Below are 217904 nucleotides of genomic sequence, written 5' to 3' on the forward strand. Positions count from 1 at the left end.
CAAATAGACCTTTCATAATGCACAGTATCCATCAGTTTGTCAAAATAATCGTCTCAAAACGATGTTGCATTCATAGTAGCTGGGAATTCTGACGATTTCAAATCAACGTTGTAAGTATTAACAAAATCCGATTAAAGTCAAAAGTGATATAACTAGACCTTTAAAGTTACCAAAGGAAAATTTATCTATTTGCTATAACTACAGTTAAAACTCGTTTGATTCAAATATTCTATCCAAGCTATGCTGATATGGCTCGATAAAAGGAAATGGTCATCTTCTAGGTGTTCCTGAACGCCTCAAGTCTCTCGGTGCCTACGTCACCGTGCAGTGCCCAATGAGAACACGCAACGAAGTCTTGACGGTGACGTAACAGGAAATGTAAACATATTCCAAAAGCAGACAGATTTTTTAGCTTTATTTCTCCTCTTTAAGCTAATTTTACCGGTCGAAGTCATGCAAACGTGGAGTCTCGTATCAATGTGTGTGTTGCTAGGTATTGTTGTGAGATGGGGCGTTTCGTTAAATTCATATTCAGGTAGGAAGAGTGTGGAGTTCAACGTTAACATGCTACAGTCTTCTTTGCTACATTGCTGCTTGTTTCAGTTTAACGTTAGTTCATTTGATTTTCTCTAAAACTATTAACAGAAAGTTGTTTTACACATATTAGAGTGTTGCTGTTAGCGGCTAGCATCCAGTCACTGGCTCATTATGTCTGTTGTATGTGTGTGTGTATGTGGTTAAATGCAGTCATTCATTGATATAGTTTCCCATTCATTAGACTAACAGCTGAATGATTTTCCTCCAGGGGCGGGGAAACCTCCAATGTTTGGCGATTATGAAGCTCAAAGGCACTGGCAAGAAGTAACCTACAACCTCCCTCTCCAGGAATGGTCAGTCTGAAGTTTGTTTACTCAGTGGAGCAAGCCAAGCTCAATCAGGCACCTGAAAAGAGTATGATGAGCTCTTCTGGGCTTTAACAGTGACGGGAAATATTGTAATGATCGACTCAAAACACACTAATGTATATCTTATTGTGAGAGCAGATTATTTGAGTCACATACCCCACAATACCACATGTATGGGATAAAAAGAGGTCCAGAAGATCACCAAAGTTAAAGCTAAAACTGCATGTTTTTGAACAAGTGTGCTTTATGCACCATAAAGCATTAAAGGGATCAATCCAGATTGTCTACTTAACACCAATGGCTGCACCCCACTTTAATGATTATTTGTCTGACACTTTCACAGTTTCCGAATAAATATACCTGTATCTACATTTGCACTCATCTAGGTACTTTAACACCACTGAGAATGACTTGAACTACTGGGGTCTTGACTACCCTCCTCTCACTGCTTATCACAGCCTGGTCTGTGCTTACGTGTAAGTATTTTTTATTATTTAGAGAGAGTATATTTTACAGGAAATTTCTGCTTTAGTGTATAAATGTTGTGAGTTGGAGTTTCCATGTTATGCCAGTTTTATTATGGCACACATTTCTATTCTAGTTACGTTTGTATTCTATTCTATACACCATTGTGCATAGGTATTTCAAAAGCAGGTCCCCTTGCCTGTTTTAAGGATTATAAATACTATAATTTCTATACTATAACTATTTATATTCCTGCAGAGCCAAAACGATAAACCCTGAATGGGTGGATCTCCACAAATCCAGAGGTTATGAAAGTCCAGCGCACAAGTTATTCATGAGAGTTACAGGTGCAGTAAGCTTCCTTGATCCATATATCTAACTCAACCTCAAAATAACAATCATTTACTTACTTACACATTAGATATGATATAATATGGTTCTTTGTTCTGTTTCAGTCCTGGTGGCAGATTTGTTGATATACATCCCTGCTGTGGTTTTATACTGTTTATACCTGACTGATGGATCCACTAAAAAAAAGGTAAGACACTTGCCCAATATGTCATGATATCTAATAGTTTTTGTCAACTAAAGACCCCAACAAACCTACCCTTGTTAAATCTGATTACAGCACTGGTCATCCAAATTGGGGAATTATGAAGTCATTATTGCAAAAAAATATGATACCATTACAATTTCCAAGATGTTACTATTTCAGGGGGTATAAATACATATACAGTACAATCAATTAAGAGGGATCTTTTGTAATACTTTTTGACTGTGTGTTAAATGATCAGTTATTACAAGATCAGTAGCTACAACAGACACATACAGGCGTTGTCTGGCTATCCTATCATGCATTGCCTTTTGTTTAGTGCACGGGGGGACAGGCTCTTTGCACCTTATGACCCTAAGTATGATAATCAATTACTGGAAAGCAATGAATGAATAAATAAAACCGTTTACTTTGTTCTTTCTTTTACACAAAAGAATGTTTATCAGGTGTCCACATCTTTTCATACATGACATAGCCCATAACCTTTGATGCATCATTGTAAACTAATCAACAGTGGACTGTTGTTAGATTTGAGTTTTGTTTACCTTTTAAAAACTAATACATGTTTTTTTATTCTCCAGGTTTGCACTGTGTTCTGCTTCCTTCTATACCCAGGCCTAATTCTCATTGACTATGGTCATTTCCAGTATCCTTTATGAACAGGTGCGTTTCTACAATCTATTCACTGTGATAGCATTATTGTTATTTGCTTTGATGACTTCCTGTGAAATACTGACCTTTGCAGCCATTGACTTTAAAATCCCAATTCTTATAGTAGCAGAGTAGTATATTAAGTATTAAATTAAGTATATTTTCTCATAGCCTTTGTAGCTTTTTGAGTTGCGTTGATTAAAATACGGTTTTGTGAGGATTTAAAATATTTTTGAACAACTTCAAAACTGGAATTTCTAGATTTGCACAACTAAATTAGTGTCTTCTGAATGGCAATATAAAGCTAATATTTGGAGATTTTGCCCGATAGCAGCATTATATAAGATTGTTTACAACTTCCAGATATTACATGTGCCACTTTTGCACATCATGCACCTTTTGTGTGTAAAACTTAACGTAACGTAACCCAATTCCCCCCCCCCCCGGGGATCAATTAAGTATTTCTGATTTATTAGAGATTAAATGGAAGGAAACAGTAGCTGAAATGGGATGCAGTTATTTTATTTCATGTATGCAGTGTCCTTTCATATAATGATATAATGATAACACAATAAAAAAGAAATCGAGTGGTTGTTATTCAGACACTAACAATGAAAGCGTTGATGTGTAAACTGAACATTTGAACTGAACTGACCCCGGATCAGCTGCTGTTTTCTAAGGTACTTGTCCCATACAGGCACATTGAGCTGCTTCTCTCCATTTGTCTTGACCTTATACATGGAGAAACTTTCAGCACAATATTGACCTTAACCCGAATCAGGTACAATGGAGTGAGTCTGGGCTTTGCCCTGTGGGGGGTTCTGGCTCTGGGTCTGGGCTGGGATGCGTTGGGCTCACTGGCCTTTTGCCTGGCTCTCAACTACAAACAGATGGAGCTTTACCATGCTCTGCCCTTCTTCTGCTACCTGCTAGGGAAGAGTGTCAAACTGGGCCTGATGGGGCGAGGGTGAGTCTGATTGTTTGTGTCTTATGTTTTCTTTCTCTTTTTTATTTATTTTTTCATACATACCCACACAGCACAATCAGATGGGCTCAAGTACCCTTAAATCATACCCCTTTGATAGATGGGATGGCTTTATGTAGTTGTTGTAATAGTATTTCACCACAGACAAAACACAGTAGGCGGTGGTAGATCTGTGGCATATATGAATCCATACAAGACATAGTGATCCTGGAATGAAAGGAGACAGTCAAACATCCCAAGATACTTTCTTGCAATTAGACCACAACTTATGTCTCAGTAAAGCAACCACCGGTATAGGGGATTATTAAAAGGGATTCTTTTTGTGTATGTGTAGTCATAATTATTCAACTGTGTTTGTTTTGGTTATTGTTTTGCCACTCTGCATAGAAGTGTCAGCTGAGTGCTGAAAGCAGATACGTAATGTCAGTCTATAAGCGAGCAGTGTCCTCAGGAGAGCCACAGAATGACTGAGGTAATCCGATTGGATGCTGTTACTAGTGTGTCCAGTGTCTGTTTATCTAGTAACAATGTACCAAGGGCATTTAGTAGCAAATGGAGAGCTGGATTAGAAGGGCCGGGGGGGAGATATGTCCAGATGACACTCTCGCCATGCCCAAACTCCTCAGCTATGCTGTGTGTGCAACTTAACCAGCAGCTTCACAGTTACAGCTGACAAGATATGACCTACACTGAAGACTTTCAGCTGATGCATGGCTTTCACTGCATTCCTCAACACAAGGCATCACATGCCAAATTTAGGACTTGCAGACAGTATGTACTAATTGTTTGAGGAATGCCAGTAGACAAAGACAATTTTTTTTTTTTTTTTTTTTACGTTTACAAAAAATGTCCAAATTCTGTTAGGAAGTGCCTATTTTTTTCATTATTAATGATATATCTGTACCTCCTGCACTCAGACATGATGCCTGTCTCTCTTCATATAGGCTTTTCCTGTTGGTGAGAATTGCTTCAACAGTGTTGGTGACTTTTGCCCTCTGCTGGCTGCCCTTCCTGTCTGACCCCGGTGACGCCATGCAGGTGGTCAGGAGGATCTTTCCCGTGGCTCGCGGCCTGTTTGAGGTACAGTAGAGTTTTTCTTGAATGAAAAGTCAGCCTGAAAAAAACACATCTGAAAAGCTCAAACTTGCCTTTTGAGACTCATAGCCTTATATACAAACAAAAAAAACATTTGTACTCTTTTTATGCAGGGATCTAACAATAGCTGCTCACAATCCCAATTTGTCATTTAAAGAAACAAATCGAATAAGATAATATCTCCTGATAGATCAATACAGCTCAATATATAGGCAAATGATAGACCAGTATAGCCTGGAAATAAGATGATCATACAGGTCACATGCACATCTCCTGTGACAGTTCCCTTTGAAGTCTGACTTGACCCTGAGGTGGTGCAGATGTTTAACCTCCTCAAGATCCTGGTCTGGTGGTATTCATAAGAATGTGTATCCCAGGGAACTTTCAGAAATGTTATGAATAAATGTGAGTGTAATCATAGTAATTAAATGTCCTGAAATTCCAAATACCATCAATAGCATAAAATAATTTAATACGCTTAAGGGATTTTTGTATGGTTTCCGATATAGAATATATGTAATGCCATCTTTTGTTATGCTATGAGCCAACAGAGATGCTGTTACTGTATGTGTCTATTTACCCAAAAGCCTGGTGCTGTGTTGGGTATCAACTATATATGTGCTTGACATTGGTTTGTGGCTGCTCCTTCTGTTGATTTCGGGTCACATTGGCCCGTTTTTAAATTTTTGTTTGATATCAGAAAATATTGGACGTAGAAATGAGCGCTGAAAATATGTAGAAAATTTCTTTTTAAATTGTCACAAATGTCAGAAAAAAAGTGGTTTTTTTCAAGATTGAAGGGAAGACAACACAAGGGTTAAGGCATAGAAGACATGTGTAAATCTAATGCTCAGAAGTCATAATTTTTACTCATCCATCAAATGTAGGGTCAAAAAAAGGGGGCGGGTTATGTGTCTTCTTTTTGCTGACTTTTCCTGGACAGCAGATAAGGGTCTTATTTTTTCTCACCACCAGGTTCTTTTTTCACCATTTTGGTATATTTTCCATAAATATCATTTTGAGATATTGGATTTGGATCTTGCAATTTTGTAATCTTTATTTTTCTCAATTTGTTGTAATTTCTGTTGAAACAGGATGTTGTTTTGAGACAAAACACAGCGAGGGACCATTCTAAATTGTTATCCAGTTAAAGAGAGAAAGGCTGTTTGATATTACAGGATTTCATGGTGATGGCTGAGATGTTTTGTTTGTACTGTTTCCTAGGAAGAGACATTTCTCTCAGAAGTTAAAGCCCTTATTTCATTATAACAACTTTACAGCACAAGGCTGTGACCAGTGCTTTACAACTCAAATACAACCTGTGTGGCACTCCTCATGTCCTATACACTGTTCCATAGTCTCAGTATGGTGAACACCCCTCCACCCTGCACTGCTTAGCTGGTGGGAAATGGATACCCTGCAGGATCAAAGAAAACAGTGGAATAAAATGGTGAAAGGTCAGGAGATCAGTTTCACTCTATCTCTGGGAGGTGTTGGGGTTCAAGACGTACAGTTGGAGGATATAGATAAATCTAACTAATTTATGGCCTGGGTGTTTTCAGCACTTCATAGCAGAGCCATGTTCTAGCCATATGGACTGATGAGTGGAGCAAACGCTACATTGAAAGGCGTATCAGAGCACATACGACAACTGTTGCCTGCTACTGACTCTATCTTCGGAAAGCATACAAGTATGATAGACTGTTTTATAGCACTCACACACATTTGTAAGTTGTGGTCAGTCATTTGTTGCCTCTGAGAAAAGGAGGCACAGGAATATGATATTAATTAAAAAAGAAAGTGATAGCGAACAGTGAGAAGAAATCCAGTTGATAGTGTTGAGAGCTGTAATGGAAGGGGCAGAGGTAAAGTAACTGTGTGTGTCTGTGCTTGCATGTGTGAGTGACAGCTCAGAGGCCAGAGGCAGCTCTCATTTCTGAAACCCACGCATCCCTCTTGTCCCCGTCCCCGAGGTGGCACCCACCACAAGGTGTCACGGATGTGAGAAGTAATTAAAAATTCTACCAGGGGAGCAGATGGCAGCATTCGCTGTGGCAGTATTTGTTCAACAAAATGATGCAAACATAATACACAGGGTGTGAGAGACACTATACTCCCCTGTGACGACAGCATGAGAGGCTGCCCGGTCGAGTCGTCCTGAACTAATTGTGAAATTGTGCACGTAAGCAGAAGCTTTGGACAAGGGGACAGGGGTGAGAAAGGGTGCTGACTGGTGGTTGTGGCAGCTTCTGGGCGGGAGCAGTTGTAAGTTTACCCACTGAGCTGCATTCTGGCGTCTCACATTGCTGCCTGCTCACAAAAATGGCACCAAATGCTTATCCCTGTGAAATTCCATGCTAGCTCATAGGTGAAGGAGCGCACTGCTCTCGCCCCCCTTACATTTGCCGATGGGACCCCCCTCTTGTTCATGTGTTGCCTTCAGGAACATTCCCGTAGCGGTTATTTGGAGCGGGGAGGCAAAGAGGAAAGAGAGAGGGAAGGGGCCAAGACAACACAACACTGGACGGCCCAGTGCTGCTGACTAGGCTGCCATTAAGAGCCACACAGCTGTGCTGTGAGCAGCTGTAGCACAGAGCAGAGAGAGGAGGCCAGAAATAGTTTTTCTAGACAGGGCCATACACTGAAAGCACGTTGTCTCTGTGACGTCTGATATCATAGTGCACAGTCGGCTTTAATATTATCTGATCCCTGCACAACTGCTTAAGCACTTAAATCAACTGAATCTCACGGCAACGCCCCCCCCCCTCATCTCTTATCAACCACAAGTACTTTTAGGCTGGTATTAAGGCTGTACCATATCTTCCATATTATTCAGATCAGATTTTAAAGGTTATTTGCAAAAACAATATAAAAATGATACAGTCCAACATGAGGGGGATTACATGTACATACATACGACTTCATGTGGCAAATAAAAATGGATTGATTGATTGAGAGAAAAAGTTATAGTGTTTTCTTTAGAGCTGAAATGATTGATGAATGTTGAAAGACAGAAAATTATTCTGCAGCTATTTTGATAATTGATTAATGGTTTGAGTCACTTTAGTCAAAGCAACAATGGCAAATATTCTCTGTATTCAGCTTCATTTTCTGCTTTTCGTCGTTTTACATAGTTGTTTATGTAGGTTTTTGGACTGTTGGTCTGACAAAACAAGTCATTTAAAGACGTCACTGTGGGCTCTGGGAAATTGTGATTTTTCACTATTTTCTGACATTTTAAAAGAAAAGAAAATAATTAAGAAAACAACTGGCAGATTATTTGATTAAAACTATTATTTGATATTGCTTAAAACCTAATAAATGAAATTATACAGAGAAGTGTTAAACATATTGACATTACGTAATTTTCAGCAGCCCTCTGTGGTTGGTCTGGATCTGCTGATTATGCAGAAACTACTCTGGTTTGACACTTGACCTTGTGTCTCCAAGTTTACAAATACGTACAAATGTCTAGAATGCTCCAGGGAATTTTTATTGCACTTTCAGTGGGGAAATTATTACTTTCAGCAATGGCACCTATTTGCTTTCTCTTCAAAATTGAATTCTGAATGTATTCATTTTTGTACACAGGCATCAAGGCATGTGTTGAATTTAGAAATATTTTTGTGTGTGTGTGTGTGTGTGTGTGTGTGTGTGTGTGTGTAGGATAAGGTGGCCAACACATGGTGCAGCTTGAACATCCTGATTAAGATCAGATCCATTCTGTCCAGTGACTCCCAGATCTACATCAGGTAATCCCTCTATCCATCTAACAAGGTTTCACTTTTTTTTTTTTTTTTCTTTTTTTTTTAAACCTGATTTTCAGAAAATATATGGATTATGTGCTTTATTTCGATGATAAAGTGGATGAGAGACAAATTAATAGCACTATCAGGGGAGACAATATTGTAAACACTGAGCACTCAGGATATTTAACTTGAGTTTCTCTGTCCACTACCACACTGAGCATCCCGGGAAGTATTTGGATAAGTTATTTTGACTAAAAGCTGAGAACCTGTCCGATCACAATGAGAAAACAGTTGTGTCATGGTGGAGCCTGCTTAAATAACCCAGCACGCTAAATTTAGGAGTCGTATGTTCGCAGCATGGACACGTTTCTGCCAGACTGCTAAGTCCGGGGATCAAGTTGGACTTCTTTGACTGTAGTTGACTTTCAAACAAATGAAAAACAATCTTGTCTTTTTGGCACAGGGAGCGGATTGCTAAATGCTCTGGTGTGGGTATACTGTGTACATAGAATGAATCAGCTGTGAAAAGTGATACGTGTCCTTCCGCCCGCAAAACCCTGCCCTACACATAACACACACATAACACACTTGCGGTCATACACACTAAATACCCACTTACTGGTCATTTACTGCTATTCATCTACCACTGCCAGTATCTCTATCTATCTACTACTAAGATTATTTCTATCTACCATTATGATTATTTCTATATATCTATCTGTGTCATAGTACAAACACATTGTTGCCCTCATGCCTTGAACTAACTCGCTGCCCGACCTCTCAGCACATTCACACTGACACATAGTCACTCTCGTCCGGTGCCTCCACCCCCAGCAGGTGACAATTGAAGGGTTAAACTACTGCCTGCTAACCCGAAGAGGGGCCAGTATTTGGTAATTTACCACATAGCAGAGGTCTTAGTTAAAAACACAGCCAGATGAATCCACAGTTTGACGTAGTGATTGTTTGCCTTTGACATCAAAATCAGATTATCTTGTGCCGCGGACTGAAAACAAATCTTGTTTTTTCTTTTATTCTGGCACCAAAAATAGTGGACTGCTTTTCAGTTCTGTGGTCATTATCAGTTTTCACTTGAAGCCACATCAACACGACAGAAAGATGTACAGTATGTGTAAGTCTGGAATTATGTGCAAATGCAATTATTCATATTGACTCCAAATTGATTTTATACTCTACATCTCTCACTGAGGATTTGTGTGCAATTAAGTGTGCCGATGTGAGATAATCTGAAGGCTCATATGTATTGTTTTTCAGTTTTGCCTGCACTCTCCTGGCAGTCCTACCTTCCTGCGTCAGACTTCTGATGAAGCCCACCTTCTGGCAGTTTAAACTGGCCTTGGTGAGAGGCATCCAACTAATGTCAAAACAATAGCAAATCAAATTTACGGACCCTCCCCTTACAGAGAGACAAGGCCTGTTCTTTTAACCAATCACAGAGAGGCTCAAGTATCAGTGATGTAATCATTTTCATTTGTTTGAAAATATTCAGCATTTCACTGTCTCGTCTAAAAATTGCATACAAATAATTACAATGTGAACATTATTGATGCCTCCGTTCATACATTACTTTTTACCTTCACTGCCTTTACCAACAAGTATGCTATCCTGTATTATTGTTCAATAACAGTAGTTGTTTTACTAATAATCTCAATGTCAATTTTACTTTTAGGTCAATTCATCTCTGGCGTTTTTCCTCTTCTCCTATCAAGTCCACGAGAAGTCTATCCTCTTGGCTGCCTTGTAAGTACAGAGGTAATATTTCACTACACGTGACAGCAGCTGCGATGGTAACAAACATTAACAGTACTTTTTCTATCTTGTAGTGATACCTCAAATATTCATGAGTTTAGATTTAATTTCTGCTCACAAAGGAGCCATTCGTCCGCTCCCCCACTTCAGATCTCAGTTTATGTCCTGCAGATTGTTAATGACTTGAAGACGTGCACACTCTGTAAAAGTGACATCATCCTCCCGCTGTGCTTCTACAGTTGCAGAGGAAATATCTATGTAAGTGCAGACTTGCTAACTGAGGGCTTATTCACCTCTGTGCGACACAGACATAAAAGCAGCCATCCAGCTTCCATTGTCATGATATGAGAAAATGCAGTACTTGCACAAGTGAGCATAAAACGTGCATGTGTGCGATTCATTACCATTTACCTCCATATGTAAAGCTGTGCAGGTACAGAGTGAAGTCTGGCATAGATTTGACAAGAGCAAGGGATTTGGTTTCTGGATCTGGGCTCATCTATTAATTTAGATTAGGCTAGATTGTTGCTTTATTAACTATTGAGTTATATCTCCCACCTGTCCCCCTGAATCAATCAGTAATGCATGTCCAGGGATTAGGAAAGAATGGCAGGCGGCAGCTCGGGGCGTTGTTTGCGCAGGATCAATTATTGGGCTGTAACAGGATCGCCAAAGAGCACTTGCTGTAATTATGGTGTCAGGGACCGGTGGAAAGTGTCCCCCCTCGGAGCACAGTGTACAGCTAGCACTGGCTAGCAATGACGCAGGCAACCAGGCTCAACTAACAACAGGCCTACACTACACAGAAACGCACACATGTGCCATGAAGTCATACATTTTACTTCTTGGCAAAACATTTCCACGTCTTTAATGTTGTATTAAAGTAAAGTTCAAGTAAACGTTGGAGAGATATATATATATATATATATATATATATATGCCAGTAAAAGAGTTACAGTTACAGTAAAAGAGTATATATGGATGTAAAGTAAAGTGGTACAACAAACACTTGACTGCCTTGTGACGGACTGTCAATAATCGATTCATGTGGCTGTCCTGTAGTGTCGGTTGCTTTAATATTGTACACGCATGATATCAGTTCCCATCCAGCTGCGACCTAACATGGCCTCACTTCCTTCCCTTACTGTAAAATGATATTTAATGGTGCTTACTGTAGAGTATGTTCAACAATGAGTATGTCCAACTTTGATCTTTTCTAGGTCTGTCTGCCTCCTGCTGAATGATCTCCCCTTGATGGTTATCTGGTTCCTGCAGGCCTCTACTTTCAGGTGAGACTGTGTGAAAGAAAGTCCACTGTCACAGAACAACACACTGTCTACAACACAGGTAGTAGATGTAAGAGAGCTGGGGCTTGATTGTTTATGTCAGAGGTCTTTTAGTTTTTCAGTACACTACCTACATTTTATTTGTTTGGGATCCATGCTTATCAAAAGATGTTGTGCTGTTGCCATGTAGGGAAAAAATTGACATGTCATTCATTCTGTCTCTTTTTTTAAAGGTTATTTTTTGGGCTTTTTTATAAAGGTGCTCTAAGCGATGTGACGTGTTTTTTAGGCTACAAAATTTTTTGTCACATACAGCAAACATCTCCTCACTATCCACTAGCTGCCTGTCCACTGAACACACTGTAAAAAAACGCGGTCTCTGTAGACAGCCCAGGCTCCACAAACGGCAACAAAAACAAACTGCGCCAACCTGCACCACTAAACATAACAAAGTGTTCCAGCCAATAACCGACAAGAAGGATTTGGGGGTGGGGCTTGGGGGGGTTAGTGTGCGAAAGGGAGGGGGGGGGGACAGGATGAGGAGGAGGGAGGGGCGAGCTAGCCTCGTTTTGTTTGACAATACTTTGAACGTCAACAAGAAGTAACGTCACCCAACATCGCTTAGAGCACCTTTAAATAGATGAGATAGACAGGAAAGGGGGGGGGGGGGAAGAGAGCGAGGGGATGACACGCAGCAAAAGGCCGCAGGTCGGATTTGAACCCAAGCCGCTGAGAAGTACTCAGCCCACATGAGGCACACACTCCACCGGGTGAGCCAGAGGTCGCCCCCTCATTCTGAGTCTTAAGCCATTACTGGTGATGTTTTATATCATTTATATGTTTTTTATTAAGTAATAATCAGTCATGAAGCCACCTCTAGCAGCTGGTTAGCATAAATACTGGAAACGGGTAAACAGCAAATAAGCTTATTCCTTCAATAAACAGCAGGCTTCCATGCAACCATCTACAGCAACTCTGCCACCTTTGCTGCAGTCTGAACATTATTTCAGTTATCATTCGCTATTATTGAAGATGAAAAAGTGCAGAAAGATTAAAGCAAATCACACGTACTGTATTTTCATTCAGAAAAAATAAACCAAGGCTTTGTAAGTTGCAAATTTGTAGTTGAAGCGCAAGACTAATGTAACTGTGGAAAGAAGAAATTACACAATTTTCCTCGTAGAATCGAAAAGTTCAACAGTTCTCAGAGGTCTCACAGGTACTTTATAGTAGCTAATGTTAGCACAATTAAGCTACATATTGCTTTATAACTGACAATACTGAGTCACTTAACCAATTTGATTAATCTTTTCTACTTGTGACCAGTATGGAATGAGGGTGAATTATTAAATTTAATGTAACAGTAGCTCTTGTGGCCCCAGTGGTCAAAAGTTACACAGTCACACTTTATGAAAACAAATGGACATATGGGATGTCCTGGTAGCTAAGTTGGCACGTACCACAGAACTGCAATGTCCAGGGTTTGAATCTGTTTATTTCTCACCACTGTCAACCATCAAATGAAAAACGCCATAGAAATAATCCTAAGAAGTTAAATGGATCTATGATGTGGGTTGAGCTGAGGACCATGAATGGAAAAGACAAGTAGTGCTGCATATGCTCTGTCTAACTTTCGCCAGCTGTTGTTAAATTCTTCCGGCAGCACTAATTGTCGTGCGTGTGGTTTAGTATAAGGATATCTGGGGATTACACAGCATAGTCTGCATGCCTGCTGTCTAAGTGTGCGTTGTGTGGGGACAGGAGGTCATTCTGTAGCTGCCTCTCAGTACAGTCTGACTTGGACTTTCACATTATCTTCATCCACTACAGCCTCCATTTAAAGAAATACATCTTTTGTTAGCATAATTGGCTGAATGGATGCTTAACCATAGCAATTTTAAGGAGGACATAATGCAGCCAGTCTGCTTAAATTGACAAAGTATGTATTTCTAAATTGTTAAACGTTTATCTGCTGAATGGAGTTTTTTTGTCAGAGTAAAAATCAGAATGAGTGGTTTGTTGAGTGGATGGGTTTTTACAAGCTGGGGTGATATGCGATTTACTATGAGTCAACTGTTGTTCTTGTCCATGCCCCTCTGCTAAACTAAGATAAGCTTGGCATAAATGTCAGAGCCATCTCTCCCCAGGGGACAGACTGTTTGTGCAGGCCTGCTGAATAAAAGCTATGTGGTTTACTGTTGCTTTTTTTCTCAGCAACCATGATACTGAACTTAATGATGTACTGCTTGACGTATATAAAAATTCATAAAGTAAACCATCATGCTATGTATATTTACATATTTCCATATATAAGTGTGTATCAAAGTAGGGCTGGGCAATATATCGATATTATATCAATAAATGTGATATGATAATATGGCTTAAGTGTTGTCTTTTCCTGGTGTTAAAGGCTGCATTACAGTAAAGTGATGTCATTTTCTGAACTTACCAGACTGTTCTAGCTGTTCTATTATTTGCCTTTACCCACTTAGTCATTATATCCACATTACTGACGATTATTTATCAAAAATATCATTGTGTAAATATTTTGTGAAAGCACCAATAGTCAACCCTACAATATCGTTGCGGTATCGATATCGAGGTATTTGGTCAAAAATATCGGGATATTTGATTTTCTCCATATCGCCCAGCCCTATATCAAAGCTCCAGCTGCACATAGCCTGCTTACTCTGTTTATACATTGCTCTGTTTGGGGTTATTGTACATTACTCCAAACATTGACATCAGCGAAAATGGCTAATTTCTAAACCGTAAATGCACTATTGTTCTTGTCCCTCTGTGCAGCATGCTGCCTCTGTTTCTGAAGGACGGTCTGCTGGTGCCCTATGCTGTGACCTCACTGGCCTTCCTCTTCTTCAGCATCTATCTCCTGTCTGCACTGGAGCACTGTTCAGAGGAGGAGCTGAGGCTGGGAGCCTTTCACAAGCTGTTGTTCTGCCTACCCAAACTGGACCTGGCCAGGATTGTAAGATGGAAGGTTGGTGTGGTCCAAGCCCTGAATGAGTAACACTGCATGAGCACTGATTTTGTGATTTGCTGGTCCAAAGACGTCTATGCGTCCATGTTACAACCAGGCTAAATTTGGCTGTTGGGTATATCAAGATGTTAGGTTACATTTAACCATTTCAGTAGCATTCTAATTGTTTCATTTAAACGTGTAGTTAGGATTTGCTATTTATAGCCCTAGAAATATAGTAATTATAATGGTATTGAAGCAATGTAACCTACATATCTACAAAACGTTCACTATCATATTTTTCCAATTGACCCTGGTTTTGATCTATAGGCACCTTTTGACCTGCAAACATGTGTAGCGAAAATAAAGTTATTCCGCATAAAGAGACATACAGTATGTTGCACAACTGGTACCTGTGACTGACTGATTGAGAAGAAACACAATTTTCACAAAAGACTTGTGTGTCCCCAGTCATGCTGAAGTCAAAACAATTATTGTTCTTTTGGGGGGGCAAAGAATACGGTAACTAAGTGCAAATGTGATTCCATGGTTTATGGTAAATGTTGTAGGTCAAGCTGCAGAGGTTGTGGTCTGCAATCCCAGAGATCTGAACAGGAGGCGTAACCTCTATCATCGTCGTCGTGGCTCTAATTGGCTGCCAGTAAAATAAAGGTCATGTAGATTGCTTAATACCTATTAACACACGTAGCGAAGGCAGTATTGTATGTCTTCATCTTTTGCAGGTTTTGCACATAGGACTAATTTAAATCCACAATGTGTAGAATATCTATTTTATTATAACAACATCTTTAACATTATTCTAATGCCATGAGTTACGTTTGTAGAGAAATTAGACAATCCCAGTATAAATTAGTGTTATCTATGTGTTGGGCTTAGGCCATTTATCTCATTGTTAGCAGTATAGTTGGCAGGAGTTTCTCTCTATACCACAGTGTCTTTTTGGCACTACCACTAGGAGTCGCCAAAATCAAAAATGTTCTAATCCTACGCACAGGGGCGTTAAGCTTAACGCATGATTTCTTTTAGCTTCTGACAAGGCTCATGGTGCAAAGTAGAGATATTGCTGCTTGATTAAGTTAATAGTTCATGTCTGCTCTTGTATATGGGTGGAAGAGGATGCACAGCTGATGCATTTGTAATAGCATCGGGTGCTGATTTCAGAATCTCAGGTGGCCTTTACTTTGAAAGAGGCACTAGACCTAAATTGCACCCGTGTGAGAAGATATACCAACTGTATAAATAAAGATCATGTCCCGCTGTAAGTTGTGTAAGCTGTCCGGGGATGAAAGCCGCTGCCAGCCAAAGAATTATTTATCACTTATTTAAGTTTCCACAGCGTCTGAAGTGGCTGCACCGCCTGCCCCTTAGCGACACGGGCTCCGGTAGGGTGTCAGAGATTACGAGAAGGTGTCTTTTTATAGCGTGTGTCATTAACACAGGTTTGCCTAGATATATTTATTTACACAAGCAGCATAAATAGCGATCCCCGATGATGGCGATAAGGTTTCATAGGTTTGGGATGGCGGGGCGGGTGTGGGCATGAGGTGTTTCCTCCATCGTACTCCCTGACCTATCTCTGGCTCATAAAGCCCAAATAGACACGCGAATGATCTCACTGTGTTCTGTTTGCAACTCTGTAACCAGGCCAAAAGTAGTTTTTTGTAGGCCTTAATTCAAATCAGCTATTCTGCAGCGTGATACTGCAAGCCTCCATCTTTTCTTTATAGGCCCTCTCAAATTACCAATTTGATGTAAGACATCCAGTGATAAATATGCAGTGTGATTTGAGTGTCAGTGTGATTTCAAATTAAATCATTCATTGGTTTGATATTATAGTTACACTTAAAATTAAGAGAAAACCTAACCGTTTGTTCTTGGCCCGAGGTGCCCGGTCTTTTCATTGTTTTTATGAGGAACAGTTTCTGGTTTGGAATATCAATTCAGTCATCACGAAAAAAGCAGTTTGGCAAAGAGTTGTCTACATTTAAGGGGTGTTTCATGGAGTTTGCTCAGTTGTCACGGGGATGGCATGCTTAAGAGATGGGGGTTTCGATATATAGGTCACATAATGACAACCGAACCATCTCCACGACAACCAAGCTAACTCCATCTCCGATGAAGAAAGTGAGATGCGGTTGAAAGCTTAAAAGCTAGTCAGTTGACCTTAAGTTCTTTTTGTCAAGCTAATGTGTATTTTAGCATTTCATTATGAACTCATAATACTATCTGATACATGTCCCTTTTCTCATTGAGAACCACTCTGTCCGTCTGTGTTACAGTTCTACATCAGCGTCTCAGCCATGGCTGGTCTGAGTGTTGTGACTGTAGCTCTGGTTCCTCCAACACATCTACCCGACTTGTTTCCTGTGTTGGTGTCTTCTACTGCGTTCCTACACTTCTTAGGAACATTTATATACTTCAACATTGTCCAGTTCAGCGAGCCACCCAGCAGAAAGAGCCAGAAGAAGAACGACTGAATGGTGCCAAAGACTGTGATATGCACAGTACTTTTTTTTTCTTTTCTTAAAGATTATTCTTTGGGCATTTTCAGCCTTTATTTTGATAGGACAGCAGAAGACATGAAAGGGGAGAGAGAGGGGGAATGACATGCAGCAAAGGGCCGCAGGTTGGGGCCGCAGGTCGGAGCCGAACCCGGGCCCGCTGCGTTGAGGAGTAAACCTCTATATATGGGCGTCCGCTCTACCAACTGAGCCATCCAGGCGCCCAGCACTTTTTTTTTTAACCTAATTTGCTTTAGGGAAGCCAGTGTCACACCATGGGGCATGTTAATGTGCATAAAGGCTTTCACTCGTGCCATCATGTCCCCAGTGCAAATAGCACAAATGTAGAACTGCAACGACAAGTCGATCGAAAGAGAATGAATTGGGAACTATTTTGATAATCAATCATTTAAGTAAATTTTCAAGCAAAAAGGCCAAACATTTGATGGTTCCAGCTTCTCAAATATGATAATTTTCTGTTTCCTCTTCCTGCATTATAGTAAATTAAGACATTTGATGACATCACCTTGGGCTTTTGGAAATTGTGACAGGCATTTTCAGTTTTCTGAACTTTTATAGACCAAAATGATTAATCGAGAGAATCTGCAGATTAATCGTTAAGGCAAATCATTGTTAGTTGCAGCCCAACATATGCTTATTAAAGAGATATTGTGGGCTGAAAAATCATTATACTACAAAATTGCAACTCAGAAGATGTGACATCAAAGGAAAGAAGAGGAAAATGATATTTATCCAGTTTGGACCAAATAAATTTCAGAAATCAGTCCTCTCTGTTACTAAAACGGAATGTGAGTTACCAAACCTCTTTTCTTTAATTATTTTCATTGGCCACTCTTCAAACTACACCATTGCTGGCTAATCTCACAAGTGCATATAGACAAGCAGGGTGCAGCCTACACATTTGACCTTATATAACTTTGTGCCTGTATGCTCAAGCTATAGACGGTGGCCACAATAACAGGAACACCTGTTGTAAAGTTTAGTTATTGTTAAGACCACGGGGAGAGGTGTTGATTTAGTTTTGTGGTCACTTTTAAAGCCATAGCTGTTGGTGTTGCTACACTTATTGATATTGTAAGGCATTCCTGTTATTTTGTCCACCCTCAGTACCTCCTCTGGGAAATGTGATGAGAACACATACGTAACTGTTAGTCATTATTCATGTGTACTTTTTTTTTTTACGGTTTTCTACTGTATATTTTTATCCATCATTCAAGTTCTTTTGTACAAACTTAGTTTTTGTGAAAATAAATAAAATGTCTCAATGACCTAAAGTGAACATCAGTTTTGTTGCCACATTGTTAAAATGATTTAATTTTGAGCAGCTTCATATAAACTGTCTACATTTACCAAGTAGTCCGCTAAATCACCCCTAACAGTCTGGCAGAGACAGAGCCAATAATTGGACAGAAATTATATCTTTCAAAGCTTTTACTCAACATCATTAAATATTCATTACAAGTCCTAGATACTACAAGGGTCCTGCATGAAAGAACTGTTCATTTAAAACAAAACCAGTGACAGGGCAGGCCTTAAAAAGAGATGATGGAAGGTGACATATCTGAACATAATGCTATAAAGTTGAAATACCACAGAAAAAAGGTACAAGCAATTTCTTTCTCCAATCTCTGAGCGAGTTAATGACAGGCATAAAAAAATCCATTACAACTATAAATGTTATCAGGTCAGTGAGGGTGGCCTGTGCATCTGAGGCTCCAGGCCGGTAGCCAGTAATGAGCCACAGGAACAAATAGGAGCCCAAGATCTGAGTTAACTGTTACTACAATGGGACATGAACACAAGGGGCCAATTAGAGGTGGAGTGAAAGGCAGTGGTTTGCCCTTTTATTACACATGTTTATATAAAGTCATGCCAATACATTTAGAAAAGATGAGATCTTTTTTTTTTAACTCCCACTTCTGAAATGGGAAATTAAATAAAGAATATCCATTTCCAACTGGCAACTTGATTTGCTGAGGAGGATCATAGCATACGATCAAAAGGTGCAGAAATCAACCATTTTGATAATCGTTTAGGTAAATTATTGAGCAAAAGTCATTTGGTTCATTCTCAAATCTGAGGATTTTCTGCTTCTTTGAGATTTTCTATCATTGTAATGGGAATATCGTAGGGTGGACACATGGCAATTTGAAGACATCATTTTGGAATTTGTACTGGACATTTTTCACTATGATATTTTATAGACTCAAATTAAAAGAATCAAAAGATTAATTGCTAATTGAAATACGCATTAGTTTTATTAGTATTCAAATATACATCAATTTATATATATATGGTATTTGACAACACACTCCCACTCACAGCAGTAATAATTAAGCTACAACATATAACACTTATTGAAGCAAGCTGCCTTGCCTGGCTTCGTTTGCACTGCTCTCTGTAACCGTTTTGAAACAGATATAGGTTTGCAATTGGAAACTCATAAATACATCTCACAATCAACAAATTCAACCTGATAAAGTATCCAGTTCATGTGCTTCGGCTGTTTAAATAAAGTTAACTGGTTGCACGCCAGAGAGCGAGCCTTTTTCATTTTTAAGCCACAGTGAAAATAAGGCTCCTGTCACCACCTATTATGTGTATTACCTGTTATCCCCAGTTTCTGTGGCTCTAACCCTTAGAGACAGGCACAGGAAGTACATATTGTACCCTCATAGATCAAACTTTGTGCTAAGGGTCCCTTAGATTAATAATACACATTATTACTATAAGTAAGAAGAAGAGCTAACAGTTATAGATCCCAACCTCTTGTGAAAACTGTTAGTATCGGTTAACATTCTTTGTAATGTATCAGTGGTGGCAAGGGGGCCATTAAAAGCAGCACCGATCCTTCTATCAATGTCCAAAGGGGCCAGTATCAAAACATTAGTTTTGTTTATGAGCGTGCTGGCTTTGTCCTTCACGTGGCCTCTAAGGGTGATAAAGTGAGAGTTACACGATCCACCTTAGGCAGAAATAGGAAATGTTGCTGTGAACACCAGCTGTTGCATAGGTCGACTCGGGCAGTGAGAGGCCTCGGCCTTCCCAGGCACTGCCAAATAAAGAGACTACTGTGTTGTGCAAGACAGTTCCCTCCCACCTACCTTTACTTTTCAAAAGGTGTTAAACTACACAGGTGGGGAGGATTGCATAGTTTTAGCCATAAAGGGGATGAGGGTTGCCATCTGAAAGAACATTATTTGCACAGCGTTGCAGCATTGTGGTTAATGTAGAATCAACATTTGTCAGCTGCCAGGCAGAGGCTCTGGCGGGTAGACAGAGTCTAACATGTCAGTGGATTCGCTCGTACCGTTTCAGACACTTCTCCCGCAAATGAATGACGGCTTCCAAGACATCTCAGCCTCACAACTGACAGCGGGGATTCCACATTCATTTCCTGCCTTATCTCCGCTGGATCATAAGCACAAGAAGTGAAGAGCAATTCCATTAGCTGTCAACAGCCAAGAAGTCTTGCTAACAAAAACCTGGGGAATATGGGAGAGGAAACATGATTGTAACCCCATTGGCACCCAGTGATATTACACACACCACAGTCAAGACTGAATGTTCTTAAAGAAGGGAGTTAACAGGAGGCACGTTTTCCATATCCCAAGACATATGGAAATGTCTTTAAACTAAAATGTGTTATTCATTTCAAAAATTTGAGTTGAAGGGGGTTATTGTACCTCAGCCCATAATGGACTTCAGAAACTCATAGGAGCTACCCATCTTCGCAATTCCTAAAAAAAGAGAAATGAAGTAAAGGTGTTCATTTAAAAAAGGAAAATCCCTATTTTATAATTTGGGCGATGCTCAAGGCAACAGAAGTGGTAGGAACATGCAGAAAAGCAAATGCAGAGACAGATCATCTTAATATGGACAAGAAGTAACTAAATGTAAAGTCAACTACATTATTAAAATCGTATCTTTTAATAATGCTAATTAGTGTTTTCATTCAACCCTCAACTATATTTGGTTATGAAAAAATACTTATTTGCTCGCTGTGTTAATATTTCAAAGAAACATGGAAGTATATTTTTTGCACCCTAAGATTAAATGCAATGACGTTCACCAAGTCAGAAATCACGCCTGGAAAGATTGCATACTCTGCAAGCCACAGTGTCGATCGAAGGCCACCGGCTTCACTTGGACCAATACTAATATACAACTCCCCCCTTTAATTGCAACCATATGTTCAATCAGAAAGCATAAAACTCCCGGTGGGTAGGTGGCATCTGTCCGTGAGGCCTGCTAGGATTGATGTGCCAGAGTCTGGGAGCCGCCTGGGCCGGCGGCCCACGACCTGCGACACAGCCCCATCACTTTTATGACATCTTAAGGAATCTTCTTTTTAATACAGCCTATTACTGCTGACATACAAATCTTCCCCAACGTGGCCCCATCTATGGCCTGATCAATTTTTACACTGCTGAGCCGTCCCCTTTCTCCTCATTTTGTCATCTCAAAATTCATATTATATAGGATTTTCTTACGGGAAAACTGCAATAAAAATATGTTACCACCCCAAAGATGTGCACAAGTCAGTACTTGGCTGTTACTAAAAAGCTTCGGAGAAAATAAAATTTGTTTCTGCAGTAAGCAGAACTGTTTAAATGTTATTTATTTTTATGTTCCTAAGAAAATATATTGTGAAGTGCAGCATTGATTTAGAACATAACCATGTCTCGATACGGGTTGGTGGGGCTGAATTTATGAATCCTTTGCACAACTTCTTTAATTGAATTTTCCAAATCTCTCACCACACACAAATAATCAATACCTACTGCTGAGGGAAACTTGCCTCAGAATTATTAGGGCCTTTCTTTTTCAATTTTGTAGTCATCAGCACATACAGGCGCTGCGGGTATTTGTAATGCCGCGACTATACCCAGAGGATTTATGCTCGCCCCAAGCCTGATTGCTCACAAAGAGCGACTTCTTTAGAATGCTTACTGAAACTTTTGTTAACCTTAAAGGACGGCTGTAAGCGCTTCTTAACACTGCACTCTCACTCTGAGGGAAGAAGTAGTTTTAACTATCACAGCGTAAGGCGGAAAAGGGGATGACAAGGCAAGAAAAACGGGGAGAGGGAGAAGAAGACATAGGAGGAGAAGCGGCTTGACCTTCAAGGTTTAAATGTCCTCAAGGATTTACTCAGCTGCCTCGGCAGGGTGGAGGTGCTGGGGGGCCAGGCTTGGCACCTAAGAGAAGGGAGAGTCTGGGGTACTGAGTCTGAACATGCAGAAATGTCTGTTCCTGGTGTGTAATGGCTGCCATGGAAGATTTGTTTTCACCATAATAAGTACAGACGATACACAAGGCTCCAAAATTTGATGTGTTTAAAGCAAGACTATGTAATAACAGATTTTTCCCATATCCCATATATTCCCGTATAAGCATTAAAACACAACCTCATTACCTTTAATACACACAGGGGTTTTACTGCGACAGCCTCCCGAGGTCTGGTATGACCATTAGCCTATGTTAGCAAACTTTAGACAAATATTGTAATGTATTATTGAGTCAGTTTGCTGACTTTATGACTCTTATGTACTTTTTACTGTTGTGCTACTGTTACACTGTGTTTTACCATTATACTACTATGAATAGTCTGTATATTTGTCATGTGCTACTATTGTCTGCACCGTTGCCTCCTCAATCTAGATGTCCCAGAGGAAAGGGGACAAATAGCAACATATTTTTAACAACAAAGAGGTGCTTCCAACCAGTGCAGTCTCTACACCTTTTTAAATACTGTGGCCTAAAACCAATGCCATGGCTCAGGTGATGGGTCACTTGAAATCGTGTTGCAGCCCCTTAAACATCCTAAAATGCCTCATTGTAGCTCTGCAAAGACTTCAAGGATGATAGATAGAATTACGTTCACAAACAAAATGCTGCTCCACCAAGATGGACGTCCTTCATCACAGATTTTTTTCTGTAAAGTGAAGAAAGGGAGAGACAACCCAATTAAAAACTTTGACTATATGGATCTATTAAATATTGAGTATATGAGTGGAAAACAGTTCATTACAATGCTCTATAAATCAATCCCTACTTAGCACCTCAAGAAAACCTCTAATGTGGCATAGCCAAATCCATATTCAGTATGTATATACTACTGCTTCAATGTGTTATATCAATATGCACATAAAAAAGACAATTATACCTTAATAAGTAATACACATACTGGAGATATTTTCATTCCACTTGTGTTCCTATAACTTCCATACACAATAATGTATGTAAGTGTATGATTCCCATAGATGTCAAGAGAAGAGAACAACCAGCACACAATGTCTATTCCTACGTCCTCATAAGGCACTTAGCCTTTTTCCAAAGAGCTTCTTACACTCTCCTCTCTTGTATTGGACCCAAAGCCTAAAGGCCATAGCAGTGAATCTAAACAAACATTTTGCACTAGAGCAGGATCATGCTTCAAGATACCATCAACATCATCTGTCTGGATTTCATGCTCCCAGCAGATATAGGCCAGAACCCTTCAGCAGTTTTGAAAAACAGTTTACTTAAAATGTGTGTCTCAATGCACATAGAGGGCCAATTCTCTCCCACATCTATCTGCCCTGACATGAAGTCTGTTGTTGTAAGGGGGCTTATTCAAAACTGATAAATTTCACGGATCCACCATGTGACAAAAATGTGACTTTCCTGGGGTGTGGATCCACAATGCATCACGTATGTCCAGTTCCCTTACTGGAACTAATTAAAATAATTTCTAACAACCATATCGGAAAACAAGCTTGCCTCCTGACAATACCCTCTATTCATTTTCCACAAGTCGCTATTGTATGATTGGATCACAAGAATTGCTCCGCTGCAGGCATAATATGTGCCTAAAATAATCAAATTAATTCTATCCCTAGGAAATCTACTCATTGACTTGTTTGTGTAACCATGACAAAGTGTTGTTTTTCTGCAAAGGTCGCAGAGCACACAATTGTCTCAACAACTGAAACAAGCATCCATTGATGCTGTTAATGTTAAATTGCAAAGAAGATGCAGGGGGGGGGGAAGCAAATCAAATGGTGAAATAGTAGCAGATGGGTATGTCCTTGGGAATGAAACAGACTTGTGACTACATTTGTTTCCCTGATCATCTTGAAATCAACCAAACAACTGGCACTAAAATGTTTTCTTACAGCCCTTTAAAGACCTAGAGATAAGGTCTCAAACGCAACTGTCTACATGGAGCCATTTTAAGAATGTCATTGAGAATTTACAGTATGTGAACAAAAACAGTCTTCATATAAGCCAAAAGTAGCCGTATGTTCTGCACATAACTTCGGGTGGATAGCCACTGTAAAATTCTTAAACTTTTAGAACATTCAAGTTGTCCAACAGACCAAAATGAATGTGGCCTTTGATAAAATAGGGGGTGAATTTCTACACAAATCTTTAAACGCGTGATTCTCTTCTTAAGATATTGATCAAACCTCCACTCTACTTGCCATTAAGCCTCTCAGTGATCAATGTGATAAAATTCCAGTAATGTAAAGTAGGTGTGTTTATCTTGATGACGTAAAAGCATAACAGCAAATGAATGTTAAACAATAAAAAATTGGTTACTCTATCAGTGTGGTAGGTTTATTACCAGATAGATTACCTCGACTGTGGTGCTTGGGGTCTTTATATTCTTTCAAAGATGACTCGACTGTGGATGCTGAAAAGACACAAATGCCATGACAACTATTTTAAAAGCGGGAACAAATAGAGAGCTTAACCCAACATGTGTGCTTTCTATTTGATGATTTAAATAACTGCATACATAAACATAACATAAATCATTACTTGTTTCATGTATTTTACATCCAGTAGGGTCACTCAGCTCTCTGTGTCTCTATAGCTCAGTCTTCAGGTCAGTAATAGATCCGGTGAAGACATGTCATTGTTCACTGCTGCCCTCTGCTGACTAATTAAAAATACAGGATCAATGGCATAAAAGAGAAACCACATAAGCATTTAGCAATACACAGGAAATGGTGGAAAAAAAGTTAAAAAGATAGCTGGAAATGAATGAACAAAGTAAAAAAAAAATCAAAAAACAGCTGTATTCTGAAAGGAAAAGCCATGTCAGAGAGAATATTCAGTATGTAATAAAACCCATCATCTCTCAATCTCTAGATATGATGGAGTCAGAGACATTTCCGCCTATTGTTAAGATTTAAGACCAAAGAAAAAGTCTTTCTCACGAGTATTTCCTCTAGCTCTTTTCTGGCCTTGATGAATGCATCCACTGATTGTTCCAGTTTAGATCCCAAGGAGTCAAAGCAAAAGAGAGTGGGGTGACACATTCAGAAGTCTTCGTATTATAATTCTGTGATCTATCGAATAACTGATTGGCTGTAGCATTAAAACATTAAAACCTAAAATATGTCTCTTAAAGGACTACACATGGCTACAACTATTGACTAATTTAATATCTTGGATGTTATGTATTACTCAGTAGCTAGTGGCTTAAAACTGGTGAATGAGCCTCAAGAAGAGATTACAAACCACATGGAGTATCTATAAGGTACAATCCAAGACGTACATACAATTATAAAAGTAATTCATGTCCAACCTGAATTTGTGCTACTTTTATTTCAAAATGGTCTATGATCTGAACAATTGTCCATAACTAAAGCATTGGTTATCTAAAATACCCTATTGTAAACCAATTGTTTTTTTAATCTCTTATTAATTCATTTAATTATTATTATAATATTTCACTGGTTTGGAGGTGTATTGGTTTTTAATTCTGGCTGTTTGGGGTTCCACCTTCCCTTCCAAATACAATTAAACGTATTACAAAATGTACAATAAATTAAAACACGACTGTGTCCCAAATTACCCTAATATGACATAACCAAGTGAGTGTTATGAATGTACTGTAAATCGAGCTCATGTAACGTATTAGTGACAGCACTATAACATTAAAAACTAATGCTTGTCTTGATGGATGGGCCAGACACCAAATGTCTGCCTTGACTAAGGAAATGGTTCTTGTGTTAAGTGACTCTTATACAACTATTTTTAGTGCTATGTAAATCACTGATAATTTGGCCAGTGATGGATCTCCGTCATTCCGTGTCTCCTGTCATTAAATTCTGATACGTCACTATGACCATCAGGAAAGTGTAGCATTTAAAATATAGCAACTCGTAAAAGGGAGTTCTCTGTAACCCTTTAACTATGTGCTCTACTTTGGCTCTCTGTGTATTGATAGTTAGCAGTGAAGAATTGTCTAAAGTATGGGAAATGTAACAGCTGTAACTTACAGCAAGTACTCACCTTTCCAACTCTGTCTCTGGGATCTCTTCTTCGTGTGTTGTGACTTTGGTCTTGCCTGTTGATGAAGCACCACGTCCTTAATAACACAATCTAGAGTACACTGGCATATAGCAAGTTACTGTTGCATTGTGGACTGAGAAGGGGACAGTATTATCTACCATTACAATACACATAGTAATACGTAAATTAAAAGTCATAGTCCAAATAGTCATAAAGAATGTCCTTTTCAGGAAGGACAACATCCCCAGCACTATGATCTAAAATGAGGTGGCAGAATATTCACAGACATGTGTCATTTCCAAGGGTGGACAGAGGATGGAGCTTTTGGATTGAGCTAATTTGTCTGGCAGCTAACAGTACAGTCATTGTAATAGTGGAGGTTCATGAGAGGAAAACTATAGGATGATCGAATCTTATTTATTAATGTGAAGTCAGTAGTTTTTTTTCATTCATTTATGCAGAAAAAGGTCACAACAAACACTTTTTCAGTAACTCCCTGCCTCACAGTCACATTCGTTTTCTAGTTGTGGGTCTGCAAGAGTTCATTCATTCAATCATTCACCACCAAGATTACAGCTACAAATATTAATCGATTAGTTGTCAACTATTAAATTAATCGTCAACTATTTTGATAATCGATTAATCGGTTTGAGTCGTTTTTTATGAAGTAAAAATTCTGATTCCAGCTTCTTAAATGTGAATATTTTCTTGTTTCTTCACTCCTCAGTGACAGCAAACTGAATGTCTATTGTGGACAAGACAAGACATCTTGGCCTTTGGAAAACACTGATTGACTTTCACCACTTTTCACTATTATATACAGACAGTGCTGTAAGTCTTTGATAGGGAAGCCGGTGCCATGCAGAAAGTCATATTTAGTTTATGCCAATACAACAGACAAAAGAACAACACTTAGCTACGGCATTTTAGAGTTGTCATAGTAGAAGATTGTTTGTCACAAATGTAAGAATCCGGCGCCATTGCTACACTCAAACAGTTCGTGTAAAACATCACCTGCCTATATATAGTTCCGGATGTCGCCTTATTGTAAAAACATCTAGAACAACGCAACAAACTGTCTGAATAAAAACAAAAAAATCCTTATTTGTCTTCCAAACCCTGCGATTATTTCCGTATCACCTCATAGGGTCGAATACGGTATTAAATTAGTTTTAGCTGAAACGGGAAAGTTAACGTTTGTTTCTTCCGTGTCGATTTTGGTGAACCCCGATTAGTTTTTTTTGCAGATACGGTTACCTAGCAACTGCCAACGAGATAGCAACGGTGTTTGGCAAATGTCACTGCTAACGCGGATTTGATTCAACAAAATGCATCTCGCATGCTTTCAGATGAATTTTACGGTATGATGAAAATGTAAAAAAAAAAAATAGCATTTAGCCCAAATTGCCATATGTGGCTGTCGTCTGGATTCTAAGCTGGAGAGCGAGAGTGCTAAATTAGCTTTGCTAACAGTAACGTTGACGTTACCCACCGGTCCATCTGTTTATTCAAAGATGTCTTTTCAAGAGTTACTTCGTCCTGCTGATGAAGAGGAGGCTTTCTACGTGCAGTGCAGAGCCGCATACCTTGCTGTGTTCAGATCTAGTTTGACATGTATCACTTCGAAACAGCAGCTATGTCGTGGTAAGATAACGTTAACTTAGCTAGCTAGCTCGGTAGTCAACTGTTTGCATGCCACGTTTACTTGCTATACGTTTACGTTACGTTTTCCAATTTAATAGAGGTTTCATAGTCGTATTATATCTATATAGCATATGACAGGGCTATTCAATTAATTTGGAATTGGAGTCAGTTCATGAAACTGAGGCAAAATAAGGGGCCGGAGAATATGAGTAAGTATAGTAACAAATAAAGAAATTACAACAACACACTGAAGGAGTCAATATATTATATTTTGTAAATGCAGAACAACATATGCACATTGTGATGCACTAAGACACATAGGCCCAAGGCATTGTTACATTCAAATGGCAATACAGTGTTGAAAAATCACAGACACGCTTTCCCATTTATCTCATTCAGCTCTCCAGCAGGCTGGTAGAAATCCAACCAATGCAACTCTCAATAAATACTGGACCCAGAGAACATCCAAACTGAACTTTGATGACTTCTGTGAGATTCTTAAAAATGAGAAGAGAACTGAGGAAACAGAGCTGATGAGAGCCTTCAAAAAGATGGATGTGAACAGTGATGGCTACATTTCACACAGTGAACTGGAGAAGGCCCTCACCACTGTGAGTAGCCCTTTTGGTTCAATTGTTAATTTTGAGTGAATTAAGCGATGCTGCACAATTAATTAGCCAACTGCTTCCTCAGCAACAGGAGACCCATTACAGTTGTATTACAGATGTAGACTGCCTAAACAAACAGATTAAAATCACTGATCGGCTAATGCTAAAACATAGATGAAATATGTTTTGTTCTAAAGAAAATGTGTTTGATCTTCCAGAAAGGAGAGAAAATGACCACTGAAGAGGTGAATGCTATTTTCTCATTGGCTGACATCAACAAAGATGGAAAACTGGACTATGCAGAAGTAAGTTTAGATAAGTGACTTCTGCTGTATATACCACAATTGTCAGGTTACCTTTTCTTTCCGAGCCTGTTAAAAAAAGTGTATTTTAAATACATTTGTCCCATCTTTGTGTGTCAGGTTTTTAAACATTTCATCTGATTGATCAGCTTGAGATAATCAATACACCAGTGTAGCCTTAGAACAAAGGCTGCAACATGCTGTTGAGTCACTGTCTATCGCTGAACCATGTAACACAATGGTTATGGAGTCCATGGCCCACTAATGAAAGCCCTTGCATTTACAGTGTTATAAACTGGGTTCCCGGGAAAAATTCCATCACCCAGCAGTGATTGGTCTGCAAGAAAGGATAGGCGGAGCTAACACTGTATGTGAAGCGGTGTATGTTTTTTCGTTGTGAGTAAACGGTTACTATGGCCAAACAAACAAAAAAAAGAGCGATGACTTCAGATGATGAGACTTCAAAAAACAAGTGAAAGTGAGATCCAAAAACACACCTGCGATTATCGCTTATAGCCATAGGTGACGCCAAAGAGAATGAAATGGAGATGTTTGAGATAGAAACGTATTTGTTCAAAACAGTTTTCTTTAAAGTTGAATTGAATTCACATAAAATATAGAAGAATAAGTGATGCAAAGTGGCACAGCAAATTTAATAGCGCAAAAGAAAACACCAGTTTAGCCCTCCTATGATTTGCTCCAATGTTATCTTTATTTGTTGTCAGGTTTACCTCCATCCAAGATAAAAGTGTCTCTGACCTTCTCCCTTGCCTCAAAACATCCTCATGTAACATGCTCTCACTGCTGGTTTCCTCTTGCTTTCAGTTCTGCAGATTGCTTGTGTCTACAGCAGAGCAGTGTCAGATGGCTGCTTTGGAGAGGCTCGAGGCTAATGCCAAGCTGAAGAGACAGAACTTTGGCAGTCAGTCATACAGCCCTCCGAAGAGCTCAGTGTCATCGGCATCATCAGCAGCAGCACAAGCGGCAGCGACTCTCTCTCAGCCTCCAGAAACACCTCAGGCAGAATCAGACACCACACTCAAGAAAGGTACAACATGTGACTTCCCAGAATAATCTAACATTCAAGTGACTGCCACTGAATTTTAGCAGTCAAGTAAGAAATGTATGTTTTTGTTTGCAATTTTTATTGAAAGTTCTATACATGAAGAGCAATTTCACAAGAATTTTTTTTTGTTATCCTTTACTCTCTCAGTTTGCCTTTCACTGCTATAGTCAGTGTCTCTATGTACTGTGTATTGAGAAAATATATGGAGCAGACCTTATTTTTGCACGGAATAGCTTATTGGTGTATGACTGCAGAACATAATGGCAATGTGTACGGCACAATCTACAGGTCCAAAGTGGCAGCCAATGGCGACTGCACATCATGGATACTTCAGATTCCAATTTATAGTTGCACAACCCAAACACACTGCTTGCCCCAATACGCCTCACCGATTAGTTTTGATGAATAAATAATAGCTCTGTTATTGATCAATTTTTCACTCCCCCTGTGACAAATCACCTCATTAAGACAGTCCATACATCATAATAGCCACACAATTAGGGCAGCTTGTTTGGAGGGAGAGGACTCTAAAGCGTTGTGATTTGGATAATCACTTCTGCCATTAAGAGATTGATACAAGCTCCATCTACGCTGATGAAAAATGCTGCCTTTCAACAATGGCTTTGGAGTTGGTGCTCTTGCCAAAAATATGTTTTCATAGCTTAAACAAACAAGGATCGCAAGTGGCATCAAGTCCAGCTTCACCCTTCTGCAACCACAGATAATGAACAGACAGATTGTTTTCTTCTGTAAAAGACTGCACCTTCAGCCAGTTGAAAGTGCATGTAAAAAAAATCTACTTTTTGCACTTTAAAACCAGCATTTTGAGGTAAGAGAAGAACAGAGCTTCTGGATGAGCGAGCCAAGGAGAGGCCCACGGTGGGAAGACAGATGGGGTTGATTTAAGTGGTCAGTCCATGTTCATGTTATTGATTCGGAGGATTCTACCACTTCTCACTGGGGAGATGATGAGGGATTAGACGGTGGACGAGGGGAGGGCCCAGTCGACCACCACTGCAAAAACAAATGAGCTCCCACATAGTTGTCAGGATTATCACATTATTGTGCCTCTCCCACGTATCGATTTATACCCACTACATTTTAACAAGGCTCTTACACGTGATGCGACGTGATCGCACATGTTGAATGGGTTATTCTTGGAGCTCAAGCCCGCGGAGCGTAAGCCCACCCACGACCTTTTCCCAAACCCAACCGTCCCGTTCTTCCCACAAGTCACGGAAATGTAAGCCCACCAACGACCTTTTCCTTAACCTAACTGCGTCAAAAGGGACGCCAATAGTCCCGACCAAGCATGTTTAGTTAAAGCGCGTTATATGACGCTAAAGGAGACTTTTAGCGTAAATAACAACGACAAAGGCACCTGACCAAGCGTCCATAATTTCGCATCTCGATTTCCCAGGCTTGGAAGCTATCAGACCCCTCATTAGTGAATGTATATCTTCTGGCTTCAATTAGAGTTCAAGGGAAAGAGTTGTGCAAGATAATGGATTTGAGAGGGTGCTGTTATGCCATGTGTGATTTAAAAGCCCTCCATAATTAATTAAAAGGGAGTTGATCTTGAGATCACACAGAACCCAAAGGCAAAGTAGCCATCGTCACTTGAATTTAGGAACGGGCGTCTGAGAAGACAGATTACAGTGTCAATTATGTTATGCATCTCATCTCTCTTTTAAAAGTGTGTTTACTGTTTGGCGACAGGAGGGCTGTACTTAATCAATTGAACGTTCTGTTCTGTTGCGGCAACTTGATTTATTTCTAATAACTTTGGATGTATTTTTAGCAAAAAGGTTGTTGTGTTTATCCATCTGAGTTTTAATGTCTGATGTGTGTTTCTCAGAGAGCCGATCATCCTCCCGTCCTTCTTCCGCTCGCAGTAGACGGTCGTCCCTGTCCAACTCGATCACAATGACATCCAGCAGCACTAAGGGCAGCAAAATACCAGAGCCTTCAGGCTTACAGGTAACCCCCTCTAGAATCATAATGACTTTAGAGCTGCAACTAATGAATATCTTCATTATCGATTAATCCGTCAATTATTTTTCCCATTAATCGATTAATCATTTAGTCTATGAAATGTCAAAAATATAGCAAAAAATGTTCTGAGAGCCCAAGTTTTTCAATCAGCACTCCACCCTATGTTTTTTTTTATATCTGAGCTCACGTTTTTTCACTCACCCATGAAAGACCAAGTTTGAGAACAACTTTTTCATACTAAACAAAGTAATAACATAAACAGAGTTCTAAAATCATAACTCACTTTTTTAGTCCCAGTTTAGTTCCTGTTTACTAATGTAAATACACATGCTTGATGACAGTAAATTGAATTGAATACAGTAATTTATAGTAAAAACACATCCATTAAATAATTCCTAGTATACGCTTATTAACTTCTAAGCAACATGCTATGTTTTGAATCTGAAAAATGAACTGTTTGAACTGACAAAACCTGGAAATCTTCGTATGTGGGCTTCAGTAAGAGACTGCATGATAGCAAGGACCTTGGAGCCCCACTCTTCTCCCAGTGTCACTGTTACCCAGTGTTTTTGATAGGCGAATTTAGCCCAGGGTGGATAGATATACACTGTATTGATCTCACACTCTTTGTTTTCACTCTTTTTGGTTTAACCTCGGCTGGTTTGCTTTACAGCAAGAAAAATAAATAAATAAATAGAAATAACAGCTCCCTGCTTCATCTCTAAGGCCCAAGCACTAGGTTGAGATTGGAAAGGGCCAGACATCATCGAAGTAAAAGAATGTGTGTCCAGAGACTACCTCCGAGGGAAGTCCTGCTTGCTATATTGGCTGTTATATTGCCACAGGCTGATAATTGGGTGGGTGGAAGGCAGGCTGTGTTTTTGTAGCGGTGTGTGTGTGTGTGTGTGTGTGTGTGTGTGTGTGTGTGTGTGTGTGTGTGTGTGTGTGTGTGTGTGTGTGTGTTTGTGGATGCCTTGTGTGATGCAAGTGTGTCGTCATGATTACAAACATAAAGGATATTACTAATAAAGGATATTATTTATTCTCAGGATTTGTTTTTATGTATGGGTTACAATTCTAAGATAAGGTAAAGGTCATGGTTTAAATGCGTGTGTTTGTGTGTGTGTGATTGTGTTTGTGGCTGGTTTGGTGTCCTGCGACCCTCTGTGTCGCAGTAAATCAAACCCATGGCCGGAGCTGGCGACAGCGCCTGTATTAGTCTGCAGGCTGACCCTCTCTCCATGGGGGCATTAATTCTGATGTCTTTAAGCAGTTGATGGGTGCCTATGGCAATTTCCCTCATTTAATATTGTCTGGACAAACCACTGAAGTGTTATGGTTTGATCTTTTATGCCTCTCACCGCCCAAGATAAATGCTTTGAGAAAATGGCTTTTCTCTAAAAGAGTGACATGCTCCGTCTTTATGGTACGTTCTTTGTTTAACTTGGTGATTTATTTATCCACTAAAAGGATATATAGCCTATTCCAGTGTCGCTCGGCCCTCCGTGTCCTCTTACTGTGTGTCCACACCAACTGTGTTTTCATTTAATGTGTCTCCAATGAGTGGAAGGAAAACTTCTTGATGTTCCTGTTCAATTTCAAATTATTACCTCATTTCAGTTGTGCTGCCAGACGAAAGAACAAAAGGATTTCAAAATGAGAGAAATATTAGGATTCATAAATATTGCCAAAGTAGCCTCTTGGTAGCTTTGAATGACTGCTGGCCCAAGATTGAAAAGGCTGTATTTATCAAAGTTAAATGGACTCCAATTTGCCATATCAGGTCCTAGAGGGAGATTTACCTCAGCCTTAGGCAGAAACACAGTGTGACACTTCTGCCCTCCTCTGGATCAGCAGGTGTATAACCCATGTTTACATGCTGCTGAGCTGACATCAACTGGGTAATAATGAACATGCCCTCTGAAGGTTGGAGTGGTAATTATCACAACGGCAGTTTGTGTTAATCAAGTGAGCAACCTCACTGTTGTGATTGACTGTTTAATTCACTTTTTCTTATGCCAAAATGTACTTGCTGTTACAAGATCAATCCCCCTTTTAATAGAAACTGCAAATTAGTTTTGGTTTCTGTTGAATGAATAAATGCATTTTGTTGTCAAGCAGCAAAACAGTTTGTTGGGATTGTGTCAGGATCTAATCAAAGACCACACATAACAAATTATATTAGGCTACACACGCTAACATGATATACTGTACAGTATGTACAATACTTCAAAGGGCTTAAAATAGCAAACAGCTGGGTCTTGGTCTGATAAAGATTAGAAAGCATTCTTTTCCTTCTTTAGTTGCCCCACTATATCAGTTTGTATGATTGTGGTGGGACTGTCGTTAAGCAAAAATGTTATCCATTTTCCTCTAGGAGTGGCATCACAGTTATATGAAGGGCTGTTTCTTCTTGGAGGATGATGGGAGTATCGGCTCTCTACAGTACCAGCTCCACGTCCCCCAGACAACTAACGTCTACCTAACCATTCAACCACTCAGCTTCAGCCATGGACCCGGTACTGGCACTGTTTTATATTACACATAAACAAGAACCATAAAAATGGTTAAAAGGTGATTACCCCGTTGGCCGTTGGGTTATATTTTTGCTTGTTCCCCTGATAAGGGAGGTCCGAAATTAGTGTCAGGAACCGGACAGCACCTCAGGAGCTGGTAGGAATTCTGGATTTGGTCCCTCAGGGTTCATTACTTGGAAGTCCCATTTTTCCCATATTTTAATTTTTCCTGGACTGCTTCCTGCACAATTGCTTCACCGCTGTTTTTTTGGTCGCATGCAGGGTGGTTGCACAGTTTTAATGATGCTTTTTGTGACATTGTAACATGAATAAAGTATCGCCTCAGTAATTTTCAGATTATGAATTATAAACAAAATGACCACATTTTGAAAACACCATTTTTTTACATTTTGTGGCAGCAGGTCAGATTTTGTAGGAAATGTGCTCGATAGTGTGCCAGCTCAGTGCGCTATAATTGGGGACAAACAACCAGAAGAGGGTGCTATTCAGTTCATAGAATTAGAGCATGCAATAGCAGATAGTGGATAGACATAGGTGGTGGAGATGTGTACAGCCAATCCGAAGCCTGTATATGTTAAACTTATTTTCTAGGTTTGTATATGGTAATTTTGCATTGAATATGTGTTTTTTTTTTGTTTTGTTATATTGTATTCTATACAAAAGCCTGGCATCTTGTGTTATCGTGTTATTTTTCAGACAAGCCTTCTTCATGGATGACAGTGGACACAGCTCTTTTTGTCATGTCAGCTGGTGAAATCGGAGAGGAATCAACTTTAGTGTGTTTCACTGAGTCGAAAGACAAAGAAGTATGTTTGTGTGTGTTGAGAGATGTACATGTACTAGAACATTTGCTCATATTCACATTTCAATTTGAATCATTCTCATATATGCTTAATTTATCAGTTTGTGTGTTGATATAAAACAATTTTACATCAAATATTACCCCTGAATGAAATATTTGTAGGTCTACTGGCATTCTGCCAGGCCAAAGGTAGAAGCCATTTCTGATACTATGGAGCTGAAACTTGATTGTGCTACATTCCAGGATACACTCAGTGTTTTTAACTTAACTTTGCTACTCGTTTGTTCCCACAGAAGTATGTTTGGAAAGGAGAATTGCATGCTGGGACTTACTACCTGCTTCCCTTTACCAGTGGCTGCAAACTAAAGAAAAGGAGCAAAAAGAGCCTTTCTAATAAACCGTTAGAGCTCATCTACAGGACTGACACTGGAGAACTAGACCTCACCAGGGAGCTCAGGTGTGTGTGAGTGAGTGTGTGCTAATGCGTGTTTGTGTGCTATAGATAGAAAAGAAACCGCATAGCGAAGTTTTATCAAATGTCACCAGCTTTGGCTAATGTCCAACAATTGAGATTGTTTATTCATGTATAAAGTAGTTATGTCATCAGGTTTTCAGTATGGTAAAAGACAGTTTAGTCTGTGATTTAAAGCACCCCAAGTCTGGACTGGTTTGCTAGCTCCGTTGCCACCACAGCAGTTGAATGGATGGATACATGAGTGGAAAGATGGGCCGGTGAATGAATATAGGCAGTCTGGGTTTAAGTCCTTTATGACATGTCTCTGTGTGGCTTCTTTTGCGCCACAGGGAGGTGCTGTCTGACATCTTTGAGGTGATAGACCTGGATGGGAATGGTTTGCTCAGTCTAGAGGAGTACAATTTATTTGAGCTAAGGACCAGTGGAGAGAAATGTGACAAGGATGCCTGGGCTGTCTGCAAAGGTAATCATTTTCATTATTGCACTGATACACAGGATGTCCAGTAAAAAAATATTGTAAGGGGGAGGGGTCCATTATGGCTCTCATTATTGTTGTTGGGCTTGCAGAGAACTTTGATATGAGAAAGAACCAGCTGACACAGCAGGGTTTCATGGAGCTGAACTTGATGGAGGCCACAGAGAAAGATGGAGACCCTGCAGACCTGTGGGTCACCCTGGAAGCCATGGGCTACAACCGAATGCTGGAGCTGGTAGAGGCAAGTTTACACATCTGCTCTCGCTTAAAACAATCACATCAATCAACAATCAAGTTTTGATACAGCATGTCGTAGTCCTAACATGCCGTAATTTAGGGCTTAGATTTGACACTTCTATAAGAAAATACATTTCAGCCTTCAATAAGCCGGTAACATAACACTACATAACATAACATAACTACCTACTGAATTGACTCTGAATTCCTGTTTCTCTCTCTGTTTGATTTCCATGATCAAAGCCAGTACAAATGCTTAAAATCCAGAAAAAAAACACTGCTTCTAATGCACACACACATACAGAGAAAAACACTCCCAGGCTTTCAAAAATCTCACTAGAATCATACCAACTAAATGAATTCCCTCCTCTACCTCCCACTCTGTCAGGCTTGTCCATTCCAGATAGATGTGCACTGTGAAGGCACTCAGCCATCCATCCAGCCACTCAGTATGGACTCAGGGCCCAAGCTTCTGATCCAGGCCCTCCAGAAGTCCATCACAGCCAGGACGGGGGCCAAAGCACTGAGGGGACAAGACAACGTCTTCATCTACACCTACCGAGGAGAACACAGGATCTCCTCCCTCATAGCCAACAAGGTAGACAACAAACTTTGTGTGTATCTGATTGTGCAGGTAGAGTTTACTTCTGAAGTTTAGATGTGACACAAGGACATTCAGTGTCATATATGTGAAGTTGCCTACACAGTTTTAGCAGAATTGCAAAGAGGCAAGTGAATGTTCCTGTTTCAGTGTGATTGTCTAATTGCCATACATTGTAATGGCCACCAGGGGGATTATAGTCCAACTATGAATGAGTGTGAATAAGTTATTTTATAAATTCATGAGGTGCTATTCATCAAAAAAGTGGAAAAAAGGCGTTTGTCACTCTGTCCAGTGTATAGTTGCAGAGACCATTCACCCTGTTTGTAATTGATATGCAGCCTTCGTATTGATTCTCATAGCAACAGGAGCTACTCAGAAAGAATGACCTGGTGATACAGCGGAACTACTGAACAGGGGGAATGGTTACATTTGTATGCAGTTTACCTAGTCTTCATGAGAGTGTCGATTTGTCATTTGTTTTGTTTTATATTTACTCATTGCCTTACACTTCAACTACATTGTTGCTAGCAACTTTGAGGGTACATGAGTCAAACTGTCTTGTGAACACATTCAGTACCCTCATAATCTACAGTTGTGTCCAGACCATAGACTGTATATAACCAGGTCCAGACATAGCAACAGTACATGGTACATGGAGATGTATTTTTTCTTAGATAAGCATAAGGTTACCTGTTCATTTTTAGTTTTATATTGATAAAGCACATACAGTACACTACTTTTTTTTATCAGTAAAAATAAAAATATGGTGTTCTTTAAGATTATTTAGTCGTGATTATGTAGTTTTGTTTAGCTGCCAACATCTGCAAATTCTGTGATTTTAAGTGAAGAAAGCTGATCAGGGGAGTGACCAATGCCCTTTGTGTTGCAGGCCAACCAGAAAGTGACTGTCCATGTAAACAATGAGCAGAGCAGGAACTGCTGCAGCAGCAGAGGCATGAGTGTGTTTGCTGTTGAGGTGCCAGCCAGGACTAAGATGGTACAAAGTCTTAATTATTATAACAAGAAAAAAAAGCATGACTTTGAAAATGTTCCATTATACGACATACAAATGTGCAATTCAATTGTTCATTCTGAATAAGAAAACACTTTTATTATAATTGATATGATGGGACAATGTAAAGAAATAACTATATGATGTACTGGAAACTTATACAAAGATCCTGTCTTCTAGGTGTGCCAACACATCCTGCCCATCAATGAGAGACAAGATTGGACCTACAACTCTGTGGAGACCATACTACCCTGCTAGTAAAGCTGTACTCCCATCACTCACCTATGCTAATGATACAGATAAGCCATGGTCAGAAATAATTCATAAACCAGTGGTTTTAAATAGGATACAAAACAAATAGAAGCTGTTCTATATCCACTGGCAATGTGAAAACTGTGTGACTGGTCAGACCAAATGTGTTATTTTACTGTAACTAAGAAGGTCCAAAAGGAACACTGCATAATCATTTGAACTTTTAGAAGCCCCATGTTCAAGGCTTACCTGTGAGTTTTATAAAGCCTCATATGTCAGACATCAGGAGCTGAGACCTCCTGCCTGCTTGTGCAAGAACTTTGTTTCAGAAGCTCTGTGACTTGATGCATCAGAGGTGTTAACTATTCATGGCAGCGAGAGACGGTCACTGTAGTGACAAAGTACAGCTGATAATGGTTGTTACTGTTTTGTATGTGTGACATGTTTCCAAAAATTTCAAAATTCGTTTTACAATAATTAACGTTTTAAATGTATAAAGTGCATAGATCAAGGATTATATTGCCAACATGTCACTTTTATTTTTAATTCATCCTTTAAATGATGGCTAGTGTCATGGAGAATTGACAGTAGATTTAATAATTTACAAAAAAAGAATCTCGAAAGAAGTCTACCCGTGTGCCTGTTACTTTATGTAATGTCAATATATATTTTGTCGTAGCAATTTAATTTATATACCATATTCATATTCATTAAATACAACTTTGGTTCTCCAACAACATACAATCAAAAATAAATCAGATTTATTTATTTTTTTGCTGCTTTTCATGTCATGGTATACAGTCATGTAATTGTAGAGGCCAAAACAAACTTTTTCATTTTCTTGTGTTTTTATATATTTTACTCTGAAAAACATTGAATCACTTTCCTCGTGTAGATGTAAATATTATTATTATTATTATTATTATTATTATAAATACATAAATATTCCTATTACAGATTTTCCTTAACCGATATCTCTTTGGTTTACACTTATTATTATTATGCCCCACATCAACATCTTGTTTCAACAGGAAATGCATAAAAATAAAGGCAGATGCTCTACAAATGCTGTTTCACTGTGACTTTAAAGGTCCCATATTGTAATGTGTGAGATTTTCTATTCAGAATTGCCTCCCTCCCTCCCCGTCACCACAGTAGATTTGTATCAATTAGATCAAGGGAAACCTGGATTTCTTTCAGCTCTCCTCAAAACACAGCAACATCGTATCTAGTTGGTATAATTTTCTACAATGATGGCTGAGAATAAATGTTTCCTCAGACATTTATGTGACCTATAACAGTTGTTTCAATAGTATTTTATGCAGGTGATTTGAGGAAGAGCCAATAGCTGGATCTAACATGTAGTTACTGCACATTGAAATATGTAAATGCTGTAAAAAAAAAAAAAATAATGGTTATGTAACCTGGATGTCTTAATCACCAAATCAATGCTTACTGAATATTCTTTCAGTCTATTTCAGCCTGAATGTTACCATGCAGCTATTGGTCACCACTCTCCATACTCTTAATACAGTATGGGGCTCTGGGGATTTTAGTTTGGCAATGAAATGCATTCCTTTGCATTGCGCTCAGGTCTAAACTTTATTTGCCCTTGGCCTTTCCAATTGAGAGCAGTCCTGACCTCCTATTTATATCTCCCAAGCCATTATTTGCCCTTTGACTTTCTCTGCTGAAACAGTAGAGCCAGCTAACTAAATGTCACATGGCATGTGAGATGTATTTAATCTTAAACCCGTCTGCTCTTCCTTTCCCAACACAGAGGTTTAGTAACACTTGACTGCTCAGGGCAGTCATGGTTCAGGGGTTGTGAGCCAATTTGTCATTCTGTATTAAAAATCATTAAGTAGTGGGTTTTAAGAAAATAAAACTTTCTTTTCCGTGCTATAATTTTGTTTTAGAACTTTTAAGTCACTATAATTTCAGTAACATGATTTCTTCAAAGATTAAAATAATTGTGTAATAAAACAGATTTGCTAACAAATCAACAATGGCCAAAAAATGGCAACAGGTATAGATATTGATAGAATTGAGCTTGCGTTTACTCTGCTTCTGGTATGTGCTTTGCATGTGTTCTGCTCTTAAGGCTATTGAGAGATACAAATACATGCATATACATACTACAGCTACATCCTAGTTGAAGAGCAACCACCACACACACATACACACACCCCACTGTCGTGATGGCAGGTCTGACGTTTAACTTTGTCCTGCTTATGATCATCAAACACACTCTGATGCAATTGGCAAACAACAGTGGCCTAAAGTGCACTACAGTATTTCACAATATTCTCCCTGTGAAATTCAGTCTTTCACTCAAATAGAGCGTGGTATTGCAATATCTTTCTCTCTCTGGGAATTTGCAAGGGTAGCTTTGTGATATTTAAAGAAATGTATATGTACTTATTAGAGAATTAATTATTGTATTTACTTTCCATTCAGATTTTCTAGCTGGAGTAAAGTTTTAGACAACAAGCCATGCAGCCATTGAACATTCTGTGCATTGGCCTTTACCTTAAGGGTCCACAAGTCTGCTCAAGCATGAATAAATGTGAAGCCTCATGTATCCTTCATTAGGAAACTGACACTTTTCGATTTGGAAGTAAAGACTGCAATGTCAGGTACCACAGGGGATTGTAAAGATTACTGGATGCTTATGGATCATGGATGGATAGCTTGAAGTTGGGTGGTCAATTTAAAGTAAGTTATTTTGCACCATCAGGGTCAGAGCTACCATTAAGAACATGTTCATGTCTTCTGTATTTTTGTTTTTTTGTTTGTTTTTTGTGAATGAAGAGTTTTGAAACTTGGGAGGACTCTCCATTTGCATCTGCAGTTTAAAACATACACTTCATGGTGGGCATTTTACAATCTGATTCGAGTTTGAATTTTAGCCCTTTTGACCTTAGTATTTCGAAAATCCTTGCTACAGGCCTGTGCACCATTGGTTACCATACTGCATTAAAATAAATGATTTATTTTAAATACATAAATAACTACCGGAAACTACAATTATCTTCTGTCACACATTCATCAGAATCAGAATCATTTTTAATGGCCAAGTAAGTGTGAACACAATGAAGTGGACTCGGCTTAGTTGCTCTTAAAGTATATATACACAGAAATAGACATTCGGCTTCAAACAAGGACAACAAAGCTGGTAACAAGGTAAACATAAACATTTGGCTACTATGTACAGATATAATTTTGTGTATACAAAGTGTGTCTAAAAATGATATAGGATATACTACACATATCCATACAGATATACACAAACGGCTCTATGAGGGTTGTAAACAGTAAATAGGGCAATGCAAAAGTGCAAACGGTGCTGGAATGAATACAGAATTAATTATATAACATGTTGCTTATGTCTCAGGTATATACAGTATGACAGTATACAGTAGAGACTACGCTGTTGAGTGTGAGGAAAACCTCCATGGTCTCTACTTGCCCTTTAAACCGAGAAGGCGGGTCTATGAGGGGGGAGTTGTCCGCTGTGTACGTGTGGCTGCTCTGCCAGACTGCCACTGCAGTCGCCTCCTCATTGGGACAGATTGCGGATCACACGGGGCGACCTTAGGTGCTTACTGGGGGTTAAAAAATGGTGAAAGTAACGACAGTGAAGACCAAGCCGTACACGGACCAGAAGCCCGGGACGAGCGGCCTGAGGAAGAGGGTGACGGTGTTTCAACAGAACCAGCACTATGCGGAAAACTTCATTCAGAGCATCATCTCTGTCATCGAGCCTGCCGAGCGCCAGGCTGCCACTGTGGTGGTGGGAGGAGATGGGAGGTTTTTCATGAAAGACGCGATTCAGTTGATCGTTCAGATTGCTGCTGGCAACGGGGTCAGTAGGAGAAGAAAATATTGTTCACCTTTGCTTTGCTAACCCATGTCCCATAACCCAGAGAACACCAAGTGCCATACAGACTGAATAAGTTAGCTAGCATTTCAGCTAGCACGTTAACGTCAAGCTAACAGACAGATTTGTCATCAGTTGTCTGCATTACAGCTTTTAACGTTACTTTCCTTAACTACACTGTATTTAGTGGGCTAGTGTAACGTTAGCTACTTAGTAAGCTACCAGGAGAGGCCGATTGATTCATGCTAACGGTAACGATAGCTATGTTATTTGTAACGAAAGTAACGTAACGCAAATAAGTCACTAATAATAACATGTCATGTAGCTAAGTTATTGCCAGCTTAAAATAATGTTATCCGTTCACAGGTGTGGTTAAAGTTAGCCTAATTCAAGACCTTGCTAAGGGTTCAAACCATTGACTGTAAATAATTTCTAGATCTCTAATAGTCTATGGTTCAAACGTATGCAGTCAACTTTCAATAGCCTAATTTAAGTGGTACGTTAAACTGTAAATTAAACCTTGAGTTAGCTAACTAATGTTACATGCTCTTGTAAGCTTCAACCGCATGAGTTGGAGCAATGATGGCTCTACGTTACTTGCCATTCTTTTGATATTAACTAGCGATAACGTTATTCTCCAAAGGTCTATACGGTTCAGAGCAGGACCCTTCACGTTATGTTAGTGTGCCATGTTATGTAGGTGCTTTTCAACCCGTCTGGGTTCTACTGCACTGGCTGGCTCTGATGCCAGCTTGACCGCGGTGATCTTTTGGAGAAAGTACGATTTACCTTTGACATTTAACGCTACATGCAGACTCTAAACACCAACTTCTTTGCTGTAGCATAAGATATTAAACAATGCGATTAAAAATGACTTAGTTTTAGTCTTGCACAATTATACTAATGGGGGAAAAACAGGGTTGAGTGTTGTTAAAGGAAGCATTGTGGCCAAACGTGTTATTTCATAAGGAGCTGTGCAGAGATGGCTGCCTTCACTCTGATGTTACTGAAACGATTGGGGGGCGTGACATGCAACGTGCCAGCCAGTCACGTTGCCCTGCATAGGTCTGTAGCATAGATGGGAAAATAGTACATATGTACAGTGCGTTTTATTTGGCATTTTAAGCATTTTACCATCCTATCCCTTATCCCAAGTATAGTACATACAACTGCAAGCATAAGGGAGCCCCATTATATTTGTACAGGATATCATGTCTGCTGTCTAGACTGTATCTGTGACCTTCTCTCTCATGAGATGGCCACTCTGTGTCTTATCCAGCTACTGCAAAGTAAGGATTGGTAAATTCAGTTTTCGTCAGTGATGCCAGTAGGTTGAAGTTGCACAAAGATGTCTGATATTTTTCAGTTTCTACACAAGTGGTTGATGTTAGGAAATGAAGCAGTGGAGAAACTGTTATTGCCAAAGGTACACAAACAGGGGCCTTCTGTTCATATGTTTACACAAAGCAAACCATTGCATATTTAAATAGGAATTCCTGGAACGAGATAGTGACACGATTTTAAAAATAGTAATCTACAAGATACACTTTTTCTACTATTATGTTATCTATTTTGGCATTTCTACCTTAACCCTTAACTTTTATTTTATTTTTTCTGATTGTTAAGCAGTTTAACACTTCAGAAAACATTTTGTGCTGTCATCAATGTTAAAACCATAGCCAGTGATAAGGAATGGAACCCATGCATACCCAAAATGCTGAAATCAAGGAATGGGATAAGAAAAAGGCTCAGTTTACTAACGCTTAATCTTTTTATGCTGTTCCAGAACATTTAGCCGGCATTTTCCTGTAGTACACCTTGCTATTTTTGCCTGTGTGTGTGTGTGTATGCATGTGAGCATTAATCTGTGTCCCTGTGTATTTACATTCCCTTCTGCAGATTGGCCATCTGGTGATTGGTCAGAATGGCATCATGTCCACCCCAGCAGTCTCCTGTGTGATCCGCAAGATAAAGGCAGTGGGTGGCATTATCCTCACAGCCAGCCACAACCCCGGAGGCCCCACTGGAGACTTTGGCATTAAATACAACATCTCCAGTGGAGGTGAGTAGAGACTGCATTGTGCAGGGTAATAAACTTCAGTTTCAATGGATTTACAGACCCAAAGGACCTCTACCTACTATGTTGCATTGCAAGCAGTGAGGAGAAATGTGCATTGATTGACTCATTTTAGGAACGTTTTGGCCACATTATCATCTGTAAACCACCCTTTTATTTTTTCCCCAGGACCTGCTCCAGAGGGCATCACAAACAAAATATTTGAGATCAGCAAAACCCTGCAGGAGTATCACATCTGCCCAGAGCTGAAAGTGGATCTGTCCAAGATCGGCAAACAGACCTTTGAAGTGGACACTTTCAAACCTTTCACAGGTATAGTGTCATAGAGAGCAGAGTCCTGATCTCACCTGAAAGAGAATTAGTTCATTCAGTCATTCATTTCTTTGCTGTCAGGGTTAAAAATGAATGAAATGAAATGAAAAAGAACAACCTACAACGTAGTAGCAAATCTTGGTTTGTCTTGTTGACAGACAACTTCTCTGTTTTTTTTAAACATGATCTGGTCATCTGAAATTAGAATGAATGCAGTTGTTTACTTGTGTAATCCATCAAACACCCATAGGACTAGTGTGATCAGCTTGTGATGATAGTTAGCCTAAGTCTTTATCTTGTCATCTACTGCTGTCTTAATGGTGCTCTGTTTCCTCTTTATTTGTCTCAGTGGAGATTGTGGACTCTGTGGAGGCCTATGCTGAGATGCTGAGGGGCATCTTTGACTTTGCTGCACTGAAGGATCTTCTCTCTGGAGCCAGTCACATTAATGTCCGCCTGGATGCTATGCACGGAGGTAGGAAACACTACAGCACAACTTCTGACTTTTGTGACGGGCAAAAATAGATTGCAAAGAGTGGTTTAAGAACTAAAATTCAGACGGCGGACACTGGGTGCCTAAATTAAAATAAATTAGATAGTCGCAGGTGATACTTTTTTTTTTGGTCACAGATTAAGGAGTTGCATGGTTTATCCTTCAGCACTAAGATATTTTGTAGATGAGTGTGTACTCCCTGTACACTTTTAGCAAAGTGGATTGGTCTCTTTTTAAAGTCTCTCTGTCCTTCCAGTGGTTGGTCCTTATGTGAAGAAGATAGTCTGTGAAGAGCTGGGTTCTCCTGCCAACTCAGCAGTCAACTGTGTCCCCAAGGAGGACTTCGGGGGCCACCACCCTGACCCCAACTTGACCTATGCTGCCGACCTGGTCAACACCATGAAAGGAGGAGAATATGATTTGGGCGCAGCCTTTGATGGTGATGGTGTAAGTCAACTTTTTTTTTCTAGGATAATAGAATTATTAATTAATTATTTTGCAGACAATATTTTGGGGAGAGGAGAGAGCAGAGTTGTGCAGTTTTTTGGGTCTATGATGTCAGCTCACATAAAAAATAATAAGTTTAGCTTTGGCATAACTTTTCTTTTTAATAGACTAATAATAGGCCTGGGTCCTGGAGTGAGTGACTGACTGAATTAAACTTTTGACTTTTGACCCTGGCAGAGCATTTGATGAGGATGTTTTTGTTTAGCTGTTTTTCCTCTAGCTTTTCCCCCTTTATCATTTATCGTGAGAGGAACAGACTAACTTTTAATATATAACAGCATTGCTAATAATAGATTATTTGCTGAAATCATTAAACCATACTTCAATACGTCAATCTGTCAATTTGTTCTGCAACCTTTAAAACTCATAATGAGACGTAAGATACCATACCATTTTGAGGAAGGTTTCACATTTACCTCTACATGTCAGGTGTAAAACATCATCCGTAGGGATTCAATATCTTCCCTAAACTATCCTGTTGCCAACCATTTACTAGAACTTAGGAAACTACTTCATAAATGTCACAAATCATGTCTAATATGCTATTTGGGACCGTTGACCCCTGTTTGTGTCCCTATTTCAGGACCGTAACATGGTGCTGGGTAAAAATGGCTTTTTCGTGAACCCCTCAGACTCAGTGGCTGTCATTGCTGCCAACATTACCAGCATCCCTTACTTCCAGAAGACTGGTGTCAAAGGACTGGCCCGCAGTATGCCCACAAGTGGAGCCCTTGACAAGTAAAAACCACACAACATAACAGCTAACTCAAGTTTTCCTTCTTTGGTAAACTACAAAAGTGCTGTTCCAGATCAGTTACAGATCAACCTTTTCCTATGTGGTTTATTGTGTGCGCCAATCTGTTTCAGTGTGGCGAAAGCTCTGCAGATGCAGCTGTACGAGACTCCCACTGGCTGGAAGTTCTTTGGAAATCTGATGGATGCTGGAAAACTTTCACTGTGTGGAGAGGAGAGCTTCGGCACAGGTGATTGAATGTTGTCATATTTATGTAGCCAGAACTCCAGTTAATGAAAGCAGCGCCCCTCAATCACTCATCCCCTCTTTTCTCCCTCTGCTAACCGACCAGGCTCAGATCATATTCGTGAGAAGGACGGCTTGTGGGCGGTGCTTGCATGGTTGTCAATCTTAGCTACCAGGAAACAGAGCGTGGAAGAGATCATGAAGGATCACTGGCAGAAGTTTGGCAGGAACTTCTTCACCAGGTCAGGAATGCTCCCTGTAGATTTGTAGTTTATGAAATGTGAGCTTGAGTCCCAAAAGAGGAGTATTTCAGGTTGCCAGTGGTGTTTTTTTGTTGGTTCCAGGACTTTGTTTAGTCCAGTTTGAAACGTTGAAAGAACACCTACTGGAATGATGCAGGGATGTCGGTTGCTCAAATAATACTCTGGCACCCTTTAGTGGTCAATAAGAGAACTGTAGCACACAAAAGCCCACTCTCTTTTTAAAAGTTTCAGTGTTTTCTGATTATTGTGACTAACGGTGATACTTTTTTTTTAGGGCTGTCAAACGATTACATTTTCTTAATCGCAATTAATCGTTGAATTCTATAGTTAATCGCATGTTTTATCACATGATTAAAATTCAATTATTTTGCATTTCAGAACTGTTTTTAAGTACATATTAACAATGGAAAGCAATTCTTACCAGTGTATCTTGATTGGGAATCAAATGAATGCAAAGAAAATGACTTTATGAACTTGATTTTAAGATTTGTATTTGTTTATTATATATTTAATCTAGTCACACATTTGAATCTAGAGTCAATATTAGGGTTGGGTATTGTTTGGTTTGGATACCGGTGCTAACGCGGTACTTTTAAAACGGTACCGGTGCCTTAACGGTGCCTGAACCGATACTTTTTAAGAAAGTTAAAAAAAAAAGAAGGGTACTAAACAGTTGGCGACATTAAAGAACGGCTTGTTTATTGCTAAGGCCATATCGTCAAAATTAAATGTTTAATAATAATGTAATCACTATAACAATAACTTATTTCACTAGTAAATAGCTGTTGAATGACAAAAACAACCACCAGATGGGAAAAGTGCATTTAACAACAACTTTGAATGCACCACGATATTGTAAATTACCAGTTTCATTGACAACAGCAGCTGCAGACTGTTACATCCCGGTGTCGGAATCCTCTACAGTGAAATGCAGTCAAACTTTACACCGTTTAGCGTTAGCTGTCAGCATTTTAACCGTGTTTAATCCAGCTACTAGCTAGCGGTAGGCTAACGTTAGCTGCTGTTGAGTATAGTGTTAACTAGCGTCACATGCAGCGGGGTTTGTGTTTCCTGTAATGTCTGTTTCAGAGCATCAGGGAGACGTGCAGACATATCAGTGGCACCAGAATGAGGCACCGAAATCCGCGTTGCTATTCCTGCAGCAGCAGGATGTGTTACAGAGAAGTATGGCAAAATAGTAGGCTGTTAGGCACGACGCAAAGCCGAGTGAAGTGAAAATAAATTAATAAATGGCGGCGTGCGATTAATACGATTAAAAAAATAAATAAAAATAACGCATTATGCTCAACCCTTCATCGCATCGCGATTGACGCGTTCATGCTGACAGCCCTACTTTTTTTTTATTTTACAAATTGGGAAAATCTTAAAAAGTAATACTTTGCAGAGACTCACTCCAATCCTTTCAAAACAAAGTCAAAGTGATTATCTTTATAAAATCGCCAGTTGGACACCAGAGTATGTTTTTGGCATCAACATAGTCCAACTTTATATTATTATCATTAGATTTTTTTATTTGACGTGGACATTTCAATTACATTGGACGAATCAGATGCATATTGCTTGATTGTTTTTAGCATACGTGCTAATTTTCACATATCCACAGGTACGACTATGAGGAGGTCGACTCAGACGCGGCCAACAAGATGATCAAGGATCTGGAGACGGCAATGTTCGACCCATCCTTCGTAGGGAAGAAGTTCTCATCAGGTGATAAGACTTATGAGGTCGCTGTCTCTGACAACTTTTCCTACACAGACCCTGTGGACGGAAGTGTGTCCAAAAACCAGGTAAGAGGTTAAACATTAAAAATGTTTTCTGTGTTCTCTCAGTTTTCCATCTATCAGCCGATATAGTCTATAGTTACTTAGTCTGTAAGTGTTTTTTTTTTTTAACAATGTTGTGCTCAAGCACATATTTAAGGGATGTTTGTTCAGTCCACTTTCAGTTCAACTAATGGAGGACATCAAACTATGAATCTGCAAAGTTGAAAGAGCAAAACAGTTTTTCTAAAAACATGAATGTATCCACTACGTACAATGTGTAATCCAATCAATTAATGTTTACTAATTATATGTGTCAACCCTTAATATTTATATAAGTATATTTATTGTACCAATCTAATTCAAAATTGACTGAATACATAATGAAGTCATGTAGAAGGGGTTGTGGCCAATGAATAACTACCAGCATGCAGCAGTGTTACTGCACCTCATCTATTCTACCTCCACGTTTTCCCGTTACTGTGCGTTTTCATTTATCTTAATCTCTTCCCCATCTTTGTCTTTTTCTCTCTCACTCTCTCAGGGCCTCAGGGTCATCTTCTCTGATGGTTCGAGGATCATTTTCCGTCTCAGCGGTACAGGCAGCGCGGGAGCAACCATCAGGCTCTACATAGACAGCTATGAGAAGGACCCCCAGAAGATTTACCAGGACCCACAGGTCAGGACAATCATTGCAGCCAGCTAGATCCAGTGAGAGAAAGACTAGACAATGAAGTCATCAGATGGGGAAAATAAACCAGCACCAGATTTCTTCTCTCTTGAATATTTTTGGATATGGAAAATCACAGAAAAAGAATAGAGGTAATAACGATGTTAATATAGTTTGACACCCCACCCAGTTTAAAGCGGTCAGAGGTAAACTCACATGGGCCCCAGAACTTGTCAGGCCGGCTGTAATGACCTGTAACCTGCAGGACAGTCAGCTTGCATTGGGTGGCGCTTTACAAGATCCAGATCTTGTATTCAACATGGGAGATGTTTGGCCAAGTCTTGAGTTATGGCAGCTTATCAGGGCCAGAATGAAGAGAGAGAAACATAGCACGAGGGGAAAATAAAGTGTGTGAGTTCCATCTAGACACCTCATAAAGTCATTTTGACTGGTGAGGACAGGGAGGTGATGTAGAACAAGAAAGCAAGACAAGACCAAAAAAAGTGAATGAAAGTTCTACTCAAGCCCTTTATCCTCTTTAGTGCTTACACACCATGAACGGACAGATGAGCAGAAACATATCGCTTCAGAATCTTAACTTGACAGATAAATGGCTAGTGGGTTAATGGTTCAGTTGTCCGACTTTGGGTAGGTTTGATTTACAAACTAAGACCGTTAACTTAAGATATACAAGCAGGTATTGGACGAAAGACGAAGCAAACATTTCACATTTCTTGTGTGTATCCAGAATATTCTGCTCTTTCCTGGTTTGCTTTGTTGTGTGAGATATGGTCCTTATATTGTGTGAAGTCCTATACTGTAAACCTTCTTAATATGAGCCTACCAGCACCTCCCAAGCTCACTAATGAAGTTTTTGATCCTTCTAATTGTAATGTTTAACTGTAAAATAAGTCATGATGTTTTTTAATGGAGATTAATTTGCTGGACTATCTCTTGGCCCGAGTAACTTTGCAGTCTCTGCGCCCATTTTTTGAAATGACTATGCCCGGCCAAGAGTTTTACACTTTGGTTCTTGTACAGATGAAACAAACAAGATACGTGTTAATTACAGAGCATAAGATGTGTTGATAGATGGATTTTGTAATCTTAGACAGAGCTAGAATAGTTATTTCCCCAGGTTTCTATTCTAGTCTTTGTGCTAAGCTAAGCTAATTTGCCACTGGCTCTAGCATACTGTATTTAGTGTACTGACATGAGAGTGGTATCAATCCTCTCATCTAACTCTCAGCAAGAACATGAATAAGTACTACTACTACTAACAACTTATTTAAGTATAATATTGTAAGGGGCCACATTTTAACACTTGCAGGCAATACAAGGCTATAGGATAATGCATTTATTGGAGGATGTGTGAGAACAGCATGACCTGTACAGGAAGTAATATGTTGTGTGTGTTTGTGCAGGTGATGCTGGCTCCCCTGGTGGACATTGCCTTGAAAGTCTCTCAGCTCCAAGAGAAGACTGGACGCACTAGCCCCACTGTGATCACATGAGTCCTCTGCCACACTACCTCCACTCACCCTCAGCAACAGGATACCTCCGCTCTCTCGGGGGTGAAGCTGCCCTTGAATGCTGTCTTGGCTTCCTATCCTGGCCCTCTTAGAAAAACAGAGCTGGACAAAAAAGCGAAACTCAACATGCAGGTTGAATACAAGAAAATACATGAGGAGCTCTTAATTTATCTTACACTGAAAGTGATCCACTGCCATTGTCTACTGTTGGACTAAGATGAGTGTTAATATGCCGTTTTCTTAAAATAAGGGAGAAAATCTGCCTTAGGTGTCGGATCATTTATCTTGACACTTCTCAAGAGAAAAACTTAAACGGAGTGTGCCTCATGTACTTTCTGGAACCATGCTTAATCGTGTTATTGTCCGGATCTGTTCCTCAACCATATCATTAAGTTGAGAAACTGACCATAAATCAGCAATTTGGGGCAACCTCACCCCATGTTTCTCCGACTGAGCTGGTGCCTTCTCCTCCCTGTGTTCTCCAAAATCACCAAAATAGTCTCTTAACCATGACCCACAACTACAGCCTTGAGAACTAAACATATCCACCATAAATAAAATAACCTCACATAAAAGAAGCACTGTGGTCATGTTTTATATAATTTTTTTGTATTTTTTTTTAATTTCTGGTTGCTCAATATTTAATACATTTAATTAATATGTGAATGTCGTGTCTTATAGATACTGTACCTTACCTTCAAGAAACCAGCTGGTCCTTGACTAGTTGATCGGGCCAGCTGTAATTGCCTTAGCAGACCTGGGTTTAGAAAAGTGTGTGTGTGTGTGATACTTCTTTTCAGCAGGAAAATTATTTTAGATAAACGCAAAGATCCTGTCCTGCAGCAGGTGAGCCAAGTTGTAGGACAAGCCTTCAGGAGAATAAAGTGCTTCTAAAAAGGCAATGCCTTTGCAAAGACATTCCCGAGGCAAGCCGAGAAACATTAACTGATGAATTATTTCTCTCCCTCACAAGTATTCTTGTGTAATAAGAGTCACTGTAATACTGATAAACGATTAGTTATAAAGTGTCAGGAGTTTCGGGGGATCCCACGGGCTATATCTAAAGAAACCGTCAAGAGCTGAAACACATTTTTATTTTTAGAATTTTTTTAAATCTAGTTTTTCACAAGTAAAATGAGTGATTGATGTGTGGGACTCTACAGGTACTGGATCGGTGTCAACTTTTTTTCCTCGAACAACTGGACGTAAATTTGCTACAATTTAGTTAATAGTAGTGAGGGTGGAAAATCAGGTGCACCCACGCACAGCACAGGGTAAGCTTGGTGTTTCTCTCTGAACAAGAAAGGGAAAATTGGCCTCAATCACAGCTGACACATTTTTCTGCCAATTTCTGCCATGCATGTCAGCGTCATTCACACTGACCAACACAATCAACTCTGCCTGTTTGCACTAATCCACACAAAACACATGGTAAATAGTAGAAGTTCCTGAGCTGGAACTAATTGACCATTCAAGTTGTATTTTCAAAAAAGTAATTGATGTATGACGTTACTGCTATTTTACCTTTCCTGTAATTTCACTGACACAAGCTTTGAGACACATTTCAAGTAGTATTGTAGGCCATCAAGAGCTAAATCCTAATAAATGTTTCCAATCTTTTATCTGTGTTTACATTAAGATTGCAAATAGGACTTTTAAGGCCTATTGCCAGCCTTCAAAGTCACAGTCTGTGGCATTTGGGATGTATAACTGCTCTAAACAGTTCTCTCTAGTCCCTTAGGAGTCACATTAACAGGGTGGAAACTTTTTCATGCTGCATTGTTCAGACTCTTGTCGGGCTGACATAGTGCAATACATAATGTGGTCCTCTTGTTCGGCTCGTAATGGCTTACAGGCTGTATTTGGATTGGCTGTCATTACATCAGGTAATCACAATAAGGCTTACATTAAGTTGGCCTGGTCCACAGCTGTTAGATGTCCAAATGGCTTTCTCTGGAGCTGGCATGAAGCCTTGTGTTTTTAGAGTGGCCTGTTCATTGCTGTCCTGCAAGAAGAGGGCAACATGGCGGACAAAGACATCATTATCAAATAAGAACTCAGGAAAGCATAGGCTGTGGCTCTGCACTGTGCAATCAGGTTTTACTCCTGTGGTTCTTTCTGTAATCCCTTTCCTTTGCATAAGCACCATTTTCAGTGTCAAGTGATACAGTATTAGAGTTAGGAAAAGTAAAGCTTCCATAACACCTGACTACATTAAATAATTGTATCCCAGTCTGTCTCTTCCAAAACTAATAATTAAATTCCCATTTAATGTCATTACTGAAGAACTTTAATGGCCGTCAGGATGAGGCCAATGAGCAACGTACATTATTTAAGCAGGATTACAAAATTGCTCTCCAGGAAGTTATAATGGTCTTGGTCGAAAATAACCTCGTAGGCCCAGGGGCTAAAATGAGCTGCTGGGGCAACCGGTCCTCCCACTCTGCATTGTGTACAGTATTCCTGAGATCGATAGTTACGTTATTGTAACTCCAGATTCTATGAGTATAGGCATAGACCTCTAAGAGCTGTTGCTATTGGGTTTATCCCTCACGCATGCGCAGTCGTGAAGATGTCTTTCGCGCCCTTGTGCCCTGCACGGGCCTCTATTACGTCCTCAGTTACTGTATATTACAGTGACGAGACCATAGATCTGCTCCAAACATCAGCATTTTTCTTCAGCCAATGTTGGTGAACCAGGTGGCCTGAATCTTAGAGGGCTATGCCTGTACTCATAGAATCTGGAGTTACAATACGTAACTATCGTTCCATTTCGTATAGGCTTCGCCCTCTAAGAGCTGTTGCTATATGCTGCATATGCGTTGCGGATGATTTGCCTTCTGATTTGTTTACTACGTCCCCGCTGTCAGACATAGGCTAATTGTTATATTTCCCACATGCGCAGGGTTTTGATACAGAAATGCATTTTTCATTCGCAATGGCAAGATTAGCCTAATAGCCTATCACAAAACATGTTAAATTATTTCGATTTGGCATTAGAACTAATCAGACTTCATCTAATTTCCACCTCCCTCTCCTCTTCACCTCTCTGTTCCACATACTCTTCCACCTCATCTTCACCTCTTGTTTCCACATTCTCCTCCAATTCTTCCTCAGTGGTGAGTGGCTTTCCATCTCTGTCTGCACTATTTTCCCCCCAAAAAGGACACAGTGAATAGGTTGGTCAACAGTACTTCAAACCATACTGGACATTTAGTTTTGTGTGGTCTAACTAATAGAACTCCTACCTGATGTCATCACTGGTCTCATCTCTACTTGATGTCATCGCCGACCTCATGTCTGTCTCATTCACTCCTTGCCTGTGTTCTTCTCCACTAAGACAAATTGTCAAACAAACATTATGTAATAGATTTTCCATATTAGTTTTTCCATATTAATAATATTCAAAAATGAATCTGTTGATATCAAGTGGCTCCCCCTACACTTCCACCTAATGTTAGACCTACCTGTTGCCTTACCCTGTCTTTCCTGATCCACCATCCTCACACCTGAATGAAATCAGAATCAGAAAGGGTTTTATTGCCAAGTATGTCTTTTAACACATACAAGGAATCAGATAAGACAACTATTATGCAGTAAGGTCGTGCTGCTGTTGAAATTACATTCAAATTTTGGATTTCAAAAAGTACAAATATGGAGAGCCACTTAGCACACTTTAAAGAGCGAGAGATATGTGACCCTGTAATTACAGCTTCCATGTCACCCAACAGATGTAACTATAGCCTGTATGTCTGACAGCACAACACAAACAGCTAATGGTAAAACAAAATCTATTAATGATTCCATGGTAAACCAGAGTTATTGCATAAGTTATGTTTTCCAGCTTTTTGTCATTTATTGTGCACGCTACCTTATATTTACCAGTTATTTTACCTTAATAAAATTGAGATATGTCATGCATTGGATTGGTACCATAGGGTTTAACCTACTGTCTATGGATTTAACCAAAATCTAAATGTAGCTATCAGCAACATTGGTTTGCATAAAGCTAGCCGTAAACAAACCCCACTTTAGCTGCTAGTGTTAGAAAACACTAGCTAGTCTGAGAACAGTCTGTTAAAATGAATATTTGCAAGCCTCCAAGTTTGGTAGCAAATATATGCATGATTCCATGGTAAACCAGAGTTATTGCGTTATGTTTTCCAGATTCTTGTCATTTATTGTACATGCTACCTTAAATTTTCGAGTTTTCAGCCCAATAACCTCGGTTTTGCATATTCTATGCTAGCTATAAACCCCTATTTGGCTGCTACATTCCCACTGTTAGCAAACGCTAGCTAGTCTGCAAGCCTCCAAGCACAGACGTCACACTTTAAATCCTACCTGTTGCCTTTCACCATCCACTTATTTAACTGCTGTCGCTTTCCTTGACATGCCATCTCCTTTTCCCTCTTTTTCTATTTTTAGCCCCCTACAGCTTTTTTTGCTTTATCCATCTTTTTCCAGACAAGTCACTACTCTACTGCTCGCTCAGCGCTCACGGCGCCCCCGCTCCCTCTTCTGTCAAAATTCTATGATGGAATCTTATGAGATAGGGCGCCCATTGTAGCATGTTATTTAGTCCTCTAAAATGTTATACAACATTGAGGAAATGCAGAAATGATTTAGAAACGCACAACAGCAACAACATATAGAAAATACCATCGCTTTGGCGCCCCTATGGGCCACATATAACGCATACCCACTTTTTGCGCCACTGTGTGTGGGGAACGAGTGTCTCGGTGTCCGCGTGATGCTCAATGGGAGAAAAAGCGGTTTGGTTGAGAGGAAACTGCTTTTTAGATAAAGAAGAGTGGCCCTTAAAATGGCCGTTGTTTTTCAGACTCAACCGGGATGAGACATACGTTCCCCGCGTCCCGTCATTGCCAGGATTTGCGAGGCGGTTCAGGGGGTGGGTTGGACCAGGTGGGTGCCGCCCGCTCAGCCCCGTGGAGCCTGCCGGTTTGACGGCGCCGGGTGCCGCTGCGGGGGAGAGGGTGGCGGGACGGAGGAGTGAGGACCGTGGCTTACGGCGCAGAGGCTGCAGGGTGCTTTCTCCTAGAGCGGCCGTCGTGGTGCCAGTGTTGTGGTTGAGGCGCCGCTCTCCAGGAGGCGAGTTTCCGCTTCCTCAACCGCTTGGTGCATGTGGGTCGTGGCGGTCTTAAGGCGCGGCCCAAATAAGCTCACGCCTGACCTCAGCGGGTAGATGATACATGTGTGCAGCCAGATGTTCCACTGGGATATGGTCTGCTACGCCATGATCCTAGACAGCGCCACCGTTGAAGCCGTCAGAACGGCGTTCATGGCTTCGCCGATCTCAATCACCAACTCCGGGGTAAGAGTGCCCCAGGCCTAGTGGCCATGGCGGAGACGGCAGACGCTTAACAGAGCATCCCTTGGGCTGCACACTGATGCGACACAGACCTGGTCCCGGGCGGACGGCGGCGTGGGCATATAGTGGCCTTCGGGAGCAGGACGGAAGCAAAGCAGAAGAAAAACTAGGAGCAGATCTATGGGCTCACAGCTGTATTATACAGTAACTGTGGACGTAATAGAGGCCGGTGCAAGGGTGCGAAAGAAATCTTCGCGACTGCGCATGCGCGAGGGATAAACCCAATTCCATGCTTAGAGGGCGAAGCCTATACGAAATAGAATGAATATTAAATTGCTCTAAGTTTGTTGTGTGATCTGATTAAACACATTTATTTAGCATTGTGTACCATGTAAGCTGAACTAATGAAGGTCTTAAAACTAGTTTTTCACACAGGGCCCCTCTTCAAGCAGATATTATGCCTTAGTGCTGCATATTATCAAATAAAGTTTATTAAATTACTGTAAATCAATAGGAGGCAGCTGCCAGCTTTGCCCATGTTGGTAAACCAGCCTTGGACCACTTGTTATTTAATGAGATTTGATTCACCAAATCCTCCTAAGCACCTATTTGATCAGATTAGTCCCATTGTTGTTATCCAGCTGAGCAATATACGCCTTATTTTGATCATTGAAAAGTTCTCATTATTAATCAACACTGGAAGTAGTTATCGTTAGTTAGTAAGCTACATTGCCTTTAGTTTCTGTTGGCCAGACTAGCTGTTCTTCTGGTTGCCCTGGTAACTGCACTAGCCCGCCCAAATTTTTTAAATTTTTTTTTTTACCGGTGGCTAACTATGGATATATTAAGAGAACGTGGCTAACGTTACCTAGCCAACTAAGAAGACATGTAAATAATGTTCAGTTTACACGTGGCCGGCTATTTTCATAAACGGACATTTCAACCTCTCCGTTTTCAAAAATAACATCGTGCACAGCTGTCAGTTTTCAGAAGTGTTTGTTTACACATACCGTGTATATATGCCGTCAATGCCATCAAGAGCATGCCAAACCTATAGGTGGCAGTGTAACGAGAAGCTCAAGCCCACGTTAGCCAATCAGAATCCCGAAAATAGCAACAGCAACGAATCACTTCCTCTCTCGTCTCTTCCTCAGCTGCCTAAACTTCCGTTTGTCTCAGTTGCAGTTACATGCAAACGTGCAAACAAAGTTTTTCAAAATCTCCACTCTTTTAGAAAAGAGTTTTTAGAAAGAATGGTTTTCAGAGGCAAATTCTCCGTTTGCGTGTAAACGAAGGGCACAAACGAAGGGAAATATCTCCATTTTTCAAAATAACCATGTAGGTGTAAACGGAGTATTAGGCCCTGTTTACACGTATGGTTAGTTTGAAAAACGGAGACATTTCCCTTCATTTACACGCAATTTTCATTTGCACGTTTGCATGTAAACTGAGACAAACGGAGGTTTAGGCAGCCGAGAGAGAGAAAGAGGAAGTGATTCGTTACTGTTGTTGCTATTTTCAGGTTTACCGGAAGCAAATTCTTTTTTTTTTGCAGGATAGGGGAAGACTCATCCCTGATTGGCTCGCCCTGACGTTCTTACCCTAACCAATCCCACTCCTCTTGCCTAAACATAACCCTCCTCTTGCCTACACCTAACCAACCCAACCAGAGCAGGCAACGAGTATTAGCCATTCAGGGGTGAGGTCCCTAATGAATATTCATGAGTCTTCCCCTACCATACTGCAAACATTTTTTTCGCTTACCGGAAGGCATGTTCCTTCTCTTTTGGTGGTGGTTGTCACTACTCGATGTGAGTCGAGTGCAGATGTGAGTTGTGCATGCTCAGATTTAAACAGTTTACGGCATAATGCCAAGGGATCCGGATCCGGCTGCATTGTGAAATCCATAAAATAATAAACTTTTCTCATTACAAACAATAACAGAAGATGGAAATCATTTCAAAAAACTTTTTAGCTATCTATGATTGTTTGATTATTAACGTTTTAGCTATCTATGATTGTTTGATTGCTAACGTTAGCACAAAACGCCATACAAGTGACAGCCTTTGTTGTGTTTGATTGCTAACTTGTAGCCTGCAGTGAACGAACTTCGTAATGTAGGTCCATTTTTATTGTATTGACATTACAGAAGTCTCTCGTTATCAGGTTCTTGTAGGCTACTTCAGCCTCTAATCTAGAACTGACATCAGGGATCATGTCATGAAAATGTGATGCCTTAGCTAAATAATAAATTACTGTTATGCAATGTACCTATCTCATTATTCTGTGGCTAACAGCAAAACAGATCTGCGTCTGTCGCAAAGTGACGCATGCGCAACTCACATCTGCACTCGACTCACATCGGGTAGTGACAGTGGTTAGTCACTTTACCCCCACCTCCATCCAAGCTAATACGTTCCGGACTAAAGTTAGTTAGTGAGCCCTCCAAACCAACACCTGGTAAGACAACAAAAAAAGCTTATCACCCATACATTCAGCCATGAGGCTGTTAGTAACAGTAGCTAATGTAGCTAATGACTGAATTTGAAATAGCAAAATGCACTACTAACTTACTTTTTAATAAAAACTGATCTCAATATGTAGCTATACTTTACATTTAAATTGATGATCAACCCAAAACTGCAAGAATCATGCAAATATGCTGAACCTCTTCATTTAGAAATAACAAGAGAGAGAACGTTCTTTTATATATTTTTTATATAAACCACCTGATTAACACTGAGTAAGCACTTGAATAGTCCCAATTAAAAATGTGTGGGTTGAATGTGTCCAGTGTTCTGACAGTGGAACCTGTAACGGAAGCGATTCCACAGTGGAGGTCTGCAGCTAGACCCCTCTCGAATGTGTTAATACTGTATTGGCCTTACTACTTGCCTTTACGTAATCATCTCCACCTTGAAACTGCAGGTACACTTTACCATTGATTTTGTCCTTCAAAATGTCCATTCCTACTGGGCATGTAACTCAAAAATCCTGTTTACTAACACATTACTAGCAAAAGCCACTTAATTTTAAATTACACAAGCTGCTTGTCTTTTGGACTTTCCATGTGCTACTTGGAAACTCAAATTCTGTTAAGCCAAAGCTAGAAAATGGGGAGCTTAAACTAGTCTGTCTTGTTAAAACAAGATATCACCTCTAGCTCGTCCACTGGATGTAAACAAGCCTTGACAGGGTGTGTGTGACACACACACAAAAAAATACAACAACCCTGGCATTAATTAATGTAGAGGCTCCACATGAGTCATCATCATCTTAACACTCAATTTTCTGGGTATGGAGCCGAAGTGTACAGGATGATGTGTGAGGCCATAAAAAGAGTGTTCTGTGAAGTAGAGGCTGGCTTGTGTCCACAGGCCGCTCCATAGCCTCTCATTGATTCTTCTTCTGGCTTTCAGTCATGAAGAAGACAAATACGTCAGGAACACCACACTTCTATGGCCCATTGTCCTCTGTGTGTGTGATGGAGTGAACATTTGAATGTAGGATTTGAGATGAAAAATAAACTGGATATTGAGGCTTTATATTGTACCAGAAATACTCAACTTTTTATAATCTATTATACTGTAGACAGGCACGTGTTGTTGTCCTCTTTTAGCCTGATTTTATCTTAAACAACAAAAGAAATCTGTTCTTTTGTCGCCTTATTTATCCTCATCCCCTATGTGCTGCACACAAAAAAAAACAAGGGAAGGAAAATGTAGTACACAATCAAACCCAGTGATGTATTGTGTGTTACATGTGTTCAACTCAATTTTATACAGTCTACTGTATTGTTCAACTGCAAGCAATTATTGTTCTGCTGCCTGAAACGTTACATATTTGGAGGCCACTCTAGAGAAGAACGCAAGAATATAAAGTTGCCTTGGCATCAGTGTATATATTTACCTGGTTGCTTGAAAAGGTTTCTGAAAGGTTTTTGAAATAAATGTCAGGAAATTGGATGCTTTTGCAGTGTTCTAAGTTTGTTCTGTAAAACTGTAACACATGAGTGTTGCCTGCTCGCAGTGAACATTTCCATTTCTTTTAATGCAGGGAGACTACAGTATTGGCCTGGAAAAGTTCACTCCATCCTGCGTTTGTTGTATATTAGTACTGATTGTTGTTGTTGTTGATAGGTGTGGGGCAGAGGGATGCAAAGGATGGAGTGAGGCCAATATTGTCTGTCAGCCATTTAATAATGTCTAAACTGGGATGGAAACTGTCTTGAGTTATCCGCTGATTGAAGAATGTGCAAAATGCTAGCACATTTTCAGACGATGGCAAGGAAAATCTGATTGAAACCCAAATTATTAGCGTCATCTAAGGAGGTGAAAGTAAAAGAGATGGAAAGAAAGTTTTGGAGGAACATAAAAATATTGAGTATATGTGGCAGAAAGGTCATCATCACCCTCATCCTTTCATTTTATTTTATTGACTCAGACATCATTGCCAACTTTGTAACAAAGGGCCTCCCTGTCCATGTGCTGTGGCCGCTGGAGAAAGCCTCAGGGATCTGCTCTTCAAAGAGACCTTCAGAACCCTAATCCACTCCACCATGACATTTAGATGACTTTCACTATGCATGGTTGCAATTTTAATAATCATATCCTACTTTAGGCAAAATGAAGTCGATAGACATCAAGGAGGAAAAATAGACCAATGTCAGAAATAATCTTGCTACTTGATCGGCCCAGTGGTGAGGTCTTCCCCCATCCGAAACCCCCTTCCACTGCTCCGAGGGCCCTCATTACAGAGAGAACCACCTAAACACAGCTTTGGTTAAATTAATTTGGCTGCTTAAACAGCAGATTTTCAAAAGGCGCCTCAGTGAGAAACACAGCTGACATGTGATGTGCATCACCTCACGTGCTTCTTCAAACTGCAATCAGTCATGCCCAATTTCATTTGGTTTGACGGTTATTTAGAGTTACTTTGTTTGAATTTGCTCTCCGTGTGATATCACTGGAGCACAAAAGCCCTTTGTTGTGTCAATTCAAATATTATGTGAAATCACACACATGCCACGTCTGCACATGCAATCTCACACACTTTTGGTGTGCCTCTTTCTTTTCTTTCTGCGGTCCAAAAGAAGCATTAGATACACTAGCAATAGGCACTCAAACCACTTAAAGTCCTTGAAGTTGCAGACTGCAGTTTTAAGTAGTTAGTGCTAAGAGTGTACATATTTCAATGTTAGGTCCATTTCACTTACAATGAAATTAAACCAAGAATTATATTCTTTAAAATTCCACTTTTTAAAAATCACAACCTCTTGCATATCCAACCCATTAAGTGAGACTGAATCCTCAATCATCATTAGCAAATGAACTGCAGTCTCTATTTACATGTTGAATTGCTTGAATTGACCGCAGCCCTGGTTTTGATCAGAGCTTTGGCAGCTATCGCAAACTGCTGCTTTGTTTCCCTCAATTCTTATAATCACCATATTCTTAATTTCCTCAACCACTCAAGTAACGAGTAAGACACTGTTGACATACAGTATACAGTGATACAGGAGTTCTCGAACCAACACGGTAGCCCATTGAAAATGAATTAGAAAGTTTTGACTCACACTCGGACACACCCTTGTCCTATCTCATAGTGTGCAGGAAGCTTGTGCAGTGCTATCTCTAAGCTCTGGTTAGCAGCATCTCTCCAGGGATGACTCTGAGTATGCAGGGAGAGGAGGGAAAGGAAGGCTTTGATTAGGAGTCCTAAGGAGGCAGCCATAGACCATGTCCTGGACCCCTGGGTCTGACAAGGGATATCAGAGGTGAAGCCCTGACGCTTGTGAGCAGCCCACTACACCCTCTCTCAGATCTTCAATCGAAACTAATCCAGTCTAAAGCATTATTCATACATGCTATTCATGTTCTCTGTAACAGTTAAATCAAAACATACTTCAGAGAGGATGATATTTCCCTCTAATGAGCAGGGGTAAGTCATAATATGGGAGAACCAGAGATGCTAAATTGCTACCATTCTTTTCCTGCCCCGGTATTAGTCTGTCAAAGTCCTCTGTGTGTGCAGACACACATGCAGAGACAAAGTATGTGTCAAAATCCAGAAGTGAGTGAGTGGAGTAAAATGAAACAAGGTGTGGAGTTATAGAGGAGAAGGTGAGCTGGGTTGATAATACTGTAAGGCTCTGGAATTAATAATTGTACAAAGGTGTGTGTATGTAGTGTGTAGTTGTAGTTAACATGTCTGCAGACGTGATTGTTTACGGCACAAGAAACCTTTTCTCTTCACACTCCCTCTTTACTTTTCCTTTAGTCCTTTAGTCGTCTGTCTTTGTCTTTGTACATGAAATGCATGGATGGAAATTAAATGAAGTTCACTGAGTTCAACATTTGGATATGGTTTTAATATAGAGGGTAATTCATCTAGTTATTATTATTATTATTTTTTTTTTTTTTTAAAAGGTAGCTCTACTTGCTAAAATCACCACCACCACCACCACATCATCTAATCAGCTCCAGATGGATTATTATCAGATAATCCAGAGAGATAAATTCAACGCCATTAACAATTGTTTATTAATTCACATCACTTTGTATTTTAGTCAAATAAGAATGTGTGTAGTTGAAAACAGGCCTATTTTTACATACTTGGGTCAAGCTGTTCAACAAACTAGATACTACAAGTGGCAAAATGTACAGTGATTTTTTTCTGACAGTTCTTTGAAAGAAGTGGTTTTAGGACAATAAATGATGCAGTAGATGTCATACAAGTCTGCATAGCAATATTCTCAGAAATATGATGAGTGTAATAAAGTAAATATATAAGACCATGCTGAATTCACTATTCACATTCCCTAAATGCATTATTGGTAGATTGTAGTGTTTTCTTTTTAATTGGAGAACATTTCCCTCCTTGTAAATACTGGACCTCATAAATCATGTGTACCAGAAACAGCCTGAACAAAGTGGCTGCTTTAGTGCCCCCCAGCCTGCAGGGGACTGAGAAGCTTTCTTTGGGTTACTTAATTCATGCAGCCTTTTTGGGGCCACAATAAAAAAAAAAATGTTTTTCGAAAGCTCCAGTACAGCTAGCATGCATTATCCCTGTTTGTCTGTTATTTGTTGTCCGTTAAAAGTGTATCCTTTATGTGCTGCCTTCTTGGCCAGGGCTCACTTGTAAAAGAGACTGTAATCTCAATGTGATTCTTTTCCCTGAAATAAAGGTAAAATAAAAAATAAAAAAAATTATCGAAAGAATGAGATTTAAAGTTCATTCTTGACATTGGAAACAGTACAGTAGTTGAGTCATTCATTTAGTAGCTGTTCTGTTACTGTGCACTTTCATGTCCGCTAAATACATTTCATGAATTTAAATGTCTCTGCCTGCCCTCTGACAATCCCTGCAGTGAACACACGATGGCGACACATGGCTAATCGGAGCCATGTGGCTCCTGTGGTCTCTCCAGTGAAGTTTGTAGGAAGGATTGCACTCAGTTGAAGACAGAGATAGAGAGGGGGAAAGTGTGCTGGGCTCCAGCGAGGAGGAAAGAGACAGAAACCAGGAGAAACGGAGACAACTTTCTTCCAGACTCTCACATTATTTTATCGAGAGGGTTGTGGTGCGCTTTGGAAGATCAGCTGAAAACAGTGCACAAGTTATCAAGGCACCATATTTTGAGTCGCTCAATTTTTGTGGAGGGGCTCGAAATTAAATTTTGAGTGAAGTGGATGTGAAAAGCGGGCGAAGGTTTAACACAGAGCCGGAGGAATGTATCCAACTTGGGCAGCGGCGAGCCAGCGTCTCTGGAGATGTCCAGCCTGCGCTCTCTGGATCGCCCTGCTCCTCCAAAGTGTCCTGGACCTGAGCGCGTCTGGTGAGTCTCAATACTTTTTCCTTCGCTCGGTAATCATTCCCGTCTTTCCCCTGCGTCTCTGCTGGCTTTACTTAATCTGCGGTTCATCCCAACACGCGTAAATTCAACAATGTAATATGTCAACCTTGACGAAAACTCTTTGTAGGGACTGTTGGCGTGTGATTGTAGTGGCTTTATAGTGGCTTTATCGCACTTTAAAGGCAGTTTAAGTCATCCATAATTATGTTTAAATACAGGGTAGTATATTTTTAAGACCACTGTATTTGTATTTCGCTCCTGAAATCATCTCATGAATGTCAACAACTGTTGTATTAAGCAGAGCTGTTTGCCATCATTCAGCCTCCCCTATCATGTAAATGATCTTTGGTTTGTTAGATTATCGTCCTATTGTCATTCTGAAGCGTCTGCACGGGGAAAGACTTGACTCCATTGGCAGACAATAGGGGGGCTCTTAACTAGTCAGCTGGATAGCTATTGTGCCCCCAACCACCCCCCTTACGATTTAGGTTATTTTAAAGATAAGAGATGCACACCATTTTAATTAAAAGGCAAGCATTTAGGTTTGTCTGATGGTAAGAGAGTAGTGGCTGTTTTCAGGGAGTAGGAGGATGCATGGACAACTTTTGGAAACACAGTGTAGGCCAGCCTGTTGGAACAAAACTGCAAACTGTCTTAATTGCCTCTTACAGAACACTAAAATAAATAATCATTTATTTGTCTATGGTTTTAAGTAAAGAGCTCTAGTTTTTTTGCCCATTCGACAATCTTAAGAACTATATTTCCTCTGCCTTTTCTGCAGTACATGGCTGAGGGTGTGTATCTTGGAGAAAAGGATGGCCTGATGGTATATGTAACTAACTTTTGGTTGACTAATATAAGTATGATTGAATTCAGTTTGAATTAAATTTGAATTGTTTGAGAAGCCGCTATTCGAAAGCATTTTAATTTTTTCTGTCCTCTGACTTTTGAGTGTACAGTAAGTATAAAACAATCCTCCCCTGCATTAGGGGTAGTGATGAATTATCTCCGGATGGTTTTTTGGAGGGTTTGTTTGGATTATCTCTGTCCTCCTTAAATGCTTTTGGCTGTTATTTACAATGGAGGTGTACAGAATATGCTGCGTTGAGCGTAAAGCTTTCTGCTATGGCCCTTCTCTTGCCATCCCTTTTCCTCTATATCTTCCTGCTTCTCTTTTTTGCACTGAGGCAGGGAGGAATGTTAATCCACAATAGGCCTACTTAACTGGATGAGTTAGCTATAACTTCTTCAAATGGAGTTTCATGATTGAATATGGAGTGGGGGTCAGCAAAGTTGGAAATGACTCTCACAGTTTAGAGGCAAAATCTACTATGAAAATCACATTTCATATGCTAATACTGTTTGTCATGAAGCAAAACGGATTTGCTTTTGCACTCCATCCCACTACTGGAAACCAGAAAACTACTGAAAAGCTTCAACTGCTGTCTCTAAGAGAAGATCTACAGCTGCTCTGTATAATGATTTTAATACTGACTTTTTATGTACATCCAAATAATCATAGCTTCACTGTAGCCCTTATGGATATGGACAAGAAAATGAACACACATTAAGATGCTTTGTTCTTACACAGCATCCACAAACCTGACCTATTCATCGCCAATGAATCAGCTCCAGGATATGTTAGTAAATGATAACACTGGGAGTCTTGTCTACTCTGGCTTGTGATCGGAATGATCGGAGAGGAATAACAGTTTGGTTAAAGTACAACTGTACTAAATGTGGAGAGAAGAGTGCAGTACCATGTGATCATCAGTGGCCAGTGGATATAATGTGACTGTATTGTGGAAGCAACTGAGCAAACATGAGGAATAAACTGAAAGGTGTAGCTGTCTGTCTTTATTTGCTGCTGTCTGGTTTACTGGTCAGTCTGCGAGCGTCCAGTCAAGAGGTCAGAGGTCACTGGCCTGTCTGTGTGGTTCAAATTTCAGCATTTTCAGGTACAGGGCTTCGCCACAGCAAGGGCATTTGGCAGACTTGGCAAAAGATGTAAACCAACAATATGCATTTATGGTATGTATTTTGATGAACTGCATGTACACCTGAAATGTTGACCAATTGGCTTACAAAATGCAATCCAAATCAAACACGCTCCTTCCATTTTTTTTTTTTTTTTTAGTGTAACACTCTTTCTTCATTTACATGCTCACAAAAATCTGATGTAAGTCATCAGGTCAAGGCAGGTAATTGGATAATGTGTTTGTACTTTAATCAGCCCTCAGATACTTCCCTCTCCTTGCCAAAAACAGCTTAGGCATCACTATCAGCCTTCTAGGTGCTAATCTAAACAAGCAAGGAAACAGATCATAAGATTTTATTCTTATAGGCATATATAGGCAAATATAGTTTTTTTTTCCATGCCTTTGCGCACAATTGGAAAAACTGTAAAACCAAAGGTTGACATGGCCTCATATTTTTCTTTCAGCAGGAATCTATCTGTGCCAACTGGATTAATTCTTAATCAGTTAACCTGAAATTGAACCCAGGTTTTGCAGCATGGAAATCAGATTTCCGCTGAAAGCGGGGCACAATCAGATTACCACAGTGCAAGTAAATGCACACTTTATTTAAACATAAGAACAGCATCTTTTTAAAATCATCACTGTCATTCCATCTTTCAGCCCCTGCCCTTTTGCTCCAAAGTAATAATCTGTGACTTGTTCATAAAAATAAATTGACGGCAATATTTTCCAACTATATAAACTGTGTAAATGTTTCTGAACATGGGACATTCACCTCCAAACATAAAAGATGCTGTGCAGGGCAGCGCGTATGTGAAATCTGTTTAGAGTTGCCGTTAGCCTTTTAATAACACTCAGGGAGGCTATAAATCATGTTGGTGGAACTGCCTCAGTGCAGTTTTCAACAGGACACACTGTTGACACTAAAGGCACTTCACCCCTGGAAAAAATCCTTGTTCCTACAGGCGGAGTGTGTAAGAGCTTGTCCTGCTCTCCCTGCTACTGAGATGTCTATGTACTGTTATATTTCTTCTAGCATTTTGTTAGACTCATATTAAGGGAACAGTTTACAAGGAGGTAAAAAAGATGTCAAAGTACATGGTAGCACTTTCTCTATGCATCCTTGTAAAATGATTGCATATCATCCACTTCCTCTAGGGATTTTGAGTTTGCCTAGTGCTTTTCATCATTGCGATATTGCTCTAATTTCTCCTTTATACGTGACTATATTCACATTGTCAATATTTTATCCAGACGCTCTGGTAAGTATTTGGCTCCATGATGGTCTGAGTGGTACATCTCTTTAAGATAGATGACTCCGCTGTGTTTAAAACTCAACTCCCACTCTGCACAGTGCACACTACACTAACTCAGGCATCAAGCACTGTGCATCCCTAAAAGCTTTTGGCAGACACAGAAGAATGTGGCAGGACCTGTATGTGTGAAACAGATGTATGGCCTTTTTCTGGGAGGAGGGGGTAGATTTTATTTTAGACAGTTCGACTCCATTTTGAGCGTGTGAAATGGGAAGAAAGTGTCGGACATTAATTTAATCGGGACGTAGCCATAAATCATATGCTCAGACTCTGTTTTATGTAACTGATTTAAAACATCGGTGTAAACCACGCCGTGCACTGGCAATTACCTACTTCCCACTCGTTATTAAGCACATGTGTTTGCCAAGGCTCGGTGTGCCTCAGTGTTTGGACAATACTTTGTGCTAATTGTTTAACTGATGTATAGCCAGCGGGCGATTTGCTTTAAATGATATAAAAAGCATCAAGATATTAAATAACTATTTTTCTAACTTGTGTAGATGTTCTCATCACTTTCCTATTGTGGATGACGTTTCCAAAGCAGGACTACCTCATTGATTACTACAGAATTCACAAGACATGAAGTTTCCTTATGTGTGATGTCAGTGAATGGTACAGTTGTTTTCCACTGAGATGCTGGCTGGAATGTCCTGATAATACGTCGTCAAGGCTTGGTTGACAGAAGAATTTTAGAAGGGAGAGCCTGATTTAAGTTTGTCCTTTTTTGGAAACCTACTTTCTGCCAATATAGGCAGAAGCCTTTCTGTGAATGGTAAGAAGTGTATATTTCCTGCATTTGCATAATATTGGGAGACAGATGCTCTTATTTCCACAAATCAGACTCTGTGAACATGCTTGTTTTTTTAGCGGTCAGGGTTCCTCTGAGAGGCAGCGTTTAATCAAAGGCAAGCATCAAACACAGTTCACTCAGATCCTTGTTGGAGGCGTTTGATAAAGTTTCTGCCACTACAAACTGTAGCCAAGCGTGAAAACCCTTTTTCCTGCAATTTACTGTCTGCACAGGAGGTCAGTCTGTCATACAGAAAAAAAACCTCTGCAGGGTCAGGAAAATGCAGTGCCTGATTAACAAAAGGAACAGAAAATATTGGTTCAGGTTATAGTGCTGCAGTTGAGAAGCCAGTGCGGAGAGGACAGTGTGGCACTTCAACGATTTTAACAGAGGTATAGAGTCAAGATTGGTTGGGGAAATAAGCTGCAGGAAGGTAGCATTAAGTTCTGTCAAAAGGTATGGTACATTAGACAAAAATTATATTTGCCCCTTTCCTTCGATTGACCTGTATGTCCGACCACAAATGAAATAGCTTTCTATGTTGATGTCTTTCGAATGCTGTCTGGAAGACAAATTACGCCCGCCACATAAAAAATGTTCTCTGCTGTACTTTACACACACAATACAATGAGTCCTTTGCTGCAGTTGTAAGGCAAGCTGTAAGTGTGAGAGTGTGCTGATGACAAAGTGACACTTTAATGAGTCTAATGGAATAAGCCATACATACTGCATATCAATTTCCCGTATGGACTTGGCACAGTTTAATGTTAAGGACTTTGGGGAATAGCACTGGCTTAAAGAATTTCATTAAGACCACTCTTCATTGCAGTTTTAACAAATTACTACTTTGCTAGTGTCCTCCTAGCTAGCTTTGCCTGGGATTAATGTGTGGAGATCATGCTACATTTCATTTAATAGGTGGTAGGATGAAACATGGCTTTTTAAATTCCCCTACTGTATATGTGTCAGAGTGAATCGTTTTAAACCTTGTTTGCATTGCATTAAGGACTTCAGAAACCCCCAATGCAAGCAGACGGGCAGATCTCAGTCCACCCACAATTAGGTCTTTGTACAACACCACTCTCCTTCCAAGGTATTAAATACCCCAACTTTATAGGCTTCACTGCCAAAAATATTAGTTTTTATTCTCCCAAAAAAATGTAGCTTATCAGTCAATGGAGGAATTATTCATTTTATCAGCTTTATCCCCCCACAAATGTGGTGTGGCCACATTTCTGTCTATGTGGAAATAAGTTTTTTTGGCATGGTCATCTTTTTCACAACATTCCCTATGTAAGTACTTGGCCTAAGTTAAGTAGTCTGGTGACTTAAATTGTCATACACACTGAACAAAACCATTAAATGTGGCCTGCATCTAATTACTGTATGGACTTAAGTTAATTTGAAGTGAATGAAAAGAGGACACTTTCTAAATAACTTTAATGTCAATGAAAGGTCAGAAACACTAATCAAGTGCATGCTGTTTGTGGATATGGATGTGGAAATGATGATGATGATGATGATGATGATGAGTGTTCTTTAGGAACATTTAAAAAGTCGTTCCTCAAAGTAAATTTTCAGTAGTAGACACAGACCTACTTTCTGCCTGCTGGAGGATCAGAAAATACTCAACCCCTCCGTCACCCCACCACCATCAGCATGACATCAAAACTCTTTGGCAGTCCCCTTATCTGACTGGCATGAGACAAATGCTGGCACGCTCTTACTGTTTTTCTTCTTCTTTGCTTTGCCCTCTTTCTGACTTTTTTGGCTATATTCTGTCTTCACACACACACACACACACACACACACACACACACACACACACACACACACACTGTCCCTTTCCCTCTCTGTAGAGTTCACTTTGGCCGTGGAGTGGCTCCTCTACTTGGCCCTTCTTGCCTGGCTGACTGACATGCTGCTCTTGGCTACGCTGTGTGTGTTTACTCAACAATAACTGAGAGCGGGGTGGCTCCACACCAGCTCCTGCTCTCTTTAGAGACACAATCACAACGACTCATATAGGCCTTTGGTAATGGTTTGTCAGTAATTTGCATCTTTGACTTGAGCAAAACACGTCTTTTGTGATGTCAGCTGGTGCAGAAACACTTTAGTTCATTCATTGCAGTTACAGTATGTGCTGATTGTGCGATGGATGTTTAGTCATAATTTGGCTTTCTCAATATCAGTCTTGATATGTCTTTGTGGCTCCACGTCTGCTCTTTCGCCCACGTGGTGCTGTGGTTACGCTGTGAAACCATTGGACCATCAGCTCCACTGAGACATTTGTATAAACTTATCACTCTGCAGTTATTAATACAACATCATCGTGTGTATTCTTTCACAGTTGTGTGAATCCAAAATGATTTTTGGCAGCTCCACCATTCAAATCTTTCTTTTTCTTTCTTTCTGTCTTTCTTTCTTTTTTTCATGCCTCTAACATACATACAGATATAATGTAAATAGCACATTTCTCCTGTGTAATGTGGAAAATACATAGAATACAAACTTCTGTCTGCTTGTGAAATTATTAAACCACAGATGTTTGGACTGCAGGAAATTGAATTTTACAGGGCATCTTATGATTTGTGTTCAGTTTAAATTAACTGAACCCCTTTTGAACGTGTGAGTGTATATATAGTGTTGGATTTGCTTTTCAGACTGATTTGTGGTTCGCCATCTCATTTAGTCATTCAGGAAGTTTTTCTGTTTGTGTAAAATACAGAGAGAAAGTGTGTTTGGCTGTTTTTGGTCTTTTATTGCTTTGTAATTACAATCAGCAGCAATAGAAACTATAATCCTGTTGTAGCCTGAGGTTGAGGAATTTTGTCTTTTGAAGATTAGTTCCTGTAAATGGGTTTAAGTTCAAAGCTACCAGTTTAACAAGTCTACTTTGGCCACAATATAGATTTGGGGATCTGCTAAAGTAATAACAACAAGGTTGTGAATGTATAAGCTTTTTTCCATTTCATTGTTTTCAGCAGGGGATTCAAAGTCGAGATATTTCATGAGCACTTGTAGAACCTACTCACTGACCTATTTTAATTAAAGGCATTGGCTCTTGTAGATTATCACCTCATTGAAATATTTTCCAATGTACTGTATGTAGATGATGTCTAATCAAAAAAGGTGTTTGATTCCTCAGCTCTTGAATGTCTTTCTTCAGCCATCCATCTGTGTGCAGGGAAGTTGTCTCTCAGTGTTAGAACAGATCTTGAATTGCTAAAGCTCTCCCACTTTTCTCTTTTTTCCACAGCGGCCGGGGGTTCGATTCCAACCTGCGGCCCTTTGCTGCATGTCATTCCCCCTTTCTCTTCCCTTTCAATAAAGGCCTAAAATGCCCCCCAAAAAAATCAAAAAAATAAATATAAGTTATATGTACTTCAACTATGAGGTGTTGTTTTGCTATTATACAGGATTTATGGTAAGGAACAACCAATGGTCCCTCTGCCTTCGTCTTTCTCTTCTGTCTGCTCCTTTCTCCCGCTACATCACTTAGAAGTTTTTCTTCCAATTTCATTTCTCCACAAGTTTTGTGGAATAGCCTCTAAGAAAAAAAGCCCCAAAGTATCAATAAATTCAAATGAAATCTCTGCATGTTGTGGTTGTGTTAGGTGGTATTCTAAGGAAAAGAAATAACTATCATTTTATTAAATTAGGGTATGACTTCATCTACAATTAACTTGAAATTGAACAGTGTTTCCTGTGCTGCTACACTGCATCAATTGACTACATTATGTTTGCAAAGTCATCTAGGTAGTTACAACATAAACATAAATCTAGATCTACGACAACAACTATATTGTGTGATCTACGGCTATACAGGAATTCAAAGTAAACAAAAGTGGGGGAAAGTTGTCTTTTTAAAAAGCAACAATTTGGGGAGTGAAACCCTCGTGTGGACAGAAGGCCGAATATGGAAGAAAAATTATGCATTTCTGGATTTAGTTGGCTTAGTGTTGACTTGGTCTTGAACAGTGTTCTAAAATTGATCTGAATAAGTGTGGACACAGTCTTAGCATGTTTGTTTAACCAAAGGCTTTGGCACATTGTTCTCTAAGCAAGATCCCTATTAACCAGCAGCTAGTGTTTACCCAGCCACTTCATTCACACACACAAAAGACTCAAGAGGGGCTGCCTAGTGGCTCAGTCCTGTTGTCCAGGGGATCTTAAATGATCACATAAGGTAGACACGTACTGCCTTTAGTCCTGACAGAACTAGTCAGCATAGAAGCAATTTTGCTATAATTTGTCCGCATGATTGCGGTAAAAAATAATCTGTATTTGAATGTCCAGCATGGCTGTAAATCGTGACGATACTGTTCGGGAACCAGAAACCATGAATAAAACAGTGACTTAGCACAAATAGAATAAGCACAAAAGACTATAAGAAATTTGACTTCAATGGAAATTCCCTTTCTATCCATTCTAATCCTGTGCTGACCACACTGACCGAGGAATCTGGAGTTAAAGGTCTCACTGGCTGTAATTCTGAAGTACTGTGAGTTAAATACCTATCTAGCAAACCACTGCTGGCTAGCCATCTGCCTAATTCAGAACCAACTGAGAAATCCATGCCCCTGTGTGGCAATAAATGCATTTACGGATTGTCTCATTAATCACACTTTGTGATAGGCCACAAGGAAAAAGATTCAGTGATCAGGTCAGTCTCTTGATGAAAGTTGGTACTTGCTGCTTCCATCTGCAATTTCTTAAAAATCTAGTTTACGATGAAAAAAAAAAAATCAGCCCTTTTTTGATTTAAAAACTAAAGCTGCGAGTCTCGACACTCAATGTTTTGGCAAACCCTCAAAGCTTTCTTCACAGTCTTGGGGGAAATCTGTTACCATACCCACACAGTCACTGGTAGCCTCTTAAATCCATTTTGCTTTGATGGCCTCACCATACGGGAGCTTACTTTCAAGGCACAGTTATTGACTCCTGTGTGGTTTGTCTAACTATCCAGATTGTAGGTCTGTTTTAAACCGAAACAAGTGAAGGAAGAATCGCAGGATGGAAGGACGCAGTTGCGCTACTGACTGTCCAGATGCGTTGACCAGAGGCTCGTAGAATCACTGAGGGAGTCCTGTGTTTGATATCTGAGCTGCTGTGGGTTTTTGTGGTGAAATGTGCAGGAATGGTTTTTACTGTAGAAGGGTATGGAATAGTCATAGGGCAGGAATCTGTCTTTGTGTGAGTGTGACAGAATTTATCACCGGCTGCCTCTCATTCACTCAGAGACTTTAGCTCATGTAGGGGAACTCTGTACTTAACCCGGGACGGGCAGAAAGGAATCTTGTCAACTAGGACGCTCCCGCCCAGGAATTCATACATTTATCCTGTGGGATGCCGCTCTTGCCCTCCGCAGAATCTCTGCCTCTCTGAGGCAAAAAAAAAACAAACAAAAAAAAACGATGGGGAGTGTTGAAGGGAAAATTGAGTTTACCCATTAAAGCAGCTCCCCTGTTTTTCATATTTCCACTTTGAACAGTAATTTAATTTCCCCGGGTGGTGTTTATCAAAGCTGACACTGACTTGGATCCAAGTCAAGTTTAAGTTTACTTACTAGTGCGGTTGTGTCCTGCATGCCAACAGTTCTCTCACACCTCACTCTTGTTTTCCTGTCTCTCTATATATCTGTCTCTGTCTCTCCCCGGCTCTCTCCCCACTCCCCTCTTTCTCTCAAAAAGCATTGATTTCAGCAGGGCAGGAAATGAAACTGCATTGCCCTGCGACTCCCAGCAGGAGAGGAGGACCCGGGGAGGAAAAGAGGAAGAGGTTCAACGAGTAAAAGAAGTCCACTACCAGTGTTTTTAGAAAGGGATGAAAAGATTGATAGTCTGAGGATGTGAGTGAGGACTGGGATGGGCCCGGCTCAGCTAAGAGAAAGCTGAGAGGGCTAAGAACGATATTAGGATGGTAAAATATTTTCGTAGAGGCGTTTGACTGACAGCAGGCTTAAATGAACTCTCAGCAAGTCAGATCAATCAAAAAGCTGAAACATTTTACTTATAAAAAAAATTAAAAAAACACTTGATAGAAAACTAGACAGAAATAAACAGACACTGAGGGATGGTGAAGGAAAGGGGCTTTTACTGGTTGAGGATTGATGGCCCCTTTATCTTTGACAACCCCTGACCTTCATCCCCCTATCAGAAGTCAATGATCTTCTCTTCAGAGGGGCCTGTATAAGAGGCTTAGGCCCGCGTGATCCCACTGCCTGTTTGCTTAACCTCTGCGTGGCTGCCTCAGCCGTGCTAAGCTTTGCCCATAAGAGCTCATTACCTCTCAGCCCTCCGTCTACCTCACTATTTCATCCACCCGTTGTAGCAACTGGAACATGGGTTTAAATGCCTCTGATTTTGTACATTGTTAAACTCTTCATGCTAAAATATGATGTGAACTGTGAAAAATATGCGTACTCTTACAATATAAGTTAAACTCTTGTCATGTCAACACTTTCGCGCTTGCAAAATAGATACATTTCCATGATTAAATTTGGAAGTGTTAAGCAATGCATGCAGGCAGGCCATATTATTTTTTAAAAGAAGAAAACAGATTGCCAATATTTCACTGTCCCACAGAAATTTTTAATGGAACATAAAACCTGTCATGTCATTACAGCCATGATTGGAGTAAAGGAGAGATGGCACCGCTTTAACATCTTTCCAGACATTTAGCCACAGTTCCACTGCACTCAAATAGAACATTTATTGAGCTTTTCATGAAGATGAACAACTGTTTATACTGTTGCATGCATTGTGTAATGATGTTTTGCAACAAGTGAGGGGCCCGTTCCTGGAGATGTATGCAGCCTGAAGGGTCCTGCTGCAGTGAAACTGAAAAAAAGAAGAAAAGAAATCCCTGCTATGGGCATTGAGGCTTATTATTCCTGACATGCTCTGTTGAAGCGCTGATTCAAAATGGGCCGGTGCTGATAATTCGGAGCGAGACAGATTGCTGTAATTCATGACTGTTGGAGTGGGAATTCAAACAATAGTGGGGTTGGTCCGAAGTTTCCCCTGCTGGTACTGTTCAACAGTTTGGACTACTGTCAACTCAACGCATGGCCTGATTGACACCAGACCCTTCTCAGTTGTAACTGAGATTGGGTCTGGGCAAGGTTAATTCGCAGCTCATTTCCAAAGGGGCGTCACCAACGGACGCCGCTCAAATGCCTCTGGGCGCATTGGATAGTCCTTCAACCAATCAGACCAACGATCCGGTTGACGTAGCAGCGACAGCGGCATCAACGGGTTGCTGTGCTTCGGTAGCCGTCATGTTGAATGTAAACAAAAAGCTGCTCACCGTCGCTGTGCTATCGCCATTGTGTAAAGCCCGCCTAAACAGTTGTGATTGGTGCCTCGATTTGGAAAAATTGGAAATTGACTTGAATGGGCTCTTGGCCAGACTGACTTGCAGAGCAAATCTCAAATTTGCCGGAAGTTCTTCAGGGTTTTCCCAGGCTACTCAACACAGCGACTTGTGGTAGAGTTTGGCAGGGCGAGAGTATGTCTGAGCTTTCCTTCCTTTACACTTACTCCGGCTTTTTCTCCCACTCTTTATCTACTGTCCACCTCCTCCTCTTTCTTCTCATCCTCGGAAACTTTGTCCAAAGCAAAGGGTTTCTTATGAAAAGTGTTTGTACTCCAGTTATTGTAGTTATATGCTGGAGCATGTTCTGTTCTGGCTCTCTGTTATTGTTACTTCTTCAATTGTCTGTGTGTCCACGACCAGACGGCAGTGACCCATTGTCCCCCACTGCCCTCGCTTTGCACCCCAGGCTTTGGTTGTCCATTTACTCTTTAATTAAAAATGTATTTAACTCCAGCCAGCTGGCTAGCTTAACCTCTACTCATGATGGTCATGAGCAGGAGTGGACATTGCCCTTTGTCTTGATATTTGTTGGTTTGTTTGTACATGTAGACAAAGAAATGAACAAATTCCAAGCAAAGATGATCACTAAATAAAGCTACTACAAACAAATGACACTCTGCCAATCACTTGCTGTCATGCTAACAGTGTTCTGTTGAGGCTCAAGTGATTGCTCTGTGATCAGACAAGGTGACTGAAAGAGCAACAAAAAAACATCCCAGTGTGCATTTATTTATTTTTCTATGTCCTAGTCTAATGTTGTTTGTTGTGTTTAACATTTTTTAATAAGCAAAAAAAACTCTGCACAACTTGTTAGACAATTAGTTGATATCATGGAAATGGAAAATTAAACCAGGTTTGATTTGGGTGATATTGGTAGATTCTGTGGTTCATATTGTTTGCTTTAGCACTGTGGGGAAATAAAGCTCATTCGGTAGAAAAACATTAAACATACATCCTGTTCAGAACACAAAAACAGTCTCTTGTCACCTCTAAACATGGCCTCTTAATGATTTGATCATGTGTCTTTAGTTTCTATTTTTTGATTGACAGTTGTTCATTTTTAAAACCAGATTAGATGAAAAGGTTGTCTGTGCATCACTATAAGATAAGTAATGTGAACAAAATGCTACACTAGTATTACATCATATTTTTTAAAACTTGTTCCATGTTAGCCGTAGACCTGTGAGATAAAGGATAAGGAATGAGTGAGAGGAAAAATAAGGGAAGGACAATTTTCTTGCCAACTGCCCTCCATGTTTAATTGGCACAAATAACCCATTGCTAATGAGTGTACTGCATGCTTGTTAAATGTGTTTAGGAAGTCACACACTCTGCTGCTTGCTGAATGAGTTACATCACTCAGTGGTTAACACAAGGTGCCCCTAGAAGTGTGTAGTGAAGCCTCTTTACTTTTAATCTGAAAACCATGCTTTTTTTTAAACATAAATTACATGGGCTTCCCTGGCTCGAAAGTCATAAAACTTGGAAGAAAAACAGTAGTTAAGATGGTCCCAGACAATAACAGAGAAGTGTTTTACTACCGGTTATGTAGCAGATAGCAGCCTTCATGTTTGCAGCCTTCGGTCTGTGCTTACACAGTAATGCAGCCAGTGATTGGTGGTATGCATTTGCAAATGTGCACGCCCCATGTCCCAGTGTTGGTGGTCTTGGAAAGCCACCAAGATCACCCGGCTGCTCTGTAATGTGAAAGCAATTAGCAGCCAGCGGTTTTACACAGTGCCGATATGTGTGGAATAACAAAGGGGAATGTAGGTCAGCGGTGAGCCATAGGTACATGATATGGCCACCACATTTCTTTTTTTTGTGATTAACAATTACATTTTTTAAAACAACATACAAAACATACATCAGACAATGTGTAGTTACATGTTTGTAGGTACTTAAGATATATATTTGCTTTATCAGCAACATGACTTTGTGTGTTATTGGCCCATAACAATTGGCAATAAAGTCCTTAAAGAGATTAAATAGATCACATATTAAAATACTAAATAGGAATGTAACAAAAGGATCTTTTTTTTTTTTTTTTTACTTTCTCAACTTTGTAGGAAATTTATTTTCAGATTCTTGGTAGGGTTCATAGTCAAATTCCTGACGTAAATAGGTTTGTAGTTAGTTTAAACCCAGATTTTTTCAGCTCCCTGCAGACCTCTTTGATGTCTTCACCCTCCGTTTACTTCATCTGACATTCATTTTAATGAGACAGACATTCCCCCTGATAGAAATCTGCTCCTGACTTATGTTGGAATACAGTAAATCAGTGCCACACACATATTCACATTGGGTTAGATTAAGTTCCTTCTGTGTGTGTGTGTGTGTGTGTGTGTGTGTGTGTGTGTGTGTGTGTGTGTGTGTGTGTGTGTGTGTGTGTGTTTACAGTGTGAGCAGGGTGCGTGCCCTCTGTCACATCTGGCAGCTTGTGGTTTTTTTCATGAACTGCTAAATGAGGGGGAAAATACTCCCAGCTGCCATCAGGAAAACTCACCTGGTGTAGAACCGTCTAAGAGTCTTGTTTTCTCTCTCACACACTTTTTGTTGCCCCAAACTCGCCTAGTTTCACATTGTCCTCCACAAAACATGCAGATACACACGCACACACTCACAGAGACACACTTTTTAAGCAGTCTTCTGTGTTTGCATTTTTCTCCATCTCTCTTACAACCCTTATCAGAAAATGCATCCCTTTTTTTGCCTAGCTAGAGGTGCATAATAATGAAAACATGCATATGTGACCCGGCCTGAAACCATGCCCTTAAGTAAGATATTCTGTACTTGTGTCCTAGCATAACCTCAGAATTCAGATTAAGACAAGACATGAAGGACAGTTTGGCAGGTCTACATACATAGTGGGAGCAACCACAGCCTCTTCACATGGTAAAGTCATTTTCACCTCGGCCGCTGTGGGAAAAGGAGGCCAGGAGCAACATCCACCCCTCCCACTCCCTCACCTCAAACTCCCAGCCGGCATATTTCGGCTATCTGAAGGGAGCAGAGCTGGGAGGCATCATCCCTGAGAGCTGAAAAGCAGCTTTTGTCTCAGACGACCCTTCAAGACCTCTGTCTGGCTGCTCTATCAGCAAATCATGAACTACACGGCACAACTAGAAACACAGGAGAGTAAAAAAGGCGAGGGGAAGAAAAGGGAGGCAAAAATCATCAAGATGAAAGACTTGAAATGCAAAGTAAACAAAGCAGGATCATTGCCAGCTATAGATCAAACACTAACAGTCATATAAATCTGTGCACTTTTTACCTTGACCTTGACTAATAGGACAGGTTGTCTGGGGGTTGGACTGCATTTACAGTATATTGGGGAGGGCGAGGTGGAATAAGAGAGAAAGTTGTTTTAACTCCTATCTCATGTTGAATTTAACATTTCAAACTGTGCGTAAATCAAGCATGTCTGCACACTATATATAGTGAGGTAAGATGCACAAGTGCCTCTCTTCACAAAAAGAGCCATGATACGTTATCAGTTTTCTGTCTTCAGCCTGGACTGTACCATTTAGCACTGACATTTAGAAATGGGAGCCTCCATCAGCAGCTATCTGCACCCTTCAGTCTCTCTGCCTGCTTACTAAAAACAGCTCCCATTGGTAGCCACATGCTTCTCTCTCTTTTCCTCTGTTCCCTTTGTTCAATTCACACCTTTTCACCTGCTTTCCCTGCTGTCATATTATAGCATTCCTTCTCTATTTAACTGTTTTTTTTTGTCATTTGCTTTCTCATCGTCTTCCTCTTTCAATTCAATTAAATTTTATTGATAGTATCAAATCACAACAAGAGTTATCTCGAGACACTTTACAGATAGAGTAGGTCTATTCCACACTCTGTAATTTACAAAGCCCCAACTATTACAGTGATTGCCTCAAGAGCAAGCATTAGCAGTAGCTATTGCGACAGTGGCAAGGAAAAACTCCCTTTTAGGAAGAAACCTCGGACAGACCCAGACTCTTGGTAGGCGGTGTCTGACGGCACCGGTTGGGGGTGTGATGAACAGTGGCAATAATAGTCATAATAAAGATAGTGGAACAGTGACCACAATGGTAGTCGTAGTAGTTCATGTCATAGTAGGGCACAGCAGGGTGTTATGGGGTGTAGTGTGGCACAGCAGAGCATGGGTGGACGCGGCAGGACGCAGCAGGATGCAGCCGGACACTGCAGGAAATCGCAGAGCGTAGCTTGGTGTACTAGGTCCACAGCGACAGCTGCACCCAAGACCCAGGTCTTGGTGCCACCCTATTCCAAGGCGATATTCTGGGTGAAGAAGAAACATAAGGACTCCAGGGAGTAAACTCCCCAGAGCTAGGTTAGTAACAAGCATTTCTGGGACTATGATGGACACAAAAGGAAACAAGTTAAAGAGAGAAGAGAGAGCAGCTCATTGTGTCCTTGGAAGGAAGGAACTTCCCCAGCAGTCTAGAGTTATAATAGCATAACTAAGAGAGGCAGGCTAAAGAGAGGTGCCGGATCGGGCTTGAACTCTCCCCTGCCGGAACGGGCTGTACTCGCCTGCCTCCCTCTACTCTCACTATATTATTGTTTGTATGATAGATAAATCTGATGACAATGAAGAGCAGCAAGTGGGCCGGGTTAGGCGGACACTGCAACTCCTCATTCCCTAACGTGACGACTATGAAGAGAAGCAGGTGGGCCGGGTTAGGCGGATGCTGCAACTCCTCACTCCCTAACTATAAGCTTTATCAAAGAGGATGGTTTTCAGTTTATTCTTAAATGTGGTGATGGTGTCTGCACCCCGAACCCAAATTGGGAGCTGGTTCCACAGGAGAGGAGCCTGGTAGCTGAAGGCTTTTGCTCCCATTCTACTTTTAGAGACTCTAGGAACCACAAGTAGCTCTGAGATCTGGGAGCACAGTGCTCTAGTGGGACAATAAGGTACTAAGAGCTCCTCAAGATATGATGGTGCTTGACCATTTAGAGCTTTGTAGGTCAGGAGAAGGATTTTAAATTCAATCCTGAATTTTACAGGAAGCCAATGCAAAGAAGCTAATACAGGAGAAATATGATCTCTTTTCTTAGTTCTTGTCAGAACACGTGCTGCAGCATTCTGGATCAGCTGGAGAGTCTTAAGGGACTTATTTGAGCAACCTGATAGTAAAGAATTACAGTAGTCCAGCCTGGAAGTAATGAATGCATGGACTACTTTTTCAGCATCGTTTTGAGATAGGATGTTCCTGATTTTGGCAATGTTACGAAGACGGAAAAAGGCTGTTCTTGAGGTTTGTTTTAAGTGGGCGTTAAAGGATAAATCCTGATAAAAAATAACTCAGAGATTTCTGGCAGTAGTGCTGGAGGCCAGGGCAATACCATCTAGGGTAGCTATATCTTTAGATAACGAAGTTCGGCGGTGCTTGAGTCCCAGCACAATAACTTCAGTTTTGTTTGAGTTTAACATCAGAAAATTGTGGGTCATCCAGGATTTTATATCTTTAATGCACACTTGAAGTTTAGCTAACTGACCGCTTTCGTCTGGCTTAATTGACAAGTATAATTGGGTGTTGTCTGCGTAACAGTGAAAGTTAATTGAGTGTTTCCTAATAATATTGCCTAGAGGAAGCATATATAAGGAGAATAGAACTGGTCCAAGCACTGAGCCTTGAGGAACGCCATGGCTAACTTTGGCGTATTTGGAGGGTTTATCGTTAATGTTAACAAATTGGGATCGCTCAGAGAAGTAGGACTTAAACCAGCTTAGTGCGATTCCTTTAATACCAACTAAATGTTCCAGTCTCTGTAACAGGATGGTATGGTCAATAGTGTCGAATGCAGCACTAAGATCCAATAAGACAAGTATGGAAACTTGTCCTTTGTCAGCAGCAGTTAGAAGGTTGTTAATGCTAATTTTCACCAGTGTCGTCTCTGTGCTATGATGCATTCTAAATCCTGACTGAAAATCTTCAAATAGACTATTTCTATGTAGAAAGTCAAATAACTGATTAGCGACTACTTTCTCAAGGATCTTGGAGAGAAAGGGAAGGTTAGATATAGGTCTATAGTTGGCTAAGACCTCGGGATCGAGGGTGGGTTTTTTCAGAATAGGTTTTATCACAGCTACTTTAAATGACTGCGGTACATAACCTGTTAATATAGACATATTGATTGTGTATAATAATGTGGTGTTTACCACGGGTAGTACTTCTTTAAGTAGCCTCGTTGGAATGGGGTCTAGGAGACTGAAGAGACCTTTAACATTAATTGTTGAAGGTCTATAGGAAAAAAGCAGTCTAAGTATGTATCGGGTCCTGTCATTCTAGCCAGCCCCCCTGTGCCCAATAGTGAGCCGTTAGAAGCTGTGGGCAAAAGGTGATGAATTTTATCTCTAATTGTTATAATTTTATCATTAAAGAAGGTCATGAAGTCATCACTGCTCAGAGCTATAGGAATAGATGGCTCAATAGAGCTGTGACTGGCTGTGATCTGTCAGCCTGGCTACAGTGCTGAAAAGAAACCTTGGGTTGTTCTTATTGTCTTCTATTAATGTTGAGTAATAGTCTGATCTGGCATTTCTGAGGGCCCTCCTATAATTTTTCAGACTATCTTGCCAATCTACACGAGATTCTTCCAGTTTGGTGAAGCGCCATTTACTTTCAAGTTTTCGTGAGATTTGTTTTAATTTGCGAGTTTGGGAGTTATACCAAGGTGCTAGTTTCCTTTGCATCGCCATCTTCTTTTTGATAGGAGTAACCGAGTCTAAAGTAGTCCGTAGGCAGGCCGTAGCAGCGTCTAAAAAGTTATCAATTTGGGAGGGACTAAAGTTAACATAAGGGTCCTCTGTTATATTAAGGCATGACATTGAGTTAAGTGCTGTCAGAATGTCTTCCTTCCTTTCTTGCCCAGACAGGAAGAAAGCTACCTTAGCCGAGGAGTCATTTCAGGCACCACGTCTATCAAAGCATGGCTCACAACTGAGATTTAGTAGGCTTACCGCCTTACGCTCTTAACCCGTCATTTCAGGATTTCCAGGTTTCACACCAATTGGGCACTGGATTAACAAGGAAACAGTTGCAGCTGACACGCAGCTACTGTTACGAGGAGCGTTAGATAAGATTTAGACAACATGTAGACAATTAATTTACTTCCAGTATGCTTGTAAACCTCATGTATTCAAGTTTTTGACATTCAACACATACGTCAAACTGTAATCTCATAATCAGACCCAAATAATTTATTGCACATACTTTAACATTAGCAAAAAATGACATCTACATTTTCAAGTTTCCATCATTCTGGATCTGAAAATATGTGTTTCAACTGTTATATGGCATGATAAAGCTGTTCTTTTTAGGTTTTGGGCTCAGCAGGCGGTTACAAAATGAGGCTATTATAGGTTGTTTAGCTTTTTCCCATTTAAAAAAAACTAAACAAGAGGGCCAAAGTTTGACCCTCATCCCTGCTTTGTCCTGATGTCATTGTGCCTTTTACGCAAAGGCCACAAATCTGCTCTAGTTTTCTGCTTCAAATGATGTGTTTTGCCTTTGCATCACCTGTTAGAGATTTAAATTGAATCATCCACAAGTAACATAGATCGTAAATGATCAGGGTGGTTTACTGTAGTGTAGGGAAAGCCCCTGTTTAACCACAAGGCCTGAGTTCAAGTGCCTCTTTGTGATCACCCACGCCCTTTAAGTGTTCCTAAACAAGACAGTGAACGCCTACCAGCCCTTGGAGAGCTCTTCATTAACTGACCTGGCGCTCTGACATCCCAGTAGAGTGGGGAAAATGAAAAGAAAATGTCCCTACTGGGATCTATAAAGTAGCCCATGTAAATCGGTACACTTCCTCAAAATCTGACTTGGTCTGACTAAATGTCTCATCAGTACAACTGGACCACCAAGCTTTCAGTCAGACCCATCCCTTGACTAGCCTCCATAAATAAGAGCGGTTTAGAAACTGTGGCTTTGGAGTGCAAATCCTGAGACTAGTTCCTATTAATTCCTCAGTAAAGTGTTACATTTTTCTTGTTGTTCTATTGTTCTACATCTCCACAGGTCATAATTTATTTTTTGTACATTCTCTCAATGTATTCCCATTTAAACACAGCTTTGACCTAAGTGTCACCTGTTTTGGTCAATTGAATTTGGAATTCAATTAACTTGTTATCTCAGTTTGGCTTACAATAAGAACACTTCTGCAGTAAGGTTAACGGTGGCTATTTTAGGAGGCGTCAGGAGTCAAAAGGCCAAGAAACACAGGCTACAATTGTGTCATTTAAAAAAACTAAAACAATTACCTAACACCAATTGTTTTGAACATATGTCAGCATTCTCCTGTTTGACTGTTGGACTCAGTGATTCACTGCGTTTGCAACTAAAACCGGCTATGATTTAACTTGACTTGGCATCTATGTTTCAAGCTGTTATTTACAGGTCCCCAGATTGCACTACTTTTGCCTACATGGCTGCTATATTGTCTCTGTAAGTGTAAGTTTAAGTTAGAGATTTAAAGAACATTAGAAGCTGCTGGACTGCCAGTCAGGCAATGATGCCTTTGAAAAAGGGAAAGAGTGAGTCAAGAGACTGACTGCATCTTTGTGTCTCTCATTCGAATGCTGTGTTTAGTAAAAGACCTTTTGGGAGAGCTACTGTATAATACCTCGTTGGCCGTCAACTGTGTGTGTGTGTGTGTGTGTGTGTGTGTGTGTGTGTGTGTGTGTGTGTGTGTGTGTGTGTGTGTGTGTGTGTGTGTGTGTGTGTGTGTGTGTGTGTGTGTGTCTTGCAGAGGCTCATGCACAGCACATCCAGCTGAAATAGGAACAGAAACACTGGGATAAGACCCACAGGCCAGCTCTACAGATATAGGGCTAATGGTGGAGTTTCCAGCTCTACCTTTAGTTACCATCCATGAATGGAAAGAAAAGAGGAGAGGCCAGCAGTGGGTGAAAGGGGGGCAGCAGCCAGAACAGAAAGGGAATGAGGAGAAGGGGAAGAGATGGTTATTGATAATAATTTATATATTGTATTGTAACATCTGATCTGGTGACTGTCCCCACTGAACACCAGTAGATGAGGACTTAGTTGAAGAGGTGAAGAGAATGAGTAAGAGGAAAATAATGAGTGAGTGAAGGAGCAAACAAGAGAGTGAAAGAGAGAGGGGAGGGTAAGTGGGGAGGCGAGGGGCAAATCTTTTATGAGGCATGGAAAACGGGGTGAAAAGAAGGGAGAGGTGGAGTTTATGCCTGTGGTGGGTCTGAATAGGGGGCCCCATGTCCTCTTTAATGTCAAATGAATAACTCTTGACCTAACACAGCTCTTTAATTGGTATAACCACCAGTTGGATGGAGTGCTATGTTGGTTGTATTGTGTGAATGTGAGAAAATACTCACAATCTATCATCACTGTAAAATGTATAAGAAGTTTGAGATTCAGTGTTTGTGGATCATGTGTATAAATACAGGTGTACATTTGTGTTTATACAGTAGTGCACATTCTGAGTTTTGTATCCATATGGACTGAAATATCATTAATTAATAACATTTTTTACTGTAGAGATTTAAAAATGTTTTTTTTAAATTGCATAAGAATATGAGTTTAACAGTGGAAGTGACATGATGGTGTATATGTTGGCCATTTCATACCTCTAGCTAAACTAACAGCAACCAAGCACTAACAGTGTTGGCATATTGTTATACATAATGTGTAAGTAAATACCCACTCACATAGCCAGCAGGCAAAGAACGACATGAGCACCCAATTAAAATCTACTGTTTGCTTCGGTTTTAGCGACCCCCCCCACCAAACCAAAATCTGAGTCTCTTCGATTACTAGATGTCACACTTTCTTCAGTTCTTGGGCATTTTACATTGCACATGTTGAGTTCACTAACCTGTCTGAGCTTCTGCCCACTGTAAGGGAGATAAGCATGCTGACCTATGATCCAAAATGATGAGCTGAAAGTTTCTTAAAGCTGCAAAAAGCCTTAGAGTTGGATTTTCAAAGTAAGTAATAATAGCAATTATTTTAGACTTTTTCTTTAATATTACAAGAGGTCATTTGAATCAGTGTTGATATCAATAATAATGTTTACTGGAGCTTTAAGAACAGCTCTGCTTACTGACTGACTGGGTGGCTGGCTAGTGAGGCCCCAGCTCAGGCTTTGGGACCCTCCCATGTTTGGGAAAAGAAGAGGCCTTGGGCCTGTGAGCTTAGGATAGAGCGTAGGATACTCCGTGCATGAATGACGGCACGGGAGGGGTGGCAGGGTAGGAGGAGAGGCGATGGCTGAAAGAGGCAGATCAAGCAGAAAGAGAGGGAGAGGGGTTAAGTGGAGGCAGGTGTTCCATGACAAACCTTACAACCCCCCACCTCTCCTTCACTCTAGTTACCACCATCCACACTGGTCCGCTGAGAGTACAGCTAACCAGCCCAAGAACAGACACTTGTTCATTTTCCTCTTTCTCTGTTACCTTCTTTTGTTAGCCTTTATCCGACCACCTTATCCTTCTGATCTAATCTATCCCACCAAATTGCGCCCATCCCAGCTTTCTTTCCACCGTCTCCTCTGTGTGCTTTCCCCATTGCTGCAGGACCACCTGGCTTTGTGGTTTGAAATCGTATAAAACTCCTGTTGCTTTAAGCAGATGGACAGCTTTCCCACTGCTCCACTCTGCCTGACCCAGCTGGCAAATTAATTTAGATTGGATTGACGTAAAAAGTGTGTTCTCTCATCGTGTTCCAGAGGTTGTTAAACTCCAGCTCAGGACTTGAGCAGAATAGTACACAAATCCAGTTTTGATTGCTGGAAAAACTGGCAGCACCTGATTGATGTCATTTTGTAATTTTATAAAACGAAATTAAATCAGTCTGTGATTATATATTTTGCCCTTTTAAATGTAATGTAGTTAGCATCGTGACCAGTGGCTTTTATCTTTGGCTTGCCATGTCACTATTACATTTTCATGTTCATCCTGAGTCTTTGCAATGATTAAAATGCCCTTTTTGGGGGGGGTTTCTAAGGCACGCACACAACATCTCAGACTTATTGGATTTTTATGTAATTATGTAGAATGATGTGCGCCATTGCTGCTTTTCAGAAGTTAAACTGGTTGGCTTGGCTGAAATGGTTTAGCATATTCTCCTTATTTCAAGCACAATCAGTGAATCGCTAATTTATGTTGTTAAGTTTTTTGATTGTTCCATGAGAAAAATCTTTGAGTTTACAAATTTGTGACATTATTAATTAATGGCTTGATTACTGTAAGAACTGTAGAATTGTTATTGTAAAGTGTCAGATGAGTCAAAGGGATTCTTAATAGCAGACACTATAGCTTTCATTTGACCCTTCTCCTTTAAGTATGACTCACCAAGCCTTTATTGTGTGAATGATGTGTGTGCACATTTAGGATAACTGGAATGCTTGGAAGTTGGTGTGACTGACAAGTATCTTCTAGTCAGCCAAAACATAAAGTGTGTGTCTGTCTGCAGACAAAGAGGATGATGTTTTAGTCCTTGAAAAACTGTTGGTTTTAGTCCCACAGAGACTGGTTCTCGTTGTCGTGTCTTTGTGCAACTTCAGACAGCAGTCAGCTTCAATGAAACATCTGGAAGAAAGACGTGCAGCTGAATCACTAGTACTTACCAACACACACACACACACACACACACACACACACACACACACACACACACACACACACAAACACACACACACACACACACACACACACACACACAGAGTAAAGTCACTTGTCAAGTCAGTGAGCAGCCAGGGTTGTCAGAAGCTCCAGTCCCCTCCAGAAGAGAGCAGCACTGATATAGACACACATAGACATGGATAAGAGACTGACCCAGAATAGTAACAACCACAACAATTAACTACACTGGTCCTGATTAAAGACTTAACAAGAATGCAAAGTTTCCCTCTAGCCTGCAAGCATCATCTACTGCTGGCACATGCTGTTGTTGTTGTGGTGGTGTTTAAATCTTCTAATCTTTATCAGAAATAAATCTGTTATCTTTGCCTCTGTAATTAATCTAAATAGTGAATCTAGTGGTATAAGTGGTATAATATCTTATTGAGAGGTAAAGCTTCTGAGGTGCAGTGTGTTTTTAATGTTCTCTCTCTCTCTCTCTCTCTCTCTCTCTCTCTCTCTCTCTCTCTATCTCACACACACACACACACACACACACACACACACACACACACACACACACACACACACACGCACACATGGAGACAAGGCAAAAATGTCTACCTACTTAAACTCAAATCAGACAGTGATAGCAAAGGCTCCACTTCATGGCTGCCTCACTACCTTAACTGGTGTGCCTGTGTGATAAAGAATCAGACCTTATCGATATGTTATCACCCACAGGAAGAGAGGCAGCATGCCAGACAGCAGTCGTCCACAAAAGTGGGAGACTTTGTTAGTATGCATTATGAAATAGTCAACAAGAATTCGGTTATTGTCCTGCTCTGTTGTACTTTTGTAGGGCCTCTGGGGTCCTGAAAGTTATTGCAGCATTAATGTGAGAATGTTTTCCTCATACAACTTTCCTCACTTTAAAAACTATTAGTTTTTAAAGTTTTTAGTTGAGAAACTTGTTGTGTTCTTTTTTTCAGGTTGTTGTTTAGCTATTCATTAAATCTGTCTTACCTAATTAAGAGGTTGTCCACAAATGTCCAGGCCCAAGACAAAGTACTAAATCCACCCGAAATCCCTTAGGGTCAAGACCCCCATGTTTGGCCAGATGCCACAGTGTCTTGGACAGTTTAACCAAAGATGGGCAATATAAAAAAGTAGTATATATCATAGAGTTTCATAAAATGACTACATAGATTTCATCTAAAATTTGGTTTTTGCAATGTTATGATTTCACCCCTTATGGCGTTTTTCCATTACATGGTTCCTGCTCGACTTGCATCGAGTCTACTCGCCTTTTTTGGTTATCCATTATGAAAAAAATTCCCTTGTACCTGCTAACAGGTACTTTTTTTTAGTATCACCTCCGTCGAGGTTCCAAGCGAGCTGAGGCGATACCAAAAGGTGACGTGAAAACCTGCAGACTACCGATTGGTCAGAGAGAATCGTGACTAATCAATGCGTCATCATTGTTAGTGACAGACGGGGGTGTCATGAACAAACCCGCCATTTTTTAAATAGTTTAGCCAGCGGTGGTTTTTTTTGCTGCCTCCAGCTTCTTTTGAAACAAAGTTTGTCTTCTGGCTGTGGCAACAGCCACATGCCGAGAATCAAAAACAACACACCTTCGACGCTCTGTGTGTGTGTGTCGCGTTAGGTCACGGCAGTTTCCTGCAGCGTCGCTATGACGACCAGCCACGCTCGCCTCAGGCATGAGGCGGTACAAATCTGCAATGGAAAATGGAGGATGGGACACCGCGGTCGAGTCGAGTCGAGTAGAGTAGAGCTGGTACTAACAGTGGGTAAGTGCCATTAGTGTTTTCCTGCCCTTACATTGAAAGCAATCTGAGTAGAGTAAACACTAAACACCTCTGGGTTTCATATCCACACCATACTCATGTTTTACTAAATAAAAGAAGTAAAGAAATAAAATAAAATGACTATATTGTCAAGTTATATTGAGTTAACAAGTGACATTGAAGAATTGAGTAAAAATATTTTGATATGTAATTTTGCCAGTATCACTCAGCCCGAGTTTCCCATTCCTGCCAGTGACCCCTAACATGTATTAGGACGTTTGCTGTTTTGAACTTGATAAGAGGTTGTGATGAAAAATGAGGCAGTTTGTGGTCTGACATTCTCTCCAAAATGGAGACCCCTGACACAGAATGACTGAAAAAATCATAGAAGATGACTGTGTGTGTGTGTGTGTGTGTGTGTGTGTGTGTGTGTGATCATGCATGCAATTCATGCATAAGCAAAAGGCACAGATCGCAGACTTGCGTGTGTAAATACTTCTGTTTCTGTGCATTTGTGTAAATTTGACACAGTGTTCTTGTGGGTCATCCACTAAGCCATTATAATAATGTTTCATGAAGCAGGGGAGTAGGGAGAGTAAGACAGAAAGGGGAAAGCGGAGATGGAGTAAAAGAGAGGGCCAAGAGATAGAGCGCTTGCACCTGAGGTGATTGTGATACGGAGTTGGAGGGAGAGAAAGGGAGCAGGAGGGCAGGAGGTTATTGGATTGCTCCGGTCAGCTTCAGAAATGACTTTTCCATGACTCCAGGTATGTGATCCTGGCTGAGCCCGGGGATATCCTCTGTTTATGCTCAGGCAAAGACCCGCAGATTAGGAGGCCTGGTATTCACCTGATTAAAATGACCTTCTTGTGTAAACTAAGCTGGCGGGTTGAGAGCAGTGCGCACATACACAGAACCTTTTGGGACCTGGACGTTGTATGAACAATTCTGTCTGTGTAATTAACACACACACACACACACACACACACACACACACACACACACACACACACACACACACACACACACACACACACACACACCATACTGAGAGCAATATGTTCATACTACGGTAAGGCCAATCACCATGGATATTAAGAAGTTAAGCCCTATAGAAGAATCAGTGGTACTAATAAACTATTATCCACTCATGCATGCAATTCATGCATAAGCAAAAGGCACAGATCGCAGACTTGCGTGTGTAAATACTTCTGTTTCTGTGCATTTGTGTAAATTTGACACAGTGTTCTTGTGGGTCATCCACTAAGCCATTATAATAATGTTTCATGAAGCAGGGGAGTAGGGAGAGTAAGACAGAAAGGGGAAGCGGAGATGGAGTAAAAGAGGGTGCCAAGAGATAGAGCGCTTGCACCTGAGGTGATTGTGATACGGAGTTGGAGGGAGAGAAAGGGAGCAGGAGGGCAGGAGGTTATTGGATTGCTCCGGTCAGCTTCAGAAATGACTTTTCCATGACTCCAGGTATGTGATCCTGGCTGAGCCCGGGGATATCCTCTGTTTATGCTCAGGCAAAGACCCGCAGATTAGGAGGCCTGGTATTCACCTGATTAAAATGACCTTCTTGTGTAAACTAAGCTGGCGGGTTGAGAGCAGTGCGCACATACACAGAACCTTTTGGGACCTGGACGTTGTATGAACAATTCTGTCTGTGTAATTAACACACACACACACACACACACACACACACACACACACACACACACACACACACACACACACACACACACACACACACACCATACTGAGAGCAATATGTTCATACTACGGTAAGGCCAATCACCATGGATATTAAGAAGTTAAGCCCTATAGAAGAATCAGTGGTACTAATAAACTATTATCCACTGTTGTATTAAACACAAAGGGCTGGTGTGTGTGTGTGTGTGTGTGTGTGTGTGTGTGTGTGTGTGTATAAACAGTTGTTAAGGCCAGGTGAAAGGATTCAACAGTAATAGGTCAAGGCCCAAGGCCAGTACAATCATTTGTTTGGGATGCCCCATCAATCATCTGTCTCCTTGTCATCTCTGCTTGTTCTCATGTTGCCTTTTGTCTTTCTTCACCATTCTCTTAACATTCCCATTTTGCTACAGTATATCTGCCTCTTTAATCGTATCTCCCAGTCCCTGTCTTTTCTCTCTCTCTTTCCCTGTTGTCCTCCTTATGTCTGTTTTACGTGTGTGAGGTCAAATACTGTAAATACACAGTTTTCAGCCTTGATTAGAATATGAAACTAAAACACGCCATCTCCGCGCTTTTCAGCGCAACATGTGTCTTTCAGGTTTGTGTGTGAGTACGTATGTTTGCATGCAGAACCTAGCTGTATCCTATGGTTAGTATATCATTGCTGACAGCTGTCATATTGTCATAATGCAGCCTCTTCATTGAGAGCAGCTGGTTCTGCTGTAAACCTTTGCTTACCTCGTCAGCTGTAAGTATCTACTTGTAGCATGACACAATAATTGCTGTGTATAAATATATAGGCTATATTGTCTTTGATTTTCAGTAATCGGAAGAAGAAACCACTTTCAAAGACACTGGACTCATTAGGGGTTTTCAGCAATATTTGTTTGCAAGATTGGAACAGCGTACAGCAGTCTACAATGAGAGTGTAAGTCACGGAAGGGTAACGGCTACAGTAGCTTAATCATGCAAAAAAATCTTCTGGAAAATATCACGATATTATGCATGTTAAAAACCAGATGTCCCTGATAAACAGTTTTCTTGTCCACAAATCTGTCTCTGACTTACAAAGACCTTAAACATTACACAGTTTGGCTAAATCAGTCAAGCCTTTTTCCAGGGGAAAAAAGAACAACATTTGACAATTAAACTTGCAGCCAAAATGCAAAGAGGTCTAGATGTAGGATGGAAATGTGCAGCAATAAAATCTTTTATTTCACATTGATATCTTCAGTGGCGCTTATTGGAATGGATCTTTTTTAAAGGTAGGTCTGAGGTCAGTGGTTATTTCTGAGGTCAAAGAGGGAGAATACTTTGTGGATCATAAAACGTATTTAATTTGTTGAGTGCTAAAATACTGTAAGTGCCTTTGTATGAACATAACCATCAAATAAATTGTTAGATCTCTAAAAATATGTTCTACTTCCCCTGACCTGACGTAATTACAATCTCTTTGAGAGAAACACAACTTTTAGCTGATGGTTTTCAAATGCTGATAGTGAGTTGAAAACTTGCAAAAGAAGGAACACTTAGCCCAAACTTTGATTCCAAGTTCAACAAAAACACTAAAATTGGAGTAATTGGATTAGCACATGGCTGCAACAGTATGCGGGCCTTCTCTGGTGGGGTACACTAGTATAGAGCACATCTCCCCTCCATTTCTGACTGTGTATCAGTTATCTTACTCTCGTACAAAACCTCACAACAGGTAGTCGCCAGTACAAAATTGACTCCAGATCAAAGTCACTGCGAGGGCACCCCCGACCTCGAGTGTGAATTGAGCTGGGCTGCAGCTCTGTAGGCATGACCCTTTCTAACTGTTGTCGGTGGACATTTGGCAGTTTGGATCTACCAACCACTGTCACTAAAAACAAATCAGTTATTAAAACTTATTATAAAATCAATCAATCCTTTAATTCTTGTGTTTACAAAAATAAGGGGGGGGGGAAAACCTGTTGGCAGTTTATGGAACAGTTGGTATACTTGGTTGGATGCAGGGCTGCAGAGGACACTGGGAGGAGTGGGAATGTCAAAACAAAGACTACCAGTGGAGAAGGAATGCTGGTGTCCTGCTGAGCTAATCCTAGCTGGAAGAAAGGAGAAAATGTGGAAAGCGAGAGAGAGAGGGGGGAGACGATAAGATGGCAAAAGAAGGTCCCAGGGTTTGGGCAGAAATTGAAAGGGTTGCTTGAGAAAAAATCCTCTTCCCATTCACTAGTTTCTATCTAACTTTCACCTGCTTTCTCTCTATGGCTTTAGGGTTTTCTCTTTTTCGCTGGTGGTCCAACTGGTGTCTGTTCAGTTATCGAGGCATTTGGAGTTAATGAGACAGCTGTACTATTTCAGAGACAAAGTTCTTTTAGATCAGCTTTTCTCAGGCTGTATGGCCCAGCGCTCACTTGTCTTTTTAGTCCTGAGGGGAGTGAGTAATGCCATTTTCACCCTCAAGGGCCATTTATATTGAAACAAACGCCTACCTCAGACTATTTGGTTTATGACTGGATGAAGCATTTCAGTTTAGATCAGACCTCAGTAGATTAAATCAATAAGGATTCCTTGCACACATTTAGTAGATTGTGCTGGGAATCTTAAATGATGTTTATGTCTCAGAGGCATCTGTAACTTGAATATTCTTAGCATATGGGCACGTGAAGATTTTAAGAATTTGTGTAGACTGGTTTGCTGCTGTGTTTGTCAGCGTGCATGAGCAGTTGTGTTTCCAATGTGTCAATCCAAGCATGAGAAGAGACAGAGCGAGTCTGACCCTTTTGGATTTAAAACAGATCTTCAAAGCCTCTGTATGAATGTGGGAGAGGGCTGCGGCATCAGATTGACCCCCAGATAGGAACCAGACCACTTGGAGCTAAGGAAACATGGATTTACCCAGCCTTAAAATGACTTGAAAACACATTCTTAAGGAACTGACCATTTAGATCTATTGTCTGTTCATATTTTCACTACAATTACAATATTAATTGATTCACACCATCTTACAGATAACATAATACATTTATCCACCCACTTTTAGGAGAAGCCAGCATGTTGCCTCACTGGCTAAATCTGAACAATTTCCTGTCCAACTTCCTGCGCTAGGCCTCCTGCTTTCGTCCTGTCTGGTTCAAGCTTGAAGCAATTACAAGCGGCTCGGGGGAAATCACCTCCCTCCGCTATACGCTCTGGCTCATTTTTCACAACACCGGCAAGTCTTTTAAAGTGTTGACAGAGACATTAAACACGAAAGGCCTCTGTCACTGGCGAGAGATTTTGGGACGAAGGCGAGTTTGAAATTAGCTGAGAAGACAATTGTTTAAAGAGGAGAAGATGGAATAATTTAAATTTAGGGGGAAGTGACATGAACAGCAATGTACAATTTAGTGGTTTGTTATTAACAAGGATTAAAGGGATCTTTTAACCATCTTTTAAAGGTAAAAACAGTCAAATAAATCAAATAAGTCATTTTGGAACAGGACATTGTTGTTTTTGGACGTGTTGTCATCATTTAAACATAATCAATCAATAATAACATTACTATTACTACATAACTATTTGTTGGTATAAGCTGTCAGCATGCTTTTTGGCATAAGTTTTACTGTATGTTTTGAAATCCAGAGTGTATTCCTGTGGAAGAATAGTCTGGGGATAAAGACAGCAACCATCCGCTGATTTAATGCTCACTTTTGACTGCAAGTTCAAAAGTTTAAAAGGATAACTGAGAGGAGAAAGTAGAGAAATGTGATTCATGGACTGTCGAATGTTTGTTGTGGTGACTGTTCCAGACAAATTTCCACAGCGGATGGAAACTGAAAACAGGATTTATGTGATCCTGCCACTTTTCACTCCTCACAACCCATCTCACACAAAACAGAGGTCAGCATTTCCTTGTCTCTGCTTTCCTTCCTTCTCCTTGTGTGTCTGTCTCTTTACATTTCTGCCTTTGTTATGACTTCTTTCTCAGCTTTTTGGCTCATGAAATTTGTCTTACTCGAATCCAGAAGGCCAGATGATTTAAAGCCCTCTCCCCACTTTAGGCCAAAGGATTGTTTAATGTCTTCCTCTCGATTACCCATAGACAGGAAAATGAGATTAAATTTATCATTATTTCCATGATTTGAAAAGAGGCTGCAGTTAGTCCTTGGCAATATCAAGCTGGTTGGTTTATTCTTTGAGTGTGAAGCGCCCATAGGCTACAGCTATAGATATTATGTTTTCAGAAATGAAACTTGAATTCCTTGAAAAGGTATGGAGGAAATGTAATCTCAGGAGAGAAGATGAAGAAAAGAGGAGGAAACCGGGGGGTTGTTAGAGGCTGGGAAAGGCTGGTGAGACACGGATTTCATTAGAGGTCCCTGTGTGAACGGTTCTCCTCCAGGAGAGAGGGCATTGTTCTGTTCTCTTCCCCCAGCTCAGAGCTGCTGCCATGGGCAAGACTTGTCAGGGAGACAGCCTCCTGTAGAGGAGGCTGGACAAGGGTTATCAAAGGACAAAGGAACCTTTTGCTGTGCTGACAGGCGGACAGGTCAGACGCCTGGTGTGTGTGTGTGTGTCAGTGAGAGAGAGGGGGTTTCTGTAGTGTGGTGATGTGTGTGTTTGTGCTTGGGTACAGGAATCCTTCTCTCGTGTGTTTTTACGTGTTTGTTCACAGCAGTTGAGTCAGTGTGAATAGAAGACTATTGATGGATAGCAGGCTGATCAGCTCCTAGGAGACAGATATCCTGTGTGCGTGTGTGCGTGTGTGTGTTGTGTGTGTCAGGATGGAGCACAGATCCAAGCCGTGATGTGATAAGGGTGACAGCAGGAAATGTTAGGACAGACCTTTGATTATTCCACTCGCAGCCGGAATAAACCGACTGATCAACCAACCAGCTACAATAAATTCAATTCCCACATCTGCTGACATGTTTATTGTAAGATTTAGCTCTGTATACAGTTGCCTAACTTTTTTCCTTTTACAGAAGAGCAGCTGTAACCTTTCAATGTCAATTTTATTTTCATTTTCGCTGGACCAGCGCACACAATATAGGACTCCTTGGGGTGCCTGGCCCTTTTTAATTACCTTAGTAGTGGTGGCTTATTAACCGGGCCTGACACCCTTACTGGCAGAGTTTTCGTGGTAGGTCTTGATACTGCCAGAAAACTTTAAAGGCGGAAGATGTTAACTCATCAGATAGATGAATTTGGTGATAAGTGTACAGTAAATTCCAAAATAAACCTGGTCGTTTAATGATATTTGATTTTGTGAAAAATTCACAAATCTGTGCGTGTTTGTTACTGAAAGGTATGAAACCTCAGTCCTGTATAAGGTCCGACTAAAATATCCGACCAGGGTATTATATATATATTACAGTAATATTTTTACTATAATTATTTAACTATTTTATTTAGTTATTGTGCAACTGGCTGTGATTAGTCAAATGTTACACATTATCCAAAGGATTTTGTACGAAAAAACATAAAATGTTAACAATAATAACCATTACTTAAAGATCAGTGTTCTCACTTCAGATACTACTTGTTGAATACTTTTCCTTATCACTGTGTATTAGTAGAACAATTTCAGTTTGATTGTTTTTACGGGACAGTATAGCTGCCATGGATCATGCTATTAGTCTCATTATTTGGGCAAAGTGTACAGAAGACATTGGGTCACATTTTGTCAAATCTCAGGTGAAATGTAGGCCCATGACAACCTTATCAACTGAAGAACCATTGAGGTAGTGTGCGTTATCCTTATCATTGTCTCTCATCTCTCTGACATCCAGCGGGTGTTTCGAGGAGCCTGGCTTGTCATATAAAGGCTTCAGTCTTGTGAGGTTAGTTATTAAAACCAACAGAGAACATTCCTCGTTCACAGGCTTCTCTTTCTCTTTCTATCTCCTCCTCTGCCAACACACACATCCACATACCCCCTCATCTTTCACAGCATAACCTTTCCTGTATTGTATCTAAATTTTGTTTCTACTTCACATCTGCTCAGCCCTTCTTACTTTTTGCTTCTTAAATGCAACGACACATGTTGATATTTCCATCTGCCAGAAATGGGATTTACCAGGACATGAGTGCCATCATCCAAATACTTGCTCATATGTAAATCTGTCCTTCCGTTTTCCTCATCTTCCATGTCCTACTGCTGTTTGGATCCCACTGCTCTGTAGATCTAAACCCAGTGGCCTGACCCAGCCGAGCTCAGCCACATTCCAGGAAGTGAACTGACTTTTAGTAATCTTATTTGATTTTAATTATACAAGAGCCATATTCTTTTAATTGATTTTGAGGTTATGTACACTGAGTACATTATTTCCTGTCTGTGTGTAGCTCATTAAAGAGTGGACTCTTTGCCTACTGCTGTGTGGTGTGTGCTTCCAAATACAAAATGAAGTAAGTGTTTGTATGTGTTCTTGTATTTATATAAAGTTTATGGGTTTTTTGGGAAAGGATGTTACACAATAACAGTTGTAACAGTCTACACTTAAACAGTCAGTTTAAGTGTATTTTAAAAATTTATCACAATGACTAAAGCATGCCAGTGTCATTTTTGTGATTAATTCATGAACATAAAAGGTTTTTCCAACATAAGATAAGATCTCAACTCATAAAACATTCCTTGTTTTTCCCCTTGTAGATATACAGTGCTGTTTGTTATTAACCAGAAAGACTGGTATTTGTACTAAAGGTCAGCATTAAAGAGCATGTGACAGTAATGGGATTATATATGATAATCATGGGTCAAACAAACCTACGAATTGACTGGCACACTATATGTGTCTAAATCCACAAAGCCTTCATTTGCTCTGGTGCTGTTTTTTAGACCCTCTGTGCTTCCAGCAGTGGCAGCCTTTAGTAGTGGATGCCGGGGCACCTTGATGGATTTGGTATGTTATTGGGGGAGACACGGGGTGTTACACCCCTACCGCCTCTGTGTGTGTGTGTGTGTGTGTGTGTGTGTGTGTGTGTGTGTGTTTGCGCATGAGGATTGAAGGCCTCCATGCTATATGTCACGCTCAGTGCTGTGTAATGGAGCCTTTGGGTGTCTGTCTAGACAGATCCAGCAGCTTTGAGAAAGTTTGATGCATTTAAGCTCTTCATATTTTATTTGTATACATTTATTTACCTTTTTACAGTCACCAATAGCATTTTCTTGTCCCTCCAGTCTTTCCTTCATAAAAGTTTTTCCTCTATGTCTCACACATTGTTAATCATAGTTTATAAGTAATTCATTATGAATGCATTAGTAAATGAAAAACCATCAAGCAAATAACTGGAACTCGGTTGAGGTAGATAACACAGTGGCCTTTTAGGAACAGAAGTATCATAAAAATGATGGTCTTTAAAGCACGGAAGGACCTTATAACCTGCTGACATTTCTTAAGTTACCCAGCCTTCTGGTACTGGACTCACTGCTGTTCTGAGGGTCAGTTTAAAGTCTTATAAAGCTGATTGTAGTTTTTCAACCATTAGCTGCTGGATTTAACCTTTCTAAGATCACTTCTCTTAAAAGCAGCCTCAAAAGCATACTTGTTGCGAGCAAGTAGGTGACATGTATCTTTTTTTTTTTTTTAAATTCAAAGCACAGAATGCACATGAATTACCCTCTGGAGTACCCACAATGCAATATGCCTTGGTGCTAAATCCGATGCCCTATAGGTTGTATTGACAGTGATTCTGATTAATCATGGTGCTGAGATGTGGACATGGCCTATGTTTGTATCCTTAGACAGCTTTTTTTCAGTAGTGGAGTAAAACAAAATCAAAGCCAGCCATGAGTGTATTTGGAGGTTGCGGGTTTGGTTAAGAGTGCTGTATGTTTGCAGATGTTTAGTTCTAAGGGTGAACGCCTGTCATGATGTGTGCTCAACTCAAAAAAGAGGTTAAATCTTACCTGTTGTGCATTTACTGTATGTTGTTTTCCCAACCCTGAGGAAATAATGTCATGTGTGACAATGAAATACTGTCATTTATTCTAAAAATACAAATAACATGTACATCCTCAAAGAAAACATCAGTCTATTAAAGTTCTAATAAGCTCTTTTTTAACAGAAAAGATACATAAACCTCTGGTGACAGTGTGATGGCTGTAATATCATATGATTTTCTTCAAGGGACACGTGAGAAGCAGTTTCTCTGAGAGTGAATGACACAAAAAGGACCACCCGTAGTCTTTTAATAAACACACACTCCGTCTGCCTTAGCCACTCATATGGGACCATGCAATGGATTTTCTCTTTTGGCACGGATATACACACACACTTCCACTGTGGCATTGATTTAGACGAGCATACATGCTCTATAAGGGAGGCGGTATCCCATGTGTACACACAGACAAATGCATTATGTCTGTTCACAAATACACAAAATACAACATCCTATTTTCAAACATACAATCCCATAAACACAAAAACATTTGGTTCAATATACAGTATGTCAATCAGCTGACTGTGATTCATAGCGACTGCTTGGCTCACCCACTGTGTGCAGACTAAAGTGCCAAGTTCACACTGTTGCAGCATGACCCTACATGCAGACATGTGGTTTGCAGTGCTTTTTAGCTGCAAAGCGTTCAACCATCACTACATTTCAAAAACATCAAGCTGTTTTGTTTCAAGGTGGGCCATGATTGGCTAGTCGCATCTCTGCAACTAAACGCAGAAAAAAACAAGTTAAAGCAATCCTGCATGCCGTGTGTGTGTGCACGTGTGTGTGTGTGTGTGTGTGTGTGTGTGTGTGTGTGTGTGTGTGTGAGAGAGGGGGGTTTCTGTAGTGTGGTGATGTGTGTGTTTGTGCTTGGGTACAGGAATACTTCTCTCGTGTGTATTTATGTGTTTGTTCACAGCAGTTGGGTGTTATTGGGAATCAATAAGGGTTGACTTTTTGACTTGTGGTCTTGAATGGGGCCTCAACTAATGATTCATTTCATTATAGATTAATCTGCTGATTATTTTCTTGTTTCTTTTTCTGTAAAATAAAAAAAAAAGTCCTTTATTATTTATCAGAGCCTGAGGTGACATCTTAAAATTACTTGTTTTGTTCAGACAGTCTAAAATCCAAATATATTCAGTTTATCATATATGACTGAATTGAATGTGAAAGTTGTGCTTGCTAAATGACCAAAATGTATAACTAATTTAGCTAACGCATCATTTAATCGAATAATCATTTCAGCTCTAGGCTTAATTGTGTTTTAGCTGCAAATGCCCCAGCATAGTGGAAGATTGAGTGTATGGAATATATATATATATATATATATATATATATATATATATATATATATATATTTTTTTTTTAATCTTCCTTACACACAGAGATAAGAATGTACTTGCCCCCACAGTCAGTATTATGAAATGAAAAAAAGCACCAGTTAAAGAGTGAGAAGTATTGAAAGGCAATTACTTCTTCTGTCCATACAGTACCGAAATTGTAAACTGAAACTGTTTACTCCTATTCATCTGTCATTGATATCCCTCCTTGCTCCGTTTTTTTGTTCTGCTTTATTTTTTCTTTCTCCTCTTTTCCATGACAATAGCCATTAGAGATTTGTATTTTTAGCAGTTCAAGAGTCGCTGTCATCTCACGCTGAGGGGCAAACAAACACAATACAGCAACATGTGGACTGCACATGAATGTCAAGTCATAATACCTTATTATGTTTCTTCTTGCCTTCAAATCTCCCTCTTTCTGTGTCCCTCTCACCCATTTGCCCTCTTCTTCATCTCTGTTCCAAAGCCCTTTTGAGGGTGTTTTTCAAAACAGGCGTTATTGACATTGAAGCCCTAATCAAATGCAGGCATCTCTGGCTAACTGAAACCATGAAGGGAGGGGAGGAGAGAGAGAAAAAGACGAGGGGCTTGGCTTCAACATCAAAAAGGCATAAAACTATTTTCAATACAAGCGGGTCAAGTGTATTCCAAATCTGTCACTGTTTTCAATTGAAAAGGCGTCGTATTTGTGGAAGTTATTCTCTCCATTATGCTGAACATTTGTTGAGACCTGCAGGGAGAGAAATGATAAACTATCACTGTGAGAAAGGCTAGCAAAATATTTTTGTTAATATGCAGGTGTTTCACACATCGCTAAATGTTTCATATAATCAAAACAAAATCATCAACATTGACTGCATGTTGTGACTTCATCCCCTGGCCTACATTTTCCTCCTGTCTTTTCTAAATGCCTTTACCCTTTTGGGAACTTGTTCATAGCATTGGAATTAGTCAGTTTTAAGCAGCATTCAACATGTTGCACCGGTCTTATTCATCCTCATCTGAAGTGTAAAATGCATATTTTTCTATTCTAGTAAGTGGTGACTTCATTGCACAGTGTGTTGCAAGAACTCACCAGAACGCCCTGAGACTGAGCTTTGCATTTAGTGAACAAATATTCTAAAATGGCAATAAATGGCCAAAAATAATGATCCCAAATCTGAAACATTACTGTCAAAATGTTGTTGGGCCACTGGCTGAAAAGCGTATCTATCTGCAGTGAGTGTGTCTGAGGGTGGACGGCCATTTATAGATGGCTCAGGTCTGGAATACATTTGCTCACTCAATTTCAGCACAGACTTTTACTACACTTTTGTGTGAGTGTTGCTATTTTTTAATCTATATTTTTTAAATTTTGTTTGTAACCTTCTTTAAAGACCAAATAAAGTGTACTTTCACTTTCTGTCAGTTCAGCTGTCTCAGTAACGCCTAGTTTTAGCTTAGAAGCATAATTAATTTATAGGGTGAGAGAGAGAGAGACAAAACATACATGAAGTACTGTATGTGTTTTCATAAACAAGCCACATCATGTGTCCTATTCCACTGTTAGTCCTACTGTTCTGGCATTAAAGTGCAATTTATGTCACATTACAGCATTGCTTTAGACAAAAAAAGGAGTCTTGACACTGTGAAGAAGCTCAGTCCTGAGACATTTCTCGAAGGGTGGTAGACGCGCCGAACTGTAGATTCAATCTAAGCTCTCTCTGTTTGGTTTTGCATCGTCTAACAGTTTATTGACATTGCTGCGCATGTTTTACACGGCACAGTGTACTTCTACTGCTACACACACACACACACACACACACACACACTGCTGTTTTTGTTGGACTCTGGAGTATGAGACCTGCAGTGTGTCACTGTGACCGCGAGGAGAGAGAGAGAGACCAGGTGCATTGTGTCCCTGTATGTTTATGTGGGAGAGAGAGAGAGATGCCTGACCGTGTGTGTGTGTGTGTGTGTGTGTGTCATTTCCCATATTCCCAGCCCTGTCTCAGTCAGAGAGCATACTGAGGTCTCCCATACTGATCAATAGAACTCACCGGAGTTGTAGAAAATCAGAATAGCATTAATTTACCATCACACTATTGTTTTATGTCACTCTCAACTTAATCATAGAGGCACACACAGCATAGGCTCTCTAAAGGGGGAACCGCAAAAGATTCAGTGAAAATTGGTGTGTTTTTATTGTGTTTCATCAGATTGAGCACAATGGAGAATAACAGATGGGAGGAAGGAATGTGATACAGGTCATAAGATGGATTTGAAATCAGCATAGCATGAACACATGGGAGCACCTTACTCTGCTCAACCTAAACGAAGCCTCACCATTTTCAGGGGAAAGCAGCCTCACTCACATAAACCACACATGACCACATTTACAAGCCACTTCAAAATGGTTCACATTAGCCATGAATTTGACTTCGCTTTTTACTAGCAGTTGTTTTCAAATCATGTTTTTTTTTCTTCTTTTTTGGTTAAGACAGCATTGAGATTATCATTGCAAAGGTATGTAATGGAAGTGAAAGTATGCTTTAGAAACCGCACATACACAAATTCCACATGAATACATTCAGTTTTTAGGCATTTCAGGCTTTGGTAAAGGGAGTAATGAGTGTAAATCTGTTATAGATCTACTGTAAGCTAAATGACAGGGTGGCAGTGCAGGATGACAGCAGGCCGTTTGATAGATGGACTGTTAATGAGAGGAGAGCAGGACTATCGCTGGGGAATGAACCTCTAATACCATGCTCACATGAGACCAGAGCTTCAGGAGGCCACTCCTGCTTATGGGAACTCCAGAACAACACAATTTACACACCACAGCATAATCTATTTGTATAAATGTACTTTTAATATAGACTTACAAAATGTTGACGGCATTTTATTTTTCCTGAAGCATACTGATAGGCGGAATCCAATGATTTATTGTGTATTGTGATCCATTATTCAATATATACAGTAATAATCACAAATGAAGAGATTCACACGTATTTTAAAGCTGTAAGGCAGTTTATGCAAAAATGCCTGCAGTAATATATTGTCAACGTGTCCCTAATATTTCATATGCATTCAACTTGTATCCATTGACTACTAAACACAGTATGTAATATAACTATCTAACTAGGATTGTGTCAGAGCAGATACAGTATGTCCTGGGCTTTAAAAGTGTGACATGTCTCATTACTGTCAAATAATTTCATGATTCACACAAAACACAAAATTATTGTTTTACTGTGGCACACGGGACTGTGCCACAGCTACAAATACTTGGCTCATTTCAGCCACAGGAAGATTCTTGAGTTTCTTTTATCTTTGTTAGGTGATGTGGTTAAGTGTATGGCAATATCCTGAAGTTGTGTGTAGTTGCATGTTTTAATGAACAAAAGTGAACACTGAGGTGTGCTGGTGGACTAGGCATTTAAGACTGACCATGTATTTGCAAAATATCCAGTTTGAGTCAGTCCAGGGGCCTTTGTTGCATGTTATTCCCCCCTATCTCCTCGTTTAGGTCCTCGCCTTACTGTAAGCTATCCAATAAAGGCAAAAAACAGACCTGGAAAAAAGGAGTGAACACCGAGGTACATAACTTGCATCTACAGTATAAGAGATAGAACAGTTCTACCTGAAACATAGAGAAGCAGGAATATTGTAAAAGATTTGGCCACATTTGGTAATACTAAACAGTAAGTGCTTCAACAGACTTCCTCTATGTCTTTATAAGCTCTCTTTTTAAAAGTGTATATAGACAGGGGATTGTATTTAATGTTGTTTCTGAAACTATGGGTTAGAAAGCCACACTTGGCCACAGGCCTACCTGCTTTGTTTCCCTTTCCTCACATGACAAGTATAGAAATATGCTTTTATGGTTCTGGACTGAAGGCAAGAGACTAAGTGTCTCCTCTTGGTTTAAGACTGAAAAGAATTAACAGCTCTCATATTAAAGGATAAAAACTGTGTTCTTGCATGGTGAGAAGCTGGCTGGGACTCAACAGTATTAACCACATTTCAATAGAACTGCTTAGTATTTCTCTTATATACAGTACCAGTAAAAACTTTTGACTGGTACTGTATATAAGGACTAATTTTCCAATACTTTTATTAAAAGATAGGAAATGATAAACATTACCTCTAACTTTGGAATGAAAAGATTACCATTAATGTTTTTTTTAAGATGGAACCTAATAAGATTATGGTTGAGTTTAATTTTCTGAAGAATTGCGGTCTTATGATCTCACCACCACACCACTAAAGATCTGTTGTTTTTACAGAACTTGTCAGCACATATCTTAATCTTCAGCTCCAGTTCCAGGGAGCTTCTGCTCTACTACACAGGACACACTGATTAGCTCAGGTACCTGTACCATCTATCTCATCTTGTGTCTCTTACAGTATGTAAACACAGAGGCCCCTTGATTGCCCTCACAATCCACCAGTTCACCCTTTCTCTCACTTTTCCAGTTTCCCAATAAATAGCATAAAAACAAAATTTGGTCATCATTTGGAACCATTTTCTCTCGTTTTATATGAAATTGTAAAATGTAGAGCTGTGATCAATTCTGTGTTTTTCGTCTGTGCATTTGAAAATACAGTCCCAAAATACAGTCTCAAAGGTCCTAATAGGTTCCATATCTCTGCTTTTATTGGAGTTGCTCTGTGTGGCACAGAATAACACAGATGTTGAACGTAGAACAGGAGAAGCCTGTGGGAGTACGGGATGGTCGTCTGTGTGTTTTCATGGTGTTTGTGGTGGCAGCGCTGACAGGGGTGTCATCTGTCCTCCCGCCCCTCGGAGGCCTCCTGACTGTTGGTCACAACCGCTTTCGTTGTCCAACAGAAGCCCCATAAAGAGCACACAACTGCTATCTGTCAGCGAAAAGTCTATTAAAAGCCAATCCACATTGTTAGTGTGCCGCAGAAATCTTGCATGTTGGAAAATCTAAGATTAAACAGATTGCAGAAATAGTTGTGTGTTTGATCGATCATTACTGGAAAGATTCATGGAAAGTTAGAGTGGAGTAGTGCAAAAAGGGAAAGTTAAAACTTGAGTGTGCTGTGGTTTGTTTTTGAAAGAGATCATGATAAAGCTATATCAGTATTAGAGCTAGGGATGCACCGAACCCAGATTTTTGGGGTTTGGCCGAATACCGAACCCACTGGTTAAGATTCTGCCGAACCCCGAACCCAACTCTACTCCCATCCTCAGTCCGTTAACACAGTAAACACATTAATGAAGTAAACAACATCCACAGCCTCTAAAATAGTTAAATGTAACAACTTAGTGTTGAATTCACACGCTCGTTTCACATCGTAGGAAAGCACATCGCCAGCTGAGTGACAATTTTGTTTGGCAAATTTTCGCTAACCTGTGTATGATGAAGGCATGTTGGGTGGGTGAAATTAGAAAGCTAGCGTTAGCTAACGAGCAGCAGTTGCTCCGCTCCCACTGTAGGGAAACTCATTTGCTAAGAGAACAGCTGACAGCCCGGGAGAGGCACTGTCTGGTTAACAGAAGTTTTTAGCTGTGACTGTCCATCCTTCCCTGAAGTTGCTGCATTTTGGCTGCTGTCTGTAGATTCCTTCATGCACAACTCAACGATGTTTCATATGCAAATGTCTTAACAGCAGCAATGTTGTGTACTGTTTAAGGTCCTCGCCTTCTTTTGAAAGTACTGCCAAACAACACTTTTTCTGCTCACGAGCTCCATTTTAACTTTCTCACAGCCTACTGCATTGAACGCTCCACCTACGTAAACACCTTCCCGTAATCAACAGCGCCGTCATTACGTCGATCAGCATAGCGCGCATAGTGCAAGCGTAACTCTACAAAGAGTATAGAAGTAACAAGAGGCTAAACTCAATAGAACGTTGTGTTGCGTTCAGTCCAAGATGCGGAGCTGCAGCTCGGTCATGGGTGCATTTGTTGCAATGGAACGTTCTATTGAGTTTCGCCTCTTGTTACTTCTATACTCTTTGACAAGAGCAGAAACTTAACTCAACGTTCGCCTCTTTTTCCCGAGTTTCACCTCTTGTTACTTCTCTTTGGTAGAGTTGGATTCGGTGGAAAAAAAAGTTTTCGGCCGAACCCGTACTCTGGGTTCGGTGTGACCCTAATTAGAGCCCCTTGATGAAGCACAGGTCAAGATCCTAGACTTTTAAAATGTAAGACATCAACATTACATAGATGAAGAGTGGCGTTTTACCTGCCTGCTGACACGTCCTGTGATAGATTTAAGCAACAGGACAAACTTGACAGACAGCTAAAGTAGGGGCAAGGCAAATGGAGGATATTTGTCTTCTTATTTTGTGGCCTGAACCTTGTATTTGCATGTCATTACTGACCATACACTCCACAAAGCGTTCATTCATGCTTGCTGTCCCTCTCTGCGCTGCACTGTTACTTCCCTACACCGCTACCTTCTTTTGAGTCCTGACTCCTAAAACCGCCAGGCCCAAAGGAAATTAGCTGTTTAACATGTCTACTTGTTTTCCATGGAAAGAGATTATGACAATTTCCTGATTTAAATCACTAGAGACAAGTTATTAAATTGGATTTTCAGAAAATATAGAATATTTAAAATGGGTCAAGGGCAGGAGAAGCAGCCACTGGACAGGATTGATCGTATGGTGTTGCCAGATGACAGATGCAGTTGTTTGTGTCGTGGTTTTTTTAGTCTAACTGTTTTGCCAGCCCCCAGAGACAGTCAATCCCAAACAACCCAGAAGCCCCTCGAACCATGGCCCCATCCATGCATCCATTTCTTCATCCTCTTATCAACTCTCCCTTTCTTTCTTCCACTAAGTGTCCTTCGTCGACTCCCATCTTCCTCTTCCCTTGCCTCTATTGACAGTGTATGTGACAGCTGTCATTAATGAGTCTAAATCTGGCAGCGGGCTGGGCTTTATCAGCAACTGGCTGTTGGCGGGGAGAGTAAAAGTAAGGGTATCTAGTTAGCATGTCAAATTCAGAGTGTTGAAAACAGGATGGCTTAGAAATAGAGCCCTATATGAAACATAACCCACTTCTTACAAATACAAATAGGCATAACACACACAGACACTTGATGAATATCAAGTGCTCGTCAGCACTTGTGAGTTTGTTTCTGGGTTGGTTAGTTGGTGAAAGGGGTGTGTGTGTGTGTGTGTGTGTGTGTGTGTGTGTGTGTGTGTGTGTGTGTGTGTGTGTGTGTGTGCACTCAGGCTTGCGTGCTTACTTGCATCATGTGCGACCCACATTCCTCACCGGTTGGCTCATTCACACATTGCCATTAAGCAGAGTTAGCACACATGCATTGCGTCAGCACTTTATGATGCACACGGGTCAAACTAGCATCTGAAGAACTACATGAGTATATTAAGATACCAGTGTGTTAATGTATTTGGCATATGCTTCCATAGTTGCCTGGCATGTGCTGAGTACCCACCCATGGGACACCAAACACACTCAGGGATGTTAAATAGTCCATTACATTAACTATTTCTCTGCTTGAATGGTACAAGGAGAGGTATGTCTGCATTTTATCAGTGGTAATGAGGCAGGTGACCCCCGAGGAAAGAAATATGGGAATAAGTAGTCTGGTTGTTTAGCATGACGTCAGCAGGTTAGTGGGGCCCCTGGTTGCTGAATGATGAGAGGAGGAAGAAATAAAGTAGAAAAATGAGACTTGCATTTCATCATGTAAATTAGTTTTTTAAGTAAATAGTTCAATTTGTTTCCTGACAATTAAAGGTAGAATTAAAATCTAATATTTCTTATTAAAAGTGGGGGAGCTTGCAAAGTGAGGTTTAATCTATAATATCAATATTGACCAGATATTGTTTTGGACAGCTGTAGCTACAGTACTAGGTTTTGATAGCATTTTATTGAATTTGATTGCACTGTTGAATCTGCTTATTAAATATCTTGATTTTTAATCTTAATCCAAAATGGATCTGGCTGTCAGAACACAACACTCTGCTACAATTACGTTGTCATTGAGAAAGAATGCTCTTGAATCTGAATGCTTTTCTTTTGCCAAATGAAGTACAAACACGAGAAATGTGATGCTTGGATACAGAGTTACCCAACAGTGCCACACACACTGACGCTTTTACAAATCCTCATATGCAATGGGAAGAGAAACAATGTGGGGCAAAACAGACTGTAGAATGGTAATAGTCAGCACATACTTAGGAGGAGCAAATAATGCATTAAGTTTTTGTCAGTATTGTCCCTGTCAGGTCATGGGCCAGTAGTTCTTAGGGACTAATGAGCTTTCAATCACCCACCCCAGGGTCAGTACAGCAGTCAATTAGAGTTCTCAACAAGCCAAACTGAGCTGATGCTGGCCAATTAGAGAGCCTCAAACATACACAGCTGCACACATGGAACATTCCACAGGCAGGTGGCAAGGGGAGGACTGTGTGCCGATGTCTCGGTCAAGGCCAGCTGAGGCGGGTGGGAGTTACTGGGTAGGTGTGTTGGGGCTCAGTGTTAAGTGGGCACAGTGTCTCACCCCCCTCAATCCCTTTCCCCCACGGCTACAATGTGCTAAGCTTTGTGTCCACGTCAGCTCTTTCCAAAACTGTGGCTGTGGACCTTCAAAGTATCTGTTTTAGCTTCCACTGTGTGAAATATACCAGGCTAAAATAGGCGCACACTGCTTGTGTCCTGTGTGAGTTTGCTTGGGCGAAGCTGCAGAGTTTTCTTGTTGTCTTTAGGGGCCTCCAGTATTTTCACAGTAACCTTTAGAATAATCCCAAACCAAACTTGTGGGTTGTCGGAAAAAAAATCTAACCAAAGTGATTCTTGTAATGCATCCACCTGTAAGTGCATGTTTCATCTATGCAGACTTAAAGAAATGTGAATAAAAGGCTCACAATGTTTTTCAGTAACTTTATTTTAACAGTGTGACTGCCCTGAGCTCATAGAGAATCATCAGCAAAGTGTGAGGACTGACAATCCAACTTCCCATGTTATCATCTGATGACGTACCTTTTAAAAAAAAATACTGAACAGGGTTATACTTACAATATTTATTGCTCTGCTGGAAAGTAAATTGTGACTGTTAAACATGTATTTATTGAAGGTGCAGCTTGAAGTCCAAGTCTTTGAAACTTAAGCTCCTATAAGTTGATATGGTGAATCGTAAATGTTTATAAAAGATGTGGGATCGTATAATATTGGCAGTGTGATGTAATGCAATGTAAAGTTGAATACGTCAGTACTAACTTGAGCCAGCGGAGAAAATCACAATGGAAAGAAGCCCAGGTTGATTATTGAGCCATATTCAAAGAAATATGTCTGGAAAAATAGATGGTGATTGTGTAATGAATGAATAGATTCACAGGAGAGATAAATGAAGTGAAGCATACTAAATCCACATCTACACACACCCACACACATGAACATTATAGTACATCCTGAACTGCACTGTCATCCAAGAACTATCCATGACAGGTAGGCGGGTTTGAGTCAAGCACTCCACACCTCCCTTGGCATCTTTTTTCCTGCTTATCTTGATGTGATGTCAAATCACCATTCATCAACATGAATTTAAGACAGTGCTAGGCTGAACACAGCCCACACCTCATCTGCAGGGCGGAGGGGAATGGGGTGGATTATGGGTAATCAGAGTGGGCCTCAAGACTTGAGGATGAGCGGGAAAGGAATGCAAGAGGGAAGGATGAAAGGAAAAAGAGAGGGAGAAAGGGCTGTCAGGGATAATGGAGTAGCAGCATTTATCAGTCTCTGGATCTACATATGGGAAGGAGGGGCAGTAAGGGAGGAAAGGACAGAGAGATGTATTTAGGGAGAGAGGGAGATAGGAAAGGATAACGAGATGGATTTAGGGAGAGAGGTGGGTGAGTGAGCAAGGCAACACAGGTTCAGAGTTCATTCCAGTGAGATTTTTCAAGTCAAAGTCAACAAGTCAAAGAAAACTGTGTTCACATTTTAGATATGCAACATCTCCTGGTCTATAAAATGTTCTATTAGAGGTAGATCTATCTACAATTCTTTACAATCCCAATTTCTGCATGTTATTATTATTATTATTATTTTTTTTTTTTACAATCTAAAATCCAAAATATTTTTAATCACATTGATAAAAAAGAGAATAGATGCAAAATCTTCTCACATTTGAGAAGCTGGAATAAGTGAATATTAGGCATTTTAGCACATTCCAGGATCAGTTTCCATAGATTTTGTCGTTAAAAGCTTAATTTTGTTTTCATATTTTGACAATTGGGCAGTCGTGCTGTAATTGGCCCCAGCTGAGCAGGAACGGCAGATGATGAATTTCTTTGTATTTACTTTTTTTTTTATCTGCCTATCTGACTATAAAGGAAACACTATTATGGCTTCTGGCATTTCAAAACAAAAGAAAATGATTTTGGAAGAGTGCTGTGAGAGATGGAGAGCGTGGGAGCAGACGGTCAAGACGATGATAGATCCAGTGGTTTGGGAAAAGAGACACAGACACACAAAGACAGCATAGGGATGTGGACGAGTGGATGAGCGAGCGGAGAAGGGAGTTAGGGAGTGTGTTAGGGTGTGCTTTCCCAGACCTCTCGGTGTCCCCTCTGTTTGACCCTGTTTTATGGCTCTTTTACAGCGTTTGCATACTGTAGCCATCCAGATTCTCTTCTCCAGGGCTCTGTTCCCCTCGTCAACCCCAGCTCTAAAGCCTCAGGCAGGGTCAGCTGGCCTTTAACACTGTGGTTCCCAACACACACCCCTCCTGATTCCCCTCTAATTCACACCACATCAAATATGAGCTCCCCCCTTTTCCTCCACTGTTTTAAGCAAGCGTTTGCCAGACAAACACTTTTTTCATAGAATCATTCATCAAGGCTCCGGCCAGTAAATGTCAGTGAAAAGAGAGCAGGTGTTTTTCATATGATATGCATTTGTATAAGTGAATTGTTCAGTTACGGCTTTTGTATTTAAAAACATTTTATAGTTAACCCCTTGTACATTTGGATTTACATCCTCATCCTTTATTCAAGATGCATTTGGCTTGCAGAGCTGAAGTGGTGGAAGGCAACCAAGTATATTTATTCAAGTACTGTAATGTGAGGAAAATGTTTTACTTTTTACTCCACTACAATTATTTAAGAGCGGTAGTTACTTTGCAGATATATAACATATGATCATCTCATAAAAAATATGTTGTATAACAGTTTTTACTACACATTAGAATATAAAGTACTTAATACTAGCTCCACTTTAACCAGCTGCATCATTAAAATTCTGCTTACACATGAATGCATCAGCAACACTAATAGTATAATGTACTGTATTATTGTATAAAACTCAAATTTGTGTATAATGTATACTTTTATTTTGGATAGTCTACTTAAGTACATATGCTGATAATGCTTTTACTTTGAGTAAAATTTGAAATGCAGGACCTTTAATGTCAGGGAGTACTTTTTCAGTTACAACAGTTACTTCAATCTAACAGTAATAATTAACTTTTTTTTTTACATTTACAATAAAAAGCTACATATTTTGTATGCATTTTGGGACAGTGCGTCAGAATCTATATGAAGCAATTCTCTCTCCTGTACTATAAGCTAGGTTGAGTATACTGTAGTTCCCCCAGCCTTAACTCTGCACTCACTCCCTTACTGGACATCATTTATGAGCTTTTTCCTATAATGAAAACTCCTCAGCTCACAGTTAGACTGAGCGGACCTGGATCTAGAACAGTCAGTGTATGAAAATACCTCTTCAAGTTTTCTTTCAAACGTCTTAAGGTTCATATATTGATAAATCTAGGTGCTCAAAGCCTAGTTTGATCCAGCACAGACCAAGGGACAGCCTGTGTGTGTGTGTGTGTGTGTGTGTGTGTGTGTGTGTGTGTGTGTCAGACTTAGAAAAGGCTCCACTCATACTGTATTTATCCATGCCATTCTTCAGCCTGTACAGAGAATTCCCTCCGCTCCACTCTAACTTAAAGCCCACTCATTTTGGCCTCACAGTTGCCTGAAACGTATTCATTCATTCATACAAAGTTTAAAACATGGTCCAAATAGTAGGGTGTTCTCTCCAAGAAATCTGTGTTTACTGTACAGTAAAAGGGTTAAGGCAGCACCAAATAACCTCCACTGCTGATACTGTATATCATTTTCCCTCACAAGTCTATAACTTATCCCCAGCGACCTTCCTCGTGTAGAAACACGCAAAGCCAGGCTGCTCTGCTCTTAGGTTTAACAAGGTAAAAAGTGGTAGGAAGGAAAAACTCTTTTCTCTCTAAAATTAGTTTCTGGAAAATAAGGAGAGCGCATGCAGTAAATTACGCTAACAAGGGGACGCCATCCTTTTATCCTGCCTTAAATCACAGCAGGCTGTGTGAGTAGATTCTCAGTCCTGCTCTGTGAGCTGCGTGCATAATTTCACCTCCGCAAAAAGGAACTCTGGGAACGAACTAACAAATAAATACACCTCAGCGGGGAGATAACTCACAGTGAGAGGGGGAGACAGACAAGGACCCTCTCAGCCACACAGTGTACGTAGGTGTGTGTGCACAGGAGTACATGTGGTTTAGAGAACTTCTGACATATTGGACATTCTGTATTAGTGCAAGTGTGGCTCTCTACAATGTCTCAATAACCTGCTTGAAATGCAGCTCATTTTTACACATGTATGTATGCAAGTTTCTGCTCCAAGACATGGTGATTGGGTCGTTTTACGAAACATTTTCATCAACGCATGCGCAGGGATACCACACTTTGGCTGAAATTTAGGATCATAAGAGTAATGCTTTTGGAAAATGGAAATGGACGGGGAAACACAAAACGCAGAGATGTACAAGCCTTTAAAAGGATGGCGATGTTCAAGGTTTAGGTCCACTTATTTCATTAGATTCGTGTAATTGGACTCCTTAGAAGTCTAAAATCAGCTCACGCTCCTTCCCTGCTAAGTTAACGTTGTTATTATCTGTATTTCTCTTTCTCTTTGCTACTCCCTCTGAAGCAGTCAACCTCTAATTCACTCTGCCTCATGCTCATTATCTGCCTCTTTTCTTATCTCTCAACTCCTTTCTGCCTCGATCCCCTCTACCCAGTGAACTGCTGCTGACCTCCATACTCAGGTCGGTGATTAATGTCCTCCTCCTGTACAACTCCTCATCCCATTCAGAAAAAAAAGCACAGTCTTAATGGAGATGGGGATCATAGTCTGATAGTTTGCTCCATCTCTGCTTTGAGATACAGTATGAGAAGGATAAGAGAAATTTCATTTTAAAACCCTTTAACAATTGTGTTCACTCATTATTTGTTCTGCAACGTTGTCCTGACTCCTTGCTGTTTTAAAGCCCCAGAAAACTTGGTTTTAAGTCTTAATTTGAATCTATAACCTTAAATGTTAATGGCGAAATAAGCAATAAATATTTAGGTACAATTTATCACAGTCCAAAACCTTGTAGGTGCGGTACGATCAGATTTGATTAAAAGTGCCCTGGAAACATAAACAGACAAGGCCACGACTTTTATCACATTTTGATTCAAATGTCGCTCAGCTCTGATTGGTGCACGGGAATCTGTGCCATAACCATTTTCAAATTAAGCTTTGATCACTTCAAACCAGAGAGAAGATCTCTGAGAAAAACACAAATATTGTACAGACATCAGACAACATGAAATACCAGAACATTTCTAACTTTGGCAGAAAGTAGTGTTTTAATGTAGGACCCCCTCTTTCTGTAGTAAGAAGCCTATTAAAAAAATAGGTTTTTAGGGCCTTTAAAGAAAAGCACAGCGATGAGAGTACAATAGTACACACGTGCAAGTACACCCTTTACAAGTCCCAGTCCTTTGCCTGCTCTAGTCTGGTAGAGTGTGCTTTCTTTTTCTCAGTCCATGGTTGAAGTTAAAGAATACCAGACCACCTGTTGGCTACACTTCAGACACAGAGACACATAGACCACATAGCCAATGTGTAGACATACACACACACACACACACACACACACACACACACACACACACACACACACACACACACACACACACACACACACACACACACACACACACACACACACACACACACACACACACATAAACACAGACAAGCAGATGGAATATCAGTGTGTCTACCATGATCGTCTTACCTCTAAACCTGAGATGGTGAAATAGAGATTAACCGTAGAGTCTGTCTCCAAAGACCAGAAATGATCTGCTGGGATAAATGCTTTTAAAGTATGTTCATTTTAATTCTGTACAATGCCCGGCTTATTAAAAAAAGCCTAAGTGTCCAGCATTTCCACTATCAGTGGGATTGAGCACCAGTTACTGCCCTTTCAAATGAATAGTATATTATAGCATATTTTCTAGAGCAATATCTTGACTATCAGTGATTTATATGAGGAAAAGCTCTCTACTTTGCGGTTTCCTTTTGGCCCTGCAAATATCCTCAGCTCTCAGTGGAGGGACAAGATTCCTCGGGCCCCCATAGCAGACACTGAGGGCAACAAGTCTTTGACAATTTGTCCCTCTGACCCTGGCTAACCTGCAGTGGCAGACTTCACAGGGCCCATATTTTCCTTTAACCATCTCCCCTCCCCCTCAGACTCCTTAACTGGTAGTGAAGAGGAGCTTGCTGATTTATTGACTGTCGGACTTGTCGGATTGACGTTTCCCAAGGGAGAAGACAGAGATAAAGACAAAATAGATTAGGGAAGAATTGGAGGAAATGTGGGAGGCAGAGGGGTCACTGAAAAAGGAAAGTTTTGTTTGTTGTGCAAGGTCCATATAGTATTTTAGTATTTATGTAGTTTTGAGATAACTCTAAACTCTGGTAAGCTACGATGGGCATTTGTCATCGTTTTTTGACATCTCTAAAATTTGATTTATCAATGAATCTGACACCTAATCTCAAAAGATCCAAGAAAATGGACATCTCAGTATCAGAAGAAAGACGACTGTTTGCACTGTTAGATGAAAAAATATATCAGCAAAAGAAACCACTTAATAAATAGAACAAACATAATAAATGAATGAATAAATGCAATTCATATGAGTTAGCATCTTAAATCCATCTGATTTGACCTGCTCTCCTCATCATGCCATGAACTGTACATGCGTGTGTGCCAGAACAAAGAGATAAAGTTAACAGTCTTGGAGATGCATCTCAATGTAAGTCCAGCAATGGTATCCCCAGGTGTACTAGACTCAAAAAACCACTTAATCAGCTTAAGGTCACAAGTGATTTAAGTTGAATATGTGTGCAGCTGCAGACCTTGAAGTTGAACCAGAGGGTTTTACAGTGCAGAGTGAGTGTAAATGGGTTTTACAGTGTAATGGAGAGAGAGCAGGACTCTGAAGGTGAACAAGACTAATTTGCTCTCAGAGGGGGATAGATGGCTTGTCACATCGTGCATGCATATATACACACACACACACACACACACACACACACACACACACACACACACACACACACACACACACACACACACTGTATCGACATACAGTAGGCACACGGTGACAAATGAGCATTATTGCGAGCATGTGGACTCTCACTCACACATACAACCACACTCACACACATCGCCTCCACCTCCATCCCTCCATCTTTCTGTGTCTGTCACCACCAGAGGATTATACAGCGGGATACCTTACACCGCTGTTGCAAAAAAATGTAGCCTGGAAAAGCTCTACTCTAAGCGAAAACACAACCATTCATCTCCCTCCGTCTCTCTGTTCCCTCGTCGCTCCCTCATTCTTTCTTTTCCACCTTTTTTTTTGTTTCTCCACGCTTTTCCCCGTCTCAGGTTTTCTTGGGAGCGCAACAGATGGAGCACTACAGTGACAAAACCCTATCCTTTTGTTTTGTGCTTACCTATTCAGTTACACAGGCATGTGGGAATTCTGAAGTTTAGATTAATTTAGTTTCACTGTGCTAATTATGGCAATGTCAGGCTGTGGTTTAGTGATAATAGAGGGAGTACCATAGCCTGACAAGCCAGACCCACATCAAGATGTTGGGTCTGGGAACTCACCATTGGCAGGGCTCAATCTGAGGGGCGGGATAAATGGTTGTCTGTCAAATTCCCACTGCACGCAATAGGATAGCGCTACAACCAAGCAGAGCAACAAAGAAGGTAGTGCAGCTAGTTACTAATAATATAGATTATAGATTAAACTTTTGCCGTATCTGGTCGGCAAAACTCCAAACACATCTTCCTTTTTTAAGAATGACTTCAGTGCCGTTCTTTGTTCTTTTCTCAAAGAAAAGCTTAACTCCAAGTCTTCCAGAGTCGCGGCCAAAGCCGATTCGAAAGACCACTGTTCGCCAGCAGCAGCAGCCATAAGCTAGCCCACCGACTCTATACAAGATGTGATTGGCCCGGCCAGAGTTTGGTTTTTCCAGCTCGCAAGCCAACGGAGAGTTGCTAGACTGACCCTGGCTACAAATTACATTTGCTGCCGCTAGGGTGCGTCTAGATTTCTAGGCTAGGTGTACCACTGAATACGAGTATAACTAGGGCTCAGTATTAAGATAAAGAAATATTGGTGTTTGTTTTGAATATTAAAACATCTGCAGAAAATGGGTTAAACATTGATAAATAATTGAGAATAAAATTCAAATTTGATAACATAAAAATAATAATAATAATAATAAAACAGTAAAAACTACATTTCTTTTGTTTCAATTGTCTTTCTTTTTCTTTTGCCCACTTAAAGGCTGGTGCATACATTACATGTCATTTAGCTGACGCTTTTATCCAAAACGACTTCCAATTAAGTGCTTTCAGTAAGGTACAAACTCCAGACAACAAGTAGTAAGTGCAAGTACATTAGCTTCAAATAAGAAAAACTACAAAGAGCCATATGAAAGTGCAGCTGTAAAAATATATATAATTTTTTTTTATTTAACCAAGGTGCATAAACAACAGTGCATTTTCATTGTCGCCCAATTGTTTTTTTTTTTTTAACTGTTTTCATTTTCTAAGTTTTTTTTTTTTTTTTTTTTTTACACAAGGATCTTGTTTACAGTAAACTAAAGTGGAATTTTTTTTTTTTTTTTTAAATCAATCCAGGTTTTTTGTGCTGAAGTCCTCAAGCATAATGTGGTGCTGAGTCTTTAATAACAGATGGGAGTAAGAGTTAAGTAGTAACTTAACTATCACTTGCTCAAAATGTAATTTGTTCTGTTACAAAGTTAGGTTAGCAGTTAGATGAAATGTCTTGTAATAACAGAGAAGTACGCAAAATCCAAAATGGAAGGGGAAAAAAACAACTAATAGCTGGTTAAAAAGTACAATGGTACTACAAAAAGTAATCCGAACACTCTGATATACTACAGACACCAGAGCTGAGTATGTTTTGTTTAAGCCTAGAGGAAATCTTTCCTTTCTACCCATGAAACATCTGCAACATCTAAAATCTCAAACACCATGCAGGATAACTGGCATGTTGTTCTTCGCCCCAGGCGTCTGAAGAGCTTCCAGTATCCTTATGTTTGGTTATGAGTGCTGTGACATGGTCTCCACCTCCCACTTACTGAACTCTGCCTATTCAAAACCTGCAGGGGAAGAGTTGTATATTGACCGCGTAATCTGTGAAATCTGTCTCAGGGCAGTAAATCAAAGGTGTGTGTGTGTGTGTGTGTGTTAGTGAGAAATCATATCCGACCCTCAGGTGCCATTTGAGAAGTGTAATGGACAAGTCACTGCATATATCCCCCTTCTGGCTTTCACACAAACATAAACACACACCATACACATGTGTTCTTTCGCATCTTCCTCCAAATTTTAGACCTGGAGTAGATGAGCTTGCAGACAGATAGCCAGCAGCAGGACAGTGGCAAAGTGAGCTGGCTGTTGAGAGTGTGAAATAAATGCTGATTGATGACCTTCCAACATGTAACCTATGTGTGCTTACTCAACGTACATAAGCATCTTATTGGTATAGAGTGTGTTTTCTCTAATAAAAAACTGAGAATGAGTTAAATTGATGTAACACTAAATGTGGAAACACTAAATGTCAACAACTTATAGACAAAGAACTGTGTTTTATTTGGATCTGTTGGGTCTGGCTGATACCCTATTGGCTCGATAAGATCTGTGTCAGCCCCAATATCAGTGCATTTCAGAAAATGAATTAACAATTTTGATATCGGATTTAAGTCATTTATCAAGCAAAAAAGCCCTAAACGTGCAGATTTCGGCCTCTAAAATAAAATAAGCAATTTAATAAACAATGTTACATACATACATTGTTCTGACAAGTTTTAGACTAAATAATTAATTGAAATAAAAAATAACAACTCTGTTTAATCAATAAGAAAACATCATTAGTAAGTTTCCTCTCCAGTTCTCTCACTCACACACACACACACACACACACACACACACACACACACACACACACACACACACACACACACACACACACACACACACAGAGGAATCCCAGGTATGCCGTGTCCATGCAGGCCAGAGAAGAAGAACTCTGTGTATGTGATTGAAGCTGCTCTGGGCTGTGATATGATGAGCAGATAACAGGGTTACACTCCAAGATGAAAGCTTTGAAATGTCTTTATCTCTTCTGCTTGTTCTTAGCCTACATGTCTTTGTTCCTGCTCTCCACTCCAGCAGTGTGATGAAAAATGTTGTGTCATGACTTCATTATATATGTCATGATGGGTTTTTGTTTTCCATTGTGGAGTGACTTCCCTTTGTTGCACTATATTACTCTTTCTCTACTCGTTATAACTCGTCAGGTTTGCAGCCACGGCATTGTTTGAACATACTTATTTTCCACTCCAAAATAAGACACAAAACTGTTACATTATGTGTGGGTGTGGTGTAGTTGTGAAGACGGATGCTTACATGCACACACACAGACATAATCATGTAACCGTATTCGTACTCCAGGCACACAGGCATGCAGTCAAGGTTAAGTGTAAATGTTTCATAGATCACACACACATTTGTAAGATGAATAAAGCAAGTCCATATGCAAATGTGTTTTATTTAAAATGTCATCCTTGTATACATGTTTGTCAACAATGATATCATATTTCGTATACAACAAAGTAAAGAGCAACCTCATCCACCTTTTAAGTAGCTTATGGTTTGATACAAACATAGTCAAGCGATTTAAACATCATTTTCCTTTTCGCAAGTTCTTGATTCAAGGTATTGATTGACTTCTGCCTCAAACCCGTGACCCAGACTGAAGCAGGCTGACACGAGATGAGAGACGAGCTCTGCCGTGGTTTCTGGCCCTGGATTTATATGGAAACGTTCCCATACATTGTTTAGATCTTGGGCACATCTAACCAGCTCCATTCATAACTCAACAGTGTACTTTTAAAGGCATATTACAACTGTCCAGGGAACGGGGGCTCGGTCCTCGCCGCGGCAGCCGCGGGTTCAATACCGACCTGCGGCCCTTTGCTGCATGTCATTCCCCCTCGCTCTCCCCTTTCAGGTCTAAGCTGTCCTGTTAAATAAAGGCGTAAAAATGCCAAAAAAATAATCTTTTAAAAAAGAAAATGTTTTATGAAAAAACATAAACCCCATGTCATCCTCCATCTTTTCTTTTCCCATGTTATTCATCAGCATTCTGTTGTGTTACTTTCTCTATTTTCTCTTTATCCTTCCCTTAACTGCTGCCTCCTCTTTTCACCACTTTTACTTTCCCCTGGTAGCCAACCCACATCCTCCGGCTTCTCCTTAACCCTCACAGGTTGGCTAGAGAGAGATCCGGCAACGATTAACCTTTAATTAATTGAACGTCATTGCTGCCTTCAAATGCTCTGAGGGCCTGTTTTTCTGCCTGCTTGCAACCAGATGCTTGTAACAGAGAAAAAAATGCCTCATTGCCCCATCTGCTTGCTAAAACTATGTCCAGCCAAATGATGCTGTGACCCATGCTTGAACCTATGACAGGCATTTAATGGATCCTTACATTATGTGTCCATGCATGCTGTTTTCTTTTAGCTAGTTTAATGTGCTGGAAACCAGTAATATAATTGTGTTGACGTGGCATTTTGGCATCCATCAGGGCTTGTTAGTGGGGTCCGATCTTTTGTACTGTTACAGTGACTGAATAGAAGCTTGTTGGATTTTTCTCCATGTGTTCTTGTAAGCTTTGGCTTTCAGAGAAGTAAAATCCACATAGTGAAGCCTTTGGATAATGGATAGTAGTAGTGTTTTTTTGTTGTTGATTGGATCAGTTGCAGTGCATCAACATAACACAACCTCTTTTTGTTTGTTTCATAAGTTAGTTGTTCTTGTGTGTGTGGGTTAGAGAGAGAAGAGGACATCAGCGAGGGCTTGTGTCAGAACGTGTCTCAAAATACGTGGAGATGGAGCGCTGATAATACACACTCGTACTACGCTGACCTTGTGTTTTGAGATGAAAGGATACGTTCAAGCCTTGTCTTTTCTTTTTCCTTCAAATCCCTCCAGACTTATTCATACTGTGGGTTGTTATACTGTACATGTACTGATCAAACTGAAGAAGCTGCAATTAAAGCACATCTTTATTATTATCTTTGCTTACAATTAGGGCTGCTGCTATCGATTATTTTAGTAATCGATTATTCTACCGATTATTCCATCGATTAATCGAGTAATCGAATAAGAAATACTTAGTAAGAAATACTTAGTAAACGGCAATAGTAAATATTTATTATTGCTGTGTACTAAAAAAACCTGTCTTTTGTATATATACAATATATACAATATCTTCATATAAAATCACATACCGTATATACCATATATACCATGACAGAAGAATATATCCATAACGTCCACACCTACATGCAAAAAAACAAACAACTAAATTTGTCTTATGCAGCACTCCCATTCAGGAAGAAGTAGGAGAGCTACTGCATAGCTTGAGGCTGAATTTGTCCAAATCTAGCCTCAATGTTAAGAAAAACTAAGCAGTTAAGAGTCAAAAGAGTCAATATGTAGGTGTTCTCTGACTTTATCTTAGAATGGTAGCTTCACTAACAAAATGAGCAGCATTTCCCTGTGAAGGGCTCTCTCTTTCTCTCTGTCTTTTCATTATTTATCTTCCTCTTCTCTTTTCTTCTCTCCCTTCTCTATATTAACCACGCGTCTGCCCAGTTTCTCTGGATGTGTAATTTTCTGTAGCTCTCTTCACATTAGCTAAATGCTTCACCTGAACCTCGCTATGAACCCCCCCCCCTCTCCACCAGAGCATCACTCATTCATGCTCCACTAAGACGAAGAGGGGAAATGGGAGGAAACCATGAGACGAAGGGCACCCTGTGGTGTGGCGAGCCAAAGCAAATAATATCATGTGTGTTTGGATTAAGCCTTTGACCCATGTCTCATGATAACCTCACTCTCCCACCTGTTCTGTGATTCTCTGCTCAGTCCTGTTGAACAATACTGTATGTGTGTATTCTAGTTATTTTTATTTGAAAAGTATTATTTTATTGCAAATTTGAAGCACAAAAGTGATTCCTTCATCTTTTAATAGCATCTTTTCCTGAAAGAATGTTTGTAACATTAGTGTTACATAATTTATTCCTTGACATATGTAAAAGAAATTAGAAACATTAGAGCTGGGCGATGTGGAGAAAATTAAATATCCCGATATTTTTGACCAAATACCTCAATATCGATATTGTGGCGATGTTGAAGGGTTGACAGTTGGTGCTTTCACAAAATATGCACAGAGCTTTTTGATAAATAATCATCATCAGTTATGTTGATATAATAACTATGTGGGTAATGACAAATAATAGAACAGCTAGAACAGTCTGGTGTGTTCAGAAAATGACATCACTCTACTGTAATGCAGCCTTTCAAACCAGGAAAAGACAACACTTATGTCATATCAGGATATTACGATATCCAAAATTTTAAACGATATCTAGCCTCGTATATCGATATCGATATAATGTCGATATATTGCCCAGCCCTAAATGACATACAGTAATAGTCTTAAGGTAGAGGGAAATGAAGAATTCTGGACTTCTCCTCCAGCAAAATATGTGTTTCAAAGCAACGTCTATTCTCATTTTGCAAAGAAAGTCCAGGCGTAGTCCATGGAAGGACTTAATAGATATAAATCTCCTGTCAGAATTTGGCAAGGGGACGTGGGTGAGCATAAAACACCATCTCCAAGCATACTGTACTGTATTTAGGGCTGTGTGTGTGTGTTAACTGATCCCAAACCTGGGAGTAATTTAACAAAGTCGTATGAACAGGAGCAGTCTAAAATAGATGGTAAACGCAGCGTATTCTCATAAACAAACACAAGCATGCAAGTACGCAAGCACACACACACACACACACACACCCACACCCACACCCACACACACACACACACACACACTGACATTCCCCTCTGTCGATGCCCATCTGTCCGAAGCTGACCTATTAGGAGTGACCTTTCTACTGGCTGGATGCATCGATGCAGTCGGCTGTTTTATTAGAACGTATCAGTATCACAATCTCACACAAACAGCCATGCAAGCAGCTATTGAATGTCCAGTTTCATGAAGACTTTGGACCTGGCTGTGTGCTCCCTCTTTCAGTCAGCTACAGCTTGCCTTTATTATGAAGGGCTGTTACCTCACTGCATTCAATAGGCCCTTTGTCGTGTGTGTGTGTGTGTGTGTGTGTGTGTGTGTGTGTGTGTGCGCGTGCGCGTGTGTGTGCGTCTCTGGAGAGACAATCTCTTTTTTAGCCGTCTTGCTGACACACAATATAAATGTCATTTATGCTGTAGGGGAAACGAGAAGACTCACACAACACTGATAATGTTTGAATTTGTGTGTGTGAAATTGAACGTTGGCATCGTTATTTTAAGTGCTACTTGCTCTGAATTACTTTTTTTCCCCTAGAAATCCATACCTTTGTTAAACTAGAGCATGACATTTTAGTAATTTGTAAATGTTTGGACTGTTGGTCACACAAAACTTTTGATGAAGTCCCCTTACACTCTAGGGTATTGTATTTTTCATTGTTATATATATTGTAATTGAATAACTAAAAGATGAATAGATGAATTGAGAAAATAAACGGCAAATTAATCAAATCAAATAACGCAGTCTAGTGGTATTGCTACTTTGAGTTATGTGAAGTATCTGAATCAGTTATGTGAAGTATGCATCAGTGTTTTAATGCAAACAGGAGACACATTTGTGACAATAATGCAGAGACTAAAAAAACGGACTGTTCTGAGACACTGAGTCAGTCTATCGGCCGGGATGTTTGGAATCCGATGATTCATTAGCTGGACATCAGCTTAACTTAATTACATAGGACTTGACGTCACAGAAGGTGGGTTTGTAATCTTTGGGCTGCATTCAACATTAGTCTCCAGCCCTGCTGTCCCCAGGCTGTGTCTATCTGCTGGTTAAGAAGGACTATCGTTTTCTTTCATTATTAATTATCTTCTACCTCCCAGATGTGAAACACCATCTTGTTTTTGTACATTTTCCTGTCTAGAAGAAACAGAAAACCCTGATTAACAATTAATAATAAGTTGCTTCGCCAAGAAAAAGATAGAAGTATAAACAGACAGATAATTAAAGGGTGTGTCATTTCTCTTTTCACATTTGTACCCTTGTGTGGGTGAAAATGACAGAGGCTTTATTTGAAGGCAAGTGGAAACTGAGTCATTAGTAGAAAGACAGTTGTAAAAAGAGCAGGAATGTTGCTGCTGGGTCTTGTGAGGTTTTCATCAGGGTGGGAGGTGTAATGACAGCAACAAGGGTTTCCCTGAAGGAAAACAGAGAGGGAGAGAGAAGAACAGGAAGACTTGAAGAGCAGTGGAGAGATGAACAATGGCTGGATAGGTAGAAAATGTGCAGAGATTAGATATAACAGGTGAATTTCACAATAGAGACCATCGTATTACCACATGGTGACAGGTTTGAATCTTTGAATGAGTAGACAGTCCACCAACAGGTAATATTTTCTTGATCTAAAGTCTTTAACTACAGTCGAGATATAGAGAAACTAAATAAAGGAGAATATAGCAGGAATATAGCAGAGCTCGGAGACACAGCTTGCCATGTAGTTTGTAAAGACAGTGAGATAAACAGAGATGGTGGCGATAAAAGAGGAATCCAGTGATATCCCGTCTACTTGACTTATCAACAGTAGCAGCAAGGAATGGTAAGAGAAGCCCAACAAGGCAGTAAATAACTGTCTGATTGGTTTTTGTGATTATTCTTCGTCTGTCAGGCTCTTAGGTGGCTAGAGATGTCTAGACATTGTCGGATTAGAGGCAAAAAAAAATGTAAAGAAATTGATGAAATGAAATTTTGATTTTTTTTTTTTTGTTTTATTATGGGAGTTTATTAGGTTTTATCATGCACACAAATAAAACACTTCAGTTTTCATGACCAACATTTTTGGGGTATTGTGTCATCCTAGTGGTTTGATTCCCCTGTAGTGCAGCTCCCAGGGGGTTCAGAGCACAAACAACACATGGAGGTAATGGAGATGTCCAAAGTTAACTCATGTAGAAGAGTTAATTATCTTGTTAATCATGTCTGACCTGCCTGAACACACACTCAGGAAAACAAAGTGTGTCTTTGCATGGATGTAGGATCGGAGCCTGGTGAAAGTATAAGGCAGCCAACCTCATAAAAACTTACTTTTAACCTATTTTAATTCTGATTATAAAGCAAAATCGTACACTGAAACTGAAGAAACTGAGATAATAAAATGAAAATACACACAGCAAGGTACACACACGTGCAGCCACGCAACACCCTGAAAAGTAGACGGACGGCAGAACTTTGCCAAATTAGCCACATGCCAAACAGAACAACTGCCCTGAGGGGAGTAGAGAGAGAGAGAGCATGCAGAGGGTGGATGCGGAGTGAACTTTCCAGCTGTTACAGTATCACGTTTGACATCAGTGTCTTGTCCTCCACCCAGCAAAGAACCCCCCCCCCCACACACACACACACAGGTTTATTGGCCACGAATTGCCTCAAGGCTTCTTTCCTAAAGTAGTTCTCATCTCATACAAAAAGGTAGTCATACACAACTACATGCAGTCATGTGCATAAATTCCATCAACCTTTTGTTCTTTCTCTTTATCTGCCACACACACAGACACACACACACACACACACACACACACACACACACACACACACACACACACACACACACACACACTTTCCACATTCATCCATAATGTTCCACCTTAGGAGCATGAAATTACAGGTTAGTCTTTTGAGTCAGCATCTTTTAAAACTGAATATCATCAACACAATAGAGAACTATTGTCTATGTGCACAATTGAATAGAAATGTCCTTCTCTTTTTCTCTCTCTCTCTCTCTATCACACACACGCACACATCTGTAAACACATCAAATAACAGTGCCAAACCCCAATGAGCTTACACACCCCCTCCCTTAAATACCACACAACTCGCCATTCCCCACTCACAAAATATACTTACCTTGACACGCCTCCCAAAACACACACGCAGCTACAAGCACCAGCACACCCAGCTCAGGGATACCTGCTTATTGTGAAAGTGTGTCCCGTTTGTAGATAAGAGCAGATCATGTGGAGCATTAAGAGATGAGTTAAATCTTCAGGTATGCCCTCTCTCCACTTCTTCATTTGTTGTTCTTAACACGAGCAACAAGTGTGTTGACATTGTTGCCACCCAACACCCTTTCGCATTAGTGTTAAAAACGACACATGCTTCTACACAGTGCTGCTTTTGGATTATTTCTGCTCAGGAATGGACCTGCCCCACCTGTGAGCACATTATACCGTGTGCTGCAGTGCAATGTGGGTGCCTGGGGCCTTGCTTCTGCCCCGTTTACTCACCCGCTTCCTAGCTCTGCCACAGCTGCTTGTAAAAGTCATGGCGAGTGTCAAAATTAAAGCTATGCATGCTGCTTTTATTACCTTTCTTTTGGGTGTCTTTCCCCCTTCCTAGCTGCTGTCTTTCCTTTGCTTTCTCCATCTCCCACTGTGTGCATGAAAGTGCTTTGTGACACATCGTTTGGTTTGATTAGTCATTACAATTCTCTCTTTTCTCTGTCCTTGTTTCTCTTTTACTTTCTCCTCTCCCCCCCCCCTTTCTCTCTCTCTCTCTCTCTCTCTCTCTCTCTCTCTCTCTCTCTGGTCTCCCCAGATACAGTTAACAGTTTAGAGACCTCTCTGTTTCAATTCTCTGATCCCATTTTCAACAGCCCATTAAACCAAGATGATTCACCCATACAGTCCGCAACCTGGAGAAAAACTGACTGCTCTAAATGATGTGAAAAGCTCTCATCAAAGAGCTGCACAAAGTTAGATTTGACCGCAGAGATTGAGAGAGATACAGACTGCCAACGTGTTGATCAGCCAGGAAAATACAGTCATGAATACGGATATACAATTGCCCTCAGATGGCACAGTGTGTCATCCATCATTCATAAATCACCATAGGAATGACCAGCCGTTCTCAGTTATTTCTGCTTATTATTTGCAGTTATTCCAGTGCACGGCATTTCCGAAGGCCTCCGGGGATAATGACAATGTTAGTAACATGCGTAAACCCTGCAATCGGATCTGGCTCCATGCTGCCCAGCATTGCCAGGCTGTATGTCTGAGCAGACGGATGGATGGCAATGCCAAATCTGTTAGACAGCGGCTTGAAAGAAAGTTCTTTTCCACAAGCAAGGCGACTCAGACTGGCGATTACGCCCCTGCTTTTTATAGCAGTCCTACTGGAGTGACACATTTTCAATCATTACTACCACTCAGCAGGAGCTCAAGTGTAAAGTAGCCTCAAGTGCAGTGGCATCTAAGCTAATGTGTATGGTATTTTACATGCATTACAGTTGAACTGTAGAAGGTGCTGCGCAAGCCTGATTTTACTTAGGCCTTTAGTGGTGTCCATAAGAGTGCTCATGCTTAATCAGTTGGTCTTTCAAGTTTCAATTTGGTCCTAACTTACTGCCGAAACTTTTGCATAGAAATAATATAAACCTGACTGACTATTTGGGTTTCTAGTGGAAGCCAGGCTGTTGTCAGCCTGTAAAAGTTTAGGAGACCTCTCTTTATGGGACTGGACTGAGAACTGGGACTGTCGTTGTTGGACGCAGCAGTCAGAGCTTGTTGCTGTTACACCTCTCTACATGAGGCAACATGGAAAATTAGAAAACTCATATGTTACTAAACTTTACGATGTTTATACTCACATATAGCAATGAATACAGCGTATTGTCAGATAAAACAAAATACATACACTTACACATACCCAGACAAATGTGCATGAATTGTAATATGTCTGCCAGCAACACCAGAAAATATCCAGGGCACCATCCGAGGGGGTGAAAGGGTAGAAGGGTCCTTTGAGCAACATTAACAGCCCACAATATGCTCCACAGGCCCAGACTCTGGTGTTTGGACTATTTTTACAGCCTAACTACCTGTGTTTGCCCGCCACAAATCCATATTACCCAACATCATATAGGAAGCATATTTTTTAGACCTCATACCATCTGGCAGTGGCAAAGATACATAAATAGTGAGATCAGAGCTTAGCTTTTAAATGGTCCAGGTATTCTAATGTAACTGAATGAAGAGTAATGGGCGGGTGAAGGATTGGGTGTAGATTACAGCAGCACTCTCATTATGTTTAGTTTCTACTGCTTACAATACTGTATGTACAGAAAGAGGCAGCACTGTGTTACTTGAACCCTGTCTGAGTCTTTTCTCTGAATGTCTTGCTCTTTTGCCTTTTATGTCTTGGTCTCAGCCACTATAGAAACTGTTTTCCACCTTTTTATATATTTTTAATGATCGATTTTTCTTTACCTCGTCCTATATTGTATATTTGCTCAGGTAGCCCTAAGAGAAAATAAAGAATTGTGTATATCTTTTATTGATTAGAAGACATTTATTGATTCAATTTATTTATTTATGAATGTTGTAGGATACAGTCTGGAGCTGCAGGAGATCTGTACATCTACTGAGTCATTATCAACTTAACATTAGGAGAAGACACACATTCTATTAACTTTCTTGGTCTTAGTTTTGACTTGATGAAAGTGGTCTTGAGTACAATCCCGGAAGAAGGTATAAAACCCCAAAATGTTCTCATATTTTTTTCTCCCTTTGTTTACTTTTTGTTGATGTTGGGCTTTAGCATGCTGACAAAGTGAATAAATGCAGTAGTGGAAATGTGGACTTTGTCAGAACAAAGAGTCAGCAGGGCAGAGGCCAAAGCTGATTACTCTCTAATAATGCTGGATAAACTCCTCAAAAGATAAGTTTGCTTTATTGGCCACACTATTGTGTTGCACTTCAGGAGGGTTAATGGTGAGAGTCTAACATTGATCGTGTATGGGCATGATTGTAGTTTGGCCTCTGGATGGGTACAGTGGGATGTTTCTGGAGTTTCAGAGATTCTGAGGTGGCTAACATTGCAAGCAGTGTGTTTTCAATGGAGATCGAAGACTGAAGACTCAAACAAAACTAAGTCTTAGGAACATCAGGGAAAACAAGTAATGCGGTGCCCATTTAGAAGCCCTCATGAAAATCCCTTATCGCATGAAAAGGACATGCCAAAATTTCCTATTTGGATCAGTGAAGAGCAGTTGGTTTGGCTGCCTTGTACTTTTATTGGCAGGGAAACTTCTGTTATTGTTTCTACTGGGACTTAATTAGGGCTGGGCAATATATCGATATTATATCGATATCGTGATATGAGACTAGATATCGTCTTAGGTTTGGGATATTGTAATATTGTGATATGACATAAATGTTGTCTTTTACGGGTTTTAAAAGCTGCATTACAGTAAAGTGAAGTACTTTTCTGAACTTACCAGACTGTTCTAGCTGTTCTGTTATTTGCCTTTTCACCACTTAGACATTATGTCCACATTACTGATGATTATTTATCTAAAATCTAAGTACGAAGATACTTTGTTAAAGCACCAATTGTCAACCCTAAAATATCGCCGCAATATTGATATCGAGGTATTTGGTCAACAATATCGTGATATCTGATTTTCTCCCTATCGCCCAGCCCTAGACTTAATGGAGCCATTTTATGGACACCCATTGTATCCATACTCATTTTATCCATACAGAAATACTGGAAAGATCATGTGCAATGGCAGTAATATGACATGATGATACTTATTAATCCTTGTTGTTGATTTATTTTACTTAGCTTGCATTAAGCTATCTTTCAACAGCAGAACTATTAGCAATGCTTTAACTGTTGTGTTACATACTGTTATGTTCCTGGTGGTGTTAAATTAAGAGTGAAAAAGTAAGTGGCAGTTTGTAAGCATAACCTTGGCTTGTATTGGTCAGCATTAACATTTAGTTTAAAATGAAAAAGAAGCTGAAGTATGAACTGAATCCCAGGAGGGATTGTCTTTCAAGGCACTGGATCAGCGTTGTGCTGCACAGCCAAAAGAACAACACGGAGCTGGATTTGGCAGCACAGATAGCCATCAACGATAATGAAAAGTAATAAAGTGTGTGTGTGTGCAATGGAAAGCTTAGGCTGAATGTTTGAGATGTTTTATGTGTCTGCATGTGTGGAGAAGATGAAATTAATTTCTGAGCCTCAGCTGTTGTGTTTAGTCTTCCACACTCCCCAGAATTCAGAACCATGACTTCTGACTTTATGTTGGACTGCCATCATAAATTACACTTTTGCTTATATAGAATTTCAAGTAAGGTGACGATTGGCCCAAGTGCAGAGAGAAATGTCCAATATAATGAAGGAATATTAATAAAAAGGAGAGGAGACTTCTCCTAAGTTGATTATTGCACTGAGAAGGGAGGAAGCACAGCAGAGCAGACACAAATCAAATATGAAATAAGACATGAAAGGTGTTTGGGGAATCCTGTACTCTAAGACAATATAGTTATAATTAATTGTAACAGCTGTGCTTTTGGCCTTCAACTGCAGTATTTCAAACTCATTTTACAGTGTAGCAGTACAAGGTTTTGCTCACTCGTTTCTTGTCTTTTTCTTTTTTATACATTACATGTACAGTATTTTCACTACCATCCGTAGCCAGCAGCAGTTGTTTGCTGTCTGCAAATTCCATAATATCTGTGCCATAGTTTCCCTTTAGGAGTTGACTCAATCAACTAAACTGTCGATTTGAGCCTTCCCTCTGCAATTAAAAACACTACACAAAATACACATTACTCTTCTTTTGAGATATATATCAGGTCAAATTAATTCACTTCAGATATGACATTGCTGACTTCATCACTTTGTCATAATGAAGGAAAACATCCAAAAGGAGAAAACTTGGCAAGTAGATATGTTGAAAGATGTTGCATTACCATGAAACAAAACAGTCCCTAATTAGAACAAGAAAATCTGAGTTTTATTAAGTGATGAAATTAACTTAACGTTTGACAAATGAACCTGATAAGCACAACAATGTTTTGCAGGGTTGTCCTTGGGTTAGATATGAGTGGAGCGAGCCCATGGGTTAGAGCTAACCCTAACCCAAAAACTCATTTAAGTGTATTTTTAGATACAGTATCTTAAAAGAGGCTCTTAGTCCAGATCCCACAGTTAGTTAGTAAACCAAGATGATCTCACCTCCTATTTTTCTCAATTTATTGTTTTTTTTCCCCCATATTGTCTCTGTTCACAATCCTTTCCTTGTTTGGTCCTTTAAATTCTTGCTGTGCGCCTGCTCTGGTTGTCTTTTCAGTCTTCCACAACTGTTGGAAAGCTTCAAAGACATAGAGGGCATCAAAGGCTTTGGCCCCTAGTGGCCTCCTCCTCTCATCCCTATGCTCCCCTTCTGCTCTGTCTCCACTGTTGCAGCTTTGTTGTTCCTCCCCTCATGTGCAAGTGATTAAATGACAGGGCCGAAGGAAAACACAAACCTTGTTTTCTAGGCAGCGAGAACGCTTGGAATTCCAGTGGATTTACAGCAGTAAGCATCCCTCAGATCCTTACTGGTTAAATGGGACTCTAGAGAACCTTCCTGCTATCTGCTAACACCATCCATGTAACTTTTCTTTGTTGCTCCTTCCTACTTGTCTATAATTTTCTTTTCTTTTTCTCTTCTTTCTCCTTTTTATCTCCTCTATAGTTGAGGTCATCATCTACCTAATTTCTCTCCTCTCTCCTACACAGAGGAGATGATACAAAGGTCTATTCATAGTCTGAGTGACTGCTCATTTTCTCATCTCTGTCCAGCTGTCTTGCTTAACTGTCACTCAGGTTCTAATGAAAGTTCAGATGGTCACGGACTGTACAGTTGCTGCCATTGTGCCTTTACAGGCAACGGTTATGCCTGCTGTTTTGTCATCCTTCCCTGAAAGCAAAAACACAGCACCGGGTCTTGATATGGAATGGTTTGTCCGTGCAGTGACCTTGACAAATATTGGATTCTCTGTCCAGCCGGACAGCTCTGAGGTTGTTGCAGGGGCCTCATGGGGGCCCACCAACTAAATGAAGAAGAGTTGAATGCTCTTATTTGACACCGACACAATATTACTAGTGACACTAGTGACAGTCCATGTTCTTTTCTCTTCATTCTTTGCCAAATCAGATTTAAATCTTTTTGCAGATACTGGCCATATTGATGTGTTTACGAGCGTGAAATCATTTATATGCAGCAAAACCAACAAATACCTGAATAGAGACTGACGTGCAGAAATTAATCAAAACTTAGTCTACAGCCAAGCTTTGGTGTCGCACTGACCACTGCAAGAAACCATTCCTACCACAGGCAATACAACTATTTAAGTTGTTGTACATTTTTATTCCCAACTTGTATATGCGTTTGTACATTCTTTCCTTTGTATTTTTTTTATCTGAAATTTCCCAATTTGGGATCAATAAAGTCTGTCTAATCTAATCTAAATATAGTGGCTCTGTGAGGCTATGCTAATACATGCTAACATCAGCATGCTAACATGATCACAATGACAATGTAAACATGCTGATGTTTAGCAGGAATTATGTTTACCATGTTCACCATTTTGGTTTAGCGTGTTAGCATGCTAATATTTGCTAATTAGGACTGAACACAAAGTTTGGCTGAGGGAAATGTCACTAGTTTGCAAATATTTTGTCATAAACTAATGTATTGGCCACATTTTGACCTGATGATGTCGCAAATGGAAAGGTAAAGGATCACCAAAGTTTTTATAATTCATCCTGAGGACATCAATGTGTGTACCAAGTGTCATTACAATCCATCCGAAACATTTGAATTCAAACCTCAAAAGTGAACCTCATAGTGGCACTGGAGGAAAGGTCAGTGGATGAATAAAGTTGGTAGGATTCATCCTCTGAAGCCTGTGAATGTTGGTGCAAAATTTCAAGGCAATCCATCAAATATATGTTAAGATATTTCTGTCTTGAGCAAAGTGGTGGACCAACCAACAGGCAGACATTGCAAACCATAGAGCTACGCCGCTTAGCATGGCTAAAGTGTCACATATCCAAAATACCAACTTTTCAGGAAAAGCCTTAAAAAAAAAAAAAAAAAAAAGTTCATGTTAATAGGCCAAAGGGTTGTGGAATTTATTTTGAAATCCTACAATTTAGTTTCAAATATAACCATCAAAAAAGTCTGAGGAGGTTTTCATCATGCAACAGTGATATGCATAGGAACAGACCACCACCTGCACAGACCGTCCCACTTACCAGACCCCAGGCGTGCTTCACCAATAGGAGAGTCTCAGCCAGAATAGCAATTTCTACCAAAAACAATAAAAATAAGTCAAGTGTGGATCATAGAGTCCCTCTGGCACCCCTGTGTGTGGACTGGAGTAATGAAAAGAATGTAAAAATGGCCTGAGCTCAAATCACGCTCCAGTCAAACAAAGGAGGAGTAATAGGGCATTTTGAGAGTAGGAAAACTCTGAGCCTGAAAGTAATTTAAATCAGGGGACTGACAATACAGTGTGGTTTGTAGGGTTTTGTGTGTTCGTGTGCATGCATGTGTTGGCGTTCAAAGTTTGTGAGCGCCAACACAGTTTGTGCGGTTGTATGCAGTGCAAGTGGAGGAATGAAGGATCTGTTATCCAAAGATATTTGTGTGACCAAGTTCATGCGTGTTCCTATCTTTGCACGGGTTGAAGTTGTTTCACAGTTATTTAACTGCATTATATGGTTTCTTAGACCTGGTGAGGTTGTTGTGTGTGAGTACACAGACATGCACAAAATAGAAACACACACAAACGCTGCCCTCCAACTCTTTGTGTAAAGCTGCAGCTGGAGCGGTTGGCTGGTGAAATCTGACAAATACAGTAAAATGTTGAAGCTGAAAGTTTTAATAAGCACTATTATATTATTTTCTTTCCATAGGACTTAATGGTGAATCTTTGTGTGTACGTCATTGTGTTTTATGTGAGAGCAGGTTTGTGTGGACGTACACTACAGTATGTAAGGTTTTAGCTTTAAGTGCTGTACAGGGCTTTAATCAGGATGGTAAAGGAGCTTAAGATTGTGTCAACTGTGTGTTTGACTTGAACTGGTGTAAAAGCGCTGCAGAGCTAAACCAGGGGCTGTGATCCTACCATGATTCTGTAAAGGTAACATTTGGTAGTCCTTTGTTGGACTCAAACATGTGTTTCAGATATTAAGTTGGAGAAAGGATAGTTTGATTTGGCACTGATTTCTGTACTGGTGATGCAACAGAAGATGCAGCTACATTAAGATACACCAACCTCGCTCAGTTCTTATGGAACCTGACTCTGTCGCTGCCAATGTAAAGTGAATGAATGTTGGCTCCCAGCGTAGAGTTCTCATCTCATGGCACTTGATTCCATCTATAGCTTATATCCAATACACTATATCAAAGTAACGCCCACCTTTTCAAAGCCATCAATTAACAAAAACAATTTTATACAACTTAATAAAGCTACAAAGTGCTTTACAGGCAATCTTAGCCCTGAATTATAGCAAACATTATCATTTTATAGCAGCTATTGGAATCCTTTAATTGACTACTATTTTCTAAAATGTATTTTTTTTTATTATTATTATTCGATTCGTATCTCCCTAGAAACATAACATAAAAAATTTTTGTGAAGGGGATCTGCTCTCTGCTGTTCTGGCTCAGTGGGAGTTTACTCAGACAAGAAATGTAAACTGTCAACTGTAATTGATGACTAGGTAATGTAACATCTCACTCTCATACATGTCTAAAGGATTTTATCATACACCTTTGCTATTTCACATAGCCATTCCTGCTAAACCCAAAAGTAAATATGCTGAGCAGTGCACGTAAGAGCACACATACTACATGCACCTTTTTTGGTGTTCTGTAGTTCTTGTTATGATCTCACAAACAGTGTGGCTGTAAAAACTGGTCGGATTCTCCAATAATTTCTCTACTTAGCTTTGTGTGCTCAGCTCATCAGTAAGGAAGGCACCTCTTTGGCTTCCAAGCCTTGACCTGAATCCTCTGGTTGGAGACCCTGAGAAGATTATATATAGCGTGAAGCATGATACAGCTTGGAAGATTTGTGGCCTAGACCTTCATTTTTGTACAAAACTATTAAAAACACATAATTGAGCCACAATGTTGCATTTTTAGTGGATCTCTGTGTAGTTTGGAACTACTTCTATCTTAAACGTACGCTCTCAAAGTCTTTGTCAGCACCAGAAACAAGTGAAATGTTACTGGTGGGTCTTAAATTCCTAGTAAGTCGTCTAAACCGTCACTGGGAACTGACTCATAGTAGAAAGAGCAGGATAAGCTGAATGCCTCCATATTTTTAAAGAGAACCACCCAGTAACACCACCTTTAGTTTCCTATTGTGAGAGACTCATGGAGGCCTTGTGTATATCAAAATGTGTTGAGGCACTTCATCAAGCCCATTCCATACAAAGCGATGACAGGTTCAAATCAAGAAATAGTTGTTAGATCCAGCTGGTCTGCAGGTTTTTAAATTTCCCTTCACTCTTTAGTCACAACTGTAGTCCAGTATTGTATTTTTATTTTATTTTTTTTGGCATGAAGGATAATTACCTCCCAGCCTTTTTTCTCTCTCCACCACCTCCATTTGTAACATCAGGAAACTGTAGACTGTCCTCGGCTATACAGTATTAAACTGAGATACTTTTCCTGAAATGAGCTAATGGCCTTGCAACTTTGCTCTTGGCTGTCTCATTTTCTGACGTTGCAGGAAAATGATGTGCTGTGTCTTTACAGCGCAAAAACACTTAGTGAGAAAGGATTGCGCCCAGTATCCCTTTTTAAAATCAGGGAATGACCCGGTGGGTCTGAGTCTGGTGATTGTCAGCAGTGGCTGCTCAGTTCAAAGGCTTCATACTATATAATAATAGGCAGACAGATGGAGCTAACAGAGCCCATCCACCAGATGTGGAGTCTGACACACTCCAGTGTCTGTGCTGTCCGTCTGTGGCCTGCAGCTATACAATATACACACTGACGAGCAGGCAACATACAACTGTATAATTAATAGTACATCTCTCTACTTCATCAGAGAGAGCTTTGTGCTCCATTGCGTATCTTTTGCTGTCTCTATTTCTAGGTCTTTTTCTTTTGCTCACTTGCTCCCACTGACTATCTATCAACCTACTATCCAAGGCCTGCTTTCAGTTTATCCCCTAAATGGTTTCCTCCACCTCAGAGATCAGTTTTACGCCTTTCATTAAACAGCTAAGAAACCTGTGAAATCCTTCTGACATTGCAGAACTGTGTGTGTCATTAGACTCCAACTGTATCATCAAAGACTTGGATAGTACTGGGAAAATTCCTTCATTTTTGTCCTACACTCATGATACATTGTTTTGTTAGCTCACACACTACACTGTTGCTTTGATCCAAACTATTTTTGTGTCCACATTTGTCACTGCAACTCTCAAGTGAGTGGACTTTCAGTAGCCTGGCAGCCCATTTCTCAACCTCTGTTTCTCTCTGGAGGAGGGAAGATTGTTTATGTTAGCATGATCCAGACCAGCCCATCATGGCCTTTATGCTTTGAAAAGGACCTGGAACACTGCGTAATGTGTACAGAAGAGAGACACAGTATACAGTATATGCTGGTAGGACAGACTTGGAGAAAAAGGGAATCCCTGCAATGGAAATGAAGTAAAAGTATGCATGGGTGGGTTTCTCTTACAAAGAGAAGAGAGGAAAAGTGACATGGCAGGGAAGAGAAAAGGACAGCCGATACAGCAGTTTAATGAGACGTTTTGATCCACCAAATGAAGCGCCACGATAACATCAGGGGCCAGCGATATTACTGTAAACATGTTCCATATGCTCTCACTGTCTCCACCTTTGTCTGCTTCCTCTCTCCTCTCTGCCTGTCTCACCCCATCTCTTTTGATTTCCTTTCTTTCTCCTTTTTCTCACTCCTTGTCTATCTTCCATATTCTTCTCCTGCCCACTTGTTGTTTTATTGAGGAATGCTCCACTGAGGAGAGCATTTGATCTCACTGATGCTTTGACCTAAAGAGGGAGGGAGGGAGGGGTATAAGGCTGCATGTGTCCCCAATTACACCGCCTAGATGGCAGCGTAATTCACTGCTGCACTCAGTGACTGGTGGACGCCTAATCAAGGCCAGAGTACCTTAACCTGCTGCCAAATCTAACACATACATAGACACTGCACATGCGTGACTCTAACTTGCGCACACACACACACACACACACACACACACACACACACACACACACACACACACACGCACACACACGCACGCATGCATGCTCAAGACAAAAGCCTTCACAGCTCACCACATTTAAAAGCTTATATTGCACACATTCTGTTGCCCCACCCTTTCTTTTTAACTTCCCTCCACAGCAGTTTCGTAAAAATTATAAATAATAAATAATAGACTTGACGGCGTCTCCATCCACTTGACACTGACGCTTGTGATCTTACTTAAAACGTAACATATTTCCTCACAGCTATCAAACTCAGTTGACTGTGGTCTGCACATCCATGGTTGCAATACAAACAGGAATAGATAGCACCTAATGCAGCGAAACTTACTGTGGTGCAAGTATAAACATCTTAACACTAAAACAAAACTGATAGTGTAGCCCACAGCTAACTCACTGACTGCATGGCAACATTGCACTTTCTGTTTGCATTTGTAGTGCTAAAAATCTAAAATGATTTCCAATCCCACCCCGTTGATCCCAAACAGAAATGAGGAAAAGAAAAACACAGGAGTGACAAAATCCATTGAATTATCTTTTTTGTTATACACAATCTTTTTTTCTTTTTTTTTGACCGTACTTATGGGCATATAATGTACCATGAACATTGTTGTGATATTCCTGGGACACTAAGCTCCTCTTATGTTGACTCACATGCATACATGTGTTGAAATTTGAAACTGAAGTAACTTTGCAGTCTGTAAAAGAGGAGTAACAAGCAAAAACAGTCTCGGGTTCAAGGTCTGGCACATTGATGAGAAGTCAAGAGCAATAATCCTTCCCATCGTCTTGGGTGGAGGTGGATCAGTTATGAAGTGTGTGTGTTTGACAGAACGGGGTTTATGGGAGGTGAGGTGAGACTCTGTTTGGAATAGCAAGCTGGGATGCTTTACAAGGTGTGCTTAGTCAGCCCCCGCACCAGTCGTCTGGTGAAATGAGATGGAAATTACAACAAGCTTTGGAAATGTCAGAGGAACTGTGATCGTCTTTGTGGCAGATTTTGTGTCTCTCTCTGGCACTCTTATTCTTTCTCTTTTCTTTATTTTGCCCACTTTAATACAATCCAGGCTTTCTAAATCCCTCAGTCATCTCCATGCCTTTTACTTTTTTGAAGTTCTCCATGTTCAATCCGCAAAGATGACTTTGGGTGGAAGTGTTTTCATAATCCTCACACAGTTGCAGCCAATGGAAAACTACGTCAAATAACAGTGAGATCAGGAATGATGTTCCACCCAGCATGGTTATTTGTTTTCCACTGTGTCTGCGAGGCCTCATGCATCATAAATTATCATCATAATAAATTGTGCTTGGTGCAAATTACAAATGATGAGACTTTAAATCTGGGAAGACAAACTTTAACTTTACTCAAACAACATTATTTGCAGTGGGGGTTTTAGTAGAAAACCACAAAATGGATTTTTGTATTTAATTTCTAATAAATACTGAACATTAAATTAAATACAATGTATACACTTGTATGCCTTATAGACAGTTGGGCAAGTTGAAACAAGTGCTCCGCACATATATTAAGAACGTGAAACCAGATTCACATTTGGGGGGGTGTTGCTGCTATTTTCTCCTTCAGATTGGCATTCAGCTAGCCGGGTGTCTTTTTCCAAGCTGGGTTTTCAATCATTCATCCCTCTGTCTTCTCTATCCTTACCCGTTTTGTCTTAATGCATTATTTTTCTCCTCCTCACACACTGATGGTTCCCAACATACAGTTTAAAAATCTTCCAATCTGTTTCCATTCAGCGAGTTTCCCACAATGTCAAGTTTACCTTTTATCATCTCCACAGTTTTCATTACTTACATCTGCCTGACATTTCACCCTCTTTTTGCTCTTTTGTTCTGCTTTTACATATTGTTGCCTTATTTTTCCCCTAAACTGATGCAGAAAACAGTGCAAAAAACTCTATAAAAGAGCCTTTCTTTGATGTCATTTTTCAGTTTTTCAAGAATCGGTTTAGGAATCGGTTTAGGAATCGGAATCGTTTTAAAAGTACCGGTTCGGCATCGGAAACGTAAAAATCCAAACGATACCCAACCCTAGTTCTTTATGATCTTTAATGAGTGCATGTCATATTTTGAGTAAATGCCATTAACTTACATACATTTAGCGACCATTGTTTGGATATTTTGAATTAACTACATCTCTCAGCACATTTTGAAATGTATGTGAAGTTTTTTGTGTTATGGAATGCGAAAATGCTCTAGTCTAATTCCCTGGCTGTAGATAAGTTTTTCTACAGTAGCAGAAACGGTTTTGGACGCAGACTTTGTGGGTTTGTCTCTGGATTGTTTTCAGCTCTCTCTTTGGGGACACAAAGCTCTCACTTCTCCCTTCCCACCACTCATCTCTCTCCCATCCTGTCCTTTTCTCTCTTCCATCCTGCTGTCTTCCTCATTAGCCGGCTACCTTTTCCTCTAAACAAGTGGAGGAATGCTGGTGCTTATTTTCTTAACCTGGGACGAGGAACAGTTCCAGTAGAGCATTGGTGTGATTGACAGTAAAGCATGCTGGAGAAGCTAAGAGGTTCTCTGTTTGCCTCAGAGTCTTGCTGTTGGCAGCCCAGACTTGGTCTCCAATATAGAGCTGGAAAACCAAAGATTAAGAATAACACAGGACGTTTTTACTGGAATGAATTTTTCTTGCGCACATGGCATTTCTTTCTCACTTTCATCTCTCATCGTCTTAGTCTCTACAGTATATCTCCCTGTCTCTTATTTCCCCCACTACTTGTTCTCTCTATTTCAATTTCTCCTTCTTTCCCAGTCTAACTTTCTCTGTGGCCTGGAGTCAGATTTCTTGTGGCTGAGTCTATCCTACAGCATTGTTCACTGACAGCTGACTAAGAGTCATGAGTTGATGGAGACACGATGTCTTACACCCAGTTTCCCAGAAGCATCCCAAAATTATTTAGCACAGTTTATCTGTGCACTCTGAAGCCAGCAATCACTGGCCCCTGTTACACATCAGGTCAATCAGTTCAATAAGTGAACCACAGTGGTTATGTGAATGTTCATATAAGTCTCCTATAGAGCTTAAAAAAAGAAGACTTTGACAGATTGTTTATTGATATGATTTATGATAAGCTTATCTTAATTGTGTTTGGAAATACCAACAGAGGAATACACAGATGTGTATCGAATTGCAGTATGATGGAAGACAGACAGACTGGCTTGATGTGTCATTTAAATTAAACATCCTTAGCTTGACATGGTCACACTCTGTGTTTCATTAATAGTGTCTGGCCCAAATACTCTCATTGATTTAAGCTGGCTTGCCAACACTTTTCAGTCATTATGTCCTGCAGACAAGGCAAGGTTCAGCCTGGCGAGTGAGGAAATACCAACAGAAGTGAAGAATGGTTTTGGAATGGCGCCCAGCTCAACTGTAGTCACATGATGTCTAAATCCAAGTCAGGTTTGAAATCCAGCAGCATTATCCTGGCATTCCCAGATTCCATGTGCTGGGGCCTCTCCTTTTGAATTTGTCATCCTCGAGGAATCTGGGAATGTCGGCAGTGAGTTTATGGAGTATGTACGTGTCCCTGACTGCACCTGAGCACACACACAACCATGCAACATGGCATGTGTCTTATTCACACTGTTGGCACACATGATCCACTATGTACAGAAAAGTCACGTACAAAACCCAAGCGAGATGACTATATTAATGTCCTCACACACAGACAGACAGACAGACAGACAGACAGCCTGACTGACTTTGGCTTTAGGTCTTAAATCTTAGTTTCCATACCTGACCTTGGTGACACACAGAGACCTCAAAACGTACGGACGTAACGTTAACCTGCACCATATTCACATTCATTAAACGCTATGTCTCATTCTGCACAATACACTGAACATCCTCTGCAGTAAAGTGACATACTAACATGCAGGTGTGATGACCCTATTCACATTCCGCAGACAGATGAACAGACAGACGGCAACCTGTGGAGATTACGTCAAGGTCTCAGGGCTCAGTCTATCTGCTTGGAAGCTATCAGGTTTTCCAGAAAGCTGAGCGCTTGCACACTCACACATACACACACTTATACCGGACCTGTCAGGTGAAAACAGATGAGCTGCACACAGTAGGTGGTAACATGCCTGTGCACATTCCTCACTTGTCTGCTTACATCGCTAGTAACAGGAGTCGAGGGGAGCCTCACCCAAAATGGGTTAACCAGGCCTTACATCAGTGTGGTTTCCATTGCAGAGCCTCACAGGGACAGCAGGGGCTTGTGCATCAGCCTGGTTAACCTATGAGGCCACATGTAGTTCTAAAGGGCCTGGCAGGGCTTCTGCAGAGCCGTCAGCACAGCATGAAGTTACTCTACGAGCACATTTTCTGTCATGACACAACAGACAAATGTGCAAGATGTAGCTTTATGTAAACTGAGATTCATTACACAAAGCAAGCCTTTCCCTGCAATGGAGATGTGTGAAATTGCCTTCACTGTACATAAATCCCCCCCAAAAAACCTGGACTTAAGTTCATTCCCAAGCTCCAGTCCTCTGCGTCAAGTTTACATTCTCTGTGTTTGCGTGGGTTTCCTTGGCACTCTCAGGTTTCATCCCATATTTCTAAGACATGAAAGTAATCTGGAGGACTAACAACTTTCATTTGCCCGTGGGTAGAAATGTGTGAGTGGACCTGACCAGTAAGAAGACTAGCAGTTATTGAGTTGTCAGCTAAATCTATAGTTTATATGGCTGACATCAATATCACAATTATCTGGAATATTTTCCCGATTATTCAGATTTTTATGTAAATCTAGGTATGGCAAATGTATCTGCATTCAACACATAACATGAGTAAACTAAAGTTAAGTTCAGTTAATTGTGTCTCAATGTTATGCTTTCTATCAAACAAAACTTCACATATGTAAAAAAAAAAAAGAGCTCCAGAAATTAATTTGATGATACTTTAATTACAATTAGCTTGGCATCATTACTTCAAACAAACTTATATAAAAACACACACAATACAATCACTTTATCCTCAAATGATTCTGCTGAAATTTCATAGAAAGTCAGTAAACGACAATATTGACTTATGCCAAGCCCTAGTGTCACTTAATTGAGATCCTAAGGTATAAAGGTTACATTTTAGTGTGACCTACGCTACCTAATTCAGCCTTGTGAGGGAGAGAAGCTACTACTGTATAGGGTTTCAGTGCACATAGTGGGAGCCCCCTCCCCTCGGTTTGTGTTGCATGTAATTAGACAGAGTGGTGGTGGAGACTGGTAGATGACATTAAACTACTGGTTTATATTAAAACTTACAACAAGTACATCCCCATTGAGAGGTCAGAGTCCGCTGCAGACCAGCATCCCAGGAGGTCGTAAGGATTCAGTGTATTTCTTAAGGATGTCACTGTGCTGTCCACTCAGCCAAAATCACCCACCAAGGACTGAGGAATGCTGGGTAGTGACAGTTGTCCGTGTGAGCCTGACGCTATGAGATAATTTTCAGTGAAGTGACAAGCTGCTGTTTAAAGGAATCTGCTCTGCACTTGTTGGTCTGCGTCAGCTTTATTCTTGGTGTGCTCAAGTTTCCTCAGAAGTAGTTCAGCAGCGAATTAAAAAACCTCTGAAGTGGTTGGGAGTTCAGATTTAATGTTTGATACATTTTTACAAAGCTAAGACTGAACAGTGGCTCCATTTAAAAAGGAAAAAGATTTTAAAAAACAGGCATGTTTTACCCACAAAGCCGAAGTTCCCTCCAACATTTACTGACAATTTTGCAGCCACGCCAAGCTATAATTTGGCTATAATATGTAGTATACATCGCATAAAATGTCCTCCCGGCTCAGTTCTGTGTGATTTTTGGAGGGGAAGCAATACTTTTTTCTTCTTTTTTTTTAACTGTGCTTTTTCTTGTCAGAGCAAATGTCTGTTGCAACTTGAGGTCTTTCTTTTTGTTATTGTCTATTGTTCTGACCCGAAAAAAAATGCAGCCTCCTGTCATCTATCCTGCTCACATCTCTCTCCCCCACTCAGCCCTCCTGTCGATCTGTGGTCTTATAAGGTTACAGAGCAGAACTTTCTGAGGCGATGCAGGACTGAGTGTGTGTGTGTGTGTGTGTGTGTGTGTGTGTGTGTGTGTGTGTGTGTGTGTGTGTGTGTGTGTGTGTGTGTGTGTGTGTGTGTGTTAGTGGTTCCTGTGTTCTTTGGTCCATGATGTCCTCAGGTGAACACTTGGTCACCGAACTGGCCCTGCTTTTATTCCTCTATATGCTCCAGTTGAGCCTGGGAAAAAACTCCTGCACACCCACACATGCAGGTGCAGCTATACAGCAAGCACACACACGCACATGCACAGGTGGTACAAATCGTCTGTGTCTGAAATTACTCCCTTTTTACTATATTGTGTGCACCCTATTTACTGTCTGAAATCTCAAGTTACTTCTCACTATTGAGTAATCTATTTAGTGTCTGTTATATAGGGAGTAGTGAATGAGTGAACAAGGGAGTGGTTTTAGACACAGCTGTCATGAGCCTTTTTCTAGCTCTACTGTCTTGTCCCCTCCTTCTGTCTTTAAAGGATAAGTTAAGGCTATTTCAACTCAGTTTTATTACAATGTTGGTGGTGGTTTTAGCATTATTTGTATTTCTGATAAAAACGTTGTACTTACCAAGTTAGGAACACATCCATAGTGCTAAAAAGATGTCAGCGTTAGCAATTAGACATGTTTTAAATAGCTGAAAGAGTAGGCAAACAGTAAAGTTATTTCTTAAAGTGTCAACAGCATAGTCCAATGTTATCAGATCGTGTAGAAATGGCCAAAACTACAAATATAAGCCCCAAGTTGTACTTAACTAGAATTTCAGTCATAAGAATTACCATCTACCTACTTATTTTCTGTTTCCTCCTTCCCTGTGGCTGGCCATCACTTCCCTTGACTCTTTGATGCCCATGTATGATCATGGTAACAGTTACTGTATTTACATCTGACACAATAAATAAACTCTCCAGCCAACACAAACCTGCACTCTGCCTGGTTGGACAGAAGCCCACTTCTTACAAAGCTGATTTTTACGAGCGTCTTCACTCTGGGTTTATTATGAAGTCTCTTTTTTCCCCTTGCTGCCTATTTTTCGCTTTCTCACATTTTCCAAGTCTTCTTCCCTCCATTTATCTCCAAGTCCTGTACTCTCTTTTGCAGTCCTCCTTCTCTTTTCTTCACTCCTGCGCTCTTTTTTTCTCTTTTCCTCTTGGCATGAAATAATCTTTATGTTCTCAAATCGCTGTTTTTTTTGCTAAAACTGTAACTTTCCGCCTGTTTTCCAATCTTGAGCCTAATTGTGCTCATGATTCATTAAGGCAGTTTGAGCCCTACATGGTGCTTGATCTAGTTCTGGATGCATGCAACAGTAGGACATGACTTATCTCAGTCTTCTCATTGTCTGTATGCTTAGTTGTGTATACAAAAGGAATAGATGTTCACATGAACACTTGAACTACTTCCTTTTGGTAAGCATGCAGAAGGGAAGTGAGATGAGACAGTAGGGAAAATCAAAGTAGGATTTGGAGGATACTTTTTTCCTAGGTTAAAAAAAAAGACAGACAGAGAGAGACATAAGAAGAGAATAAGAAACTTGCTGGATGGAAAGAGAGATCTGATGAAGACATATTGGAGAAGGAAATGATTATCATTCCTGAATTTTCCACATCTGCGCATGTGTATCTTTCACCTCTTAAAAAGAGAAATATGACATATAGCTAAAATGTAAAAGTGGTGGTTTTGCCATTCTTCCAGATAACCTCTGAGTTAGCTCAGTTTTCCAGCTAATAGGGATGGAAGAGGACCTTGGGAGAGGCCCTAATAACAGAGCGGGAGAGCTCATACATCAGTCTCACTCACCACACCAACCACCCTGGCTCCAAACACAGCCCCCCAGACCATATAACAGCATATTAGTTGCTATGCATAACCGCTCAAATTGAACATTTCTGATTTGGTTCAGTTTTACCCTTGGAGGCTCCCTCTTTCTCACTTTCTCCTTTACTTTAACATCAGGCCTCTCACTCATTCCCATTCTCATGAGTTCGAAGCTCTGCACTAATTCCCATATGCTGCTGTCACAGTAAAGTCACACCAGATTCTCAGAGCTTTACACTGTAGGGGTGAAGCACATGTCCCTGTGTGATTTTTATCATCATAAGCCAAATACAGCTGGATGAGGATCAAAGTCTGCTTTCATGGAACGTTCTGTGTGGAGATCTGATGTCTGGGCTTCTCAAAGTCACCTTCGTGTTAACCATTCACTGTAAATGTTGCCACTGGGATGGCAATTAAGTGGCACTTGGTTGCAATTGAAAGAAGAGTTTCCAAAACTTTCATTTTTATGAAATATACAATACCAGCTAAGAGGGGGAAGTAATACTATGATAAGGATTGTCAAATATCCAGAACATCCATCCAGCATATCATAACTGACATGATATGGAAATATGTGCACAACTGTAGATCAAGGTGACATTGCATTTATTTGAAAATTACTGTAAAATTTGGGGTTTTAACAGTTGAGATAATGGTCTTTTAATAAGTTCTGTGATTATACCCAACAACACAATAGGCAGGGGTTTTTTCAATTCGCTTTTAAAACAACCCATATTATCATTACAAAAAACATTCATTCATTATTTTCTGATCTGCCACCTCAATTGCTAAGGTTTGGTAAGTTTAGGCATCTAAAACTGCTTGGGTAAGGTCAGGGAAGGTTGTGGTCATGGTTAAAAGAGACCAACGTTGACTGTTGATTGGAAAAAAAGGTGCTAACCTCTGTCTCAAGTCAAAGTCAGACTCTTGTCAGATACTTTGTACAGGTATCATTGAGCTAAACCTATGATCATTTTCAGTCATTCGTACAGGCAGACAAGCATCCTTTATATAATACACACATCCAGTTAACATATGGGAGAACATCTGAATCGGGATCATGATCCAACCAGGGGGCCAGAACTACAACTGCAAGAACCATTGATCTAAACTGAAACAGGCGCTGTGAAAGTGCTTATTTTTAGGCTATCATTAACAAATGGGCCTAACACAATTGCTTCCCTCTGTTACTGAGGAACATTAAAAAGCTAATCTCAAAATTACTCTGCAGTTCATCCCAGATATTCCAGATGATTCATTCTCAATGAAAGAGAACTAACAGATGTGACCTAAATAGAGGAGGGATAAAGTGGAAGAGAGAGAAATAGAATATAAATTAGGCAATAAACTCTTGTCTAGTTGGATAAATGTCAATACAAATCAAATGTGCTGTTTGTTCCTGAAAAAAATTAAACTGTTCCTGAAAATAGCACAATTCTTCTCAAAATGATGCAGCTGTGCCTACTCCATATTGGTTTTATAAACTCTCTCAATGTACACCTTTCCCTCTTCCCTCCTCTTTCACTTTCCCGTATTCCCGTGTCCAGCCCCTCTATTGAACTCTCACCTGGCTACACTTGGCTAGCTTTGTGTTAGTGAAGCCAGTGAGCTGCAACGGCCCCTCTCCTCTGTCCTTTGTAAACCACAGAGCTCTGTGTTTCTTTAAGCCTATCAACCCAGAACACAGAGAGAATTTAGGCTCACCTTGGGGCCAAGACTCGCTATAATACACCATGTCATCTTTGGAGCCTCGAAGAACAAACCAGAATCATTTTGGGTCCCATAACACAACTCAGAAGTATATGAAAGCAAAGGATGAACATTTTCTAGAGGGGATAACAACCTAGTTTGCAGAGATAATTCATTATCACTTTAATAATAACACAATGAGCACACACCTATCTGTATTGTATATCAAAAACTATATGAAGAAAAGAAGAAACAAAAATTCCGAAACACAAGCAACCCAAGAATTCAGACAATCAGACATGTTTTAAATAGATGAAAGAGAAGGCAAACAGTAAAGTTATTTCTCAAAGTGTCAACAGTATAGTCCAATGTTATCAGCGCTCTGATACCCTCCAGTGTTGCTAAAAATCTGTAACAATCTTGACCCTAGCTCATATTGCTGCTTGCCTGTTGTTGTGAGCCTGTTGCCAAGCCTCCAGACTCCCTCGCCAACAGGTGCCGAGGCCCAAAGAGCTGCTCATTAACACAGCTCATTTCACAAGCACCACCACACAATCATTACCATCCTGACACAGCACTTGTGAAAAAACACATTATCACCCAATTAGCATGACCCTGTGTCAGGCGCCTGGTCCTGTTTGATTGCAGACTTTCTCCCCCACTGTCACCCTGCATGTCACACACGTAACAATAATGTTTTTAAGTTGTAAATAAATGAATAAACTCTTTAATTAATTTGTTTTTAAATGTGTTGCTGAAACATACAATATGTAAGTATAGTACTGTGTGTGCAGCGCCGGTTAATGCACATGCTTGGCTTGGGTTTCTGCATGTGTTTAAATCTTTTGCTTATTCATCATGTTAAACTATCCCAGCCTGCACCAAGCTACACATACACACACTGGGTCAGCCTGAGAAGCAGAACTCATTGTAACTGTGGGACAATGTATGTGCATTTGTCAGTTTCAACAGTTTCAGGTCCCATCCGTCAGTCCTGTATGTTTAAGTCCTGCAGGCTGTTTCATTTGTCAGGACTCACCTTGTGACCTGTGGCAGTGCACACTGAAGCCCATTTTCTCCTTTCTCTCTCTCTGTAATGAAAAGCAGAGAGTTGCTCTGTCGTCAGCTGGTAATAAAGCAGCATTAGGTCCACATGGCTCGCTGACGGGCTCCCTGTTGTACATTCAAACCTTTGATCTACACCAGCAAATGTACAATGCTATCACCAAATTTAAGATGGGAAAACTCTTAAAGCAGTGTTTGTGTTTGCTGTTTTGTACACTGAGAAGTGGCTGCAGCACTGTGATTGTTTAGCATTAGCTACCACACAGACTTTTACCTCGTTTTTTCGTTTTTCTTAAATTAAAGAGTATACCCTAGGGCTGAGCATTTCTGCCGTCGTAAATTTAGGAGCATCCCATTCACACAGAAGGTCTTGTCGAGAGCAGTGTGTCTGTTGTTGCAGTTTAAAGTGAATCCCCTGTCCACACATACAGACTTAAGTCAGGCTTGCGGGTGTGTTTAGCATTGAACTGCTCTTTTACCCTCTTCACCCTAGTATTTCATTTCCCGAGGGATGTTTCGATGCATTGTTTATGTCATTCAAATCCCGGTAGCATGTTTATATTTTTATAGAGAATAGGGAATTTGCTGACTGTGTCTTTACTTCCCTACCAAGCACCACTGATCAACTTTTGATTCTTTGAGTAGCGGTAGGCGGTGGCAGCGTGATTTTTGTAGGTTCAATTCACAATAAATGGCATCCTGTCGCATTTCAACACGGTCTCACGGCAGTTCGTGAAATGGTCATGTTATTTTTAATCTATTAAAATCAGAATCAGAAATACTTTAATAATTCCAGAGGGAAATTATTTTTGTTACTCCACTACTACTTTGTTGTTTGTAACTCCAGATATACAAACAACATATATTAGAACATATATTATCCAGACTTGTGTAATCTATTGATTCGGCGACAACAACAGGACGGTTGTGTTTAGGAAAAGAACAACGGGGCAATGAAACGCCACACGCGGGCCACGATCCGCAGTCTCTGGGGGACGCGCGACAACGGGACAGTTGGGTTTAGGAAAAAGAACAACGGGGAAATGAAACGCCACACGCGGGACACGATCCATGGTCTCCTGGGTGAAAGTCCTGTGTTGTTTGACATATCCACCACCCCAACCAACCTCCCTGCGTGGATTGTCGCCATTTCATACTACTCGCTACCGTAGTCGTGATGTGATCACGAAAGATGCTTCCCATTGAAATACATTAGTTTAAATAACGTGCTCAGCACCACGAAAAAAAGACAAAAACGTGTCCGTGTACACGAATCAATAGACTAAATAACGTGACCATTTCACGAACTGCCGTGAGACTGGGTTGCGCATTTCCAGTTTTTGAGTCTGTCTTTGTGATAGGGGGCTGAAGCTCACAGCTTGTCATTTTTTCACTTGCTCTTCCACATTTATTCTAATTGCAGGGTTCATGATCCATATAGTGAAATCGCAATAGAAGGTGATAGAGTCCTACAGCCAGAAACATGCTAATAGTCTTCTCCATTTCCTTTTGTTTACAGAGTTTCCCCAAGACCCCAGTGTGATAGCTACCACTTCATGGAACACTTCTAGTGATGGTAAAGACACACATTAAAAAAACACACACACAAAGCAGGGCTCCATTTCAACACATCCTTAACAAACTGTTTTCCAGAAAAAGTGTTATAGCTGTGAACACATCTGTTACAAGCAATACATATGTTCACAGTGCAATTAACCCATGGTGTGTTGAAATGTAACCCCACATGTGCTGTCTGAAATTACATTCAATGATGTGTTTAAAATTACACTTTGAATGGTCACCTTCAGCAACCCAGACAACATCAATTGTCCCGGCATAGGCCACTGTAGAGGAATATTGATGGAACAAATTACACATTGATGTACTCAACATGTGGGAATACAGCCACAGGTGCATTGCATTTCCCTAATGTCCAGTGACCTACTTTTAGTTCTGTCTTTAGCAAAAGCTACCAGTGGAACGTCAAAATGTGCTGATGCTTTCACTACATCTTCTTACACTTTGCTCCATATATTCATCTCTCAGCTTGACTTCAATGGTCACCCCCTTATTTCATCAACTTTGGCCAGGCATCCCCATGCCATTTGGGGGGAAATAAAGAAAGTATGAAGTGTGTTCATGTGAAGTAGAAACCCAGAGTTGTTTGCAGTTGTGCTACAGGAGTAGACCACAGGACAGAGATTGTAACAGAGCTGTAGTCGCAGAATTTTACTTTTTTAGACAGATAGGGCACACTTCTCGTTTTCTATTTCAGGTAGAAATTCCCTTCATTTCCCAGAATGCCACACAACTTGCGTTTTACCAATCCATACTCATAGACAACAAGATGCGACACAAACAGCACTGATCACATACTTGCCTGCATACTTTTAAAATCTGTATCCACTGGAGGGCAAATCAGGGTGGAATCCCTACTGGCTGACACCAGAACTAGTCTGATAATCAGACTGCATTGGCACGTAATTCATTCAGGCTGACATTGTGTTCATATTAGTTGATTTATGTTGTTTGTAACTTTTTGTTTGAATCAACTGTGTGTCTGTGTACAAGCGTGGATTAAGTAGTTGTTATTCCTGTAAATCTTCCTACAACATTTAGTGCAGCTGCATCAAAGTCATCCATGCTCGTCGTCATTTTTTGGGCACTTTTTTGGGCTGTCATTGTTTTTAATGGATGTAGTTAAGTGGCGAGCTAGCTATGTAGGAAGATGACATCCCTTTCTTAATCCCACATACAAAGCTTTGATTGGTCGACTGTTTCTCCTGGTAAGGGAAACAGCCATCTGAGATCACCAGACCTCGACACTCGATACGGTTACTTACTATTAAAATTGCAGCAGAAAAAGCAGCAGTGGCAATAATCTCTTATCAGTGCTTCTTTATAACTTTCTGTTGCTCTTGTCATTTGTTGTTTGCTGCTGACCTTACTTGACTCGTGAGGATGCACACAACCGATACTTTGAAGGAACACAGGATGCATAGGGTAGCCATCATGCACACATTAATGCACTGTTAAAATAATATATCAGCACTCTTAATCTGTCTCACCAAACTAAACTCTTTGCACTCACAGAGTATCCTGCACTGGACTTTTCTGCTCCAGATATCCAGGAGTTTCAGAGTCAAACAATTGCTTCTACATTTGGCATGCTTTGACAAGAAAACAAACTTGTCAACAAATCAGATTTAACAAGCAATCCACCGGGTCCAAATCCCTGAGAAAATTGACTGCAGGATGCAATATGGAAATACATATATACCTTAAAGGCTGCTTGGTTCTCCCACATAGACTTGTGCAACCTATTCCTCATGTCTCCTGGAGCTTCCCAGGTTTAGTTCAGCAGATCCTGACAGAGGAAGCATTTAAAACTGCTGTCCTCCTGTCAGCACTGCATGAACAACTTAGTCAGAACCATAAAGTTTTTGTATTTTTTCCTTACACGGTTGCCCAGAGTTATCAGTCAAATCTCGATCCCTCTCCTCAGTTTGCCCCTGGCTTGGAGAGCCAACATCCGCCTATTCCCCCACAAAGATACCCTGACATGGAAGATCCTCAACATGAGACTTTATTGAACTTGACCTTTACTTTTGCTCTCTCAATTTGTCTGGTTTGTTTAATTCATCCCTTGCAAAGCCGAATCTCCAACAACATCCGCCCCGCAGCAGATTCTGTATAGACAAAAAACACATAGTTAAACACACAGTGGCCAATCAAGGATGTTTAAAAAGTCCTAAATACAGTAAGGAGTAGTTAAATCATAGAGACAGCTTTATTTTCCACAACAACATGAAATCTAAAAACCTACAAAAGCTGCATGTGTGTGTGCGCGCACCCATGTGTTCATAGTACTGTATCTGTGTTTGTGTGTGTCAGTTTGAGCTCGGACACATGACTAACATCTGTTTCTTATCTGATGGATAGATGGTGATTGCACCACTTGTTTTGTCTGCAGGCAGGGAATGGCTTTGATTGACCAAGCAGACAGCATTCAAGTAGCGTGGCTCTATCAGTATGCATCAGTAGCAGGAAGTTATCATGCTGAAAGAGACTCATTATTGGGCTGAAATCAGGGGTGATGATAGTTTACTGAACTCATTTTCCCTGGGGCTTTCTTTCATTCTTGCTTTCTTTTTCTTTGTTTCATTCACATCCCTTCCTCTTTCCCTCTTTCTCTGTTGGAGACTTGGAGAGTGACCCAACTTTAATGAAACTCACCTTTAGCCATAGCTGGCAATGCTACAGTCCCAACTCCTCAGTGTATCTACTATGTTTAGTTAGCTGTGCAGCCACTCAGGTTTCTGTGCCTATGTCTTGCTGAGAGCAGCCTGCCTAGCACAGCTTTACTCTTGTGCGTGTATGCAATTGAATATAGACATATATTCGCATATAGAAATACAATGTTGCGGGTAAGATGAGAAGGTATTGTGTAACTTGTCTAGTTTGGAACATGTATAGTTTGTGTGTGTTGCGGTTGTGTGGGTGTGCACGTGTTTACGTTTGTGTGCCTGCGTGTGAGTGTTTGATTGTACAAAACCACTGCGAGCAAATGCACGCTGATGACAGGGCACCATTTAGTCGCCGGCCACATTAAAGGGACAGTCCGCAGCAATGGTTTGAGTTTCACAGTACTCCTGGTGCCAAATACCACAACACTCACCACGAGACAATTACATACAGGGCGGCTTTGTTACACAGACATTGGCAGGACATCTTTCTCCTCTTCACCTCTCTTCTCATCAGTTCCTCTTGTCATCTCCTCTTGTCTCTTCTTTCCTTTCTCCTGCTCCCCGCTGCTTTATTGTCAGTTATTATAACAGCTAATGAAGTGTGCAGGCACACAGCTCCAAAAACCATTTTCTTTTCCATCAACTCAACTAATGAGACTAATGATAAAGTGACTCAGTTTGTGTGACCCTTCTGCCTTTTGCAAAAAAACAGTCATGCCTTTTAAGAGCAGACCTGTTCTCATTTAATGTATGTAAGTACTTTTGTTTTTAGATATTATAGTCAGACTCAACAGGCTGTGTTGCTTCAGTATGTAGGCGAGATTTGGTCCACTACACTCATAACAGCGTACAGGAACAGATTCCCAGCAGACCGCGCATGACTTTGTGTTGATAGTTGGGAAGTCAAATCAAAATGAAAACACACACCCACACACAGATGTAAGCATGCACTGACACACACACACACACACCCTCATTAAAACATGTATCACCAACAGTAGCAATGACCTCGGGTTCTACCAGTGTGTGTATTTGCACACCTCTGTGATTGGTGTTAGCATTGCATGTTGTATGTGTGTAAGTGTGGTTATGAGAGGTGATGACCTGTGACTATAGGGAGAGTTGCAACGTTAACATTGCATACACCTGGAGCCGACCTAAAACCATGTACAGTACATCCAAGTTTGGGTATTTTTACATTTTCAAATATGCTTTTATACTGTATATGTACTGCATTTATATAGGGCCTTTATTTAAAGCACTTTACAATTTGCCTCTCACACACACACACACACACACACACACACACACACACACACACACACACACACACACACCTGACTATAGGGAGCAATTTTCCGTTCAGTCTCATGTCCAACAACACTTGCTTTATACCTGCAGGCAGAGCTGAGCTGATCTGGTTTGTTATTAAATCAGAATCAGTTTTACTGCCAAGTAGGTTTTCACATACAAGGAATTTGCTTTGGTATTTAGTACATAACAAGGAACATAGTAAGAGAAAATAAAGAAGAAAAAAAAACAACTAGTACAAAACTCAACAGTATAAATAAAAAAAAGGTTTTCCCCTTTCACACATTGCACATTTTTACCCTTTTGGAGATGTAAAAGTTTAATTTAGCATTTTGCTAATCATGTCATATCTACCATCTCAGTACTTATAAGGTTACCTAATGACATTTAAAGTGATTACAAATGGTAACATAATCAGACTCGACAGATTCAATTGAAACTCATTATTTTATTTGTGCTTTTGCATTCCCTTCTGTCCCAGCATACTTCTTAATTTGTATTCATATCAGTTTGTCCTACCCATTACCCCACCTATTACATCTTATCAGATTGTGCTTTGATAATCTATTTATTGTTAAAGCAAACTGAGGACACAGCAGTCTGTGTGAGTGCATTAAATGCTTAGTGTGTGTGTGTGTGTGTGTGTGTGTGTGTGTGTGTGTGTACTCAAGCCTCTACTGAACACTTACACACTACTCACAGATATGTTTAAACTTATGCAGAAGAGCAATAATATAAGAATATATGTTGAGACTTATATATTGTCTATATGATGTGATCTATTATAGGACATGCATGGGCAGTGCAGTGGAGGAGTAAGTAGATGGAGAGAGACAGGAAAGAGTGAAGGGGGAGAATGAAAGTGGGGGAGATGGGATGGATGATTCTGTGTGACAGTAAAGTATGTTGTCATTAGTAATAGCAAAATTAAATGCTTTAAATGTTTTAATTGATATCAGTTTTATTGACAACTTCACCATTGACTTGCTGGAGGTCCGGTTCTGACTGCACTGCTGTAATGTGGAGAGACAGGGCTGTACAAAGTAGACCGTTGTGTATGTAGAGAAAGGAGGACAGATGAAAAGTGGTTGAGAAGGGAGAGAGGTGAGGAGAGAGTGGTGGGAGTCTCATATTGTCACACACTTGTTAGTACCACATTGCCGCGTTAAGCCCGGGGTTTTAGGGAGGACAACTGTGAGTGTGTGTAAGTGTGTGTTGTTCAGTTCAGTACAGTAGAGGCTTGAGTACACACACACACACACACACACACACACACACACACACACACACACACACACACACACACACACACACACACACACAAAGCCATGCCAAGACAAATGTGCCTACTTCTCTTTTCCACATACACGTCTTAGGCACTCATTTTACACACCTCATGACAATATGTCATGAGGTGGTGTGTGCGTCAGATGAGCTGCACGTACCACCAACCACAAGGGTTGCTATGGTGATCGAGAGTAACAAGTAAAGGCACCAGCATGCTCCAACCAGGGCAGAAGAAAGCTACCAGCACATACAGCTTCATAGCAGTTATAACAGGAATGAATTTGATTTACATTTTTCTTCTAACCAGAACTATTACATACCAGTGTTAAGATTATTTTGGAGTTCTATTAACATGTTTCTCCTGATGACTTGCAATGGTTTTCTGTAGGCTACACATTAATAAACAACAGAGCATAAACATATTAGGAGAGAGCAGCTTTGGAAAAGATAGCATTGCTCTTGTAGGGAAAACCCTTGTTGGGATGTACATGTTATGTTGTCCAGTGCAGAGAAGCCCTAACTAATGAATTTGCACGGCACAGTAAATATTAAAATGTGTGGGTGTCCATGCAACATGTAAGTGTGTTCCTCTATTTTTACTCCTTAGCCTCTCTATTCACACAAATTGAAGTTTGTCTGACTAGTTTTTGAGATTCCCCTGTATGTGTTTTTCCTTCTTTGCTTGTTTTGGCTGACTTTGTGTAACCAGGAGCATTTCTGCATACTTAAGATGGGTTTTGGGGTTGAGGGAACTTTCCAGAAGGTTTTTATGACATTAACACCAATGTTTTTCCTGCACATTAAACTCTTAGGTGGCCCTCGAGAAAAAAAAAAATTCCTGACCACCTTGAGGAAGAATGTGGTTCTGGGAGATAATTATGCAATAATGTTTAGCTTTGTCTTTTCCAAAATCGTCTGAACTCATTACGGTGGCTTCGACAGCCTCATTGTTTGTTCTTTTCTTCTTCAAGTTCAAGTTTTTACCCTCAACACAGGTGATGTTTTATCATAAGCTCATGCACAAGCTGGGTAAAAAAAACCCTCAGGCATCATAAAGCCACGATGAAAAGTGAAATTAGGTGTCACCTCAGTGGCAACCACAAAATAACTTGCAAAACCAGTTTGGATATGTGTGTCTGAAAACACAGAGTTGTGTTACCACTATTCTTTTTTGAACAGCAGCATGTTTTTTACATCTTGCTCTGATGTAGTACAGTAACTGTTGTTTGATTTATGTCTTAGTTCTTGGCCTTGTGTAATACAACCTCTCCTTATGTCTTTTTCTCTCTCAATCATCTAACCCCTGACGTTTCTTCTCACTTAGCCCCCCTTTTATTTATATATATATTTATCTCCCTTGTTTTCCTTCCTTTCATCTCTCCTGTGTCTCTTTGTTTTCCAGGGCCCTTCTTCATCCGTCTTGAAGCTCCCATGAACAACATCACCACCTCTCTGGGCCACACAGCCGAGCTTTTCTGCCGCGTGTCAGGTAACCCGCCGCCCACTGTGCGCTGGCTGAAGAACGACGCCCCAGTGGTGCAAGAGCCACGGAGGATCTCGTACCGATCCACGCCTTACGGATCACGCCTCCGCATCCGCAACCTGGACACTACTGACACGGGCTACTTCCAGTGCGTGGCTACCAACACCCAGGGTACTGTGTCCACGACGGGCGTGCTCTTTGTCAAATTTGGTAAGAGAAATTAGAGTGGCGACAGTAGTAACTGCCAAGCATTTAAAAACTTACTGGCATGCAGATGTTACAGTGAAGTGGCTTTATGACGAGTGCTTTACGCACTTACTGTGACAAACAAAGACATTTTTTCCGACTCATCTTTTCCCACTAGAGATCTGGCTCTTTTTAGCAACACTCCTCTCCACTGATTCTTGCTTGTAGCTGGCAGCTTGTGCAGAGTAAAATCTGGGAGCAATATTGTTTATCCTGTTGTAAAAAAAAAATAAAATCCCCTTGTCTTCTTTTCCAGATCCACTCCCTACAACTCTGGCAGGAAGGCCAACGTAAGTTGCTTTTCCTCTATCCATTTCTCTCTCTGTCAGTCTATTTATACTGTACTTACCAGTATGTAAAACACTGGACCGTTTTGCCAGTTTCAGGTAATTTGCGGGTGATATAGCTCTTGCATGCTCATGCATTTGTTGCAAGTGTGTGGTTTTTTTTTATTTTTTATTAGTGATAATGCGGCCCTGGATCAACAAAGGGAGAGAAAGAGAGAACCTAATTCTGATTTGTTATCTATTCTAATAATCATTTGTAGTTTGTCTGTTTCTGATGTGTCCATAATGGAAACCAATTTAATTATAGAGAATACCAAGGTCATGACACACTAATATGCGTAGTACTGGAGAAACTGGGTTAATTTACTTTCAGCCAACTATAATACAGAAAACAGGACATGACTCAAAACGTTAACAAATTCAAAACCTGTGCTGTTCATTTAAATTGAGGGCAATAATGAGACATTCATCTGCCTTCAGGGCCATAATGAAGTTATTATAATTCAGAGTGAATGTCCTGTATCTACCAGTGAGTTAAGTTGATTAACTGATGTCTCCCTAAAATAATGCCGCCTGAAATGAGCAGTATAGAAACATGAGGCACATCTATCTCTGTGGTTTCTTGTTATATAACATTTTATAGTTGCCTAATTAGCTGCCAGCTTTCTGAATGTACAGAAAAACCAACCGCAGCCCTAATCTCTTAACATGAACATCAAATGAAATAGGGCTTTGAAAGAAGCAAATAAGACGATACAAAAAGAAGACACAAAAGAAGTTTTAAGAAAGTAGCCATAAATACATTCCACTAAAACATTTCCATGTTCTTAGCAAAAGCAAAACTGCTGCCTAAATTAAAATTTAGTTTGAGTCTGGCGAGCTTCCTTTGCTTTGTTTTGACGTCTCGCCAGTGTTGTGGGATAAAACTCTTAAGAACTTTCTCAGTTTGTTTGATTTTCGCAGGATCAAAGGAGTTAAGATAGATGATTTTCCCCCATGACATTATGGCAAGGCTTGCTGCCATGTTCCATGCGGCGTTCTGTGAATCAAAACTGCTGGCACATAGCGGATATCAGACACTTACTAAATCCACTCATACACTGAGACGACTGCATGCACATACTCACACATTTTGCGTGCTCTGTTTCAAACATCTGTTTCTACCATTCCTTTGTTTACATGTTTTTGATTGTTTTGTCCTGTGCGACTAAATTACAGCTTGTTTCATAGATAAGACAGTTGGCACACAAAGAATTCATAATGCAATTTTCTCAAGGGAGTTATCGTCAAGAAGGAAAAATCAAAGAGGCTGGCCTAAAAAACAACACTGTGACAACACTGGAAATAAACTAAAATGGAAATATAATGTAGATAAGAAAATGGAACGATGTGATTTTGCTACACATTGACTTAAAAGATTATCAGGATGACATTGCTCGGCATTGCTAATCCAATTCCTCACATTAGAAGAATAGTTTTCCAGCAATGCAATAAAAAAATTAAATCTGCTCTTGCTCTATGATCATGATGCATTTTAATGTTGTTTTTTAAGCTATAAAAGTTTATAAATGGCAACAAAATTATAATAAAAAGACCTATTTTCATAAAAGAGATATGCTTATTATAGTCTATATCCACAACGTTCCACTTCGGGTTCTGTTGCCGCCTGAAAGTCCGCCGGATTTCACTCTTTTCAGCCGTCTTTGTGTTGGAACTTTAAACTCCAGTCGATTTATGAGGACTATGGTTAACTGCTCCTCAGATCTCTGCAGGGTAAATCCAGACAGCTAGCTAGAATATCTGTCCAATCTGAGTTTTCTGTCGCAAGACTAGAACAACTTTTGAACATACACATGTTCCACTAAAACAAGTTCCTTCCCTAAGGCTATTTTGCAGCGGCACCGCAGCTATGTCCGGCGCTTAGCGCCACCCATGACGATTGTGATTGGTTTAAAGAAATGCCAGTAAACCAGAGCATGTTTTTCTCCCATCCCGGAATGCTGTGTGAACTAGCAAGACCCTCCTTTGCAGCACTGTGGAGGAAGGTCTGGCAAAGCAAGACTATGCTTGTTAGGACCATGAAAATTACCATGATGATACATTTGTGTTCAAGGATTATAGACAAATACCTCTGTTAGTATAGTCTGATGTTCCAGTTAATAAATTAAGTTTTTTAGGACTTTATTCTAAACTAATTGAGGTACAGCTTTAACACGCCAGATACATTACATTTTCAAGTTTGAACAAATTAAGTTCTCCTTGTGTTGAAGAAAGCTTTGCAGTGAACCGAAGACCAGCATTCAAAACCCTCTCTCTTACATTTTTATGAGTCTCATTACAGTCATAACAGACTTCATTTAAACGGACAGGGGCCTCCTTTGACAGCTGCGGAGCTGTTGTGGTGGTAGGCTGATCGTCACTGTTGTTCATTATTAGTGCCATAGCCAACTTATTAGCTGTAAAGCAGGGTGGCAGGCCGTCAAGAAGACAGGGTCACCTAATGATGACACGTGATGACCTACAACCTCTTACCTCATGCCGCAGCTGTTTAAACGTCAAAACGTTTGCTCCTTGACTCAAAGTTTTCAGAAAGACATCTGGTCCAGGAGCTTGTCAGTTTAGGTGAAATATACTTTGTTGTACCGCCCACTCTCTCCCATCATCTCCATGTTCAGCAGAGAGCGTTACAGAGTGCACAGTGACTTCCGTTTTCTTGGGATAAATTAGCCACAAGTACTACTCAAAAATTTGGGGGGAAATTTCTGGCCACCCACCTTGTTGAACCTGAACATGACATTAACTTCATGTCCTCAGTGTTGTCTTTGGTTCAGTCTGTGCTCTGATTTCCATCCCCTCTACGCTGGTCTTAAGTATACACTCTGTGGTGTGTGGGACATTACTGTGTGTGTGTGTGTGTGTGTGCGTGAGTGCGTGCGTGCGTACGTGCGTGCGTGTGTGTGTGTGTGTGTGTGTTCGTATATATCCTCAGGGTTGGGTTTTTGAGAGAAGCCACAGGCAAACTAAGAGCTGACAGCTCGGAGGTTTCGACTACGATTCAGCCAGCTTGAGTCCAATGTGGCTACTTGAGACCAGAGCAGAAAACTACAGCAGAGCAGATCAGAATTACAGGAAGGAGGAGACAGGAGGAGGACAGGAGTTTGAAGCTTAAACTTTTTTCTTAAGCGCAGACATTTTTAGATTTCTAAGTGTTCCTTCAAGAGCTATTGTTTAAGTATTTTAAAGGACGTCTATTGAATGTCTCAAGACAAATTTATAAGTAAGATCTCCAGTCTGTCAGAACAAGTCTCAAGTTGCAAGTTTCCATAAGCATATTGCAAGTTAAGCTGAAGGCCCTTTAGTTCTCTGGATGCTGATAGTTCTTTTAAAGCATTTTTAATAGTGTAGTAAAAATTCTCAATATGGAGACCTAATGACTAAACATGTAAGGTGTGTGGCTAAGCAAGGCCTGTCTGTTGCTGTCTTTTTATTTTTTTATTGTTCCAGGATTTTGCACGATCAGAACTTGAAAACTCAAAAGCAAAAAAAACCCTGTCAAGTCTTAATTAAAGGAATAGTTTGACATTTTGGGAAATATGCTTATTTATTTTATTTTATTATTATATTTTGCAGAGAGCTAAGGCTCTGACACACCAACCCGACGGCTGACCGTCGGCAGAAAAGGCAGTCGGACTGATCAGTCGGCTTCCGTCTCTCAAAAAAGTGCCTCGGAACACAATGAAGCGACGCCGACTTGAGCATACGTTCTGCGCGTGCGCAAGGCGTAATACGTCTCCATAACAGCAGGCGGCGCTAATCTGTATTGTCGCCCAAAAAATGAAAACTGGAAATGACGGAACATCTCTCTAGACCTAGTAAACACAGAGCACGCTGTCGTCAGTCATTGTTTTCATCAGAGTGTTGATAGTAGTCAAGAAGGATCGTTGTTGTCATTGCTCACTGAACGGAAGAAAATATGATGGCTAGTAATAAGAAGATACTGGCGTTGTCAGCTCTCGGGCTTCTTCTTGTGGAAGAAGCACTGATTCGCTAGTCAAGGGCTAGCACTCCACCAATCAGATTGGTCATTTAGTCCGACTGCCCACTGGCCGATTCAACAAGTCAAATCGGCCAAAATGGATGCCGACAGCTCCCCTGACTGACGACGGCACGGAACACACCAAACAGACTCGAGTCACCGACCTCGCCAGACTGTCTGACGGTCGATAATCGGGTTGTGTCAGAGCCTTTAGAGGAGAAGATGGATGCCACTCTCATGTCTGAAAGCTAAATATGTACATAGCTGGAGACACCAGCCGGTTAGTGTAGCTCAGAATAGAAACAGATGGAAACGGATAGCCTGGCTCTGTCCAATAGTAAGACCCTTTTCACATTCACAGTTTAACACGTTATACCTCATTTGTTTAATCCATCCAAAAACCAAAGTATAAAAATAACACTTTGTGGTTTATGGCGGTTAGACCTATTCCTTTTATATGAAGACTCACAGCAAGCTAAGTCAAGTCTCAAGTTCTCATTTTTTGTGACTTAAGTCTGACTCAAGTCCAAGTCTCACATCTTCAACTCTAAATCAGTTCCATTTCTAATCCTAAATTCATCAGTATGCTACCAGTTATTACTAACCAAGAGAAAGATCTGTGCATCTCCTCTACACTGTGCCCATGCTCCTCCTCTTCATTCTCCTCCCTCCATATCCCCCTTCCCTTCCTCTCTCCTCCTTGGAGATGTTTTAATAGAGCCAGAATAAACACAGGGTGAGGGGAAAAAGTCTCGCCTGCCAAAATTAGACCCCCAACTTTCTCCATCTCTCTCTCTCTCTCTCTCTCTCTCTCTCTCTCTCTCTGTATGCTGCCACACTTCCTTCATTTGCAGAAAAAAAAAGTTGGAGACGGCGGGAGAGTGAAGGGAGTGAAAGAAAAACAGTGTTAGCAGGGTAGGAGGAGGATGGTACCATTAACACTCGGGGGTTGCATGTTGGTTTAGGAGGTTTAGCTGAGCGCTCAGATCAGAGTCAGTTAATAACTCCTAACTGAGGCCTGTGTGCAAACTGTGAACACTGACAGTGCAAGCTAAAACTGTCCATGACGCAATAACACACTCTCTTTTCTTCATCTTTCTTTTCGTCTCGATTTTCTTTTTCTTAGTCATTATTTTCAATGAAATTAATCAGTAGGATAAATTAGATCTTCATCAGACACATGTTAGGCAGGCAGGGTGGACTGAAAATGAACTCTAAATGACTTGGATTAGTTTTTTCATGTGCTGTATTTATTTTATTCTGTCTGTTTTGAATGAGCAAATTAATCACAGAAAAAAAGAAATACACCATGAATTCATCAGAATTTAATTATATTGATATGAAAAGGAACATGTATTCTGTTTTATTAAATCACAGTTAGTCATGATAACTTTACTGTAGCACTTCAACGGGGCATTGCATGCATGTTAGGGGTTGGTAAACCATGACACATGGCCTACAGGTTGTAAAAGAAAAAGGGTTAGGGCCTTTTCTGAGTTTGCTTTTTGTGTCATGTCTATTGTTAAAGCGGCTATAATCAATATTTTCATAATAACAATGGTTAAAATGACTATGTGCAATGTAATTGCACAAAGAGTTATCACCCAACTCTGTATTACCTCAGCTCTACAATATGCAGCTTTAGCGTCTTCCAGCTCATTATTTTGGTTCTGCTCACAACTTTACTTTTTTGGTTCAGTCTGCTCTTATAGTGCCATTTCCTAATGTTTAATGTTTAAATATCAACTTAAAAGGTGATGATATGTCATTGTTGTGTTTATAGCTTGTTTGCGCCACACAAATCAGTTACTGCAGGTTTAACATCATTATCTAATCATTCAAAATACAGCTGCTTTTATATTTCTAAAAATGTGACTCCTGAGACCGTACGCTTTTTGAAATCTGACAGCAGCGATAAACAGACTTTATGCAACGCTGCCGCTGATCTCAGAGTCTCTGTCTGTGTTTATAATAGAGGGGTTTTCTCCCTGTTTGAACAGATTAATACCACTACACCCTGGCTGTCAAGGCTGTTTAAATTTCTAAAAACTTTCCCCACCGCTTTTCTCTCACCACTGGCACAAAAAAAAAAAGCAATTACAAAAATAGCTGCTTTTTTCCTCTTTTTCCCTCCACCGAGCCTCTCTGCTCTCTCCTCAGTCCACTGTGCTGGAGTATGGACTGGAGAATAAAGAAGACGGGGTTAACAAAGAACAGATTCTGGCTTCTTTTTTGTCAGTGCTCTGACTTTTCTGCTGCTTGCTTTTTCTTCAGTCTTCCTGTCATTTGCTTCAACATTAGCACCCCCCTCCCCCCACCTTTTTTTTTTTAAATTGATGATTGACAGTATTTGGTGAAAGATGTGCTTTGCATGACAATGCCTTATTTGAACAATATTTTACCATCATATGCCGATTCAAACCACTGTTGACAGTAAATCCAACAATCACACATACATCAAATGTCTTGTTTGTTAATGATCATGTCTATATGTATAATCTACTGTACATCTGCAATACAGGAAGACCATTGTAAGTTTGCAATTAGTTTGTCAGTTGAGATCTTGTTTGGGTGTAATTTGAAGACTCAGAGTGATTACTCTAATCAGCCATGTTTAACTGTAATACAGTATAAACATACATACTGTACAGTATCACCTTTCTTGTGTATGCGTGTGTGTATATATCCTGTATATCTGTGTGTGTGTGGCAAGAAACCTACCGACACACAATGGACAGCTCTGTAATTAGCCAGCTGTCAACACACTGGATTAAATTGACCTCGGAGCTGACGTGAAAGGGAACGTGAGGCCCGTACTGTCATCATCAGATCACCGCCATTCCAATTATACAGTCGAGGCATCAAAGAGTTAAAAAACGAAGAGGTAATTTGACTTTGTAAGACTGTAGCGTGTCTCACCTACAGCGGTGCATGGGTTGATTGACAAATTAGTTTAAGGAAGTAGTTTCTAAAATGTGTAATGACTTGAAGATGTCACATTATGTTGATCTTGAAGCTTGCTCAGGCTTGCTCAAAGGTATTAGGCACTTAAATATGTGTGTACAGTAATCAAAACAGATTTATTGATACATATATTCTCATTTCTGCTCTACAGCAGCTGTTGTGAAAGCCTTGTACTTACCATGTCTGTGTGATGAGCATCTGATTTATTAGGACATCAGGTAATTACACAAGCAGCAGCTCCAAGGTGTACTCAGTGAGTGTAGGAGGAAGAAAGGATGCCGTCAAGGGCTTTTATCTGGCAAACATCAGCAAAGCATCCATAATCCTCATTAATGAAGTAACAACATGTCAAAGCATTTACTCAAGCTGCAATTAAGCTCTTAACTGAGAAAATGATTTAGGGAATCTGTTGCAGATATTTCACTCTCAGCTATATCTTGCATGATCCCCTCTCAAGATCTAGACAGACGGGTAAAGCAACAAGCTGACTGATCTGACTGTGTGGCACAAATACACGTCACTGCAAGGTAAATGTGTTTTTATCAATTTAGTGTGATTGCCACAGTGCATTAGCTGCTCAATCAATTTCACGTTTAAGTTCAATTGAGTTTAAGAACACAGCCAAAACTCCCTCCTCATTATCAGTTATTGCCAAATATTGTGTTTGTGTATTATTGACTTTCTTTCGCATTCATTCTCCCGTGCACTGCTGTCCTCTTTTAAAATACGAGGTCATTTAATATGAGCTTCCCAACCACAGCCTTCTTAATATACCTACACCTCTTAACCACCTGCTATTTCAGAAATTGACAGTTTTCCACACAAAACTGACACTTTGCAGTAATAGTAATGCCGTAGTAAATCCACAGGAATGTGCATCTAATCTACCACTTATTGTTTTTCTTCTTAAGTTTCTATGATCTCTCTTTATAGAAATAGTTTGACATATTGAGAAATATGCTTATTTACTTTTTTGCCGAAAGTCAGATGAGAAGATACCTGTCTATCTGTACGGCAAATATTAAAAGCTAGCTGCTAGTTGGCTTAATTAACCAGCTGCCGGCTGTAGCTTCAAATTTAGCACAGCTATGCAAGTGGTATCAATCTTCTTATCTAACTCTCAGTAAAAAAAACAAATAAGTGTGTTTTCCCAAACGTTGAATTATTAAATACATAAAGTTAAGATATGTAGTTCACTGATAACATCTTAGATGGCAAACTGTACAGTAGTACAGAATCTAAAATGAGGCACAAAAGTGTAATGTGCTGCTGAATGTCCTGTTCTAGGACACTTTAGTTGGAGAGATATGCAGGTTTAAACGCAGGTCCACCGCCTTGAAACCAGTTTCTCTTTTCACTCTGCCACCCTGCTGCCCTCAGCATACAGTGTGTGTTGTTTTTGGTCACAATAGACTCTTAACTCAGACTGTGAACTTGTGTGCGCTGTATTGAGAAACTTTGGATTTTGGTTTCACTTCTCCTCACCTCAATGCCAGTGTCAACACTGCTGTGGTTCTCAGATGCTGGCCAGAATTGATGATGATTTGCTCCACACCACAAGCATCGCACCCATTCAGACTGAGGGGATGACAGGCCCACTCAATTTTTGGATGCACAACTCCTCTGCCACATACTGATCCACTTCAGCACTCCACATCAGACAAACGCAGGGGGCTTTGCTAAACTTATTTCAATTTGGGATCTGGTTAAAAAAATATGTATTTCACTCTGGAACTTTTTCAGACTAATCAGACCTGCCAACAACAGATTCTGTAGCAATGGGACTTTCTCAACCCATAGTTTAACCAAGAGTGAGAGCAATAGCTGTTGCAGTATTCCCAAATTGCTTTGTAGTCCTGTTAACTGCCAAACATGAAACATTGATTAAACTTTCTTGGCAAAAGGTAAAAAGGGCATTCTGTCAATGTTTTACATTCACTGATACACAAGTAAAAACAAAGACGGCCTACTGAGACTTTCTTCACCTCTGTGCTCTATTCCTTTGCACGTCCGGAGTAGACTGGGGCTTTTTTTCCCTTCTGTCTCAAAAGGCTTTTACCCACACATAGTCACACATATGCACACTTGCATTTCTACATAAAACACAGAGTCAAAGAACTGCACACACAGTTACTCTTACAAACCCTATCTCTCACACGTGTTTAGTTAAGCCCTCGGTGGGTCTTAATTGCCGTCTTGTTGTGGATTGTTTTTAGCACAGTGCTGATTGATTGGGGATCAGGGCCCTAATATGGCTCATCGGGGACAGGCCCTTTGACATGGCCTGGTCCCAGGGCACCGGCACTGTTTGAAACTAGAGCTCCCACCACTGCCCCCTCTCACAAGCCTGGATGCCTCTCTGTTAAATGCTGCCCAGGTCAGGGGGCTCCACACACACATACTGGCAGACATGTGAACACACACACTTGGGGACTGTCATGATGTGTAGCCTGCTTTAACCATTAAAGCAATTTACATTATTAGGCGTTAGTAAGAGCGTAAGTCTATCTTTACACACTTACCGCACACCACGATTTTCATACACAACTCATTATGAACAAGGCTTTCACACTCAGCTTGGACAGGGCCCACTTCCTGTTTCCTGTTTCCCAGAATCCCCTGTGTCTGTCTGTTGGTGATCCTGTTGGCAGGTCTGGTCAAGGTCAGGTCTGGTAAGAGTGTGTGTGTGTGTGTGTGTGTGTGTGTGTGAGTGAGTGTGAGTGAATCAAGGTTTCTCCCTGATGGTTACAAGGCCTAGATGGGGTTTGTGGGGTTTCCCTGAACTTTGCCCTAAACCTCCCATGAACACACATATGCACACACTCCTGCAAATGAAAAAAACGCACATACGTGCAGACAACTATGCACAGAAAGTGTTCTTTCTTTGCCTTAATTGGTGGTGTTGGAGTGTGTGAAAGACACAGAGGGAGGCACAGTGTACCTTGAGTATTTCTAGGTATAAATAGAGGCTTTTCTTGGCAGTTGAGACTTGTATCCTGTAAGTCTGAGCCAGGGAATATTTAACAATGTTTAGAGCTTAACAGGATCAATGCCGTTTAATGTAGACAGTATTGATAAAGGAAGCCCTCTCAGTTAAAGTCAGTTTATCAATCAGTGTTTTTATTGCTGCAGCAGTCCATCCTGACCTTGTTCCCCTTTTAAATCCCATAGTAGCAGACACACTTATCCTAAACAAGTTCAGTTTAGTTTAACTGTATGGAGTCCTCCTGAGATGTCTTACAATGTTATTAGTGTCAACAGGATCATGAACTTTGTTGCTTATCATTTCCCCTTTTGACAAATCTAATAACGTCTGTGAAATAAAGCCAAAATGGTGTTACAATGGCCTGAAAGTGAACTGTGTAGACGGGGAGAGGTTCAGTATGAACAGTCTCAGGCTGCTTGTACCGGTAGTTGTTGACAGTAAAATAACTCATAAAGGGAGCACATTTCATTTAGGCATTCTAGACGCCTATTTTCACTCCTATTTTCTGCTCCCAGATATGTTAGATAAAACCACTTTCATATGCAAACATTTCAGTTGTCGGTGTAACCTGAATTGGTCCCTTAAGGCCAGCATGTGGGTGGGCTATCCTGGTCGGCCAACCAGAGGACAGATCAAATGATGGAGATAGGGGGTGAGAAAAGGGAGGTGTGTGTGTGTTTTAATGTTATACTTGATTCTGTTTTATGTTTTCCCTCCACCTTCACAAGAAGTACTTGAAGCTTCAAAATAAATTGCCAGGTTACAAAAGTCTGTAGCACAAGAGTCCTCAAAAAAAAATTCTCGGTCAAAGGTCCATCTTTAACCAAGCACTGTCACCCGGCTGATATAATGATGACGGGATACTTTTTTAGTTCATCCCCTTCACTGTTTTCCAGGGCAGGAATTCATAAAAACACACAGAAGAGCGGATATCACATAAACACGTACTTGGACCATGTCGTAAATATGGGTGACAACTCTGAGAGTGTGTGTCAGGTCCTTGTACCAACTGAATAATGTGCTGGTTAGTCCCCTTTGTTTTTAAGAGTGTAGGAGGCTGTAAATTACATTTTTTATTGGAAGAAGACTGTTTTGTAAATGCAGGACTATTTAGTGTGTTTTGTTTCTTTTGAGTCATTTTGTGATGAAGTGTTTTGATTTACCTTTCTGTTGTGCCCACATTACTTTAGCTTGTTTTTTCCTGGTTGAGCTTCATCAAGCAATATCCTGACTTATATTCCCCATGTAATCCCCCGAAAGTTCAGACAACATGCCTGAACCCTCTCAACATCTTATGTGGGTTTTATGTGTAGGCAGACAAAACAATAATTGTACTGTAGTGAAGCATAAAGCAGAGGAATAGGTTTTTTCTACTAGTCTATAAGTCATAAGTAATCATCAGTAAGTTATCAGTAAGTCTTGCAGCTGCATTGCATTCAGGTATAATGAGGCAACTGTCAATGGATGAACTCATGACTGCAGAGAAAGTAACCTAGAGTTTAATTTTCGAGGAACTGGCATCAAAATCTCATATTTTCAACGATAGATTGGACATACAAAGTATATTGTGATAATCTGTTATTTAACGGCTTTGTGTAAATGTATTAAGGTGGAAATCCTTTAACCAGACTTGAGCCCTTTTTGTTTGTTTTCTGTGTCCTACAGACACTTTTGACGGCAGCGTGTGTGTAGAGGGATTATTTATGGGCTCCACTATGCAACAGTGTTTTCCTTCCACACAATACATGCCTTTAGTGACTCTTAATCGCTCTCATCAAGGAGTATCCCACTTTCCTCAGGAAGCCACGCTTGTGTTCAAACGTGTGTATTCATGTTCCTTAAGCACCGTCAGTAGCCAGTCAGCCAGAACATGTGTCCTCCTGTCTTTTTTAAGTATCTGCCTTTGTGTGTTCAGATCTTGGATCGGTGATCTAGGCAATAAGCTGTTGTAAATCATGCAGGAACGTGTGTTTATGTGTGTGTGTGTGTGTGGGGGGGGGGGAGAAGTAGCTTTGCTCTCGGCTATCTCTTTCCCATGTTCTTTCTTGAGTGCTTTCTTTTCTTTTCCTGTTATTATTTCCACACGGATGTTTCAAGGCAGCCTGGAGTCAATTCAAGGGATGCTAAAAAGAAAAAAACTAAAAACAGGAAAAACAGCCACAAAAAAATGGAAAACATGCATTTAGTTTTTAATACTGCTCCAGGGTAAAATAGCTTTGTCTGAAAATAGATCATGAGCCGTATTTTTCATATTGTGTTGGACTTTCCTGATTGAAGCATGATGGACATGATGGATCAATACAAGTTGTTGGGTCTTCATGCACGATTTTTTTCACACACACACACACACATTACATTGTTCAACAGCAGTCGGACTTAATGCCTAGAGCGCCTGTTTCCATTCCTTCTTTTCTCAATTACCTCTCAATCTCTCTTTCTATCCACATGTTTTTACTTTCTCTTTCTTTTTTAATGCTTTCCTAGACATTCTCTATCTGTCCATGTTATTTGTTATCAATGATCCCTACACCCAATGTGTCAGTTATTAGTCAAAGAAAATCTTCCCACCCTCCTCCTCTAATTCACCTCTCTAGTAATGGATTTCACCATGTAACCCCTGTGATCCATTTGTTTGTGTGTGTATGTATCTTTCTAAACACCACTGGGTTTATGTTTTAGGAGACATATTGCACTCCTATCCTGCTAATTGACAGGCTGATTGACACTCTCACCCCCCAACCCCCCTCCACAACCCCACCCCCCAGACCTCTCGTACCCTTCAGTCCTCCGGGGAAGTGATGTCACCAGGTCAGGAGCGTTGTGAGGAGTGACGGGATTGATGTAGGGTCCTTGCCTGCATGTTGAATCATCTTCTATGTGTTAACCCTGTTATTAAAACTCTTTAACTTGCAGTCATGAAAGACTGGGCCTTACAACATATACTTCAGCAAAGTGCAGTCCAACACATCAAACACCAGCATCTATATGTGGGAGGCATTCTGTGGACTGTTTAAGATAAGATCAGCATTCAAGTTACATTCAGTGAAATGTTAACATAAATAAATGTGTAATTTTGAAAAATCAGAATCAGAAAGGGTTTTATTGCCAAGTACGTTTTTTAACACATACAATGAATTGGTTTTGGTGTTGTTGGTGCACGTCACACATTCTCTAGATGGAATATTAAACAATATAAGTATAGGTATAAACAATATAAGTATATGTACACAGTATGTATTAAATAAAAAATAAAGATATAAATAAAGAGCAAAGAGCATTACAGCAGAGAGAGAACAGTGACATGAAGAGCCAGGGGTGGAGTGTCAGGGTGGTTTCCGGGCCTTGTTAATAAGCTTAGTGGCGGAGGGGAAAAAACTGTGACGTGAGGTTTTGGTCCTGATGGACCTCAGCCTCCTGCCAGAGGGGAGTGTCTCAAAGAGTTTGTGTCCGTGGTGAGAGGGATCGGCCACAATCTTACCAGCACGCTTCAGAGTCCTGGTGGCGTAAAGGTCCTGGAGCGGCGGCAGATTGCAGCCAATCACCTTCTCTGCAGACCTAATGACACGCTGCAGTCTGCCCTTGTCCTTGGCTGTGGCAGCAGCGTACCAGATGGTGATGGAGGATGTGAGGATTGACTCAATAATGGCTGTGTAGAAGTGCACCATCATTGTCTTTGGCAGGTTGAATTTCTTCAGCTGCCGCAGGAAGTACATCCTCTGTTGTGCTTTCTTCACGAGGGAGCTGATGTTCAGCTCCTACTTGAGGTCCTGGGAGATGGTAGTTCCCAGGAAGCGGAAAGACTCCACTGTGTCAATTGTGGAGCCACAGAGGGTGATGGGGGCAGGTGGGGCTGGGTTCTTCCTGAAGTCCACAACCATCTCCACTGTCTTTAGAGCGTTGAGCTCTAGATTGTTTTGATTGCACCACTTCACCAGGTGGTCAGCCTCCCACCTGTAGGCAGACTCGTCGCCATCAGAGATGAGTCCGATGAGGGAAGTGTCGTCCGCAAACTTCAGAAGCTTGACGGACTGGTGACTGGAGGTGCAGCTGTTGGTGTACAGGGAGACGAGCAGGGGGGAAAGAACACAGCCCTGATGGGATCCGGTGCTGATGGTCTGTGAGTCAGAGACGTGTTTCCCCAGCTTCACATGCTGCTTCCTGTCAGACAGGAAGTCAGTGATCCACCTGCAGGTGGAGTCAGGCACACCTAGCTGGGAGAGCTTCTCCTGAAGCAGAGCCGGGATGATGGTGTTAAAGGCAGAGCTGAAGTCCACAAACAAGATCCTGGCATAGGTTCCTGCGGAGTCCAGGTGCCGGAGGATGTAGTGGAGGGCCAAATTGACTGCATCGCCTACAGACCTATTGGCTCTGTAGGCAAACTGCAGGGGGTCCAGGAGGGGGTCAGTGATGTCTTTGAGGTGTGAAAGCACAAGGCGCTCAAAGGACTTCATAACCACAGAGGTTAGGGCAATGGGTCTGAAGACATTAAGTCCTGTGGTCCTTGGCTTCTTGGGGACAGGGATAATAGTTGAGGTCTTGAAGCAGGCTGGCACGTGGCATGTCTCCAGTGAGGTGTTAAAAAGACGATGGTCGCAGCAATGCCTTGAAGGCTTGGTTGGGGGCTTAAAACACCATCGAGCCAGCAAAGCGGTCTTAGCAGACAGAGAGCAGAGAGGGCGACTCGGCAGTCCGCTAACTTGTAGCTCTCTCTAAAGCCCAAGACACACCAAGTCGATAATCAGCCGTCGGACAGTCTGGCGAGGTCAGTGACTCGAGTCTGTTCGGTGTGTTCCGTGCCATTGTCCATCCGAGGGGCCGTTGGCCTTCATTTTGGCCGATTTGACATATTGAATCGGAAGGCGGGCACTGCCAACAGTCAGACTCAAATGATCCATCTGATTGGTAGAGTGCTAACCAGGAAACGAGGAGCGGAATCAAGGTTACTAGAGTCTCTATTCAGCTGCCGGTTTTCATTTTTGGGCGACAATACAGATTAGCGCCTGCTGTTATGGAGACGTATTACGTCTCGTCGCTTCGGTGTGTTCCGAGGCACTTTTTTGACCAACTCGGGGAGACTGATCAGTTCACCTGCCTTTTCTGCCAAGGGTCGGCCGTCTGGTTGGTGTGTCACGACCTTAATATAACCAATATAAGCTGCTCTGTTTAGGCTACAAAACGTGCATGCATGCTGAAATTCAACCGTGCGGTTTTGTCGGGATTAAGCTATAAACAGAGAAAAACTCCGCTAGCTGCTAGGCTAATGTGCAATGGTAAACACACAGAACATGGTACACGCACATAGCAGAGCTTGCAAACTGTGACTTTTTTGTCAACAACGCGAACATTGTCTACATAACTCACTGGAAATCCAAAATACTTCCACACCGGCGACTTCAGTGAAAGTTCTGTTGAAGAGGTTGACTTGCAGCACTTCAACACGTGTGTTGCGTGTGCGTGGCAGCATCGACAATTCCATTTTTTTATGATTGTGACTTAATTTCGGTCGATTTAGATTTTAAAATCAAAATCGTGACACCCTTAATTTAAAATGAGAAGAAAACCTACTAACTCAAAACCGCCCATGATATCCTTGTTACACTATCTCTTATGTCTCTTTGTGCTTCCTTTCTCTTTCAGTACACTCTGAATCTCTTCGTCCTTCTCTCTGACAGAAGCCTCTATTGTTGCAGTCAGTGAGCAGCAGTAACACGAGGACCCAGAAGGGCTCGTTCTTTCTCCATCTCCATTGTATCCTAATGCAGCACCTAGTTGCCCTCGCTCGCTGTTCATTCCCAGTGCGGTCACGGGCCACTGGCAGCCACAGACCCCAGTCAACCTCAGCCTCTTGTGGCCATTTTGGCTCCCTGTTAGTGAGATATCATTACACACTGCAACCACACATGCATTCTCCAATTCTCCTATGATAATTGAGGTACATTGTTGATCACTGAACACCAGTATAAATCACTGCCCTACAGTTATTGTTGGCAGTTGCATAACATCAGTATATTTTTCATAAGCATTGCACCGATAAAACTACAAAAGACTTTTGCAACATCCTATATTTATGTTTGGCTGAGTGCTAATTCTGTGGTACCTTTTTTTGTAATTGTAAACAGGCTGAACAATGCTGAACAGGTTTTGTTTGCTCATCTTTTTTTAATGATCTGTGGCAGACTCACTTCCACGGAGGAAATGCAGTCTCTTGAGAACAGGGACCACACGATTGTCTATTGTTTTCTTCCTCTCATCCTCTAATGTCCATCCGCTCCTTTCCAGACCCACAAGTGTCTTTTATTTGCTGTTGGACACCTTCCCTTTAAATACACACACACATCTAATCCATCTGACACAATGCGCATGTTCACAAACACTCTGAAAAGGCACAAGGAGAAGTATCTCTGTGAGTCATTGAGCTCAGGAACATATTCACTGCAAAATAATACACAAATGACCTAAAATAACAAAACTAAAACGACAAATTTGAAGAACTATACCAAAATTAACAACACTATAAAATGCTCATTTTCATCTGTTGCCCCTGGCCAGATGTTCATAACAAAAATTATCTTGTAATTAATGAATATACAACATAAGTATCATGCACAAAATAGTACAGTATATATTCACCCGTACATTTTTAGTTAAGGTTAAACTCTGGCATGGTCCTATAAAACCACACACATACACGTTTTAAGTATTAAATAGTGCCCTCAATCCCAATTTTGAGATTCGGGGGTTGCTGTTGCTCACTAAAACAAAACAACGAAGTGTTCCTAAAAGAACACATAGTACAAGCTGAGGGGCATCCCCAATCAGGATCTAACAGCTATGGCCTCATGCTGCCGGCAGATCATCTCCTCTTCACTCAGCACCCATAGCAGCTCCTGCAAACCAAACCCTGAAATCTAAAATGTCATCGGGATCCACCCCCCCAAAAGAAAAATCCCATCCTTTCAATATCCCCTCCAACAAAGAGCGTTAAGTTTCACATCCTCTAACCCCAGAAATCAACACAAATCCGTCATCCCAGCCCAGAGCTCCTTGATGAGAAATACCAAAGTTTACATGCAGAAGGCCCAAAATATTTGTTCCATAATCAAAACATAAAGCAAAGTATAGACCCAACAATGAAGTTGGTTTATTCTGGAAAAAAACAGAGCATGTGCTACAGTAGTAATGTCGCATGCTTTTTAAGGTGTTTTTGAAGGTTTTTCAAGGTACTTTTAAATATGAAAATGTTTGATTATTTAGCAAATGTTAAATCACTCAAAAATACCTCCACGATTAGTTGTTTTTCTTAATGCTCAACTGTCTGAACTGCATATACACTAATTTATTTTTGATGCCATGGATTCAAGTAATCTGTATCTTTAGCATCTTGCAGATAATTGTCACTTGCAGACTTTAACAATGATACCTCAATTAGATTTTTTTGGTAACACTTTACTTGAAGGTAGCTACATAAGAGTGACATGACACTGTCATGAACACATGACACTGTCATGACACATGAACCCTAACCCTAACTCTAACCCTAACCATAACTTGTCATGGCAAAAACCGAATGACACTTACTAAAAGAAGCGTTATGTCATAAACGTTTATGACTTGTTTATAATGTTTATGACACGTTCATGACAGTGTCATGTCACTCCAATGTAGATACCTTCAAGTAAAGTGTAACCGTTTTTTCAGCAGTGGGGTTTGGATAGATAACACACTGACAATGAAACGAAGGACAGAAGTGTGGATGCTTTGCTTATGACATCAACAAACAACTCACCAACTTTGTCAGAAAGCTTATGCTTTGGCATTGTGGATTCTTTTTATACATTTTCTTTATTCGTGTATAAGTGATTTCGTGTTTCCTGGCTGCGGTCGGTAGGTAGTGTCCTGTGTTTCAGAAAAACATTTTAGCAGGAAAGAACCTCCATGTTGAGAAGGAGGTAGAGGGAAAGAAAGTGAGGGAAGGATGGAGGTGGAGTGATGAGTTTTAACAGTTCCTGCAAAGATAGTGAGAAACGAGATACTTGTCATTTTGATCGATTACGAGTTTTAATGGAATCCAGTCTTTTTGCCAAACTGAAACTTTTTTTGAAGATGATTAAGTATGAACTCAACTCTGAATGAATCATCATTTTTTGTGGTGGGTTATTCAACTTTCCCTCAAAACTCTCCCTTTACCTATTAATGATACATCTGTCAACATCAGTCCTCAAACCTAGCTCTTGTCTCTGAGGCCAGTGTATGGGTGTTTATGTGTCTCTGTTTGTGTCGATATAGTTAAAAAAAACTATTTTAGTTGAGGTAGATCTATCTTCAAATTATCAGTTGTGTCTCATTGTTGCAGTCAAAGCACCCAGTACAGCCCGCTTTATCCTGTCATCAGTTTCCGGGTTATCAGTTAACCATCTCAGCCTTCTTTATGTGCCCATGCATGTGTAAGGAGTATATCAAGACAACATATAAACTAGTGTTTGTATTTTTTTAATGTTTACATCATTGATTTTTGTGTATGTGTGTGTGTGTGTGTGTGTGCGTGTGTGTGCGTGTGTGTGTGTGTGCGTGTGTGTGCGTGTTTGAGGCCTACAACTAATTAAATCAGTATACTGTTTATCACTGGGGCTTTGCAGATATGTTGCCAGTTTTGTTTTATTTTGTGCAAATGTTTATTGGCTACGTTTCTCATTTTATATCATCTAGTTTTTATGATCCTTGGACTAATCCGGACCTTTTACTATTCTCTATCAACGGCCACATGAGTCAAAGTGAAATGTTCAACATGTTGGCATGATGTTGGCAGTTTATAAATGTTGCACAGTTTGTCTTTCTTACTTACTTACATACTAACTTGCATGATTCTTGCAATTTTTGCGTGGTGTCTTCATGATTGAATGCACTTTTTGGTCAGCTATATTAATATAATATAATAATGTGATACAGTTTCTTTGAAGTAATCCAATCAGGAAGACTGGAGTTTCAAGTTCCACATTAATCCATTCATATTTAGCTTTTGTCTGCTGGCTTTCTTGCTCACTGCAGTTGGCATTAAATGTGTCTCCAGCACTGGAGCTGCAGTCTGTCTCTTACTGTACTGGCACCACCCAGGTGTGAATGTATGCAACCATATGGATATGAATAAGGGTGGTGCTGGAAAAAGAGCATGGCTGCTTAGTCTGCACTAACCCTGAGTAAATAATGAGGTCCGAAAAAAATTAATTGGACAATTAATCAATGTCCTCAATACCTTGTTTAGGTTCTGTGGTGAGGTTCGCCTTTCTGTTTAGATCTGGATTATATATCAGGTCTCAAAGGGAAAAGCCTCTCCTTGTAATTAGCCTAACTATTATACAACATTACACAGAGGGCCAGTGGCGTTGGTGTGTAAAATAAAAGGCCTGAACAGCCATCCACTGTTTACACAAATAGCAACCGCACTTGGCTATCCCTGCCTGGGATAGCTTACACACACAAACATAGAGAAACAAATGGATACACAAAACAAAACTCAAAAAAGATTTTTTGGAAAACCTCAGATGTCTCACAGTGATTAGGTAATTGTAGATATGTCTTTCCTACCCAACTTATTTCTGCTGCACTGGACAGAATACAGACACTTTAATATGCCTCTCAGACACGGCTTTCAATTCAAGTGAGTGAAAGAAATTAAAATTTAGAATGCAGTGAGGGGCGATTTGGGCTGAGCTGGTTCGGTTGAGGCCGTTCTGACTGGCCAGAGTTGTAATTTGCCTGCGGGGATCTGGCTGCATTGTGGCGGATCGTCTGCTCTCCCTTGTCATTTACTTGTCTGTGTGTGGCTTGATGTTAGTATGGATGTGTGTGTCCACCATCCTCTGTGACGCACAACCTAACTAACCTCTCAGCTGCTGGACACACTCCAGCCCTCACTTTCTATCCTGTGTGTGTGTGTGTGTGTGTGTGTGTGTGTGTGTGTGTGTGTGTGTGTGTGTGTGTGTGTGTGTGTGTGTGTGTGTGTGTGTGCATGTCCTCTCATGCTCTAAGCTGCCTTTTCATATTCTGGTTCATTACATTCAGAACTGTTGCAGGTCAATCCGTCATCAATCCCTCAAATCATTCAACTAGTTTTCACAGTGGCAGCTTATTTTATTACAAGACTCTCTTCTTACAGCTTTAATGCCAGACATGATTTTCACCTAAAGCTCTTCGGCAAAGGAAAAATATCTGAAGATGTAGCAGTTTGTGAGTTTGTGGTTTGATGAAGGGGTGCTAAGCTGTCTGCAGGCAGACCGCAACATGAACTCATTATTAGTGATTTCTACATTTTGGTAGGGAATTACATATTACAAGGATAAACTCTGCTTAAACCTGTATTAAGCAGTACATTTAATGTTACCATATCTCCATGGAATCGGCAGTATGCAGACCACTGCTCTATCATTCTGCGTGTATACGTGTATGCGTGTCTGGAAAGCCCATTTAGATCTGTACAGACGGGGGCAGAGGGAGAAAGCTGACCTTGGACCTTCAGTCACTTAACACTCAAACAAAGGGAACCTAAAGACCCCGTACTCACACCAAACTTACACACTCTTGGCATTACGAAGGCTATGTGTGTGTTTGTGCCCACATGGGTGTTCATTCATTTGTGTGTGTGTGTGTGTGTGTGTGTGTGTGTGTGTGTCACCTTGTTGAGTTTTTCAGTCGCATTTTAAAAGCTTTTAAGTGCAGTTTTTGTGGCGTAATTAGTGTAATTCACACTCTGTTACATCCCTTGTAAATTACCTGACTCTCTTCAACAAAGGCACCCTTACATGGTTGGATGATAATAAAGGGTTTACAGTAGCCTCAAGAGGCTCTATTTTACAGTTAAACACAAAGTGAAATGGAGCAGTGTATTTTCTTAAATATGGGATCAGAACATTTGTGTTTTAATGAAGCAAGTAGAATATTGTTCACCTAACTTGAATTAGCTAAACAAAGTTGTAAATTACTGCAGTAATACTTAGAATAACATAGTCCGAATGTTAAGTGAGTATGTTTGTTATCATTACTGTGAAGACAACATCTATCCACTATAATTTAATGTATTAAGTATTTTCCAACATTTCACAGTCTAGTCAGATGCTTCTGTTTGCCATTACTGAAGCAGTAGTGTCAGAAGCAGGAGGATGCACTTTCAGTCACCAAATAGCTACAGTATGGTTCTATGGTTTTGTGTAGCTGTGTACGTGTGTGTGTGTGTGTGTGTGTGTGTGTGTGTGTGTGTGTGTGTGCGCACTCTACTATATATATGTACGTGTGTGTGTATATATATTGTGGTTATGCCTAGTCTTAAAGTCCCCATATGGCACAATTTAAAGCACATGACACAGTGATCTCACACTGAGCGAATTGCCTGCTAGTCAGCATGTGGTTTGTTTGTGTGCGTGTGTGTGTGGGGGGCAATATGGAATGAGAGAGGTGCGAATGGAGAATGACATGTAGAAATGTAGAGAAAGGCCAAAAAAACCAAGTGTCACCAAAGGAAGTAAAAGTTGTAAAAACATGATAATTTACCCCTTCTCTCTCTCTCTCTCTCTCTCTCTCTCTCTCTCTCTCTCTCTCTCTCTCTCTCTCTCTCTCTCTCTCTCTCTGTGCATGTGTTTCAGATTAGGGCTCATGATGACATCGCTCTGCCATAAACAGGAATAAAGTCAAATAGCCAAACATTAATTCCTAATGCGGTTTACATCTGTGCTGTGAATTGGGATGTGTGTATATGTGTGTGTTTCAGATCTCTGCCTTTGACTTGAATGTGATTTATCTTTAGCCAAGCAAAGGGAGACCTCTTTCTTGGTTTAGAACCAGCAACAAAAAAAACCTTTTCCTTCCACAGAAGAGTTGGTTTTGTGTCATATTCAAACGTGGACTACCCTCTAGTGGAATTGTCATGTATTGCAGCAGGTTTGGGCATTTGTAACTGTCTGCAGAAGTCATCTTTCTCTTCCAGACATACTGTATGTATTTTAACCATTGAGATACATGTAAACAATCTTAAAATTGATCTACACTCTCTCATCTGCCTTTCTGTATGTCTTAGGGAGGATTTTGATGAAGAGGGATTCTGCCAGCCGTACAGAGGTATAGCCTGCGCCCGCTTCATCGGTAACCGCAGCATCTTCGTTGACTCGTTGCAGATGCAGGGCGAGATCGAGACCCAGATCACAGGTGAGAAACGGGCAACATGTAAAAGTGGGTTTGAATGCGAAAAATCTATTTTGCTTGCACTTAAGAATCCCTAGAAAAGTCTAAATACACTTATATACTCGTACAGTAGATGGCAGATTCGATAATAACGTACATTTACTTCTGCAGTTTGTTTTTCTTTCATGTTTTTGTGCATTTTTAAACTTTTATCTCAACAGATTCTGTTCAAATGTGCTTTTATTAAAAGCTTTTGGTGATGATTCCCTTTAGATCTATACATTCAGTTACACATGTATGCATCTACGTTGAATGTTGCCAGATCACTAGTTGTTCCCTCTCAGGTGTTTTATCTCTGATAGGATACAGCCTGCTTTTATCCAGTGAGTTCATTAGTTCAACTGTCATTTAGAAATTCTGTCTTGACTAGTAGCCAAACGCTGCTCACATATGTCTTCAGCAACCAGGGATGATGTAGCACCTTTGTAAAGCTGCCTTCTCTGCATACACTGAATCCATGAAAACATTCTGTGTATGAGGACTGTTTAGAAGGTGAACCTTAGTGAATACTGTATGCTGTAGGAGGAAAACAGGACGTCACTTATGGAGTCGAAAGGAAGTTCAGCAGGGTCACTAATCTGTATGGAGCCCAAATAGCCCACATACTGTTTTATACATGTCTGTGTCTCTGCTTCTGTGTTTTTGTTTTGTGTGATAGCGTGCACATGTCCTCAGAGGTCAGTTTAATGTGTATGTTATTGATTACATCCGTGCAGCTGTTAGCGTCTCCCCTGAACAGTTCGGGGACAAAGGGGCCCTGGCCTCAGACTCTAATCTGAAACATCAAGGACGAGTGATAATTAAGATTTATGATGCCACGTGGTCGTAATAAGCCTGAAGTAGGACTGTAAATCATTTCATACCCAGAACATCCACATTCAGTAGCTATTCACCATCTTGAATTAAATATCACTTTTACTGATCTTCATTTTATTCAAGCAACATGTGCTGTAGAAGCGTTTGGATAACTGCCATCTTTAGTTATCCACTTCTCTCTCTCTTCTCTTGTCTTCTCCTCCACCCCCCACAGAGCTGCGTTACTAATAATCACAACCACAGGAAAGCATATGTTTGCAATAACCGTACAGTATGACTATGAATCATACATTTACAGCGGCAGCTTTCGTTGTCAGTCTCCCTCTTTGATCCTTCATGTGTTTAGATGCTCGAGAGTTAGTAGCAATGTGAGCGCAGGATAGAGTCTATATATGACATATCAAAGTATATATGACATTTGTTTCCGTCTCTTATCTCTTAAAAAAACTAAAATCGTAATATAGATGCTAGATTTATAGATAAATTATGATGTCAGACTGTTGTTTAAATAAATCTCTATTCTACAACTGCTTTTGTCTGCCCTCTTTCCAGCGGCCTTCACCATGATCGGGACATCCAACCATTTGTCCGATCGTTGCTCCCAGTTTGCCATCCCTTCTCTCTGCCACTTTGCCTTCCCGACATGCGACCGCAGCTCTGGAACCGACAAACCTCGGGACCTGTGTAAGGACGAGTGTGAGATCCTGGAGAACGACTTGTGTAAGACAGAGTACATCATCGCCCGCTCAAACCCCATCATCCTGAAGAGACTGAAGCTGCCAAACTGCGAGGACCTGGCTGCCTTTGACAGCCCCGAGGCTGCCAACTGTCTGAGGATCGGCATCCCTATGGCCGAGCCCATAAACAAGAGTAAGACATGTTCACCTGCTGATTGCATGACTTCCTTTATTACTTCTGCTAATAGAGCTCATTGTTATTATTATATGAGGAGAGGCATCCAAGTGTATTGTAACTACTAATAGGAGCTGTTTTGAAAACTCAGCTTATTGGTATATCAAGGTATGCTCCTTCCAAGAGCCCAAAAGCGATGCCTTCATGTTGCTTGTTTTGTTCAACAAACTGTCCAAAACCCAAAGATATTCAATTTACTATCATCTATGATGAAGAAAAGCAGCAAGTCTGCACATTTGATAAACTGGAACCAGCTAATGTTTAGAATTTTTGCTTGAAAAATGATTGCATGAATGAAACTATTAATGGATTATCAAAATAGTTGGCAATAACAAAATGTTGGATGGATTAATCAACTAATCGTTGCCTGCAGAATAGAAAACATTGCGATGCAAATGTTCACAACATCCATGTTAATTAACTATCTGAATGTGATATTCCAGCACTGTAGTTTATACATTTTTTTGGAAGCCATCAAAGTCATTTGAGATTTAACCCTTCCTGCTCTCAAATCCATTACAATGTGACAATGTTGTAACCTTGGCAAGAAAAATACTAGACTAAATGTTTCCTGTAACAGATCTAAAGCAAGTTTCTCTCTCTCTCTCTCTCTCTCTCTCTCTCTCTCTCTCTCTCTCTCTCTCTCTCTCTCTCTCCCCTTTAGATCACAAGTGTTACAACAACAGCGGGGCAGACTACAGAGGGACGGTCAGTATGACCAAGTCGGGCCGTCAGTGTCAGCCGTGGAACTCCCAGTATCCTCACAGCCACACCTACCTGGCCGTCCGCTACCCAGAGCTAAATGGAGGACACTCGTACTGCCGCAACCCTGGGAACAAACTCGAGGCCCCCTGGTGCTTCACTCTGGACGAGGGGGTCCGCATGGAGCTCTGTGAAATACCCATCTGTGGTAAGAGAGGATATGTTTAAGTCTATAGTAATGAGATTCATTGTGTGTAATGCTGGCTTTGTAACGCATTTGCAGATATTTGGTTTGGGCTTCCTGTTTTTAATTCTCATCATTCTTAATTTTTAATATCATCTCTTTCATCTGCTGTCCAATTTTCCCATCATCTCATGCTATTTTTCTTAATTTCCAAAGTGTATTTTGACAGTATTTGGTGGTAATTGACACTAAGGGAATTTTAACTTTGTTCTTTCTTTCACCACAATTTCTTCTTCTTTTTTAAACGATCATTCTTACTGTTTTATTGAAGATGTTATAAAAACGGTAGCACTGCAACTAATAATTATTTTAGTGATTTATGGTTTGGTCTATAAAACATCCATAGTGAACAATTACTATCAAATTTCCTAAAGCCCAACAATGTAGACTTCTTGTTTTGTTTTTTATAGATAAAGATATTGAACTCTTTTTATCACTTCAGAAAAATTATTTAAACAATTAATTGATTATCAAAATTGTTGCAGCTTAATTTTCTGTCAGTCAGTTAACATTTATGCTTCAGTATGCCTCTTTATGACATTATACTGCCCAGTCATACATTATTTTCTCTCTCTCTCTCTCTCTCTCTCTCTCTCTCTCTCTCTCCATCTATCCAAAAGACCATAAAGACAATTCTGGTGGCAGCAACATGGAGATCTTGTACATCCTGGTTCCCAGTGTGGCGATACCGTTAGCCATCGCCTTGCTCTTCTTCTTTATTTGTGTGTGCCGCAACAACCAGAAGTCCCCTAGGCCTCCTGCTCCTCGTCAGCCCAAACCGGTCCGAGGACAAAACGTTGAGATGTCCATGCTCACAACTGCATACAAGCCAAAGGTAGAGCGTTCAGCAAATAATTCTGTGGGTGGGGAAAGTAAATGATGGAGGTTCTGTTCTGCCTCACTGAGACTTAGACAAAATGATTTTAGTTGTGAGAGGCAACTCTTAGATTTGAATGTGTACATGTATGTGTTTGAAGCAGAGGGTTGCTGGCAAAGAACATGTCTGCTACACGGTTCCGTGGATCAAATTCTGGCGATTGACAGTCATGCAGTATTTTAAGCTTCTTATGTGAATATTTAATGTTCTCTTGAGACACAAATATTAATGAGGATTGCTAAAATGAACAGAGTAGGACGCAAACTCTGTTTTAACTCCTTTAACACTTTCATGTATTACAGAAAAAATGTGGTTGGTCCACTTTGCTTTCACAACACAGATGAACCACAGCAGAGTTGTTTGATTGGGTTTGATCGACAACTTTCACACCAGCCTAAATGAACCGAACTAACTGGGCTCCAACTGTTTGTTTAAAAAACAAGTTAGGTGTGTAAGCATCCTACACTTATGGAGACATTATAGCACAATAATGCCACTGACATGTTAGTCCACCATCTCTCTCTCTCTCTCTCTCTCTGTCGCTTTTCTGCCACATTCGCTGAACATATCAGAAGTTTAAACTAGAGTCTTCCCACCATCATCTCACTCCAGCCATCCCTGCTTATAGAAAAGCACCAGTCCTGCTAAAAACACACTTGTATATACGCACACAGCATTTTTGACTCTCCTGTGGTGAATCTAGATCAGTGCTCTTTTGCTGTGTGTGCCTTTTTAAGTCGTGACAGCAGACTGAGGAAGGAGTCAAAACACTGGCACAGCCCCTCTGTCAACTGGGATACGTCGCAGCATGCTGGGGTTACTGCCTTCAGTGTGTGTGTGTGTGTGTGTGGGGGGGGGGGGGTGACCTGTCTCAGGCTGAGCTTCAGATCTCTATCATCGGAGCTCAGCAGGTCCAGGAATGTTGAACTGCAGCTCTTTGCCTCTCTATTTATTTCTCTCCCACATCTTTTCCACATTTCTCCCTCTCACTTCATCCATCTCCCTTTGTTGCTCTTCTTCTGTCTCTCCCTCCATACCTTTACCTTTAGACCTCCTTTTCATCCTTCACTCTCTCCTTCATCCCCTCCCTCTGTCACAGAACCTCTTTGTAATGTAGATCATCAAGCCCTTGCTCTGCCAGCCAACACATAGCTCACATTAGGATCGGTATCATGTTTCTCTCAAGGTTGCATACTCAGTCACATCATGTCTGTTTATCTTTTTCCACATAATTTTGGTGGTGGTGGTGGTGGTGGGAGGGGGGGATTTCTCAGACAGTGAGTCTGTTTGCGCAAAGCACGGCTGATGGTCAAGGTAATGTGTATGATATTACCATCAGCGGGTGTAGAAAGAACCGCAAAATGTCACAGAAGCGTCAGAAGCCATTAATATTTGTGGTTTATTTTATTTCTTTGCAATGGAACAAATGTTTCACCAAGCTACAAAGGGAGTCTCTCCTGGCTGTGTTTAGATAACGGCCTTGTATCTGCAAAGAGTCAAGGACACGGGAGATCATAGTGTCAACCATGCAGTTATGGAATTTTACAGTGAATTTGAAATGGTCTTTGTGAACAACAAGGGCCTGAAATATGGTTCACACATATCAGACTGTTGAACCATCCATTTTAAGATTTCAAAAGCAAAGCTTTTTCAGAGATGCCATTCTCAACTCTTTTTGCACCCCATGCATCTAACATTATAGCTACTAGTACTAGTACTGTTACATGCAAGACAATTTGGTTAAATGAGGATTTGCATTATATTTACTATAATACTTTTTTAAAACCTTTTTAATGAGTCGTGAAACCTCAAATTATACAGTAATGTACTGCTAAATTGAGTGTTTATTTTCCCTACCCCTCTATCTACAACTTTGTCTGGGGTTAGGCTGCTACCCAGCAGACTTTGCTGCAGGGTCACCAAGGGGCCATTGCCCGTGACAATCCATTTAGACCCACATAAACATACACACACACACAAACCTGTGGTGGTGTGAGGAGGATCTGAGGGTTTGGGTGTGGGGAGGAAAGACGGGGTGAAATAAACCCATAACTTAAAACACATGTGCTCTCATAGCATCAGCAGGCCCCCACACTCATACACACACATACTCATACACACACACCACCCCTCAGAGCTCATACAGGCCTGTGTTTCTATCTCCTTTTCACTGAATTTCATTTTTCATCTCAGAGTTCCTGGAATCTGGAAATCTCTGCCAGCCTCGCCTCACCTTTTATCTTTAAATACAGCTACACACATCTACTGTAGCTCTCCCTCTCTCTGTCTTTCACACATACACACACACACACACACACACACACACACACACACACAGTTTGCCAGTATTCTCTTGATAGTGTATTTTCTTGTTTCTTCTTGTTTGTATCTTCTTCATTTATTATTTAAATTATTTACTGTGGTTTTGCATCAGTGGTTATCAAAAGACTTTGTAATTCAAGTTAATTCCATTTTTTTGTATCGGAGTGTTTGGCATTGCTCTGACAGTAAATGTTGGCACATTGTCAGTTACTTTCCTCATTGATGCTCACATTAGGCTGCCATCACACTGCCTCATCATGTTTATCACATCACATCCTGATGAAATGAAATACTTTCCTTTCATCAGTTTTAAAAAGTAACTTACCATTAAATCCACCTTCTTTTTTTTAATTTGTAAATTCAAATTAGTGAGTGACTTTATTGCAATATCAAATTCAAATCAACTGAACCTGGTCCCAGTCTTTACTGTCCATTAAAAGAGACTGTAATACAGAAATCAGCTGTCTGGGTTTGAATGCATTGGTTCAGATGGTGCATTCAAGCTAAAACAGGTGTTAAGTTGTTCTTTAATTAAGAAGATTAGATTTGATTAAGTCCGACTGAATCATAAAAAGTTTGTGACCCTGCTATAACCCCACAGTTCAGCTCAGTCCCATTGGATTTACAAAAAAAAAAAAACTTCAGTCTATGTCCTCCGCTCACAAAGACAGCGAAAGCTTTTTTCTGTTATTACTGCAGCTGATTCTACAGTTTTACTGGCGGAGAATTAATTGCTTAGTCTTCCTAAAAGCTGCTAAGATGTTCATCAGTTAAATGACATTTGTAAGATGGGACAATCTTCCAACATCGCTCTCCAAAGGCTTAAAGAGAGTCATTAGGAGCTGATGTAATGGGTTGAGGCTGATTATGACAATTATCAACTCTCTGGGTTATACTTATATTTATCTTTTGACAACTCAAACACATATTTGATGTTATATTAGGCAGTTTGCCTGCTTCGATTTAGAAGCACTGATGTAAACTTCATGTTAACATTTTCCACTCAAGGATAATGATAAGGAAAGAGTATAAAGAAAATAATGATCACATTTTTTCTGTCACATCTCTTTTCCCACTAATCTCACTTTTTTTTTCTCCACCTCCTCCTCTTCATTTCTCTGCAGAGTAAGGCCAAAGAGCTTCCTTTGTCGGCTGTGCGTTTCATGGAGGAGCTTGGCGAGTGCACCTTGGGGAAGATCTACAAGGGTCATCTGTATCTGCCGGGCATGGACCAGGCACAGCTCGTGGCCATTAAGACCCTGAAGGATGTCTCCAATGCCCAGCAGTGGGCTGACTTCCAGCAGGTACAGACTGGATCCCTCCCTTTAAAGCTTAAAGAAAAGACTTAAATGGGCGCCCGGACAGCTCAGTTGGTAGAGCAGGCGCCCATATATAGAGGTCTACTCCTCGACGCAGCAGGCCCGGGTTTGACTCCGACCTCCGGCCCTTTGCTGTATGTCATTCCCCCTCACTCTTCCCTTTCATGTCTTCAGCTGTCCTGTCAAAATAAAGGCCTAAAATGGCCAAAAAATAATTTAAAAAAAAAAGAAAAAAGAAAGACTTAAACATTTATAAACATATATTATTGGTGAATACACAGATGCCAAAATCAACCATGTGTAACCTGTATAGGACCTCTAAGACTACTGTAAATAGTAGTTATTTTAGAAGACATGCTAACTGGCAATTGTATGTGGATGTAGTACTAAAATACAAGGGACAATTTTCCCAGTAGAAAGACCTTTTATCCCACAAGACTTGAAGCATGACTTGTTATATTTTCACAGAAGGTAAACGTGGTGGGCGATGGCAGACTGTATATGGCTAAAAGTCACTTTTTAAAGTAGTTCCAAAAATAAACTGTCAGATTGTCCAGATAAATGTAGATGTTAAGAAGGATTGAAACAGATGACTTGTAAAAACACAAGCCTCGCTTTCCATGTACAGAGAATGAGCCGCCAGCATTTAAAGTGATACACCCAAACATCTTTTGAGTTTGAAACAAACTTCTTACCGCCACCTTTCAAGGCCACTGTATTTCTAACTCACTTTCTTTTTTACCGACACTTTTTGTGTTTGCATCACAGGAGGCCGCAGTGCTGACGGAGCTGCAGCACCCGAACGTGGTGTGCCTGCTGGGTGTGGTGATTCAGGAGCAGCCTGTCTGTATGCTGTTTGAGTTTTTGCCCCAAGGCGACCTCCATGAGTTCCTCATCATGCGTTCACCGCACTCTGACGTTGGCTGCAGCAGTGATGAGGATGGCACGGTGAAATCCAGCCTGGATCATGGAGACTTCCTGCATATGTCCATACAGGTGGGATATGAAAGCAGTTTTAAAGTCTGTAAAACTGAAAGAAGTGTTTCTCCTTTCACCTTGCTGTGTACCAGACATACTTCACAGCTACTTCCTGCTTTAATGATTGTTTTCTTTCTGACTAATCAAACCTAGGTGGCAGCTGGGATGGAGTACTTGGCCAGCCACTTTTACACCCATAAAGACCTTGCAGCTCGGAACATTCTAGTAGGTGAACAGCTCCACGTCAAGATCTCCGACCTGGGTCTCTCCAGAATGATCTACTCCTCAGACTACTACTGCATTCAGCCCAAAACTCTGCTTCCCATCCGCTGGATGCCCCCCGAGGCCATCGCTTACGGAAAGTTCACCACAGACTCGGACATCTGGTCGTTCGGAGTTGTGCTGTGGGAGATCTTCAGCTACGGTCTGCAGCCCTATTATGGCTTCTCCAACCAGGAAGTGATGGAGATGGTGAGAAAGAGGCAGCTGCTGCCTTGCCCCGAGGACTGTCCGCCAAGGTAGGTTCAGGTTAATGTTGCTGATCAGCAACAGCTTTGAAGTAAATGATGAGAAGGTAATACAGTACCTACAACCAACGTGGCTAGTGTCTGGCTAGTAAGGCCCTCATCGTGTTGTGTTTCAAAGGCCACAGCTATTGATTTTTCTAATTGGTAATAAAAAAAACTCCTCAAGTCACAATCTCATCATGCAATGCGAAAGGGGTACTCAGAGTTCCTCGAAATTGATTGATTTTACAGTTACCTTTTACAGCAGAGATTAAGACAGGAAGCATGGGGAGAGAGGGGGGGGTCTGACAGAATCAAGCCAGCGATGTGGACATTATATGGTTTGCGTCTTAAATCCTTCTGTAGCTCCACATCTTAGATTCTTTTCCACAGTTACTGTAGGCACACCCTTGCTTCTACTATCAACAGCATTTACAAAGTGTTTGTAGAATTATATTGAATATATCACATAACTAAATCTTTACCATATCCATAAAAATGTAAAAAAAAACAAAAAAAAACAATGTGGTATCAGAAGTTGTAAAATTGGATTACCAGAATTACAGACATTCTTACAATTGCCTGATAACTAACTAACTCTGTTGTCTCTCAGGTTTTATGGTTTGATGACTGAATGCTGGCAGGAGGGACCAACGCGTCGAACACGCTTCAAGGACATCCACGCCCGCCTGCGAGCCTGGGAGGGGCTGTCATCCCACGCAAGCTCCAGCACGCCCTCTGGTGGCGGAGGCAACGCTACCACCCAGACCACCTCACTCAGCGCCAGCCCCGTCAGCAACCTCAGCAACCCCCGCTACGCTGCTGCCGCGGCTGCTGGGTACCTCTACCCAGCCCAGGCTATTCCGTCACCGGGCCAGATGGGCCAGATTCAAGCCTGGACACCCATGGCTGTAACGCAAACCCACCAGCGCTTTATCCCTGTCAATGGATACCCCATCCCACCAGGATATGCAGCTTTTCCAGCCCACTTCCCTCCCCCGGCCCCACCTACCAGGGTCATCCAGCACCACCTGCCCCCTCCCAAAAGCCGCTCACCCAGCAGCGCTAGCGGCTCCACCAGCACGGGTCACGTCAGCGGAGTGCCCTCCACCACGGGCTCTAATCATGACGCCAACACACCGCTGCTCTCCCACTGCATCATGCCGGGGAGCGGTGGAGGGCCGATTCAGGTGTACGGACAAGTTTGCCAGAAGGGAGTGGGACAACTGGACCACGCATCACAAACAGCGCTGCTCGCTGCTGATTCTGACGTACTGATGTACAACGACTCGGTCATCACCGCAGACCTGTAGATAGATAGAGACATACTCACACGCTTTCTGCTCGGGACCCACATTTGTGAAGTTTAGCCTCTCACACAGGGACCCAGTCTTCGACTCTGGTCACATGGAGACCCAACAGAAACTGGCCTGTACGCACATTTGAGTGTGCAAGAAACATTGCCACAGCTACACAAGTATATACACAGCTGTCTGACTTTTTAATACCTTTTTGTTTAAAGCATGTGTACTTACCACCATGGTTTGAAAATGTCGTGCTATTATTTTAACCTCTGTGTAAATACGGTACATAAGTCCTGAATGAATGAGTGAAATACAAAGATATATATTCAAAAGAACTTTTTATTAAGGAATAAACTTTAAAGGTGAAAAAATAGCAAGTCCACCCTGCATCCTAAGAAATGTTTTTTTTTGTATCACAATCTGACAAAATGTTCCTGCGTCAATGACCGAGTTAACGGACTGTTTCATGCAGGATGTGAAGGAAACACTGACACCATACCGTGACCTTTAGGTGCCTTTCAGCAGTGGTGCGACTTGCTTGTTTCTGGACGTATAAAAACACAAAAATGTGCTGTGCTTGTACAGTAAAAGAAACTGCATTTAGCAATTAATAACCGAGCGAACAAAAATGGGAACAACAGACTGAAACAAACAGGAAGTTTAGCAGCTTTAACTGAGAAGACTAAAACAGATACAGGTGATAATATGGCTAAAATACTCATCCAGGCACTGAGATCTGGCATTTTCACACAAAATCCCTTCGGTAGTGACACCTGAATGTTTTCCGTGCAACCTCAACATTTGACACTATTGCAACATTGAAAGGTCTTTTTGCCTTTTTCAAATTTCAGTTTACAGCTAATAGGCTGAGGAAGCAGGGAGTACTTCTGATTGGACAAAAAACTCTTCATCAGCCTTTCTTTCTCCCTACATTCCTCTCTCTCTCTCTCTCTCTCTCTCTCTCTCTCTCTCTCTCTCTCACCTTCAATGGGGATCCCTTCATCATTTCCCCCTCCTCCTTTACTCCGGTGTACTGTCTTCCACCCGGACATGGCATTTAACTTCAAAAGCTGGCTGCAGAGGACCCCCCCTACAGATCTACAAATAAAACCACACATCGCTCATATCCTCCACAGCTAAACTGGAATGGTCTCAGGGTACAAACATTTCACTCACCACACAAGCGCTGGGGTCAATTTACTGTCAGTGAAATTGTACCCTCCCAAAAGAACATTTTTATTGTAAATTGGATATGGAGTTTTAATTTCTATAGGAGAGTTTTTCCAGTATTTGAATTTTGAAGGAACTTAAAGATCTTTTTCACAGGGCTTATCTTCATGTCTTTGCACTTTCCTTTCCTGTTTTTCAGCATCCGTGTGAATGAAAGTACTCAAAACTGGGAGGGTTAACACAAGGCTCATAGTAGATAACAATACTATGTCTACATGTCTGCCCCCTATTAGTCGATTAGTTGACTAATCGGTCCTTTTGGTCTTAGTCAAGTAAGTTTATTTAGTAGATTAGTCATTTTTTAAATCCTTTTTCATGCTGAATGACTTATTTCCAAGAAACGTATGAGCACATATTTGGTAAACACCAGATTTAAAGTGCTGCTTTAGCATGATTCTTTGTGGAGAACTCAGTTTTATAGATCTGTTGAATTAAATCAACTTATCGATTAGTCGATAAAATCACATCATTGTGAGTCAATTAAGAATTTATTTAGTGGAGGACAGCCCTAAATGTTACCATTACAAAAATCAGCCTCATGTACATGAATATAGTATGTTTGATGCGCTTACGTTTATGCCACTCTGTGCCTGAAGAGAAGAAAGTTTAACCTAAAAAAGGATAATTTTCATGAGCTGAGGACAGACTGTATCGCTGTGTGCAGAGAGATTTATATATGTTGCTTTTATTTGAATCTATATCAGTCAGTATCATGAAATGAATGGTATCCGTAAACACCTGCTGGTGCCAACTGTGCTGACATGTAGGGGATCTCAACAAGGGTAGGTGCAGATTTTAAAAGTAAAAACAAAATAAATACGCCCATATTGTTCCCTTGTGAGTCTCTAAAATTATAGCTGTATTTATTTTTCAACGTGTCCAGCAGCAGGTAATCATATACGGTTTTGGAGGCTTTTCCTTAAATATCCTTTTGTGATATGAAGAAGTTTTTGGTAAATGGTTAATAATTCACAGTTCTATAATCACACAAATGATGCCTTAGCTGTCTGTTATTGTCTGTTTTGATAATGGTTGATTAGAAGCACGGCTAAATATGAAGCTTTTGTTATTTAAAAACGACAACATGTAGATAATAGAAATGGCTCCAGTAACAGAACAGCTTGGGATCTGGTGTTACCTTCTGTGTAGTAGACAATCATTGGTTTTGAATGGTCGTAAAAGTGTCCCAGATATATTGCATTGTTTTAATGATAACGTTTTTAAGTTGACATATGTGGAATGTAGATAGACAAGACTGTATTATGTTAAGTATTTAGTTCATGTACCCTTAAACCCTTCAAACAGTGGCTACGATCTGACTACTCACTACATGAAAAGCAGCTGCTCCAAGCCACTGCATACTAAAATGAAAATAATTCCGATTTAGATTAGACTGAACTTTAGTTTACCCTGAAATAATTTATTCAAACCAACTATGGTCAACAGAAGCTGATTGTCTGCTCTTATCAAAATGAAGGGATACGATTGTGCTTTGTTCCTCTTGTCAAATCTAGTCCAAGATTGTTTGACTCATTTTAAGTTAATTTTCCCATTGAGGTTTTATTTCATTGCTGTCTTTTGTCTTTTTATCTTTTTGTTCCTCTGAAGCAGATCGAGCTACCTTTGCATCTGAGTTTGTACACGTGACCTCTTTCCAGCATGTAAATTGTAAAAACAACGATTTATGTTCACTTATATAGCAGTGCAAAAACCACTTGTACACAAGACTGTGAATCTTAAATCAAGTCTAGGTATCTTTGTATTTGGCAAAGAAAATCATTACTGTGCCTTTATTTGTTTTTTATTCTAGATCCATTTATAAAACAAAAACAAAATACAAGTACTATTTTATTTCAATAACAGTGTACCCATTACAGAAGGTTTACATGCTTATCCTTTTGACCAAGAGCGGCCTTGTCTTTGTATTTTGTCTAAATATTTTTGCACAGATGTTTTGTATTGCAAAATCATTTAATAAATGATGTTGTTTGGTTAATTTTGGAGTCAATTTGATCATCAATTCGTAGGCATTTGTTACTAATTTGTCTGTTTTTGTGTTGGCTTGGTGATCAGAATTGTAATGGCGCTGTGAATCCACTGGGGATCACCAAATCACCATTTCTGTGGATTTCCTTTCATTTGTGTGCCTCATAACTGTAATGACCATTGTTGACCAGGTGGTGGTGCCTTTTAGTTGTTTGATTAGTATACATTTGAGCCTCATAACAGCTGGAAATAATATTAGTCCAGCTATAATTTGGTGAAAGATGAACAAATGACTCTAGCAGTCTTACTTGTATGTGTTTTTCTCTAATTTCCTGTTCAAACTCACATTTTACACATTAAATAAGCTAAAACAGCTTAACGTAAACCAGAATGGCTGTGAGTATGTAAAGTACATACATGCCGCCCCCCCCAAAAAGATGTATTTGCTGTAGGCTACAAATATAGAGATGCTTATTAGCTTTTGGTGCCTTAATAAGAAGCTGTGTATTATTGTGACCCCTCATCAGTTTGCATATGTTTACAAAGTTATGACCATTTCAATCAAGAGTGATTTTTCCTATATCATAGTTGGTAAAGGCTTACTTGAAAGATATGTTACTAGTGATTTCTTATGATTTTTCTTCAGAAAAGAAATTCCTTTCACTTCTATTGAAGCCGATATCTCCGAGAAAGATCTCTTAAAACTGTTTGATTGGTTTCACAAGAGGGTGACTAAATATGTTTTTGTAATGTGGGAAAAGATATTCTAAAAATAAATAAATGATGGAGCTCTCTCTTGGTGCAAGACATCAATGACTCTGAACCCTTCGTTCCTCCCGTTCTGGAACAGTTTGTATTATGAAAATGTTTTGCGAGCAGTAAACTCCCATGAGCCGCAGAGCTCTGAAACTATTGGATATAATTTCTCCCAAGACAAAAACTAAAATCATATGCTGTGCTTTGGAAGTGCAGCCAGGGAGAGTGTGTAAGAGAGGAGGAGGAGGAGGCGAAAAAGAAGGCATCTGTAGTTGATAGACTCTGATGGAGCCACATAGACACGCAACTGTCGTGATCTGAGGTGTCAGAATCGTGTCAGAGACTCAAAGTCACTCACATCCTGGAAGACAATCACATCCAGGACTGACACTCTGAGGCTGATGCTGCTGCTTCTTTGTCTTGGCTGAGCAGATTTTGTCAGACAAAAAAAAAAAGTTTTAGGATATGAAACACACCCTGCTGCTGTGCATGGTTTTGGAAGTTTGCAGGTAAGAAGACATCAAATAAAACTGAATTAAATAGTAATGTTTTAAAGCTCTATAGCTTACATACAACTGTTTCTCACATAAAACCAACAAATATTTGACATACGATAAATTAACCAAATGATTATTAATAAATTGTTATTTCATTTTCTGTGGATCAACGAATCAATTCATTGACAAATCAATCCAGCCCTATACTGTGTTTTAATGTACAGCCAGGAGGACCCATAGAAAGAAAGCTTTTAACCACAATAATAAACACCTATGTCAAAAATGGCTTGGATTTTTAACCAAAATCAGCCAAATTTATTCCACATCTGTTATATTCTTAACTCAATGTTCACTTGCTTTTCTTTAACTTTTAACTGTATCTCACTTGCCTTCTTCAATCATTTCCTGATGCTCCAGACAACGCTGTTGTTGAGTTAACCTTCAAGCAAAGCTCCACCTGCTGACAGCAGGAAGAAGTGTGGTTTTAATGGAACTAAGTAGGCCTAGGCTAATTTAGAAATTAGGCTCATATAATTCTGGATTAATGCATGGCATAAAAAATCCTTGGTTGCTGCTGGTATTTATCATTACTAGCCTATACAATTTGTTTTAAAATAGTGTTTTAATTGGCCCCACCCTGACAATGTCAAAGCCTCTCATTTGATGCCACACAGGGCTGACTGCCTGTTGCCACACTGCAGTCTGATTGGCTGTTGAATTGCTGGTATTTGATTGTCGTCATTGGCCTGGGCACTGGCCTTGTATAATGAATATATTTATGAAATAAATGTAAATTATTTTCTACAGCACACATTTAAAAGTCTGCACTTTGAAGAAAACTTTATATTTAACCTTTAACACATTGCTGCCCACCGGCCCCCCACCAGCCGCAGGATGTTGTTATAAACCAAACTCCTATAAAAAATAAGCAGATTTTACGTGGAGTGGTTCACTGGTTCCCTGTGTATTCAGAGAGGATGGTGGCCAAGAACAGGCTTTCAGGATCTCAAGCATCTTTTTGAGAGGATTATCAAACTTTAATGCAGCAGGACACATTGGGCAAATATATCCAACTGGAATTGGGAATTAAACAGCAAACTGAGGAGAACAAGCAACGTTAGTTATGTAGGCCCTATCTTTTTGTTTGTTTTTTTGTTCTATGGTAACGTTACAAAGTGGGATTATATCACCTGTGGTAAAATGTGAGAAGTGTAATTGTCAGATAAGTGTAGTCTAATGGAGTAAAGAGTAGCCTACCTACAATATTTACCTCCGAAATGTAGAAAATAGAAGTATTATTAGCAAACGGGTGTGTCCTCTCCTGATGCTAAAAGAGGGGGTTACTTCCTGCGATCAGACCATGTAACTGAGGACGACCACTCCCATGACAGAAGAGCCCTGAGGGCGCTCTCCTCTAAAGTAGCCGCATCTTGAGTTCAAGGTGTAACGAGCTGTAATGTGCTTTGAAAGTAAAGGAGAGGCTGAAGAAGAGACTAAGTGGAAGGAGAGAGAGGTAGGCTACAGGTAAAGTGCATTGAATGACCGAGTGGGCTTATGCCTGGCTTATAGCATAGAACAGAGGGATCATTATAGTGAAATGTATCAGCTGCACTGTAAGGTCTTTAAACAACTTGTAAACATGGACAAGGATAGGAGGGAAACGGTTAGAGGCTTAAGGTGCAAATATCAAAGTCATAACTGTGTGTGAGAGCTCTGGCATGGGTTCTTCACACAACTGGTCCAATATAGATGTTGATACAGTTGAGAGAAAGAACCTGTACATGCCTGGCTGTTTTTATTGTTTGAAATAATATGCTTGCATATAATAATAGAACTCAGCATTTCTGTCAAGTTTTATGAAGCCAGGTTTTATTGTGCAAATACATCTGATGCTACTAGACACATCTTCAGTGATGTTCCTGGAATCATTGGATGTTTCGGGTCTTTCAACATCATACACCCTCCTCCAGGCGACCCAGTTGAGGCTGATCAGACCCCAGCTTGTGTCCAGTTGGCGAATCTAGCTACTCTGCCCCCAAGGATCTCATCTCTTTAGCCATAGCCATCTTGAGGCTTTCTCTGCCGCTTCGGTGGTATTGTGGATGGCTCTTCTCCTTCTCACTCCATCGATGCCTAACACGCTGAAGGCTCTGAACAGTAATCAGGTTTTATTAAACTACTCAAGAGGTGTTATATGTGTGAGTGAATCTAGGAAACCATGTAGTCATTCAACTGTTTGAAGATAAATTAATAATAATAATTTATAATGTAAAAGTAATGTTTTATTTTATGGGCTTTATAATGGTCTTATAATTTCCTATGAAGTTTTATGGAAACGTTCTGGTACTAACCATAGGAAACATAGGAATTACCTTAAAGTGCTCATATTATGCTCAGTTTCAGGTTCATAATTGTATTTAGAGGTTATATCAGAATAGGTTTACATGGTTTAATTTTCAAAAAGCACCATATTTGTGTTGTATTACACATTGCTGCAGCTCCTCTTTTCACCCTGTGTGTTGAGCTCTCTGTTTTAGCTACAGAGTGAGGCATCTCACTTCTGTACCATCTTTGTTGGGAGTCGCACATGCGCAGTAGCTAGGTCAGCACTACAAGCCAGTCAGAAGCAGAGTATGAGGGAGTGCCACGCTAGCAGCTAGGCGATTATTATAACGTGTGTTACAAAGTGACGCACGTTTGTCACGGAAGTAAAGGCTGGACTACAATAGAGCTGTTTGGAGCAGTTTGTGAACAGTGTTTTCTCTGGAAGATGGTAAGTCCCTTTGGGGTGGACTTTGGGCTTTTTCACTTTGTGAACCTATAACGTGCACAAAAAAGATATATAACACCATAAAGGAAAGGGGAAAAGCCAAAAAGCATAATATGAGCACTTTAACCCAAGTAATCCTTAAGGGAAGTACAGATCTATCAGCAAGAAATACTTAAAGTATCAAAATAAAGTACTGTTTCTGCAGAACAGTGACCCCTGTGAGCGATATTTAGGCTACCTTTAAGGTAGTTTAATCTATTGTATTGATTTAGATTTTCATCATATGTTTTTTATGTAAACTTTAAAACTGACAATCAACAAGGAGCTCAGCTGTCTTATAAATGCAGTGCAGTAGAAGTATAAAGTAGCATAAAAGTACTTAAGGACAGTACTCAGTAAGTAGAAGATTGGGGTGCCTGGGTAACTCACCTGGTTGAGCATGCGCCCCATGTACAAAGGCTGTCCATACCACAGCAGCTGTGTTACAGGTCTCAGATTAAGAACCCGTAAGCAAATAAGTATTCCTGTAAAACAGGAGAAAATATCAGACGGGAGACGATTTTCAGTGCAGCTTCGCTCAGCAGAATCCTTTATTTGCTAATATATTTAATAATGACATGTATCCCCATTCAGTCCTATAACTGAGCTAGCATTTCAGTTAGTTAACAACCACTTAAAAGAAAGTACAATTCAATAAACATAGCATCTTTAGGCTGTTCACTTATTTAACCTCACCTCTTAAAATGTAAAATAAAGAAAACACACCTTTTACATTGCCGCTAACGGCTGTCAGTACTGTACAATTGCTTGAGCTGAAGTTTTAGCTTGTCAAAATTATACAAAACTTATAAAAAACTAAGAAATATTTAAATCTTACTTACTTATTTTGATCTTAACGGAAAGTTCACTGCCGGCGCCATCTTGAGACAACAAGGACAACAATACTTGTTTTCTACTTCTACACAAACCATATCTTCCCTCCACCAAACCAAGCTAACATTACAAATGTAACTGCTTAACAAGACCTGTATAAGCCCTATACTTATACAGACCTGTAAAACGGGAGAAAATATCCCACAAAATTACATAAAATGTGACCATAAATTTCGTGTGCGTCACAGCTGCAGGTTTGATTCCAACCTGCAGCCATTTGCTGCATGACATTCCCTCTCTCTTTCCCCTTTCCTGTCTTATACAGGCCAATAATGCCCAAAGATTTAAACTAGATGATAGAGCACTCCTGGTTGCGATGACTGTAGGCTTCCACTTTGACGATATGATTACTGAGAGGAATGGATACAGATATTTGTTGAGAGAGGGAGAGGCAGAGAGAAGGATACAGTTTCACCGTCCTCTCGCTTTGTCATGGTTGTGCTGGAAACCTCCAACAAGCCCTTGATTGTTGGGGAACACGAGCTGTTTTTGTTGAGTGGCTGACAGGCGCTTGACCTCTGCTGTCCGTGCTGCCACATACTGACCTCAGAGAGAGGAAGTGAAGTGAAGCCTTTGAACGATGTCAAGTGAACTATCACTGCCTTGTTTAATTTCCCCCGGGGCGCTTGACACAGCTGGGGTAGGGAGTCTTCTTCCTGGTTCATGCAAATAGTTTTCTCCAGAGATATATATATATTAAACATACATTGTTGGTTTGTTTAAAGTTTATTAGCATAATACTTGCCCGGAAGTTTTTGATTTAAAACAACTTGTTAAAATGAAACTAAGAAGTGTTAGCTTTTGACATCCAGGATTGTTTGAGAAACTTTTTAAATCTCACTTTGACACTAATTTGTGTACTCAACCCATGCTTTAAAGAATAGAAACTATGACAAACATAGTTATCACAAAGATGTTGAAGTCTCAATGTATCTATGTAAATTGAATACGTCAAGCTGAACACCCACATGCCACTCCTCCTTGTTTCCCGTTTTTTTTAACACTTTCCGGCTTCCCTCGGTGACTCCGTGTTTTAATGTCACAACGCTACGAATTGTGGTTAAATCCCTCAGGCAAAGTCTGCAGAAATGCAGACTTACGGAAAGTGTTCAGAAAGGGCTCAAACTGTCTGCGAGAGGGCTCTCATGCACAGTGGGACAGTCCTAAGCCCTCTAGACTTAGCTGGAAGGCTCCTCAAAGTCTGTGAATGTGTCATGCTAGCTGCTCTGTAAGGCTGTACTTGGACACAGTGGTACTTTGAGCTAAATGCTTACATCTGCATGTTATCATGATCAAAATGACAATGCTAACATGCTGATGTTTATTTGCTGTCGTGATTTGCACTTCAGGGCCACCGTAATAAGGTTTACCGTACCCACCATCGTAGTTAAGCGTGTTAGCATGCTAACATTTGCTAATTAGCACTAAACAAAAGGTACAGCTGAGACTGATGGTAATGTCATTTCAATCAGGAGAGACTTGTTTGCAGATATGCAAAAGGTTTAATGTACATGAGCATATAGCTGTACAGAGTATTGGAGATTGAACTCCACCGTAATATTAATACATTTAATATAGGGGTAGGGAACCATGATATAACCCCCAGATGGAATCCAGACACCGGTGGTGGCGGAGAAGGGCCGGAAGACCAGACCGAAGGAGGCACCGGAGCAACAGCCGGAGAATCACCATGACGGGAGGTGGAAGGGGGGAGGAGGGATGAACGCCTTTCCTGAAATGACAGCTGATAGCACAGGGAGAGAAGCAGATTTAAAGCAGTGTTGTGACGCTGTGATTGGCCTATGGAATCCGTGGTGGATTCTGATTGGCTTATCGAGAAGGTGAACGCCTCCGTCGCTGATTCGATTTAGGGAGAGAACTGATTAATTGTTAGGTCTTCCTGAAAGAATGTATGCTGAGCTACATTAGTTTTGCAGGTATTTGGTTATAAACCAAAGTATTAATCAAATTAAAATTTTGACCTGATAATGACGCTATAGAGGAAAAGTCAAAGGATCACCATAGTCAGGCGGATTCATCCTCTGAGGACCATGAATGTCTGTACAAAATGTCATGGCAATCCATCCAATAATTGACCAAAGTGGTGGACAGAGAGACCGACATTGCTGCTTGAGTTTCTTAAAAAACAATTTCAAAAGGCTGTATGTATAGTATTCAATCCCTGACTTCCTGTCAGTAACATCATCTGCTAAAGTGTTAGCTGTGTCTTTGACAGCTGAAACTTATTGTTCAGGTTGAACGCATTCAGCTGTTTTAAACATTAACAGTCCTCTCCATTGTCAGACAGATACTCGAATGGCCGTAGAGTCGGAAAGACTGGAGGAGAACAAAAGAGTAAAAGATGGATCCACATTCCTTCTCTCTATTCATGCCTTACAGGTCTGAGATCAGATGACCCCTTCCTAAAAATGGCCAGTGTACTGTGATAACATTTGTCTCTTGTAAATGAATGTTGTCAGAAAAGTGTTGGAATGGGAAGAGATTATTACTGTAATCTTATTACAACAAAATCTTAGTAAAAGTACATTTTAAGTTCATTGAAAGAACATATGAATCAAATAAAGGTTAACATACACACACATGATTGGTAAACCATACTGTGCATTGTTCTGCTGGTATTTCATTGAAGAAGCTTAAAGGAAAAGTTCGACATTTTGGGGTTACATAAGACATTTATTCATCTAACTCACCAAGCAAGGGAATGAGCACATTTCTCAAGAATTTGTGGTCAAGCATCATGAAACTGGGCTCAATGTAGACCTACTTACATCCCACTTTAAAATGATAATTTTACCCCTCTGAGCCTGTAATGGCACCAACTTGACCTTAATGTTTCGATTTAGTGTGATACGTTTAGTCACGTCTAATTGGAGAGATCAGTTTCTACTTCTAAACGCTTTAAAATACTGTAGTAGAAGTTAATGAGATTGAAATGACTAGAACGACCTTGTGGATTGTTAAAACTGGGTGTGTTTGTTAAACGCTGCACTCCAGATGCAGTGAACAAGCATCTGTTAGTTGTGAAGAGATAGATATCTTAAAACATGGTGCATTGGGTAGTAATGTGTGCATGTGTGTATTTATGCACAGAGAGGTAGTGTATAAATAGTTCTGGGATTAAGGACATAAATAGCCTACAGCAAGTACCTACAGTAACCCATAAATGGTGCATGTGCACAAAGAAGGATGTGTATGTATATTTCTCCACAAGATTCTAAAAAAACAAATATTACTGCATGTTCTCAACTACGCGCATACTTTTTTTAATTTTATACAGTGTATGTATATGTAAGTATACTGTACCTGCAATTAAAAAGATATTATTGTGTTCAACCCTGAATGATAATGTTGATTTATAGGATATAAATCAACATTATCATTATAGCTCTAAGAATTCCTCTTCTCGAAAACAGATGCAATTATATTCAATATATGTTTTGAACACTTAAACCTGCTTTTTCTTGCCACGTGGGGATGGAGCACCATTATCATTCATATTCATTTTTTGTGCTTGTGTCCAACTGATGAATGTTAGGTCCAATATTCACTTCTTTGTTTATCTCTGTTTTACTCTCCCGAGGGTAATATCTGGCTCTTTAGCCGCTAAATGCTCCACTATGTTCACCAGCTAGTCTCTTAACTGTGTCTGTTTCCTGTTTGGTGGTGAGCAAGTAGTGTGCCGCCCAAAACAACTTAGAATGTAATCTGAAACAAACTGTAAAACCTTTAAGGAGATTTCTCATATCAACTAAATCATTGGGAATATATTTTATGACAACTCTTGGTCGTGATGCTCTACTTTGAACTGCTATACTTTTGCTACCCACAGACTGCCATACATTGTTACAGAAGATTGACACACTCGAAACGAGGATATTCACGCTGGAGAAGTCTTCTGAACTCCCTGACACTGCCAATGTCTTCTGCCGGTGAGTTAGAATTGAACTTGACAATAATTAAATGGACAGCTATCTCTAAATGACACCATAACTTTTCCTAGACTTACTGAAACTAAACCATGTGTTGTGAATGTGATTTCTACCTGCTGGGATAAAAAAGATAAGTAAGACTGTACTCCTACAGAGAGAAACAATTATGGATTCAGCTTAGCCAACTTCGGCCCCCAGACATTTGGCGCACTGCCAAAAGTGGGCATAAACACAGACCACAGTCACCCCTGACATTACAACTAGAAAACAGGTTTGAACCATGAATGTGGTGCTGATAAGTTTGGACATGGGAGTATTAAAAAAAGTGCCAGCTGACAGAAAAGGGTGAAACAAAATGTGGAGCAAAGAGGAAAAAACTCATCTAAAGTGACGATTCACTTTAGATGAGTACTGAGTTACTGCATTCCAGATGCTATGGTCTCTAATATAATCAAGCATATTCTTCAACTGCAGTATTTTATTTAACCGTTTTTAACGTTTCTTAGTGGACTATATTGCCAACGGTCAACAGAGGGATCAACACGTTCAGCAGACTCTTACCACTAAATATATGGCTCGGCAAAAGCTGAAAGGGATCAACTATATTCCTAACTAACTTTTCTGGGGATGCAGACGTCTTTCCAGGGCAAAGTAAAGTACTGATGAACCATTCCTCACCCCTTATGGGATTTACTGATGAAATAGAAGCACTGGTATTTAATTAAGAAAGGAGAGAAGATGCTTTGGACAGACAGGGTCCTTGCCCCACTTCTACTACCCCCAACATGCTTCTTCTTTCTCCTATCCGCCATGGACCTACTGCCTTGTTCAGTGGCCCCCACCAATGCCCAGTCTTTGGTAAGAAAACAGCATTATGGAGGAATGCCATGCTGGTAAAAATTAAAGAGTGTCGAAAGGCTGAACACAGGTAGCGGGAAAACAAATCAATAATAAAAAAAAATTGCTATTTGCTGAATTTTCATCCACTAAATAATGCAATGAATCTTCCTCCTTTTTCACTGACAAAATTAAGAAAATGTCAGTTCCTCCATGTCATGTATACGGTCTGTATTGTCCTTGTACGCATTGAAATCCTTTTCAGTTAGCTCTAAAATATTTCCATGTAAATGCGCTATGTACTCTTAGTAGTTTGAAATATATATGTGAATATTCTCTCTTTCTTCTTCCCCCTCTTCACTCTCCCACCACTCGCCTTCTCATCTCCACTCAATTTCTTACCCTGCACTCATTCCTCTTCCTCCTCTTTTCCCTCCCCTATCTTCCCACTACACACATACTCTCTATCTAATAATCCATCCATCTTTGTGCTGGAATGGAGGTCTAATGCTTTCCATCTGTGTGCGTCAGTAGTGCGGCTCCAAGGGCAAGGCCTGCCACTCTTTATTCACTCCCCCTCTCCACTTCAACCCCTTTCCAACAAAACCCCTGAGTCTGGTTCCACTCAGCCTTAAAGTCTAAGATCTCTCTCCACACTGGGGCCCCTCCTGGCCTGAGGCAGCTGGGGGAGGTCGGCCATGCCCCTGGATCCTGGAGATTCGGGGTCACTCTGAAACTAATAAACGAGTCAATTAATCAAATACATAAAGTTTCCCAGCATATTCTGCATAGAAGCAAAAACAAGATTTTTTTTTTTAAATTGTCAATTAGAAGCTAGATATTTAGGACACATAACCTTCTACTCTCCCCTCACACCAGGTGTGGAGAAGTTAGCCATTAAAAGTACGAGGCATTGTGTGAAAATGATGATTACTGTGGTGGATTGGCAAGAGAGACAAAAATAAAGAATGCAATATCAAAAATATTATGTATCACATACTAGGGATGCTAATTTAGAGGGTTTTTTTCTGACCGATAACTGACCCTTGTCAACCGCTCATTAACAGTTAACTGACAAGCAGGTAACGCAGGTAATAATTAATTTACAATAAGAGAGTACGTTACAGAGGTATCATTGCATTTCAAGTGTTGCATACGGTAACTTAGCCTACTTTGGATGTATCGTAAGCTAAACCGGGTATCACTGTCACTGTGTCACGAGCCAAAGCAATGAGAGATTGTTGTAGCAAACAACGCAATAACTTAGATTAATATAGTGCATTTCATGAAACCCAAGGACACTTTACACAGGTACATGGGGATAAGTGAAAAGAAAATAGTAGGCCAACACAAACATGGACTAAAAGGAATAAAACGTCACAGGCCGAAACACAAACAGAAATTCCGTCACGGAACAGAAATTTTAAAAGGACAAAATACTGGCATTAGCATTGTTGTCAGAAAAGATAGTATTTCAACTTAGCATGTTTCTTTAATATCTGATGACGCATTGGGGTCATTTTTGGATTTATTACAGTAAATATATTACATATTGGATCTTTAATCAGAATTCTCATTGTCGGCTAAGGGTTAAACGGTTAATCGTTACCATCCTTATAACACACGATCCAAAAACAGCACAGAAAGCTTTCACATGTTTTCACGAGTTGTTCTCTGGTTTATTAAAGGTGCCATGTTCTAGATGTGTTTATGGTATGTTTTTATGTTTCAACTGGTGTTCTGATTAACTTGAATAAATTAGAAATGAATCGGATGTCAGGCAACAGAAAAAGCTAAAAAGATTGAAACTTTAGAGGAGAGACACCTGTTTATCCATATGGACTGTACATCAGTGCTGAAACAATAAGTCAATAATTGATTCTTCAATCCACAGAAAGTTGACTGACAATTTAGTTATCCTTTCAATCTTTAGAATATCATCTTAAAACACCTTTACAGCATGGCTTTTCTTAACTTTTGATCTTTTAATTTATGTGTATCATGTATTTTTTTTATTTCCTTCGTTGTAAATCATACTTGTATTGCTGTTCATGCCACTATGAAAAAGTGCTGCGTATCTCCCGTCATCGTATTGTTTAACCTTGTAACTCTGTAAAGCACTTTGTGCCTCTTTGCATGCTCTTTATATAAACTATTCATTTATAAGTCATTTGTCAAGTAAAAATGTCAAACATTCTCTGTTTCTGCCATCTCAATTGTTAGAATTTTCCTGTCTTTCTCAGTTTTATACAATTCAACTCAAATTTATTTATAGTATCAAATCATAACAAGAGTTATCTCAAGACATTTTACAGATAGAGTAGGTCTAGACCACACTCTATAATTCACGAAGACCCAACAATTCCAGTAATTCCCCCAAGAGCAATCATTAGCAGTAGCTAATGCGACAGTGGCAAGGAAAAACTCCCTTTTAGGAAGAAACCTCGGACAGACCCAGACTCTTGGTAGGCGGTGTCTGACGGCACCGGTTGGGGGTGTGATGAACAGTGGCAATAATAGTCACAAAGATAATGGAACAGTGACTACAAATGGTAGTCGTAGTAGTTCATGTCATACCAACGTAAATGAAATATCTTACGGTTTGGCCTGTTGAAGCTGGAAAATATTGATAGGTATTTTTCATTATTTTCTGATATTTTATAGACTAAACAATCCATAGTAATAGACTTTGAAAATAATCATTGCTTGCTACCCAAATCAGCATAATGCATTTTTAAATTTTTTTTATTTTCAAACTATTTATTTTCATTTTCTTTTCTTGCAGAGATAGAGTGCAGTACAAAAGCGATCAGTACAACAAAAGTACAGTGCTAACAGCATTAACCATGACCCTCCTGAATAATGCATTTGTGATAACAATAAAACATATAAACACTTTATATTTACATTGGGTGAGTTGCTTCAGCATACCATATTCTTTTTAATTTTCAGTTTTTTTGTTTAAATATAAGCCTCTTTATTCTGCTTGTCTTGTACAATAAATGATGCGTGTGTGTGTGTGATCAAACCACCCAGTGAGACTACATGTGGCATGTGGACTGTGACAGTGATGAAAGAAAGACTAATTGTATAGTGGGCAGCCCAAACTCTGTAGGAGATTTTACAGTATAATACATCTTGTCATAGTGGAGGAATGCACCAGTGCCATCAAACGGGACATCCACCCAAAAACTAAATGCAGCCTCATGTTGTTCCTCTGATCTAAGGACACTTTAATCAGAGTTTGAACATGAAATAAACTTAATTGTGAGCTAGAGACAAAAGAAGAGAGACTTGAGACTGTGATGATGATGAAACTATAGCTGGACTTGAACATCAGCCTTTGTTTTATTTATTAGAAAGAAAAAAATATTGCATGGGAATTCTTGTTTCGGGTGGAAATCTGCAGCAATTCAGTGGGAACAGAAGTCATCCATTTTAGCAAATTAATGGAAGAAATGGTTTGAGGGAAGTTTTGCTTTGTATGCTGGTGGGGAGACATCCATGCAGTGCTGTGCTCTGAGAAATGCTGCTTCTTTTATCTTCCCTCTCAATACTGCAGTCTCAACAAAACTGCCTTTGTGGAAAAGTCCTGATTTGGATTAAAGGCAGCGAGTGTGTTGTGCCCATTAGGCTCAAGGTCTCTTTCAACTCCACTGTGCAGTATCACCGTTGAGATCAGATTTGTGATTATGATCGCTCTCCCGTTTCCTGGTGATAAAGGTGTGAATGGATGTCTTTGCAGTATTCAAAGGGACTGCAGTGGTACTCCTCTCCTCTGTTATTCTAGGTTTAGTTTAAAATAGTTTGACATTTTGGGAAATGCTTATTCGAGCCAAGAGTCAGATGAGAAGATCACTTCAACTCTCATGTGCGTACAGTAAATATGAGAAGCTGCAGTTGCACAAAGACTGGAAATAGGGAGAAACAGCTTGCCTGTTTGTTTAAGCTGTATAAAATATGAAGTGTAAGAACAACAAGTTGTTTTTTTCTAGCGTTAAATGTTGTGGCAGATTTTCTTTTACCTAGAGCCATGCTAGCTGGTTCCCCCTGCTTCCAGGAAACAGTTAACCTGGCTATGTTCAAAGTTATTAAACCTGCCTAATAGGACCTCTAAATCTCACTAATTAACTCATTTTATGTTATTTGTTTAATCCATACAAAAAAAATTGTAAAATCAAGAAAGCCATGCTAGCTGTTTTCCCCTGCTTCCAGTCTTTATGCTAAGCTAAGCTAACCAGATGAGCTGTTACGAGATTGGTGTCTTTTTCTGTGTCTTTTTTCTACCTGAAGGAAGCAAAATCTGCATACCAGCACCTCTAAAGCTCATTGAATAACACAGTATATGTTGTGTGTTTAATCTGTTCAAAAACCACAATGTAAGAAGTACAAGCTGGGTTTTTACAAGCAGCTATGTGCCATACTACATAGAGTACATTATGTACTACATAGTGTTTGTCATACTATACTGTTAATCAGAATTAATTTAATCAGACAAGTTAATTAGTGAGCTTTAGAGGTGCTAGTAGGTGGATATTGTTGTATTTGGACCAAGCCAGGCTAGCTGTTGTCCCCTGCTTCATATTAAACTTTATGATAATGGTATCAATCTTTTTATCAAAGCAAAATTCTAGTAAGTGCATTTGTCAAAATGTTGAACGTCCTTTAAACCATCAAATTCATTATTTGGGCTTTTTTGGAGGCTACTTAAAGCTTTAGTGCATAACTGTGTGATATTAAAGGACAATTCCGGTGCAAAACGAACCTAGGGGTTATTAACAGATGTGTACCCACTCTGTCGTTCTCTGGGACATGTTTTCATGCTAATCAAATGTGTTTGTAGCTTAAAAGACGCTAGTGCGGACCGCTGATTAGCTTACAACGCTAGTATTCGGGGCACAGGGAAAGTCAAAACAAATCGCTATTTATATCACTAAAAAAGGCTCAAAATATCACCAAACTTCAATGGTAGCATAATGAGGGTCCCTAAATGTTAACTGAAGCATTGATAATATTGTTCCGTGAAAGGGCTACGAGAGAGAGAGCTACCGGTAGTCAATGCCGCAACACAGCCTCGTACTTCGGGAAACTGGTGGTGTACCTGCGGACATTGTGAAGCTATGGCCACCGAACAGGAGTATCTGTGTTGCACGGAGTGGGACCTGTTGCGTCACAACACCCAAGACGCAGTGTTTTGTACAGATTTCCAAGATTTTACAAGATTTCCCCTCTCTGATGAACAGGGCTGTACTTTTTTCCATGTCCCGAAAATAAATTGGAGACGGCGACCCAGACTGGCGGAACAAGATGGACAGTTATCCACTGAGTAAGTACACTAGACAAGTTATGCAGAGTGTGATTATTTCAGATATATTGAGCAAATTGCTTTTGATTTTAGTTTCCATCGCCAGCTGCAAGTCATGACTGGTTTTCAAGAAGGCGGCGGAAACGGAAGGAAGGCTTGTATCACGTTTTGTTGCCAATACTTTGAATTCTTCATGGGGGTGGCAGAAACTACGCACTATAGCTTTAAGCAAATTCAACATTTATTTTGTTATTTTATAAACTATATACTTTATAAACTTTTTTATTTTATAAATAAAAGGCTCATGATATATATTAGTAGCCTACTGTTGTTACTGCACACAAAACTCATTTCAGAATAAAACTGGGCCTCGTTTGAATGTCTGGGATTAACACCAGGCTTTCGAAATCAAAGATCTGTGTGTATAAGTTTGGTGTGAGCTGTATGTGGATGTTGTGATTAATAGTTGATCTTTACCTGTGTGAAAACATAATGACATGTCACACAACACGGCATGTTGCAGTGCTCCTCTCTTCTTTTCTTCACCTCCTCCCATCTCTTTCTTCCTGTCCTTCCCCCTCTGATCCTTTCATCTCCTCCTTCTCTTTTAATATCCTTTTTTTTTAAGGTCTGTGTCTGTACTTGCATGCAACACACACACACACACACACTCATACACACAAATGCACATGTATTTAAACAGAAACGCATAAAACAACATTTCTCATTATCGGTCACGACTAGCAGGTGGCTTTGTAATCGCACACCAAACGTTTGTTTATGTTTTCTGCAAACACACACACGTATACCTATCTCCTCTGGTTTTACACACACACACACACACACACACACACACACACACACACACACACACACACACACACCTCTTTCATACAAAAGCACACTGAGTCATACTGAGTTGTTTCTGTCTCATACACACACAGATGTCAAACACAGCACTGCATAAAGCCACAGCCCCAGTCTTGAATAGAGCCAGAAATAGCATTGGGTTTGACTTGGAATCGGCTTAAGTCTTCAAAGAGAATATTTTGATGTAGCAAAGGGAGTGAAAGAGTGAGAGGGGTGAGGGAGAGGTAGGCGGGGGGAGAACAGAGCAGATCTGGTTCTTATATCTAGCTGTAAAAAGGGGGCAAAAACTTCAAAGACTGCCGTTGCCATGGTAACTGCATGGTGCTCCGACATACATGTAGCAAATGTATTCATAAAAATTGGTGGCAGCAGAGGAGTAGTGTGTGCACTGGGTGCAAACTTAGTTCTTAGTACTTTTATAATTTTCCATCTCCATCCTTTTCTTCTTCTGTTGCTCTCCACATCCAGCAGAGATTATATTGATGTGTGTACTGGTGGATGCTGCTGCAGCTAATTAAAACCCAATAGGGTTAACAGCAAATGCTTCAGATGCCCTGTGAGAAATGATTGGTTTAGTCTTATCTGGCAGCTTCTTCATGTTTTCCTGTATTGATGTTTTGAAGCTTGTTCCCTGTAATTATGACGTGACTATCACTTCATAGCTATAGTGGGTCTAAATACCAGTAATCACATCCATCTCCCAGTCTGTATTTTCCTGTTTGTGCAGACTAAGTTTTGCCAGTGCTGCTGCTCTTTTATTGGCTGTTACATGGGTTTTAAGTCACAAGCTAAACTAATTGTTTCAGAGATTAAGTACTAAGAGACAGAAGTTGTTGAATGGAAATTAGATTTTTTTTTTTATTTACCTGAACGGCTTTGATACTACCGTTCTCACATTTTAAGCTCGCCTCGTGGCTTTATGGATGGCAATGTCTGTCTGTCTGTGAGTTAGGTGGCCCACCACTTTAGTCCAAACTGAAATATCTTAATTAACAACTATTGGATTACATTTGATACATACTTCATATCCACCTCAGGTCAACCTTTTTCTTTGTCCAATAATTTGCTTTGAGACTAAAAAACTTCCACATTCACAAATGTAGGCCTATGCAAAAAAAAAAGTATATTATACATCTGTATATTTTTTTCTTGTATGTACATAATAGTTCTGATTATTTTTAACAATCTTTGTTTAGCTTTGTTGTCGTTTTTAGCTGCAATTATATTTCTATCTTCCTAAAAATTGTTCTTGGAACTGCGTGTAAGTATGTTGTGAACAACCTAAAACTTAAAGTTTTGTATGCGTACACAGTTGGCCAATATGTTAATAACCTCTATAGATCCATGTGTTTAGTTGTTGATTGTTATTTGGACATGCCTATGGCTAAACGTATTAAAAGGTTTCACTGAGGCTGAAGGCACAGGGCCTGCATTTAAAGATGATAAGAGAAAAGTTTTTTTTTTGTTAAAGGCCATTTGTAATTCTGTAAACGTCACATAGGTTCATAAATATTATGTACAGCTGTGTCTCTGTGCCTGTCTGTGACCCCTGAATAATGTGAGCCTCTTTGTGATCCATTTCTTTCTGTTTTTTTTTTTCTTCCTCTGCCTCTGTCCTTCTTTCATGGCAGTTTGATCACAGGGGTCTGTCATGCATTATGAAGAACTGGGTCTAGCTAGTTTGTCCCGAAGCGTTTCCTGTCTGTAGATGGATGGATGCCCAGAGACTCTGAAGCGCTGATGCTGCCAGTAACTTCAAGTTAGCTGGAAACTGGGAGGTTGTTTACGGCTAAAGTGATTTCTGTTTTTACTACGGGGTGATCACTGAGGCGCCGCGGTCATCAAGAGAGAAAAATCAGGTTAGTCAGTCAGGATCTTTCCTCTACACTTTTAGGCTGTCACTTGAGAAGGTAGTCACTATGTCACAGATAAGTCACAGTAGTCCATTAATGAACTTATTCTAACTCACTGGCTTGTTGTGCTGTTTTTATTCTCCTTCCTTCATCTCTCTGATGAAACATAGAGAGAGGATGAAGAATGGTTTTCCTCAACATGATGATGATGTTCTCCCAACCAGAAAGGAGTATTAAGAGCAGCTCTACCCAAAACATTGCCTCCGAGTAGTTTGAGGCTGACCCAGGACCAGCTGGGAAGAAAGAGATGGCAGAGCAGCGGTGAGGACACTCATGCAATGTAGCTTTTGGTAGAAAAAAAAAGTCTACATAATGAGGAACAATAGGCTACAGCGATGTCAATGATAGATTTACTAACAGCCTTGTACCTGGAAAACATTTAAATACTAATGAACGACAAAACCTTGGAAAAAGACGGTAGAAAGAAGGAAGTAAGGCATAAATAGGTCGAAAATAGTAATAAAAACTTAGAGAAAAAAATACAGAAGGAAGAAGGAAGGCAACACTAGGGCGACAAAAGTGACAAAAAATTCAAATAAGTCGAATAACTTCGAAAAAAGTGACAAAAACTTTGAAAAAAGCAGAAAAAAAACTTAAAACTTAGAAAAGACATTAAGAAAAAGTAAGGATTAAAGGCAAGAATTGGTCAAAACAAGTGACAAATCCTTCAAAAAAAGTTGACAAACTTCAAAAACAGCGACAAAAACAACAAAAAAGACAGTAGAAGTAACTACAGCCTTGTAACTGAAAAACCTTTTGTAAAAAATGTCACGTACCCCCTGCAGTCCTCCAAAGTACCCCTATGGGTACACGTACCCCAATTTGAGAAACACTGCTCTATACTATACTTACTGCATTAAATTGTGACTTGTGTTGTCAATCTGTTTTAATATGGAAAGTAGCCAGCCTCCCTTCATTAAAGGTTTCTCAAAGGCAGAGCAGGATACCCAGGGCTCGGTTTACACCTATCGCCATTTCTAGCCACTGGGGGACCATAGGCAGGCTGGGGGAACTCTCATTAATGTTAAAAAACCTCAAAGTGAAATTTTCCTTCCATGGGACCTTTAAATGGGTATTTGTCGCTCTGTAGTCCACATGCAGTAAGACACAGGACTGCAGCATCAAGATTTGAAGAGCAAAAATAGAAAAGTCAATCTCGAGTAAAACTTAAATGTTGCGATAACAAACAATATTTTAATTTATGTTGAATGTATCACCTCAATTTTTACTAAAAGATGAACACAAGGGCCAGAGTTTAATGACTATTTTTACATTATGTGAGATACACTATTTGGTTTCTTGCTAAGACAAGAAGACTGATACTTCTTAATGTCTGCATGGTAATATGTAGCTACTACCAGGAGGTGCTTAGCTTAGCTTAGCATAAAGACTAGAAGCAGTGGGTTTTAAACATCTGCCTACTAGCACATCTGAAGCTTAATTAGTGAGCTTTAGACATGCTTGCAGGAATATTTTTTTTAACTTAAGAGTGAACCTGCTACCAGTCTTTATGCTAAGCTAATTGGCTGCTGGCTTTAGCTTCATATTTAAAGGAACACGCCGACGTATTGGGACTTTAGCTTATTCACCGTAACCCCCAGAGTTAAATAAGTCCATACATACCCTTCTCATCTCCGTGCGTGTTGTAACTCTGTCAGACGGCTCCACCGGTAGCTTTGCCTAGCACGTATCCTAAAGGTAATCGGTTCCAACTAGCCTACTGCTCCAAATAAGAGACAAAATAATGCCAACATGTTCCTATTTACATGTTGTGATTTGTATAGTCACAGCGTGACGCCTTTCTGAGAATATAGTTCCCAGTTTATATATGGTTAGAAGATGGCTGTGTCTCATGTGACCTTGTTATTTTTACACACTGTGACTATACAAATCACAACATGTAAATAGGAACATGTTGGCGTTATTTTGTCACTTATTCGGAGCAGTAGGCTAGTTGGATCCTGGTTACCTCCAGGATCTGTGCTAGGCTAAGCTACTGGTGGGGCCGTCGGACAGCGTTACAACACGCACGGTGAACCGACTGGTGAACAGCGGCAGCGCTGTCTCCAGAGACGGATAAGCTAGCTAGCTAACTAGCCAGCCCTAACGTTAGCTTATCCATCTTCGGAGTAGCTACCTCCGCTCTCCTACCAGCGAAGTAGCCTGCCAGCGGTGGGGAGACCGCGGGGTTAGCTAGGTAGGGACCGGGTTTAGCGATACGTTTACATTTTTTCAACCGGCCACCATCAGCACAGCACCCGGCGGTGGCAGTGATCGTTAACGTTAAAAGGAATCCAATAATATACATTGCTTTTTTCACTGCCTGTGAACATAACAATGGGTGCCTGCTGAGCCTACCAACCAACTATTGTTAAATAAAACAATCCTTTTTCATGGGCTGCCTGTGTTAAAAGATGTGATTAAACAAGCCATTTGGATTTGCGGGCCTGTCCTAAACATAAAGTAGGAACTGATTTAAATTATACTGATTTCTATGTGAGCATCTTCTTCCTCCTATAGCATAAGGGAAGTTGATACACAGAATAACCGACAATATAAATGAGAATAAATGCACATTAGAGCATCGTGTAGCAGAGCACATAAGCAAAATCATGCAGCTGTGAAGAGAGTAGATTTTGTGTTCTTTCTCTCTCTCTCTGCATCTATTCTTGAGAGTGACTTCTCCAGTGGATATTCTGTGCGCCTCTTGTGTATCAGTGTTCATTTCTACCTGTGTACCATAACTACTATGTTATGTAGGGGCCTTGTTTTGCCAGGAGGAGTGTTTCTGTAAAAGCCTAACAATGTGTCACTATCAACCCTGTGTTTACTGATTATTGCAGTGGAGAATTGTCATGCTCAGTCAGTTGCATTTGGCTTTGGCTTTATTTACACAGCATGAGAAACTCAAGTCGTAGCATTGCCTACTTCTCACACACAGAGACTCCTTCCCTAACAGAACAGTATTCTTATATTAGAAGCTGCGTAACCTCACTGAATCTGGCTTTAAATCTAATCTGGACTTCCACAGGTAACAGTTAATATTACATCCTGAGCCAAAGATTTCCTGTTCACATGTATAAATCTCTCTCAGTCAGAGCTGCCTTTGATGCCAGATGTGGAAACCCCAGAGTCTTCCTGTCTTTTGCTTTGAACAGGACCTCCCTGCATCTCACCCCAAAATCTCATTTAAAATATTCACAAATCCTGGATTCTGGACTAATCAGCCTCACTTTCTCCCCTTTATCTTCCTAAACCAGGTGGCTTTGTGGGTCTATGCTGTAATTAAAATAATGCAAATGGGGTAATCCTGTAAAACAAATCCTCTCCAGTAATGAAGACCCCTACCCGCTTTCTTGTATAATGAAATATTTTGCTCTGAATAAACCAGCAGTGCTCTCTACACAGAGACATGCCAGTCAGACAGCCAGTCAGGATTCGTAATTTTACAGACAGATGCTTTGGCTGAGCTGCAGACCGAAAAATGATCTAAGAGATGAAGTGAAAAAACAATAAGAGCAAGACAAACTGATGCCTTATATTTGTAGTAAAGGATTTATTTGGAGTTGTTATATTCATCGTACCTGTTGTTACATTTTCAGAAATCACGTAAGATATAACATATTTTTTAGACTTGTAATGTTTATTTAGATCTTGACAGAAAGGGAAAGACCTGCAGCAAAGAGGCCTGGGCCTGGCTCGAACCTGGGCTGCTGTGTTAAGGACTCGGCCTGAAAAATGACGTGCTGTACCCAGAAAGCTATCAGGACACTAAGCTATCAGGACACTAACTTATTCTCCATTATGATAGTGTACAGCAAGGGTGTCAAACTCATTTTCAGTGAGGGCCACACTTGAAAAAGAGAATCACACCAAGGGCCAGACATGTAGAGTTTTTTTGTTTTTGTTCAGACTTTTTTGTGGCTTTCTCAAACACCTTTTTGTAAATTTTTTGCTTTTTGTCGCATTTTTGTACGCTTTTTGTCGCATTATTGTACGCTTTTTGTCGCATTTTTGTTGACATTGTTAACAACAACCTGTTTCACAGCCTGAATATGAGAACTCTCTGCTTCTGGGGGAATTTCTGAGTCTCAGTCTGCCATATTCTGCTTTGAATGTCAGGTAATAGCATTTTAAAAAACACTTTCCTGTGTTTTTGGTTTGGGGCACAACTAGGCGGGCCAAAATTTATTGTGAACCCAAATTGATATATGGGCCGGATCTAAATCTGCAAGGGGCCAGATTTGGCCCACGGGCCTTGAGTTTGACACGCGGTGTACAGGCTTCCATGAAAAATCACGTTAAAATACCATTACAGATTTTTTAATAATCCCCCCTCTGTCTTCTCCTTCCAACATAGTGTTGCCACTCTTTTACGTACCTGTAGCTAAAGCTAACACAGTTCAAAACAACGGCCCTGCGATAACTCCTACCTTTATGAAGCTTACTGTACTCAGGTTTTGTCGAGAATGTGTCTGTGAGTGTTTAATTGAACGTAATTTTAATTTTTGAGGCTGTAGTTTGTGATGCTGTTGAATTAGATAGAGTTTTTGTTATTAAGTAAGGAGGTTGAAAGCAAGTGGCACAGTCCCTAGTAAACCTTCCAGGACAGTGGAAATGATATTGGTAAGAAATTAAATATTATTTTAAACATGACACATGTGCGGTGCAGGGGCAAACAATTCCTGGCAGTGGTACCTCCGGCTTAGTTGTGCTTCTCAAGGTACGGAATCTGCTTGCTGGCAGGAAGCCGGTGAGCTGTCATGCAACTGTCGCTGTACCAGCCACTCTTACTGGTGTCTCCGGGTGCAAGAAATAGGGGATTTGAGGAACAGAATATTAATAACTTATCACCACAGATGCATTCCATCGGTGTCGTCACCATAGACTGTTAATATTAATGGACAGAGCATGTGTGACGTCACCCATTGGTTTGTGGAGAAGAGTCGTCGAGTTTGCCGTTACGGGCGCAGCCATCCTGGTTGCGGATGTTACGATTTTAGACGAGAGGGAGGAGTGAGGGAGGAGCCACGTTACGTTACACACTTTCACTGGCAATCACATCATAGCCACGCCCTAAAACACCCTCTGCAATGAGACCATAATTAAAAAAATGAACATCATTCTGTGTTGCAGAAGACTTAAAACTAGCGATGGAGACCATAAACTCATTATGAAAATGTTTACTGAGGTAATAAATTAAGTGAGAAGTGGGTCACTTTCTCATAGACTTCTACAGAAACCGACCTCCTTTTGCAACCGCACGTGTCACCCCCTGCTGGAATTCAGATAGAATGCAGGTTTAAGGCACTTCCGCATTTGCAGCACTTCGCCGAACCTGATGCTTTGTCCATTAATATTAACAGTCTATGGTCGTCACACATTACACTTCTGTCCTACGGATATTTGCCTTATTTCCCATTCACTTCTATTGACTTCTATTAACAGGTGTGGAGCAGAGAGAGTTGAGAGTTGATTTGAATCCTCCAAATTCATAAACACCGACAGCAGAGCTTTGATGAGGTCACCTCTGCCTCTGTGGCTGAGAGGAAAAATTGACCATATCATTTTAAAAAGTTGTGGCATTTAGATTTCACTTTGAGTTATTTTAGTCCGCTTCAGATTATGTTAATTTATACACTCTTTCTAATGTTTGCACAAGGATCTTTATATATATTCTCTTGTGCAAATATTGCAGCCAATTCAGGAAATTAATTCCTTTCTAAAACAGTCACCATTTGTGTCCTTATAAATAAAGAATGGCTTGCGTATAAACTACACTTTTGACTGCTAAACTGAGAGAAGGTGAAACAGGGATTTTCTGGGGAACTGATCATATATGCGGGACACACACTACATCTGACCACTCAACAAACATCCTTGTGTTTGTAAGTGTCTAAAAGAATCTGACGACCACGCAAACATCTGATGGCGTCTGCAGCCAAAGACACAGACAGACGACCCATTCAGGAGCGTGGCAAAGTCTGGAGTCAGGAACTCTTTTCCTGCTGAAGATCCCTGGTTTGCAAAGCATTGGCCCAGTGCATCAATCACACTTGTATTTCACATGCAGAGCCGTCCATATGAATTAAATATTGAGATGACAGTTAGGAACAAATGAAAAATTTGATGAACGAAGTGGTTCATATTACGAGTAGTAGCCTACATCCTGAAAAAGCACCATTGGTAGCCATAATAAATAAAGTAAAATTACTTCTTCCACTGCAATATTGAGCTTTATTGCAACCCATGTAACAATGGGACCAAAAATAGTATTCATTTGACAGATGATATTTCAGTTACACGGCATTGAAGTTATTTGGAACGATCATGGTGGGCAGGCTTCTCTACCTCACTATGATCAAGGCTGTGACTAAACATGGTTGACTGACTGACTAAAACATAAAAATTATATATTTATATACATGTCGACTTTCCAGAAAGTGACGCATCATGAAGAAATGAAAATGAAAACAAACCATCCCACAGTTGATGCTAAAAAGGTTCTAAAAGGACCTACAGCTTTAGTGGTGTTATAGCTACTTGTCAGGGTATCTAACCAAACTTAACTTTGCAAATGTTTGTGTAACAGAGTTGAGGTTGGTTACTCTTCACGGCTACACGGTAGTAAACATTTGAAAGGTTTCTTCAAAAGCCTCCCATAATTTGATAAGAGTTTATGGGTTAAAGACTGGGAAAACTCCACTGTCAAATCCAGTGTGATTGACACATAAAGCAACCAATACCACGCCACCTGAGGAGGCCTAATTACACGACCAACAGAGCTGGCCAGAAGATCCCATTGCATCTGTCCGTCTTCAAAGGCTATCTATAAAAGTTATTGCTAAAGAATAAATTACTAGCAGCATCTAGTTTGAAAAAAATGTTCACTGACACTTAAGTATAGGTTTCATTTTATAGACAAGGTGACATGTCTCCCCCCAGCAATATCTGTAAATTGTTCCCTTCAATTTACTCTATATTTGCTAACACCTACAGCATGCCTTTTTTTTTTATTTTTTTTATAGATTATAGTTTTGGGCATTTCCGCCTTTAATGGATAGGACCAGGGGTGTAGCATAAAATTCTGTGCCCTGTAGAAAGGCATTTTCTATGGGCCCCTCCCCGCATCCACAGCTATTCATTCTAGCATCTTTTTGGGCCCTCCTCACATGTTGGCCCTGGGTACTCAGTCCCCTAAGTAAACCTGGGAATTTATTTTAATGTGGTATGTTTGATTTGGTATTCAATTCAATTCAATTTTATTTATAGTATCAAATCATAACAAGAGTTATCTCAAGACACTTTACAGATATAGTAGGTCTAGACCACACTCTATAATATACAAGGACCAAATAATTCCAGTAATTCCCCCAAGAGTAAGCATTTAGTGCGACAGTGGCAAGGAAAACTCCCTTTTAGGGAGAAACCTCTGACAGACCCAGGCTCTTGGTAGGCGGTGTCTAACGGTGCCGGTTGGGGGTGTGATGAATAGTGGCAATAATAGTCACAATAAAGATAATGGAACTATGACTAGAAATATTAGTTATAGTAGTTCATGGCGTAGCAAGGCACTGCAGGGCGTTACAGGACGTAGCAGGGCACGGCAGAGCATAGCAGGACGTAGTAGGACATAGCAGGGCGTAGCAGGACTTAGCAGGGTGTAGCAGGAGCTAGCAGGGCACCGCAGAGCGTAGCAGGGCACTGCAGGGCACCGCAGAGCATAGCAGGACATAGCAAGGCACTGCAGGGCACCGCAGAGCATAGCAGGACGTAGCAGGGCACTGCAGGGCACCGCAGACCGCAGCAGGGTGTAACAGGGCATAGCAGGGTGTGCAGCAGGACCACAGCGACAGCTGCAACTATGATTTTGGTACCACCTTAATCCAAGGAAACATGCTGTGAGAAAAAAAAAACATAAGGACTCTGGGGAATAAGCTCCCCAGTTTGTAAATAGGATAAAACCATTTTTTCCAGCTCAAACAGCCATGAAACTGAAATAATGCGCCTGGATGCAACATTGTAAAAAGGTTAACCAGACAATCTCCCAAAGGTTACAAGCAGTGAGAGGGATGGGGAAAGGCCAGTTGTGCAGCTGCAAATTAAATACACACTGCAATCAATGAAGTGGCTAAACATAGAGAGAGAGAGCCCTGATTGGAGTTCAGCTGGTGGATGGGTTGTTGTGCTGTTATACTCCAAAGCCTCACATCACTGACTACAAGATTCTTTAACAAATGATTTTATTTTGCAGTCAGAAATCAAAATGTAAATTGCCCAAATACACAAGCCTCTGCTTCTGCTCAAAGCAGCTCGGCCAAATTGAAATTGAAGCCTTAAGAAAAACAAGAACTGGATCCTCACAGGAGTGGAGTATCTGCTGGGTGCTGCACTCACTTTGATTTATGGTCTAAATGCTGTCGCTTATTTTTCCAAAATCTTTACAGAAACGTCAGAAGACCTCTCTGTGTGCCTGTGTGGATTTTTACCTCAACTGAATGTCTTTTTTCACTTCCTTTTTTTTGTTTTGTTTTTAACCTAACTGCGGCTAAAGACATAATCCCAAATTCTGACAGTGTTACTTGCAGAAAAGAAATCTAACATGATCCTATAGCCTCATGAAAACTAAAGACCCTGGAGCCTATATAGTAACCCCACTTTTATTAATACAATATTTTGAAGGCAATTTATCCAGTAGTTATTTTAAAATGCACGAGACTTAAAATTTACAGTGGACTCAACATTTAAAATGATCCTTATT

At 40.4% G+C, this 217904-nt stretch overlaps 4 protein-coding genes across 5 annotated transcripts; all 4 read left to right on the forward strand.

Annotated features, from left to right (window-relative positions):
* Positions 1 to 358: 358 nt before the first annotated feature.
* On the forward strand, positions 359 to 18247 carry alg6 (ALG6 alpha-1,3-glucosyltransferase). Its single transcript, XM_078258525.1, has 14 exons — positions 359 to 535; positions 806 to 890; positions 1292 to 1381; positions 1629 to 1717; positions 1826 to 1908; positions 2505 to 2569; positions 3356 to 3541; positions 4504 to 4639; positions 8321 to 8406; positions 9679 to 9763; positions 10094 to 10164; positions 11394 to 11462; positions 14265 to 14457; positions 16737 to 18247. The coding sequence occupies exons 1-14, from the start codon at positions 454 to 456 to the stop codon at positions 16932 to 16934; spliced, it is 1518 nt and encodes a 505-aa protein (XP_078114651.1). The 5' UTR covers positions 359 to 453; the 3' UTR covers positions 16935 to 18247.
* Positions 18248 to 27680: 9433 nt separating this feature from the next.
* efcab7 (EF-hand calcium binding domain 7) lies at positions 27681 to 39734 on the forward strand. The gene is made up of 13 exons (XM_078258526.1): positions 27681 to 27914; positions 28314 to 28525; positions 28741 to 28827; positions 29650 to 29872; positions 31749 to 31870; positions 34263 to 34404; positions 35119 to 35228; positions 35518 to 35681; positions 36029 to 36162; positions 36267 to 36415; positions 36800 to 37009; positions 37905 to 38012; positions 38208 to 39734. Exons 1-13 carry the CDS (start codon positions 27785 to 27787, stop codon positions 38283 to 38285), a joined length of 1869 nt encoding a protein of 622 aa, XP_078114652.1. The 5' UTR covers positions 27681 to 27784; the 3' UTR covers positions 38286 to 39734.
* Positions 39735 to 41798: 2064 nt separating this feature from the next.
* pgm1 (phosphoglucomutase 1) lies at positions 41799 to 51355 on the forward strand. The gene is made up of 11 exons (XM_078258527.1): positions 41799 to 42147; positions 44062 to 44224; positions 44408 to 44551; positions 44901 to 45026; positions 45301 to 45491; positions 46135 to 46289; positions 46419 to 46534; positions 46637 to 46772; positions 48418 to 48601; positions 49119 to 49253; positions 50669 to 51355. Exons 1-11 carry the CDS (start codon positions 41902 to 41904, stop codon positions 50756 to 50758), a joined length of 1686 nt encoding a protein of 561 aa, XP_078114653.1. The 5' UTR covers positions 41799 to 41901; the 3' UTR covers positions 50759 to 51355.
* A 12220-nt stretch (positions 51356 to 63575) lies between these two features.
* On the forward strand, positions 63576 to 191322 carry ror1 (receptor tyrosine kinase-like orphan receptor 1). Of its 2 annotated transcripts, XM_078258528.1 has the most exons (12): positions 63576 to 63948; positions 148561 to 148617; positions 155289 to 155579; positions 155872 to 155905; positions 177953 to 178080; positions 179485 to 179802; positions 180509 to 180754; positions 181411 to 181625; positions 185114 to 185293; positions 186077 to 186304; positions 186440 to 186804; positions 187406 to 191322. In XM_078258528.1, exons 1-12 carry the CDS (start codon positions 63843 to 63845, stop codon positions 188103 to 188105), a joined length of 2868 nt encoding a protein of 955 aa, XP_078114654.1. In that variant the 5' UTR covers positions 63576 to 63842; the 3' UTR covers positions 188106 to 191322. The 2 variants fall into 2 exon arrangements, with proteins under 2 accessions (XP_078114654.1, XP_078114655.1); XM_078258529.1 differs by lacking the exon at positions 148561 to 148617.
* Positions 191323 to 217904: the final 26582 nt, after the last annotated feature.

This window comes from Sander vitreus, chromosome 9 (genome assembly GCF_031162955.1).
Source record: "Sander vitreus isolate 19-12246 chromosome 9, sanVit1, whole genome shotgun sequence".
NCBI classification, from domain to species: Eukaryota; Metazoa; Chordata; class Actinopteri; order Perciformes; family Percidae; genus Sander; species Sander vitreus.

Bases quoted from the DNA above. Each gene is read 5' to 3' on its own strand.
- ror1 (XM_078258528.1), top strand. From the start codon at position 63,843: ATGTATCCAACTTGGGCAGCGGCGAGCCAGCGTCTCTGGAGATGTCCA. The intron at 63,949-148,560 runs GTGAGTCTCAAT...TTTTGTTTACAG, and splicing joins CCTGGACCTGAGCGCGTCTG to AGTTTCCCCAAGACCCCAGT. The intron at 186,305-186,439 runs GTGGGATATGAA...AATCAAACCTAG, and splicing joins TCCTGCATATGTCCATACAG to GTGGCAGCTGGGATGGAGTA.
- pgm1 (XM_078258527.1), top strand. From the start codon at position 41,902: ATGGTGAAAGTAACGACAGTGAAGACCAAGCCGTACACGGACCAGAAG. The intron at 45,492-46,134 runs GTAAGTCAACTT...TCCCTATTTCAG, and splicing joins CAGCCTTTGATGGTGATGGT to GACCGTAACATGGTGCTGGG. The intron at 49,254-50,668 runs GTCAGGACAATC...GTGTTTGTGCAG, and splicing joins AGATTTACCAGGACCCACAG to GTGATGCTGGCTCCCCTGGT.
- alg6 (XM_078258525.1), top strand. From the start codon at position 454: ATGCAAACGTGGAGTCTCGTATCAATGTGTGTGTTGCTAGGTATTGTT. The intron at 8,407-9,678 runs GTAATCCCTCTA...ATTGTTTTTCAG, and splicing joins GACTCCCAGATCTACATCAG to TTTTGCCTGCACTCTCCTGG. The intron at 11,463-14,264 runs GTGAGACTGTGT...CCCTCTGTGCAG, and splicing joins CTGCAGGCCTCTACTTTCAG to CATGCTGCCTCTGTTTCTGA.
- efcab7 (XM_078258526.1), top strand. From the start codon at position 27,785: ATGTCTTTTCAAGAGTTACTTCGTCCTGCTGATGAAGAGGAGGCTTTC. The intron at 34,405-35,118 runs GTACTGGCACTG...GTTATTTTTCAG, and splicing joins CAGCTTCAGCCATGGACCCG to ACAAGCCTTCTTCATGGATG. The intron at 37,010-37,904 runs GTAGACAACAAA...TTTGTGTTGCAG, and splicing joins CCTCCCTCATAGCCAACAAG to GCCAACCAGAAAGTGACTGT.